The following is a 271,456-nucleotide window of genomic DNA, read 5'->3' on the forward strand; positions in this document are numbered from 1 at the left end:
CACGTGCACTATATGATCATTATATGAGCAGACTGGAAATAAATTGTGATGACTCTTTAGGGAGATATAGCCAAAGATGTGTTTTTGGGGTGATTTTTATGTTTTGTTGTCAGCTTATGCATCATGGCGTTCTTTTATGGTCCACATCAGGTTAACGACTTTTATGTATTTTGAACAACTTTGTCTAACGCTTATAATGCCGGGTTGGTTCGTGTTAAATTATGCCTTGCTGGAGTGCAAGGCGGTGTTCTCTGACCGAACTACGTGATGGGGTAAAACGCCCCAGTAGGTCGCGGGGCAAAACGCCCCATGGGGCGTTTTACCTCATGTGTTGTTCGGACTACCCACTTCCTAATGTTCGGTAGCTGGCTAACAGTAAGTGTCTATGCATTTATATCTACTTTTCTCAGCAACTGGATGGCAAAGGAAGTATTTTGTTAACATTTCCATTGCAATAATTTATTATTTGGCCTTATGAGGCAGGTAAAAAACCTGCTCATACAATAGTGTCATAGCTGAACACCTGATAGGATGGAAGAAGCTAACTTCAGTGCCGTGCTTCCCAAGGTCTAACAGACCTCTCATATAAGATTTAAGTCAACTAGCATGTTTAATCTTTAATCTAGAGTATGGGGCTTCTTGCCCCAGGCCGTGGGGCGTTTTGCCCTGGGGTTGGGGCAAAATGCCCCATTTGCAGTTGCTTCACAAATCACTTCCTAGCTAGGAGTCCGATCATAAGTTAATGAATTTGAGGTGTGGAATTTAAAGTAAAATGTCCAAATAACGCATTGAGCACAAATTTGGCCTTCCAGGTGATGTGGGACAAAAGTTATGTAGCAAAATAAATTATCTGGGGCGTCTTGCCCCAGGCTACCCTATGTATAAAATTATCAATGAGGTCAGATTTGAGAATTTCCCATTTCTTTATGGCCATTAACCTTGCCGGTTCATCACTTTGAGCATCCTTCGACGGTAAGTGAGCCGAGGTACCTATGACTCACCATCACGTTTGACCCCTAGTTGACATGTATCTGTTCAAAAGAGGAAGATAATGGTACCCGACTTTAACCCGCGCGGGGCTGGGGTCTCCAGCCGAACGCGCGGGGCTGGGGGAGGGTAAATTTTACCCCCCCCCCTGTTATCTCCCGAACTAATGGTCCGATTTGGAAAATTCAAACGCCAATCGAAAGATCTTATCACGAACAACTAAAAACATGTACTTAATTTAAAGTTTGAGGTCAAGGTCAAGGTCAGGTCAAGGGTACAAATTGCAAGTGTCTACAGTATCGGCCTTGCACCGTAGTTGCCGAAGAATGGAGTCATGGACTGAGACTGATTGCCCAAAACGTGTTCTTAGGCTACCAAGACAATATTCCTTGCATACAATATCATTCAGAGGTCAAGGTCAAGGTCAGGTCAGGTCAGGTCGCCAAAAACAAAATATAGAAAAGGGCATGTGCGACACATGTTTTATGGGTCATTTTACTCATAGAATTCAATAGGCACACTCAATAAGTGATATGGACCACCTCTGGATGAATTTCAGGTCGAAGTCAGGTCAAGGTCAGGTCAAGTGAGGTCAAATTTTGAAGTTGGTTGTTAAGGCCTAAAAAGGTGTCTATCTGATGCAGTTTTTCACGGCGAATCGAATGGTGCTATTTTTGTTTCCGTACGAGGTCTAGAACTAAAAAAAAAAATCATTTTTCAAAATTTTTGTGTGTCGTTACGTCATAAAATTTTGAATAACTCCCACATTTTTGAATAGATTCTTCTAAAAATTGGTATAGAGGTGCACATAGACCACTTCTCTGACATATATTCCGTTTTTTTCGATACACTCAAAATTTTGGATTTTATAATAATTTTCCCAAAAAAGTCAGTTTTTTGAAAAAAAAATTTGGGCCAAAATCCAAAATTTTCAAAAACCGAGATAACCATTTGATAGACAAAATAGTATTACGTATAACCTTTTTTGTTACGTCTTGATTCCTTTAAAAATGAAGATATTAGCGGCGTTTGAAATTTTGTCGTTTTTGAGGCGAAAATGGCGAACATGACGTCACTAAAACGTCAATTTCTCAAACATTTTCCGACGGATTTTGCTCAAATTTTCAGAGAACGTGTCAAATTGATGTAAGAAAAGGTACTAAAAGTTTGGCGGCGCTGCGCGCCGCCGTTTTTGAGATATTGCAAAAATTCGCGAGGAGGGTAAAATTTACCTCCCCCAGCCCCGCGCGGGTTAACCCTCGCCCGGCACATGCCATTTTCCCATCCTAAAACGCACATGGGGAACGTCTAGGTTTTTACCGGCTGTGGTCATTTCAGGTCAAGCTAGGTCATTGTCAACGATATGAGTTTGTATGTCTGTGTGTGTCTGTGTGTATACTGATGTGTGCACCGATTGGTTTGTGTGTCCCAATTACATGAGATCATGATCTGAGAAGCTTTTACCAAAAATTCAGTCGAAAAACTTTCACGAAAAGTAAATTTAGCAAGCCTAAAATGCAATGTTTTTTGATGAACTAGGTTGACCTTGACCCTGACCCTGACATCTGCACAACTTCGAATAGCATGTTCCATGATAGGTGGGAGGTAAGACTAGCAAAAACATACAGAAATCAAGGTGTCAAAAGCTCACAAGACCATAGCTAACGCAAGATATTAACCCGCGCACCGACGGGGGTCTGCGCCAACTTAGTACCGACGGGGGGGGGGGGGGCGGATGACCGCCCCCCCCTGAGATCTCGAGAACGAAGCAAGATAGCGACAAGCGGTAAACGGCATCGGATACGCACGGACAAGGTCTACAATTTTTACAAAGGTCATTTTCAGGTCAGGTCAAAGATGACGTCACAGGGGTCGAAAAAGTCAAAATGGCGGCGCTAGATATGGAGAGGGTTTTTCTCGAATAACTTTCGAAGTAGTCAAGATAGGAACAAACTAAGGGCATCATCGTGATCCTCTCGTCAATCCGCATCGAATGATATATATGTTGACCTCGAAAGGTCAAGGTCAAAGGTTGACCTCAGGTCACGTGACCTCGAGGTCATCATGTATATCATTCGATGCGTCTTGACGAGCTGAACACAATGAGACCATCCGCGCGGCTGTATCTTGTTCCTGTAAGGAGTTATTGGCAAAAAACCTTTGGTGACCTTTGATGACGTCACATGACCTTACAGCTGCCCAACAGCAAAACAGACCTCAAGGTAGTGAAGGTTGATCGTATGTGAAGTCATGTATGGTATATGGGGCCATTCCGACCCGTTTTAGTGGTAAAAACAGGGAGTTGATTTTTCCCCCATTGACTTATAATGGGGAAGTCGCGAAATTGACCTGACCTTAGGTCACCGACATCAAAATTCCGAGATATACAAATTGTAGCTACTAATGACCTAATAACATCCTGCGACTTTCAAAGGCCTCCGACATCTACTGTAGCTCTGGCACGGTGACAAAGTTGCAAAAAAGTGACTTGAGGTTGGGTCATTCAAAGTGACCTGGTGACCTGACCTTAAAAGTTAGGAGGTTCAAACTTGCACACCATGTGTAAAATTGATGAGAGAATAGTCATACCAAATTTCGCGGCGCTACGCGCCGCGGTTTTCCCGCTATCCGCGAAAAACCTCAGGGGGGGCGGATATCCGCCCCCCCCGTCGGTGCGCGGGTTAAGTTTTGGCCATTAGGGTCATGACACGACCTAAAAAAAAGGTCATATCTCATAAACCAAAAACCACAGAAACCTGACACTTTCAGAGGACGCTGAGAAGGGAATAAGGAGCAGCTATACGAAAAATTAGGCTTCTAGCTTTAACCCTCGCCCGCACATGCCATTTTCCCATCCCAGAACGCACATGGGGGGGGGGGGGAAGGGATGCCAACCCCCCGCCATTTCGTTCCTGTTGGAGAGCTTCGCGGTGAAGACCAGAAAGATTCTTTGGGAAGAGACGAATCCAATGATACCCAGTGTTACCTTCTCAGGTCAGTCATTGACCTTCCAGGTCAGGTCATACTAAAAAATGTTGCTGTTTTGGGTCAACGTTAGATATCAAGTGCGCTGCTCATCATATACCTATGACGATGCCGTTTTGTGGTGCCAAGCCAGCTAGAACCTCTTTGTCACATTATCCGATCAGGTTTTTGCTGCTGAGGTCATGTCAGGTCAAGTTATGTCAAGGTCAGTGATATGTGTTTCTATGTCTGTGTGTGTCTGTGTGTATACTGATGTGTACATCGATTGTTTATGTGTCCATATTACATGAGATCATGAAATGAGAAGGCTTTACCAAAAATACAGTCAAAGAAACTTCACGAAAAGTAAATTCAGCTTGCCTAAGACGCAATGATTTAGATGACCTAGGTTGACCTTGACCCTGACGTTGACATCTGTACATCGTCGAACAACATGTTCCATGATAGGTGGGAGGTAAGAGTGGCAAAAAAGGCCGAAATCAAGGTGTCAAAAGCTCACAAGACCCATAGTCAGCGCAAGATATTAGGTAGGTATTTGTCATTTGGGTCATGACATGACCTGGAGAACAAAGTCATACCTCCGAAACAAACAAAAAAAAACACAGAAACTTGAAATTTTTAGTGGACATCAAGAAAGGATAGAGGAGCAGCTATACGAAAAATCAGGCTTCTAGCTCTAAAAATGTTGAGTGCAGAGCAGAAAAACTACCTGAGGGGGGTGGCAACCCCCTCCCCATGTGCGGGCGAGGGTTAAAAATGGTCAGTGCAGAACAGAAAAACTACCTGGGGGTGGCAACCCCTCCCCCCCATGTGCGGGTGAGGGTTAACCCTCGCCGGCCGAGGGGGGGGGGGGGCGGGTGCCGCCCCCCCCATAGGGTTTTTTCGCGATAGCTCCGAACACGCTGGCGATAGAGAGCTGAAACTTGGCATACCTGACCTTTGATCCAAGCCGCATCTTTTGACACCAACCGCATTTTTGGGTCAGGTCAGGTCACTGACCTATGACGTCATAAGTGAACCTCTGCACGGTCTTCAGATGTCGCAACTTCGCAACGCCCTCACTGCCAGAGGAGATGTCACAGGGAAATGAAACTTGCAGGATCTAGTATCCATTATGAGTCCCACAACTTGTATATCTCGGATTTTTCCTAAAGGTCATATGAGGTCAGGTCATTTTCGTGACCTCACCATTATAAGTCAATGGGGAAAAATGAAAACTGCTATTCTGGCGCCGGGAACGATCTCCAACTATCTCAAGCACACAGAATCGTGATTTGATGCACTCCTTGCAAGGTTAGATGCGTCACTTTTGCAATGTTGACCTTGCGTGACGTCATTTATGACGTCATCAAGGTCATATTAGTTTTTCGTCAATAACTCTTGATCAAATTGAGCTAGCGAGTCGGGAAAGCCACCAATGGACTCAGGACGACCTGCCGAATCGAATGATATGCGACATGACCTCTTTCGACCAACTTCGTGACCTGGGGGTGCTGACCTGACCTTGACCTGAGGTCAACACCCCAAGTTGACCTGACCCGGACAAAAAGTATATCATTCGACGCGCCTGAGCGAGACGAACACGATGCTGCCAAAATCGGCGCTCTGCGGCCGTTTTTTGCGAAGTTATTCACCAAAAACTGAACCGTACCTTGGGGCACTTGACCTGACCTCAGAGGTCACCGGTTGACCTAGGATCTTAAAATCGGGTACCAATCTCTGCGTCTCGTAACGGCGCACACGCTCGTTTTTTCCGCGACGCGCTAGCTCCACCAGGGGCGAAACGGCGAGGGGGGGGTCGTACCCGCCCCCCCCCCTCGGCCGTCGCGTATGTAGAAAACCAATAGGTCCGGCGAGGGTTAAAGTCGCTAGTGTACTGGTGACCTCACAGGCTTGCTCATCCACGCATCCAGGGCTGCGGAGTCGGAGTCGGAGTCGGAGTCGGAGTCGGAGTCGGAGTCGGAGTCGGAGTCGGAGTCGGTCGGAGTCGACAGTTGTGACCGGAGTCGGAGTCGGAGTCGGAGTCGATTTTAGAAACCCGAGCCGGAGTCGGAGTCGGAGTCACCGAAAATCTGTCGACTCCGCAGCCCTGCTAGGTCTGCGGAGTCGGAGTCGGGAGTTGGAGTCGGTCGGAGTCGACAATTCTGCCCGGAGTCGGAGTCGGAGTCGGAGCTGGTTTTTGAAAGCCGGAGTCGGAGTCGTAGTCGGAGTCGCCGAAAATCCATCGACTCCGCAGCCCTGCACGCATCATTTGCGAATAACTTGAAAAACAGTCGCGATGCAAATATAAGGGCGCCAAATAGTATGTATTCCTTGTCGAAACACGTCGGTTCGCATAAAGTTGCCCTCAACTGCCAGAGTCTCTTTTATGCATATGTTCGAAGTAGTAACCTGGCAGACGAAGTGCTCAAAGGCAAGGTCAAAACTCGATTCCAAAAAATCTAGCTTCAGCTTCTCTATCCATAAAGTTGGAAAGACGGAAGAACCTTGAGCGAAATAAGCGTCTTTTGTACTGAGCATCTAGACCGGCTCTTGTCCTCGAATACCGGCTTTGACTGCACTCGGACTGCCCTCCAACTGTAGTCCATCCCCGTGGAGAGCCGATGGTGACCCCGCCGGAGCCCGGCTCTCACTCCGGATCGGACCAGCGCGGCGGTCCAGCACAATACAGCGATCCAGTGATCCGGCCGCCATACCTGAGCCACTGATGCGGACCGGGCGCCAGTCTGGAGCCAATGAGCCGACTGATGTGCATGCTATCCATGGTTTGAGAGAGAGAGAGAGAGAGAGAGAGAGAAAAAGAGAGAGAGAGAGAGAGAGAGAGAGAGGGGGGAGGTGGTTGGTTACTGAGGTAAAATGTCCCTCAATCCTTCATGCTAACATATTAGCATATCATGTAGGTATGCATGTTTATATGTATGAATGTACCTATGTATGTATGTATGTATGTATGTATGTATGTATGGATGGATGGATGGATGGATGGATGGATGGATGGATGGATGGATGGATGGATGGATGGATGGATGGATGGATGGATGGATGGATGGATGCATTAACATCAAAAGCCTTCCACATACAGCGTGGTGATTGCGGCTATTAAATTAAAAATGCGCCTGACGTATAGAACATATCACTCAGCGATTTTTATTGTGGGGGATGAATCAATGCTGACGTGCTCAGCATGACTGACTGTGGTATGCTTAAAAGATGATTTAATAGGCATAGGTATCTCACTAATTTGGTCATGCCAATGTACACATAAACACAGATGTAGACACTTATATTCGATGGTAAAAACCATCGAAACAAATTATTGCAAAAAATGATTATCGTATTTTTTGTTGTTGCGGTTAATGAAATATACTGATAAAATTGACCGGAATAAAAGCGGCCTTCTTTTACCCCCATTTACGTTAAGATCCTTGCCCGGTTGTAGGTACACATGTGTGCTGTGCGCCGAGACTGGACTCTGTGGGTGGCGATGCCAATGTGTTTACACCGTGGCACTTTTGGCAGGGCACGCGGACACCAGCGGCCGATTTGAGCCCAAACAGCCGGCAGCAAGCGCGCCAGGCTGCTCGGCACTACACGCCCAGCGGCGACAGGGCTGTGTGGACGGAATAGGGCCGGAGCGGCACCACAAACGTCTGCCCCCCGGTAACGTGCGCCCGGGAACAGGACGACGCTGGGCCCGGAGCAGCGTCGGCAAAAAAACTTCCAAAGATAGAGGAAAGGAGGACATGGCGTCCCAGACATTCACGAGTGGAGGCTAAAGCAGCTTTACAGGCCCCCGATCACTGAAAATAACATTTGGGATCATTTGAAAGTACGCTTTTCAACTAATTAATACAATATTGATAATGAGGTACGCACATATCGAAACCGCAGTTGACCTATGTGTTTTTGTTCCTCATGTTATGGTCTTTTTAAGAACATTCCGCGTTCAGTAGGGGGGTCTGGAAAAACAGCGGCGCTGCACGCCACCGTTTTCACCGCTCGGGTAAACAGGTATATCGAGCGGGACGGCAGAGCTCGCCGTCGCCACCATCGATGGAGACACTGCCGGCCTGCTGCTGCACCGCTTTATACTTTTAGACAGAAGCGCCTGTCCGTTTCTTGTATTTTTCTGTGTAACAGTGCGAGAGGTAGCCATACCTACGTTGGAACATATTTGTATGTATGTATGTATGTATGTATTGACACCAAAAGCCTTCCACATATGGCGTGGCGATTACGGCTTAGATCCGAGTATAATGGGTAACAATCATGCGGGCAGGGGGAAGAACACTCAGCACTAGACGACAGTCATCCATCGATGGGGGTCGCGACAATAATCATCTACATATGTCCATAAGGCAAACAATATATTTACATAAGCACAAACAGATCGTCCACCTATTGGCGGCAAGCCTTGTCTACTACTAAACAGACTCGTCAGCGGCGCAGCGGGGATTTGTCAATCAGCGCGGCCCTGGCAGACCGGGCGAAGCTGGCAGGTGGCAGCTGCACTACCTGGGGTGGGAGGCTATTTAACAGCGCCGCGGCGCGGTACTCAAAACGCCGTTTTCCGGTTTCAAGCCTCGGTCGGGGAAGATGAAGGAGATGATCCTGCCGTGTGTGCCGGTCTCGAAAATTTTGATTTGGGACGAACAGTGCAGCGAGGTTCTCGGGCTCTTCATGCTTAATGACCTTTTGCGCGATCGTGAGTGTCAGGTAATCTGACATGGATTTTGGTGATAGCCAGCCAAGTCTGTCGTGCAGGTCCGAGACGTGGTCAAACTTACGCCGTCCGAAGATCACTCTAGCGGCAAAGTTCAAAATTTTCTGGAGTCGGTCAAAATTTTTCTGAGTCCCGTTACCGTACACAGTGAGGCAGTAGTTGATTCGTGATATGACCAGAGATGTAACGAGAACTTTAATGACGCCGTCAGGGAGACAATTTCGTGCGTGAGACAGTCCGATCAACAAGCCAGTACACCGACGACTAAGCTCGGACACATGTGCTTCCCAGGACAGGGCGCTGTAAAAGACAACACCCAGATTCCCCACCTGCTCGCATGGCTGCAACACAGAGTCACGAAGAGAGACGCTGAAGTCGGGTACTTTCCGTAAATTTTGTCTGCTGCCAAAAACCATGAGTTGTGTTTTGTTTGCGTTTAGCTTGAGAGCGTGAAGACAGAACCAGTCACTGATTGATGCGAGTGAAGCTTCCATGCGAGAGATAAGCGATCTGAGGTCGTCGGCACGGCCGCTCACTAGAACCTGGGTGTCGTCCGCATATTGGAAAACGGTGGCGTCACCTGCGTATAGCGAGAGGTTGTTCGAAAATATGGTGAAGAGTAACGGTCCCAGGGCAGATCCTTGGAAGACGCCCATATTATTTGGAAGCGGCCGCGACAGTACTCTACCTCCGGCGCCATTAGATAGGGACACGCTCTGGGTGTGTCCCGTGAGAAAAGCAGAAAACCAAGAGGTCTCGATCCCGTGCATAGCCAGTTTTTGAATTAAAAGTTTGTGGTCGATGACATCAAAGCATTTGCTTAACCCTATTAGTGGCAGGGGGGTTGTTTTTATCCACCCCTCAGGTTTTTCGGGAATATCTCCGAAACCGCTGAAGCTACGATGCTGAAATTTTCTGACTTTTCCTAAAACTAAATTGGGCACATTCCCTGAAAATTTCAAGTTCATAACTTTACCAGGGGCGGCTCCAGAGCACTGGGAATTGGGGGGTCCTATTCGTGAAGCGAGTCATTTGGGCGAAGATCACGATGCTGCACCAGTTTTACGAACAGTGAATGAAAGGTATCATGTGATAACATATACAAAGTTATTGTGCATCCTCTTTGACACGTTTTTGCTATAATAGGCGGATCCAGGCGTCCAAAAAGGGGGGTTATTTTTTACCTCCCAACATAGGTGCCCTGACACCGCCTATGCATGACCAATACAATTTTAGTCGTTCTCTCATAAGAAAATTGTAACGTAACAAGACCATTGCCACCCTTTTTAGAAACAGTACCAACAAAAACCTTATTTACTATACTTTTTGTGTACCCCCAATCTCAATGATCTGTATCCGCCTATGATTTTTGAAAATGCATATTTTTAGGATCCATGTGAATTCCTGGTTCATTCTCTATCGATCGGCAAAAGTTGCGTTAAGATTGGTTCAGAAACCTGGCCGTGATAAACAGTCTAAAATGTATCTGCAATTTGCCCTTTTTTACCCCCCTCTACCCCCCTATTGACATTTTTTAATTTTTTTTTTTTTTAGAAATGTAGATCTCGTTGAGCCAAATCGAATGCCGTTTGAATTTTGAAAATCGGCCCGTTAGATCTCGAGATATCAAGGGGGGGTCGTAAACAGCCCCCCCCCCCTGCCACTAATATGGGGTAGCCAGGAGCCTGCCACTAATAGGGTTAAGTCAAGGAGACACAACAGTGAAAGTTCTCCCCTATCAGAGGCTGCGAGGATTTGGTCTGTGACGGACAGCAGAGCGGTCTCTGTGGAGTGTCGGGGGCGAAAACCATGCTGCGAGGAGGCAAGGAGATAGTTATTTGAGAGGTAGTGGTAAAGCTGTTGATGTACAAGGCGTTCCACAACCTTCATAATCACGGGGACTAATGAGATTGGTCGAAAGTTGGTGGGATCCGAGGGGCTGCCAGATTTGAAAATGGGGTGGACTGTGGAATGTTTCCAGGAATCGGGGATATCGGAGTTGGTAATACACGTATTGATAATGTAAAGTATGACGCGACCGATAGCTGAGAAGCCGGACTTTAACATTCGGATGCAAATGCCATCAGTCCCACTGGCGCCTGAGTTGCGCATGCCGAAGATAGTGTGACCGAGTTCGCCGAGAGTGACCGCGCGGAGCTGAAAACGACATGCACCGACCCGGGGGAGGCGAACGTTCAGATCGGTAGCGGTGTTGAGAGACCGGACCTCCGCAGCGATGCGAGGTCCGACAGAGACGAAAAATGAATTCAGTTCATCGGCGGGTAAATTAGGCTGCACACTAGGACCGTCCTTTTTCCCTGCTACAACTGTCCTGATAGACTGCCAGACCTTATTGGGACCCCGCTCGCAGATATTTCTCTGTAACTCCTCTCGCCGGTCGCGGCGCAGCGCGGCCCGAACAGAGCGATTCAACTTATTGTAAGCTGTCGACTGACGACCAGACAGTCGTAGCGAGGCGCGGCGCTGGGACATAAGGTTCCGTGTGGCAGCAGAGGCCGGGGGCGCTGTGGGGTTCCGAATGGTAATGCGCTTGAGTGGTGCGTGGTCGTCGATAATAGGCAAAAAATTGGACACGAATGCATCCCACTGATCACTAACAGTCGCGGCGGTAAACACAGGCTCCCAGACGACAAGCTCCAGATCAGAATTAAGGGCAGTGACATCAACACGGTTGAGCGAACGAGCTGAGATGATTGTAGGCTTCGGACGCAGTTTGGGGACGTTGACATCTACGCTAATAAATTTATGCGGACTAAAATGACAAAACTCAACACGGGTGTTAGAGAAGAGGTCCACCTTGTTCACCATACACACGTCTAGGAGCGAACCGGAAGTGAAAGTCGAAGTTGTTACTAGCTGGTCTAGGGAGTAGTCCGATAGGAAGCTGCTGAGATGTTGTCGTGCACGAAAGTTGGGTTCTTTCTTCAGCAGGTCACAGTTTATATCACCGCAGATGACGAGCGGGGTCCTAGGGTGATCGATAAGTACTCTTTGTAGCTGATTTTCAAGGTCGGCGAAATCGGCACATAAAGCGGTTTCGGAGTGGTGAGGGGGGCGATATAAAGAACATACGATGAGTTGACGACCTTTGTCGAGCTTGAGCAGCGCCCACTTTGACTCGAGCTGGCTGCAGCCGCGCTCAAAACTTGGGAACTTGATGGGCACTGATGTGATATCCGATTTTGTTGCGATTGCGACGCCGCCGTACCCGCGGCCATCAGGTCGGTCTGTGCGGCTGAGGGAGTAGCCTGGGAGCACTAAAAGTCTGTTTGGCGTAGAAGGGCGTAGCCAGGTCTCCGACAGTAGTACGACATCGTAATTGTTTTGGCGGAGTTCATAGGTCAGGTCCAATAGTTTAGGCTTAAGGCTTTGAATATTCAAGCTTCCGATACGAAGATTCCGATGGTGGTTTTCTGTCGTTTCCGGTCGGCTCCTGCCCCTGCCGCGGCCACCGCGGGCGCCGCGGCGTTGTGGACGGCGTCCGCCGCTGCGGGCAGGCTTGGGGCGCGGGGAGACGCTGGTGGGCGGGGCCTGGGCTGCCGGCGGCGCGCCGTGGGACGCGGGCAGCGCGAGCGGCCGCTCCCCACCCTCGCGGGCCGGCGGGGCTCTCAACTGGAGGGGAGGGTGAGGCGACACGGCCGCCGGCTGGCGTCCGTGGGGCTCTGCGCGCGGCGCGGGAGCGCGGTCCGTCGTCCCTGGGGCTCGGGAAGATTTGAATGCCGGCAGCCGTTGGGTGGCTAGAGCTGGGGCCAAATCACTAGTAGAGCTCGATGAAAACCGAGAAAAGTTCCGTGGGAAAGCAGGTTTTCTTTTGGTGAGATGGTGCCTGAGCTGGTGATCCGTCACTCGAGGTGTAGACCTGGATGGCGGCGCTGGTGCCGGGCAGGCCACAACGGTCAGTACCCGCACTACGGCGAGCAGAACCAGGAGACGGGCGATGTCACGGTGCATGTTGAACGTGAGATGGGAGTAACAGTCCACAAAGAGATCTTGAGAGGTTCCAATCGACGTATCCTCGTAGAAAAACAGTTCAAAAGTAGCACAAATACACTCTCACACTCACACTAACACACGGAGTAGGCAGAAGGGTGTACCTAACGGGGAGGAGTGAGCAGCGCTCGCGTCCGCACACGGCGGCGCGCTCAGCTGAACTGAGCGCGCTACATATTTGCGTATATGTAGCGATCTTCCGCGCGCTACATATTTGCGTATATGTAGCGATCTTCCGGCTCCTGTGGGCTGGTGTGCCGCTGTCGTTTCTCCATCAGAACCTGATCTTCCAGTACGTGATCGAGAGGACTCTCACCTTGCTGCACGTGATCTGACGATCAGACATAACGTCACGCTTAGGTCACGGGCCCGCGAATGTACTTCGACCGAACTCCGGCTCCATTGTTGAGGTGAGGGGAGCGGCTCCTCCAGCAGCTGGTGTGACTGTTTGTCAGGCGGGTGCAGTATGTGGGTAAGCACCAGTTCGCGCTATCCGTGGAAGGCCCGTCTCTCGCCGGGCGGGTGGGCTGGTCGGCGGATCTCGCGCCGGCTAGCATGCCGCCCCTCCCCGCGCTGCACTGTTGCTGCGGCGAGTCTCAATGGAGCTGCTGATGACCCCCGGCTGTATGAGAAAGGCAGGTAACTATCTACCGAGTCACTTTGCGCTGACGGCCCGAGTCCCAGCACGTGCCACGACTGCAGGACGCCGCCTGCCGCGCCGCGCCCGCACTCAGCGGCAGCACGGCTCCGTGCGGAGTACTCAGAGACTCGCGCCCTGGTCACCGTTACGTGGCGCTCCAGCCGGAGTCGCGGGGTGAGGCCATCCCACCACCCGGCGCCCCTCTTAACGAGCCCATTCACCTGGCGTCCAGCTGCATGAAACTGAATCTCTGCTTGAGTCTGCTGATCGGATCAATGCATTTACCTGTAGAGGCTCTAACTGCAGTCATGCTGTTAGGTGTCAAAGGCAAGCTGTCAGGGAAGCCTGTGTCAGAATGCCAGTCCAGCCTTCGTAACATGGAGCTTTGTCACATCTGATGGCTGCATGTGATCTCAGGTGATTTCTGAGGGCTGCCGGTGACCTCGGGTGATTTCTGAGGGCTGCCGTTGATCTCAGGTGATTTCTGAGGGCTGCCGTTGATCTCAGGTGATTTCTGAGGGCTGCCGGTGATCTCAGGTGATCTCTGGGGGCTGCCGGTGATCTCTGGGGACTGTCGTTGATCTGTGTGACAGGGGAGGGCTATCAGTGAGCTCTGTGACAGGGGAGGGCTACCAGTGAGCTCTGTGACAGGGGAGGGCTACCAGTGAGCTCTGTGACAGGAAAGGGCTGCCGGTTTACTGTCAGGGGCCTCCCCTGCCCCCCCCCCTTCCCAATACACAGCCGCCGGAGCACGGGACACCCGCCTCCGGTAGTATACCTCGGAGCGGATACGGCGCACCTGGCGCGGCGCACCGCTGAACCCTGGCCCGGGGCCGCGACACGTGACCCCGCGGCCCCCACCGCCGCGCCGGTCCCTGATCAGGCCACATAAACGGAGCATTGTGACCGGCCGGAAACGTGCCTCCGGGAGTGTCCGTTAAACCGCCAGGGATAGAGTTTGCAGGCTGCAGCCATGTCGCTATTCGTCGTAAGGGGCGGAACAAAGCAAAATGAATGTATTTTTGTAGTTTATGTTCTTTTTATCGCTCCAGGTCCATTCGTGGGCAGAAAGATGACATGACATTGTTTAAAAAAAAGACACACACACACACACACAATATCAATTGTTAAAAAATAATATACAACTATACAAACTTACATATACGTACATACCTAAACAAAGTAGATTATCAGGTTTTGGAGGTATCAAACAAAGCTTAACCCGGCAGGCGGTGGGCCTCCCGGCCACCTTCCGCGCGGTTGGGGTGGGGGGTGGTTGCATTTTTTTTGCGCCCCGTATCTCCGAAACTACTGGACGGATCCGTAAAGTTCAAACGATGTTCGATAGCCCTGTCAAATTTGTCGAAGGAAACCGAATTTCATTGACCTTGAGGTCACTGATGACGTCACAGGTCAGGTCAAAAAATAAAATGTTTCATCGTTCTCGGGTCTTCTAGGGAATGCACTATAACACCGAGTAAAACGCATTTTGTCGAAAATCAGCGATAGGGCGTCAGTTGCCTAGTACATATGATGCTATTAAAGGTCACTGATAATACCAGGTCAGGTCACAGGTCAGGCCACCAAAGGTCAGCACATGAACCCAACTTGACTGAGGTTGTGCGATGCATGTTTTATGACCAATTTTTTATTTCCAACTCAATGGTGCTGGTTATAAGACCATCAGGTACGGTTTAGGTCATTTTCTGATGGAGGTCAGGTCAAGGTCACGTCAAAAAGGTCAAACTTCAAAGTTGATGGTTTTGCATAAAATGGGTATTGATTCGATGCAGCTCGTCACGGGGAGTCTAACATAACCTTTCCTGAAGGAGTTGTATCTACCGGTAAATTGTGAAGGCTCAACCACCACAACTGGATGGCGCTGTCTCATACAGTTTTTAATCACAATTTTTTTTTAACTTTTTTTCACCAGTGATATATTGGCACATTGTGTGGCGGTTTTCAAGTGGGGCGAAAGTACAATTGTTAGGGTGCATCTTTAACCCTCGCCGGCACAGGGGGGGGGGGTGATGCAACCCCCCTAAGGTTTTTCGCGAATACATCGAGTAAAAAGCGGCCGATCGCGACGAAACTTTCAGTACCCTCGCATTGATCAATTTTACACCTACCCTGAAAATTTCATGACCCTGACCCAAATGACCTTTGACCTGTGACCTCTTTTCCGAGACCATGTTTGGCCGGAATCGCGATTCGGCGTATGTCGGCTCGCATTAGCCGCGCGTTTGCAAGCTTTTCGTGGTTTCAAACGCTCAAACATGTGATTTTATGTTGCTCCCATGCATTAGGGTGGGTGCTCCCATCAAGGTCACCTGAAGGTCAGGTCAGGTCATTGACCTTTGGTGACCTCGGCTCACTTTTTCGAGTTTTACATGTTTCTAGGCTATTTTTGTTGGAGCTGAATTCGAATTTAGCAACCATTTGAACATTTACGAAGTAGTTTTGGTGCCTTCGTAACATGTTACGAAGCTGTCACAGGCGGATGACAGGTACTACGAATACCCGTCACGACCCTACCGGTTGACCTGACCTGACCCGACCTGGTCTAAACGCTTAACGACATCATCTGTGATTAAAACTAACACGATATTCGTGATCAGCACCCCGAAAAACCCCTTAGCAGCCACACTTTACGACTTTCTAACAGGTCCCGATATTCCCGATTTTTGATATTCCCGAGAACTGTCCAGTCAACGATTGCTTGTTCTGTTTGGTCGGGTTAGGTCCTTTCGGTCTGACGAGACCATTTCATTCCATTCCATGCTGGACGGGCTGGATGAACATTTATTTATTGTAGCACGGTAAAGTGTAGCTTTGAAACAAAAAGGTATTTCATTTATTGAGGTCACTGGACCCGGGAAGTGGTATTCCCTCTGATTTTAGTCCAGGCAAATCATTTTGCAAAAGGATGGGCTAAAAAGGCGGAGAGCAAGGGCACTTTTTTGTTTTGTTTTGTTGGGTTATGCCCTTTCGGTCTGACTAGACCATTTCATAGTCAGAAGGATAACAGGAATTGCCAATTAGGGCAATAAGGGGGGGGAGATATTGGTCTGGACGAGCACCCTGGTGAGACGTCGTGGCTGAGAGCCTGTCCAATGGACAGGTCACCCAGCAAAAGGTCACCCCCCCTAAAGCACTCGCCGCAACCGGCTACGGACGTCCTCCTAACCGGCATTCCTGCATGGGATAAAGCTGCCCGTCCATCCAGAGCAGGGGATTGAGGCATGGAGGAGAAGAATTTGGTTATACTTAGGAAGGAAACAACGGAACAGACGATCCGACGATCGTCTGCGGATCTGTCTCTGCCACCTGCTCCCCGCCGCGCCGGCGCTGCTGGACGCCGAGGCACGGTTGGACGGTGGGACTGGCAGGGATAGCCGCGAGATGCCGTCTATGTCGAATCGGGTAATGGGCCGGGGAGCACCGGTGTACCTGCTGACCGGAGGTCGCCCCGCCACGCGATATTGTTATTCCCAGGACGGCCTACATCAAAGGCCGGCGGGCGGCGCGGTGCCGAGGAACACTTAGACGTAACGACTTTGCATGTTCTGGGCAGATTTTCGTAACTGCTGGACCTTGGACCAGGTACCTATTTGTCTTGTTTTCTTCCAGACCGTTAAATGAGGTTACAAACGACGGGGGCCTCGTGCCGTTTAATAGCGCTGCCTTCAGTCAGGCTGGGCCGGACGGCTGGCCGGTCCGGCTCGGCTCGGCTGAGGGCTTTTGATGTTATTTGCATCGTGCCCGGTGAACGTATCTACATTCAGTTCAGCATCTATCAAATGAGAATGCTTGCTTGAATGACTGTGTCTAACCCGCGCCCCGTTGGGGTCTGCCGAGCAACGCGCCCTATGGGGGGGGGCAATTTGCCCCCCCCCTCAATATCTCGAGAACCACGTAACATACCTAGCGACAAGCAGCAAACGGTGTTTAGATTAGGGATAGTTTAGATTAGGGATAGTGGGCTGATTTAGGCAGGCTATTCGGTGCCCACATCGTAAGTACTTGGAGACTAATGATCAGGAATCAGACAGATAGGATAGCGTCACTAGTACCCATATTTCAACTTATCGAGCCGGTTCTTGAAAACGTTTGTTGTTTCTGCCTCTACCACTTCTGATGGGAGGCTGTTCCAGAGAGGCACCACTCTGTTTGAGAAGAATTTTGCCCTTACTTTGGTCTTTACTCAGTTCACTTTGAGCTTCAAACAGTGTCCTCTAGTCATGTGACCTTGCTCCTTGACAAAGAATTGATTCGGATCCACATTGGTTTTTCCTCTCAACATCTTGTAGGTTTCTATCATATCTCCACGCCTGTACCTTTCCTCAATACTGATGAGCTGCAAAATTCTTAACCTTTCTTCATATGTTTTGTCCCGTAGTCCTTGCACAAGCTTTGTAGCCCTTCTTTGCGTCTTTTCCAGCATCTTTAGGTCTCTCTTCATGTATGGCCCTGTTGCTTGTAAACAATGTTCCAAGTGAGGTCTGATATAAGTTGTGAATAATGGCTTGAAATTTTCAACTGTTAATCTGTCAAATGATATCCGCAGCAGCCTCAAGGCTCCCATAGCCTTGTTAGCCACCCTTGCGCAGTTGACAGAGGCCGTTAAAGTATTGGACACGAAAACTCCCAGGTCCTTCTCCAATTCGGTTACTTCAATCTCCATGTTATCACCATTTGTTTGCTTCATGTAATACTTTACCATTGGATTTTGCCGGCCGCAGTGCATAACTTTGCACTTACTTACATTAAATTTTAGCAACCATTTCTCCGACCATTTTGACAAAACATCCAAGTCTTCTTGAATTTGCAATGCGTCTGCTTCAGTTGATGCCTTTCCAAACAGCTTCGAGTCATCCGCATACATTTTCATTGTGCTTTTCACCAGGTCGGGGAGCTCATTTACATACAGGGCAAACAAAACGGGCCCCAGCACCGAACCTTGGGGAACGCCACTTGTAATTTCAGCCCATTCGGAATAACAATTCTGGACAAAAAGTAAAAACCCTTTGCGTTCTATTATGAAGGAACTCACTTATCCACTTCAAGATATTTCCGGATATGTTGTAACCAGCCAGCTTCTTGATTAGCCGTTTGTGTGGTACAGTATCAAAGGCTTTACTATAATCCAGATAAATCACATCCATTCCTTCGCCCTCATCCTGCATCTTAGTCCACTCCTCAAAAGTTTCAAGTAGATTGGTCTGGCAGGATCGCCTGGGTACAAAACCATGCTGGTGTACTGATAGCGATCCAGCTTTATCTATATGCTGCATGATGCGTTTCTTGATTATCCTCTCCATAATCTCTCCATAATTTTTATGTCCGTAAATTTGGCCTCTGGTAGGTATGTATCCGAGCAGCGGTGCCCAGAGCACTAGCGCACCCTGCGAACGGCGCGCGGTTACTGGAGCGCCCCCGTGCGGCTGTGGACGAGAGGTCCGGCACCAGTCCGATCGGCCTACCCAATGACAAGGTTACTAGTGTCAGCAGCGTCAGCACTCAGCACTGTGTTTCTATCATTTATGTGCGTGCAAATACCTCATTCGATACGTGGTGCATCCTTGATTGTCCCTTAACCCGGCAGTTGCTGGGGTAGTTCGCCACCCACCGTTTGCTGGGGGGAGGGGGGGCGTTAAACGCCCCCAGCCGATAACTCGAGAACCAATAGGCGCAGCGAAACGCACGAGGCGGTAAACAAAAGAACGTGACGAGACGCTTCAGATGAGTACTTTAAAGTTGAATTTTGAGGTCACAGGTCGGGTCAAGGTCAGGTCAAACACCTGAAATCGGGCTTTCAGTAGCATGGACTTCAGGACTTCGCAATGGGCGCCTCTCGTCATAAACTCTGTCAAAACGGTGCACAATCCATCATATAAGGCCTCAAGAGTGTCAGCTCCATGTAGGGGTCAGTCAAGCATAGGTCAGGGTCAAGGTCAGGTCAACCGGGTAGGCACATATCCCCGAAAATTGAAACTGATATTCGCAGCCTGTGGCACATGTTGTGTGGGTAATTTGGGGCGTAGAACACGATGGTCACATTCATTTTATCATATGTGTACGTTAGGCCCCGTCATATTTTATAAAGTTTTTGGAAGACCAGCTCCCCTGGTGTTTTCCCATTGCTTGTTGGCCCAATAAGAAGTGTGCAAACTTTCAGCTTCCTAGCTCAACGTTTGCATCTGCCTCAACGGCCTCGAAGTTTGGCTCATAGGGCATAATGGAGACTGCAATGCCGGTGGTAGCTGCATTCTCCCGTCAGCGGCGTTCCTTGACACAATATCGCCACGGATCAACTGCTGCCCCAGCAAGAGATTAACAAAACTAATCTTTGCCTTCCCCCCCCCCACACACACCTCCCCTCCTTACCCCCCCCCCCCCCCGCCCGATTTTTTTGTGCATCGTTTGATTTTCACGCATTGTTCACGATCACTTTTTTTCATAATGCCTAAATGCTGATTGAGACAAATGTCACGTCGGTTTAAGATAGTACCTATCTTAAACATGCATGTGCGTATATTAATATCGACTCAATACTGCGGCGACGGCAAACTGATAACTACGAACGACAGCAGCAGCCAGAGACCAATTGACGGCGGGCACGGCACTGGTGACGGTGACGGGCACCGGTGTCACTTACTATGGTCGAGCCTGCGTGTCCGGTGTCGTGGCCTACCTACAGCAAGAAGGTTTTATTGCGCGGCTTATTGGAAAACTCCTGCAGTGCGGTCTAGGAGTGAACTCCGTAGTCCGCACTATTCAAAACTCAAGTCATTTCTTTCCATGCAACGACATAATATGAGGGCGCCTTCAGCGTTTAAAGGGGGGGGGGGGCAAATTTAAAGGTACAGGACAATGGGCTTGACCTGAATGCCCGCGAATGCTGGATACGGCTCTGCTCTGGAGGGTGAGGGGCGTCATGTTTTTTTCTTCGATGGGACGCCCAATCGCCTGTGATCTTCAAAGGGGCGCTTGTTACGCTTTGCAGATACGTCCGTGGTATTGGCTAGTGTGCCGAGCGCCCTGATAACGCTATATGTAATAACGCTATATGCTTTAGCACATTCAACACCACCGACGTGTCTCTAAAACGTATCAGGCGACCCATTGAAGATCACGGGTGAGTGGGCGCCCCATTCATTATCGCTGGCGTCCCTCTCAGAGCATCCGCCGCACCAGTAAATATCACTGGCGCCCCTCCAGAACATCCCGCGCCCCCATTTTAATATTATTGTCACCCCTCAAGAACATCCCACGCCCCTCTGAACGATGACGCCCATTCCGGGGGGCAGGGCACTCGGCACACTTGTCAACACCACGGACGCATCTGCAAAGCTACAGGCGCCCCATTGAAGATGACAGGTGATTTGGCGCCCGATTGAAGAAAAACCTGGCGCCCCTCAGCCTCCAGAGCAGAGCCGTATCCAGCATTCGCGGGCATTCAGGTTAAGCCCATTGTCCTGTACCTTTAAATTTGCCCCCCCCCCCACTTTAGACGCTAAAGGCGCCCTCATATTATGTCGTTGCATGGAAAGAAATGACTTGAGTTTTGAATAGTGCGGACTATGGAGTTCACTCCTAGACCGCACTGCAGGAGTTTTCCAATAAGCCGCGCAAGAAAACCTTCTTGCTGTAGGTAGGCCACGACACCGGACACGCAGGCTGGACCATAGGGGAAGTTGGGGGAATGCCGAATACTTTTTTTCTGACGCCCGTAGCACGCAAGGTAGACAAGATAAGCTATTCTTGTTGGCGTCATTCGAGAGGCCAGTCTTTTGCCTTTTAAACATACCAGGCGCATTTGATGAAATCGCATACCGTTAAGCGCACAAACTAAAAATATCAAAGAAGTGACTTTTTCGGCGTTGCCCCGGACTGCGGGGAAAGCCGAAAATGAGAGAAATGATTTACGGGGAATGCCAACATTGATGTTTTGCCATTTTATCTCAAACTTTATCCAGAATTCATCAAAGCTGACACGCGTTTTAAGAGCTTGAGGACGCTTGGTGCACACTGGAAGTTATGATTGTGTGATATAATAAGAAAATGCCGGGTAAATCATTCCTTATAGGTAACAGGCCGTTGTGTGGGTTGAAAGTGTAATTTGTGACTAAAAATACGCGTTGCTATTCTACAGCAGTAAGGTCCACGTAGCGTGCTTTAACGTGCGTAATTGCACGTTTTCGGCATTACCCCAGCCAGCCATACTTTCATTTGCAGGCCCATAACTTTTAAACGTGCTGTATAAATTTCAAATAGGCAGCACACTTATGCAAAGAGATGCTGAATATTACTTGACCGAATTGCCCAGACAAACGGTAGCATAATGAGTAAGAAATGCAGCTTCAAAGGCGCATGTAGTACAAGGGAAACGTACCTTGAAAACGCTCTTGGCGCCCTCACGGCCGAAGTGTTCCGAATGACGACTCGTAACAAACATGCGATAATTGTAGTCACTTAAGTTTCAGAGCATCACTGACAGGTGGCACCCATGTCGTACGGTTTTCGAAATATCTCGAATTTCGGCTTTGCTCCAACTCCGGGATTGCCCCAACTTCCCCTAGTAAGTGACACCGGTGCCCGTCACCGTCACCAGTGCCGTGCCCGCCGTCTTGGTCTCTGGCTGCTGCTGTCGTTCGTAGTTATCAGTTTGCCGTCGCCGCAGTATTGAGTCGATAAATATACGCACATGCATGTTTAAGCCTGTACTATCTTAAACCGACGTGATATTTGTCTCAATCAGCATTTAGGCATTATGAAAAAAAACAGAAAATGATCGTGAACAATGCGTGAAAATCAAACGATGCACAAAAAATCGGGGCGGGAGGGGGGGGGGGGGGTGAGGAGGGGGAGGGGCGTGTGGGGGGGGGGGCGAAGGCAAAGATTAGTTTTGTTCATCTCTTGCTGGGGCAGCAGTTGATCCGTGGCGATATTGTACCAAGGAACGCCGCTGCCGGGAGAATGCAGCTAACACCGGCATTGCAGTCTCCATTATGCCCTATGAGGCAAACTTCGAGGCCGTTGAGGCAGATGCAAACGTTGAGCTAGGAAGCTGAAATTTTGCACACTTCATATTGGGCCAACAAGCAATGGGAAAACACCAGGGGAGCTGGTCTTCCAAAAACTTTATAAAATATGACGGGGCCTAGTGTACGTGATTGGCTAAAAAAGTTCAATCTAAGAAATGCATGTATCATGGTTCGTGAAGTAGTCACGAGAAATTGCCAAGATTCAGTTCAAGATTTTGGAAAACGCGGAACGATATTCAATAATCGAAGATAGCCATTTGATTGTTCATGGTATTGGCAGTCTAATGACGTTTACGGCATGTCTGTGTGTCTATTCTGTGATTGTATATGATTTTTTGAACATATGCCGTTTTGGTCGAAAACTCAGAAATCATGACGTCACTAAAACCTTGATATCTCAAAAAATTTCCGACCGATTTTTTTAAAACTTTGTCACAATAAACTTCAATCAATTTCCTACAGGTACCCAAAATTTGGCGAAAAAAAGTGGGGGCTTTTAACGCCCCCCCTCCCAGCAACTGGCGGGTTAACCCTGTCCTTGGCAGGGCATTTTTCATAACACGGCCTGGCAGGGGGGTTGATGCGACCCCCCCTCGCGATTGGCTCCTATGGCACCTAGAAACACCAAATTTGGTAGGTAGGTGGGCCCCCTGGAGTTCTCGCCCCTGTGCAAATTTGGTTGCTCTATGTCAATATTTAGGGGGGTTTTGGGGGTATAAATGTAAAAATTTCGCTAGAAACAGGTCAAAAGTTTTTCGCTTATAACTTTTGATCTAACCCACGCGGGGCTGGGGGGGGTAAATTTTACCCCCCTCGCAAAACTTTGCAATATCTCAAAAACGGCGGCGCGCAGCGCCGCCAAACTTTCAGTACCTTTTCTTACATCAATTTGACACGTTTCCTGAAAATTTGAGCGAAATCCGTCGGAATTTTTTGAGAAATTGACGTTTTAGTGACGTCATGTTCGCCATTTTCGCCTCAAAAACGGCAAAATTTCAAACGCCGCTAACATCTTCATTTTTAAAGGAATCAAGACGTAACAAAAAAAAGGTTATACGTAATTCTACTTTGCCTATCAAATGGCTATCTCGTTTTTTTTTCTAATTTTGGATTTTGGCCCAAATTTTTCCAAAAAACTGACTTTTTTGGAAAAATAATTATAGAATCCAAAATTTTGAGTGTATCGAAAAAACTGGAATTATGTCAGAGAAGTGATCTATGTGCACCTACATACCAATTTTTAGAAGAATCGGTTCAAAAATGTGGGAGTTATTAAACATTTTATGACGTCACGACACACAAAAAATTTGAAAAAAATGATTTTTTGGAAGTTCTGGACCTTGTACGGAAACAAAAATAGCACCATTCGATTTGCCGTGAAAAACTGCATCAGATAGACACCTTTTTAGGCCTTAACAACCAACTTCAAAATTTGACCTCACTAGACCTGACCTTGACCTGACCTCGACCTGAAATTCATCCAGAGGTGGTCCATATCACTTATTGAGTGTGCCTATTGAATTCTATGAGTAAAATGACCCATAAAACATGTGTCGCACATGCCCTTTTCTATATTTTGTTTTTGGTGACCTGACCTGACCTGACCTGACCTTGACCTTGACCTCTGAATGATATTGTATGCAACGAGTATTGTTTTTGTAGCCTAAGAACACGTTTTGGGCGATCAGTCTCAGTCCATGACTCCATTCTTCGGCAACTACGGTGCAAGGCCGATACTGTAGGAACTTGCAATTTGTACCCTTGACCTGACCTTGACCTTGACCTCAAACTTAAGATTAAGTACATGTTTTTAGTTGTTCGTGATGAGATCTTTCGATTGGCGTTTGAATTTTTCAAATCGGACCATTAGTTCGGGAGATAACAGGGGGGTAAAATTTACCCCCCCAGCCCCGCGCGTTCGGCTGGAGACCCCAGCCCTGCGCGGGTTAAGATAGAGAAAAAAGCACCAGTGAACTCAGCACGTCAAGGCGCGTCGAATGATATACTTTTTTGCTTGCTTAAGTGTACTTAAAGTTTTTCTTAATTTTTAAGTTAACTTTAATTAATTAAAGGGACTATCCCACCTTCAAAATTGTTGTTAAAACCAGTTAAATTGTGCCCGACTTTATAGATTGGATGACCAGGAACACGGTTCTGGCATTTATTTTTCATTAAACATCTTAGGGCTTCCCATATTCGAAACACAAACTTTCAAATATGTGACGTCACAGCCCAAAATTACCTCCTTCCCCAGGCCACATTACTGTCATAAAGCTGATTCTTTTTACTCTGTAGGCACCACAACAAAGTTCAGACCAAGTTTTAAGCGATTTTTCAACGAACAAACCCATTTAACCCTCGCCCCGCTGGGCTATTCAGCCATACGCGCCCTGCTGGGGGGGGGGGGCAGATTCTGCCCCCCTGTCTAACTTCCGAACCGATGGTCGTAGAAAGACGGGGAAAACGGCAATCGAAAGCTCTCAACAAGGCGGATCTAACGAGCCCAATTTTTTTTGCTTAAGTAGGTCAGAGGTCAGGTCAAGGTCAGGTCAAGGGTACAAAATGCAAGTTTCTACAGTATCGGCCTTGCACCGTAGTTGCCGAAGAATGGACTGAGACTGATTGCCCAAAACGTGTTCTTAGACTACCAAGACAATATTCGTTGCATACAATGTCATTCAAAGGTCAAGGTCCGGTTAGGTCAGGTCACCAAAAACAAAATATAGAAAAGGGCATGTGCGACACATGTTTTATGGGTCATTTTACTCATAGAACTCAATAGGCACACTCAATAATTGATATGGACCACCTCTGGATGAATTTCAGGTCGAGGTCAGGTCAAGGTCAGGTCAAGTGAGGTCAAATTTTGAAGTTGGTTGTTAAGGCCTAAAAAGGTGTCTATCTGATGCAGTTTTTCACGGCGAATCAAATGGTGCTATTTTTGTTTCCGTAGGAGGCCTAGAACTTCCAAAAAAGTCATTTTTCAAAATTTTGTGTGTCGTGACGTCATAAAATTTTGAATATCTCCCACATTTTCGAACCGATTCCTCTAAAAATTGGTATGTAGGTGCATATAGACCACTTCTCTGACATATATTCCGGTTTTTCTGATGCACTCAAAATTTTGGATTTTATAATTATTTTCCCAAAAAAGTCAGTTTTTTGAAAAAATTTGGGCCAAAATCCAAACTTTTCAAAAAACCGAGATAGCCATTTGATAGACAAAGTAGAATCACGTATAACCTTTTTTGTTACGTCTTGATTCCTTTAAAAATGAAGATGTTAGCGGCGTTTGAAGTTTTGCCGTTTTTGAGGCAAAAATGGCGAACATGACGTCACTAAAACGTCAATTTCTCAAAAATTTTCCGACGGATTTCGCTCAAATTTTCAGAGAACGTGTCAAATCGATGTATGATAAGATACTGAAAGTTTGACGTCGCTGGCGTAACGTGTTTAGAAGTTATTGGCGAAAAACGGGAGGTGGGGGCAGATTCTGCCCCCCCCCCCAGCGGGGCGCGGGTTAAATCAGAATGACTAAACGAGGTGACGTCACACTAACGGTCGCTAAATGTTGATGATAGGGCCTTGCGCAAGGCCCATTTTCAAATGAAGGGAACGAATTTCTTCAACACCAAGAGGCCGCGGGGGTTGCAACATAGATAGATAGTGGTTTCTGAACCTCGCCGCAAACTTGGCTATCTCAACTCAAACCCCATGTTAAAGGTGGGATAGTCCCTTTAAGCTAACCAAATTGGTATTTGCAAATAGGGTGTCCGGCGTGTGCACAGACATGGGCCGCGCCTGTAGTGGGGGTCCACAGGTGCCGTGTCCGTCACCTCCCTCCCATACCAGGACAGATCGCCGACGAGACAGTGCTGACTCGGCCACATCGCCCGATATGAATAATGGCGCTCCACAGCTGCAGAAAGCCATCTGTTATCTGCAACCGCGGAGTGCGGACGTGGCTGTCTCATGCGACATGTCTACCCATCCGGCACCCACCCGCAGCGCAGCTGGCACCCACCCGCAGCGCAGCTGGCACCCACCCGCAGCGCAGCTGGCACACTGTGAGCGGGAAAACTGGCCGTCTCCGTCACCATCGCGGCACCCTGAACACTGCATCGTTTGACGGGAGAAGCTGCTTAACCCTCGCCCTGGCAGGGCATTTTTCATAACACGGCCTGGCAGGGGGGGTCGATGCGACCCCCCCCCCCTCGCGATTGGCTCCTATGGCACATAGAAACACCAAATTTGGTAGATAGGTGGGCCCCTGGAGTACTCGCCCCTGTGCAAATTTGGTTGCTGTAGGTCAATATTTAGGGGGGTTTTGGGGGGTATAAATGTAAAAATTTCGCTAAAAACAGGTCAAAAGTTTTTTCGCTTATAACTTTTGATCTAATTAAGATAGAGCAAAAATAAAAGCACCAGTGAACTCAGCACGTCAAGGCGCGTCGACTGATGTACTTTTTAGCTTGCTTCAGTGTACTTAGAGTTTTCCTTAATTTTTAAGTCAACTTTAACTAATTAATTAAGTTCAAGTTAACCCGCGCGGGGCTGATGTCTCCAGCCGAACGCGCGGGGCTGGGGGGGGGTAAATTTTACCCCCCTGTTATCTCCCGAACTAATGGTCCGATTTGAAAAATTCAAACGCCAATCGAAAGATCTCATCACGAACAACTAAAAACATGTACTTAATCTTAAGTTTGAGGTCAAGGTCAAGGTCAGGTCAAGGGTACAAATTGCAAGTTCCTACAGTATCGGCCTTGCACCGTAGTTGCCGAAGAATGGAGTCATGGACTGAGACTGATCGCCCAAAACGTGTTCTTAGGCTACAAAAACAATACTCGTTGCATACAATATCATTCAGAGGTCAAGGTCAAGGTCAGGTCAGGTCAGGTCAGGTCACCAAAAACAAAATATAGAAAAGGGCATGTGCGACACATGTTTTATGGGTCATTTTACTCATAGAATTCAATAGGCACACTCAATAAGTGATATGGACCACCTCTGGATGAATTTCAGGTCGAGGTCAGGTCAAGTTCAGGTCAAGTGAGGTCAAATTTTGAAGTTGGTTGTTAAGGCCTAAAAGGGTGTCTATCTGATGCAGTTTTTCACGGCGAATCGAATGGTGCTATTTTTGTTTCCGTACGAGGTCTAGAACTTCCAAAAAAGTCATTTTTCAAAATTTTTGTGTGTCGTGACGTCATAAAATTTTGAATAACTCCCACATTTTTGAACCGATTCTTCTAAAACTTGGTATATAGGTGCACATAGACCACTTCTCTGACATATATTCCGGTTTTTTGATACACTCAAAATTTTGGATTTCATAACTATTTTCCAAAAAAAGTCAGTTTTTTGAAAACATTTGGGCCAAAATCCAAAATTTTCAAAAAACGGAGATAGCCATTTGATAGACAAAGTAGAATTACGTATATCCTTTTTTGTTACATCTTGATTCCTTTAAAAATGAAGATGTTAGCGGCGTTTGAACTTTTGCCGTTTTTTGAGGCGAAAATGGCGAACATGACGTCACTAAAACGTCAATTTCTCAAAAATTTTCCGACGGATTTCGCTCAAATTTTCAGGGAACGTGTCAAATTGATGTAAGAAAAGGTACTGAAAGTTTGGCGGCGCTGCGCGCCGCCGTTTTTGAGATATTGCAAAAATTCGCGAGGGGGGTAAAATTTACCCCCCCAGCCCCGCGCGGGTTAACCAACTTGCATCATATCGCATATCATTCGATTCGGCTGATCACCAGGAACACAATGACACCGTTTTTTAAGCTCTAGCGTCATTATGTGCCAAGTTATTGGCAAAAACGTCATTTGACCTCAGTTGACCTCATTTGACCTGACCCATGGATAAGCACACCAAACAAAGAAGCACCAAGCGACCTGCTGTTAAGTACTGTGGTTTCAAAGCACAAAAGTGATAGAACGAAGCGGATATCTCCAGTATTTTCCGAATTTAGTATTTTCCCGTAGGCTTAACATTACGACGTAATGACCTCTAACTGACCTCAAGTCAGTGACATCAAAAAACCCGAACTATATTTTATACAACCCGGTGAACTTAGCACATCCTGAAAGTTTGAAGGAAATCAGTCCAAAACTGTGAGTTGGACAGGTCCAAAAAGAAAATTGAAATTTGACCATGACCTTGTACCTGTTTTTCTGACCTGGTGACCTGACCCAAGGTCACCCGGACCTGAAATTTTCAGGTCATATGTAAAAAGGTTGCCCCATAGGCTGTGCCAAATTTGGAGGCGCTGCAAGCCGCCGTTTTTACGCTATCTTAAAAAAACCTTAGGGGGGTCGCAACGACCCCCCTGCCAGGGCGAGGGTTAAATCGGTGAGCAAAGGGGTAATTATTCATATGGTGTTTAAAAGGACCCTCCCACCTTCAAAAAAGTTTATGAATTGGCATGAAAGTGATGTCGCTCGGTTCAGAAAGAGCGAAAACGAATATCTACCAAATTTCACCGAAAAATATTCACCAGTTTTCAAGATATTAGACTTTTACTTTTGCTCACTTTTTGGGATCTCCGCTGTTCCTAGCGACTTTATTTGGAAGCAATAGTTTGGCAGCTGAAAGTGCGGCACTTGTTGCGCGCAAAGCAGCATATACCACCGCGTGCTACAAAACGTTTTAGTCAAACATTTAAAAATCGTTAGATATCTGCGCTGACGTTACACATTCAGAGGGGTATTCCTATGCATTAGCCCCTCTGAATCAAAATGCTGCAATTTTGAAATTCAATATTTCCGAGCTAAGTCATTTCTCGATGTTGTGAGTGCCGAAACCGGTAATTGTGAGCCAGGGACCCCATTTTGGCTATCTCAACTCAAATCTAATGTTAAGGTGGGAGGGTCCCTTTAACTGCCCAATATTCCAAGGGTGACCAATCAGCAATATATAACTAGGCATTAATGATTTCAATAACGAATTTGTTTGGAAATAGATAGCGTATATTTGGTTCCTTGTCACACAGAAATTAATAATCACGTTTGAAGAAAATAGGAAATCAAACACCCCTGAGTAACAAAACAAAACCCAACCAAGCATCCATAAGATCACACCTTGTCCCATTGCTACAGCTCAGTGAAACATAGGCGTTTGTTTATCACATAGACAGCATCGAACAAGACGGGATTCGCACCAGGGGCCGTCCCTTTCCTTCCGAAAAATGCAGTGATTATATAAAGTCCACAAGGCACACAGTGACTAGACCCATGTTAACATATTGAACCTGTTGGTATGCCGCTCACTCGGGCTTGACGTAACGGCCGGAGAACAGAACCACACCGACCTCGTTGTCAACGATAGCGAAGAAGAACGGGTGGTTGGCAAAAAACTCAAACTGCTCCCTGGGCATGCATCGCATCATCATGATCATGCCCGTGGCGGCGGCCGCTTCGGCGCCCTCCTCGTTGACCTCAATGAAGGCCTTGTGGACTACCTTGGACACAAAGAGGTCATTGTTGCCCGATATCTTGGACAGGTCCGCCGAATTGAAATCAAACAAGTGAACGATGCCCAGCTTCTTCAGATGGTCTTCGAGGTTGTAGGACGTCTCCAACTTGAACTTGGGGATGCTGATGGTAGTCTTTTCACTGTGCAGCTTCTGCATGATGGACTGGACCGGTGTGTTGGCAAGCTTCTCCTCCAGAGCCTTCAGTCCGTCCTTCTTGTCGGGCAGCAGCAGCAACATGCTGAACCGCCTGCCCTCGTACGGCAGCTCCAGAGCCTTGCAGCCGAGGTCGGAGAGCACGCCGCAGTTGAAGCGCTTGCCGTCCATGTACATCATGTCCGTCTTCACGGCGCTGTCTGGAGTGACGAAAAAGTCCTGCTTCTGCGTCGCCTTCTTGTCAAACTTCTCTTGCCACGAGCCCTTGAAGTAGATGGCATTCACCAGCACCAGGCGGACAAGTGCGTTCAGGGCACTCGGATCGATCAAGTCCTTGATTTTCCCTCTCGTCAGTGAATCCACGTCATCATTGATCAGTTTGCTCGTGCCGGCCGCGTCTGCAAAGTCCACGCTCTTCAGCTCGCTGAGGTACTGGTTCTTCATGAGCTCGAGGTAGCTGTCCAGTATCTTGTAGGAGTTCTGGACGTACATCTTGTTGGCGGTGCTGAGTGTGACGTTCGGCGGGTCGTTCAGCTTGGCCAGCACCTTGCCGTAGCCGTCGTGGAGCGCCGCGGCGTCCTCGGGCAGCGCCAGCGCCTGCCGCAGCTGGAGCGCCGTGTCGCCGCCGGCGCCGCCGAAGGCCATGGACAGCGCGGTGGCGATGCTGAACGGCGACAGGAACACGTTGTCGTCGCCGGCCGCCTCTGCCAGCACTCGGTACAGCCGGGAGGCCGCCTGCGCCTGGTGGCTGGTCACCGGCTCCATGGCGCTGGGATTGGTCTGAACGGACGGGCACGAGTCGAGACCGAGGGTCGGTCCAGCGAGCAGCAGCAGCAGCAGCAGCAGGGGAGCCGGCGCGGAGCTCAGACACCGACTAGGACCGGCTGCGGCGGGGACTGGTGGGCGGCGGCGGCGGCGGCGGCCGGCCCGCGCCAGTCTGATTCACTGTCACAGACACGTGACACTGTCGTATGACGTGGGCGGTAGCACCGCACCTGCGGGCCGTCACCCGCCTTTTGTTTGGCCCGACACTGCCGTGCCGCTGCACTGTGCGGAACACGATCACGCCTCTCACACACTGTGGCACCCAATTCAATGGCTGCCCGCCGCTATCCGCCACCGGTCGCCGGCCGGTCCGTAACTACACCCAAAGCCACAGCCCGAGAGCTGCCGCAGTACGGACTGGTCTCCGGCCTTGGCTTTGTATCACGCCTTCTCTAGCGACTACGGCAAGTGGCGACATCTACTCAGATTTCTGCAGCTGCTCGCCACCGCTGAGTTGTTGCGCAATCATAGCGTCACTGATTGCTACACTGGAACTTTGCGTAAACATTTTTATCAAGCAAACATGTTTTTTTATAATAGGATTGCAGATTCAAGTAGGGCGTTGCAAAACTAGGTAGGTACTGTACTTATAAACATGCTCAATTTCACCATACACACGTGGTAAGGAAAACAGGGTAACTGGCGAAACCTCGGTTAGAAAAAAGACCTTTTGCGTTAATGGTTCAACTGCCTGGGCATAGGAAAAGACAACCTTTTCAACGTTCTTCATGTTAACCCACGCCGTGGTGGAGGGGGGGGGGCTATTTTTGCCCCCTCCAAACTTTTCGATATATCTCCAGAACCGCTGCGTCGATCGTCACCAAACTTTCAGTACCCTCCCACTTCCCAGGCATCAATTTTACACGTTGTGACAAAAAAAGATCCCAAGGCTCTGATAGGTTGGCAGGAAATGACGTCAGAATGACGTCATGTTTTGCCGCTTTCGACCCAAAGAAAGGTTTCGCGGGAAGAGCTGTCAGGCCTACAGCTTTGAAGATACAGAAAAAATGATAAGGACATAAAAGCTGTAAAATAGATAGGGCTACGAAATTTCTATCTCGGGTTTTTGAATTTTTTGAGTTTTGACCCCCAAAAATAAAAAAACTATTTTTTGGATACCTATATATCAGCCAAAAAATCCAAAAAGGTGTTTCAAATTTCGAGAAAAATCGGAATAAATATGATAGTACTAACCGTGTTCTATCTGCATACCAAATTTAAGATGGATATCTCTTTTTGGCCAAGTTATCGCGAAAAAAATACTGTTTGAAGATGATGACGTCAAATTTTCGAACTCAATTTTTGGCAATTCTAGACAACGTAGCGCAAAATAAAGACCACCATTAGTCTCGCCGTGACGAGCTGCATCGAATCGATCCCCGTCTTATGCAAAAATATCAACTTTGAAATTTGACCTTTTTTGACTTGACCTGTGACCTGACCTGGTATTATCAGTGACCTCTAATAGCAGCATATGTACCTACTACCAACTGACGCCCTATCGCTGATTTTCGATGAAATTTGCTTTGTGAGAAATTTTGGTTTCCGGTTGAGTTGGACTGCGAAACTTTAGGAGCACTCCGAATTCCGCGGATAGACGGTGCCTGGGATAGACGGTGTAAGGCTACCTGACAGCTGACTTTTAATGACAAGCAGACGCCAGTGGTGAGCCTGTTCTGTCTCTGTCTGTCTTTCCCTCTCTCTCTCTCTCTCTCTCTCTCTCTCTCTCTCTTTCTTTCTTTCTTTCTTTCTCTCTCTCTCTCTCTCTTTACCTCTCTCTCTCTCTCTCTCTCTCTCTCTCTCTCTCTCTCTCTCTCTCTCTCTCTCTCTCTCTCTCTCTCCTCCCTCCCCATGCATACATTATGGTGCGCGCGGCGCTGGACAGCCGACGCCCGGCAGGCTCTGCTCTGAAGGACACCGACCGTGTCCTAAATATGAGGCTATTATGTATGCGTGCCAGCGCGGCGACGCCATGAATGCTTTTAGTGCGTTTGTCGTAACCTTGTGGAACAAATAATGATTTAACGTTATCTTTGGAGCGATTTGAGACTTAATTCCTACATACCTCTAAAGTACCGCAGAGAGGCTTTGCAATAAATTTGGTAGAATTTATGACACGTGGGGACCGGGGAAGGGTGACTTTACTCCTATTCACAGAACTAGCACAGGCGCACGGAACCATGCATTCTACAATGACATGCAGGCAATGAACGTTGGAATCGAGCGTGACGTTCGAATCAATGGGCGACCAGCCGGAGATGCGCTCAGGTTTCGCTCTTCCCCCTGGAAGGAGATGGACGGTGCAATGGTGGTCCGTCATCGATTACGACCAGTCCGGATCTACATATGCTGGGTGCATCAGCACAGGCGTCGAGCGTGGCGATCATTAAGCGCTGCACCTATCAACGGTAACATCGTCTAGTTCAATCATCTCTCAACTTCAGTTAGTTTCGTCCATGTTAACTGACATCCAGTCAGGTGATCAAAGAGCAGTGAACAGTATCAACGGACAGGTGGTAACTGGTAAACCTTTCGCGAGTCGCGATGGAGGCGCGACAGGGGTGACATATCGTGCATATCTTGCGATGGAGACGTAACAGTGACGGGATACCGTGCAGTGTTGCCGATCGGGTCTAGCGAGACCTGGTGGAAACGTGAAGGCACAAGGTAATCGGTCGTCAATCTTTACAGCGTTGGTAAAGATATATAGGTAAAACGGTTGTGATAGTGATTAGATATTAGATAGACTTTTTAGCGAGTTCTACGAGCTGTTTTAGGAATATCTATAACTGGAATGAATGACCTGTTATCTACGAAAGCGTAACATGGCTGGTGGTGGTAGTTGATTAGCGAACTAATCTGTTCTCCATTTACCTATGTATAAAGTGTGGAAAACTTCGCGACCGGCCGCCCTCACATCGCCACTCCGAGCAGCGGGGCCGCCCGGACTCGGAGCGCGCGGCCAAGGTTGCGTCGGCCTGACGGCGACGCCGGAGGCATAGACACGGCACGACGGAGCTGCACCTCTGGACCAGTCGACCACAGAAGACAGCGCGAACCAAGGCCAAGAAAACACGGCGGCCGGACGACGGTGCCCGAGGCAGGAGTGTGCCGCCCGGCCCGAGCGGTGGGGCGCGTGACGTCACGAGGCGCGCCCGGGGTGGGGACTGCGTCGGGGCTGGGCTGCTAAGGGCCTGAGGCTACCCGGCCCCTGGTCCGCTCGTCGACGACAAGATGGCGGTGCCGTGTAGCTCCTCCTCCCGACGGAGGGCTGGGGAGGAGGCGAGGTTGGCCGTGACCGAGTGATATAAAAAGCGTGTGTTCGAGAGTTCGTTTCACTTCCTTTCTCTTGGGAGCTCTCGCTCATCCCTAGTGAAAAAATCTTACAGGGTAGCCCTGTATGGTTGACCCTACAGGATTTTTAACGAAATTGTTACCAGGGTTCCTACAGGGTGTCGTACAGGGTACCGTGCACGGTGTCGTGCATGGTACCGTGCACGGTGTCGTACAGGGTACCGTATACGGTGTCGTACACGGTGTCGTACAGGGTGCCGTACACGGTGCCGTGCACGGTGTCGTACAGGGTGCCGTGCACGGTGTCGTACAGGGTGCCGTGCACGGTGTCGTACAGGATACCGTGCATGGTTTCGTACAGGGTACCGTGCACGGTGTCGTACAGGATACCGTGCACGGTGTCGTACAGGGTATCGTAAAGGATCTTGTACAGGGCACCACACTCGCCATTCTATAAGTATTCCGCATCTTGTTATTGTGCTGAGCCGCTGTTGAAAACAGCGGCTCAGCACACCTCCGACTCGGGCATCTCCGACTCGGGCATCTTGAGCCGGTTGACCAGGAATGCTAAAAAGACCCACGAGTTCCCGCGTTACCGACAAAGTCAATATTCGGAATAAATGTATTTCTGGGATAAATACACAGCCATTTCCGGGTCACATCCCGTCACATTACGACACACGTCGTCGCGTCGCGGCTGCCGCTCCGTCCATCGATCTACGAATCTCGAGTGGTGGTGTCGCCCGACGATCCTCGCATCCTGCGTTCCTGTAACAAGGTGGATATTCACATGTTACAATGATAATATATTGATTGAAGGGACCCCTGCCGTCGAAAGTAACTAATCGGCATAAAAGTGATACATACAACGCGATACAAAGTGATCGGCATACAACATTGTTTTGATGTTGTATCACAATATTGCATATCAATCTCCTATCAACCAAATACAACGCAAATTCAACGTGAAATAAATGCTGGATCGATGTCGAAAAACGGTTGATCCTCAATGTTGATAATCAACTTGGATTCAACCAATTTTTAATATTGAATTAATGTTGTGTGCTACTATGTAGTAGCGTCGACGCTACTAATGCGCTCTGGTATCTGATAGTAGACATTTAACCCGCGCCCTGCTGGGGGGGTGTTTGAACACCCCCCCCTTGTGGTTTTTGCGAAAATCTCAAAAACGGCGGCGCTCCGCGCCGCCGTTTTTGGTACACCTTATCATACATCGATTCTACACATGTTGTAAAAATTTCAGACCAAGGTCATTCAAGGTCAGGTCACCAGGTCACTTGAAGTGACCTCACCTCATAAAAAGTTTCAATGTCTGCCATAGTTACACCGAGTGACCGATCGCTTTGAAACTTTCAGCGATTGATAAGGGTAACAGTATCTATCAAATGTGTATGTCGGAATTTTGATATCGGTGACCTAAGGTCAGGTCAATTTTGCGACCTCCCCATTATACGTCAATGGGAGAAAATTGAAATGCGCCTCTTTTGGACGAAAGACATTATAAACACTCCCAAACACTGAATTACAAATGGTTTAGACACACTGAACATGAAAATGATGTCCGTGACCCCTATTTATGCCCCTGAGGTCATCTCAGGTCACAAATTGTGTTTAACAGTTTTTCGCAAATACCTTTTGATAGAGGCATGCTAGAGCGGTGAAAACGCCTTAGATGTGCTCAGCTCGACGATACGGATCGACTGATATGCAACATGACCCTTTCAGGTCAGGTCATGACCTTGACCTGAGGTCAAATTTTCAAGTTGACCTTTCAAGGTCAAGTTATAGTTCATTCGATGCGTCTTGACGAGAGGAACACGATGCCGGTAAAAGTAAGCTCGTACAAGGCTTGGGTCAAAAGTTATTGCAGAAAAACTGTTTCCGAAAAAATCGGCTATTTTTGCAGTTTTTGCCCCCTGCAGGCAAAACCGTTGACGTTAGCTCAAATCTGAGAGAATTACTCAGAAAGGGCGTTAATAGGGCTATCGAATGCGCTTTTCCTTGGCGCTGTAGCTTTATTGGTTCCCGAGTTATGCGTTGGCTTCCTGGAAATTGTCGACATTCGACCTGAAAATCGGCGAAATTTTGCCTTCAATGACCTCTGGTGACCTGACCTTTGACCTGACCAAAAAAGTGACCGAAGTGATTTCGTCATTATTTTTGGCGCTCTTTCGAACTCCGCCTTCCGCGTATCGCTACGTGGCCCAGGAGCCGAGTTAGAAGGGGGGGGGGTGTTCAAACACCCCCCCCCCCCCAGCAGGGCGTGGAAATCCAGGACCCCCAGCCGGGCGCGGGTTAAATGTCTATTTTTTCAGCTATTTTTTTCGATCAGCTATTTCTGAGTGAACGTTTCGGCACCGTTTTTTTTTGTCTGTAATGTTGCAAATATTGAGAACAATTTTTTATTGTTACACAGCAATACAGCATGGCAGAAACTTACCTTCAGGTCGGAAGAGGAGACGGCAGATGACACCGCACGGCACACACTCGACACTTCCGTCGGCTCTCCGCACATCGCGAGCGGGCAGTGAATGGGACGGACGGAATGCGGCGGAGGGGGACGCGCGCTCCCCTCTCCGCCCCAGGCGAGGATCGGGACGCCCGCCGCCGACCGTACGGTCTCTAAAACGGACAGTGGTCGCTAAATTCCAGTCGGTACAGTCTCTGAAAGATCACCACAGCGCACAAATGCACACTTTAGTCCCCGAATAATACAGTACAGCAACGCGTCAAATTAAGATGATAATGTTATGAAAGGATTAGGGAGTTATGAAGTGAATCGATTCTTTTATAGGGATCAATTCACAATTCGTAATTCCCTATATATCGGGACAATGTTGACAACAACATTCGAATGTTTATGTCCCCGCCAGTTCTAATAATGAGCAGTACCGTCCTGAGAGTTCGCGTCTGACCGCCGCCGAGGTCGGACGCTCCCGCGTGTGTTCCGCCGCCGTGTGTCAGTGCAGAGTGCTCGGAGCGCTGCGACCGAGAGCAGGTCCAGATCGAGCAGTGATCCGTGAGTGCACGTAGAACGGCGGCGGGCACCATGGGCCAGGAAGAAATGAAGAAAGCGTTTATGGACATTCTTCTGGATTCTGACGTGTTAGCTATTCTCCAAGAGAAGCTAATCGACCCAGCCATTGACAGAGCAGTCAAGAAGGCCATTGAGACAAAAGATCAGGAGATAGCGTTCCTTAAAGAGGAACTGAAAGCTGCGCAACAAAAGGTTAACGATCTCGAGCAGTACAGCAGGCGCAACTGTCTGATCGTCTCGGGCTTACCTGAAACCAGCGGAGAAGATGTGTCGAGGCTGGTGAAGCAGCTCGGTGAAGCCGCCGGCGTGGAGATAAGCACCATCGACATCGACGCTACCCACCGACTCGGCAAACCGTCCAACCACAAGCCACGGAACATAATCGTGAAGTTCACGACATTCGTGAAGCGCCAGCAGATGTACGCCGCTCGAAAGCAGCTCCGCAGCGCCAGAGCCCCGCCGAACTCAGTTCTAACCCCGGCGGTACTGGCTGCCTGTTTCGTTTCCGAGCAGCTTACAGCTCAGAACGCCACTACCATGTTCGCGGTGCGCCAGATGAGAGCCAAGGGTAAGCTGTGCCACGCCTGGACGGACGGCTGCAAGCTGAAAGTCCGTATCTCTGAGAAGGCACCAACACGACTCATCAGCAGCATCGAAGACCTCATCAAGATCGTCGGACCAGACAACCAGCTAGAGTCGCTCATCAAAAACTCCGAGACTGCCCCGGCTGGCGGTGCCTCTGCCTCGACTCCCGCGGCTGGAGGCGCCTCTGCCGGTGACCGCGGGCTAGACGCCGGTGAGAGCGCTGCAGGTGGGAAGGACGCAGGTGAGAGGGGCGCAGGTATCAAGACAGTATACAGACTTCTCAGTATATCAAGACAATGCAGCACAACAAATAACCAACAACACATAAATAAGATAATAACACCTATGTACAACAAAAAGACATGTTGATGTGTGCCCAAATAATGTTAACATGTAACACAATGAAATGAATATGTATTACAAACTTCAATGCTCTGAATGCAATCAAAATGTCCCATGGTGTCCGCTGTCAATATCACAGTATTATTCGCTCGTTACATCTCACACAAACAATTCTGATGGCAGCAGCTGGTGGGGCAGTGCTGGGGGGGTCCTGTGACAAGAATATTCCATCATTCATTGACAAAAGAACACTTGAACAATGCATGCATGAAAGACAGACTTTCAGCTCAAAATACAACTACCAACAAAATCAAGTTATCATGAACAAAGCATTAACCAACTCTCAATGGAGACACCTCAATCTGCACCACAACATCAAAGACTTGCTTCATATTGCAGGTGTGGAAACTAATCCTGGACCTAAACTCAGTCATGAAACATTGCTAGCCTCCCATATTAACATTAATAGCATAACAGCACCCCATAAACTTGAGGAATTACAACTATTCATAGAAACACATGGTGTAAACATATTGGCATTGACAGAAACTAAACTAGATGCGAATGTGCATACAAGCCTATACAACATAGATGGGTTTCACTCACCAATGACCAGACATCGGGACAGAAGAGGAGGAGGAGTAGCTTTATATTGCCAGTCAACTATACCAATTACTAGGCTCACAGAACTTGAAATAAATGATGAAGAATGGATTTGGGCCAAATTAAAACTAAACAACGTTACCTTAATCATCTGCTGCCTTTACCTGCCACCCAACCTCAGCACAGATAGACTAGACAATTTTTTAGACAACTTTAGTGAAAGTATACGAGGTGTGGCTAAAAAGAAACCGGACTGCTCGTGCTGGCCATAAAGTAGGGGGCCCGAAAACTAGCGAGACACTTGACATTAATGTTTATCATATTGTCGTGATGTGTGCCAAACGGCATCTCGATATCACTATCATTCTCCTTTCCACAGCTCTTTGTTTTATTGACGACGCTGACGCTGGTCACTCTGGTCTGGATGTCCTCGACCGATTCAAAATGGGTTCCCTTGACGACCCTTTTCATTTAAAGCAACAGCCAAAAGTCACAGGGAGGGAGGTCTCACAAATAAGAGGGTGCTTGAGCACCGCGACCTGCTTTTTGGCAAAGAACTGCTTGACGCTAATGGCAGAATGCGCGGGAGCGTTGTCGTGATGGAGCACCCAGTTCTCATGGCTTCCCAGAAATTCCACTTGGTGCGCCTGACTCCTGAAATGAGGCGTCCCGGGTCTTCCTTGTAGAAGAGCTGGTCGACTGTGGTACACCTCCAGCACGAACTGGCGGTGAACGAGTCCCCTATGATCGAAAAAGACGATCAATGTCGTCTCCACCCTCGACTTCGACATGCGCGCGAACGTTGATGGACCTCCAGACTTTGGGGTCATCACCGACGTCCTCACGACCAGTGCTGAACCTCGCATGCCATTCAAACACTTGCATGTGACATATGACCTAACATAACATTAAAGCCTTGAACAGATTCAGCGTCTCTGTTGAGTCTACCAAGGAACGTGATGTTCCTTCTTTTTTCGAAGCTCATTGTAGAAGCCTGGCGGTGACAAAGCCGCCGAACATTGATAAAACAAAGAGCTGTGGAAAGGAGAATAATAGTGATATCGAGATGCCGTTTGGCACAAATCACGACAATATGATAAATATTAATGTCAAGTGTCTCGCTAGTCTTCGGGCCCCCTACTTTATGGCCAGCACGGACAGTCCGGTTTCTTTTTAGCCACACCTCGTAAGTGCAGCCCATGCACACAATCCCTCCAGCATTATTGTCCTAGGTGACTTTAACGCAGGTAATATTTACTTAGAAAACGAAAACAACCACAGTGGTATCACATTATTTGATAACAAATTGAAAAATGTAGCAGAAGCACTGGAGCTAGCACAACTTATAAGTGAACCCACCAGACCATCACCTGAAGTAAAAAACCTCCGTGATCTATGCTTTGTTTATAATACACAATTGATTAATGACAGTGGTATCCTATCATCTTTCTCAACATTAGATCATTTCCCAACATTTGTATCATTGCAAATGAAGCCGATAGCAATACCAAACTCGTACAAGACAATATGGGACTATGACAAATTGAACGCCGACCGACTAACACAAACACTTATGAACACAAACTGGAATGACATAATTGAAAAGGACATTGATACTGCAATAGAAGATTTCACAACTAACTTGTTAAATGCTGCACACCAAGCAATACCAACAAAAAAAAGTGACTATAAGACAGAGAGACAAACCTTGGGTGACCGCTGACCTTAAACGTGCAATCAGAAAACGAGACAGACTGTTTAAACGCGCCAAGCACAACCAGACTGAATATGACTGGAGAAGGTGGAGAGAACAACGCAACCTAACAACAACAATAACAAAACAAAGAAAACAACAATACATGCAGACACAAGTGTCTGTATTGCTGGAAAACAAGCAGAACCCCCACAAGTATCATCAAACACTAAGTAATATAACTGGAAGAAAAGTAGATAAAGCTATACCACCTCTTGAGACGACAGATGGCCAGACAATTACTGAAAGCAAGGACAAAGCATCGCTTCTTAACAACTTTTTTGCAGCACAATCAAACATTGATGTTCCCGATACCCACGCTACCCAGTTGACTTCACAGCCGGTACTTTTTCCAACCTTAAATTCGATTAACGTAAGCAGTCAAGAAGTCCTAAAAGCCCTGAATGCCTTAGATCCAAATAAATCAACTGGTCCAGATGAACTCCCCGCTAAAATTTTAAAGCTTACTGCTATTATCATTGCCGAGCCATTAGCGAAGATATTCAATAAATCACTAAATGAAGGCATCTTTCCAGGATCTTGGAAGCTTGCTAATATTAAACCAATCTTTAAAAACAAGGGATCGCCATCACATGCATCGAATTACCGCCCAATTAGCCTCCTATCTTGCCTCTCAAAAGTTCTTGAGAGACTGGTATTCAAGCATATATATGAGCATTTAATGAACAACAATCTTCTCACTGAAAAACAAAGTGGCTACAGGCCAAATCATAGCACCCAGTTACAGTTGATGTACCTTTCACATAACTTGTACAAGTCTATCGACAATGGAAAAGACTTTACTGCTATATATTTGGACATTTCCCGATACTTTGACAAAATTTGGCACACGGGTCTTCTTCATAAATGTAAATACGAATTTGGAATAACCGGCAACCTTCTAAATTGGCTCACTTCTTACTTATCAGATAGAAGGCAGCGTGTGAAAATAGAAGACTCCTATTCAACCGTTCTCACTACTAATGCAGGCTGTCCACAAGGCTCGGTCCTGGGTCCTCTCTTGGCTCTTCTGTATTTAAACGATCTATCTAACAAAACATCAAACGAAACTCTATTTTTTGCAGATGACACATCTATGTATGCTTCACATACGTCAGCCACTTTGACTGAAGTGGAAAATTCCCTGCAAAACGACTTGAACGAAATTTATAAATATGGGGAGAAGTGGTTGATTACATTTAATGCTACAAAAACAGTTCAACAGACATTCAGCAACAAGCAAACTGATAAAAGCTTGCCTCATTTAACTTTTGGAGGAGAACTCATACCCATACACAAAAACCATAAGCACTTAGGCCTTACGTTTTCTGAAGACTTGATGTTCAAGGAGCACGTCAACGAAATAATAAGCAAAGTAAACAGAAACTTAGGACCCCTGTACCCGATAGCGTCGTATCTACCTAGAAAGATACTAGAGCAAATATACACACTTTACATAAGACCCTACTTCGACAACTCAGACATGATCTACGACGGACTTATAACGACCAGCGACGCAATTAGACTTGAAAGACTCCAAAATAGGGCTGCTAGAGTTATCACCGGCACCCTAACTCGGACTTCATCTGACAAACTCAGAACAGACCTGGGATGGTCTACCTTATCAGAAAGACGAAAACAACATAAACTTAGTATGTTCTATTCTATCATTAACAATCCAAAAATCCCATCCTATATCAAAGAAATAATACCACCACAACGAATCAATCAAATCGATAGACTCTTAAGAAACGCAACAACAAGAACGGAACCAGTCAATCGTACTAAAAAATATCATAATTCGTATGTTCCATCAACTACGAGACTTTGGAATCAACTTAAGGAAGAGAGCAGAGCTCTGAGGACAAAAAAGGCATTCAACAAAGAAATTTACAAAATGCAGGCAAAAGAGCACCCACTGAAATATTATTCCCTGGGTAAGAAAATAGGCAACTGTCTATTAACGAGGCTTAGAGTAGGAATGTCAAAACTAAATGCGCATCAATTTACAATACAAAGAGTAGATTCGCCGAGTTGTCACTGTGGCAACGAGTTGGAAAATGTTAAACACTACTTTCTTCACTGTCCATCATATGAAGAACAACGACGAACCTTATATACAGATTCATCACCCATAATATTTGTGAAGACTTCGCCCTCAAACCAGACTCATATAAACTGAATCTCCTCCTACACGGTACAACCAACGACCACGAACAACTCCTGACATTAGCACAACAGGTCCAAAATTATATTACGTCAACTAAACGTTTTTAATGACATCATGTACACCCTCGTCTGTAGTTCTGGGAACCCCTGGCACTGCTGCTGCCGGCTGCTGATCCATCTTTATTACTGAGCGGGTAAAAGAAACCACACCTACACGAGCGGCGGTCAACAAGTAGTCAATAAATGAATAAGTAAGCAAACACATAGATAATAAGGTAAAAAGTGTACGAAATCAAAATGCTGATTGAGCAAAAGGCGCCATGAATCAAGTGCTAAGGCACTTTTGCGCCAATTGCATGTTCATCTTATTTTTATTTCTGTCCATTTATGTTTGTAATAAAATTCGTTGTGTGTGTGTGTGTGTGTGAGGAGATGAATAAATCCCGGTAGGTTGCAGATTGAGAAAAATGTCCATTGTCCAACATATCAACGCACCGGGGCGAGTCATTTCTCCCTAGGTAGGTACTCGTCAGTCCTCATACTTTACTTGACAGGTGCATCGTTTACAACTGTTCTCCACGTAGTCCGTGTGGAGCAAATGATCGCATTTGCTTGAGAGCTCTTTAATTATGATTTATGCGAAAAACGATTAGCGGGAGTAGCCTTCCATGGGATCAGCACATTCTTGTAAGATTCTTCAATCTTACCAGAATCAGCATTCTCGCGAGAATCTGCCTATGCCAGATTCTTATAAGCTCTGTATGATGTTGGCCAATCTTGTACAAGCTCTGCTAGGCCTTGCAAGACTGTGTTCAAAATCTTATAAGATCATGCAAGATAGTGAAGATTCTGGTAAAATCTTATAAGACTTTTTCACATGGGTGCGTACATGGCTCCCTGTATGACTGCGTACAGGGCTCCCTGTATGACTGGGTACAGGGCTCCCTGTATGACTGGGTACAGGGCTCCCTGTATGACTGCGCACAGGGCTCCCTGTATGACTGCGCACAGGGCTCCCTGTATCATTGCATACAAGGCTCCCTGAAGGATTCCCTACAGGGCCCTGTAGGATTCCCTATAGGGCTCCCTATCAGATACCGTACAGGGCTCCTTGTAGGATTCAGTACAGGGTCCCCTGTTGGATGTCGTGCAGGGCACCCTGTAGGATTCCATGTACAGCCATAGTTGCCTGCATGGAATCCTGTACGGCTACTCCAGCAACCCTGCACGACCCTGTAGGGACGTACAGGATTTTGGTACAAATCCTGTAGGATTTTTTCACTAGGGATTCGTGGTGCTGACGCCGCTCGCGGTGGACGACTCGACACTTCTCTCACAATGTAAGTACCTGGGGCCTATCTTCCACCCAGTCGGAGGTCTCTGGACTGAATTCTTGCACTGCCCTAGTCGCGTCCCTGGCTAGCTGGCCGGGGAGCGAGGGGGTTTGAGCCTGACTTCGGATCAAGTCTCGGCTGTGGTCGGAGATATGTCTCAGGCACAGACACGCACATATACACACACTGGCGTAGGTAACAGTAATTTAGGATTTGGCCGCGGTACTGTGACTAGAATTAAGAGCGACAGGTTGGTTTACATGTCACTGTGAGTCGTGACTGTGAGACACGGTCTTTGGGACTTGACTCATTCCATTTCGGCTCTTCCGCTTGATTTATTTGGCTACTATATGAGTCAGACCCACCCCTTTGGCAATATCGAATCGGCGTTATGATTTGGCTGGGTCATTGTTTCGGTTTTTGTTTCGGCACTTTGGCTATATTTACTTTAGCAGTGCACGGTTACCGTGACATTGCTCGTTTTCTAGCTCTTTTTGTTTGAATTGTTCGCTTTTATTTATTTCGGCCTTTTCAATTACAATACATATTTAATATGTATACCTTCTACGTTCTTTCTCGAGGTTGGAAATGATTGTGGAAACGCTGGCAATATGATGATTCGGACGCGAACGGGTTTGTGGGACACATGGTTTTTGGTCGATCAGAATACCCCTAGACAACGGCTAAAGGATTGTTGAGTGTTAAGACGATACCCCTAGACAACGATGAGTAGGATTGTGCAGATGACAGATTAGTATACCCCTAGACACACGAGGAATATTAGCAGAAGCTACCACAACAGCCAGTAGGCGGGCCTGAATCCATCCTTACACCCATCCTTGACCCACTCAACATCCTCATCCTTCTCCCAGTCATCCTTATCCTTATCCCCATCCCAAACACTACTTATAAATTCACACTGGTGGCTCTCGTCCGGGATATGATCTTAATCAGATCGATTAAGAGACCTGGTGAGGCACCTACTGGCTTTTGGTTGTTTAATAGCCTTGTTTATTATTTTGTTTATGGTCATTGCTTCCGGCTCCGAACTGTAATCACCTTCAGTCTGGGCTCGGCCATCAGTGAAAGTGATTGAGGACGGTATGTCCAAAACACGCACAAACAGTTTCTGAGGGTCGCTTAGTGTTCACAGTACCGCGAGCCTAAGGTTAAGGTTGAAATTGAAAGTTATGAATACGAAATGGACACAATCATTACACACAGACAACGGGACTGGGAAGGTGCGCGGAGGGCGTTGACCTCTTCGCACGGCAAGGGTTATAAACACCTGTAGCCATGAGTTATTCGGGGCCTTCATTACCATAAGGTATTCTTCGGTAATGGTGCAAATTTGCATGTTGATCTGCTCGATCACGAAGCCTGGATGTGTTCCTGCGTTGCAGCATGCGGTTGGGAAGTTGTGTGTGCCGGGGGTTGCATCTTGATCTGCTCGATCAAGAGACCTGGGCGTGGTCCTGTGCCGACAGGTTGTGAGAAAGTTGGTTGCGTGCTGAGATTTACATCTCGATCTGCTTGAGCTAGAGATCTGGAGGTGTTCCGGATTCCGAATGATGTTAGGAAGTTGTGTGGTTGGCTTCTGATTGGGTATTTTCATTATAACGCTATTTCTATTAGGTTTGACGTTATTCAGCTGGATTTTGCTCCGCCTTCAAATGTTATTGTAACCGGCATATTGGTGACATTTTTCGGCTAATTTGGCGGTTGTATGGTCCATGATATCTGGAGAATTAAGCTCGGCCAACGTCGGTTTAATTGGTTCCTTAGGGAATTTCGGGCATAGGATCCGCATTCGATAATTTCGTGTGACTTTATTCCGACTTACATCTACAGCAGTCAGCAGCTAATATCGCCTGGTGACAGCCCGTTCGTTTTTTTTTCTCACGATATGGTAATGGTCGATTAATATTTTGGTTCTGTACCGTAAATTGCATCAGATTTCGTCAAGCTTAAAACATTTCCTTGCTGGTTTTATTTGATTCTCAGCTTCCATTTTAAGAGCCTATTATTGTACTTCGGTTACGGTTGGTTTGCAGCATTGCAATGCAACAATGTTCAATTACGGCATGGGAAGTAACATCTCTTCTCGGTTGGTTTTGTTCCAAGGGCCTATAGTATGGCGATGCCGCGATACAGCAGATATTTCCTACAAAATTGGTAGAATATTTTATTTGCCGTTCAATTATTTCAATAGCAGCTATGCTTCGGACGTTAACGTTTCACAGGCGGCTCTCGCAACTCCACTGTATCGGGGTCTCTGTTGGCGAAAGTGCAGCACGGTCGGTGAAAGCTTTCAGGTGGAAGTAGGACACCACTGTACGCACACGCACTCGCCCAAGGCTAGCGGTAACGTGTTTACTGCGCGCCTCACGGTCAAGGTCACCACAGGCCGTTACACCGATTACACCGGACAGATTCACTGGAGGACAGCAGGGCAGAGTTTGTGAACACCTGGGCTGTGTCAACACCCGGAGTTGGAAGTTCATGAAATGTTTAACGTATTAAAGTAACATTTTAATTCACAGTAACAGACATTTATTTAAGGTATATATTATAGTAAGTGCTATATTCAAACTAAAGCCTTTTATCACAATTCAGTTAATGGTTAAATTTGCTGGCTAAATCTTGACTTTCCTTTGATGTGCATGATTGTGGAATTGAGTGTGACCTTACGTGTGTTACGTGCTAATTGATCTGTGACATGTGTGTGTGACGCATGAGAATTGATGTGAATGCTTAGTGCTTACAGCGTGACTAATGACACAATGACTAGACGATCATCCCCCGTATCAAACAAACTTTTGGTCGACGGAGATTTAAGGGATATTAGGTATTTACTTTTGAAACACTTAATTAAAGTGTGAGGACCAAAAGTAAGCTCAGCTTACCATGACGGAGCAGACGTAACGACACACACAGAAATATTGAGCGATGTCAAGTTCAATATACTCGTAAATAGTTCAAATAGCTTCAAAGTTCTGCTTCACTTAGTAAAATATCTTTAGCTTAAGTATTTTCGTGATAAATAAGCAAGGTATCCGTCGCACAACGCCATAATAAGTAAAGGCATCAAGATTTAGTTTGTTTTCATACGACGTTTATTGGTTAACTAATAAACATCGGCAGTTTTATTACACCACACAAGCATCTTTACGCAAAACAGGATAATGTAACAGCATAACAGATGTTCAAATACCTTCCTGATATGTTTCCATGCAAAGCAAGTGTATCCATACGCGAATGAGTGTTGTGTCGCACTGGTAATTGCGGTACACATCCGGAGCACCGTTCGTTTACGTCGACCCGTGTAAATTTAGCGAAATTTTGAGCTATATGCTGACGGCGGCGGCGCCATTTTCGCAATCTGTCAGTTGTGCGCCGGGGACCGCGGGGGGCGGCGGGGGAGTGTTGTGGCTGCAGTGCGCAGAGTGGGTTTGCCCATTCTTGTGCGATCAGTGAGATAAAACAGTGCTGTGGTGTTTATCTAGTTCGATAATAAGCTGAGTAATGAATTAATAAGTGAATAACAAGTGAAATACTGCATTGTGGTCATCGTCTGATAACTGCAATCAAGACCGAGTCTGAAATCTGAAGCGGAGCGACATTGGAGGAGCTGCTGGAAATTATCCAGCTTTGTCGGAGTGCTAAGGTGGGCTTGTAATTTTTCAACTGAACTGCTGTCGTGTTATGAAAATAATGGATGCACTTTCATGCTTTTCTAGGGTTAATTAGGTATAGGTATGCTAATATTTTGCCAGATAGGCAACAGATAGCCGATGGCTAATTAAATGAACGATAATTTTGGCACAGTGAAGTAGTGCGTACAGATGACATATTTTTTTATTTATTAATTACGGGCAGTTGACGGGAGACGGGCGGTGGCTGCGACCTGTAGCGGCGCCCATGCGTTGTGAAATATCAGCTTATATGCATGATAAGGTATATACGCTAATCTAACTTTTATTTCCGTCAGATGTGATGTCGATTCTTAACAATAAACGACAAACAAACAAGCGTGTTTGCAGCATGGGGTAGGCATTGAGCATCACAATGTTTCGTTGCATTTAGCTAGGCTCGCAGCTGGCGACAACGTCCCGCCGCGTGTCACTTGCGTTACAAATTTTGCGGGCCCAACATTAGCTTTACCAGAAAAAATCGTTATAATAACCGTCATATTTGTGTAAATTTACCGCCATGAATTTGTGTACGATTACCACGCGAGTGTTCCTTTTGGTACTTTTTACCAAAAACACATATTTGTGCGTAAATGTAACGCGAGATCCGCGGTAAAGTTACACTGAAAGCGGTTCTCCTACACAATAGTGAAGCACTCCGAAGCTAGCAAAACACACATATAAGTGTTCTTTTACCCAGAAAACAGAGTAATTTTACACCAAAAAAATGTTCCTTTTGGTACTTTCAATTACACCGTTTTTCCGCTCAATATTTCTGTGTGTGGACGGTTTTGACGTAATCTCTCACAGGATATGTGCAGGACAATCACAGACGGAAATTGTTACTTGGCAGGCGGATACGGTTATTATAATAATTTCGGCACTGATACCTAACGTAGGCACCGGGGTTAATGTGACGGTGATACGGTACGACTCGGCCGCCACGAGGTGGGGCCACCAGCACGTTGAAAGACTACGGCTGGCATGAGGTCATCTGGCGATCGGGTGCTTGGAGTGTCCGGACGTAGAGTCTTAGATAGGAGGATAAGTCGCCCAACTCTACGGGCCGGGAATAGCGTATAGGGGCAACTCCCCCTGGGCAATACGCGCTGCTCGGCTGCGCCTGATCAGCGAGCCCAGCAGTTTTGGACACTGCCAGTGACGAGGCGCCAGAGGGGTACAGATCGAATAATGGGTGACGTCTGCGTGACCCCACGACAGTCATTGGAAAAGAGGATATCAGTTGCCCTCGTTTCCGTTTTCCTTGTTCTAGCGATATGGAAACCCGAGGGCTTGAAGGCGTCTGCCCGCGGGGTATGACGGAATTGGCGTGGACTGCCCAACCACGGCCCCTTCAGCGACGGGAGGAGACGAGAAATATTATAATTCGTGCCCGAAGCCGACCATTCAGAAGGCTTTGCTCGCTGCGGCGATGCCAATTGCAAATTTCGACTCAGAGACAATTCTTATGTCGATGACACGGCGGACAGGCTCGTGGCCATCTGCTTGACAGTGGTGTCAAGAGGTCATGAAAACCCTTGGGAGAGGGTGGAGGTGTGCGATCGAATTGGTCTGAGGGAGACGATTCGAAGTCTGAGGTATCTTCCTGCGGGTAAGAGGATGGGGAAGATGATGCAAAAAGCTAGAGACGACAGCGAGTCCGCGGACAGCTTGTCTGGGAAGAATCCCCCTCTTCGCTTGCGTCAGTTCATGCAGCGGTCACGCTGGAGGTCCACAGGGACCGGTGACCACCAGGTCGCTTAAGTCCTGTAGGGATATATAGGGCGAGGAGAGAGTGAGAAAGAACGTGCACAGTTCGGTGCATTTTGGGCGAGGGTGCATCTTTTGTGTGCATCTTTGACGATCTAGCTACTGAGCTGGATTATATTTTTATCTGGTTTGGCGTAACTTGCTAGGTGTTCGGAACCAGGTGAAATACCTTTTGAACATTTTTTTTTCACAGAATTCGAAAAAATGTTAGGAACGATCAAGTGCGTTGCGATCAAGTGGGCACGACATTGAATAGTCATGAGGACAGACCAATGTCGTTAGCAATAACCGGACGGTTTTGGGCTTTAGTACGGTGAAATATATAACGGTGAAATATTTCGGCCGTCAGAATCAATCATTTGAGGCTTATACGAAAATGAGCAACAAACTGGTGACATTTGTTTCGAGATTAAAATCGGGGAACCGGTCAAATACCGTAAGGTTACTTAAGTTGAAAGTTTTTTCATATCAAATGACACGTAAGGTCTCGAGAGGTTGTTATATGTCCAAATTTGCCTAGTACACGTCTGATATCTTGTTGTGGAGGAACACATGATAATTCTCGATGGACTGGCAACCCAATTTATCCAGTGACCGCTACTGAATGTCATACCCGCTGGTCTGTTGGCATGGGCGTTTGCAGAGATAGTCGGACCAAAGGTCGGCAAGATCAACTCAACCAGCGACTGCTATCCCATAAAGTCGTGAGTTTCCTTATAAGACAGCAGAGTGACTAACCCACTGTTGGGATAACGTAAAACAACCTGTGAGAATGTAAACAACCAAATGGTCGGTTGGCTCTTGTCTCGACTAGCACGATGTCCTCTGACTACTCTGAGAGTGCAAAGGCAGAATATGGTGAGCAGTTGGCGTTCAAGGGTAAATGGTCGCAGGTGTCCTCAGTCCAACCCTTACGATGGCCAGTAATGTCACGAGCGGGATCTCAGCTTATCGGTGGCTAAGACCAGCCGACGTGGGATGACACAGCATGAGATGCAGTCAATCCCAAAGGAACATTCGTTCCCTGCCCTCAGGATCGGTCGACCCCATGCACGTGAGGAACACTTCACGAGTACTGGTACGTCGCTTACCGTATACAAGAGTGGCAATGTTTACTCCTATGAGGGGTCAAACAGCACAAGCGAGACCAAGGCGTGACGGCATCTCAAGTGGCGTTCTGTGTGACTACCAAGCAACCAACCTCCCCGAGACCTTTGTCACTATTCTCGCCCCGCACACTCAATAAGTAGGGACGAAGACATCTGTCGCACAAGTCCTGACAACAGAACAACTTACTATTTTCTTGTATAACAAAACCCTCCCGTGAGGATCCAAACGACAGGGACAGCAGTACGATTAAATGCAACTCCTGGAAGGAACGTACTTCCTGCCCAATTTGCAACGGACAGTGAGTGAAAGACATACGGTACGCAGTACAGGATAAAGGGTAAGCCGTCCAAGCTCTAATTTATTCAGAGCTCACTTACCTTTGGTCTGGTGGGATTTATATGATTGCTTTGCTTGGTTACAAAATTATGCTCTGGTGCAGCAATGGGAGACGGATAAAGTTGGGTGCTAACGAATGGGGAAAAGTAGGGTATGATGTAGCCATAACCGATGACTAAACACACTTTTCGTTAGAATTGGTATAGATTTACAGAGGCAAAGACAGCCAAACGGCGTAGCCATAGACAATGGACGAGAGAATGGTCATGGTTAGGCAATGTCGGGCAATGGACATATGGAAACAACCGCTTTTACACATGTCGTCGTATAATTGTACCGTTTTTAAAGTTGATTCAAAAGCACATTGGCGGTAATACGAGTATATAGAGACAAATTGGTTCCAAGCCCATAGGTGGTAATCATCATTTAGTTATAAAAAATGGAGGAATGTGAGAAATTTTGGTTTCCGGTTGAGTTGGACTGCGAAACTTTAGGAGCACTCCGAATTCCGCGGATAGACGGTGCCTGGGATAGACGGTGTAAGGCTACCTGACAGCTGACTTTTAATGACAAGCAGACGCCAGTGGTGAGCCTGTTCTGTCTCTGTCTGTCTTTCCCTCTCTCTCTCTCTCTCTCTCTCTCTCTCTCTCTCTCTCTCTCTTTCTTTCTTTCTTTCTTTCTCTCTCTCTCTCTCTTTACCTCTCTCTCTCTCTCTCTCTCTCTCTCTCTCTCTCTCTCTCTCTCTCTCTCTCTCTCTCCTCCCTCCCCATGCATACATTATGGTGCGCGCGGCGCTGGACAGCCGACGCCCGGCAGGCTCTGCTCTGAAGGACACCGACCGTGTCCTAAATATGAGGCTATTATGTATGCGTGCCAGCGCGGCGACGCCATGAATGCTTTTAGTGCGTTTGTCGTAACCTTGTGGAACAAATAATGATTTAACGTTATCTTTGGAGCGATTTGAGACTTAATTCCTACATACCTCTAAAGTACCGCAGAGAGGCTTTGCAATAAATTTGGTAGAATTTATGACACGTGGGGACCGGGGAAGGGTGACTTTACTCCTATTCACAGAACTAGCACAGGCGCACGGAACCATGCATTCTACAATGACATGCAGGCAATGAACGTTGGAATCGAGCGTGACGTTCGAATCAATGGGCGACCAGCCGGAGATGCGCTCAGGTTTCGCTCTTCCCCCTGGAAGGAGATGGACGGTGCAATGGTGGTCCGTCATCGATTACGACCAGTCCGGATCTACATATGCTGGGTGCATCAGCACAGGCGTCGAGCGTGGCGATCATTAAGCGCTGCACCTATCAACGGTAACATCGTCTAGTTCAATCATCTCTCAACTTCAGTTAGTTTCGTCCATGTTAACTGACATCCAGTCAGGTGATCAAAGAGCAGTGAACAGTATCAACGGACAGGTGGTAACTGGTAAACCTTTCGCGAGTCGCGATGGAGGCGCGACAGGGGTGACATATCGTGCATATCTTGCGATGGAGACGTAACAGTGACGGGATACCGTGCAGTGTTGCCGATCGGGTCTAGCGAGACCTGGTGGAAACGTGAAGGCACAAGGTAATCGGTCGTCAATCTTTACAGCGTTGGTAAAGATATATAGGTAAAACGGTGTGATAGTGATTAGATATTAGATAGACTTTTTAGCGAGTTCTACGAGCTGTTTTAGGAATATCTATAACTGGAATGAATGACCTGTTATCTACGAAAGCGTAACATGGCTGGTGGTGGTAGTTGATTAGCGAACTAATCTGTTCTCCATTTACCTATGTATAAAGTGTGGAAAACTTCGCGACCGGCCGCCCTCACATCGCCACTCCGAGCAGCGGGGCCGCCCGGACTCGGAGCGCGCGGCCAAGGTTGCGTCGGCCTGACGGCGACGCCGGAGGCATAGACACGGCACGACGGAGCTGCACCTCTGGACCAGTCGACCACAGAAGACAGCGCGAACCAAGGCCAAGAAAACACGGCGGCCGGACGACGGTGCCCGAGGCAGGAGTGTGCCGCCCGGCCCGAGCGGTGGGGCGCGTGACGTCACGAGGCGCGCCCGGGGTGGGGACTGCGTCGGGGCTGGGCTGCTAAGGGCCTGAGGCTACCCGGCCCCTGGTCCGCTCGTCGACGACAAGATGGCGGTGCCGTGTAGCTCCTCCTCCCGACGGAGGGCTGGGGAGGAGGCGAGGTTGGCCGTGACCGAGTGATATAAAAAGCGTGTGTTCGAGAGTTCGTTTCACTTCCTTTCTCTTGGGAGCTCTCGCTCATTCGTGGTGCTGACGCCGCTCGCGGTGGACGACTCGACACTTCTCTCACAATGTAAGTACCTGGGGCCTATCTTCCACCCAGTCGGAGGTCTCTGGACTGAATTCTTGCACTGCCCTAGTCGCGTCCCTGGCTAGCTGGCCGGGGAGCGAGGGGGTTTGAGCCTGACTTCGGATCAAGTCTCGGCTGTGGTCGGAGATATGTCTCAGGCACAGACACGCACATATACACACACTGGCGTAGGTAACAGTAATTTAGGATTTGGCCGCGGTACTGTGACTAGAATTAAGAGCGACAGGTTGGTTTACATGTCACTGTGAGTCGTGACTGTGAGACACGGTCTTTGGGACTTGACTCATTCCATTTCGGCTCTTCCGCTTGATTTATTTGGCTACTATATGAGTCAGACCCACCCCTTTGGCAATATCGAATCGGCGTTATGATTTGGCTGGGTCATTGTTTCGGTTTTTGTTTCGGCACTTTGGCTATATTTACTTTAGCAGTGCACGGTTACCGTGACATTGCTCGTTTTCTAGCTCTTTTTGTTTGAATTGTTCGCTTTTATTTATTTCGGCCTTTTCAATTACAATACATATTTAATATGTATACCTTCTACGTTCTTTCTCGAGGTTGGAAATGATTGTGGAAACGCTGGCAATATGATGATTCGGACGCGAACGGGTTTGTGGGACACATGGTTTTTGGTCGATCAGAATACCCCTAGACAACGGCTAAAGGATTGTTGAGTGTTAAGACGATACCCCTAGACAACGATGAGTAGGATTGTGCAGATGACAGATTAGTATACCCCTAGACACACGAGGAATATTAGCAGAAGCTACCACAACAGCCAGTAGGCGGGCCTGAATCCATCCTTACACCCATCCTTGACCCACTCAACATCCTCATCCTTCTCCCAGTCATCCTTATCCTTATCCCCATCCCAAAAACCACATATAAATTCACAGCTTTACTCGATTTTATAGCGCATTCCCTAGAAGACCCATGAACGGCAAAACATTTTATCTTTGACATGACCTCTGACGTCATCGGTGACCCTGAGGTCACTGAAATTGAATTTCCCCCAACAAATTTGAGCAGGGCTTTCGAACGCCGTTTGAATTTTGCGGAGCCGTCCAGTAGTTTCGGAGATACGAGGGGGGGCAACCCCCCCCCACCAGGTCGCGTTATAAACACAAACAGACCCCACCGGGGTGCGCTAGGCTAAGGACAACTACCTATATGCAGCTATGCTGCTCGAAAGAAAAGACTAAAAAATAGGTTGGAACACTTATATTGGGTTGAGGTATTTTATGTTTGAGCATATCATTGTCTCGAAGGAAGTCAATAGAGATTTATTATAGAGATAAGGTGGAAAGTTGTGATCAATTGATTGTCTAAAAGGTCAGTACTTTTATTGGTTAACCTATTTTTATAGTTTTTGGGGGCGTGGAGCGCGTACATGCCGTGAAACTGTTTCATTCGAAGTGAGGTTTTAACAATGGCTCGGCACCAGAGCACTTCAAGGATAGGCTTTTCAGGATGCAGCCCGGCCCATATCCAGCAAGTCATATCCAGGTCCGCCCATTATCCGCTTTCTTTGAATTTCAGAACCCAGCCCGCCCATGGCCCGTGCCAAACGTCCAAAAAATATCCATAATAATCGTTTCACCAAAAACTGTTTGTGAGACCATCACAAATTCCCTGTAGGGGACCAGACACTAAACAGCCATATATCTCGCAGGCTATCATGGTTCACAAAGGCATGCTTATAAATCACATGTAAACCAATAAACACCTCTGCAAGTTGTTAATTTTTAACATGAGTATTGAATGCTATGATTTTATCCGTTCTGATCCGTGTTCAACATTCAATTCCCAAATCCGGCCCGCCCAGATCCGTTCTATTTTTCCAAATTTGGGATCCAATCCCATCCGGTCCATGGATGTATCCATGGATAACGGACTTATCCGGCCCATGAAGTGCTCTACTCGGCACTGCAAGTGTTCATTGCTGGTTTTGCAGCCACGGACGTCGACCGGACGCCGGGACCGGTCACTTCTAGTTGTCCTTCGAGCTCAGAGATGTCGCGGTGTAACACCGTCGTCGGCTCCGACGCACGAGCGCGCCGGCCGCGTCGGCCGCGTCGGCGTGCAGTCGGCCGGCGTCGGAGGCGGCGGCTATTTCCGTCACACGCGGCACGTGCCAAGCGCGGTGACGGCGTGACGCGGCGGCGGCGACGGCGGCGCGCTATTACTACGGCGGCGGCGTGGGGCGTGTTTTGGGCGGCCGGCGGCGGGCCGCCGCTCGGACGGATGACAGGCCAGCGCGCGGCGCGTTGGGAGTCGGAGAGCGCACCACCGCCACCGCCGGCACAGCATGGCCGCGGCCGAGCGACGGCGACCGGCCGGCCGCGCCGCCAGAGGTGAGTCGGTCCGCACAGTCACCACTGCCCACTACCCACTGCCCAATACCCACTACCCACTGCCCACTACCCACTGCCCACTACCCACTGCCCTCTACCCACTGCCCACTGCCCACTACCCACTTCCCACTGCCCACTGCCCACTACCCACCTCGTACAGTGACTGCCCAGTCAAGCACGACTACCCACTACCCACCTAAATTGCAAGTCTCGACTGCTGCAGTCATCCCAGTGCACGACGGCCAGGGAACGGCTGCCGTACGACAATGCTGACAGTTCGACAGCCAGCTTACGACAATACAGTGTGGCCGTACGACCAACTATACACAGAGTACGACCGTAGACGGTCGCCGCACGACAGTATCCGTGCTCCATATTCCACGTCCCCACTTGTCCCGGTGCATCGTGCCCCTGTAAGTCTATAGATACTACTGCACATTGTTGTGTTGACATTACTACAAATTATCGTAAGAGGTAGATCGGACAGCGGCTTGGGATGGCTCGAACTAAAGCTTGCTTGTGAAACGAGCCGAATCAAAAGGCTCCGCGGCCTAGCACACTGGATCAGACGGCTCCTGACACACTGGATCGGACGGCTGGCGGCTAACGACTTCCTCTGCGGGCAATATTGCCGGAGTGACAGCCGCGACAGCCGTGTTTTACGCCGGGGCCTGTTTTGGCGCGGCCGTCTGTTGGAGTTGGCGCGCCGCGGCGGTGACCCGCAGACACCGAGGGGTCGACACCTCCCTGTGTGGGACCAGCGCCGGTCGACGGAGCCGCCAGTCAGGTAGGCTAGGTTTGGTGCTGCTCCGTTCGAGTAAGAGTCCGTGTCAGATGAAGGGTTATTCCATTTGAACACTTCGTCATCGTGCAAATTAATAATGCGCTTTTTGTCTCTAATAACTAGTTTAGCAAACAAGATAAGGTTTTCAGACTTTTAAAAGGAATAGTCCACTTTCCTGAAGTTAGTGTTTCGCAATAGATTTATGATTTTATATGCTTAAAATGATCAGAAAAGAACAGAAACCTTTTGAATAAAAATAATTGTTTTATATATTTTGATATAGGAAGAGCTATTTTTAATTTTGGTAGAGGCCATGCACTATTTGCAGCGGAAGGTAACGATGCTTTGACCTATCAATTAAAGCTGCATAGACTCGCATGAAGTTGTAGACAAAACAGCGCATTTGATACAACCTATTTGCAAGCTGATTGGCTGAAAGTTTAGCCTCTGTGACAAGTGACACACATAGGCGGCGGAGCGGGGAGGGCACCGGGGCACCATGCCCCCTTTGATTTTGGCATTTTAACCCTCGCCCTGGCGGGGGGGGGGTTGATGCGACCCCCCCCTAAGGTTTTTCGAAGATAGCGTATAAACGGCGGCGCGCAGCGCCGCCAAATTTGGCACAGCATATGGGGCAACCTTTTTACATATGACCTGAAAATTTCAGGTCCAGGTCACCTTGGGTCAGGTCACCAGGTCAGAAAAACCGGTACAAGGTCATGGTCAAATTTCAATTTTCTTTTTGCACCTGTCCAACTCACAGTTTTTGACTGATTTCCTTCAAACTTTCAGGATGTGCTAAGTTCACCGAGTTGTATAACATATAGTTCGGGTTTTTTGAGGTCACTGACCTGAGCTCAGTTAGAGGTCATTATGTCGTAATGTTAAGCCTACGGGAAAATACTAAATTCGGAAAATACTGGAGATATCCGCTTTGTTCTATCACTTTTGTGCTTTGAAACCACAGTACTTAACGGCAGGTCACTTTGCGCTTCTTTGTTTGGTGTACTTATCCATGGATCAGGTCAAATGAGGTCAACTGAGGTCAAATGACGTTTTTGCCAATAACTTGGCACATAATGACGATAGAGCTTTAGAAATGGTATCATTGTGTTTCTGGTGATCAGCCAAATCGAATGATATGCGATATGATGCAATTTGGTTAACTTGAACTTAATTAACTAATTAAAGTTTACTTAAAATTTAAGAAAAACTTTAAGTACACTAAAGCAAGCTAAGAAGTATATCATTCGACGCGCCTTGACGTGCTGAGTTCACTGGTGCTTATCTTTTTGCTCTATCTTAATTAGATCAAAAGTTATAAGCGAAAAACTTTTGACCTGTTTTTAGCGTAATTTTTACATTTATACCCCCCAAAACTCCCCTAAATATTGACCTAGAGCAACCAAGTTTGCACAGGGGCGAGAACTCCAGCGGGCCCACCTACCTACCAAATTTGGTGTTTCTAGGTGCCATAGGAGCCAATCGCGAGGGGGGGGTCGCATCGACCCCCCCCCCCCCCGCCAGGCCGTGTTATGAAAAATGCCCTGCCAGGGCGAGGATTAACATTAGCCCTATGGGCGTTGCATGGAAAGAATGGGACCAAAAGTCGGCAGTGCCCCCCCCCTTAATTGAAGGTGTTCCGCCGCTACTGCTTCACAAACTTGGAGTTGCCATTGATTGCTTAGATTTAATATCATCCCTACAAGTAGGAACTGATCCCCTCCGATTTTTTTTAATGAAATACCGCTATTGAAAAACCATGGCATGGCAGCTGGCAGCCGCGGTCAATCGACACTGCTGTTTGAACGAAAGGGTCCGCCACCCCTAAGTCGTTTGGGCCTGATTTCCTGCCTGCAGCAACATTCAACTGTTTTTCACAGCTGTACTATATTTTGTACTATAACCCCTCCTCTAACTCTCCTCCATACTTTGCCAAACATCAGAATGGTTATTGCCTCCCTTGCGACACCAGCCTTTCATGTTTTCCTATCGGGCGCCGAGTGTCGTAAGGTTGTTGTTGGCTGCGATCTGATCAGAGGCCGTCACTGGCGGCGGCCGTGGCTCCGTCGCGATCCGCGCCCTCGGAGCGCGGTGCAATTCCGGTCCGCTCTGCCGGCACAAATTGACCGCGGCCGTTCTGATGAGGTTGGGGTAATGTCGTTAGGCGGCGCTGCGACAGGCCGGCGGCGCCGATTAGGGCGCGGCGCGGCCCTCATTGGAGCGGGGCCCGTCTATGGCCCCCACCGCCGCAGCTATGGCTCAGCAGCGCTGAGGGGATCGCCCTGCGCCCGACTTTGGTATCCCGCAATCACTAGGGACGCAATCTGATCGGTGTCCAAATGCTGAAAAAATCGTCAAAATATTCCTTTCCTTATTTGATTATAATTCCAATGCAACGTTTGTTCGCACTTCAACTTCAAGTAAACTTTAATAAGTAATTTTCCCTAGAAGGAGGGTTTCCATCTCTGCTTTTTTATAAGCCTAGCTTAGATATTGTTACCGTTGCAGGAAACAAAGACATATCAAAGTGTAAAATAGTCAGATGACGCAGCCATCTGGAAAGCACGGCTGCTTTGTGTTTTCTCATTTCATTGTGTCTTTTACACCTGACAGTGGGAAATAAAGGCCTTTGTTCTTCCTGGCTGGGCCGTCCACTTGTGAGAACACTTGGACGCGTTTCTCCTATTCATACTAATGGAGCCTAAAATTCAAAAGTACCTACAGAGGAATTATTTACGAAATGAGGTAATTGTTTTTGGCAAGATTCTTGGATGCATGACATTAGCGCAAGCTATCTTAATGATGTATGCTGGGTACGCATCAGCCCTGGGATAACGCTTTTACCACAAAGAAAACGTTCCGAAATGTGCTGTCCAGTGTCTTCTGATCTGGCTGTTTCGGCGGGTCCCACATGTCCGGCTGATGGTCGTCCGGCAGGCTCCACGTCTCCACCACGAGTCCCGGCGGCCGTCCGGCAGGCTCCATCGCCCGTCCTGTGACCTGTGGCGCCGGCCGCAGTCGGCACTGGGCCCGGCCGCCTGTAGGCCGGACTGCGATCGATGCATCGGAACACCGTCACCCAGCCGGCGGCTGCGGCCGGGACAGCTCCCTGCGACACGGGACAGCTCCCTCCGACGCGGGACAGCTCCCTCCGACACGGGACAGCTCCCTCCGACGCGGGGCAGCTCCCTCCGACGCGGGGCAGGGACAGCTCCTGACGATGGTGGACGGCTTCGCCTTCCACCATACTACTGTTCGGCCAATATCGAACCTTTTCGAAGCCGGGTCACTTGAATTATTTTAGGCCAATGTATAGCAACCCCACCCGTCCGCAACAGTTTCCCACCATCGGGCGGCGGGGGACGGGTAGCACGGAGCAGCGGTCCCTGGAGAATGGATGCTGGGTGCCCTCGCGGATCAGCGCGTCAGATGATTGTGTTTTCGCCGCTGTCTATATCACCATCATTGGGGATGTATGTAGTCTGGGGCAAATTTTCTCACTCCGCAGACCACTCGGCTGGAAGATTACCTATAGGTATTGATAAGAGCTTAGGACAGGTAGTATTATAATGGGATAAACAATTGGAACTATAATTCAAAATAGTTCCCATTGTTTATACCATTATAATACATTATTATATGTATTATAGGTATTACCAAAGTTATTTACTTATAAGTTATAGGGATTACGTTTGTCCGTGGATTCGTTAAGCGCTTGGGAAGAAAGCCTGCTTTCTTATTTCAAAACGTTTGCAAGGAAACAGAGAAGTTCCAGCCAGCGTCGCCACTAGTGATAAGTTATTATAACTTATAAGAACAGCTTTAACCCTCGCCGGCCGAGGGTTTTCCGAGGGCTGGTGCCGCCTCCCTCCCCCCTACCTATAGGTTTTTTTTTTCGTGATAGCTCCAAACAGCTGGCAATAGATAGCTGAAACTTGGCATACCTGACCTTTGATTCAAGCAAAATCTTTTAACACCAACTGCATTTTCGGGTCAGGTCAGATCACTGACCTATGACGTCATAAGTGAACCTCTGCACGGTCTTCAGATGTCGCAATTTCGCAACGCCCTCACTGCCAGAGGAGCTTTCAGAGGGAAATGAAACTTGCAGGATCTAATATCCATTACGAGTCTCACAACTTGTATGTCTCGGATTTTTTCCTAAAGGTCATATGAGGTCAGGTCATTTTCGTGACCTCACCATTATAAGTCAATTGGGAAAAATGAAAACTGCTATTCTGGCGCCGGGAACGATCTCCAACTATCTCAAGCACACAGAATCGTGATTTTCGTGATTCGGTGCACTCCTTGCAAGGTTAGATGCGTTACTTTTGCAATGTTAACCTTGCGTGACGTCATTTATGACGTCATTAGGGTCATATTAGTTTTTCCTCAATAACTCCCGATCAAATTGAGCTAGCGAGTCGGGAAAGCCACCAATGACCTGCCGAATCGAATAATATGCGACATGACCTACTTCGACCGATTTCGTGACCTGGGGGTGCTGACCTAACCGTGACCTGAGGTCAACGCCCTAAGTTGACCTCACCCAAATAAAAGTAGGATCATTCGACGCGCCCGGAACCGTACCTTGGGGCACTTGAGCTGACCTCAGAGGTCACCGGTTGACCTAGAACCTTAAAATCGAGTATCAATCTCTGAGTCTCGTAACGGCGCACACGCTCGTTTTTTTCCGCGACGCGCTAGCTCCACCAGGGGCGAAACGGCGAGGGGGGGGGGTCGTACCCTCCCCCCTCGGCCGGCGCATATGTAGAAAACCAATAGATCCGGCGAGGGTTAATGAACATTCCCCATCTTGAGCTGGGTAACTTGAAGATAGATCATAATGAGCAAAGTAGATATTGGCCGTTTTCACGAGGGGATATCCGGCCAATGCACCTGATTTGACCAAAACTGCACCTAATATCTTTTACAGCAAATATCTTCATTTTATGAGTTTATTTCAGTGTTTTAATCGATGATGCTCTCTGATAATATGACAAAGCAGGCATATAAGCAATTAGTGCAACCCTAGCTGATAGCTGGTAAGGGACACACTGAACCTGATTTGACCAAATCTGCACTTAATCTGTACCAGATGTGCACCAAATGTGTACCAGATGGCCGTCGTGAAAACGGCTATTAAGCCGCAGTTTTACGTATATCACTGTTACGAGCAGTGGCACATTCCCCGTCGTTTCCCGTATTTCTCGGCGGTGGGTGTGTATCGATTCAGAGGCAGTATCGGAGAGTTGTCCGGGCCCGACGGCGGCAGAGTGGAGACCGCTGTCAGGGGAGGACGGCGCGGTGGCGAACTTTCCCGTGCCCGGGGTGGCGGCGGTGAACTGTGCCCAGGCTGGGTGGGTCGTGGATACCTCCCATCCCGGGGTGGCGGTGAACTGTGCCCGGGCTGGGTGGGTGGTGGCTACCTCCCATCCCGGGTCGGTGGCGGTGAACTGTGCCCGGGCTGGGTGGGTCGTGGCTACCTCCCATCCCGGGGTGGCGGTGAACTGTGCCCGGGCTGGGTGGGTGGTGGCTACTTCCCATCCCGGGGTGGCGGTGAACTGTGCCCGGGCTGGGTGGGTGGTGGCTACCTCCCATCCCGGGTCGGTGGCGGTGAACTGTGCCCGGGCTGGGTGGGTGGTGGCTACCTCCCATCCCGGGGTGGCGGCGGTGAACCCCCGTACAGCTGGGTAGGCAGCACTCGTTACGTTACTGCCGGCCTGATTCGATTGCCGGTCCGGGCGGGCGAGCTCGTCAGGGGCGCCGCGGCGGCGATTGGGACGCCATTCGGACCACTCGTGCGGCTCCTTGTCCTTCTCACCTGGCCGGCGTGACCGGCATAGCCGCCAATCAGCGGCCGGCAGGCTGTAAGGAGGTCACCAGCCCCCACTGAGGGTCACCACCGCGCACGGAGGGCCGGCGGCTCCCGTTCAGAGGGTCACCGGTGCCCACACACTGCTTACACCGTATACATTTTCAAGCTATCTGTTTGGGATACAGTGGTTGACTAGAAAATTGTATTGCTGTAAGGCAAAGGTGATTAAACGATTAGATAAATAAATAATAAGTATTAAGATCCGAATTCGAAAGTGGCGCATTTTCTAAAATGACTTAGCGAGCTTCTTACCCTCTGTCTTGGTGATTAAGATGACAGTTTATAACCGTTTCTTGTCACCTCTTCGGCCACGGCCTTTCTCAGTACGTCGGATTCACCCAACAACCGCCACCAGACGTCATTTGTCAGTTGTCATTCGCTTCTCTGTTTCTTTCGTCCTTTCTCTCTCTCTCTCTCTCTCTCTCTCTCTCTCTCTCTCTCTCTCTCTCTCTCTCTCTCTCTCTCTCTCTCTCTCTCTTTCTCTCTCTCTCTCTCTCTCTTTCTCTCTCTCTCTCTCTTCCTCTCCCTCTCTCTCTCTCTATCTCTCTCTCTGTCTCTCTCTCTCTGTCTCTCTCTCCCTCCCCTCCTCTCTCCTCGCCATCGATCTAGAACTTGTGACCCTCGACGAGGAGCGCTGGGAAAGTCTCCACCTCTGCCGAGTCTCTGGCCACGGCAGTTCGCGACCAGTCACTCAGTGCAAACAAATTAAATAGCAGGAACAAATCAGCTGGACTGGCGGTCCATTGTGTGCTGTTGTGCGGTTATAGCTAATGACACATTGAAGTTCCTCAGTTGGAAATCTGTTCTCGATACATACGTTACCAGATAGATCCTTTTTATTACCACTAACATTCGCTAATATTTCACCGTCCATGACTAATGCTATATTCCTGCGTATGTACCTAAAGCGTACCAATGTGTGTATACCACTATTAACCCGCGCCCCGTTGGGCTCTGCCGAGCAACGCGCCCCGTTGGGGGGGGGGGGGCATTTTGGCCCCCCCCCCCCTAAGATCTCGAGAACCACGCAACCTAGCGACAAGCGGCAAACGGTGTTGGATAGCCCTATCAGGGAACTACCTTGTGACCCAATTTTATTGACCTAGGTCAAACCGATGACGTCACAGGTCAGGTCAAAGGTCCAATTTTCACCGTTTACAGGCATTTCAAGGAATGCGTTGTAAAATCGAGTAAAATGCATTTCATTGAAAATCATCGATGGGGGAAATGTTATTCAAACACATATTTTGCTATTTGAGGTCACTGATACCAGGTCAGGTCACAGAGGTCAGGTCACGGGGGGGTCACAATATGAAAGTGTCGTGTGATACATGTTTTATGGTCCATTTTACATGACAAATGCGATTATGTGGGTCAGGCAGCCTTTGGGGCCAGCTTAGGTCACGTTTTGGTCAAGGTCAGGTCAAGGTCAGGTCAAGGTCAGGTCAAATTAGGTCAAATTTCAAAGTTAATATTTTTGCATAAAATGGGTATCGAATCGATGCAGCTCGTCACGGGGAGTTCAATGGTGGTCTTTGTTTTGCCGTACGTGGTCTAGAATCGCGAAAAATTGAGTTCAAAAATTTGACGTCATCATTTTTGAACAGTTTTGTCGCTATAACTTGGCCAAAAAAAGAGATATCGGTCTGAAATTTGGCATGTATATAGAACAGCGCAGGGACTATCACATATATTTCGGTTTTTACGAAATTCGGAAAAATTTTGGATTTTTTTTTAGTTTTTCTAAAAAAATCAATTTTTTAAATTTTTTGGGGTCGAAAACCCAAAATTTCGAAAATCCGAGATAGCAGTTCTGTAGCGCCGTTTTTTGTCTACTAGACCATATAAAGAACTTTGAAATTGCTTGATAACTGTAGATTTGGTGAGCGTTTCAAGATTGCATGTTTTTTGCTCATTTTTGCTCGAACATGACCTCAGTTTGACCTCAATAACTCCTGACCTAAGGTGACCTAAGACTTGAAATTTGGTGTGAAGGTGTCAAATTGATGCCCGGGAAGGTACTAAAAATTTGGCGGTGCTGCGCGCTTCCGTTTTCTTGCTATTCAGGAAAAACCACAGGGGGGGCAAAATCCCCCCCCCCCCAACGGGGCGAGGGTTTAGTACCTACTGATTGAGCTTTGTTTGTATTTACATGACTAATTGTTGCTTCTCTTAACACGTGCAGTGGAAGGGGGGGGTGGATTTCGCCCACCCCTCCTGTTTTTCGCCAATAACTCGCGCCGCAAACACAATATTAATGTGAAAGTTTTGCTACCTGTCCAAAATTGAATTGCGGATCTTCTCGTGCTAAAATAAGAAAATCGGTTCACAACTTTTCTAGTAATGGCGGTGTAAAGTCAAACATCCTGCCGCCGCCGCGGCGCCGCGGCGCGGCGGCCGGCGCCAGCCGTTAAGCGCCGCCTGAATTGTAGACTGTGCCGGGGCGGGACGGTTCCGTCTTTACATGGCGCTCCTTACCGCTGATTAAATTCGATTCGCGTCAAATTTTGTAAGAAGACTAAGAAATGTCCAGACAAGCTGATGGTCAAAGAATTTTGAAAATCGGCCGGTAAATACTTGAGTTATGAGTGTGTAAACACAAAATTGTGATTGCCGCTTTTCCCGCGTCGGCCGATCCCGCTTCAGCCGGCGACATCTTACCCTTAGCAGGCTTCTAACTGCCATATTTATTGTTGGATCAACTAGAAATTTACCACACATACTCTCAGATGTATGATCTTTCGTATAATGAAAGAAAAAGAAAATCGGCTGGTAAATTTTTGATTTATCGGCGTGTAAACGCAAAAAAGTCCTTCTTATGGCAGATTTGACCACATTTGACCTCATTTGACCTTGAAGATATTGACCTAGGGTCATAAAATTCACACAACAGAGTTCCCCAAGGCCCCCACCTACCCTCCAAATTTCGTCTTTCTAGCTCCACTGGGAGCTGAGATCTTAGGGGGGGGGGGGCGACATCCACTGGGCGTAGTACTCGCAACCCTTCCACTGCGCGTGTTAAATATTGCATCATATCTACCTGTATACTGACCAATCAGTAAAACATCACAACTCGATGTTAAATGAATGCCGAAACCCTTTCCAATCCAAGCGCCCCGCTGAGTCTGAAGGTATGTTCAACTTCCCTCCCTAGATGGTGCTGGTATCGAGCGCCTGAACTGATGCTGTGCCGCCGTGCATGCCGCCTAACCCATGCTGTGCCGCCGTACTTACAACTTCCGTACGCGTTACAACTTCGATGCCGTCTTCATTTTAACCCTATTAGTGGCAGGGGGGGGGGTTGTTTTTATCCACCCCTCAGGTTTTTCGGGAATATCTCCGAAACCACTGAAGCTACGATGCTGAAATTTTCTGACTTTTCCTAAAACTAAATTGGGCACATTCCCTGAAAATTTCAAGTTCATAACTTTACCAGGGGCGGCTCCAGAGCACTGGGAATTGGGGGGTCCTATTCGTAAAGCGAGTCATTTGGGCGAAGATCACGATGCTGCACCATTTTTACGAACAGTGAATGAAAGGTATCATGTGATAACATATACAAAGTTATTGTGCATCCTCTTTTGACACGTTTTTGCTATAATAGGCGGATCCAGGCGTCCAAAAAGGGGGGCTATTTTTTACCTCCCAACATAGGTGCCCTGACACCGCCTATGCATGACCAATACAATTTTAGTCGTTCTCTCATAAGAAAATTGTAACATAACAAGACCATTGCCACCCTTTTTAGAAACAGTACCAACAAAAACCTTATTTACTATACTTTTTGTGTACCCCCAATCTCAATGATCTGTATCCGCCTATGATTTTTGAAAATGCATATTTTTAGGATCCATGTGAATTCCTGGTTCATTCTCTATCGATCGGCAAAAGTTGCGTTAAGATTGGTTCAGAAACCTGGCCGTGATAAACAGTCTAAAATGTATCTGCAATTTGCCCTTTTTTACCCCCCTCTACCCCCCTATTGACATTTTTTAAGTTTATTTTTTTTATAAATGTAGATCTCGTTGAGCCAAATCGAATGCCGTTTGAATTTTGAAAATCGGCCCGTTAGATCTCGAGATATCAAGGGGGGTCGTAAACAGCCCCCCCCCTGCCACTAATATGGGGTAGCCAGGAGCCTGCCACTAATAGGGTTAACCCGCGCATGACTGGGGGGGCTCTACAGAGCCCCCTCCTCATGTTTTTCAGCAATATCTTCTAAACGATTTGACGGATCAACACGAAACTTGCGGTACTTTCAGAGGCATCAATTTGACACCTTGTGTTAAAATTTCAACTTTCTAGCTTCTATAGTTTAGCCGGAAATGACGTCAGAGTGACGTCATGTCGGCCGATTTTCATGCAAAATACTGAATTACGGCAAACGCTCTCAAGAGCTCAGTTTTAAGGCTAGATCCATTTTCTTTGCATGAGTGGACTAAAAATACACGTAGCTATCGAACTGCTATCTCGAATTTTCGAAATTTTGAAAATTTTGAAAAATATTTATTTACAATTACAAAAAATATATTTTATTGATTTTTTTCAAAAACTTTTTGACTTTTCGCAAAAAACGGAATATATGTGATAGAACACACACTGATAAACTACATTTGCAAGTTTAAGCCCAATATCTTCAAAAATAGCCAAGTTCTTCGCATTATTGTCAAAGTTTTACAATTTCATGTTTTTCAAATCCATTTGTTCTGTACGTTTTTGACGTCGTACAACAATATAAATGGCACCATCGTGTTCCTGAGCTGAAACTGAATCTGATAGGCACCTTTTTTGTTGAAAAGTTTCATTTTCGAAATTTGACTTTTCTGACCTGAAAGTTACCTGACCTCCGGTAAATTCAGCTGACAATGACCTCAAATGACACAGACGACACTATTTTCGAAATCTACGAGTAAAATGGACCATAAAACATGCGTCACGTGACCGATACATGATATACAATTTTCGTGACCTAGGATGACCTGGCCTTGACCTTGAAAATTCGAAGTAAAAGTTTGGTACCCTCAGGATATCTAAGGCATCCGTCAAGGAGTGCGTAAACCAAAAATGAGCCTGATCGGACCGGCGGTCCGGCGGTCAGAGCCTAAATTGTGAACTAACAAAAATGTCGATAGCTTCTACTTTGACCTGACCTGTGACGTCATCGGTGACTTCGAGGTCAATGAAAATAGGTTTCGTTCGACAGTTTTTCCAGGGCTATCAGACGCCGTTTGAATTTTGACGATCGGCCCAGTAGTTTCGGAGATAGGAGGGGGGGGCTCTGGAGAGCCCCCCCCCCCTCCAGTCACTCGCGTTATGGAAAATACCCCAGTCATGCGCGGGTTAAGTCAATCATTTTGTCAGATAATGAATAGGTATGATACATGCCTATATTCGCTAGTTTATTTACATTTAACTGCTTAGCTGTGTTGGGGGGGGGGGGGGGAGAGGGTTGCCTTAACGCCTCTCGTGCTCAATGAAGTAGCGAACATATTTGGCCCCTAGCGAACCCTTACCGTTCCTGTCCTTAGTCCACGATCGCATTAGCATTGGGCTTTTGGCCATTTATTGACCAATTATATTTACCGCCTGTCGAGTGTCGTTGCCCGTGGATAAATATAATACAGATAAGTACAACAGAGAGTCATTAGTGATTGGTCTTTCGAACACTAGGTATGTGACTTTAACGGTGGCTATTTTTTCCCAGGTGACATACTACTCATAGCCAGCCTAGCCGTCCTTATTTCAACGGTTTGTGGTAAGTGGTCTCGAAATTCATCTGTTGTTGAATGGTCGATGTCACCTGAAATTGCTGATACATGATGCTGGTTTTTTCATTTTCAAAATAATTGTGTATGCTTTCATTTTACCAGAAATTATTTGTCGATTAGATAAAACTAGAAAAAATCAACAGGCACGGCGGTGAATTATTCGATACTATGCCTAAATGAAATTGCTTCTATTCTGAACCATGCTGTCTTTCGCACAAACTGGTTGTGCTGCAGCATTCGATACAAACAATTTGTATGTACAATAAACTATCTCACAGTCAAAATTGATTGCCTACCAATGCTTGATATATACAATGCAATACACAATACTTGATATGCAATGGTATACAATTACACAATGCTTGATAGGACACCAAAATTAATATTGGTGTTTTTTCAGGTCAGGAGGCAGCGTTGAACGCCCACCCGGCCTGTGTCAACTTTACCCGCGGTAACGAGGTGCTGAGGGAGTTTTACTCGCCCGGCTGGCCGGGCCGGTACCCGAAGAACGCCAACTGCACCCGCACGCTCACAGGTGGGAAACATGGGGAAGGGGGAGAAGCCTGTAGGTACTACACAGAGGTGGGTCATGTACAGGGGTGGATCGTTCCATATTCGATACCATTTAAACATTTATAGAGGATAAATACACGTTGAATTGGGTGGCACAACAATAAACCTTGCAAGAATGCCGTCTAAAAATTTCTGACGGCGATTTTCCCGGCTGTAGTTGGTTGTCGGCACTAAGGGCCCGCTCTGGCGGCCCCAGTACCGTCACAGGGCCCGCTCCGTCGATCCCCAGTCGCGCCGCAGTGCCGCTGAGTGGCGCGGCGACCCGTCCCGCCGCAGGGCCGCAGTTAATCAGCACCTGTCATGTCCGAGACGGTGTCCTGCCACCGCGAATATATATCCGCTGACTGGTGTCTGACTGGCGTCAGCCGCTGGCTGGTAGTCGTGCCTGTGTCACGTGCCAGCGGGACCTGCGGGCTCCTGGTGAGGTCCACTCCGGCGTCTGTCACTCTGAGAACTGATAACGACAGTCAGTCGACGACATTCATGGCACAATCTAACAGCTAATCTGACAGCTAAACGGACTGATAATCTGTCGATCGTTAGCAGATATAGGTACATTTGTAGCAGACTGTGACATAGGGACAGTAAGCAGCATAATGAATATATCTGAAAACAGCAGTCAATCATGGTTATGGTAGATATCTATGCAAATGTTACTTTCAAAATCTGTCCAGCCTATCCTTTTTCGTCTATCGCCGATACTAAAACACTTATGTTACATGAGTGACAAGCGATTGGCTTGTGTTTGTCACCCCCATTTTCATTGGTTTTTACTATTCCATGATGATAATGTGATAGGTAGGGCTTTCTCATTCGTGTTTGTATTTTGTATCGATTTCATTTTATATAATTCAGTTTTGCTTTTCTTTTAGCTTGACGCATGTTCATGACAGCCAAATTCAATGTTTTGTACCCCATGTTTTTTTTGCGCGCTGATGAAAACGGAAGACAAGACTGCACCTGTGACGTCACCAGGCGCTCTAGTGACGTCAGCTGGCGCCGGTTCTCGGCCGTGTGGCGATTAAGAAGAGCCGGCGTGTGTCAGGTGGCTGGCGCCAGCGGGAGGGCCGGCTGTTTGCGGCCGGCCCGTGTAATGGCACCCGCCTGAGGCAGAGCGTTCAAAAAGAACGGCGCCTGCCAGACGGGCGGCGTCAACCTGTGGCAGGCTGAGCTGACAGCGCCCACCGCCCTCAACTCCTCAGCCAATTAACAGACAGTTTTTGCCCGCGGCGGCGCTGTGATTTTCCTTTGTGTTCAGACAATGATGCCAACTTCAATAATAATACTAAAACGATAGAGTCAAAACAAATACTTACAGAACTATGGGGCGAATTGACGTAAGATTGCAAGTCACATGCAGTTTTCAATAATAGGTAAGGCAAAGCTATAGTGAATAGTGTTTTAGGTATATCAACTAATGATCATCATTAAAAAGCCTGTTTGCAATCACCATCCGTGGCCGGAGCCCTGACCTTCTTGTTCCCGTATCCCGCCGGAGCCCTGGCTCACCCTGTCCTGTTCGTAGGTAAGTACTCTGTGAGGGCGACATCTCCCCCAGTTACCTTCCTGTTGGACAGGGCCCACATAGAGCCTCACCAAAGTCACGTTGCCGCGAGGCCCCTCCCTCATGCGAGGCCCCGCGCCGTCGGCCTTTATCAGCGTCTCGCGCTCTCTCGTCTTGTGCCAGCGCGCCGTCTGTTCGGGCGCGCGCGGTATTTCGAGCGGCGCGCCCGTCCTCCCGCCACATTCCCGCGCCATAGTGATAGTGCGGCACAAAGCCGGTCTGAGAACCGGCCTCGGAGGACCGACACACTGCCTCCGTCACACTGCGCCCCTGGGCGGGACCGAGGGGGCAGGCTGCAGGCGCTGGGGAGATGCGTCAGCGCCGCACATCAGCTGCGCCAACGAGTCGGACAGAAATGGCTTATGGTGTTTTCGTGAGATGTGTATCCTGCTTCTTTAGCCTTTGTCGTGTGTGATATCTCAAATCCATAACACGAACAATGTTAAATTTACTCACGTTAGCATGAGAATGTCCGCAGTTGGTGTAGGGCGGGAACAGAGTTTTGAGGCGACGGACGTCGACGGGAACAGAGTTTGGAGCCGACGGACGTCGACGGGAACAGAGTTTGGAGGCGACGGACGTCGACGTGGGCGTGGCTCTCGTAATCTCGTCTGCCATAGCCGCTACCTCCCGCATTCATTCGAGTGTCCTACTCGAATTATTGGCATACTGCATTATTGGCCTGTATTAGTGGTGCGGAGGCAGTGGTGTCGACATGCCCGGGCCATGTTGTCGGTATGTATTCGTGGTCAGCCGACCTGTCAGGGCTGAGGCGGCCGGGAGACGGATGGCCACGAGCGGGACACCACAGCGGCGTGGTGGCCCTGACGGATCGGCGGCGGCGACACCGAGCTCCACAGTCCTACCGACTCCCACCGGGTCCCACCAGCAGTCCCTCTCAGACTCATCGAGTCCCACCGGGTCCCACCAAGCCTCATTCAGCCAAGCCAAGTCCGCCGTTTTATCTGCAGCCCCGTCGATGTCGTCCCCAGTCCAGTTCGTCCATCCGTCCCCAGTCCAGTTCGTCGATTCGTCCCCAGTCCAGTTGGTTTGTCCGCCCCCAGTGTCATTAGGAGCGCGTGCGGCCGAGGTAACCGTGGCGCGCCCGGCTCGTCGTCGCCACCGGCGTGCCAGATTGCACGCTGATTAGGCCACTAAGGGCTTGAGGCGGCGACGACAGACCGACGCGACGGGCACATGTCGTCCGGCCGGCGCCGTCACTGTTCGCCGGTCGGGAGAGGCGGCGACCGCCCTCAGCCTCAGCGAGTCTGAGATTAGACGACTGGCCCTGCGGTGTAAATGCCTAACTAAGCAGTCGTGGTTTAATTAACCTAATTGCTAACCAGCAATCCCTGCTCATTCCAGTCATTTCATACAGTTCAGGCTTGTTTTGAGGTTTGGTGGCTCGGCTCGCCTCTCTTTCAGGTCCACAGGTCATAGGCTACTTTTTAGCTATTTCCTAGAGGCTGGCTCGATTTCAGTTCAGTCCGAGGCTGGACGACTCGGCTGCAGATCGCTGGATGCTGAGCCGCTCTCCCTCCCCTCTCCCTCTCCCCCTCTCTCCAGTGACAGACGGGTGAGAGATGTGACCGAGCGGCGGTCGATGGCGGTGTCCGGACCGCGGATCCAGCCGGGACCACCGGGTGCGGACTCCAGGCCCGCTGACTCTGCGGCGAGTGGACCACTTGGTCCGGTGGTGGTCATTGCCGATCGGGGCGTCAATGAAGAGAAGAGCTAAAAAGATGAGCTTTTACGCTCTCTCATTGCAGCCGCATGACAACAACACAAACTACGAGACTGATACAAACGCCTTTCTGCAACAAAAAATTAATCGGTCACAAATTACGCATTCATCCTTGCAAGTAAAGAACAACTATCACCAACTATTTGATCGAAGACCGTCAGAGCTTAGATTTTGCCACCTTTCTGCAGTGTTAACTGTCCGTGCAGTGGTGGCGCTAATCCAATAAGACCAGCGCCGTACGTTTCCAAGGCTGGCGGATTCCATTTAGTCGGTCCGCCGTCGCTGCGGCGCGCGGTCCTCTGCCCCAGCGAGCGGCGGCCAATTAGTTTCCGATTAGCTCCGCGCCGCCTGCCCCGTCCGTAGCTATTCGGTTCACGGCCGGCTCCACTCGTCAGCTGCTGAGACCGGCCGGACGGCCGGACGGCGGTCAGACGAGACTTTTATGGACCGGCGCGGCGCGGTGAACAGCGACTTGGAGAGCACTGTTCGGGCATCTTGGAGCGATTCGGGCCCTGGCTGGACGGTGATTTGGCTAGGCCAGGCTTTGAGCTGAATAGCCTGGGGCTAGCCTGGGTCGATGGCTGGGAGGAGGGCGGGCAGGGGGACAGAAGTTGCCGCCGCCGGACAGCCCGTCGTTGAGTGACCCAGGACACGGCGGCCGTTCCCTGCAGAGTGCAGACATAGCTGGATTGGGGGCGAGATAATATAAAATGATATTCATGACTGCTTTTAAAAGGATTAAGGAACATCTAGAAAAAGTTGTGACGAAAAATACAAGCAAACGTTCTGCCATGACAAATGAAGATGAAATAATTATCAATTAGGCTAACCCTCGCCCGTATTCCTGTTTTGCCACTCGCGAACATATCCTGGACGTTTCGTCCCTGATCGAGCTAGAGCTTCTCGAAAAAACGAGCGTGCTGTCCGTCACGAGAGGAAACCGTCAACCGATGACAACTAATTTTAATGTCCTAAGTCATTGGTTGACCTTCCAGGTCATGTCAATGACCCTAAGGTCAGGAAAATTGGAACCTTTTAGAACGTCGTAAATTGTGGCTGCTATGGGGCTTTTCGGGGTACTGATCACGATTATCATATTAGTTTTGATCACAGATGATGTCTTCATACATTTATGCCAGGTCAGGTCAGGTCACCCAGTAGGGGTCCTGCTGGGTATTCGTAGTAGGTGTCAACTGTCAACCGCCTCTGACAGCTTCGTAACATGTAACGAAGGCACAAAGCTACTTCGTAAATGTTCAAATGGCTGCTCAATTCGAATTCAGCTCCAAAAACTAGCCTAGAAACATCTACAAAAAAAAGTGAGCAGAGGTCATCAAAGGTCAATGACCTGACCTGACCTGACCTGACCTTCAGGTGACCTTGACCCCACCCTAATGCATGGGAGCAACATCATATTACATGTCTGAACGCTTGAAACCACGAAAAGACTGCAAACGCGCGGCTAATGCGAGCCGACATACGCCGAGTCGCGATTCCGGCCAAATATGGTCTCGAAAAGTAGGTCACAGGTCAAAGGTCATTTGGGTCAGGGTCATGAAATTTTCAGGGTAGGTGTAAAATTGGATAACGCGAAGACACTGAACGTTTCGTTGCGATCGGCCGCTTTTTACGCGAGAAATTCGCGAAAACCGAGGGGGTCCATTGACTCCCTCCCCTAAACGGGCAAGGGCTAATAGGCATGGCGATCTCATGAGGTAACAGGAATAAACTAAGCAATGATAATTAACTTGGGAATAGAAGTAAATCAATTAGCGCAGCGAAGCCTACGGGCACTTTGGAGCCCTGTCATTTAATTCAACACCGATTGACCCTTGCTAAGCTTGAAGGTGAATATCAATATCCGCTCCCTTCACGGCCGGTCGTTTTACGAAGGTAGCGCGCTGTTCGATGCGCCCCGGTACATCCCGGGTCGTTGTCAGCTCGTTACCAGCTGGGTTATGGACGTGCCGGCGGATATTGGCTTCCTCCGCCGGTGGCCTGAACGGTGCGCTAAACCAGTGTTACGGTGCCCCTTCTTGCAACATGACATAACATAACAAAGCAATATTCTAAGTAGGCATTCGCCGTGTGCATTCTCCTATTGGCACGCGCACACGCACACTGGCCTTTGTGATATATTAGCGTTGCAACACTTAGTGCGGCGACGCATGTGTGCCGGACAGCGGCCATACATTCACAGCTGTATGTAAATACTGGAGGAGTGGCCGGGCAGTGTCGGCGATACGGCGGCACCTGTGGACCGCAGACGGCCAAATGGTCCTCTCACGCCGCGCCAAGTCCCCGGAGCCGGCGGCCGGTGCCAGCTCTCTGGTGCGGGGACGGCGGCGCCCGCCGCCCGTGCAGCCAGCGCTCTGTTTGGCACCTGTCAGCAGTGGTGACGTGCATACGGCGTACGACGACGTGTACTCCGATAACAACACCGGCCGGCAGACTCGGCGATGTGTACCCAACATCCGATCATTGGGCCCATGATAATTGGCATAGACGCATAGGGCCGGAGCTGAACTACGTGGACACACGACATGCCCTCATTTATCGCTTTATTGATGAAAGTAGGTATTTTGTAAGCTGTGGAATGTGGATGCAGCCGCAGTTTAGGCAATGATGCCATTTCTGATGATGTCCTTCGAGGTTATAAAGCGCAGGGAATCAGTAGCTCTCTACATATGTTACAGTTAGTATGCGAAATCCGTTAGTTTGCAACGCAACTAGTTTCGTTGCAAACTACCTGACCAGCCAGGTAGTTTGCAACGAAACTAGTTCCGTTGCAAACTAACTGACCGTCCAGTTAGTTTGCAAGCTAACTAGTTAGGATGCAAACTACCTAGGTACGTTGCAAACTACCTAGTTACTTTGCAACGGAACTAGGTGTGTTGCAACGGAACTAGTTGTAATGCGAAATCGACGAGGCAGTGGCTCTATTTGTCGGTTATATTCAACTTGTATGTAAATTTTACCAACGGTTGTTAAAACAAAGCTGTGTTCTTCTAACGGGTGACACTAGACAAGACGGGTGGTCACGTTTAGGATGAAACAGTGAATTAACCGGATTCGACTACATAATGTTACGATTACTGGCGGATCCAGAGGAAGGGGCAGTTCCGGGGGGCATTTTGGGAAATGTTCCCAAGCAGCCCCCGAAATCGACGAAAATTTGTGTGTTTTTTCGAAAAAAAACGAAAACTGAACAACTTTTACAACCAAAAACTTGTTTTAACCCTCGCCCCAGTGGGGGGGGGGGGCATATGCTACCACCCTGTCGCGTTTTTTGCGTGTGAATAAAAAACCGCGGCGCGTAGCGCCGCGCCGCTTGAAGTATCTTTTTGTACATCAATTTTGGACAATGTGTGAAATTTTTTGACCCCAGGTCATGTCAGGTTAGGTCACCAGGTCAAGTTAACGGACCAAGCCTAACAAAAGATGTGCAATCATGTCCAGCCCGCAGTGTTTGTAAGAGAGGCTTAAAACTTGGTGGATTGCATGATGTTATGGGCACCTATAATTTGTATAACTCGGATTTTTTTTGTATCCGTGACCAAAGGTCAGGACAGGACAGTGGCGTGACCTTTCCAATTTAAGCCAATGAAGAAAAATTAAAATGCCTCTAGATCCGTGTGTACGCAAATTTGACTCAAAATGACCTCAAATGACACAGACGACATCAAATTCGAAATGTTTGGCCTAAATGGACCATAAAACATGTGTCACGTGACCGACGGATGATATAATATTTTCGTGACCTGTGATGACCTGACCTTGACCTGAAAATCAAAGTACAAGTTTGGTACCCTCAGAGTATCTAGAGCATCTGTTCACGAGTGTGTGAACCAAAAATGAGCCTGATCTGACTTGTAAGACGGCGGCCAGAGCCCAAAACGTGAACAAGCCAAAATGCTAATAATTTTTACTTTGACCTGACCTGTGACGTCATCGGTGACCTCGAGGTCAATGAAATTAGGTTTCGCTCGACAGTTTTTCCGGGGCTATCAGACGCCGTTTGAATTTTGACGATCGGCCTAGTAGTTTTGGAGTTAGGAGGGGGGGGGGGGGCTATGAATAGCCCCCCCAGTAGGGCGTGTTATACGCAGACCCCAGTGGGGCGCGGGTTAACCGTTGACCTGAGGTCAATTTTGATAATGACCTTATCAAAAGAAGAGTTCAAAAACTATCGATTGCTTTTCCATGCGTTTTTCTAGCTATCATAGTTCCTGAGATAACTGCATGTTTTCTGAAAAATATAATGACATTTGGCAGAGTTTTACCTTTGATGACCTCCGGTGACCCCAATATTGCTCTAAAATGAAAAATCACCGAATTACTTTCAAACGTACGCATTGATAGCTATCAACTGCTTTTTACCGCGTCTTTCTCCCTCTTAGTTTTTGAGTTAGATAGAGGTGGGTGGTAACATATGCCCCCCCCCCCTCCCACTAGGGCGAAGTTGGCCGAGACCGCCACTGCAGGGGCGCGGGTTAAACTGCACAGCAGCACGTAAATAATCGAAATCCGATAAGTTTTTTTTCTGGGGCTTGGAGGAACTTTTTCCGCCAGTGATCGTAACGTTATGTAGTCGAATCCGGTTAATTCACTGTTTCTATCCTAAATGTGACCACCCGTCTTATGTCTAGTGTCACCCGTTAGAAAACACAGCTTTGTTTTAACAACCGCTATTAAAATTTACATAAAAGTTGAATATAACTGACAAATAGAGCCACTGCCTCGTCGATTTCGCATTACAACTAGTTCCGTTGCAACACACCTAGTTCCGTTGCAAAGTAACTAGGTAGTTTACAACGTACCTAGGTAGTTTGCATCCTAACTAGTTAGTTTGCAAACTAACTGGACGGTCAGTTAGTTTGCAACGGAACTAGTTTCGTTGCAAACTACCTGGCCGGTCAGGTAGTTTGCAACGAAACTAGTTGCGTTGCAAACTAACGGATTTCGCATACAAACTGTAACACATATATCGTTCGTTCGTTCGGTCAGAGGCAGCGTCGCACCCCACAGACTCGACCCTCGCTTCTGAGACACTCATTTATCTTGCTGCAGGCGAATGATAATGCCTACCCGTCGAGAACAGTCATCCTTTTTGCTATTCAACGTGAAAATCCTCGGCCCTCCCAGATGACAAGCTACAGGCACGAAATATATGGAGGCCTTAAACGTAATGATCAATCGGAATGATCTTTTTTTGCAGAGTCTGTTTTTAGGCTTCTCCTTAAGTTCAGTAAGTCAATAGCTACAGCATGAATTTAATAGGGGACAATCCCCAGCCGCGTATACATAAACTGCGCAGCTATTCTATCGCCTGAGTTGACGGTCGCAGCATTAGTTATAAATTTACTAAACATAAATGGAGTTGACGTATTGAACGGTGATCTGTTGACCTGGTGTGCTTACATACATGATTTGTAAGTGAAGGGATAAAGCATCGCTATTTAGTTCTGTCATGCAACGCCATTTACATGCAGCAAGGCGCATGTAATGTAATTTACATGCGGCAAGGCGCGGCAAGGCGCATGTATGTGTTCTCTCTCTCTCTCTCTCTCTCTCTCTCTCTCTCTCTCTCTCTCTCTCTCTCTCTCTCTCTCCCATGTTTAGGTATGTGTATGATCTGAGCATTCATAGCGAAGCATGTCAGCCGTCACTCTGAGCCGCCCGGCGCGGGTCGTCAATCATTGGCCGTCAGCCGTCACCGGGAGCAGCTGACAGACGACCGACCGCCTCCCCTCCTGTGACGGCACGCGTCACGTCGCATTACTGACGTGCCGGGAAGTGCGTCACGTCACATTACTGACATCTCGGGCAGCGTTCCTCGCAGACGCACCATCGTAATTTTCCTATCTTGTGCTCGTGAAAACAACATCGGTTTCCGAAATGAAGCCATTGAACTTACGATTCGGTATCACTCATAACATTTGGGGTGCAGCATACCTGAAGTAGAGAGATGACAATTAATTTCACCAGAGATATAATCATTAGTACGACAACTTACAGTTGCCGTTTCAATCTGTTGGTATGGGTTTGTGGTTCTCAGTCTCACGCTGCGATATGGACTTTGCAGCGATTTGTCCTGTCAGCTGTAACAACCCACCCGGCGCCAGCGCTGGCTTACCCGTCCCCCATCCCTGTGCCAACTGATGAGTTACCTTCCCTCTTCATGTGAGGAGCTCTCCTCTCTGTGACGAACTGTCCTCTCCCTGTGAGGAGCTGTCTCCCTGTGGCCTGTTACCCTGCGGCTGAAATGGCCTCTCTGACTCGCTGCTATGGACTGCCTATCGATGTTATCTGCAGTAGATGTTCGGGGTTGTACAAACAGGCTAATGAAGACAGCGGATATTTGCCGATGCTGGATAATGTCATGGATATCCTGCTGGGTAAACCCCTTGAGCAGAGATCCATGTCACCGTCTTTGTCTTTTCACTTATCGTCTAAGGTTGGAACATATTATGTTCTATCGTAGACCTCTGCATACCACGGTATACAGATTCCTTTGACAATGAAATTAAAAGATCGATTTAGACGAGTCGTTGGGAGCTAATAATTATCATTGATATTTTCATTTCCATTAGCCAGCCAAATAGGCTCTCTTTGTCTTTTATTTAGAAGAATGAGTTTAAATAATATCACATGACTGCCTATCAAACATTAGAGTAATGAATACGACGCGTCATTTGTTCCAGCTCCCGAGGGTCAGGTCATCGAGATTGACTTCCGGGACAAGTTTCATCTGGAGCCTAGCCCCAAGTGCGAGAATGACTACCTTTTGGTGAGTTTTCTACGCATACTGGCTCGATATGCATGGCATGCGACAAACCATAGCCAAGCGCCGGGCCCAATAGAAAGTTGCGAACCGTTGGATATATGATGTATGTTTTTGTGTTATATCTCTTGCACATCATACATGCAATAAGCCGACGACACAGGCATCTCCCTCACGTCAGTACAAGTATCCACCGATTCATTCCTGCTGCATGACGGCTGAGCACACCACGCTCGGTGCCGCTGCCGGGGAGGGGGGGGGGACGTCAGGACCTGCTCTGGCAGACCCTCCCTCTGACTGGGCCGGTTCTGGAAGACCCTCCCTCTGACTGGTCCGGTTCTGGACAGCCCCTCCCTCTGACCAGGCCGGTTCTGGCAGACCCTCCCTCTGACTGGGCCGGTTCTGGACAGACCCTCCCTCTCACTGGTCCGGTTCTGGACAGACCCTCCCTCTGACTGGTCCAGTTCTGGACAGACCCTCCCTCTGACTGGTCCGGTTCCGGACAGCCCTCCCTCTGACTGGTCCGGTTCTGGACAGCTCTCCCTCTCACTGGTCCGGTTCTGGCAGACCCTTCCTCTGACTGGGCCGGTTCTGGACAGACCCTCCCTCTGACTGGTCCGGTTCCGGACAGACCTCCCTCTCGTTTGACCGGGCCGGTTCTGGACAGCCCTCCCTCTCACTGGTCCGGTTCTGGACAGACCCTCCCTCTGACTGGTCCGGTTCTGGACAGCCCCTCCCTCTGACCAGGCCGGTTCTGGCAGACCCTCCCTCTGACTGGGCCGGTTCTGGACAGACCCTCCCTCTGACTGGTCCGGTTCCGGACAGACCCTCCCTCTGACTGGTCCGGTTCTGGACAGCCCCTCCCTCTGACCAGGCCGGTTCTGGCAGACCCTCCCTCTGACTGGGCCGGTTCTGGACAGACCCTCCCTCTGACTGGTCCGGTTCCGGACAGACCCTCCCTCTGACTGGTTCGGTTCTGGCAGACCCTCCCTCTCGTCTGACGGGGCCGGTTCTGGACAGCCCTCCCTCTGACCGTGCCGGTTCTGGACAGCCCGCCCTCTGACCGTGCCGGTTCTGGACAGACCCTCCCTCTCGTCTGACCGGGCCGGTTCCGGACAGCCCCTCCCTCTCGTCTGACCGGGCCGGTTCTGGACAGACCCTCCCTCTCGTCTGACCGGGCCGGTTCTGGACAGACCTCCCTCTCGTCTGACCGGGCCGGTTCTGGACAGCCCTCCCTCTCGTCTGACCGGGCCGGTTCTGGACAGCCCTCCCTCTCGTCTGACCGGGCCGGCCGCCGATCGATAGCCGGCGTCATTACGCGACGGCCCGCTTCCGGAGACGGCGCTTGTGACCGCACAGCCGTCCCGCCGGAGTGTCGTCCACAGCCGTCCCGCCGGAGTGTCGTCCACAGTCGTCCCACCGGAGAGTGTCGTCCACAGTCGTCCCGCCGGAGTGTCGTCCACAGTCGCCCCACCGGAGAGTGTCGTCCACAGCCGTCCCGCCGGAGTGTCGTCCACAGTCGCCCCACCGGAGAGTGTCGTCCACAGCCGTCCCGCCGGAGTGTCGTCCACAGTCGTCCCGCCGGAGAGTGTCGTCCACAGTCGCCCCACCGGAGAGTGTCGTCCACAGTCGTCCCGCCGGAGTGTCGTCCACAGTCGTCCCGCCGGAGTGTCGTCCACAGTCGTCCCGCCGGAGTGTCGTCCACAGTCGCCCCACCGGAGAGTGTCGTCCACAGTCGCCCCACCGGAGAGTGTCGTCCACAGTCGTCCCACCGGAGAGTGTCGTCCACAGTCGCCCCACCGGAGAGTGTCGTCCACAGTCGTCTGATTGGAGACTATAGTCCACAGTCGTCCCATCGGAGTCTATAATCCACAGTGGAACGACTGTGGATTATAGTCTCCGATGCGACGACTGTTGACTATACTATCCGGTGGGACGGCTGTGGACTAGTCTCCGGTGGCACGGACTGACTATACTCTCCGGTGGGACGACTGTTGACTCTACTATCCGGTGGGACGGCTGTGGACTATAGTCTCCGATGGGACGACTGTTGACTATCCATCCCACTGGGGAGTATAGTTTTCAGTCCGTCCCACCGGAGACTAGTCCACAGTCCGTCTAGCCGGAGAGTTTAGTCAGTCCGTCCCACCGGATAGTGTAGTCCACAGTTCGTCCCATCGGAGAGTGTAGTTCTCAGCCCATACCACCGGACAGTACATATAGGCGGTCCTTAGCCTGTCCCCCTGGAGAGTATAGTCCTCAGGCTCTGCCGCCGTTCAGCCCGGTCCATCAGTTCCTGACCTGCTACTTGCGGCGGCTACTACAGCAGCAGCTCTCCTCTCCGCCTGCCGTTGGGGGGAGGGGGCGGCTGGCCTGCGGTATCGGTCAGACGGATGGGCCGCCGGGCCGACCTGACACAGCTAGGGGCCGCCCTACACCTGGTCCCAGTCACCGGGACAAACACCAGAGCAGTCGCGTCACTCGCCAGCTGCTGATCGGCCCCGTCCCACCGGCCGGCCGCTCTCCATCACCGGGCTATTTTTAGAGTCACGTAGCGGTGAAATAGGCCGTGAAATCTAGCGTATTCATTACATGCAGAGACGGTTGCTAAGCAAGGTTCATGGTATTGTTCTAAGTCTGGGAGCTGCGGTTCTGCGATGGCCGCGCTGTGTGTTTCCCTGCGGGCTGACCAGCCGCCGTCGGGCCGCCGCAGATCCGGGACGGCAGGGAGGCCTACAGCCCGGCCATCCGCCGGTCGTGCGGCAACGCTTTCCCCCGGCTGGTCACCTCGTCCAGCCGACACCTGTGGCTCAGCTTTCAGTCCGACGAGACCATCGAGTACGACGGCTTCAAGGCCGTGTACGCCTTCAAACCAGCTCAGGGTGAGTGGTAGAAAAGGCCTTGCACGCCTTCAAGCCTGCCCAGGGTAAGTGGTGCATAGACCGGTATTTGCACTCACCTCGCCCGAGACAGAGTGTGAGGCAGCTTCGACCGACATCGAACGACCTCTGTCTTTGAATTCCTCATATCGTAGCGTTCGTATTAGTCAGAACTGAGCTAAAGTTTGTCTCAATGATGGAATACCTATGCTGGCCAAGCGTTCAAATGTTATGTGACGCCAAATGACCTTCTAGATATAACGCTCTCCGCTTCTGGTCGGGGTAATAGCGGTACATTGACTAATTTTAAGGTCACTTAGCGTCGCGTGCACCGTGAATTTCATTATTAGAACGGGAGGGAGAATCAGCCGCCCGTCTGTGTCCGATTTCAGTTCAGCTGCAGCCGCCGAGGTGTCGTTTTGAGCTGACCGGACCGGAGGCCATCATCTCCACGGACAACATAACGGAGGAGTCAGTGGCGTACGCCGAGCGGAACCGACTGCCGATCGACTGCACCTGGCGCGTCACAGTCACTCCCGGAAAGGAGGTCAGAGACCAGTTCAACTATCTCTATAGATGATCAAATAATCTTTTACTTATTAAAACGGTTGTTTTTAAACGTTTAGTTATTTGAATGCGCCCGGTCTATGGCCTACACAATTTACCTTCTTAGAAAATATCGAAATAATTAAATATCCAGTCATCGAAGACATTGGGTGAACAAATTAATAGCTTCAACCGGCTGACATAAGTATATGTAAATAATGCTGTTAATTAAACGGTCTTTCAAACATTTATTTACACTTGTCGCAAAATATGATCGAGGGACCGTATCAAAGCGGCGTATAAATAATGGCTCCACGTTAGATGTTTGGCGCGGGTAACAGTTTTGCGGACTGCGCAGGGTAAACGTTTACGAGCATAATTCAGACGTTTGTGTAAGGTTACAGAGGATCGGCCTCCGCTGTTTCCACAGATTCAGGTATACTTCAAGCAGTTCTCGCTGGCCAAGCCCAATGAGTGCGAGCTGAATTTCGTGGAGATTCTGAGCGGCCCCGAGCTGCTGCTGCGGCGCAAACAGCACTTCTGCAGCAGCAAGGCCGAGTCGGTCAAGATGGGACAGGACAACGACGTCACGTTCCGGTTCTATGCCGCCCGCTCGTCGCTGGTCAGCGCCAAGACCCGCATCCTGGCCGTCATCACCGAGATGCGGCTGCGCTCCAGCGAAGGTAGCACACGCCGACCGGGATGGTAACTGGGCGGTTTGGGAAGCCCTGATACAGAGCCGCATAAAAGATGTGTCAGACACTGACATGGCTGCCGCGGGGACCCCTAATCCGCATGCCGATAGCCAAACGGGCAATGGACCCTGATGAATGGACATGGTTAACCAAAGTGACTAGGTTCGTCTGCCGTCCATGGTCTCTATAGGTATATTGAGTTAGTTACTCATTGACCCTCTGATATCGTGTGTTTGCACAGTGAAGGAAAGTGCACAGGTCACTGTCGGACAGCCTAAAGACAGTCTGCCTCAGCGTGAGTCACCTGCCGTGCCGTGTTTCAGAGCAGTGTCTGGTCTGTTGCGTGAGTCGCCTGCCGTGCCGTGTTTCAGAGCAGTGTCTGGCCTGTTGCGTGAGTCGCCTGCCGTGCCGTGTTTCAGAACAGTGTCTGCCGACCGAGTTCGACTGCGACGACCTATACTGCATCAACCGCTCGCTGGTCTGCAACGGCAACTTCAACTGCGACAAGCTGCTCGACGAGAAGGCCGACTGCGACAGGACGAGCGAGCAGCACGCGCTGGCGTTCCTCACCACCAACTCCAACATCGTCATCATGACCATCGGCTGCGGCCTGCTCTTCGGCATGTGCTTCTCCATGTGCTGGAACTGCATCCGCAAACTCAGGCAGGACTTCAGAGAAAAGCAGGCAAGTCGGGGCGCCAGTTATGCGATTATACAGAAAACGAGAACAAATATAGCTGGTAGCGCTGCCAAGTCGATCACCAGTTCCTAACTGACGAATGTTACGTATAGGTACTTTCCCCTGCTCCGACTGACGATCACGATGGTACGAAATGTGCACCTTACTATCTATAGGAGCCGTGCATTTTCGTGTTCGGGCGACTTGTTTTACCGTTATACTTTTATAACTCGTAGTTTGAAGCGTTCTTGGTTCGAAGAAAAAAATCGATTACTCCTGATCGTTATGAGCAGTGAGCCAGATACACTGCAAGCCCACTGTGATGGCTGACCCGACTGTGTGCCCTACCGCTGTCGGTTGGTGACGGCTGACGTGTGTGACTGTGTGTGCCTATTGGCAGTGGCTGTGAGGGCGGACGTGGTGGTGTAGGTATGACCCATTGGTGCCGGCTGACGCGGCTGTGTGTGCCCCACTGGTGCCGGCTGGTGGCGGCTGTGTGTGAGCTACTGGTGCCGGCTGGTGGCGGCTGACCTGTGTGGCTCTGCGCCGACAGGAGAGCGTCCGGCGGCCGCACGATGACGGCGCGCTGCTCCGGCCCGGCCGCGGCCGGCTCGCCGCCGACCCCGGCTGCTACGTGCCCAGTGTCGAGCTGAAGGCAGAGTTTCTGCCGTCGCCGGCGCTCAATGGCAGCCTGGGCAGCGGCGTCGGCATCGTCCGCGAGGAGACCGTCGACACCGACATCGACACGGCCGAGGTGGCCATCCAGACGCGGCCGCGCCTCGCCCGCGCCCCGGCCGTCTCGCGCTCCGCCTCGCGGACCTCGCGCGGCTCGCGGCACTCGCGGGACAGTGACGACAGCGACGGCTCGCCGCCGCCGCCGCCGCCACCGACGCGGAGCTGCCCGCACGGGCCGCCCATCAGCCCGTTCCCTGAGGACCACTACCGCGGCGCGCCGCCACCGCCGCCGCCGCCGCCGGGCGGAGGCCCGCTGTACGGCGGCTCACTGCACTGTGACCTGCACCGGCCGCGGACACTGCCCAAGGCGCGCTCCGTGCACGCCGGGGTGGAGGTGCCGGGGAGAGGGGAGGAGGGCTGCTCAGGCCGCGCCACGCCGCGCCGGTACCGCGCAGAGGCCGTCATCGAGATGGGAACGCGGCCGCACAGTCTGCAGTCGGCCCGTTCCGCACCAGACGTGGTGGTGAAAATCTGACCCGGCGTCGGCTGACGGGTGTGGTGCAGGACAGGGACAGGGTACAACGCACACAGCGGGACACGGAGCGGCAGACCGGCCAGTGGCTTCCTCTGGTACTGCGGTGGGGATGTGGTGAGCCCTCTGGTGCCGTGTGGCGGTCCCTCTGGTGTCATGGGGTGGGCCATCCGGTGCCGTGCTGAGGGTACAGGTGACCCCTCCAGTGCCGCGGTGAGGTACCTACTGTGTCGCTTGTCGAGGGTCCCCACGCCCGTCCGTGTGAATCGTGAGCGCTGCCTGTATATCGAGCGATGTCCATGGAAGTCGTGAGCAATGTCCGTGTGACTGGCGAGCGTCTGCGGCGCCCGGACCCATTTCACAGAGTGTGAGCCCCGAGCCACGGACAGTGCCCAATGGGCCCGAGGGACGGCTGGCCGGCCTCAAAGGGAGCAGTGGTGTACTCCTGGTTGGCAGGGAGCCGGCCTGGAGACCCTCTTGGCGAGGGTGTGATTGGTGACCACAGTCCGACGGTAAGGCCGTGGTAGCTGCCTGAAACGCAGCGTGGGACGCACAAACTGCATATGAGGTGTCATCGGACGATATTAGACATTGTTTTTGCGCCGCACCCAGTCCCTCCGTTCGTTGGGAATAGGCACTTAACCTCCTCCATCCTGTTAACAACTGAATGGCGGCCCAGCCTGAGTCGGTGCTATATTTGCAATATGGATCATTGCTCGTTAGCTACTGCCGTGAATCGGAGGCGTTCACCTTCGGATCCTAGGAGGGGGAACGGGAGCGGATGCAAATTATACAAACGTCTAAATTGTCGAGCTATATTTTTCGGCATATCCTGGTGCCTATTTCTGTCATTGACTTTTATTTCATCTTCGTGATCACGTATAGGATCAGAGACCTTTTTTCGCATACGCCAACGAAGTGTTAGCTATGCCTGTGTGCTAGCGTATCATTTTCGTATCATGCGATCATAGTTCATCACAGTGCCTGAACTTATAGATCTGCTTTAGGTATTGTTTATCCTACTTGAGAACGATAGAGCGATGACAACCTACACTGATGATTCTACCTCATTTATGCTGTTTTGCTTCAATGTGTGCCTTTATGTTTTTATTTTATTTCGCCAACGCCATCCCTTTTATCAGACCTCAGCGCAGTGGCTTTAAATGTGTTAGAATGCTTGGCTCTTCGACGGTATCAGACATGCTAAGTTTTTACCTCAGCTATCTGATTATTACACAAGTTCCTGACAGATCTGCGAGGCTCATCAGCCTTGTTTCCTGCTCGTCCTCGCGTTTGTTTGTATCACCTGAACACAAGCGATTGACCGACAATCTACAGAGTGTCTGCTAGCATGAACATTAAGTACCATTGACGAACAATAAAAACACGTTCATAGGTCATGCGATTTGAAAAAGATGTGAAGTGCTGAGTGGCTTTTAGTATATGCATATCAGAACGTGCCAGCTGCTCTAGACGTGTAAAGAGAGACAGCCTCCTGCCCATGCAGGATGATAATCACTGCCGATGAGGGCAGGCATGTTTGCACTGCGTCCAGTCACTAAAAGAACTAAACGAGTTCTGGTATCCTTACAGCTCCGGTTCGCTTTTCCAGCACCCAAAACGCTACCACCGTTCCGGAATCGGCTCATAGTGTATTGCATTAAATATTGCATAGTGAATTACTATAACAATGACTGGAACAGCAAACAGCGTCAAATGACGGTCGAAAACATGCGTGAGGTTGGCAGTTATCACCGTTAAAAGCGTCAAATAAATGAAAATGTCCGAATAAATTACCAGAACGGAACGAGTGCGAAACAAAGTGACATTTTAACACCATTTATTCTATGAGCCGTTCACGCTTCCCCGATACCAAAAACAAACGTGTCCACAGACACGCCGAGAACAGAAAGCATCTTCTTTGTACGAAAACCTGACAGAAGATGAGTCGCAGGGTAATGGGTGGCTGGTCCGTCGCCTGGGCCCCCGGCCGGTCGCCGTGTGAAGGCGCTCGGCCGGGGGCCCGTCAGCCAGCGGGCGGCAGGCACAGCGGCACGCCGCGCCGCACGCCGGCCCGGCCCGCTGACGGCCGGCGCGGCGCGGCCGTCACCGGCGCCGGCGGCCGACCGGAGCCGCGGCCGGGCCCCGGCCCGCCGCCGGCCCCCTCCTCCAGCACCACCAGCTCGTAGCCGTCCTCATAGGCGGCGCAGGCCGGCCTAGTTGCGGCCCTTCCGCTGGCGAGGCGACTGCCGCGGGCTGTTCTTAGGACTGGAGCCTGAAACGGGACACGGAGCGGGTCACTCGGCGTGTCCGAGGAGAGCGCAGTTCACGCTACATCGTCAACTGTGAACAGCACTTCAAAGGGTACAATACAGGCGCACGACCAGTCGCTTTGACAATTGCAAAACAACTTTGTTCAAAAATCGAAACACTTCGATTAGAGTGGAATAATACAAAAAAGTGACGACGCAGTATGTTGACTAATTACGTTTCCGCTCGCTGCCCGCCCCGTGTATCGGTCGGCCGGCGCCCGGACTCACTCTGCAGGGCGCTCTGGGGCAACCAGTCATAATCCACACCGCCGTTGTCCGCTGTTCCGCGCTCAACAGTTGTGTGGCGGCCCCTTTTCCGGCGGCCGAAGCCGGCCAGAAACTGCTGTCCGGCCACCAGCACGAGCACGCAGAGCGCCGCCAGGAACACGTACAGGAAGAACGTCTCGCCGTCCAGTCCCTCGTCCACCTCCACGATGTTGACCGTCTCGTTGAACACGGCGCTGACGAACTGGCGGCCCGCCTGCGGAGGGGCAGTCCAGCGGTGAGCGCGTTATCTCACACGAAATAATACGGGGAACGGCACGGAGGGACCCAGCAGCAAAAAATACCTCGTCTTCGCACATTTTCGGGGCTAGCCTCTGATGGTGTATGGTTTTGAATGTCTGAGACGCTTATAGTGGCACAAATCATTGTTTTTCCCTCATATTTTGCTGAACTCTGTAAATCTGTTTTACTTACAATCCCATTATGGACATTCGAATAATTTTTTATTCATTTCGATATAATTGAAATGAGAAAATTTTTGTAAATTTAATTAGTGCATTTTACTTGCAAGATGAGATTTGTTGAAGTGCATCAAGAAACGACCAACGGCAGAAAAAATATAACACTGTTCATGTTTTGCCTAGGAATGTAATTTAAACGGCATTCTTCGAAAAGAGACGAAAAACGCCTCTTCTCAAAGCGTAAGCAGCTCTGCTTGATAGGATACATTGCAAATGCCTGTCGAGGCATGTCTGTCCAGACAGGCTCCCCGGGAGCTGCTGGACGGCGGCGGTGCCGCTCCCGTCCCCCTGTCCGTCCCTCAGGTACCTATCCTGTCCGTCCCTCGGGCGCACCTTGTCCTTGTAGGCGCAGTTGATCTGCAGGCCGAACGGCCGGGCGGCGAACGCGTCAGCCACGATGAACGAGTACGAGATGGTGGCCTGCTGGCGCGGCTTCACCGAGCGGAAGTAGCCGATCGCCGAGAAGTTCTGGATCACGTAACTGCGGAAGCGACGACAGTGACGCACAGTTGGTAAAACGGACAAAACGACGGCATTGGTACGATCTGCTGGCTAGGACATTAATTTGAATTGCTTTATTAAACACTTGCCGTAAAAACATTGACTGAATAGCGTCTTTCATGTATGTTATTGAATTTTAAATTTGAAACACCCTGAGAAAAAGCAACCTCCAGAGAAGCTAAAACCTATAATAATTTGTAACGTAGGCATTAAATAATATTGAGCAAGCAAGCAAGCAAGAGTTGTCTGATCCATGCCAGTGCTTACACACAGCGTACGGTAGGTAAATCCCATTGCTCACTTGAAATCCTGCGGGTAGCGGAAGGAGGCGTCCACAGACTCCACGAGGAAGTCGTCCGATCCCTTGTTGGTGAATCCGACCAGAAACTCGACCAGCTTGCCGGCGGGCAGCTCTGCGGGAGGGCGAGACGTCAGCAGCCGAACTCGCAACACGCAGAGTCCAAATAACGGCCTGCAATCGTCAACTAAGAAATGTGTACTTGTCACCCAAATAAAAGGTGAACGCTGAACTAATTAGAAATAAAGAGCATTAACCCTCGCCCGTATTGGTGTTTTTTCCAGCCGGGAACGCTTAAGGAGAAGGGGGGGGTCCGTTGGACCCCCCCCCTTCCCCTTGCCGTTTCGCCCCGGATCGAGCTAGAGCTTCGCGGAATAAACGAGCGTGTTGCCCGTGACGAGAGGAAGCCGATGATACCCAATTTTAAGGTCCTAGGTCATTGGTTGACCTTCCAGGTCAGGTCAATGACCCAAAAGTCGGAAAATCGGGACCTGTTAGAACGTCATAAAGTGTGGCTTCAAATATTTTTTCGGGGTGCTGATCACGAACATCGTGTTAGTTTTGATTACAGATGATGTCTTTAAGTATTGAGACCAGGTCGGGTCAGGTCAGGTCAACCAATAGGGGTCGTGACGGGTATTCGTAGCACGTGTCAACCGCCTCTGACAGCTTCGTAACATGTTACGAAGGCAACAAAACTACCTACTACGTAAATGTTCAAATGGTTTCTAAATTCGAATTCAGCTCCAAAAACTAGCCTAGAAACATGCAAAACTCGAAAAAGTGAACCGAGGTCATCAAAGGTCAATGACCTGACCTGACCTTCAGATGACCTTGACACCCACCCTAATGCATGGGGGCAACATCATATCACATGTTTGAACGCTTGAAACCACGAAAAGAATGCAAAAGCGCGGCTAATGCGAGCCGACATACGCCGAATCGCGATTCCGGCCAAACATGATCTCGAAAACTAGGTCACAGGTCAAAGGTCATTTGGGTCAGGGTCATGAAATTTTCAGGGTAGGTGTAAAATTCATTAACCCGAGGGTACTGAAAGTTTCGTCGCGATCGGCCCCTTTTTACGCGAGTTATTTGCGAAAAACCGAGGGAGGGTCCGTTCGCCCCCCCCCCCCCTATACGGGCGAGGGTTAAAATCACAAGGACACCAGTTTGCTTGACCAGTTTTGGCAGGCGTGAGACCCATAAGAGACCTGAAATGGCAGCTAAAAGCTGCAGAAAGAATTTCTTTCAGAACAAGCAGCGGTAGCAGGCACACATGCAGCCATTGCGAGTCGCCGGCGGCGGTTAGCGCGGTGCTCCGACGCACGCACCCATGGCTCCGGGCGCGGCGGCCACGTCAGGTCGCACGAACAGGATGGTGGTGTCGGCGTTGGGCGAGGCCTTCGGGATGCCGTCGTCCTCCTCCTCCTCTGCGTCCGCCACGTCACCGGTCTCGGCTGGAACAGGGCGATAACAGCGCCGTGACGGGGAACGCTGTGCCCATTTGTACTGGTATTTGGGGATAAATATATGCGCACTTAATTCAAATCAATGAAAATAACTCACAATTTCCTCACAAAGAACTAAAAGTCAGAAATGAACATGATATGGGGTTTGGCTCCAGAAAAATAAATGGATGGAAAATGAACAAAACATAAAACATCTTCAAATTACCCACACTTGTCGCCACTACCAGCTGTAAAACACTGTAATACAAATACAAATTTAGCATACAATTACCTTCATCACCATCAACATCCACGTCCTCATCAGCTGCGTCCTCTTGAATGTCATCCTCTGCCCGGGCAATGGGCAGGGAACCTGAAAAGAGGAGCAGGTGTGTTAAAACTCCAGCAAAAAATCACTATCAACTTTAACACAACATTCAATGCTGATCCAGATTGAGTCAGTAAGGGCCCAGCATAAGTGCCAGAACTTGTCAGCATAAGTGAAGAAGAGACCTGAAGATAATTTTTTTCATAGAACTTATCTACAATTTCATTGAACTATTTTTACTTTTGCTAGAAATCATCCAACAATGACCATCATCTTGTCAGTCTTGAAAATAGGCACCTAGTGGCTAGTGCCAAAACATATTATCAGAGAAGGCTGAACAGAGTGACAAAATAAGGAATTATATGCTTAAGTTAACTTTATTGGTACCAAATGACTAAAATATAAATCAAACTCAGCTACATTTTCTATATGTTCTTAATTCTGGTATAAATTTACAACATATTGATACATTGATTAGCTACTGATTTTAATAGAAGTAAACCAGGCATCATACTTGTTTTTTGTTTTTTGCAACCAAGAAGAAGCGCTGTAGGTTAGGCTGTAGGTTGTAGGTTATAGGTGGTAGGTTTAAGTTTTTTTAGTTTTTAGGTTGTAGGTTTTAAGTTTGAAATTGTAGGTTGTAAGTAAGGTTAGATCAGGTTTGGTTAGATTTGGTTTGATTAGAAAGCAGCTATGGGTATAGTGCCTCTCCTTCTCACCTTGATTGCAAAAAACAAGTGTGACACCTGTTTTACGGCTACACTGATTTCCACTAACATATGTAAGGAAATACATGTAAGCATATGATAATAAATATATAGTAAATATATGAAAATATGTCATAGCTTATTATACATAAAAGGTAAAATTTGAGAAAAAAATGGTACAGTGTCTTGAGTCTTCTTTGAAGATTGACTCATATTGTGTAAATGGAGGTAGGTAGTTAGGTCGCAGGAAACTAGCACACGAACGGAAGCTTAAAATTATCAGCAACACAACTCCTGCACATTTTTAGCATGGAGCTCAGCATTTCTTTTATATTTTTCATTTCAGCACTACATCCAAATAAACAGCTCTAACTATCAATTAGTTCAGGAAAAGCAGGCTTTGACATGACAAACTAATATCCATTGCTCTTCACACATCATTTTATGGGGTACCCAATTAATGTTTTTTTTTTTAGATAGATAGATAGATAGATTTGTATTCCAGACTAACAGTCCATTGCTATGAGTTGATGATGGATGTACCACTATGGATGATGGATGAACAACAACAAACATCGATTAAGGCACACTCCCAGTCGATGCACATTCACTGTAGCACAGCATGACAATAGAGCTTACTGAGCCAAAAACGTTTCAGTTTTGATCTGAAACGGAGATCCCCTGAATTGATTGGCTTGATCCCCTGAAGGCTTGTTTCAAACTCATCGATTGTTACCTATATGATATACCTACCTACCTATATGAGGTACGCGAAATACAAGCAAAACAGCGAAACATTTACATAAACAAAGTTATGAATCTATGATGGTGATGCCACGTCGACTTATGTAAACTTTACCAGAAGGAGAAGCGACGAAAAGCACTGCAGGTAGGACCAGCACAGTCAGACATAGCAACTGACTTAAATTACACTTCATGTTTAACTATTTTTTATTTTAAAACCCGGCTTCAATGTATGTTTGTCCGAAAGACAACAACCCGTCACAGTCAAGCCCGGCTGCTAAATCGTCTGCGATGCTCCACAATCGTGCTCACACATCTGGCAAATTATCAGTGGCATACCATATTCTAGTTTTAAAAAACATTTTCCATCTAGATAATGGAAAACAAAATCATTGTATTTCAATAACATACAAAAGCTATTTTTCATATTTGTCTGCTTTGTTTTAAAACGAAACGAATTGTAGGAAAAATTGAAACTATTTCCTACAACTTAAACGTTGACCTGAATATACTAAAAGCCTATCAGCTACTATATACTACCAAGCCTGCCAGCACGTCAGCGGCCACGTTCGTTGCGACGCGGCCGCCGGGTACGTTCTCTGACAAGTGCAAGTGAGAGGCCCACGGCCACGGGGCAGCGAAGCCGAAGCCGACAGCGCCGGGTCCGCTGCGGTCGCCGTCCTCTCACTTTCGATAAGATTTTTATCGCTTTTTTTAAAGACAAATGTGTTATACGATTACGGTCTATGGTAGCACACATCAACTAAATAAAAACTCGCCTATGGGTAAGGGCATAGGTGTAGGAACGTTTTCGAAAGTGGGGGGGCCAGGCTCCCAGAGGCTCAAAACCTCACCTACCCCCAAAATCCATTTTCTCCTCGGATTTCGGCCACTTTATTTTCGCAAGCATGCTCAAATCGGTTAAAAAAAGTGACAAGAAAAAAAAATCGACCAAAATCTCAGGGAGACTCCCGTCCAGATTTAAATCTCATGGACGCGTCCCCCTGGCCTCCGCAGCCGCGTTGGCACCAGGAGCGGATCCAGGAGAACTCCAAGGGGAGGGTCATGAATCGAAGTAGTGCCCCTACCTAAAGGTACCCAAAATTAAAACCTCAACGGATTTCGGCCACTTAACCCGGCACCGCCTGGGCTATTTCCGTACCCACGACAGCCTGGGGGGGGGGGTCGGATCCGACCCCCCCCCCCCTGTTATCTCGAGAACCAATGGTCGTATCGAGCCCCGCGAGGCGGCGTTCGAAAGGTCTCTACGAGACCTTCCCAAAGCACTCTTAAGATTTTAAGATTGAGGTCAACTTTCGGGTCAAGGTCAGGTCAAAGGTCAAATTCAGGGGTTTGCATGATTAGGCTTACGGACAGCAGAATCGATAGCTGCTGCTCGAAACTCACCAAAAATGACCTCAAAGGCCTAGTGAAGGTACCATGTGCGTATAGGGGTCATACTAAGTACGGGTCAAGGTCAGGTCAGGTCACGAAAGGTCACGGTTTTCACTATCTGCTACATAGGCGTGCGACACATGTTTTATGGCTTATTTTTCACGCCGAATCCGATGATAATGGTTATATGTGACCCCAAGTCACTGTGCTGGTGATAAGTGTGCATTGAAAGCATAGAAAATCGTTTATACCATACATAACTAAAGGAGGGCTGAGAAAAAATGTCAATTTTTCAACTTTTTATTTTTGACATAAAAATGCACTTTTCTAGACGAGCTTTGTCCCAGGAATCTAGTGGTGCCATTTGTTTTCACATGCGATGTTCAGAAGTGCCTCTAATTCACGAAAATGCTTATGACGTCACCATGCCCTATGCATGTTGGAGCTATTTTTTACAATTTGGGGGTCAAAAATCAAGATAGAAAGTTGAAATTTGGGGCATCTAATGTTCTTATAGAGCTCTACAACATATGTTCCGTTTTTTTTGAAATTCCCAAAATTTTGGATTTTATTAGCTGTTTCCCAAAAAATATAGTTTTTTGAATTTTTAGGGGTGAAAAATGCATTTTATGGAAAATCCGAGATAGCCATTTTAAAGAACTCGTTGAGCTGCGTCTTTTCATGTCCTTAATTAGCAATTTGCTTTAAACCCTGATTTTTGGCGATTTTTTAAACATTTACCACTTTTTGACTAAAAACGCCATGTAGTAACATCACTAAAATCGATATATCTCAAAAAATTTTGGAAATTTTTTCTTAAAAATTGCACAGGAGACGTCAAATTGATGGGGGAGAAGGTATGCCAAGTTTCAAGTAGATAGCGAAAGTGGTTCATGAGTTATTCAAGAAAAACCGAGGGGGGGGTCGGATCCGACCCCCCCCCAGGCGGTCGCGGGTTAATTTTGGTGGTGCCCTATTTTCTTTTCTTTTTTGCGCTGGCAGGCCTGTGGTGCCCCTGGCGGGCCTGTGGTGCCCCTGCTAGGCCGCAGGTGCCCCTGGCAGGTTTGTGGTGCCCCTGGAAGGACTGTGGTGCTTCTTACGAGCCTGAAGTGCCAGCGACAGGCCCATGGTGCCTCTGCGAGGCCGGTAGTGCCCCTGCGAGGCCGTGGTGCCCCTGCTAGGCCGCTGGTGCCCCTGGGCCCTGAAAGGACTGTGGTGCTCCTGACAAGCCTGAAGTGTCCCCGACAGGCACGTGATGCCCCTGACAGTCCCAGGGTGCCCGTGCGAGGCCAGTGGGTGCCCCTGGCAAGCCTGTGGTGCCCCTGGCAGGTCTGTGGTGCCCCTGGCAGACCTGTGGTGCCCCTGCTAGGCTTCTGGTGCCCCTGACAGGCCTGTGGTGCTCCTGAAGGGACTGTGGTGCCCCTGGGCCCTGACAAGCCTGAGGTGCCCCTGACAGGTCCGTGGTGCCCTTGACAGGCCCAAGGTGCCCCTGCGAGGCCGGTGGTGTCCCTGGAAGGCCTTTGGTGCCCCTGGAAGACCTGTGGTGCCCCTGACAGGTCTGTGGTGCCCTTGGCAGACCTGTGATGCTCTTGCTAGGCCGATGGTGCTCCTGACAGGCCGGTGGTGCCCCTGTCAGGTCTGTGGTGCCCGTGATAGGTCGGTGGTGCCCCTGGTAGGCCTGTAGTGCCCCCGGACCCCAAGGGGGCATGACCCATGTGACCCTACCTTGGATTAACGCCACTGGTTGGCACCCATGCGAATTCCAGAAGCATCCAAAAACTTTTTTATTACGAGCGAGCGTGAAACGTGAGAAGTGAAAAGTCAGCAAAAGGTGTGTGTGTGTGTGGGAGGGGGGGGGGCAGTTAACATTGCTGGCCCCCATTCGAAAGTGGGGGACCATGGCCCCTTGCCCCCCTGTTCCTACGCCTATGCCAGTAACCGATCAACTAATGCAAGGCCGCCTAACATAAGTTGTTAGTTTACGCCGTTTACGCATTCTGCTGCGCCAGTATTGTCTCTCTTTGCAGCGCGCGCTGCCCCTAAGCTGCCACTTATTGCTTCTAGCAAAATTTCCTTTCATTGGGTGGAGGAAAATTGCACTCAATAACGATGAAGCACAAATGGAAATCGTCATGGAAGGGCAGGCCGGAGAACTGTCAAGTTTGTTCTTTGGGGTGGTACCTACAAAAACATTAATGTTCGGCAAAAAGTGGGGGGGCCAGTTAACATTACTGGCCCCCCCACTATGAAAAGTGGGGGGGCCACCGGCCCCCCGTCCCCCCCGTTCCTACACCTATGGGTAAGGGCATGGTTGAAGGATGAAGGTAAGGGCATGACCCGACATGATGACATATCACATGACGTCTGCGCTTGGCAGTGATGGATCCAGAGGGGGGTCATGGGGGCCATGCCCTCCCCCTTGGGCCTCCCGGGGGGCACCATCACGCATAGGTGTAGGAACAGGGGGGGACGGGGGGCCGGTGGCCCCCCCCCACTTTTCATAGTGGGGGGGGGGCAGTAATGTTAACTGCCCCCCCCCCCACTTTTTGCCGAACTTTTTAATGTCTTTGTAGGTATCACCCCGAAGAAGAAACTTGACGGTTCTCCGGCATGCCCTTCCATGAAGATTTCCATTTGTGCTTCATCGTTATTGAGTGCAATTTTCCTCCACCCAATGAAAGGTAACTTTGTCAGAAGCAATAAGTGGCAGCTTAGGGGCAGCGCGCGCTGCAAAGAGAGACAATACTGGCGCAGCAGAATGCGTAAACGGCGTAAACTAACAATTTATGTTGGCGGCCTTGCATTAGTTGATCGGTTACTGGCATAGGCGTAGGAACAGGGGGGCAGGGGGCAATGGTCCCCCACTTTCGAATGGGGGCCAGCAATGTTAACTGCCCCCCCCCCACACACACCTTTTGCTGACTTTTCACTTCTCACGTTTCACGCTCGCTCGTAATAAAACATGTTTTTGGATGCTTCTGGAATTCGCATGGGTGCCAACCAGTGGCGGATCCAAGGTGGGGTCACATGGGTCATGCCCCCTTGGGGCCCGGGGGCACCACAGGCCTACCAGGGGCACCACCGACGTATCAGGGGCACTACAGAGCTGACAGGGGCACCACCGGCCTGTCAGGACACCATCGGCCTAGCAAGAGCCCCACTGGTCTGCCAGGGGCACCACAGACCTGTCAGGGGCACCACAGGTCTTCCAGGGGCACCAAAGGCCTTCCAGGGGCATCACCGGCCTCGCAGGGGCACCACCGGCCTCGCAGGGGCACCTTGGGCCTGTCAAGGGCACCACGGACCTGTCAGGGGCACCTCAGGCTTGTCAGGGCTCAGGGGCACCACAGCCCATTCAGGAGCACCACAGGCCTGTCAGGGGCACCAGAAGCCTAGCAGGGGCACCACAGGTCTGCCAGGGACACCACAGACCTGCCAGGGGCACCACAGGCTTGCCAGGGGCACCCACTGGCCTCGCAGGGGCACCTTGGGACTGTCAGGGGCATCACGTGCATCATGCCTGTCGGGGACACTTCATGCTTGTCAGGAGCACCACAGTCCTGTCAGGGCCCAGGGGCACCAGCGGCCTAGCAGGGGCACCACGGCCTCGCAGGGGCACCACCGGCCTCGCAGAGGCACCACCGGCCTCGCAGAGGCACCACCGGCCTCGCAGAGGCACCATGGGCCTGTCGCTGGCACTTCAGGCTCGTAAGGAGCACCACAGTCCTTCCAGGGGCTTTACAAACCTGCCAGGGGCACCTGCGGCCTAGCAGGGGCACCAAAGGTCCGCCAGGGGCACCACAGGCCTGCTAGGGCAAAAACAAATAAATAAAAAATGAAAATAGGGCACCACCAAAATTAAGTGGCCGAAATCAGTTGATGTTTTAATTTTGGGTATAGGTAGGGGCACTACTTCGATTCATGACCCTCCCATTGGAGTTTTCCTGGATCCGCTCCTGGTGCCAACGCGGCTGCGGAGGCCAGGGGGACGCGTCCATGAGAATTAATTTCTGGACGGGAGTTTCCGCGATATTTTGGTCGATTGTTGTCTTGTCACGTTTTTTTTTTAAACCAATTTGAGCATGCTTGCGAAAATAAAGTGGCCGAAATCCGAGGAGAAAATGGATTTTGGGGGTAGGTGAGGTTTTGTGCCTCTGGGAGCCTGGCCCCCCCACTTTCGAAAACGTTCCTACACCTATGCCATCACGGATGTTTTGTTTTTTAATTCATCACGGTGGTCACCGACGGGAGCTTCAACCCAGAGGTCTCCTAAGGGCCGGCACCATCCAGAAGGTCTATCGGAATAGGGTACCGTTTCCGGGGTCTCCCGGAGGCCCATTTCTGTCCCTCGCCTCGGGTGGGGCTATTTCCATCCCGAGGTCCGCGGGGGCACCATCTCGAGTTCTCCGGGGGCACTAGTCCCGAGTTCTCCGGGGGCACCATCCCAAGGTCGGAGGGGGCACCATCTCGAGGGTCCGGGGGCACAATCCCGAAGTCTCCGGTGGCACCGCCACCATCGCAAGGTCTGGGGGCACCATCCCGAGGTCTGAGGGCAGAGGGGGCATCATCCCGAAGTCTCCCGGGGCACCATCACGAAGTCTGTCTCCGGGGTAGAGATTGCAATCCCGGAACGTTTTGCCAATCCCGGGACCCCGAAATTTTCATTATTTCGGGATCCCGGGATCCCGGCATCCCAGTCTTGTCACTACAGGTCGTAAGAATGATTTCCTACTGACATATTTTGCGTCTTTTAGCTTACCACAAACAAAGAGGCAACCAAAAGCCATCCTTAGACCATGTCATTTGCATTAAAAACGATTGAATTTGCGAATTGACCTGACCTTAGGTCACCGATATCAAAATTCCGAGAGAAACATTTTGTACATAGGTACTATTGTTGTTATCAATCGCTGAAAGTTTCAAAGCAATCGGTCACTCGGTGTAGCTATGGCAGACATTGAAACTTGTATGAGGTGACGTCACTTGAAGTGACCTAGTGACCTAACCTTAAACGACCTTGGTCTGAAATTTTCACAACATGTGTAAAATTGATGTATGATAAGGTGTGCCGCCGTTTTTGAGATATTCGCGAAAAACCACAGGGGGAGGGAGTGTTCAAACACCCCCTCCCAGCAGGGCGCGGGTTAACCTTGTCTCAGAGTCTTGATACGGTCCCACTAAGCCACAGCCCACAAGAGCCCCGATTTAAGTGCTCCGGCACTTTTGCGCCAATCGAGGCGACACTGATTGTTTGTTTCGAATGAATGTGTTAAAAATATATGAGATGAGAGAGATGAGAGCCCCCACTGTTACGCCCGGCCGCCGGGGCCGGGGGCACCTGCCGCCGCTGGCGGTGCGTCGTCCCGTCGGTACCGGCGGCTCTGAGCCGCGGCCCCGTCAGTCGTCGGTGAGCGGCCACCGGGGCCGGGGGCGTTCCGTGCACTGCACAGCTGGTGACCCGACTCGGCGCCCGCCCGTCCGACTGCGGCCCGAGTGTGCTGTGGGCTGGGGGAGGGGTCCGAGCGACAACCATACGCCGGCTGCTGGTGACGGGCCGGGCACTCAGTGGTCCATCGGAACACTCACACCGGCACGGGGCCTCGGAGCGGCACTCAGATCGGCAGAGAGCGACGGCACCCGGTGGGCAAAGAGGCAAGAGAGGCACTCAGTACGGAGAAAGATTGTCATTGGCCCTCCATCGGGCAAAGAACGGCACTCATTTGGGCGGTAAGCGGCACTCAGTTCAGTCCCGCAGATAGCGGCACTCAGTCCAACAGATAGCGGAACTCAGTCTCAGTTTATGTAATTTTGTGTTCATGCTACTGTTCAGTGTTCAATGCTACGTGAGCATTTTAATCCATTAGTAATATGTTGCAACGCTTAACGATGATTTCTTTATGTGGACGGCTTATTCTTCGTTCTTAACTTCTTGCCTCTGTCATGTGTGTGCGTATGTAAGTACTTACCTACAAAGGTGAGTGTTAGCTCCCAACTGGAATCTTACGGTAACCCTCTGGCAGTGGCGTAGACAGGGGGGGGGGGGCATGGGGGCCATGGCCCCCCCTTTCCGCCCAGCCGCCCAGATGGCGCCCCAATTAGCGCCGACTAGGCTGATGCCGTTTTACAGAGGGAACATGAATTAAAAAGCGATGTGCAGGCAGGGATCGAACTCAATATCTCTTTAGGGGTGCCTGGACACCCCAATGTTCTCCAGGGCACCCCCAAATAGAACCTGAGCCCCCCAATGTTTAAGGGCGCCCCTCCGGAAACCAGAATAGGTATTCCGAACCCCCAGGGTCGATGGCGCCCCTGAAAGCCGCTGGCACCCACCTGAACGGAACAGTCGCCCCATTTAAGGTTGATTGCACCCCTCTGAAGTTCACAGCTGCCCCATTCGGCCCCATCCAAGGTCGATGGCGCCCCCTGAAACCACTGGCGCCCCTCTAAAGCACTAGCATTCATCTCAAGATCACAGTCGCCCTATCTGAGATCAATAGCGCCCTCAAGAGAGCCACTAGCGCCCCCCTTGAGACTGAAGTCGTCCCGCTTGAGACTAAAGTCTAATAACTAATAACTAAAGTCTAATAACTAAAATTCAAGCCCAATGACGCCCCTCCAGAGCGTCCGGTGCGCTTCTGAAGATCACAGTCGTCCTCAGCCGAGGTCGCTGGCGCCCCTCAAAAGTCACTGGCGCCCATCTAAACGGAGATCACAGCTGCCCCATCTTAAGATCGATGGCAGCCCTCTGAAACCAATGGCGCCCTTCTAGAGTACCCGGCGCCCCTCTGAAAATCATAATCGCCCCATCCGAGACAACGCCCCTTGAGACTACAGTCTCCCCCCCCCCCCACCCAAGTTCAAGGCGCCCCTCTAGAGCGTCCGGCGTCCTGCTGAAGGCAACAGCGGCCCCATCCATGCCCAATGGCGCCCCTCAACGCACTTCTAAATATCACAGTCGCCCCATCAATCCAAGGTCGCTGGCGCCCCTCAAGAACCACTGGCGCCCACCTAAACCGGGACTTCAGTCGCCCCATCCTAAATCAATGGCGCCCCTCTGAAACCACTGGTGCCCATCTGAAAATAACAGTCGAATCATCCGAGATTAATGGCGCCCCTTCAAAGCGTCCGACGCCCTACTGAAGGCAGCAGTGACCCCATCTAAGCATTACACCCCTCTAGATCACCCGGTGCCCTTCTGAAGATCACATTCGCCCTATCCGAGTTCGTTGGCGCCCTCCAGTAGTCACTGACGCCCATCTGATTGGAGACTTCAGTCGCCCCGCCCCATTCAAGATCGATAGCGCCCCCCCCCCCGAAACCACTGACGCTAGGTAGGTAATTATTTGACAATGGGGCTGTCTCATCGACACCAAGGACCCTTTTCAAGATGCAACAGCCAGGCGGCGCCGAGCTGGGCTAGGATGTGCCAAGCGTTTCTTATAAGGCAGCCTCGTTAGTGCCACCCCTCGTTGCGATACCGCCCCTCAATGCGACGCCGCCCATTCACCGTACAATGCCACCCCTCAATGCAAGTGCTGCCCCCCAGCGCATTGCCGCCCATTATTGTGATGCCGCCCCCGCCTAGCAGTGCGGTGCCGCCCCAGCGTACGCCACACCGACGGAACGATCACTTTTGAAACTTTCAGAGATTGATAAGACTAACAATATGTATAAAATGTTTATCTCGGACTTTTGATATCCATGACCTAAGGTCAGGTCAATTTTGCGACTTCTCCATTAGGTAGGTATAAGTCAATTGGAGAAAATTGAAATGCGCTTCTTTTGGACGAATGTGGTTCAAAACCCTCTCAAACATCGGTTCATAGGTAAACATAACACACTGAATCGACAAAATGCACCTGTGACCCTTCTGTGTGCCCCTGAGGTCATCTCAGGTCATGAACGGTCACCAGCATTTTTTTTGGCTATACCTTTTGATAGAGACGTGCTAAAGCGGTGAAAACACGTCAGCTGTGTTCAGCTCGACGATACGGATCGGGTGATATGCAGCATGACCCTGTCCGTCAAGGTCATGACCTTGACCTGAGGTCAAATTTTCCAAATGACCTTTCAAGGTCAACGTATAGTTCATTCGTCGCGTTTTGACGAGAGGAATACGATGCTGGCAAAATAAATGTCGTCACTGTCTTGAGTCAAAATTTATTGCAGAAAACGGTTTTAATAAAAACTGTTATTTTTGGAGCTGTTTCCCTCTGGAGGCTAGTGGCAGTCAGTCACTGGAGGCAGTCATGCATGTCCACAAGTAGGGGCTGCACGCACTAGACATCGAATTGTTAAGGTGATGTGTGGAGAAAAAAAAAACAGAACGTATGTCAGCGTTCGGTCGCCTCTGACTGCAGTCGCTGCTGGTATGACAATGAGTTGGGATCTCATGGTGGATCTCATGGTCTTAAATGTTCAAGTCTTTCCTTGATTCCAATTTAGGCAATAAGTCGCAGCGTGTATCCTACATACGTGCACTCTGAGATTCTAAACACGGCAACCCCAGTCGACTACAGGCTGCAGCCCACAGGTCACTTCGGATCAGTGAGTGAGCCCGTATATTTTCTTTTTTTGCAAAGAATAAAGATTCTGCCTATCGATCAACGTATAGTTATTTTACCGTTTCGAATTCGCATGGATGCGTATTTTGAGAAAAAAAAATGTCCGTAGCCTGAGCTCGTTTCCTATATCATGCTAAAAATTCATCTAGATCAAGGTTTTTTGATAAAAAAACACTAGGCTGCAAATTGCATTAGATTTTATGAAAATCAGCGAAAGCTGGTTCTTATGTATTTTGCAACACATAGTAAATCATGCATGAACATAACGTTACATTTTAGACTGACACCCCTGTCACTAGCTGACAATGGCGCCCCTCTCAAGGGAAAAAGTCGCCCCCTCGAGCACCATGGCCCCCCTTTCGCTGATCTCTGGCTACGCCACTGCCCTCTGGACAATGTCGCTAGTGGCTTCACAGCTTTTCATCCCGCACCCAAAACATCTTATCATTTAGTCACATCAGGCATAGGTGAAAGCATTGCTTGCCGTGTAGTTAGTGTAATAAACTGCTATTCAACACCCCTACCGCTGAGAAAATTGTAGGTGTAGGTACCATATAGAGAAAACTAATGAATGCGCTCGCAGATAAGATAAAACGTTTCGAATAGCGGCGCGGCTTTTACCATGTTACGGTTTATTTTTTGATAATACGAAGATTGTGCTGATATTTTGCTTTATCAATGTGAATGTTGACAATTTCGCTATAATACCTAATAGCCGTTTTCAGGGCTATCCGGCGAGTGCACCTGATTGAACCTGATTTGACCAAATCTGCACTTCATTTCTTTTACAGCAAATATCTTTATTTTATGAATTTATTTCAGTGTTTTAATCGATGATACTCTCTGATAATATAACAAAGCAGGAATTTAAGCAAATAGTGCAACCCTAGCTGATAGCTACTAAGAGAAACAATGAACCTGATTTGACCAAATCTGCACCTGTCTGCACCAGATGTGCACTAAATGTGTACCAGATGGCCGTCGTGAAAACGGCTATTACCTATCATTAGGTATCATTTTCCTCATCATTGTCAATCTCATAATTGCCTACTTGTTTCGTTGTTTCGTTCACCTGAAAATCTCTCTCTCTCTCTCTCTCTCTCTCTCTCTCTCTCTCTCTCTCTCTCTCTCTCTCTCTCTCTCTCTCTCTCTCTCTCTCTCTCTCTCTCTCTCTCTCTCTCTCTCTCTCTCTCTCTCTCTCTCTCTCTCTCTCTCTCTCTCTCTCTCTCTCTCATTTCATCTCGCACAAGGAAATACACTCGCTCACTCAGTTATTCTCTCTCATCCCACACCGTAGACAGTGTTTACAGTTGCTTCACGTGCAAAAAGAGAAAATTATCAGATGTTGTTTAACTGAGTTGTTCAACGTCTATACGATTAACATACTATTAAACGTCTAGTAGACATTTTGTCTAGTCTGAAATATGTCGTATTTTTATATAAAATGTATGTTTTACGTTAAAGCGCCCAAAGATATCGGCGGTACGGGATGAAATTATTAAACCGCTCGTAGGTAGAAAAATATTTTAAACGTCTCGCCTATCGGCTCGACGTTTAAAAGATTTGTGCTACCTACTCGCGGTTTAATATATACTATAGGTATCAAATTTCCGTTGCCGTAATGCTTTCTCTTTCTTTTCACTCATTTTCCTTTCGGCGCCTGTCAATGTCTGGCCGCCCCGGTGCGTTCTTCTTGTTAACGCTGCTCGCTGAGCACGCGTGCCGTCGAAGGCTAATTAGCCCGAGGGCATGGCCAGGCCGACATCGATCGGCCCCTCCCCGCCTCCCCCTCCCCGACCCGCCCCGGTGCGCCGCAGTCGCCCTCTGTTTGTCAACACTGCTCACCAGGCGCGTAACTACGAGTCTGAAGTTACTGGGGACCACATGGAGGGCCACGAAGATTTTTTTCCGGATCAGCCTTCGCCCGAGTGTGTGTGTGGGGGGGGGGAGAGGGGGAGGCGTTTTTGACCACACCTGTCAGTTATTTGTTGCGCGTGATAAGGAAAACCGCGGCGCACACCGCTGCGAAACTTGGTATGGCTTATGATACTTCAATTTTGCATCGTGTTTGAAAATTTTGACCCCAAGTCACCTAGGGTCAGGTCACCAGGTCAGTAAAGTGACCATGCCTCTCAAAAACTTTGTGACTCTGTCATTCCTACAGTTTAAATCCCAGAAGTTTGAAACTGAACCTTTTGCATGAGGAAATCAGTATGAACAATTCGAATATCTCAAAGTTTTCACATCGGTGACCTAATGTCAAGGCCAATTTTACGGCCTCTCAATTATAAGTCATTGGGAAAAAATTGAAATGCTCTTCTTTTGGCCGAAAACACATTCAAACACCGTGAGTCGTGACACAGACCTTTTGCATGAGGAAATCAGTATGAACAATTCGTTTATCTCAAAGTTTTCACATCGGTGACCTAATGTCAGGTCAACTTTTTACGGCCTCTCAATTATAAGTCATTGGGAGAAAATTGAAATGCTCTTCTAAGTTCTTTTGGCCGAAAACACATTCAAACACCGTGAGTCGTGACACAGGTAAACATGACACACCGGAAAATTGCACCTGTGATCCCTTCTATGCCCCTGAGCTCATCTCAGGTCATGAAACATCTCCAACAGTTTTTTTGTTGCCACAACTTTAGATAGAAACGTGCTAGAGCGCTGAAAACACCATGAACGTGTTTAGCTCAACAAACCAATCAAATGACATGCAACATGACCTTTTCCGTGACCTGGACCAGGAGTCAAATTTTCAAGTTGAACTTTTCAGGTCAACTTATATTTCATTCGATGCGTCTCGACGAGACAAACGCGATGCCGGTAAAATCAGCGTCATATGTACAAGCTTGGAGTCCCAAAGTTATGATACAAAAACCTTTTCCGCAAAAACGCCAGCCTGGAAGCTAAACCGTTGACCTTAGGTCAAATCTGAGAACATTACTCAGAAAGGCCTTTGAAAAAAAAGCTATCAAATGCGCTTTCCCGCAGCACTGCAGCTCTATTGGTTTCTGACTTATGAGCCGATTTGTGAAAAGTTGCCAAAATTTGGAACAAAAGTTCGTGAAAATTCTATATTTGGTGACCTCCAGTGACCTCAGCGATGACCTGATCTAAAATGGCATAGGTAATTCTGAAAGATACTGTAGCGAGCTATCTGTTGCTTTTTACCGCGTCTTTCTAGCTTGCTTACTTTCCGAGATAAATGGTGTGGCACCCCCCCCCCCCCCCCCCACCACCACCACCACCATGGCGAAGTTGGCTGAGAGGCCCATCCGGGCGCTGGCTAAACAAAACATCCATAGTTTGGTTTTCCGTTGAGTCGTTGACTACATATTACTCTTCACGTCGATTTAGAGACAATAATTCGATATTTAAGCAAATTGAGGAAGTCGTCGGTTTTACTGGGGACGGTCCCCAGTCACCCAAAAGATACTGGGGACCGGTCCCCAGTGTCCCCAGTGGTGGTTACGCGCCTGCTGCTCACTGCTCACTGCTCTGTGCTCACTGCTCTGTGCTCAGAGCTCAGTGCTCAGTGCTCACTGCTCAGTGCTCACTGCGCCGTGCCCACTGCTAACTGCTCACTGCTCCCCGCTTGACTCAGTGCTCACCGCTCAGTACTCACTGTTCAGTGCTCAATCAGCGCTCAGCCACTGGAGGGTCGACGCTCAGCCACGTATGGCCAATTGATCAGCGCCGCCCGCGCTGCTGCCGCCGCTGCTGTGTGGGCGGGTTACGTGCCGCTGTTTTGGTGCCAATAATACCTAACTGAATCGAGCAGTTTGCTCAACTCCGGCATGATCACTGACCATTGACCGGTCTCTTGGGTCGGTCATTGGTACATTTACTACTGGCGTGGGTTGACCACATCGTGTATGAGTAAAATACGTGTATAAATCAGTTTAAAGGGAATAGTTAACTTTCACGAAAATAGTTTTCTTGCAATGGATTTATGTTTTTCATGCTCAAAATGATCAGCAAAGAAAATAGAACCTTATAAAAAAGTATTTTCTATATTTTGATAGGAAGGAATAACTCATCAGTTTTAAAAGAGGGAAATGACCCCTGTAAGGCACACATTTCTCAGCAAGGTGCACCTTTTTCGGGACGAGAAATGGAATATCTTTGCCTAGGGTAATCGTTGGGCCGTAAAAGCTCCTGATTTGTGCTTGTCTTAGCTCAAGCTACGGAACTGCTGTTCCAGTTCAACATCCCATGTTAACCCTCGCCCGCACATGCCATTTTCCCATCCTAGAACGCACATGGGGGGGGGGGGTGGTTGCCACCCCCCCCCCCCGCGCCATTTCGTTCCTGTTGAAGATAGAGCTTAGCGGTAAAGACCGAAAAGATTATTTGGGAAGAGACTAATCCAATGATACCCAGTTTTACCTTCTCAGGTCAGTCATTGACCTTCCAGGTCAGGTCAAACTAAAAAATGTTGCTGTTTTGGGTCACCGTTGGATATCAAGTGCGCTGCTTATCATATACCGATGACGATGCCGTTTTCTGGTGCCAAGCCAGCTAGAACCTCTTTGTCACACTACCCGACCAGGTTTTTGCTGCTGAGGTCATTTCAGGTCAAGTTAGGTCAAGGTCAATTATATGTGTTTGTATGTCTGTGTGTGTCTGTGTGTATACTGATGTGTGCACCGATTGTTTATGTGTCCATATTACATGAAATCATGATCTGAGAAGCTTTTACCAAAAATGCAGTCAAAAAAACTTAACAAAAAGTAAATTCCGCTTGCCTAAAACGCAATTATCTTAGATGACCTAGGTTGACCTTGACCCTGACCTTCACCTCTGTACATCGTCGAACAACATGTTCCATGATAGGTGGGAGGTAATACTGGCAAAAAAGGCCGAAATCAAGGTGTCAAAAGCTCACAAGGCCTATAGCCAACGCAAGATGTTGAGAATTGGCCATTTGGGTCATGACATGACCTGAAAAACAAGGTCATATCTCCGAAACCAAAAACCACAGAAACTTGAAATTTTCAGTGGACATCAAGAAAGGACAGAGGAGCAGCTATACGAAAAATCAGCCTTCTAGCTCTAAAAATGTTGAGTGCAGAGCAGAAAGACTACCTGGGGGGGTGGTGGCAACCACCCCCCCCCCCCCCCATGTGCGGGCGAGGGTTAAAAGCGAACTATTTCCTTTAATTCGAAATAAATTTTATACCAAATGTAATTTGTGACAGTGTTCAGGCTATTCGGGTAGCTGACATATTCGGCCCTTCAGATTATGTGAATTTTGCCGAAGTTTTCAAGTAAATCTATTTTACATTTTTGTTACTGGCAGAATTGCCGTCGCTGTGTGTAAGGTGAATTTCTAGTAGATGAATATTTGATCAATAGCGCGGATGCAGTAATAATTTCCGCCGGCGTGGCGGGATCGATCAATTGATGAGCCATCTGAGATCCTTTTCTGGCCGCCCGCCGGTCTGGTCTGCGGCCAGTGCAGGTCCGCCCGGCAGGGTCTCCGGTCGTTCGGTCCGCCCGGCACGGTCTCCAGCCGTTCGGTCCCCCCGGCACGGTCCCCGGTCGTTCGGTCCGCCCGGCACGGTCTCCAGCCGTTTGGTCCGCCCGGCAGGGTCCCCAGCCGTTAGGTCTGTCCGGCAAGGTCTCCAGCCGTTTGGTCCGTCCGGCACGGACTCCAGCCGTAAGGTCCGTCCGGTCCATGGTCTGCCGCTGCAGCTGGTCTTTATTCTCCGCCCGGACAGGACCAGGGCCCAGTGAACTCGGGCGGAACTTTAGGGCCGATAAAGCCCGCAAATGGGCGCGGATCGATGGGCGGGCCTTTGTGACACAGACGGTCGGTGCCACTCAGAGAGGGCGTAAACCGGTCATCGCCTGCCGAGTTGGGCCGGAGACGCAGCTGATAAAAACGGCTAATGAAGAAAACTGCGTGCCTCTCGAAACGTACCTTATGACCTTCAATAAGATGAATATCTGTGGATGTATTGGACAGAAAAATAGCACCTATTTTGTTTGGTGTTCGTCATGTTGTCCTTACTGTAGCTTTTTCAATGTCATCCTTGCTCTCCAGCTTTCAGTTAGATAAGTCACAACTCATCTCGAGACGACATACGTGTATACCGTTCTTGCCTAGATGAACACAGTAAGTACAAATCGACTGTAACTGGCAGATGTTACTATCGGTCGGGTCTTATAGATACACTCTCCCCATATCCCGCAGTGCTCTCTTCTGCAGCCTCCACGGTTCACGCCGGCCCTGACCTGGGTCGGGTCAGTGGTGACGTCACTATATTGCAGACCGGCGCTACGATTGTCAGTAAATAGCCCGACATCAGTATTGTGACGTTTTTTTTCGAAGGATCTGTTCGATAAATAAGTTATTGCAACCTTTGCATCTTCATATCATTTTTCATTACGTTCTGTATCCTTACCAGCTTCGCCACCTCTATGCCGAGTCATCGGTGTCTGTTTTTGCCGTCCGTCGGGGCCCGAGGTGGCCGATCTGAGGCCCCGAGACGGAGCCGGACCGCAGCGGAAGCGCGCAGCCGCCTCGGCCGACTGTAAACGAGGCCTTATTCAAATGGGCGGCACCGGGTGTCAACAACAAGGCTAAGAACGGGGACCGAACTCAGCGTCAGCGTAAACATCAACGGCGTGCGGCAGCGCCGTCATACAGGACTCTGCCAGAAGTGCGGTCTCTCAGGTCACCCAGTGCACGGAGCGTGACACACTGAGGTGATCCGACATTTGGTGACCAAACGGGACTCAGGCTGGTTTATGGTTATCGCAAGAACCACAGCAGATTCTATTGTTAACTGTAGGTATAGCTAAAATTCATATTAGAATTCCGATATCCGATCAAGCTAAATCTATCGATTCAATTGTTCCGCTACATAATTTGGCTGATCATCGAGCACATCTATCGTTAGGAAGAATATAGGGGAGAATGGGGTGGGTTGTATCAGTTTTTACTCCGAGACCCATAACCTCGTAACTATCCGTGATAAACTCATTATTTCCATACTATCTCCTTCCTTGATTCTTCTGCTTTTTTGTGCAAAGTAACTTTTCCGCTACCTCTTCCAGTTTTTCTTCTACGGTCTGCCGAATAGAACAATGTTTTTTATACAACTTGCCCCATGGCTTGGGTGAGTTTATCACATGGTGGGGTAATTTGTATCACTAGTTCACGTTTCAGGGAGTGTGCTTGCTACTGGTTTTGAACATAACAACAACATTAAATGGGGTTAATACAATGTACATGCTCAAAGGCTTCACTTTTATTAGACCAAACTTAGGTCAATCCGAACGAAACATCGAAACGAACGAAACATCAACAGACTAGACGCAAAAGTGACCCGCTAAGAGCAAAGAAGCCAACACATTGTGCCGAAATGGATCGAGTATTGACTAGCTACCTACAAACGCGAGCCAGGGCTTAGCTTTCGCGATCAAAAGCAACATACCCATACACACCCATACATACATACATACATACATGTTACAACATACCCCACCCGGCTCTGATACAACATGTACCTCGCCGCCATCTTGGGAAAACATTCTCGTGCTCAAAAACAGCGGACAGCTGGAGAAATCCATTTTCACTCACGCAGCCTTAGAACCTACCCTCACCACCGCTACGGAGATCTTTCAAATTCGTGCACATCTAAATGCCCAAAACACACATTTTCTTGCAACTTATTTTTTTAGAATGACATTAAAAAACATAAAATCGGCTCTCACCTCGAGACGCGTCCACCCAGCCACGCGACAGAACAGGGAAAGATGGCGACCGGAAAACCTCGTCGGCTGGTCGTGTCACGATCGCCATCTATTGGATAAGTTTGGCACAATTCGCCCTGATACAACTTGGACATGATACAACTCTCCCCGCTCTCCCCTACCGCTAATATTTGTGTCTTAAAGTGACCATGCCACCGTAGCATTACTTTTGAGTTGAGATAGCCAAATTGGGGTTCCTGGCTCGCACTTCCCGGTTTGGCGCTCACAACATCGAGAAAGGCATTATTTAGGAGACATATGATTTCAAAGTTGCAGCACTTTGGTTTCAGAGGGGCTAATGCATTTGAATGTCCCTTTGAATTTGTGACGTCAGCGCAGATCTAACGATTTTAAAAGCTTATACTAACATCTTTGTGAAGCAGTGGTGGTATATGCTGTTTGAGCGCAGCATCTGCCGCACTTTCGAGATACCAAATTATTTTTGGGACGTCGAAGGTACAGCGAATGCTCCGAAAAATAAACAAAAGTAATTGTCTAATATCTCAAAAACCAGTTTATATTTTTCAATGAAATTTGGTAGATATTCATTTTTGCTCAATCTGAACCATGAGACACCACTTTTATGCCAATTCATTAATTTTTTGAAGGTGGGATACAGATTGGCCCTTTAATTAACTCATAGCAACCAATAACCCATTAGCCAGTGCTCGTATTTATATCCTAACAGCTTAACGTCAATGACACGATTCGGCCTGTCCATGCTTCCCACCCCGGATACGGCGAATAACGGGCTTCTTCTGTGCCGACAGCGGCTGCAGTGTAGAGGAACAAAACGACCGACGGCGGTGCCTGGAATGGCTGGGTTGACGCAGCGCTGAGGAACGAGTTCCGGCGGCAGCACCGAAACACGACCGACGACAGTACCGGGGTTACGACGAGGAAACAACGTCGAGGTACGACAGTCGACAGTGCCGTAAGGTACGACAAACAAGCAGCATCGTGGTGCGATAGGCGACAGTGCTAGACTACGTCAGTGAGAGGACACGACCAGTGCCAGTGCCAGAGTACCTCTGACCTACCAACCGCGCTGTCGGTACGAACGGTTGCGTTATCGGTGCGACGGGCCGGCGGCGTCGGCTGTCGCTGACGACGATGCGCGATGCTCCGCTGGCGGCCGTGGCTGCCGCCTTTGCTGCCGCTCCTGTCACTGCTGACGCTCCTGGTGCTGTCGGACCTGACCAGCTCCTCTCCGACCGCCGCACCCACGGAGACCGGCGCTGGGTGGAGCCCGCCGGCGCCAGGTCAGTGACGATCCCGGGTACCTACAGCAGCCCCACGTATTTACCATTGATAGTTCAACCACGGGTGCTCATCAGAAAAGAAATCGAAAGAAAATAATTGGCAGAATTTAGGTTTTCGATGTATTTTATCTGCTGGAGACATGCGGTTGAGGTATGACCGGTAACTATACGTTTGTGTACATACTGCAGTGACTGTGCTAATGTAGCTGTATCTGGTCCGTCTGCGTTGGCTACGTTCGAGTGCTCTGTGTGCTCCGTCTGTGTGTTTGCAGTCGGTGTCTGTGTGTTTGTAGTCTGTGTTTGTTTGTGTGTGCAGTCTGTGTCTGAGTGCTTGCAGTTGGTGTATGTGTGTTTGCAGTCTGTGTCTGTGTGTTTGCAGTGTGTGCGCTTTGTGTGTGCCCTGTGTATTCCGCCGGCCACTCCCCCGCCCGGCCGGCGGGCGGAGAGCGGTCCGGCCGGCCGGCCCGGCTCGTTACCAGCCCATTAAGGCCCGTCGGCGGCGCCTATCTGCACTGCGCGGCCGATTTCCGCCCCGCCCGGCCGGCCGTGGCTATCGCTCTCCCGCGCTGCAGAACCACCATACAGGAATCGACACACCGTGTCACGGGCCTTCCGCTTCCCACTGGATCGCGGCGATCTAGAGTGGATGCCTACGAGCATCACCATAGTCCATCAGAGTACCTATATCCGTGATAAAGATACGAGCGTCCATAGACGGCATAACTGATGTTATCTATGGAACGTCCAACATATTCAGAATCATTTTTTTTTTACAACACTACTTATATGAAAGCGCCCGTTGTAGCACAAATACTAATGATCATTAAGTCGTTTTCGTTATGGCCTTCCCTTTTGTTGCAGTGAATCACTTGACGTGCTACTTCTGCGAAAACGTCGAAAACAACTACATCTGCAACCGGTTCGCCATCGACCACCCGTGCCCGGCAGGTCAGTGCAGTGCGCCATCGACCATCCGTGCCCGGCAGGTCAGTGCAATGCGCCATCGACCATCCGTGCCCGGCAGGTCAGTGCAGTGCGCCATCGACCACCCGTGCCCGGCAGGTCAGTGCAGTGCGCCATCGACCATCCGTGCCCGGCAGGTCAGTGCAGTGCGCCATAGGCCATCCGTGCCCGGCAGGTCAGTGCAGTGCGCCATCGACCCAGGGGCTTAGCCAAGGGGGGGCATAGGGGCCATGGCCCCCCTGGAGCCCAAAAGAGCCCCCATCGCGGTGTCATAAGTACGGTAAGGGGCACAATAAAAGTAGCGTAAGGGCCCCTCGGGGCACTCCACTGGGTTCGCGGGGCCTTTCGGGCCTGAGACCTTGCCGCTAGGGCCCTCTGGGCTCTCTTCATTGGTTATAAAAGGGCCCTTCGGGCCTGAGGCTTTGCCACTGGGCCCCTCGGGCCCTCTCCATTGGGTTCGCAGGGGCCCTTCGTAATTTTAAGGTAGTTAAGCAAATAACTACGTCATGAAATTAAGAAAATGTTGACCCCTTCGCTCACATGGGCCCCTTTCGGTCTGATTGGCCCCCCTGAGGAAAATCCTGGCTACGCGCCTGGCCCTGTCAGGGGTCCTTAATATGCTCAGAGAGTTTTCCTGTAGATCAGAGGACCCGTCACGCGCGCTCAGGGGCCTCTTCATGCACTTAGAGGGCCCTGTCGTGTACTCAGAGAGCCTTTCTGTGGCTTAGAGGGCCCCGTGAAGCGATCAGGGGCCCCTCCATGCGCTCAGGGGGCCCTGTCGTGCATTCAGAGGGTTTTTCTGTTTCTTAGAGTGCCCTCGTCAAGTTATCAGGGGCCCCGTCAAGCGAAGTTAAGACCTTGTCACTGGGGCCCCTCTGGGCCCTTTCCATTGGTTGTAAAAGGGCCATTTGGGCCTGAGACCCTGCCACTGGGCCCCTCGGGGCCCTCCATTGAGTTCGCAGGAGCCCTTCAAGCCTGAGACCTTGCCGCTAGGGCCCCTCTGGGCCCTCTTCATTGGTTATAAAAGGGCCCTTCGGGCCTTAAGTTTTGCCACTGGCCCCTCGGGGCCCCTTTCCATTGTGTTCGCAGGGGCCCTTCGGTTCTCTCAGTTCTAACATTTTTTTCATTTTTTAAATATTTTTTTTAATTTATTTGGGCCCCCTCCAAAAAATAGTGGATGAAATCCGATGACTTTTTGGATTTTGAGGGGGTTTACCTTGGGCCCCTGTAAGCTTGGCCCCCTCCTGGAGGAAATCCTGGCTACGCCCCTGCATCGGCCATCCGTGCCCGGCAGGTCAGTGCAGTGCAGTAGTGTGGAGATGGATTCAACCCCACAGCGGTCCCTGTTCACTGATATAATATTTATTCTTTCCATCCGATCGGTGCATGCTGGCATTGTTTCGGGTAATTACCTCTTACAATTATTCGGCAATGGGAACTGCTCTTCCTGACCCGTCATATCGTCGGCAGAAGCATATAGTGGTATGCTATGTAAGTACCTACTCCGTTCCACTGTGTGCCAAGAGTCGCTGACATGAGCAGTGGGCACTTACCGCTGCCACCGCAAATATACACGTACCGCATGACGAATAGGAGAGGAGAGGAGAGGAGAGGAGAGGAGAGGAGAGGAGAGGAAGGGAGAAGAGAGGGAGGGGGGAGGGAAGAGGAGGGGAGGGGAGGAGAGAAGAGGAGGGGAGAGGAGGGAAGCGATAAGAAAAGTGATTAAATATTAAATCTTCAACCTCCTAAATCGTCCTACTTTGGACAAAAGTAGAAGCTATCTCACTAGAAGTCTCAAGTGTTTGGTAACCGTCCATCATACGCTGATATTCACCCACTTTTCCATTTGCCCTGCTTCCCGATAATTATTCCGTATCAATACGATGACAAAAAACTGTTTTTTTTTTTTTTGTTGTGGGTTTCGGGCATATGATTTATACCGTGGATATATCGTATGCAATGAACGGATTTAGTTTCCACGAGCGGTTGGATGTGAACATTAGCGGGGTTGGAAAAGTTGAAATACATATGAATAATGCACCTGCTCACTGCTTACCATTACGCCCTAGTGATTCTCAATAATCGGGATTCGAGCATTAACCCGCGCCCCGTAGGGGGGGGGGGGGCGAAACGGCCCCCCCTGTCCTTTTCCGTCGATATCTCCTAAACGGCTAGAGATATCGCCACCAAACTTTCAGGAACCCTCCGGGCATCAATTTTACACATTGTGACCAAAAATTTTCCAAAGGCTATGATATGTTGGATCTTCTGCCATTTTCGACCGAAAAAAGACCTTCGCGAGAAGAGCTGTCAGGCCTACAGCTTTGAAGATACAGAAAAATGATCAAAAAACATAAAAGGTGTAGAATTGACAGGGCTATAAAACTGCTATCTCGGATTTTTGACATTTTAGAGTTTTGACCCCCAAAAATCAAAAAAGCATTTTTTGGATATATTTGCCGAAACATCCAAAAAGTTTTTTGAGTTTCGAAAAAACCGGAATATATGCGATAGTACCTACCGTCTTCTACCTACATACCAAATTTCCGATCAATATCTTGTTTTTTGGCCAAGTTATAGCGAAAACACTGTTCAAAAATGATAACGTCAAATTTTCAAACTCAATTTTGGCAATTCTAGACCACGTAGAGCAAAACAAAGACCACCATTAGACTCCCCGTGACGAGCTGCATCGAATCGATAGCCATTTTATGCAAAATATCAACTTTGAAATTTGACCTAATTTGACCTGACCTTTTTTTTTTTTTTTTTTTTTTATAAATTTAGTCCGAATCTTTTGATGGGAAGGATTCACAAGGACAGAGCCACCGCTAAGCGAAGCTTGTTGCGGTGACCCTGCCCTCTACCCTCCGATCGCGCAATTCCAGTTCTATGGCAGAATTTAGAGTCCAAAGTTTCACGTGCGCACAAAGCCGCGCACGGCCGGTCCCCTCACTGACTTCACCTGGCTACGGCCTGCCACCAACCGCAACCATACCTGTCAGGAGGCCCATAAATGTCAAGCGCCCGTCGCGCTTCGAGCCCGGACTGTTGTAACCGGGAACGCGTGCTCTCACCACGCGGAGTCCAACGCCCTACCAACTGAGCTACGGGACCTTGACCTGACCTTCACCAAAACGTGACCTAAGCTGGCCCCAAAGGCTGCCTGACCCACATAATCGCATTTGTCATGTAAAATGGACCATAAAACATGTATCACACGACACTTTCATATTGTGACCCCCAGGTGACCCCCAGTGACCTGACCTCTGTGACCTGACCTGGTATCATTGACCTCAGATAGCGAAGTATGTGTTTGACGAACAATGTACCATCGACGGTTTTCAATAACTTACCAATTTGCTCGATTTCACAACACATTTCTTGAAATGCCTGTGAACGGTGAAAATCCGACCTTTGACCTGACCTGTGACGTCATCGGTTTGACCTAGGTCAATGAAGTTTGGTCACAAGGTAGTTCCCCGGTGGGGCTATCGAACGCCGTTTGAATTTTGAAAATCGACCGGTAAATTTCCGAGATCTTAGGGGGGGGGCGAAACGCCCCCCCCCCCCCTACGGGTGGTAGGGTCCGCCGATAGCCCTACGGGGCGCGGGTTAACTAGGTCTGGTCTGGTCGAACCTGAAATCTGACCGGCTGCTCGGTAGGCGGTAGGTTCATTGCTTTGTTGAAATATGACCTTTTGTGCCTCTTTTGAACGGAAGAGTAGGGCTAGATATTAGTTTGAAGGCTATACTGCGCACGTCTTCGGCGGAGGGTAGAGACCCATCGTGTGGATTGTGGTATAGATCTCTCTGCAGAGGGTGCTCATACAGGGAGAGTGGTGGCCGGTAACGCCCCAGCGCTCCCCGTCCCCGGTCACAACTCGTGCTGATCTCTGATCTTCACTCATCACTGGCGGTCGCCACTCCCGTAACAGAGCGCAGCGGGACGCGGCACATCTGGTATAGTCATTCCGCCCTGTCGTAGAAAGGACACTGTATCAGGATTGTGCCTGCAGTGTTGTCCTGAGTGAGCCGTTCATTGGATGAAACAGCACGCAGTGGCAAGCTGAGCAATGTGCAGTGGCCGCGCTTGTAAATTTGTGAGCTGGTCTTGCCTGGGATCAATACCGGGGATGGAAAGCGGAGGGAAAGTTTCTCAATGCGTCGTCGTTAGTATAGAAGGCTTTACACAATCAATAAGCGCCGATAGCAGTTCCGACCTACCGCAGGTGGCTGAGCACTGAGCGGTGTCCGTCCCGCCGTCCGCAGGGACCACCTTCTGCCGCACTCTGCACATTTCTGAGCACTGAGCAGTGTCCATCCCGCCGTCCTCAGGGACCACCTTCTGCCGCACCCTGCACATCATGGACACCCGCGGCGGCAGCGTGGTGGTCAACAAACACTGCGCCACCGAGGACCAGTGCCGCGACGACCGCGTCGGCTGCCTGCAGCAGGACCACCAAAAGGTAGGAGGGCGGGGTCCGGGAGGACCACCAGAGGGTAGGAGGGCGACCACCAAAGGGCAGGCGGGCCTCTCGCGCCTTTGTACGCCACTGTGTGCCACTGTGTGCTGTTTTGCTTGCGTTCAGCTGAGCGTCTGGTCCCCCTTGGTGACTCGTCTTATCCCCAGCATGGACGTGCGTCTCGTGTTGTAACCAGCGCCGTCTCCGGCAGACGTGCGTCTCGTGCTGCCACAGCTCGTACTGTAACGAGCCGGTGCCCACCAACTACTCCAACGCCGTGCGGCAGCCCAAGCCCACAGCCCCCACTCGGGCCGTCAAGTCGGCCGGCGCGGCGGCGGCGCCCCGACTGCTGCTGCTGCTGGCTGCGGCGGCGTCCCGACTGCTGCTGCTGCTGGCTGCGGCGGCGTCCCGGCAGCTGCTCAGTGGTAGCCGGCAGCTGTGACAGCTGCTCAGTGGGCAGCTGCTCTGGCCGGAAGAGAGCTGGTAGCTGCGCCATTTGGTGTTACACAGTCGCTCTGACCAGACTGGCGACGTGCCGTGCTGCTGACCGCGGAAGCTGCTCCGGTCGGGCGGGGAGCAGCGCTGTGGCAGCTGCAGTGTATGTACACGCTCCGATCAAACAGGAGACATGTTGTGCAGCTGACCGTGTTTGTGACTGCACCGATCGGGCCAGACTGGCAGTCGCACTGCTGAGTGCTGAGTGGGGCACCTGCCTGTGTGGGCAGTCAGAAGCGGTGCTGTTGGTTAAGCTATACCTGTGCTTGGGAGGCCAATTTTACAGCTGTGATGCGTGATACAACTCCACCGGACACAATGGAGCTGTATGGGAGCAGACAGAGCTTGGCATGGGCTGATGCCGTTACGGCATACGTAGACGTGTGAAAGCTCGGCGGACGAAGGGAGCAAACGGCCACGAGGATAACTGTGTGTATCATCCCGGACCAGTGAGGCATTGTTGTGCTTGACTCATGAGTCGAGTCAGAAATTTGACTCAAATCTGACTCAAATGAGTCAGGTTTGAGTCGAGTCGGATAAAATGTTGAGCTGTTGAGTTGAGTCAGAGTTGAGTCGGACAAAAATATTAAGGTGTTGAGTTGAGTCAGAGTTGAGTCAGTAAAATAACTTTTGACATTGCGTTGAGTCAAAAACATTTAGGAACATGAGTCAGCTGACTAATCTTTTTAGAAACAATATATAAGCTTTTCTAACAACTTAGGCCTGGCCCTGCTGCCGGATTCCCCCCCCCCCCCCCACTCAACAACTTTTTTATCTGAGTCAATTTTGAGTCAACACACTTGACTGAACAAAAAAGTTGAGTCAAGTTGAGTCAACTCATACTTTCATTGAGCCGCTTGAGTCATGAGTCGAGTCAAGGGAAAAAATCAGCTCCTTGTTTGAGTCAGAGTTGAGTCAGGGCTTTCTTAAGTTGAATGATGAGTCGAGTCGGCATACTCGGCAACTTTTTTGAGTCGAGCACAACCCTGCTGAGTGAGGCCGCGCGGTAAACGGTCGGTAGTTGTTGGACAGCTAATGGCTCATTGTCTCAGCTACGAGCGGGGCTGTTCCGAGAGAGCTCACATCCCGCTTATTGTTATGCTACTGCTGTTATGTTGTCCCTATTGTTGTAGTGTTTGAATAGAGAATTGTTATCGACGGCGCGTCACCAGCGCAGTCGATAACTCGCCTGAGTGACTGTTCGCTCCTGATGACGTTATTAGGAATCCTGTGGAGAGCAAGGTTCAGGGTGACAATGAAGTCTGTGGCTCGAACTTGGGTTGAAGTTCTGGTAACTCACTACTCAGAATGAATGCATTAACCCTCGCCCGCACATGGGGGGGGGGGGGGGGTTGTTGCCACCCCCCCAGGTAGTCTTTCTGCTCTGCACTCAACATTTTTAGAGCTAGAAGGCTGATTTTTCGTATAGCTGCTCCTCTATCCTTTTTTGATGTCCACTACAAATTTCAAGTTTCTGTGGTTTTTGGTTTCGGAGATATGACCTTGTTTTTCAGGTCATGTCATGACCCAAATGGCCAATTCTCAACATCTTGCGTTGGCTATGGGCCTTGTGAGCTTTTAACACCTTGATTTCGGCCTTTTATGCCAATCCTACCTCCCACCTATCATGAAACATGTTGTTCAACGATGTACAGAGGTCAAGGTCAGGGTCAAGGTCAACCTAGGTCATCTAAGATAATTGCGTTTTAGGCAAGCTGAATTTACTTTTTTTGAAATTTTTTGACTACATTTTTGGTAAAAGCTTCTCAGATCATGATTTCATGTAATATGGACACATAAACAATCGGTGCACACATCAGTATACACACAGACACACACAGACATACAAACACATATAATTGACCTTGACCTAACTTGACCTGAGATGACCTCAGCAGCAAAAACCTGGTCGGGTAGTGTGACAAAGAGGTTCTAGCTGGCTTGGCACCAGAAAACGGCATCGTCATCGGTATATGACAAGCAGCGCGCTTGATATCCAAAGGTGACCTAAAACAGCAACATTTTTTAGTTTGACCTGACCTGGAAGGTCAATGACTGACCTGAGAAGGTAAAACTGGGTATCATTGGATTCGTCTCTTCCCAAAGAATCTTTTTGGTCTTTACCGCTAAGCTCTATCTCCAACAGGAACGAAATGGCGCGGGGGGGTGGCAACCACCCCCCCCCCCCATGTGCGTTCTAGGATGGGAAAATGGCATGTGCGGGCGAGGGTTAAAGGGACTATCCCACCTTCTAAAATGTTGTTAAAACCAGTTAAATTGTGCCCGACTTTATAGATTGGATGACCAGGAACACGGTTCTGGCATTTATTTTTCATTAAACATCTTAGGCTTCCCATATTCCAAACACAAACTTTCAAATATGTGACGTCACAGCCCAAAATTACCTCCTTCCCCAGGCCACATTACTGTCATAAAGCTGATTGCTCTGTAGGCACCACAACAAAGTTCAGACCAAGTTTTAAGCGATTTTTCAACGAACAAACCCATTTAAATCAGAATGACTAAACGAGGTGACGTCACAGTTCACACTAACGGTCGCTCCATGTTGAAGATAGGGCCTTGCGCAAGGCCCATTTTCAAATGAAGGGAACGAATTTCTTCAACACCAAGAGGCCGCGGGGGTTGCAACCTAGATAGATAGTGGTTTCTGAACCTCGCCGCAAACTTGGCTATCTCAACTCAAACCCCATGTTAAAGGTGGGATAGTCCCTTTAATTCATAGCGTGTCTTTTGTCTTTCCCACTGTTATGATCTCATCTAGTAAAACCCATGTTGTTTCTGAGTAATGGTGTAACGCTAAGACCAGTAGTTGCTGTTGCTGGGTGACGTGTAGCATTTGTTTCTCCTGCAACGGATCCTCTCAACAGCCAACTACGCATCGCACCGTGCAGCCTGCGCTCTGTTTACGAGGTCAATTTTATTGTTAACTTATGCGTACATTAGGCATGGGTTACCTTCGTCAGGTATGAGGCATACTGCTTAAAAAAATATTAGCGAGATAGTGCTTAGGCATTACCAACCATAGGATATTAAAATCATCAATCATCTCTGTGATTGCATTGTTCGTGTTCTGACCTTTTTGCTATGCATTGTTAACAATACATACACCTACTAAATATTATTCATGACTGGATAACTACTATGATTATACATATACACTTTATCTATCTTAGCGTCTTTTTATAAGTGCTGTTTCAAAATCGTTCCAGAAGCCAGGACAAACGCCGAATTAAAATCAATAGCTAATTTTAAACTGAGCGAATTATAGGAAAACGGCAGAATGTTACAACTCTCGGCTGATTTATGTTTGGGAAGCACCTATATTCGAAACGTTTTTAACTATGGATGAAGCTGAGTCGGTTGTAGCTGTAAAGGTAGGCCAGGGTCGGGCGTTAAATGACTAGACGACTGGTTGGGCTGGGCAATGTTAACCCTCGCCCGCACATGAGGGGGGGGGGGTGGTTGCCACCTCCCCCCCGCCCCCAGGTAGTCTTTCTGCTCTGCACTCAACATTTTTAGAGCTAGAAGGCTGATTTTTCGTATAGCTGCTCCTCTATCTTTTCTTGATGTCCACTAAAAATTTCAAGTTTCTGTGGTTTTTGGTTTCGGAGATATGACCTTGTTTTTCAGGTCATGTCATGACCCAAATGGCCAATTCTCAACATCTTGCGTTGGCTATGGGCCTTGTGAGCTTCTGACACCTTGATTTCGGCCTTTTTTGCCAGTCTTACCTCCCACCTATCATGGAACATGTTGATCGACGATGTACAGATGTCAAGGTCAAGGTCAAGGTCAACCTAGGTCATCTAAGATAATTGCGTTTTAGGCAAGTGGAATTTACTTTTTGTGAAGTTTTTTGACTGCATTTTTGGTAAAAGCTTCTCAGATCATGATTTCATGTAATATGGGCACATAAACAATCGGTGCACACATCAGTATACACACAGACACACACAGACATACAAACACATATAATTGACCTTGACCTAACTTGACCTGAAATGACCTCAGCAGCAAAAACCTGGTCGGGTAGTGTGACAAAGAGGTTCTAGCTGGCTTGGCACCAGAAAACGGCATCGTCATCGGTATATGATAAGCAGCGCACTTGATATCCAGCGGTGACCCAAAACAGCAACATTTTTTGTTTGACCTGACCTGGAAGGTCAATGACTCACCTGAGAAGGTAAAACTGGGTATCATTGGATTTGTCTCTTCCCAAAGAATCTTTTTGGTCTTTACCGCTAAGCTCTATCTCCAACAGGAACGAAATGGCGCGGGGGGGTGGCAACCACCCCCCCCCCCCCATGTGCGTTCTAGGATGGGAAAATGGCATGTGCGGGCGAGGGTTAATGACAGGAGTAGGACCATAGTCCTGCAGTTTGATCGAGGATTCCATACATTGCGAACACTGAAGCCTGAACTACTCGTCTCCCTCCTCGGTTATTTCAGCTGGCTGCAAGTGCTCTCATCACCCCCAGTCGGTGTGATATCCCGAGTTTCTCTGGCTCCTTTGATGTCCGTTTTACCATGAGCGATGTCGTTGGGGCTGCAGGGGGATAGGACCGGCCCGGTCGTTACCGCCGTGCCGGGCCATAATTCAGAATTGCTCGGTGGGCAAAATGTCCTCCGGGCCTCGTCCATGCACGGTCTGCCGATTTGACAAACGATCCGACTGTTCCGGTCCGTAACGGCTGCAGGGGAGAAAAACAGCCAGCACGGCAGAGGCAGTGTCACACGGCACCAGTCAGCACAGCGTTACACAGGACACAGCACAGCGTCACACAGCACAGACGGCTCAACGTCACACAGCACATACAGCTCAGTGTCACACAGCGCACAACCGAAATAACACAGCTTATAGTATCAGTACAAAGCAATGAAGACAATCTCGACGAGCACGACACCGCATGGCTCTGCGACCTAGACCTACTGGAAGGGAAAGACAGACAGACAGACAGACAGACAGACAGACAGCACAGACAGACAGACAGACAGACAGACAGACAGACAGACAGACAGACAGACAGACAGACAGACAGACAGACAGACAGACAGACAGACAGACAGACAGACAGACAGACAGACAGACAGACAGACAGACAGACAGACAGACAGACAGACAGGACAGACAGACAGACAGACAGACAGACAGACAGAAAGAGAGAGAAAAAAGAGAGACAGAGAGTCAGAGAGACAGAGAGACAGACAGAGAGAGAGAGAGAGAGAGAGAGAGAGAGAGAGAGAGAGAGAGAGAGAGAGAGAGAGAGAGAGAAGAGACAGAGACAGAGAGACAGAGACAGAGAGACAGAGGGAGAGAGTCAGAGAGATGGAGCAGGCAGCCGGCCGGTGACCTTTGTGCGCCGCCGAGTTGGGAGATGACCCCGGGGGGACGGGGGGACGGGGGAGGGTGGATGTCGCCGGTCGGTGCGGCTGATCAGCGACCCAACGGCCCTCGCGGGACGACCGCCGGCGGAGCGAGACGGAGCGGACACCGCGAGACGAAACGGCAGACACTGCACTGGGCCAGAGCCAGAGGGGAGCCATACTGGGCCCGGGGACATGGAGACACGGCCCCAGAGGGACGGCTGGCGAAACAATGAGACACTCGGCTGAGACAAGAGACACGTCCGACACAGGGTCCAGGGAGACACGCGGGAAGTATGGCACTTAGCACATAACACATTCTGTAGAGCATTGGAACAAACACTTAGTCTAAGGCTCCTGTAGGTACATCGTTCCTACTTCTCTTTCTTGTCTAATCTCTCTCTCTCTCTCTCTCTCTCTCTCTCTCTCTCTCTCTCTCTCTCTCTCTCACACACACACACTCACACACACACACACTCACTCACTCACTCACTCACTCTCTATCTCTCCATCTCTCTCTCTCTCACACACGCACAGAAACTCAATTGTCTTTTAGTGCTGGGGCTCTACAGTAATTTCTATTTTCTTTTTACGTCGACCAACAAAGATGTGATCCGATATCGTTTACGGTTCTTTTTCTTGAACAATTTCTATAAAGACAATCAGTTGTGATTGCCACAAACATTTATAGCGGCACAAACGTAAGTTTAAGTGTTGGCGAAATACAGTGTGGTACCCGCCAGAGCGTATTTTAGCTGAACAATGCGACTGAGACCGCTGTTTTTAGATGTCGAAAGCGGTACAACGCAACACCATTCCTAAAGCCATTCAGGGGTTTATTGGTTTCGACCAACGATTAAAGCCTTTTGTTTAGCGCTCAATATACGCTTCTAACCCATTTGTTATTTTAGGTAAGATGGTGAACACTTTGGATCTGGCTCCATTTTTTTCCTGAATACTGATTGTCCATCATCGCAAATAACCGTGGAGTATAGTTTTTTATCACCCGCCACGGTCAAAATAGGATCTCCGCACACAAACCAGGCTATGGCTCAGCACACACGGGCCCGGTGGTCTCACATAATGGTCACCAGTGAGTGACGAGCGCCCCCATCTGTTGGCTGCTCAGTGGGGCTATTAATTCCTCTGGTTGCGTGTCGCGCAGTGTCTGCCTGCCGCTGCCGTCTGTCGGATTCCCCGGGCGGTGCCGGGTCGATCACCGGCGGATGGACCGTCTGTCTGGTCCGCTCTCCGCTCACCGCTCGACCCATCACCGGGTCCGTGACCGACCCTGTGACTGGCTCTGTGGACCGAGTCTGTGACCGGCTCTGCAGTCCAGACCATGTGTCCGTCTCTGTGACAGTCTGTGTCCATCTGTGGGTCCGTCTCTGTGACTGTCTCCCTCTCCGTCTCTGACACCGTCTGTGTCCATCCATGTGTCCATCTGTGGGTCCGTCTCTGTGGCTGTCTCCCTTTCCGTCTCTGTGACCGTCTGTGTCCATCCGTGTGTCCGTCTTTGTCCGCCTCTGAGCGTCTCTGTAACCGTCTGTGTCCATCCGTGTGCCCGTCTCTGGGTCCAGTCTTACATCTGTCTTTGTATCCATCCCTAATGACCGTCTCTGTTTGTGTCCACTGTCTGGAAGCGCGCCGTACGCCACGTTAAGTCCACCGTCTACCATCCGCCGTCTACTGTCTATCGTCTTCCGTCTACAGTCCACAGTCCACAGTCCACCGTCCGCCGTCCGCCGTCTATCGTCCACCGTCCACCGTCCACCGTCCGCCGTCGGCCGGTGGAGGTTCGGAGAATGATGGTGGCTGTCGTGGCGGTCGGGAATAATGTCTGGGCAGCCGCTCGGTCCGTGTGGCAATGAGCTCTGTCCTCTCCTCTCCACTCCTCTCCTCTCCTCTCTTCCTCTCTCTCTCTCTCTCTCTCTCTCTTTCTCTCTCTCTCTCTGTCTCTCTCTCTCTCTGTCTCTCTCTTTCTCTCTCTCTCTCTCTCCCTCTCTCTCTCTCTCTCTCTCTCTCTCTCTCTTTCTCTCTCTTGTTTTCCACTTGTCATAATAATGTGCTGGAGCAATGAGTCGCAGAACTATTTGGACTCCCGTTAATAAAGCTATTTTAACTGCAGTCGAGAAATGTCGAGTTTCCCGTGGACCAGAAATTTCTTATAAATTCTGTTCATCTGGGAACTGGGCGAGCAAAGCTAATTGTGAATAGGCCAATAACAACAACTGTCCAATCGAATACCTAATCAAAATGCATGCTAAATTATGTTGTAAAATGCATTATCAAATAAAAGTAGGTAATGATGTAACAATATTAGGTATGAAGCATTACAAAAATATTCGTAGAATAACCGAATAAGATCCAATGTCGGCGGATTAATCCAATTGTCCCTGCCTGCGACCATGTTCGGAGTGATCTTGGTGCCGGGATCATCTAAGCTGCGGATACACTAAAATTTGAATTCAGTTCCACGCAGCAATGATCGATGAAGAGCGCATCAAAGCCAGACGCCGAGACCATTTCCTATAATAAATTCGGTAGCCATAGCTGGATACGACAGCTCGGGAGCTTTATTTCTGTTTTTTAACTTCTCTCTCTCTCTCTCTCTCTCTCTCTCTCTCTCTCTCTTTCTCTCTGGCCCTCTCTTTTCTACAAATGTTGACCATTTCCACCTTTTCTTTCGATATATGCAGGTACGAGCAATGAGCGATTAGCAGGGGTGAGGTGGCCAGGCGTTGATAATTGAGACCAACAATAAATTGTGGATATTATGTACTATGTAGCTCCAATCTTAGTACCTCACTGAGAGGTTTCTTGCTCACGGAACGATTGAAAATAAGAAAAGGTATATGTGGGCCAAAAGCAACCGTTTCCACTAGTGAGACAGTTAAAACTCTGGAACATGCTGTCAGCAAGACGCCCAAAACATCGGTTCGGCGTCTCGCCCTATACAGTCCAATTTGAGTTTTGAGTTGCTCCACCACGCATCGGCTGCTCAAGAACACCCTCTCCCTGACACCTTGCAAGGTTTCCGAGCACCATTCCGTCACCGAAGGCTGAAGCTGACTGTGAAGAACGTCTTGCATTTTGTACATGGCTGAAGCAGAAATGCGACATGTCAACCTCTTTAGTCTTTACCCCCTCAGATTTCTATCTATGGGGAAATTGAAGTCAAAGGTCTATGGAGCTGAGCCAGAGAGTCTGTACTTGGAGGATCTGAAAAGCAAGATAAGATCGAGATGGCTATCCGCAGCAACAGGGTGGAGTCGTGTGGCCGGGTGGTGCAAGAGGTCCTTCCCAGGGCCAGCGTCTGCGTGGGGCGGAAAGGGAGGGCACGTCGAGCACGTACTGTAAATAAGGTGCCAGGCACAGATCACGTCGATTTCTCGTGACAGACAAAATAGCACGAAGTGTGCTTTTTAGCAGCGTTGGCTGTTTTGTGATATCTCAATAAATATGGCAGTTATTGCCTTTTAAAATGTGGTACGTTATTGTGGGACACCCTGTATTTATCTATCTTCATTCCAATAATGTGAACCGTTATCAGTATAAACGGGAAATCGCAAATATTAACTGCTTCTCATCCTGGCCATTTTAAAGGGATTTCGCTGAAGGGATGTGGGTACAATTCAGAAACCAAAGTAAAACTTTGCTTTTGTTCCCGCTTCCTCTTTGGGAGTCTTTCTGCGTCGGCTGTAATTTACCGACAGACGGTGGACGTAGTTCCATCGAGATCACATCAGTAGCAGGGCCACGTGGCGGCCCGCACCTGGGACCCTCCGTGATTCCGGGAAATCGCAACAGCAGCGCTAATAATACCTTCGAGCCTGAACAGCACCGGACTGCCGGATTTGTGTACCTCAATCTCTAAATAACCCAAACCGGCTTTTAAATACTGTTGAATAATTAACCAGCGAATTAAAGCCAATTAATTGGACGGCTCGGCTGGACGGCCCGTGGAATCACTACCGGTGGCTATTGGCCGTCCGTCTACCCGGCCCATCTCGGTGACATGTGAGCTCATATCGTGTCCACTGGGGTCGGCCGTTACCGTATGGCGCGGATCTATCGGCGGCACCTCACGCGGGGAGGGGATGGGCGGCTGGGCGGCTGTCAGTGGCTGACACGGCCATGCGGACTCTCCCCTCTCTCCCTCTCCTCTCTCTCTTTCTCTCTTTCTCTCTCTCTCTCTCTCTCTTCCTCTCTCCACATTCTGTCTGCTTCTCTCCGTTCATCGTTTCACCGCATTTGGCACACCTTTGATCCCTGTCCGTTGTTCGATCAAGATATCAAGATTGGGCGATCTACGGATGTCGAAAATAGACGCCAGCCCAGCTTCCCAGCTAACAATTTGCCGTTGTTACAACGTCGTTTAAACGTTGTCAAATGGTTACCACAACGTCCCGATTTATCATTGTGACAACGTAATTTTGTAGACTCCAGACAACGGCGTGACAGCGTCATCCGACCATGCATTTGAATGTCATCACAACGTTTCTGTAACGTGGCCGTGACGCCCCAAAACTGTTCTTACAACGTCCCGCCAACGTTATGAAATGTTTTCTGTAACGTACCAACAGTGTTTCTGGAACGTTGTCACCACGTTTCCGCAACGTGACTACAAGGAGTATAGAACGCTTTGGCAACGTCTCTGCGATGTTTTTATCACGTGCGCACCACGTTGTCGCTACTTCGTATTGCCGTCCCTGCGACCCTGAGTAAACGTCCTAAACATTTTCGCAACGCCCTCTCAACGTGTTCGCAACATACTCAGAATGTGTTTCCGACGCTCTCTTCCCGTTCTCTAGACTTGTAAAAAAGGCATGTAAGAAGTGTATATTTCAATACATCATACAGGTCAATTTACAAAAAAAAAAAACGACGGCGGCGGCATCGGTGATGGGCATGGGGCCCAGGGGCGCCCCCATGGGGGCGTGGGACGGAATTGGGTTCTACCGGCTCTGGCGCTAGCCGCTAGCACGCCAGAACTGGTGGAAGTTCACTTCTTCTTTAACCCTCGCTGGGAGGATCACTCGGCGGACCGTTAGGCACCGGCTCATTTGCGGCCTCGATGTCCCTAGGCAGCTGGCAGTGCCTGACTAGACGGTCTGCGCACCCCCCGTTCCGGTCGCAGCTTCCGGACAGCCACTTCGCTACAGCATTGCCGACAGTAGGCCTGCCACAAGGCGCGCTGACGAGTTGCAGGACGTCTGCGGGAAGACATGAGGGAAAATCAGACATTCAATTCATGAAAAAATCACGAAAATACCTGCACCACTTTCCGTAACAGTGCGACAGGCTAGATCAAACATGTCAACACCTTAGAGGCTAGAGCTACAATGAACTATAGCCTAGACCGCACGATATTACAAGGCGCAATCTTGCAAATGCTACTCATAAATGGTACTTTGACTTACCAGTCAAAGCAACAATCACATCAAACGCAGACAACTGGCGCTATCTTTCATCTTCCAGCTATCTCAGCCGCGCCCGCCGCCGGCCCTCACTGCTCGCTCGCGCCGCGTAGACTGCGGCTCGGCCGGCTGGCTCTGAACGCCGGCCGGTGACACTGACGTCACGGCCCCTCAGGCGAGGTCAGGGCGCGAGCCACCGTTCGCCTGAGTGGCGGCCCGCGTGGCTTGCTGGCAGCCGCGGATAACAGCCGCGTTTACATAGGGATAGTTGCAAGCCTCTAGCTCCGCCTGTGATGTTGCAAAACATGCCAATGACGCTTTGGCTTTGCAATTTACACATGTTATATATATATATATATATATATATATATATATATATATATATATATATATATATATATATATATATATATATATATTAGAGAGAGATAGAGAGAGAAAGGTATCAGAATTTACTTGTAAAAACACCGCTAATTATTCAGTACCTATAATGTCAAGGTTGTGAAAAACCGTTTTAACAACGTGTTGGCGACCACCAGCTGACAACGTGAACAGTCCAAGTGTTAAAATATGTCAAATTTAACGATGAAAACTGAATATGCGCATTGAAAGTCAAAGGAAATGCATTATATGGCCATATATGTCACCATGCATTATCAAAATATAATGCTGCAAGTGCGCGGTTGCTGCAACGTACCAATAAAACGTTGTCACGACGTTTTACCACGACTTTCGGACCAAACCATGGCTTCACAACGTTCAGAACGTTGCTACAACCTAATTAAAACGTAATTTCGCAACTTACCGAAACACGACGTTGTGACAACGTTGTAGTAACGTTTCCTGTTAGCTGGGTTAAATAGATTGCCCTTGTTTGCGTGGCTCGCATTTTCAAATGACAGCGATAGACCAGCACAAATTCAGGAGACGGCTGAAGCGTCCGAGCGCGACCGTTTATTGAGACGAACGAGAGCCCAGCACGGGTCGTTCGGCCGTGTCGTAAGTCGGGACTACCCCTCCTGGCCGAGAAACAAGCATATCACGACTCCAACGGCAATGAAAGAAGATAAGCAAGTAGCTTACTTTTACATTACAATTTTATTAAAATGAAAAATAATAGCCAGAACAAGAGGACTGTGAAGCTAAGGTAGCATGGATAGAGTGTGAGAATAATTGTTTCCTAGAATACATGCATATTGCATAAAGTATGTGGGATTTGTAAGTCACTTAAACCAATAGGGACGGAGGGGAACGGACCCAGGACCGGATTCAATTGTCAATACCGGAAGACAGAGTACACCATGAGTACACCATGAATCTTTTTGTGCCGGCTCTCGGTTGATCTATACCTAGTTAAACAAGATTTACTTACAAATAGCCTAGCAACCTATCAAAAACTATATCTGTCTATCTATCTAGTACCTACTAGTGATGTCAGTTACGGAAAATCGGAATACCGATGCCAAACCAAATACCAACCAAAACCGTGGACAAATATCGAAACCAAACCAACTTGGGAACATGAGGGAAATACTAACTTTTTACCGATTTCTTAGCCTCTTATACATTAGTGGGGGTTCATGATACCAACAAAATACCAAACACATTAGGATTGAAAAACCGAACATCAAGTTGGTATCGGTTTGGTATCGGTATACCAAAAAGTCGGTATCCGATTGACATCTTTAGTACCTACCATATCTATTGTGCCCAACAGTGAGCAATCAGTATGCAAAAAAAAGTATTTTGAATAGTTAGTAGATGCATATTATGTAAAGACCTTGGACGGTCTGTCCCAGCATGCATTATCCCTTTTTGGCCTCTTGAGAGTCATAAATTGGGAAAAGGCTATTGTGTTGCGCTGAAACTTTTTATCAGAATGGCGCGTTCACACTTTGCGTCAAACAATTCATGTGTTAAGAGCCCAATCTTCTTGATAAGAACATTTTTGCCTCCACTTTCTGCCAGCGATCGCCTCGTTTTCGTTATTTACAGGGAGTGGCCAGATATTGGGCGAATAGGCGAACGGCGCCATTTGAACGGAGCTATGGAATGAGCGAGCACTTCATCGCAGCTGGTATTGATCGATCCACGCACCACTAAAAAATGTCAGATGTGACATTATTACTGAACAAGCTGAGAAATTAAAGACCTCATATAGAAACTGCTAACCAATGATCATTTGAATTTGTCATTTCAACCTAAGCTGAATGGAGAAGGTTATGTGATCTGATGATCTGATGGCGAAAACAGTTTTCTTTCAAAATCAAGTTATGTATTCCCTTGCTTCAGTGTGAAATAATGCTTTCAAAATGAAGAGAAAAAAAAGATCATCTACTAGCTGCACCTTCGGACGATATCATCTGCTACCCTGAAAATCGTTCAGGCCATTTCTGATTGAGACGACCACATAGCAGCCAACGCCATCGTCAATGAAGCGCTGAACGGCGGCCCCGCGGACAAACCGCCAGCCAACACCCATTGAAATTTTACAAAGGCCCAGTACAGCCGCTGATGAGGCCGTCTGTGGCCGATGTAGTCTCGTCCGTACCACGCGGGCGCTTCATTTTCGCTGCAGCATTGCCCACTAAGCGGCCCGGTCTCTCGGCAATAAGCCCACGACAAACCGTCAGAGCGGCATGTGCGCTGCATGCTAATGTTTCTGGATGTCAACTCGAAAAAGAGAGGGACGTGTATATAATACCGATAGGGAATAAGACCAGTACCTCATTGTGGAGATGTCCACTAATCTGCATAAACAACTGGCCTTTTTTCACAAACAATGAGCCGAGTTCCGCTGCGTCTCTGTAACGTCGATCCTGGGCGTCGGCCGGCCACGCGGTTTCACATCACACGGCCGAACTCTAATGTCGCTTAGCGCAGTTCTCAAATAAATTTTCCTCACCTCGCCTTCATATTTTATGTAATAATTCCTCATATCTGTCACAAAAAACACCGTTCAAGGATGTCCGTAATCTGTATGATGTCTCTTTCATAAATAACTATATATATATATATATATATATATATATATATATATATATATATATATATATATATATATATATATATGTTAATGGCGCCCGCGGTCCGCATTTAATCCCTCACCCTTCCATTGATGCCACACGTCAGTAGTTAAACTTGCAGCTCTAGCTGAGTCGGGGGAGTCCGACGTGGCAGCTGGCCGTGGTCACGTGACCAAGCGTGACCCTTGTGCGGGCCGAGTAGAGGGCGTTGTTTTGTGCCCAGTGTGCTGAGGGGCGGACGTGTGAGCTGGAGCTGCGCGAACTGTAAGTGGATTCTGTATTTGAATTATGCTTTGTTCTTCCTTGATATTGCTATAAACATGCTGATCGATTCATTAACGTAATATAGCTGTTTGTTCGAGTTTGATTTATGTACGTGTTTACTTTCGCTAGGCATAGTGAGCACCGCGGAGTCGGGCTGCTCGTGAGTCCGGGGATGTTTGGCGGCCGAGCTGTGGCTGTGGGTTCCCCCGTGACGGACCGTGTGGACGGAGCGATCTTTGTGATGAGATCGACTTGTTGAGCGCCGGAGACGTGAACAGCCGGTATGCCCGCGCCCCGCTGGGGGGGGGGGGCAGAATCTGCCCCCTCCCGTTTTTCGCCAATAACTTCTAAACGCGTTACGCCAGCAACGTCAAACTATCAGTACCTTATCATACGTCAATTTGACGCGTACCCTGAAAATTTGGGCGAAATCCGTCGGACAATTTTTGAGAAATTAACGTTTTAGTGACGTCATGTTCGCCATTTTCGCCTCAAAAACGGCAAAATTTCAAACGCCGCTAACATCTTCATTTTTCAAGGAATCAACACGTAACAAAAAAGGTTATATGTGATTCTACTTTTTCTATCAAATGGCTATCTCGGTTTTTTGAAAATTTTGGATTTTGGCCCATTTTTTTTTCTTAAAAAACTGACTTTTTTGGGAAAATAATTAAAAAATCCAAAATTTTGAGTGTATCGAAAAAAACGGAATATATGTCAGAGAAGTGGTCTATGTGCACCTACATACCAATTTTTAGGAGAATCGGTTCAAAAATGTGGGAGTTATTCAAAATTTTATGACGTCACGACACACAAAAATTTTGAAAAATGATTTTTTTGGAAGTTCTAGACCTCGTACGGAAACAAAAATAGCACCATTCGATTCGCCGTGAAAAACTACGTCAGATAGACACCTTTTTAGGCCTTAACAACCAACTTCAAAATTTACCTTACTTGACCTGACCTTGACCTGACCTCGACCTGAAATTCATCCAGAGGTGGTCCATATCACTTATTGAGTGTGCCTATTGAATTCTATGAGTAAAATGACCCATAAAACGTGTGTCGCACATGCCCTTTTCTATATTTTGTTTTTGGTGACCTGACCTGACCTGAACTGACCTTGACCTTGACCTTTGAATGACATTGTATGCAACGAACATTGTCTTGGTAGTCTAAGAACACGTTTTGGGCAATCAGTCTCAGTCCATTCATCGGCAACTACGATGCAAGGCCGATACTGTAGAAACTTGCATTTTGTACCCTTGACCTGACCTTGACCTGACCTCTGACCTACTTAAGCAAAACAAAATTTGGCTCTTAAGATCCACCTTGTTAAGAGCTTTCGATTGCCGTTTTCCCCGTCTTTCTACGACCATCGGTTCGGAAGTTCGACAGGGGGGGGGGGCAGAATCTGCCCCCCCCCCCCCCCAGCAGGGCGCGTATGGCTGAATAGCCCAGCGGGGCGCGGGTTAAACGTTGCGTCTGAATTACTGTACGAAATTGCCCGAATTGTTAAGTGTTAATTAATCGAGTAAATGATAGCGCTAATAGTAACTTTTGTTCTAGAATTGCAGCAATATTTATTTCATGTTATGTTCAATGCACAGTTCACAATATGTCGTTTTGTTCGGACATGTCGGTTGTGGACGTGATTGTGTATATAGCCTTTATATAGCCTCGGTTCAAACAGCCAAATTTATTCGGAATTAATCCCAAACAGGCAACAGAGGCTCCAAACGAGGGGAAGCTGCAGGCCAAGAGATCTGCAACGCAGCTTATGCAAAAATTCGTTCTGGTATTCTTGGAAATATATGTCACTGCAAGTAGGCATACACGATTAAAATATTATCCTGGAACACTCTGAATTATACTGTATTAACGTGAGGTTTTACCCAGAACCGTCACCTGCCAGATGACCAAATTCATGTTAAGAATGTAATTTTATTTCTTTTAAGTTCAAAGGCGCACGTAGCACCACGCGTCCCGACGCCCCCCCCCCCCCTTACCCCCACCTCCACTCCGACAGCCTGCCGCCGCTAATATTCGCCCGCAAAGTTCCCGCGCGCGCCAAGTTGTTGCGGTGAGGAAAGTTGGCTTGTGAGTTGGATCGAAAGTTGCTGAAGTATCTTTCGTCTTAATTTGTAAACCATATGGAGCTCTTCTATCATAAAGCCCTGGAGATGTTAGGCACACAAAGATCGCACACACAAAGGACACGTCTGCCCCAAATAAATGCTATTTTACGATCGCGACAAATAGGCATCGAATGGATGTTAAATAGCTTTAAAAACGCAAGTAACTGAATCTATCTACTTCTCTTATTCGATATTTTGTAAATTTACTCAATATAAGTTGATGTTCTTTTCGGTAAAAGCACGTCAACATTAGACATACACAGCTTTTAACACATCTTTTCGAAAGACGACTTTCGTGTTCATAGTCAACTTTTTATCCGGATCTAAATGACAACTGAATGTGTAGAGCCAGCCACCTCGACTGTGAGGCTGAGCTCGGTCCCTGCGGCTGTAAATGGCCGTCCTTTCCCCGATGTAGCAGGGGTAGCCCGCCGCGGCCGGGGCGCGGTCCGCCGCCTCCACTCGCTGTGCGCCGTCCACTGGAGCCGATACTGCCGGCATGTTATTGTTTTGACGCCGCGGCTGAGAAAGTTTTCCGCGGCTTCGCACCGAATTGGATCGGCCGAAATATTTAGATAAGGAAAAGGCTCCTGAATGATTTATGGGAAAATGTTCGGATAATTCGCACTGAAAGGCGGTTTGTTTTTGCTTGGCTCCTTTTTAAAGTTATCTTTTGCAAGGCTTATCTTTTTCAGTAGGAGCCTACCTCATTATTGGCATAACTATCAAGTACCTACTTGATGAGTCACTAACTTTAGATTAATATCTTGTTTAATTTTCTAATGTGCGGTTTAATTTGGAAAAAACGGTTTTCATCCAGCTACCGTGATAAGCTAAGCCCGCTGGTGACTTCCAAAGTCAAGCGAGCCTCGTCTCATTCCAGGCTGTCCCGGCTGTCCCAGCGGACGGCTCGTGTCGTCCCACGCGACCCACGGCGCGCCTCAGAGGACGGCTCTCTGAAATGGGTATTTAATACAGGCCTGGCTGGAGACGACCAGCCCGTCCCTCTCCGACAAACCCCACGGAGAGAGAGAGAGAGAGAGAGAGATCCCAGACACGGGAAGAAGGGGGACTGCAGAAGACAGAGGGCTGGCATTGCGATACATATAGGTAATTAGCGAGTCGTAATGCAGATCTGCTGTAGGTATCACGCTGCAACGAATGAAACCGCGTGCTCGCTTATATTAAAAATCTGCACCTAATCTGCACTAAATGTGTAGGTATCAGATAACCATCGTGAAAACGGACAATGGCAGCCCACAGAGTCATTCGGCATTCCTCTGGGGTTCGGATGGATGAGCTATATCGGTTTGGTCGCGACGAATCGTGTCACTTATCGCAAGCCGCTGTGGCTCGATCCACACAGTAAAGTCGATGTTGTTATGCTGAGTGTGCCCGGCAGAAATGGCTGCGGCAAGCTGTGATACGGAAGCAGCTCGCCGTCTTTGATGGGAACTAACTTGGGACCGCTAGGAGACGGCAGCCGGTGATTGAATAACGCGACCGACGACACCGAGCGCCGGTCTGGTAGGTACTGCGCCCGGCCAGAGTGTGGCCGAGATGGTCATGGTAGGTCACATCTATAACGTGACGAGACGTCGATCATTTTATGTACCGACTGTACCGTGCGCTATCGATACACCGAGCGGCTTGAAACGAGTTTATTTAGAAAAGGTATGGACGACAGATTAATTTATCTGACTACCCGGCCAATGCTGGGATGATGCGTTGTCTATGTTTTAACTTATAATGTTCGCCTTCGTTTGATGCAATGAGTTGATTATCCGGCATTTGTGTTGTGATGCCCCGTCTACAATGGCACTTACGTTTGCTAAAAGTATGTGCCGATGACCTGTGCTACGCTGTCCCGTCCCGTCTATGCTAATGGTGTCCAGTCTTATGATGTCTCGTCTATGCTATGCTGTTCAGTCTATTGTGGTGTTCTAGGTTGCGATATTCGGTCTATGATGTGATACCCTGACTTAGGTACGATGTCTAGTGTAGGTATGCTATATCTTCCTTCTTTGTTATGATGTCTGGTCTACTCTAATGTGTTGGCGCACCGTCTATGTTATCAGATGTCCAGTCGATACTATTGATAATGATGTCCCGTCTAGGCTATGATGTCTGTTACATGTTACGGTATCCCGTCTGTGCCAGGTGTGATGTCGGCCCGACCAGCTGCCGGACCGGGAGCTAATTTGGACCGGGCCGTGTCGCCTCAGACAGGGGCGGCCAACCATTTATCCTCCCATGTCGGGTATCGCACGGCACAGCTAACCACCAATTTTCGCCGGCCACCGGCGACCCACTCTCCAGTTGGGAAGTGTCGCCGCGGGGCGCTGCAGATGTGCTCACGGGTGTCCGGCCGAGCGGCTAGTTGGCCAACTCCAGCGGCCGTCGGGCTGTGTAAAATAGCCCTGTCCGCCGGCAGCCACTGACCGACGCCAATGTCACCGTCGCCAATACACTCCGGACTCCGGAGGGTGAGCATTGCAAGGAATGAGTTGAGGGTTGAGACCTAGGGACCGAGGGGGAACAGAGAGTTCAGTTTGTCTGATTCTGATGCACATTGATGGAGGGAAGCGTGGGCAGTGTCGCATCGCAGGCTTACCTGTCTTCCAGGTCCCACTGTTCAAGCTGTTCCGGCAGATGCTGAAATTGACATCGGCAGCCATAGGCGGCGGAACGGGGAGGGCACCGGGGCACCGTGCCCCCCTTTGATTTTGGCATTAGCCCTATGGGCGTTGCACGAAAAAAATGGGACCAAAAGTCGGCAGTGCCCCCCCCCCTTAATTGAAGGTATTCCGCCGCTATACATAGTCGGCAGCCGATAAATTACGCCAGTTGTAAGTATAATATACGCTGACAGTGACAGGACAACTTCGGACCGGCGTCGGAGATATTGGCAAGCGTACAGCCCTCAGCAGACTGCGTGGTAGGTATTCTTTTTTCGACAAAACCGATAATTACTCAAAGGCTATATGTTATCAGTCGGTCGGAACTCACTTCAAAATCAAATAGATGCGCCATGCTCCACTCCTTCGATTGGGTCTATTTAAAGGGACCCTCCCACCTTTAAAAAAGTTTATGAATTGGCATGAAAGTGATGTCGCTCGGTTCAGAAAGAGCGAAAACGAATATCTACCAAATTTCACCGAAAAATATTCACCGGTTTTCAAGATATTAGACTTTTACTTTTGTTTACTTTTTGGGATCTCCGCTGTTCCTAGCGACTTTATTTAAAAGTGCGGCATTTGTTGCGCGCAACGCAGCATATACCACCGCGTGCTACAAAACGTTTTAGTCAAACATTTAACGGACGTTCGAAAGCCTGATGACGTCATCAGATTTAAGTGCCTATACCAATACATTGTGGCACTTATTTGCACAGATGTCAAAATCAAACTCAAATTTCTTTGCGATGAAGTAATTGCTGGAGAAACGGTTTTCACGGCACTGATTTTCAAAGAACGTCCATCAAGATGGCTATCTCAACTCAAATCTAATGTTAAGGTGGGACAGTCCCTTTAACAAAGTATACGGCTTGTGTGGCAACAACATGCAAAAGTTTGTTTTGGGGGCAAATATTAACTTTTGGGTTTTGTTGCCAAACTGGATGGAAAATGAATAAGATGATAATGCCAATCTAAGGTGCGGTATCTCGCGCGTCTTGCTGTTACGATCATTTCGAGTGACCGATAGCATAGTATTCGCGTTATTCTCGGTTTTGTCGGAAAAAGAATACCTACCACGCAGTTTGCAGAGGGCCGTACATATCAGCATATCATATGTGATATAGGTAAGGGCTAAGGCCTTGGACAAGCGTTTCCAACGCGTTTCAACGGCGGTCAGGGATTTTTGGACAGATACCAAAAATCCTTGGACATTCCAATATGGCAGTGATATGGAAGCAAATAATAGACATAAACAGCGAAAAAGTTTCATTTGCTGGCGCTATTCTTAAAACATTCAATAGTAACACTTGTTCTCTTTGCTAGCAGCTCAACAACCTATGCTGGCTGCTGATTTGTCAAGAAAGAAATTTTGGCTTCGGCAAGCATTTTACAGGTTACTTCCCTGAACAATAGTTATTATGTTTTTCGCAGACGCTCACGAGCCTCGACTCGGACTATGTATGGTTTCGTGTTGGTTAAAGTTATTACTTATTGTTGTGGTGATTATAATTAGGTGAATATTATTTTTGTTTTCCTTAGGTATATGGTTCCTATTACGTTAAATGGAAATTCAATGATATCGCTTCATAATGTAGGATGATGACTAGGTAGTTTGAGTTAGGGGTACCATACACGAGACACTTTGCAGTTCACGTTTGGAGTATAATTTTGCTCATTTTCTGATTTTCTGCTTTTGAGGTTTCCTTTTTGTTTTTACACACATAACTAATCTTTGTGTTTGAGTAATGATAGGAAGAGTTCGTTTTTTCTGCTGCCATTCCTGTATTATTTTTTTCAGGCAATTCTAACTGTAACCCAACATTTATTGTTTCAGTTGGTTATTGATTGTAGATGTTGATTGAGAAGGTGTACATGGCTAATGGCAGGGGTTCTGCCATAGTTTCAGGATCGGGGTTTTTGACCCAAAATTTAGCGGTCAGGTCATGACCTTGACCTGAGGTCAACTTTTCAAGTTGACCTTTCAAGGTCAAGATATAGTTCATTTGATGTGTCTTGATGAGAGGAACACAATGTTTGAAAAAAAACTTGTGCAAGGCTTTGGTCAAAGGTTATTGCAGAAAAACAGCTTCCGAAAAAATTGGCTAATTTGGCAGTTTTTGTCCCCTGCAAGCAAAACTGTTGACGTTAGGTCAAATCTGAGAAAATTACTCAGAAATGGTGTTACTAGGGTTATCGAATGCGCTTTTCCGTGGCGCTGTAGCTATATTGGTTCGCCAGTGATGCGTTGGCTTCTTGGAAATTGTCGACGTTTGACATGAAAATCAACTATATTTTGCCTTCAATGACCTCTGGTAACCTGACCTTTGACCTAACCAAAAAAATGACGAAGTGATTTTGTCATTTTATTGTCGCTGTTTCGAACACCGCCTTCAACGAATCGCTAAGTGGCCAGGAGCCGAGTTAGAAGGGGGTGTTCAAACATCAAACACGCCCCCCCCCCCTTCCCAAGCAGGGCATGGAAATCCAGAACCCCAACGGGGCGCGGGTTAAGTGTATTCTGTTTTTTACTAAAAATAAGCTTAAAGGATAAGGCCTAATAAATGTTTTTATAAGTTACGCTTAAAATGTGAATCACTTTGCTTTCTTACCAAGTATTTGTTTTTCCCTCAAATTTCATGAACATGTTTCCTTTTTGTAAGAGCCCTCCGATTTGCCTTTCTTGAAACTCGGAAGAAGGAAAGTGAAATTGTCACGAGAAGCTAAGGAAAAAGGGCGTGTTATGTGAAAATAAAGTAAATGGTATTTTTTGAATATTTTAGACAGAAAGTAGAATTTGATTTAACATTTAGACGGATTATTTGTTTTTTTTTGTGTGTTTTCCCCGTCAAGGCTTCTTCTGTTACCGTTTAAACCAGTAAATTGTGTGTCAATATATTGCGTTTGAGCACACAGTTGTATATCTTAATAAGCTGACGGCGGAAACAGTTTAAACGTTAACGGTTTAGCTCGTTTTTTATTGACAGGATAGGGTCATACTGAATTACGTTAGATAACGATGGAATCACTAAGTGTTACGGATCGTGTAAAATTAGAAGGTAAAATATTGGAAGCTATTGCAGATGTTGTGGAAGAATCCGAGGACATTGAAAATTCTTTATCTGCAAATGATGACAGTTCAAAATCTTTAGAATATTCGGTGGAACAACGTTGTCCTTCGGTTACATCAGGAATGAGCAAATACCATTCAGTTTTTGAAGAAGCGAGAGCAGCAGGGCTAGCTGCACGATTGGAACTAATGAAGAAAAGAAACGCTCTTCAAAATCATATACGCGAACAAGAATTGAAATTGGCCGAAATGAACCTCGAAATGGAAATCGAACAGGCGCGAGCGCAGAAAGCAGCATTTTCGAAATATGATCTTGTTCAAGAACCAGCATCCACGACGCCTAAAAACGAGCAAAATGAGCGTCGGACTAGTACAGCTATGAGTTTTTCGGCCGAACATACCGACTCGAATCATGATTACCGAACGACGAGACGACACACACAAGACGCGAAAGAGTGCTTGGAGTTGGTACGGCGGATAAATCTGCCCAAAATGTCAATGGATAATTTTGACGGTGATCTCATGAAATACGGCAGTTTCATTCGTCAATTCGAAAGCAATATTGCATCGAAGACCGATAACGAAGAGGAGAAGTTGAATTATTTAGATCAGATGACGACCGGTAAGCCAAATCTAATTGTAAAGACCTGCCTACACCTGCCACCCGGAGAAGGTTACCTAGAGGCCCGAAGACTTCTCGATAAAAGGTATGGAGATAGCTCTAAAGTTGCGGCGTCACTAGTCTCACAGATTCTTGCTTGGCCATTCGTCCATCCAAATGACGTCAATGGACTCGATGAATTTTCAATATTCCTGCGTGGCTGCCTTAATTCACTGAAAAGTATTCCACTTGGCATGTCGGAAGTAGACGCAAGAACCATCCGTCAGATCTTAAGCCGTTTGCCACTTGATTTTACTGAGAAATGGCGAAACGCTGCCGATTTAATAGAAAGTAACGATAATAGAAATGCAAGTTTTGAGGATTTTGTACTGTTTGTCGAAAGACAAGCGAGAGTGTCCGGAAATCCTTGGTACGGAAAGCAAATGTTTCCAGACTCTTCTTCCTTTTCTCAAAGAAGTACATTTCCACACGTAAAAACCATGGCAGGAAGTACCCATCCGTCGGTGTCTCCCTGCGGCTACTGCAAACAGTCACATGATACATCAGAATGTACTGTATTCGCCCAGTTACCGCTACATGAAAAGCAGCGTTTTGTAATGAAGGCGGGTCTTTGCTACGGGTGTTTAAAGAAGGGCCACATATCAGTGGCATGTCCTGAAAGAAAGACGTGCTCTGTCTGCAATGGTCGTCACCCAAGTTCGCTGCATAGAAAGGACCATGACAAACATGAAGGTGTTGTGTCACTACATGCTTCACCGACACTGGTCCCAGTGCAGGGCTCTAAATTGCACGTCGTTCCGTTACTGGTAACTTTGGGAGGAAAGACGGTTAAGACAAATGCCTTTTTGGATTCTGGTTCGACACATTCCTTCTGTTCACATTCGCTGTTGAAGGAGCTGCAATACCGACCCGATGAAGCTATAACTATGTATTTAACCACTGTTCGAAATCAAGCTCGTCTCCCAAGCCATGTGGTTCGTGATGTACTCATCAAAGATCTTAGTAACACCTTTTGCCTATCGTTGCCACCACTGCTAACATTAGAACATATTTCAGTCAGTCGAAACGATTTTCAGACAAGCCGTCATATGTACCAATATCTTCGCGAGAGAGGAGTTCAAATAGCTGAGGTGGAGGGTGACGTGGGTCTTCTTTTGGGAACAAATGCTGCCTTAGCAATGGAACCATTGGAGGTTGTTAACAGTAAAGACGGTGGGCCATATGCAATAAAGACAAGATTTGGTTGGATCATCAGTGGAGGAGAAAACGTTGGTAATCCAAGCGTCAACAGTATGTGGGTAACCAAAGAGTGGGCCAAAGTGAAGGACACATTGGCTACAGAGGAGAGAGGACCATCGGTTGAGGATAGGCTTTGGTGCGCTCATGTTGAGGCTTCATGTACTAGAACAGAAGATGGGAATTTTCAAATAGCCTTGCCCTTACGAGAAGACCACCAACGCAAGAAATTAAAACTTAGCAAGTAGTTACGAGCGAGCGAGCGCAGCGAGCGAAGCGAGTCTTTTCAATATAACGGAAAAATCTCAGTATGAGCGGCCCGGCCCGGCCCGGCCCGGCCCGGCCCGGCCCGGCCCGGCCCGGCCCGGCCTGTAACGCTTTTGAGAGGCTTATATCTCAGCAACCGCTGGACCGATTGGCCTGCGGTCTTTTTTGCTGGGTAGCCCCATCCCTTCTACCCCGTAATCGACTACTTTTGATACACCTCAGTGACCGTCGTGGCACGTGCCACGTGAAAAGTCAAGGGTGTTCAAGCTGTTTTGCAAAAGTAGTGATTTTCATAGGCTCATATCTCAGCAGCCGCTTGGGCGATTGACTTGCGGTAATTTTTGTAGGGTAGCAGCATCCCTTCTACCAAAAATAGGATACTCTCGACGCATGTGGGTCACCTCCAGTGCACGTGCAAAATACAACAATAAGAGGTGTCAAATTTGTTCCCATTTTAATAACTCGGTAATTACTGGGGCGATTTCGCTGAAACTTGGCATACAGGTAGGCACCCACCAGGCAATGCATTCCCATGTGTTGCGGTTAAGGTGCTACTGCACGTGCGCACGTGCAGGGGGCGCTTCCAGATCTCGAGAACGGCTGGGCCGATTGCGCTCAAATTTGGTACACGGCTGGGGACCAGTTAGTAGGGTGCCGTGCAAAAGTCAGTTTGGACCCCGTTTGCACGTGCGCACGTGCAGATTGCCGCTTCCAGATCTCAGGAACGGCTGGGCCGATTGCGTTCAAATTTGGTACACCGCTAGCGACCGGTTAGAAGGGTGCTTTGCGCAAGCCCGTTGGAAGTACCCTCTCGCCCTTCCGCACGTGCAGGGCTCACTATCTCGCTCGCTCGTTCTTCGCCCAAAAGGCGTTTTACTGGTTTTAAGGGCGGGAGTGTAAGAGCCCTCCGATTTGCCTTTCTTGAAACTCGGAAGAAGGAAAGTGAAATTGTCACGAGAAGCTAAGGAAAAAGGGCGTGTTATGTGAAAATAAAGTAAATGGTATTTTTTGAATATTTTAGACAGAAAGTAGAATTTGATTTAACATTTAGACGGATTATTTGTTTTTTTTGTGTGTTTTGAAGAAGCCTTGACCCCGTCAAGGCTTCTTCTGTTACCGTTTAAACCAGTAAATTGTGTGTCAATATATTGCGTTTGAGCACACAGTTGTATATCTTAATAAGCTGACGGCGGAAACACTTTTAATGATTGCATTTTTGTCATTTTTCAGGAGAGCTGCTTGATTTGGTTACACTCATGGACTGGCAGTGGTCAATCCCTGGTGAGGGCAGCATTTCCTGCCCCCTGTGTCACCAGCCTGGCTGCTTCCCATCTGCAGAGCGGCTACTGCACGCTCTGCGGGCGCTGGCCAGTGGGCCATCCTGCTGTGGTATCTGCGGCACTCAGCTGGCCGACCTGCCATCCTACCTGCAGCACCTGGCCAGGCATCTGTCCCCGGCACTACACACGGCTGCCGCTCCCCGTCCTGCCGCGGACCGGAGCTCGGCGCCTGTCAGCCCGTCCGCCTCCCTCTCCTGTCCGCACTGCCCCCGAACCTTCAAAACGGCCCGCGGCCGCGCCAGTCACATGCGCGCCAAGCACGCTTCGGAGACCGAACCGGCTGCTGAGGGCTCACCGGCCGGCGGCTCGCTGAGGTCGGCTCCGTCGCTAGTACCGACGGACCCGCGTGGGGGCCTGCCGAGGGGTGCGGTGTCAGTGACGGCCGGCCGCCCACCGCAGGCGGCAGGCTCTTCCAGCCGTCTACACGGCACCGTGGCTGATTGGAGCAGCCTGGGTCCGACACTCGGCGCCGTCACTAGCTTACTTCCGCCGCCACCGACCACAGCTGCCGTCGGACCGCTGCAGCCACCGATTTCGGCTGCCGTCGGACTCATAGCTCTGATGAACGATACCGGTGGGCCTCCGCAGCCATTCACTGTCCCCACCGGACCCCCAGAATCCTCACCGCTGACGACCGTCACCAGCGGGCTCCATCTCACTCTGAGCTCCACCACCAGCAGACTCGTGCTGCCCCCGACTGCCGCCGCCGGTGGCCTTCTGTCCCCTGGTGCCGCCGGTACAAGAGGTCTCCTGTCTCCGGGTGCCGCCGGTACAAGTGGTCTCCTGTCCGCTGGTGGCTCCGGTACCAGTGGCGCCGTGTCGCCGCCGGCGCTGCTGGCCCGCCGCGGGGACGGCAGCCGCCGGCTGCGGCGGCTGCTGCAGGCCTCGCACGCCTGCCAGGACTGCGGCCGGGTGTTCCGGCTGCGGCCCGGCCTGGCAGCGCACCGGCGCCTGGCGCACGGTGACGGTGCGTGCGAGCAGTGCGCTGTGTGTCAGCGCCGCTTCACCAGCGGCCGCCGCCTGCAGAGACACCTGGCGGCTGCGCACGGACTCACCGGCACGGTAAGGACGCCGCCACTGGCCGGTTTTCTGCCACGATATCGCCATAAAGTTGTAGCACAAGTCGGAAATTGTTAAGTCAATACTCTCCTAAAGCTGTCTTCAGCTGTACTGTAGTAATTTATCCGAAACTATTGCACACCAACGTTTTTTTTTGCACTTCGTTGACTTCGCAGTCGTATCTTCGGGTGCTAGTTAATTGAGCCTTGGCTTATCGTTTTTCGCTGCTGCAGGATCATGCTCCATCCACTGACGACAAAACGAAAGAGAGCTCGGCACACGAGTGTCCCACCTGCAAGAAGACGTTCACTACCGCGCAGTTTCTCAAGAAACATATGAAACTCCACACCGGTAAGACTTATCATATCGGTCGAGTGACTTTTGTAGGCGTAGCATGAGTTATTACAAACCTTATCAGGGGTCGGATGATGTTCGTGCCAATTTTGTTATGATTGCGCAATGTTTATCGAACGCGTACATTGGCTCGCTATTTGACATTTTTAACACAGGAAAGTCCACATTTTAGGTCGTTTTTCTCACCGTGTGTTTGCTCCGTGCTCCTGCTAGTAGCCTGGTCAGCTGGTTACCTGACCTCCCCCCCCCCCGTTCCCGGTGGCAGGTGAGACGCCGTACGTGTGTGAGGTGTGCGGCCGGGCCTTCTCCCTGCAACAGTCCTACCACAAGCACCAGCAGTACCACACGGCCGTGCGGCCCTACACGTGCCCCCAGTGCGGCCGCGCCTTCCGCGAGTCGGCCACCCTGCAGAACCACATGCGGATCCACTCCGGGGAGAAGCCGTGGACCTGCGAGACCTGTGGTGGGTCTCAGAGGGGGGCGGAGGGGGGAGGGGCACCGAACGGCGAGTGGGCTGAGCGGGAGCTGACCCGCCTCAGGGGCGGGCTTTGGGATCGTGGTCTTCCGCAACTGTACGTGAATGTGTGGTTAACTGATATTGGACAATAACTGTATGACCTTCCGGCCTCTCGTTGGGCCTCAGCTGGTGGTTTTGCATAAGCTGGTGGTTTTGCATATGTGCTTTTTGTGTCCAGTTTACTGTCTAGTTAATAAGTGCTGTTTGTTAGAGACACCTTGTATTCGACTGAGAAATGAACCGACGCCTCGGGTGTCGCGGTGACGCTCGGTGGTGGCTCGTGGGATGCCGGGAAACGACCCGACTGAGAAATGAACCGTCGCATGAGCAGGGACGATGCTGGGCCGCGAGTCGGCACGCATCAGGCCGAGCCGGTGTATACTTAGGCGCTAGCGGCCGCATAGGTAACATAGCCAGTTGTCAGTTGTAGAGGATTTCTTACCGGTAAAATATTCAGTTTCAAATTATGTTCGGTAAATACATGGAAATTGTATCCTTGTACTTTCTTCGAGTTTGAGCGTTGACCAGCATGTGCGTCTTTGCGCATGTCTATTACATTGACATCGCATGTCCACTACATTGGCATGTTGATGTTTCCTAACTGACTATGCTGCCCGCACCCCTCCCCAGGAAAGTCGTTCCGTCAGCGGATAACGTACGTGGTGCACCGTCGGATCCACACGGGCGCGCTGCCCTACACCTGCGAGCTGTGCCACAGAGGGTTCAGATACAAGGTGAGGGGTGGATGCAGCACACGTCCGGGGGCCACCCAGATCCAGAGATGTTCCTCGGGCTGCGGAGCGGCTTTCCACCGCCTGCCACCGTAGCTGTGTGCGGGAGACAGTGTTATACTGGTCCCGGCGGAGACCAGGAGTGGACCGTTGGATTTCACTAAACACCGATCAATGGGAACAGATGGATATGCAGGCTTTGTCGGTAACTCGGTATTAGTCGTAGGTACGGCTCAGACCTGACCCTGTCAGCAGAGTACAGCCCTGGCTGGCAGAGTATCTTCAGCTGGCCCAGTAGTGGCGTACACTTCCCCAGCGCACAGCTGTGTGCGTTTCCTTCGTCGCAGCCAACCCAGAGCATGCTGTGTGTTGAAACATCATTTTGTCGTTTCTCCCCTAACTCCAATGTTTTTCGTTCTTCCCATTGTAGGGAATATCGGTATTCTATACTTATGCCGATCTGCCTTCTGTTGATAATTTTTACTGCATTTGGCTTCCTTTATGTGAATCGTCATCTTGCGTGGCTCTTATTTTGAGCCTTCCATCGTAACTGATAATTCCTCTAACTCTAATGAATTTCAGTGCTACTTTTATCAGCAATTCTTCTTTGTCATGATTTGACGTTAATTCTAACAGCATGGAGTTCCAGCCTAGCGGACCCGTCTATTCGTGTGTGTTACCGTTTGTTGCTAACCACTCCCCACCTTTAACCGCAGCTGAACGCGTGTGGAGGCTGAGCGACCGAGAGCGGTACAGGTGCGTACAAAAATGTCTCCATTCGCCTAAAGTCAACCATTAGCAGCAGTTAATTAATGCCTTGATATTCGTTAGTCGATTGTTTTGTTTTAAAACTTTCGTTTCGGTTCGCTTAATATAAAAAAACGCACACCTTCGTGCATCATCGGGCCAAATAGGTGTGTTTTGTTAGGTTAATTTGTTCTGCAAATCGGTCGATTTATAGCTGTCACTGATTGAACTGATTAACTGAATAAATCATTTGCATTCACGCCCAATTTACTGTACCAAAGTGCGTTATTACAGCGCGCAATAGCCTTTGTTTGTCGTTCTGAATGGCGTGTCTGAATTCTGTTGCCCTTTCAGGTGAGTCTTCGCGCTCACAAGTGCACCCAGGGTGAGCCGGTTCGGGACGGAGCCGGTCCGTCGGACTCCGGTCAGCAGCCCCCGCCGGCCGCCGGCCCATCGAGTCCCCTCGCCATCGCCGGACCATCGGGAGACGACGTGGGACCGGTGTCAGCACCTATAGCAGGCTCCCCCGCCGGCAGCGCGGGGCTGGCTGCTGCCTCGTCCAGTGGCACCCAGCCGTCACTGCCAGACAAAGTCGGCAGACATCTACCAGGCGCAGTGAACAGCCAGGTACCGGATGTAGTGAACCATCAGCGGGCAGGCACAATGGACAGTCAGGTGCCTGACGCAATCAACAGCCCATTGTCGGACACAATCAACAGCCCTTTGTCAGACACAATGAGCAGTCCGTTACCAGACGCGGCCGGCGGGCAGCTGCCCGGCGGTGTCAGCGGACAACTGCCGGGCAGTGTCGGCGGACAGCTGTCCGGCGGTGTCGCCGGGCAGCTGCCGGCCGTGGTCTCCGCTCAGCTGCCGGACACGGTAGGCGCTCAGCTGCCGTACCGCCCCAAGGTATCGCGGGTGCTGCTGCGGCGCCTGGTTCATAAACTGCGCGCGCGGCAGGAGCGCAGCAGCAGCCGGCCGCCGGCCGCCGGGCCGGACAGACCGGAGGCGCGGCAGAGCGGCGCCGGGCTCGGAGCACTGCCAGCTCTGAGCCGGGGACCGGGCGGGTGGCAGACGGCGCCTGTCACCGGCCCGGACGGAGGGGCAGCTGTCTGTCAGGGGAGCCCAGTCCCCACCGAACCCCACAGTAGGGACGGAACTGGGACGGACGGCGCTACTTCTGCCGGCTGCCTGGGCGGCGGAGCTGCTGCTGGCCTGGGCAGCCCGGTCCCTGCCGAAATGGGCGATACGCAGCGTGGCAGTGACGCCGTTCCAGAGGGTATGTCGGTTGATGTACCCAACCATCCTGCAGTGCTGGCTCCCGAAGTGCTGTCGGAGATGCAGTTGGAACCCGCCGCTGAGGTGCAGATCGGACCCGTATCGGGGCTGGGGCTGGAACCCGCCGCTGAGCTGGATCTGGGATCCGCGCCGGACCTGGACCTGGACCTGGACCAGCTGTTCGAGTTCCCGGTGCCGGAGCGGCGCCCGTCTCCGCTCTCCCCGCTACACAGAGCCATCGAGAGCGTGGCGCGAGAGCTGGCCAACATCCCGCTGCACTCGCCGCCGCCGGCCGCGGCTGGTTCACCGGACCCTGAGAGCCTGCACGGGCAGGGATACCGCCCGGCGGAGCCCCCGCGGCAGCAGAGCGGCGCGCCGGGACCCTGGCCGTCACCGACACCGGGACTAGAGGAGCCGGCCGACCTGGACCTGCTGCTCAGTCAGCTGTTCGAGCCGTGAGCCGCGGCTGCAGCAGGCCTTTGGTCCAGAATGTTGGAGTGTTGACCGCTAATGAACTAGGTCAGTGATTTGGCCGGAGACTGCCGTCGACTCAGCTGTCCTGCACCTAACTATCACTCAGCAAGCCGGCCTGCCCTGGACGTATTGCCTAGTCGCTACGGAGCCCTGATCACCACCAGTCTCTCGTGTTGTAGCTGGCTTTGTGTGAGCTGCGGCAGAGCTGTCACGGTGGGCCGTCTGACACCGTATCTCCATGTGTTTGTTTGTGTTTTACGCGGCATGCACGGACCTGGGCAGTCTCGCACGTCCTCTTCGTGAAGGCTGCGTACTTATGGCACTGTTAGTACTGTGAATAGCCCCAGTTACTGCCCTAGTCAAGTCTGCCCAAGTTTTTAGGTACATGGCTCCGTCGTTCTCATGATTCACTGAAAGTCCGTTTTGCTGGAGCGTGGTGTGCATGTGTTTGTTTTTTCCCGACGTAACCGACATTAGGGCCGTTAGTAGTCCTGTTTCAGCCCACACTCGCCAACGCTGATGTTTTTACATAATTTTGTATTTATCTATTTTCATTCATCTGATAAATACAACAAACATAACAATCCGAACAAGCTCATAAATCTGTGTCGGCGTTCAGGCGTAACAACGGGCGCCAACAGCAGTCGGCCTTTGTTGCAGTCATATCGCAGTGATTCTGTGTGCGGACGGCGGCACCACCAGGAAATAGCGAGCGTCTAGCGGGACGAACATCATCAGCAGACCGCTGGAGCGGCGGGAGGGAAACGGTACTGAAAGCTACCGGAAATCAACGAAACAATCACTGGTAATCTACCGGGAACACATCATCAACTGTGGATAAAAGGACCATAATAAACATAAAGCCTGGGGTAGGGAGTCCCGAATGTATCGGGTAAACATAGCGTGATTGCATAAACATAAGCAGAGCTGCCAGTGCGCAGAGACGCCAGCCTTTAGTCATATGTCATACGCGTAAACATAAGGAGAACTGTCAGTGCGCAGAGAGCCAGCCTTCAGTCACATGTCATACGTAACGTTCGTAGCGCACCAAGCGCAGCGCACGCCTCGCTGCAACTGTGCAGGGCGTGTGCAGTGGAGGAGTCGACTGCCCTCTGCCCTTCCCGGCCGGTCAACAACAGACCCACAGCACGGCCGGCGGAGCCTGCACGCCCGCATTTACACAGCCGCCTCCGCCGCTAACACAGGCGACTGACTGACTAGATACCGGCCTCCGGCCGGCCGGGGTGCTGCGGAAGGGCCGCCTAGCTGGCCGGCTGGCGGCGGAAGCTGCCGCTGCGGCCCAGCTGGCCGGGCCGCAGGTCCACCACCATCACGGTGATGTTGTCCAGCGAGCCGCGCTGGTAGGCCAGCAGCGCCAGGCTGCGCGCGCCCAGGTCCGGCTCGTGCAGCCGGTCGCGGATGTGCTGGACGGCCTGCTGGCCGGTGGCGGCGTCCCAGAGGCCGTCCGAGGCCAGCAGCAGGAACGGCGCCGCGTGGTGGCGCACGCTGACCGTGCTCACGTCCGGCCGGCAGGTCAGCAGACGGCGCTCCTTGAACGGCAGGTCGCCCAGCGCCCGGCTCGTCGCCAGGATTCCGTTCACGCGCCACACGCCGTTAAACGTCACGAAACCGCCCGCCTCCGTGATCCGCTTCTTCTCTGCCAGCTGGTGAGAGGCAGGGAGATACGTCAGCCAGAGATATCACAGGGAAGACGTTAGACAGGGCAACGGAGATACGCCAGCGAAAGATAAGAGAGGAACGTCATAAGAGAGATAGTAGGGGAGATACGCAACGGAAGATAAGTCGGGAGAGATACCGTAAGGAGACATGTCAGGGGAGACAAGGGAGCTGGGAGCCGGACGTCAGAGGTGACATGACTGAGGGGATACAGATCGGGAGACATGACAGGAGACCGAGAGTAATGATAAGCGAGGAGAGGAGCCAAGACAGGAACACCATACATGGCAGGATAGCTGCTGGAGCTGAGACATGTCATGAAAGACACACGAAATGAGACATCACAAGACGACATCCTGCCGGGAGGCATAGCAGCGAGGTACAGCAAGATACACCTGAGAGACACGTCAAGGGACCTTGTGTCGAGAGGAACGTGGCCATGAGATGGTAAACGTTACAACAAATCGGAAAAGCACAGGATTATCGGACACCAAAAGTGAACATGTCATGGTGACTCTGCGGCCTGCAGCTGCATAATGCAGGGACTAGCCAATAGCCACAGCCCCGGACCGAGTCGGGCCCCTCACACAGGCCCACCATGGCCGATTCAGTCGGTACTCGGTAGATTGTCGCTCAATGATTACAATGTACCTGGTCGGGCTTGTGGTCGGTGGTGAGCGGCACGGCGTTGCCGCGCGCGTCACAGAGCACGGCTCGGGAGTCGCCGCAGCTGGCCACCACTACCTGGTCGCCGTCCACCAGCGCCACCACCGCCGTGGTACCTGACGGAAAATTGTGTGATGTAAAATACAGCATCGAAACAGTCCATGCAGCCTCTGATTGATGGAAAATAGTAGCATGAACGAGGCAAGGACTGGGTTACCCTTGCTCTGCAGCCGCGCGCCCCTCCCCAGTGCCCTCTGACCGGCGATGTTGGCCTCGCGGCGCGCGGCGTCCAGCAGTCGGTCGTCCACCTCGCTGAACACCTCCTGCAGCACTCGCGTGTAGTTGATCTCGCCCAGGAAGTTGACCAGCATGTCGCCCTGCAGGCCGCCGCGCGCCGACTCGGCGCGGCGCGGCGCGCGCGGCCGCTGGTACGCCTCGTGGCAGCGCGCCGGCGCCGCGCTCGGCCGCTCAGCCGGCTCCGGCGGCGGCTCCACCGTGATGAGCGGCGGCGGCGACGGCCCGTCCGGGCTCGCCGGCTCGCCGCTGAGGTCACCTGGCGCCGAGGCCACCGGGTGCAGCGGGGCCGGCGCCGCCAGCAGGCCGGATGGACCGGCCGGCTCGGCGGGCTCCGACGGCTCGGCCGCGGGAGCGCGCTGCGCGTGCAGCTCCAGCAGTTTGACCTTGAGCGCCGTGATCAGGTGGTCCTTAGTGTACTCGGCGGCAAACTGCAACAGCAAACATCAGCTGTTGTCAGTGCCCATCATCCATGAGGTGAAAACAAAACATCACAGGGAAAAGCTGGAAATTCATTAAAAAAAAAACGTACAACAATATTCTGGGCAGAAGTAGACGGAATAAGAGATAAATAGTTCGTGCATTCTCACAACATAAATATCACAGAGAACGGGAACATAGTAAGAGCCACCGTCGGTAAGCTCCGGGAGATAGGTGAGGGGTGCTGTGGCCGTCGTACCCGGTCCGTTCTAGGGAGTGCGTCGTCCCCCGCGATCCCCGGTAACTCACGTCTCCGCCGTGTCCGTCGTACACGGCGTACACGGACACGGCGCGGCCCGACGGGCCCAGCGCCATCTCCTCCTCGGCCGCGAACCGGTCCTCCATCTTGGCGCGCAGGCCCTGGATGGCGAAGGCGGTGGCGCGCCGTCCGCGCCACTCGGCCGGCGGCGTCTCACCGCACAGCGCGGCCGCCATGTCTGTGACGCGGCGCGCGCCCGGCAGCGGCACGCGCGCCGCCACCGCGCGCCAGATGCTCACCAGCGCCGCGAACGAGCGGTCGTTGATGAGCAGCGTGAGGAAGCCAATGGCCACGGCCACGCCGACCATCTCTGGGCGCAGCAGGCAGAGCTGCAGCAGCAGCAGCACGCTCTCCAGCAGCGTCTCAGCGCGGCCCAGCGCGCCCCACGCGATCCCGGCCAGCAGCTGGCCGTGGCTGGCAAAGAAGCTGCACAGCACCTCCGACTCCACAGCGTCCTCCATCACTGGCTTTGGTGTGTTTGTTCAGGGTGAGGTGACACTGGGCAAGCCCCTCTAATGTTGTTTTTGTTTTATTTGTGCTGCTAGTTCATAGCACAGTTTTCATCGCCTATTGGAACTGATAAAACAATCAGAGTGTTTGAAACCACTGTTGGAGGCAGAGTTCATCCTAAACAGGTGTCTTCTCTCCGATGTCATGAATTGACTTGACAAAAAAATTGTCCAAATCACTGAACTTCACCAGAATCTGCAAAAGAACAGAAATGAAATCATAATCAGTTTGAATGAGATGCTTTCAGAATCCAAATCTTTATCCTGAACATTACAATACATAGAATTGTTACCATATACCAGAGTACATGGATTTTCTCTTATTTAGAAACTAGTCCAAAAAGATGAATGAGTGGCATAGGGGACAGGTGTCACACAAATCAATGAAAACCCAATGAAATGTGGTCCTGTTGTGAACAGTGAAAGACAACGACTCAGCAATCAGGTCAGTACTCAGTACCTGACCTTGCCTGTGCCTGGTTCAACTGTGATAGGTAGTTTAAATCAAAAGGTTAGTGTATTGCAGGCAGATGGCAACATAGTCCACCCAGGTCTTACACAGACCTCTCTCACCAGGGCCCAATCTTACCAATACCATAAATAAGATTTGGCAGCACTTGCCGGAGTTAACAGCTGCACAGCACTGATATCAAAGATATCCTTTTTATTTACATCCAGCTAATCTTGTCCTATGAATGATTTTGATAGCATGAATGATAATGAACCTTGCCCGAACAATTGAGTAAATGAATGTTGAATAGTTCTAAATGTCACCAAATGCCATGAATGTGCATTCAAGGCATTTGGTAAGATTGGGCCCAGGTGGCCACTACCCACTGTCTGAATACAGAAATACAGGTCAAATGATGCAGAGCTTCACACCCACATATACCTACTTGCCACCACTGAGCTCAGTGGCGGCAGAACACCTTCAATTAAGGGGGGCACTGCCGACTCTTGGCCCCATTCTTTCCATTCAACGCTAATAGGGTTGATGTTAAAATGCCAAAATCAAAAGGGGTACGGTGCCCCCCCCCTATTCTGCCGTCTATGGATGAGCTTCAAGATACATGCCTTATCCACTGGGACACAGAAAGACAAATGCATGATATTAAATACCTACACGTCGAAATACTAATGAATAAATACACTCCAGTCTCCAGATTACCACACTACTCAGCATTGGCAATTCAATGCCATGGGAGCTCGAAATCAAGTTGGGAAATCACAGCGATGGTATGACGTGGTAGAATGACACAGAAAAATCACTTAAAGGGACCCTCCCACCTTCAAAAAAGTTAATGAATTGGCATGAAAGTGATGTCGCTCGGTTCAGAAAGAGCAAAAACGAATATCTACCAAATTTGATCGAAAAATATTCACCGGTTTTCAAGATATTAGACTTTTACTTTTGTTTACTTTTTGGGATCTCCGCTGTTCCTAGCGACTTTATTTGAAAGTGCGGCATTTGTTGCGCGCAAAGCAGCATATACCACCGCGTGCTACAAAACGTTTTAGTCAAACATTTACGGACGTTCGAAAGCCTGATGACGTCATCAGATTCCCGTAATGGTTAAGAGATAGGGACCACGCTGGTCCCACCCTGCAAGTAAAGGGAAGAAATTTCTTGAACACCATAAAGCTGCGGGGGTTGCGACCAGGATAAATGGTGGTTTCTGAGCCTGGCCGCAAACTTGGCTATCTCAACTCAAAACTAATGTTAAGGTGGGAGGGTCCCTTTAACTCATGAACGAATTGAAAATTAAAAATATCAATAAGCAGCTTACGCTAAAAGCTAAAAAAATTCCCTAAGCCCTGATCGGCGGCCGGCTAGTACTCTTGCCCGCCAGGGAGACACCGGTTGGTCACGTGACTCGAAAACAAAAATCAGCTGATAGAGTGGCGGAATCGCCGTAATCAAACACGAATAATTCCGGACGATAGAGCGGCAGTATAGGAGCTTTCTTCACAACAGGCAAACATTGCAATGTTTTATCATTCTATGATCAAGAAACGTTCATAAATCATATATTTCTTTGATGATTACTGCCGCAACCGACACGCACATATCGTAGCCAGCGCATAAAGCTGTGCTTTGCGATATTAAATGTAAAGAAAAGCATTCTATATCTTGCTTCAACCTTCTACTTACGCTTTTAAAATTACGACAGCGACACCATACGGCCTATCGACGCTATGCAACTCCATGGAGTGTCCGGCCGCACTCTGCCGAGTGTGCCGAGATCAGAGGCGGACCATCCGGAGCACGTCCAGCTGCACTGCCCGGTCGCTGGGAGGGCGACACCTAGCGCCGCTCTGGCCGCTCGCTTCCACGCACAACTTAGCTACCTGGCTACGCTTGTGGGAGGGGAGGGAGAAAACCAACAACAGTCTGATGAGCCAATGGAGTCTGCGAGCCGCGCCAATCTGAGCCCTTCCGCGCGCAGACGGGAGCTAGAGCTATTCATCTCCTTTCCTGTTTTCGCTGGTCCGCCAGTCACCAGCATCGTTCCGTGCTCTCCATCGTCGCGATTCGGCGGCCGTGTTGTCTTGTGTGCGCAGTGCGTCAGCAACAACAGAGAGCGAGAGCGAGAGCGAGAGAGCGAGAGCGAGAGAGCGAGAGAGAGAGAGTCTCGGATCACGCCAGGCAGCCACATGGGTATCTATTGTTTATTTACTTTCCAGTGATCGCAAGCGTTTAGTTGTTTGGAACCGGGTGTGATCAGTATTATCTCTATGATAAAACTGAAAAAGTGAAATGCATCCACTTTAATTCATATATCGCTTTTGATTCATGGTACGGCTGCTTGATTTTGCCACAGCGTACATAGTACATACACAGCCGATCTCGGCATGTTTCTGTTCCAGAACAGCAGCTGCAGTGGACACCAAAAATGCATTCATGTTCTGACAACTTATTCCAAAGATACACATATTTTACGACGAACGTTCCAGAGAAAGTATTTTCTCGCTCACAGATGCTCAGCAAGAAGCGCGCGATTGATTGCAACTAGCACGCTCACGATTTCTAATATAGCGCTGGCCAAAACCTGCCCCTTACATCCAAATATAATAATCTTAATTCCAGTCTCTGTCCTATTTATTATTTATTAGCGCAGCGAGAGTGAATGATACCACGGCATAGCCGTCATATTACATAGCACAAATTGCGAGACGACGTCGAGACCCGTATCGGCGTATGTTTCACAGATCCGGGTGTCTCGCCTCCACTCTCAATCAACCCTGACACACCATCAACCGAACCACGTCGGCTCCAATCATCTTGAGTTCCGTACTGAAATCTGATGGCCGGCCCGTCAGTTGATCATATCTGCCTGCGCGCACTACACCCGAGCTCAGCCTTAAGTGCACTGTGCGGCCTTCTCCAGATGACGCCTCTGAGCATGGCGCTTATCCTGCACCTGGATGCATAGAGCCTCTTGTTCGTGTACGGCCATTAGCATTTCAGGAGTCTGATGTTCTCGGTGGAGGCGGCGCTGGTCACCGTGGAGCCGTCAGACGACACCGTCAGCTCGAGCGCCCGCGACTAATGACCTGCAAAACAGCGAGTCGCGGCACGTCACGACGAGTGACGACCGTCACGTTTCAGTCACGAAGGCCGTTATAGAACAGTCACGGCGACTGTCATATAGCAGTCACGGCTGCCGTCACAGGTCACGACGGTCGCGTAAAATGCCACTACCAGCCACGGCGACCACGAATCATACCTCATAACGTTTCCTGTCGCACACTCATCCATAATAACAGTACATTCGCCTGTATACACATTACACATTTCTCACTCAGCATTTCTCACTCACTCGAAGCTCGAGCCTGAGACCCATCAAGCGTCACGACACTTGCAACGGCACCTGCATTAGCAGACATCCCATCCCGGCAACACATAAAGTTCCCCCAAGCAACCCACCTAGGGTCACTGACCTAGTAACGAAGCAGGACACAGCTGACCTGTGGATGCGTCGGTTGACACAATTACTGACCTGGACATAATGTGATCGTTTCTGATCAATGTCAATACGCGCGCCGGCGTATCGACGCCGTCGGCGAGCGGGACGCGGTCGGCCGGCAGGGCGCCGTCGGCGGGCGGGCCGGCGTCGGTCGGCGTAGGTCGGCGAGCCTCGTTCGGCTACCGGATCACCTTCGGCCGGCGAGCGACCGTCGGTCGTCGGGCCACCATCGGCGGGCAGAACGCCGTTGGCTGGCGGAAGCCCGTTGGCTGGCGGAACGCCGCCGGCTGGCGGGGAGCTGTCGGTGAGCAGGCCACCGTTGGCAGTCCCATCGTGGTCGCGTGGCGCTCTGAAACACAGTAAAGAGTTAATGACTCATTAGGGACCATATTATTTTCAAGTCCTATGCTGAATATCCCTAAGGTAATCTATTTAACTCACCAAGAAATATTCAGAGCATTCACTGGAAACATAGTCATGCAAGTAGGCCTTTAACTGCAATACTATATTTTTTCCTTATGACACAATATGCCATGCCATTCAAACAGCCCATTATGGTCAAACAGCAGACTGAGTGGAGCATAAAGCAATTAATCTGGTTGTAACTTGTAACACCAAAGGATTGTACAGTGAAGGATAGGTGGTGCCTGCCGGCCTTCAATGACAGGTTCAGGCTCCGGAGCTGGTCCTGGATCTGACTCAGCTGACTGCCTGAGGGTGGAGGGCAGAGAAGGACGCAGGTCGGGTTATATTGGCAGATGTTGAACAGTGATTGGTCACAACCATTTACCTATAAATTGATAAATTCACATATTAATGGGAAATGCATGTATGGGACCACGCCTCCATCAGGCGGCCAAGGAGGTCGCCCCTTGCCCCGCCTCGGCTCTCGGACCACAGCGGCAACCGGCCCCGGCCCCGGTCGACCTGTGGTCAGCCGGTGACCGGTCACAGTCATCACGCCACTCACCGAGGACGGGGGGACGCCATTATCACCTATCAGGGGGCAGGTAACACAATTGGCATTATATCACTGCCCGGCCTACAGAGTCGGTGGGATGCACAACTGACCTGGAGATGACGTGATTGTTTCTGGACAATGTCCGTATGCGCGCCTCGTAGCTGGTGATAACACGCTGCCATTTCTGCTGGGTGACGTCTGGCCCACAGCTGGATCGAACCGCGCTGTCTCCAGAACCACCGCCAGATACAACCTGGTAGATAGGATGATAACTCAAGAACCACACAACACACAATGAAGACAACAAAGGCGACAGCAGCGCATAATGACGATCTTATATCATTTGGCTTATTCAATGTCACCACAGGTTGCAAACACTATATTTTACTAGTCAGACTCCCATGGTGCCTGGTGGGCTGATGTGCCTAGCTGTACTCCGAATGTAAGACTTTCCAAATGTAACTTAAGTAAATGTAAAAAATCAACAAATAACTTGTCTAGAAAATAATGTTGCTAGTCTAAAACCAGCTTGCGCTCCCCCCCCCCACCCCCCAGGCCCCCACCCACCAAAAAGGCACCCAGGAGCACATGAACTGGAACACCAATGCACAATCACCTGCACAACACAGCACATACTCAAGGATGCCTGGTGCATGGTGGGTTTTGTAGGTCTACACAGCAATTTATGCTTAGCATGGGCTCTGGATCAATTCTTCCATATTCATGCAGGGCATACTGGTACGGCCCTCCAGCAAAAGAGTGGTTGGTTAGCCTATGTGCTTTTGATGTAATAACTTTGAATGACAGAGACACTCCTGTAAAATGACTCAATAGAAATGAGAAGAGGGTTCGTGCACACACTTCGGCAATGGTTTTCAACAGCCATTAGACGTATTCATCAATGAAGATCGCTTATTGTGATGTTGGCAACCAACCACTAAATATCTGGAGGGCCGTACACTGGTGAGTGGTGGGTAGGTACACATTTCCAGCTTGGTTGATATAGAATGATACGGATTAGTCAAACTAAGTGATGCATTTTGCTTGCCTTTTTGCCTAGCATTGTAGTCTGTTTCATACTCACGTCGTCATCTCCGCATCAGCATGACACTGCTTTGCTTCGCATACTCCATGCAGCCTCGGCAAATGAACCTCGATTGCTTTGAAGAATATAAAAATGTGCAGCATCCATTTGGGCACAGACTTGCTTTCTTGAATGCAAATCAAGGCTATGAATGAGCCAGGACTTGAGGCAAACTTTGCCCTGCCGTGTTGCCCATAATTGTGGCATGAAAAAAAAACACTGTTTCAGTTTCCTGGTTGTGGTGGCATTGCAAATTTCCATTCCAACCCATGCAAAGATCTCAAAAGACTAAAGAGCACCAGAAAAAGGAAACTACAAAAACGCCAACACCCCATACAATCTCTACACAACTCTTTTATGTTATGCGCTTCACAACTTCTACCATCAACAAGCTACACAATTTTAAATTGAATTTTAACCGAATTCCAATGTGCCTAATCGGCCTAATCAAAACAAACAAATTCGAAAATCAGGGATGTTCTCCGACAGCAACGTACACGCCGTTAAACCAATTAAATGAGAGCGCTGGCGTTCGCTAGCGATAGCAGTACAGTAAACTGTGCGCAGCTCCAGGTGATAATCATGGTCTGCAGTTTTCAACATCGAATTTCGTACTGAGCCCCAATTTATTTTGTATGAAACCTTACACCAGCAGATAGAAAATTTAATTTTGTATATTACTGAAGTATAAATAGATGCCGACTCGGTTTTATTTCTTAGTAATATTCCATTGATTGTTACAGTGTGACTTTTGGCAGCAAGGAAGATCTCACATTCTAGACCCAAAAAATATATCTTATGACACCGAAACTGCAATAAAACATGCTTACCTGGAAAGAAAATTTAATTTGCATTATGATAAATACCTTTTATGAGCCCATCTGCGGTAGGTTTACCAACTATGGATGTTTTTGTTCAAGACTGTTTGGTACCCAAAACTTTAAATTTCAAATTTGGAAGGAAAATTGACAATGAGCCCCAATTGTACCGCGAGTAGCTTAGTTGCAGCAGTTTAGTAGGGATACGCCCCTCGTATACGCCCCTCGACTTTTCGGCCGACCTTGTTTCTATGCTGTTTGGGTGTGGCCGCTACGCAACGCAATACAAGAAAACTTGGCTAATCTAACTTCTCTGCAAGATATCGATACATGGTGCCCTGGGTGAGGAAAACACAGAGAAATGATCAGCAAATTCATTGTCGATAAGCTAGAGAAGTGCCAAGGATATTCAGAGTGAAACTACGCAGCAAAACGATTGGATATTTTTGTGACGAAAGTGACGCAGAGCATCAAAGCAATTCAAGCCAATATTGAAGGTTATTTTAAAAGCAATTCAAGCCGAAAGCAAGCTCAAAAGCAAGAGGTAAGCAAAAAAAAAAAAAAGAATTGAAATACTTTCCATGTGATAATGCCTCTCTATCCACCACCTGAGAAATTTGATTGTAGAGCACCAGAGGATTGGCCAAAATGGAAGGAAAGCTACAAAATGTTTAGAACTCTACATCGATTGGATAGGGAATCTCAGGAATATCAGGTTACCTCACTGCTGTATCTCATGGGAATGCCAGACAGTGGTGAAATTCTCGATTCGTTTGGACTAACTGAAGCTGAAAGGGCCAACTTCGAAGTAGTGATGGACAAATTCACTGCATACTTTCTGCCAAAATCCAACAGTTCAGTGAAAAGGTCACAGTTTCATCAACGAAACCAGCATGAAGGCGAGACAATCGATGAATATGTCCGAGCGCTGTACTCAATGGCCCAGAGCTGCGGCTTTCAGCAGAAACGCGACCAGATCAGGGACAGATTCCTTGTTGGGGTCAAGGACACTGGTCTAATCGAACGACTTGCCCTTGAAACAGACCAGGAGCTGGATCACCTGATCAACTACGCAAAGAAATATGAAGCAGTGAAAAAGGCTGTGAAAGAGAAATCAGAAGAAACAAAGCAAGCTGATGCTGTGCAATGGTCAAAGCCCAATCTGCAAAGCAACAAAAGGAACTACCATTCAGATAACAGGAGAAACAACCAAGAAAGCAGAAACCAAAGACAGCAAGGTGTTGGCACTCGTCCAAATCTTCAGACAAACCAGCCAATGACTAGGAACGTGCAGGGAGCACACGACGCAGGCAACAGAAACCGGTACCAAGCTCCCCACTGGGAAACCAGTGGCAGAATGTGCAACTTCTGTGGCAGGAGTCATCGTCTCGGCAGAAACAACTGTCCTGCGTACGGAAAAACATGTGCAAGATGCAACAAGAGAAATCACTTCCCAGAAGTCTGCCGAAGCGCAGTACCTCATCAAGTGGCAGAAGTTCAAGCTGGAGAAGCAGAAGCTGGACATGCTGAGTCTGATGCATATTTGGGGCTCATTGAAGAAATGACTGGCTGCACAGAAATGAAGAAAGAGATGGACAAAGCAGAGGTCAGTGCAGTGGAACATGAACAGAACTCGGGGATGGTCATGCTGAAAATAGGCAAAGCGGAAGAAGAAATCCTGATGAAAATAGACACTGGAGCAGACGTCTCTGTCGTCAGCTATGACACGCTCAAAAAGCTGAATCTGGCTCACAGAATGCAAAAAGCGAACATCAAGTTGAACAGTCCCGGTGGCCAAGTGGACGTGCTAGGCAAAGTTGTCACGAAACTGAAGTCTCCAAATGAGGAAGTCGCAGACGTCGTGCTGTATGCTACACACAGCCTCGTCCGCCCGCTGCTAGGCAGAGAAGACTCACTGAAGCTAGGACTGGTAAAGCTTCTCAATGAAGTGAACATTCCTAAGGAGCTGTTTGCCAAAGAAGTTGGACTGTGGAAAACAACGCCGGTCAGCATCACGTTGAAAGACGGAGCTGTGCCCTACGCCGTGGTGACAGCACGCAGAGTGTCACTACCGCTGCAGCAACCCGTCAAAGAAGAGCTTGCGCGCCTGGAAAGCAGCGGTGTCATCGAAAAGGTCAGCGAACCCAGCGACTGGTGTGCGCCGATCGTACCTGTGCCGAAACCAAATGGCAAAGTCAGACTGACTGTTGACTTCAAAAAGCTGAATGCCTCTGTGAAGAGAGAACGCTACGAGCTGCCAACCTTCGTGGAGCTGAGCAATGCCGTTCGAGGATCTGACACCTTCAGCAAGCTGGATGCCACCAGTGGTTTCTTTCATCTCCCGCTGGCAGAGAAGTCAAAGCACCTCACGACGTTCCTGACGCCGTTCGGACGGTACCGCTTCAACCGCCTACCGATGGGAATCACCCTGGCTCCGGAAGTGTACCAACGCAAGATGGCAGAGATGTTGGACGACCTACCGGGAGTCGTATTCTTCCAGGACGACATCATCGTGCACGGCAAAGGCAAAGAGCATGACAAGCGCCTCTCTGCAGTCCTGCAGCGCATCAAAGAGACTGGCATCAAGCTCAACGAATCGAAATGCGAATTTCGCCGAAGAAGTGTGGCGTTCCTGGGTCACCGCCTATCCGCAGCTGGTGTCCAACCCGACAAAGAGAAGCTCAGAGCTGTGCAAGACATGCCACCGCCAGAAAACGTTCAGGAATTGAGATCGATGCTGGGTGCCATCAACTTCCTGACGCGCTTCGTGCCCAACGCTCAAAGCATCATGGGACCTATGCATGACCTCCTGAAAAAGGACGCCGAGTGGATCTGGGATCACCCTCAGCAAAAAGCTTTCGAAGACATCAAAAAGAAGATAGCCGAAGCAGGAGTCCTGGCGTATTTCGACCCGAAGTTGGAGACTGTGGTGTCTGCAGATGCAAGCTCCTATGGCATTGGAGGCTGCCTCATGCAAAAGAAAGATGGTGAGCTACGACCAGTTGCCTTCTGTTCACGCCGACTGACCAGTGCCGAAAGCAAATACGCACAGATCGAGAAAGAGTGCCTGGCAGGAGCGTGGGCGTGCGAAAAGTTCCACGGATATCTGTACGGTCTTCAACGATTCTCACTGCTTACAGATCACAAGCCGCTAGTGCCGCTCATCAACGCCAGAGACATCGCTGATACGCCACTCCGCTGTCAACGTCTACTGATGAGACTGGCAGCCTATGCTGGAGAAGCTGTCTACACGCCAGGCAAGCAGCTGCTCATTGCTGATCTCCTCTCACGCAAACCCGTCAGTGAACAACACTCGTCCGACGAGGACGTGGCGGAAATCGAAGCCCATGTCAACGCCATCATGTCAGCCTTGCCCGCAAGCCACGGCAAGCTTGAAGACATCGCGCAGCAACAACATCAAGATCGAAAGATCCGTCAGGTCATCAACTTCACTGAAATCGGATGGTCATCTCCTGTCCATCCTGACCTGCTGGAATTCTATTCAGCTCGTGGATACTTCAGCGTGTCCTACGATCAAACCAGCAAACCTCTCCTGATGTACGGGAGCCGAATTGTCATCCCTGAAGACATGCAACGTGAAATGCTACGAAAGATTCACGACGACGGACATCTGAGTCTGGTCAAGTGCCGACAAAGGATCGCCGAGTCAGTCTGGTGGCCTGGTATCAACGGCCAACTGAAAGCATGGATCGACCGCTGTGGGTTCTGTCAAGCACACAGACGGCGGCAGCATGCAGAGCCACTCCAGCCCACCGAGCTCGCCGATGGCCCGTGGAATACAGTGGGGGTAGACTTCGCTACCTATGAGGGCCGGATCTTCCTCATCGTCGTTGATTACTTCAGTCGCTGGCTGGAAATTCTTCACATGACGTCAACCACCAGCGTAAGCACGATCGACCGACTCAGGGGTCTCTTCGGACGCTTCGGAATCCCAGAGATTCTTCGTTCCGACGGTGGACCGCAATTCTCTTCTCAAGCCTTCGCCGACTTCTCCAAAACGTACGGCTTCAAGCACATCATGAGTAGCCCTCACAACCCGAGAAGCAATGGAGCTGTCGAGCGTGCTGTTCAGACAGCCAAACGTATCATTCAGCAACCGGATCCGACGCTGGCGCTTTTGGCCTACCGGAATACTCCACTGGAAGTCACTGGACACAGTCCAGCACGCCTGCTCATGGGACGCAATCTGAGAACCCGACTACCAATTCATCCGGTGCACATGAAGCCGCAATGGCCTGACTTCATCGAACTTCAGCATCATCATGATCTGCAAAAGCTTCGTCAAAAGGAGGGATATGACAAGAGGCATGGCGCAGCGCTCCTCGACCCTCCATCAGTGGGTGATGACGTTCGTGTGCGTCATGACGGCGAGAAACACTGGAACGGACCAGTGCGCATCATCGGACCAGCTGCGCAGCCAAACTCATTCATCATTCCGTCAGCTACCACGCAAACGCCTGTCGTCCGTAACCGACGTTTCATCCTTCCGATTCCACCCGATTCTCGCCCGAGTCCAGATGCTGCTCTTCCGCCAGTTACCCGACCAGCATCCTGGGACATCGCTGCTCCACAACCGTCTCGGAGCTCACCGCTGAGTGCATCACCGCAAAGTGCACCGTCGTCCTCGCCGCAATCGCCTCCGGCATCGTCACAAGCACCCGAGGAACCCGAAGAACTGCTGCCAGCAGCCGAACCGCCGCCACCGCCTGCTCAGCCTGCCCAGAGAACGGGTACAGCACCACCAACAGCAGCACCGGGCGAGCTTCCGCGATTCACGCGCAGTGGTCGTCGTGTGAAGCCCACAAAAAGTGCGGACTATCAGTATTACTAAAGTGGTGCGATCCGTAAAAGTTTTGGAACCTGACATTTATTGTTCCCGCTTAATTTGCATTACGCTTAGCAAGCTTGTATATTCCAGTGTGCGCTCTCGCCTGACCTGCGCGTCTATTGAAAGGGGGGAGGTGTACCGCGAGTAGCTTAGTTGCAGCAGTTTAGTAGGGATACGCCCCTCGTATACGCCCCTCGACTTTTCGGCCGACCTTGTTTCTATGCTGTTTGGGTGTGGCCGCTACGCAACGCAATACAAGAAAACTTGGCTAATCTAACTTCTCTGCAAGATATCGATACACCAATTAGATGAGCTTTAATACTTTTATATGTTATACTCTGTGCATTTTTGCATATTTTGGTGGTTTATTTAGATGCCGACTCGGTCTTGTTTTTTTAAAATATTAGATTTAGTGGAACAGGGTGACAAAGAACACCAATGGTGGTGATGTATTCAACATGGATTAATTCTAGTTTTGAGTATTAGTAAATGCAAAACACACAAAAAAATATGAAAGACAATTCAATTTTGATATTGATTGCTACTGATTTGAAACCCACACCACTGGTATTATTCGAGAATTCGTGGTACAACTTTGGCAAGTCCGGCTGGATGACAACTTTGGGAGCATGGTGGTTTCGAAATTCAAAGAAGCGATATTAGGCTACGATAATAGTTTTTCATTATTAGTTTTTATTTTTAAGGATGAAAACGTATTTTCATTACTAAAGAATCCCTACAACCTAAGATTTATTATTTTCGAAATGGCGTGGCCGGCTTCAAAATTATTTTCGCAAATACTTTACAGAAATACACCAGTCCTGCCCTGAATACATTTATGGATAATATATATGTAAATAATAAAACATATAAAAATATGAGGCCTAGTTCCTTTTTTTGGAATGAAAAGGCCAGCTGAAAATAGTGGTCAAAATACCTTAGTGTTGTGGCGGCGAACCGGTTTTACCTAGTTCTCTATATACCGTGTTGCCCGCGCTCACATACGTGCACGTTACCCCGGCAACGGGCTATTGACCAATGAGAAGCGAGAAGTGTTACGTCACTGCGATTTTTCATATACCTGTGCCCCCCGGACGTGACGTAGTGTGCTCGCGCGCGTGCAGGGTCTCTGCGATCGAAAGAGAGCGCTAGCAGCGCGCCACTCGACGCCGCAATTGTCAAAAGCGGCGTGTTAGTATGCTGAATGATGTGTGTAAAAGTGAGTTTTTATGTTGTTAATTTGGAGGAAATGGTTGGAATAAAATAAGTTATTTTTATTTCTATTGGTTGGAGTTTTTATTCAAAAGATTTCGGACTATAGCATTGATATTTACTGAAAATACCTTAGTTTGAATAAATTGCAGATATTTGGCAACTGAAGTGTAAGGTAAGCCTAAATGATACGTAAAAAGGTGAGAGGCACCCTGATTATCATTTGAGAAACGAAAATATATAAATTTCCCTTATAAGACTCGCTCAATATGCTACTCCGCGGTTTATGCCCCGAGGGTGTCCGAGGGTTCCCGTTAGGGTATTGTTATAGCAGGCGTCTCACATGCTGCCACCGGTTTGGGAAAAGCCGCTAGATCCGTCAGGTCTAGAGATATTTCTACCAAGTCGCTATATAGGGTAATCACATAGCGGTGATTTCAAAAACGGAGTCAGTTTTTTTTTTCTGAGCTGGCGGGGGGGGGGGGCGTTTGGGGGGGATTGCCCCCCTTGCCGATAGTTCGGGAAAGGCTGAACGGAGCCAGGCTTGCAAGGCGGCGTTGGAAAGCGGTCGAGTAGACAAGCCTAATTAGTAATGCAAACTATCATCGGGATACTGGGGGGGGGGGGGCGTAGGGGGGATTGCCCCCCTTGCCGATAGCTCGGGAACGGCTGATCGGAGCCAGGCTTGCAAGGCGGCGTTGGAAAGCGGTCGAGTAGACAAGCCTAATTAGTAATGCAAACTATCATCGGGATACTGGGGGGGGGGGCGTAGGGGGATTGCCCCCTTGCCGATAGCTCGGGAACGGCTGATCGGAGCCAGGCTTGCAAGGCGGCGTTGGAAAGCCGTCGAGTAGACAAGCCTAATTAGTAATGCAAACTATCATCGGAATACTGGGGGGCGTAGGGGGGGATTACCCCCCTTGCCGATAGCTCGGGAACGGCTGATCGGAGCCATGATTTGTCTACTTGAACGCTTTCCAACGCCGCCTTGCAAGCCGTGCCCCGATCAGCCGTTCCCGAGCTATCGGTCAAGGGCAACACCCCCCCCCCCCACACACACACACGCCCCCCCAGTATCCCGATGATAGTATGCATTACTAATTAAGTAATTAGGCTTGTCTACTCGAACGCTTTCCAACGCCGCCTTGCAAGCCTGGCTCAGATCAGCCGTTCCCGAGCTATCGGCAAGGGGGGCAATCCCCCCAAACGCACCCCCCTTCCCCTAGTATCCCGATGATAGTGACTTGTCTACTCGAACGCTTTCCAACGCCGCCTTGCAAGCCTGGCTCCGATCAGCCGTTCCCGAGCTATCGGCAAGGGGGGCAATCCCCCTACACCCCGCCCCCCAGTATCCCGATGATAGTTTGCATTACTAATTAGGCTGGTCTACTCGACCGCTTTCCAACGCCGCCTTGCAAGCCTGGCTCAGATCAACCGTTCCCGAGCTATCGGCAAGGGGGGCAATCCCCCCAAACGCACCCCATTCCCCTAGTATCCCGATGATAGTGACTTGTCTACTCGAACGCTTTCCAACGCTGCCTTGCAAGCCTGGCTCCGATCAGCCGTTCCCGAGCTATCGGTCAGGGGGGCAATCCCCCCAAACGCCCCCCCCGCCAGCTCAGAAAAAAACTGACTCCGTTTTTGAAATCACCGCTATGTGATTACCCTATATAGCGGCTTGGTAGAAATATCTCTAGACCTGACGAATCTAGCAACTTTTCCCAAACCGGTGGCAGCATGTGAGACGCCTGCTATCATAATACCCCCGTTAGTTTGTCGTTGGCGCGCTCGCGCGCGAGCCGACGTCATCGCCCGTGACGTCGGCTCGCGGAATGCGTCATACCCTGCACACTAGAATAGCCGGCTGCCGAACAGCGCTCTAGTCATCCTCACACAAATACAACACAACACAAAAGCGGGGTATTTGGCGCATGTGCGACGATCATCTTTTTTATATCTGCTAATTTTCGAAGTGGAGTAGCGCAGCTGAACTTGGGGCTATGACGTCACAGGCCCAATTTAATGATGTGCATCATTAAATTCCTGCAACGGATCTCGCAGTCGTCTCCCTAGGCTGCGCCTATGATCACACTATTGTGAAATTTAAAAAATCGAAATAGGCGCAAAAGTATCAGCCACTCCCCCCAAAAAGCTAAACGATGGCGCAAGCAGATGGATAACTGGCAGGCGCGCCCCAGATGCCAGAGATGGCACCGCACTGGCAGATGACGGCCCGGGCCATTTACCCATATGGGATATTCTGCATGGCGTTGCGACCGATTCAAGATATAGCCAGTCAAAACACAAAAAGTCAAGCAATTAGCGTCTGTTTATCATGCTGGTAACCGCTTCATCTACATGAACAAGAGTAGCACGAAATTGTTGGTTCACAACACGGAAGATCCTAAATTTGGAGCCCTTTACAAAACACCGAGGAAAACGTAACAAACTTACAGTTCCTTGAAACTGTGCAATCATCTGCCAGCTTACTTGCACCAGAGCTGTGTCACCAGTCACCGGTGTGATATCGCCACCCATCTGCCGCCGTGCAGGCACAGCGCGAACTCTGCGCAGTCGGGCGACACACATCCAGAGCCGGACAGCGTGCAGCGCTGGACTGGCAATGTGCCAACACCCACAGACCCACCCTGCACCAGTTTAGCCGGCCAGCGCCGGAAACACCCGCGGCACACATCTGTCCCCGACTGATGACCACGACACCAAATCAGATGGAACCTGTCAATAGCTGACTATCTTAGGCACGGGCATCTCCTTGACACAGTGGCTATCCACCCGTCACCACCACCCACGGGTCGGCCAATAGCACTCGCACGGTCTCCAGGCTTTGTCAAACTCCGACCACATCGATCAAGATGACCTGCCAGTCTCCGACCTGCCCGATCCCGGTTTTGCACCTGTACGATCTCGTTGAAACTGGCTGGCCTCAGACCTGCGCGATGTCCCTGTCCTGCACGACGTGGCTATCTCCGACCTGCACGATCTCGCCCAAAGGCTGGCTTCAGACCAGCACCGTCACCCCGTCCCTGCACGCCCTCGCTGTCCGACTGGTCTCACACCTGCACAATCTCGTGGTCCTGCTGGTCGTAGTACTCGTTGAGCAGCCGGTACACGTACCAGGGCGAGGTGCCGCCGGTGTGTGTCACAAACAGGGTCACCAGCTCTGGCGGCACGTAGTCGAACAGGGGGCAGGTGAGGCGCGCCCGGCCCACCAGCGCGCCGTCCGCGTATGGCAGCACCGACTCCGGCGACACCGACTCCAGGAAGCCCTCCTGCTGGTCACCGCGGTGGAACTGCGGCGACAGCTTGTACGAGGGCGCGCACACGATCACCGGCACCGAGTGGAACCTGGCGGACAGCGCCAGCGCCTGGGTGCCCACCGGCGCGCGCAGGCCGCCGTCGGCCAGCACCGTGTGCACGCCCAAAATCACCTTGTTGACGCGCGCCATCATGGCGAACAGCGCCGACTCGGCGATCACGGTGACGTGCACGCGCCGCGGCAGGGCGGCCAGCTCGGCGGCAGCGCGGTGACCGCCGCCGAACGGCGCGCCCTCCACCACCAGCACGTGGAAGGCGCGCTCGCGCGCGGCGCGCCGCAGGAAGGCCAGCACGGTGGCCGACCGGCCGGCGGTCAGCACCACGTCGTCGGCGTGGATGTGGCTGAGCGCCTCGCGCGCGATGTTGTCGGCGCTGGCGTCCAGCTCGGTCTGCAGCTCGTCCAGGCCGGCCAGCAGGTTGGCGCGCAGTCCGGTCAGCTCCGAGCTGAGGTCGGCGGCCGGCGCCGCGCCCCGACCGGCCGTCAGACGCCGGTGCAGCGAGTCCACCTGACTGGGCGGCGCGCCGTGCGGACGCGCCTCGTGCACCTCGTCGTGCGCGCCGTGCTCCTCCCGCGCCATTTTCAGCAGCCGACAGACCAGCGTGCCGACGGCCGGCTGGGTGGGCAGCTCGGCGGCCAGCTTCCGTCCGGCGGCGCGCAGCTGCCCCACCAGCTGCGCCGTCTGCCGCCAGCCGGGCTCGGAGACCAGCTGTCGCAGCAGCTCCAGGGTGCGGTCGGCCACCTGGCGGCTGGGCACGGCGCCCTGGCGGCGCGTGGTGCGCACAAACTCAGACACCAGGCGCTCGGCGGTCGGACTGAGCTCCTCCATCCTCGGCTGGTGTGGGCGCCGACAGCGTGCCGTCACTGGATTCCGTTGGCTGCGGACTGGAACAGATAGAACGGGACACCGGTTAGTGTCAGGTGGGGCCATGGAACACTCGTTCGTATGTGAAGCAAAACGGTAAATTAGCATAGTTCTCATTAAAGTGATAAATTGGTGCCGATTTTCGAATGAAACAATGTTGAGTTTCGTGAATAGTTTATTACGCCTTATTCAAGTAGCAACACATTTCAGGGAATTTTGACGCAACTGACATAAGTCACAGCACTCAAAACTATCTTATCACGTCACTCGGGCTCGGTAAAAAGCCGCCCGGCGTTGCGTCGTGCCGCACCTGGCCTGGTCGGCGGCCCGGTCGGTGCCCAAGGCGTCTCCCAGTATCGCCGCGAACTCCTCCGGCAGCTGGTGTTCGGCCGCCGTCAGACCGTCACAGAGTCGCGGAAGGCCGTCACAGCCGGGCGCCGCGCGGCACTCCGTCATCACAGAGACCAGGAGGGCCCGCAGCGGCGCCGGCGGCGGCTCGTCATCCGGCGCCGACAGGTCGTAAGCCACTCGGCAGAGCAGGAAGGCCAGCGCCGGCTGGTGGGCGGCCAGCCGGGGCCGCGCCTCGGCGGCCAGCCGGCGGACGGCGCGCAGCACACCCTCCAGCAGCGGCCAGTCACCGCCCACAGACGTCTCCACCAGGGAGGTGAGCACCTCCAGGCCGAGTCTGAGCCACACCACGGCCTCCAGTCCGAGCCGGGCCAGCAGCGGCTCCAGCTGGGCCAGCAGCAGTCGCCGCAGCGCCGGCTGACTCTCGGTCGACAGCGAGTACAGCAGCTGCTTGGTGAGCCGGTGGAGGCGGGCAGCGCCCACCAGCGGCGTATCGTCCCCGCCCGGCTCCTGGGCGGCCGTGAGCGCCAGCAGCAGCGCCGGGTACGCCTCGGCGGCCACCTCCGGCTGCCGGCCGGCGCAGAGCCGCTCCAGCGCGGCGCACATCACCTCGGCGCGGCCGTACTGGCGCAGCGTGGCGCGCGGCACCAGCTCCAGCAGCCGGCGCAGGCAGCCGGCGGCCACCCGCTGGTGGCGCGCCTCCCAGTCGTCGGCGAGCAGCAGAACGGGCGGCAGCAGGGCGGCCAGCCGCGCCGCCGCCGCCGGCCCGTCCAGCAGCGCCAGCAGCCACGGCAGGCAGGCGGCGGCGGCCGGCCGGCGGCGCCACTCGGCCGGCGTCAGCTGCTCGGCCAGCCGGCGCACGGCCAGCTCACCGGCCGGCGCCGGCAGCAGCTCGGCCGGCGAGTCGGCGCCGGCGGCGGCCAGCAGCGCGGCGCTCAGCTCGGCCGCCGCCGCCGCCTCCTCGGGCGAGCTCCAGGGCGGCTCGGGTCGCCGGCGTTCGGCCACCACCAGCAGCGTCTCGGCCAGCACGGCCGGCGGCGGCAGTTCGGCTGTCGTGCACCGTAGCTGCGCCGCCAGCCGCCGGAGGTTGGCCGCGCTGGCTGCCCGGTCCCTGCTGAAGTCGGAAGCAGTGTATGGGCGGTCCTCGGGCAGGTGCAGTGGTGGCACGCGCAGAGAACACGCCACACTCCATAGATCGGATGCATCCATTAGGTATCAACTGATTCTCCCTGTAAGTGTCAAGGAAATCCAACCAACGCTCTTTTAATAAGAGAACCTGGAAAATATCAAGCAATGGCACTACTTAGCAATGGCAACTTCAGAGTTACTTATCATCATACATTTAGTAAACACAAACATAATATTTTCACTGAGAAATGATTAATAAACCCTCACACTTATAGAGTGGGTTCCCTTCCCCCCTCGGTTTTTCTGTCCCCTGACCACTGGTCGATCCAGAAAAGGTTCTAGAGTATGTGGTCTAGTAGGAAACAGCACCACTCCCCAAGCTTGATTAAAAAATCCCAGGATTTTACATCCCAATGTCTTGCTATGAAGCAATGCAAAAAATGTCCAAGCTTCTTCCTATGCCAGAAAAAACTTAAATTCCATCAACTGTGAGCACTGCAAACTGCAAGGGGCCCAAATATACCAAACAACCTCCCTTGGATCCACCAGTAGCTGACGACCATGATGTTTGTTTATAACATGTGAGCAGCAACATAAAACCTGCCAAGCACATGTCTCAAGCTATGATTCTTAAGGATCCAGAAGCAGATCAAAGATTTATTTGCTCATATTCGTTCCCCAGAACCAAGCACTGCACGTCAAATAGCAGGGCATGACAATAAATAAACAAAAGATCCCAAATCATCATGTCCACTTGCACTTACTTGAAAGTCGAGTTAAATTATGCTCAAGCAAAAAACAACTTACACTCTTTACAACGTCAATCGCATCAATCTCGACCGTGTCAGAGGATCCTGAGGGATCCTACTCGGATCCCACATCCAATAAATCTTGAACCCTTTAATCTGTTCTGTTCAATACACCACAATAGCTCGTTTGGGATCATAAAGCTAGCTAAGGCAAGTTCTCCTTTTTGATTCGTCGAAATTTCATTCCAAAAGCGCTAGCATCAGTATTGTTTCTAGACTGAACACAATTTGTAAGGACGCAGTTTTTACATTTATTGCGTAGCAAAGGCAAAAACTTTTGTTCAGAAAGTATCTGCCTATGTTGTTCTTTAATTAAATTTATAATTACTTTGTTCATAAAGAAAAAATTAAGATTTTTTTTAAAGAAAACATATTTTTCTAGAGTCCATTGTACGTATCGTACACGTAATTTTTAGCTCATTTGAAATTTTCTCCTGTAAAAAGCAAACGAAAAAAATTGGTTTTCGAGTTGCTAGGCAACGCAAACACTTCTTCCAGGTAGTTGAGCACAAATAACACTTGGGTATGGGTGGTGGGTACTCGGGGATCTCCAGTCGATGCCAAACGCCCCCGGTTTCGTTTGAAACTTTGTATTTTTGTAGATTACCTGTGAGTATTTTACATTTTATGAAAGTATGAACCCATCACACATTCTGAAGACCAGTTCCTTGCTTTAAACAAAGGGACCGTGTATATCACACCACGGTGAGATTTACACAATACCGGCCATTTGTGTAAATCACACCCACCCCGGTGTGATATACACAAAATCTACTACGTAGTGTAAATCACACCCGGGTGAGGAATACACAGAGAGGGCAGCTGTGTGTATATCTCACCACGATGTGACGTCATAGCAACGCTGAACGTCCATTGGTCAGAGCAGTGACTCTGCTCGCCCATTGGTCAGATCAGACTCAGCACTACGAATATTCCGGCGGGATTCCGGGCGTCCTCTCTCTCGGAATCAGCTGACCGCCTGGCCTAGTGGTGAAGGTGCTTGCACCATGATGCGAATGTTGCGGGTTCGAGTCCCGTCGGCGCGGGCGCTTTTTCCCGCATTTTCGCTTTTCCTTGGTAGCGGTGGGTTCGCTGCCGACCGACAAGTTTAAAAGCACCAATACAATATGGAAAGCGACGTCTGAATGCTCGTGGCGAAGCGGTGCAGTGCCGAAGGCAATGCCTTAGGAGAGATTACAGGCAATGGTAAGTCAAATATTTTTAGGTTAAGTGGTTGTGTATCTGGCTTCAGGCCGAAGGCCTGAAGCCTGATGCACAACGACTTAACCTAAAAATATTTGACTTACCATTGCTTGCAATCTCTTCATGCGAGTAACTTCTTCCTCATCCACGGGTAGGCAAAAATCAGTAGGTCAGGTTAGGTTAGGTTAGGTTAGGTTAGGTTAGGTTAGGTTAGGTTAGGTTAGGTTAGGTCAGGTCAGGTCAGGTCTAAGGTTTGGTTAAGTGTCTTGTTACCGTGCCTACTGTGTAAATCTCACCCAGGTGCTGCGTGGTTTGACACCCAGGTGTGATTTACCCACTACCGAGCACACAGTGTATATCACACCCTGGTGAGATTTACACATTGGCTAGGCCTACTGTGTAAATCACACCCAGGTGCTGCGTGGTTTGACACCCAGGTGTGATTTACACACTAGGAGCACATTGTGTATATCACACCACGGTGTGATTTACGCATTTGCCGGGCCTACTGTGTAAATCACACCCAGGTGCTGCGTGGTCTGACACCCGGGTGTGATTTACACACTAGGAGCACATTGTGTATATCACACCCCGGTGTGATTTACGCATTGCCGGCCCACTGTGTAAATCACACTCCGCGTGGTGTGATATACACAGGAGTAGTGTATTGTGTAAATCACACCCGGGTGAGGTTTACACTACAGTGCGATGCATTATGTAAATCTCACCGTGGTGTGATATACACGCGTCCTTAAACAAAACAGGTTGAGAAGCTCCTGGTGTCCTGCCATGTCAGTGCTGTGCTTATTAGGGATTCCAGGACAAATCTTCGTATGGCATTTCTTCGTCGCGCAATTCTTCGTCCGCATTTCTTCGTCCGCAAATCTTCGTCGGCGCATTTATTCGTGTCGCATTATTTCGCCTCGCATTTCTTCGTAAGCGCAAATATTCGTAGCGCATTTCTTCGTTTCCGCATTTCTTCGTCGGCGCATTTCTTCGTCACGCATTTTTTCGTCCACGCATTTCTTCGTCTACGCAAATCTTCGTCCGCATTTCTTCGTCCACGCAAATCTTCGTCTGCGTATATCTTCGTCCGCAAATCTTCGTCCCCGCAAATCTTCGTCCGCAAATCTTCGTCCGCATTTTTTCGTCCACGCATTTCTTCGTCTACGCAAATCTTCGTCCGCATTTCTTCGTCCACGCAAATCTTCGTCCCGGCAAATCTTCGTCCGCAAATCTTCGTCCGCAAATCTTCGTCCGCAAATCTTCGTCCGCAAATCTTCGTCCGCATTTTTCGTCCACACATTTCTTCGTCCACGCAAATCTTCGTCCGCAAATCTTTGTCTGCGCATATTTTCGTCCGCAAACCTTTGTCTGCGCTATCTTCGTCTCCGCAAACATTCGTCCACAAATGTGGTTCAGTAAAACCATGAAGAAATATCAGACCATTGCAAGTGAATGACGAATTTAATGCATGGAATGCATGATCGAAACTTTTGAAGTCAGGTAGATGAGGTCAGTCAGGTGAAGCTATTGTATTTGGGAGCCGACAATTGTAACATTCCATATCATTTGTGTCCCGGACATTCTTTTTTCGCGGTCGATGAATGACAATATAATCTCTTTTACCCTCGCCGGCATAGGCGGTGGAACGGGGAGGGCACCGGGGCACCGTTCCCCTCTTTAATTTTGGCCTTTTAACAGTAGCCCTATGGTCGTTACATGGAAAGAATGGGACTAAAAGTCGGCAGTGCCGTGCCCCCCCCCCCCTAATTGAAAGTGTTCCGCCGCTACTGCTCGCCGGACCTATTTGTTTTCTACATACACGCCGGCCCAGGGGGGCGGGTACGACCCCCCCCCCCCCATCGCCGTTTCGCCACTGGTGGAGCTAGCGCGTCGCGGAAAAAACGAGCGTGTGCGCCGTTACGAGACGCAGAGATTAATACCCGATTTTAAGGCCTTCTAGGTCAGGGGTCGGCTTACGCCCCGCGGGCCGGATCCGGCCAGGTGGGTGACGGTTGGATCCGGCCCGCGACCATCTGACGTCCGGCCCGCGGCTGGTATCAGCGACTTACATCGTGTTCCGGCCCGCGGTTCTTTCAGAAATCGACTCCGATATAAAAGTGACTTAAATGTGCTTTGGCACAATAGTTCTTCCTTCGCACACTTCATGAGTTTATAAACACCATTTGCGGGTTGGGTTCATGTGGTGACCCTTGGTGACCTGACCTGCGACCTGACCTGGTATGACCAGTGACCTTTAATAGCAACATATGTACTAGATAACTGACGCCCTATCGCTGATTTTCGACAAAATGCGCTTTACTCGGTGTTATAGCGCTTTCCCTAGAAGACCCGTGAACGGTGAAACATGTTATCTTTGACCTGACCTGTGACGTCATCGGTGACCCCGAGGTCAATGAAATTTAGCTTCCTTGCACAAATTTGACAGGGCTATCGAACGCCGTTTAAATTTTCCGGATCCGTCCAGTAGTTTCGAAGATGCAGGGGGGGGGCAAAAAATGCCCCCCTCCCACCGCCTGGAAGGTTAAACGAGTAGACCACGTGAAGCCGCCAAGTGCACGCAGCCAGCAGTCGTTGATGCTGCGCGCAAAAGCTGCTGACCAAATCTTACCGTTGCAAGTTTTGTCTTTAAGTAGAATTAGACAAAAACACCCGCAAATGGTGTTTATAAACTCATGAAGTGTGCGAAGGAAGAACTAGGTATTGTGCCAAAGGTCATTTCAGTCACTTTTATATCGGAGTTGATTTCTGAAAGAACCGCGGGCCGGAACACGATGTAAGTCGCTGATACCAGCCGCGGGCCGGACGTCAGATGGTCGCGGGCCGCATCCAACCGTCACCCACCTGGCCGGATCCGGCCCGCGGGCGGTATGTCGACCCCTGACCTAGAAGGCCTTAAAATCGGGTATTAATCTCTGCTTCTCGTAACGGCGCACACGCTCGTTTTTTTCCGCGACGCGCTAGCTCCATCAGTGGCGAAACGGCGATGGGAGGGGGGGGGGGCGGGTCGTACCCGCCCCCCTCGGCCGGCGTGTACCTATGTAGAAAACAAATAGGTCCGGCGAGCAGTAGCGGCGGAACACCTTCAATTAAGGGGGGGGGGGGCACGGCACTGCCGACTTTTGGTCCCATTCTTTCCATGCAACGCCCATAGGGCTACTGTTAAAAGGCCAAAATTAAAGAGGGGAACGGTGCCCCGGTGCCCTCCCCGTTCCGCCGCCTATGCCGGCGAGGGCACAAGAGATTATATTGTCATTCAACGACCGCGAAAAAAAGAATGTCCCGGACACAAATGATATGGAATGTTACAATTGTCGGCTCCCAAATACAATAGCTTCACCTGACTGAGTGATCTCATCTGCCATGACTTCAAAAGTTTCGATCATCCATTCCATGCATTAAATTCGTCATTCACTTAAGATGGTCTGATAAGATGGTCTGAGACAAAGATTTGCGGACGAAGATTTGCGGACGAAGATTTGCGTGGACGAAGAAATGCGGACGAAGATTTGCGAACGAAGATTTGCGGACGAAGATTTGCGGACGAAGATATTGGCGGACGAAGATTTGCCGGGACGAAGATTTGCGTGGACGAAGAAATGCGGACGAAGATTTGCGTAGACGAAGAAATGCGTTGACGAAAAAATGCGGACGAAGATTTGCGGACGAAGATTTGCGGGGACGAAGATTTGCGGACGAAGATATGCGCAGACGAAGATTTGCGTGGACGAAGAAATGCGGACGAAGATTTGCGTAGACGAAGAAATGCGTGGACGAAAAAATGCTTGACGAAGAAATGCGCGTACGAAGAAATGCGGATACGAAAAAATGCGCTGCGAATATTTGCGCTTACGAAGAAATGCGAGACGAAGTTATGCGACACGAATAAATGCGCCGACGAAGATTTGCGGACGAAGAAATGCGGACGAGGAATTGCGCGACGAAGAATTGCCATACGAAGATTTGTCCGGTTACGCTTATTAGGTGCTTATTTGAGCACAATTTTTGAAAAAAACATGACTCATGGGTGAATTGATGACGTTGAAGCTTAAGCTACATTAGCAAGAAATTATGTCAATTGTTTTTGTTTTTCAATTGTCCCTGTACTACTGATGAAGGCGCGGGCCGCGGTGACATGATCGCATTACCTCAGATGCTTCATGCCAGACTGGGAATAATACACGTTATGCTGAATATGTCTGGCGTAGTGGCAGGATTGCGCCAAAAATTTTGGCACACGTCCGGCATAAAGGCTGAGCTACACTATGCGTGACCGTCCAGGAAATTACGTGCGTGATCTGCAGATCCGTGATTGCGAGACTCCCTTGACATCGGTTTCTGCGTTTTTCCAGAATTTCCGTGAATTATTGTATGCTGACGTAATAATAACAACTAATAAATGTTTTTGCAACAAACGCTTAAGTTTGCTATCTTCTATACTATTTCATTAATAATAAGTTTATTTGGTAAATAAAACATCAAAAGCACATGAAAATTAAAGAAACAATTATTAATTACGTCACTCAGATTCATACGGTGAGCCACCAAGTGCGCCAACAACTGTCTCACTCATATCACGCAAGCACGCAGATTCTGCAAAAAGTTTGTAGCTCTGAACTTTATATCGGTATGGAACATCCTGACCGTCCTGACTATCCGGCATTTCCAGTACTGAACGTCCGGGATTTCCTTGACTGAATCTGCGTGACCCCAGTGTAGCCGACCCTGTGTATTTCCTATCAGCTGAACTTGACCTGCGTACCGATTTTCTGCTAAACCCACAAACTCGGGGCCTTGGTAACAACTGGATTTCCATTACGTCATGGGTGATGATGTCACACCACGGGTGACGTTTCACTGCTGCTGCTGCTGTCCACGGAGGGCAGCGTTTGTGAGTGGAAAACAGTAGCAAAATTGTAAATGAAGGCAGTATTGGCGCTTATGCTACATATGAAATTTATAACAACATATTATGTTTATTTTTGTTACTTTTCATAAACCCTCCAGTTTCCAGGGTCTGCATGCAAAAGTTCTGTTATTTTAGAGTCAAGCTATTGTACTAAGGGATTTATTTTGGCAATTTAGTCATGTGTTAGGTTATAAGGCTGCAGAAACTTTTAGTTGAGGTTGGTATCCACTATCCAGTTGCAGCTATAATTGTGTCATATTTTGTATCATTTTCTGAACATGTAAACACCTACCTTACCTTACCTTACCTTACCTTACCTTAGTTGGTCATCGGGTTATAAGGCCACTCGGCCTATGGGTCCCGCTCGTATCGAGTGAAAGGCATAATCGGAGAGGCTATGGTCGAATACCTATAACCTATGTGAAACGTACCTATGGCTACCTATATGAATTCAAATATTGTGATTGTAGAAAAGCAGTTACCCTCACATTGCAGCGGGGATTAGAACAATTAACCACACTTGTTATACAAAAAGCCTGTTTGCCATCAATTTTGGGAATTCAAATTGGGTATTGGTAAGGTAGACGTAGCACAAGCTGCCCTATGCACGAGAATGGGTTTTTCTAACCAAACCTTACCTAACCTGACCTACAACCTACAGCCTTAAACCTAAAATTTACAACCTACGACCTAGTCCTACGGTATGGCATATCACGACAGCTTGTGCTACGTCTGCTACCATGACCCAACTTTGTTCCAATTCATACCAACTTGGGATGACAGTCACTGCAGATGTGTGCTGACCATGCAGGTCTTTGTTACAATTGCAATTCTATTGCGTTACAGGTTCGGCGTTCTACAGCTGCGACCCGCCATGGCTGGGCCACCGCGGCGGCATCACCTTCAGGGTGGACCTGCCCGTGGCCACCCGCCGGTCGGACCCGCCTGCAGTCCGCAGGGAAGCTGCCCTGCGAGCCATTGCAGAGCTCCCGCACCCGGACGTCACTATCTGGTCGGACGGCTCGGCTCGCGGCGGGACGGAACAGGGCGGCGCAGGCGCGCTGATCCAGTTCCACCACCTCAACAGAGAAGAGACCGTGCGCGCTCCTGCAGGGGCGGTCTGCTCCAGCCTAAGAGCAGAACTGACCGCCATGCGCGAGGCGTTCGCGGCTGTGGCCGGCCTGGAGGACGGGGAGTTGGCATCGACCAAGTCGGTCCGCCTCCTCACCGACTCAAGGTCTGGGCTCCAACTACTCGGCCGCGGCCCAGCTAACCAGACCATGGCCCTTGCCGCCGAGGTCTGGAGGCTGCTGAGCACCCTCGCCGAGAACGGCACCGAGACGGTGCTCCAGTGGGTGCCAGGCCATGCCGGGCTGGACGGCAACGAAACCGCCGACCGCCTGGCTGGCGAGGCCACGGCGGGCGACCAAGACAGCGCACCGATCGACCTGTCGAGTGCGCGGGCCGCCGTCACGCGCCATGTCCGGGAGCTGTCGCGACAGAGGGCAACCGCTGCCCACCCGCACCCGGACCCCACGCCTGGCCACGACTCCCTGGCGCGCTGGGGGTCGGTCACGGTGACGCTGTCCCAGCTGAGGACCGGCACATCACCGCTGACCCGTGACACGCTCCACAAGATTGGCCTGGCAGCCGACGACGAATGCCCCGCGTACGGGGAGCCCGACAGCGCGGCGCACCTACTGACCGATTGTCCGGCCTATGAGGCGGCCCGCCGCCGCCGCTGGGGTGTCGACCCTCGCCTGGTCGACGTCCTCGGCGGCCCGGCGACGAAGGTCGTCACCTTCATCGAGGATGTTGGGCGGACCGAGCTGCCGCTCGACCCGCCGCCCCCCTGAGCGGGTTGGCGGTGGGATGCAGAAGAAGAAGAAGAAGCAACTGCCAGCGCGCCACGGCGGCGAAGCCGAGTTCCGCTGCTGGACCGCCCGCGCAATGGCCAGCACAGACAAGAGACAACCGAATCACAACACCTACAATTACGTTATTGTTATGGTATTGTTACAATTAACCCTGCTCTTTCGAGCGTGGATGCACGCTGAAATTGTCGCATAATTCCATGCAGCTTCCACCCTTCTGCAATACAAAGCTTGAATACAAAGTAGTCTTGCAATAGGTTTAGAACTTATGTGCAGATTGTCGATGCTGGTTGACTTGATGATTGGAATTGTGTTTATCTGTTTCATCTGTTTTGACTTAAATATATGGCCATGGACTATGGCCTACCTTGGGAAGTGTCTCTGATTTCAACAAAACATTTTTCATCAGGGTACGCTGCAGGGTACATAGTACATACGTAGTGAAAATTTTTAGCATGTATGGGTGCGCATGTGGAGATGTAGACTGCGAATGAGACGGACTACGACGGTTTTTGAACCAATTAAATCTGATTGACAACATAATGTAGGACTAAAAACTGACTGTCAGAAGAATATTCACAGAATATTCACTTCACCCGGTACAACGAAAAGGGAAAGTCAGGGAACAGAGGCAGGGTACATCTCGAAGATCAAATTGCAGGTGCCGATTGGTTATGGATCATCGCAGCTCAAGGTACTGCCTTGTGCTGCTTTATTGGTTACTGAAATTGCTTCCACCTTGTATTGAAAGAAGTCATCATGGAAGATTTTAAAAAGGTTCTTGAAAAATGTTAAATACTTTGAATTTATATTTCTGCAGAATCATACACCCGTATCATTCTTTACATGTCAATATTTGTATATTATTAAGCATATTTTCTTATATATAAGAAAATAGTGGCCTCAAGTTTCTAGGAAATATCTGATTTTGCTCTCTGGGCCACTGCAGATCCCTAAAAAGTTAGGAGCCGTCTTCATTATTTAATGTATAAAACCAAATAAATTATCACTGCTCAAAAGTGGAAGAAATGACAAATGAAAAAAAGTTTTCCTACAGCGTTGCAATCCAGATTTTAAGATAGTGATGGGCGCACTAGAAAGCAAGTAAAAGGTATTGTAAAAGTACTCCACAAGGTAAAAGTAAGGAACAGGAATATCCTTATACTGTTTCAGAATTTGGTAACAAACATTTTTTATGTGTTTTAAATACCCAAACGAATCGATTCCAGAATCAGTCTAGATGATATTATATGGTTTTTGTATGGTGTTGGTGGTACTTGAATGACCAAAGTCAGTACATGTCCATCACCTTTCGATATTTCCGTGGTGCTCGCTCCCATTTCATAGCTGCTCACGGTGTTTTCTGCTGACGTCATATGGTGCTGCTCCACTAGCGCCACCATACGGCGTCAGCTGGCGAATTATCCAGTTAATACCAGAGCCCCAAACTCGCAGATCACGGACGTAGGATCCCGCATAGTGTAGCTAGACCTTAACTTCGCATGTGCCAAATTCAGTGCATGGTGGCAGGTGGCAGCTGAATTTTACGCGCAGGGCGACGGCAGATTTTTTTTTGTGAAAATCATGTCGCCGAACTTGGTCGGCACGCTGGTCAATTTAGCAGCAGATTCCCCCTGCATGCGGCTCTGGACTTCTGGAGAAGTTTCGGGACGATACGTACCCGCCCCGGCCATCGCGTGCTCGAACTGACGAGCCACCCCGAGTTTACTTGGTGTAGGAGCGGCTGCCCAGGTGAGGCCTCAAGCCTCGGCGTGGAGACAGGTATGGAAGACCTTTTTGAACATCGCCGAGCGTCGTTTAGTAGTACTGCAGTGGGTTCATGGCTCCTGCCCACTGCGGTATCGAGGAGAATGAGAGCGCGGCCGCCCTGCCCTCAAACTCTGACCAGGGCGGTACATTGTGCGGTCTCGCATCAATGGCGCGACAACTGGTCCGAGTCCCTATTCAAGCCGCTCCTGGGGAGCACGCCGCTGCTCCCTATCCACGGAGAGGACCGAGAGGACGTCGTTTCGACTTGTGCATCACAGATGAGGGCGGGCCGCTGGGGCCGCCCGCTCCAGTACGTGCACCGAATCGGCTGTCTCCACTCCGCGGCGTGCCAGCTGTTGCCAGACAAGCGGTGCCCCGCGGCGCTCTGCGCCGTGTGCCGAGAGGAGGTTGATGTGCCGGAGCACGTGCTGCTCCGCTGCCCGGCCTTTGCTGGCTCCCGCTAGCTTCGAAAACACCGCTCCGTCGTTTTTTTTTTGTCCCGGAACTTCCGGCTCCGGCCTTGTTTCACGCTACAGTGCGCTAAGCGTATTGAGGTACCTACTGGGTTTGTAGAAAAAAAACTTATTCAGACGCTCAAACATTGGAGGGCGTCCAAGGCGCCGGAGCGCTCTGTCTGGTTGATACAGCCTTGATCGGTAGATGCGCACAGGTGCTTTCTTTAAAAGTGGCTTAATTTTGGCACAAATAGGCGCCCAGTTTTCGGCACAAATCATGAGAAATTTCGGCGCAAAATTGCTTGCGCCGAATTTCGGCGCAAGAGGGTCTCAAGGGCGTCCGGCGTAGTGTATGGATGCTTTCCAGTCTGGGCTTCATGGAGAGAATTGACCTGGACTCATGAATGAATCCATGTCAATTGCGCATGAATTCTTCGACCGCCCAACCGACCGGGAAACCATAGGTCACTTGGCTGTGGTACAGGGACCCGCAGTTGCTACTGTACAGCGACCCTGAGTAAATTGTCCCAGCACCCTCACAGGGAACAACGATAAGCTGTCAGAGGGTACTCACAGGAAACTCAGCTGCTCTTGTACAGGGACCAGCAGTCAATATCAATGTTATCGGTTGTTACTGGACAGGACAGACGGTTAGACTTGGGGTTCGTGTACAGTAGCAACTGCGGGTCCCCGTACCTGGTGAAGCCGCATGCGGTCTCCAGAGTCCTTCGCAACACCTTCTCCGTAAAGGTAAAGGGCTACAAACGACTGTAGGAGCCTGCCATCAGAAGTTGTTGACAGTTGACACCACTACATTCAACCAATTCAGGAATCGCCTAGATACCAACAGTGGGCGGACGTCGTACACACGATACCGTACACAGAACAGAGCTCTGTTCGGTCGCTGTTTTTTATCAGCATGCTGTGGGTTTTCCCCATAAAAGGAAATCATTGCTGGCGCTGGCGCTTCTTGGCCTCTCATTGGTCAAATTAATTGACCACGTGATTGCGACCAATGAGAAGCCAAGAAATAGCAGCATGCTTGCAGCCTGCTGATAAGTGATAAAAACTGTGACCGAACAGCGCCCAGTACGTTTAATATTTGTGACTACATCTGTTATTGGGTGCCCACTCCTGATGATGTTTTTTTTCGATAAACTATAAACAGTGAACAATAAAACTCACGCTAAGCAGCTCGACTGGAACAGACATAAAGGCCAAGTGGCCGATCGAAATTACGTACTTCTAAGTTTAAGTTTAAGTTTTAAGTTTAAATTTCATCTCCAAAGAAATGCATAGCTCGAGCGTTGAGAACAAAATGGTTTGAAACTTACAAGTCACAGTGGAATTCAATTAATTTCAAAAAGATAGTTAAAAAGTATACATGGCAACAATTTTTAGGGTCAATATATCCTTAGATCATAGTTATAATTATAAGCTAAGAGATAAAAATGATGGCCTGTCATGATACTTGCAAACTGTCAAAGCAAAAAAAAAAAAAACTACATATTGATTATTTCATTTCTTATTTTCAGTTCCTCCTGTGACGTGGCTTCCATTCCCGGACAGTCATGGACACCCCTCAGCCTCGGCGGCAGCAGAGCCGTCACTCGGACATCTTTGAGCGTTCGCTGCAGCGGCTGGACGATGCCCTGCAGAGTCCGTCCGGTTCCCTGCAGGGCCGGCCCCGGCAGCCGGACCGACGCTCCGGTGAGTGACCGGCCTCCCCTGCACGCACCGCATGGCTCACTGTGGGTACCGTCAGTCCGTTGTGTGATGGGGCAGCCGGTTTGTCCTCTGACACTCCGCCAGTCTGTTGTCTGATAAATTGTGTTGTGCTTGACAGGGCTGTTCCTGTTGCAGTGCTGTCGCAGTTTGTTATCCGAAGAGTGTGTTGTGTCTGACGAATCCACGGCCGTTTCAGTGTTGTCCCGGCGCAGCGGGCGGCTGGATGACCTCACCATGGACCTCACCAACTACACCATGGTCGGCGGCAGACGCAGTGAGTGACCAGTCAGCGCAGCCGCCCGGCGCCCGGCGCGTCTATCGCCGTTCTACCATTCACAGCGATCGTCATTTGAACTCTGTTGCGCTACCTGCGGACGGGCAGCCCGATTAGGCTTCACCGCAGGCGTTATTTGCTTGGCATATTTATGCAGCATTTGAGAGAAAAAAATAAAAAAAGCATTTTCGTTAGATGTTTGCATGTATTTTGTCCAAAATTCCTGGGAAATCCAACATTCACTTAATGGTTGTATGCTAGTTAGCTCCGCATCACGCTATTCAAACAATCGGAGTTTTGCGACCAATGTGCTGGGTCCACTGTTGTCGCTGGTGGTGTTAGCCCTCTGACACAATGTCGCCGGCCCTGCCCACCCGTTCCCCTCCCCCAGGTATTTTACCCGGTGAGATGACCGCTCTGGAGGAGTCCATATTGGAGGAGCCCGAGCTCACCATGCTCACAGAGGAGGATCCGGGCGATAAAGGTGCGTCCGACAGCCGAGCCGTCCAGCCGGCGCCTGAGAGGAACCTCCTGCAGTGACAGGCGCTGCGATGCGGAATTATGTGTGTCAGGAGCACGGCGTGTCACAGAGACTCTGTAGCTGGTGCACGTTCCTGGGGAGACTGTCTTAGCGCGTGTGTGCGTGTGTGTGAACGGAAGTGAACGGAGCTCAGCGCGGCCCACCTGATCTTGGACCGATGACTGCCCGTGTGCTCTGTACTTCCTGCTGACGCACTACACGGTGTCGGCGGCGATTCTGACTCATCCAGGCAGAGACTAGCCGCGTCTGGCGGCAGATCGCCGGTGTCCGCTGACCGTCGTGCGCCCACCCCGTCCCCAGCGGTGTCTGGCCTCTCGGAGGAGTTTCTGTCGGCGTACCGCCAGCGTCCGTCCGAGAACCAGCTGCTGGACCTGCTGGCCGACTACCAGCAGCTGACCGAACAGCAGGTCGAGCGGCTGGCGCAGCTGGTCAGGAGGGTGCCCGCGCAGCGGGGCGCCACCCATCTCACAGCCACACGACAGGTGGGTGAGAAATACCTGGGGCGCAAAATGGCCCGGTAGCCGGCGCTCGTTAAGGCCCCAATAAACAAATAATGAGAAATGCTTCTCACCTCACCGCAGCGCAAGTGAGGTGAGAGACCCACCTGCTCACCGCCATCAGACAGCAGCTGGTGAGAACCATACCATCAATTAAAATCCGATTAGATATTCATCAGTTCGGCTACACCGACTCTTTTTTTCCCGCCGCTCCCGTCTGAGCAGCTGCACTGACCGCTTCCCTCTCCGCTGCCAGCTGCACAGCCAGCTGTCAAAGGAGCGGAACACCTGGCGGCTGCTGGTGTCGCTGTACCGCGACCGGCTGCTGGTCACCTCGGAGGAGCCCGGCGCCCTGCTGCTGGAGGGCGTCGGCCGGCCGCGCTCCGACCAGAGGCTGGCCGAGGACCTGTTCAAGTGCCAGACCGACGTCCGCCAGGTGCGTACTGTGACAAAGGGCGGTGAAAAGATGAACGAGGGATATTGAAAACGGGAGTCTGGCCCTGGGGGAGGGGGGACAGATCTCTACTGGGTGTCTGGGACAGTGCCGTAAGGGTTGGTGCGGGAAGTTTTTCACTGTCACCAGTGGTCTGGTCCCAGTGAGGCAGCTACTGCCGACTTAGCCAGTGTGTCTACGCCGAACTCACTGACGTACACCGTACCGTAACCACTGACGTACCGTGACACGTCCGTCTCCGCTAACTGACCTGTGTTCAGTCTCCGTCCACTGACCGGTCCCTGATGGACAGGCCCAGCTGGTGGTGGACTGGCTGGAACACTGCGCCGCAGACGACATCGTCAGCGGGTACATGGACAAGGTGGAGTTCTTCGGCAACACGGCCGTGGCCTGGGAGAACACGCTGCACGCGCTGCAGGCGGCCGACGGGCGGACGGCGCTCGGCCAGAGCCGCAGCATGGACCCGGACGGACCGGTGCGCGACAGGCAGCCGCTGCACGACCTCGACCAGGTAACCACTAACCACCGTGATCCCTGGTTGACACCGGTCTGGTGTTTTTAAAGCATTATGGCTCCCGATAGGTCCCAAGCAGGTTTTTCAGTCTTTTCTGACCAGTGCCTCAGTCCCTGTAAAGTCAGGACCAGCAGTTGGTTAAGTTGTCCCAAACTCCATCTTTCTGTGTGTAATTGTTCCGGGTGACCTTTCTCTGGGTGTTTAACTGCTCGGAGTATCTGTGCGACTGCAGTGTCTGTTGCTTGGTCTCTTTTGCTGACGCTCCGCCTCCTCCGCCGCTCTGCAGGACGACGAGCGGCGCCTGCTGCGCTACATGTTCGTGCTGCTGCGCTCCGGGCAGATGTCCAAGGCGCAGGAGCTGTGTCTGCGCGTGGGTCAGCCGTGGCGCGCCGCCACTCTCGAAGGTTGGAAGCTGGCGCACGACCCCAACTACGAGGAACCGGCCAGTGAGCCGCGGCCCGTCCAGGGGAACCCGCTCAGGTGAGAGTGGAGGCGCCGCTGGACGCCGGGCACTACCGCATGCTTCTGTGGACTGTGGACACTGAAAAAAAAAACACCACCGGACACATAAGGACTTTGAACGCTGTTGCACATTGGGGGACAACAGACACTATCGGACACTAAAGAACATAGCGCTGAAGGATAGCGGACATTCGGGAATATCGGCCACCACCGGACACTCTGAAGGTATCATGATCTGACTCCCGCTCCCCGGCTCCGTTCAGGGACCTGTGGAAGCTGACTGCGTGGCAGCTGTCGGAGGACGTCTCCTACGACGAGCACGAGCGGGCCGTATACGGCGCGCTCTGCGGCAACCTGGACGCCCTGCTGCCCGTCTGCAGCACCTGGGAGGACCGCGTCTGGGCCTTCTTCAAGGTCAGTGTCTCAGAGACCGCGTCTGGGCCCTCTTCGAGACACGCCCATCCCAGCCTCCTCCTGGCCGCAGCCGGGACGGGGCGAGTTGTCGAGCAGAGTTTGTAATATCTGTCTAACTGGTATTTGTGTTGACAGGACGTTTTGGTGACAGTCCTCTGGTTGGTATTTATTGACAGGCGTTTGTCATTTCTGTCTGATGTTTTCTGACAACTGTTTGTTACACCTCTTTCTGGTGTTTGTTGACTGGTGTTTGTAATCACTGACTGGTGTTTGTTTATAGGTGTTTGTCGACTCGCGCGTGGAGGCCGATGTGCGGGAGAACAGTCAGTCGCTGAGGCAGCTCCGGCCGCTGCCCCAGCACTACACTGAGAAGAGGTCAGCCATATGGTGGGCCCACACAGAACTCATAGACCGCCAGCCCGATGGCAGTCTCCCCGCAATAGACGGGCTGGTCACAGTGCAATTATCCACTGGGAACTGCGCTGCAACAGCAGTTCATTGCAGGGCATTGTATCTTGCATTTTGTGTGTCGGTGTTCAGTCGTCAGGCGCTTTGTCAAGAACTCTCATGCTGTTTGAGATACCACTCTGCAGTGACTGCCTGTGTGCCTTTCAGCCGTTCGCCGGACGCCATTTTCTCGGAGGTGGACGCTCTGGAGAACTCCTCGGGCCGAACTGACGAGGCCGTGCGGCTCTATAACGCCATCCAGCAGTGCGCCATTCTCGGCGACGAGGCCACCATGTGCGCCAAAATGGCCGCCTTCTGCAAGGTTAGTTAGGGCGAGCTATCACTCCGTAATGGAAGGGAACTTATAGTTATCGAGATCGAGAGGGTGAACTTATAGTTATCGAGATCGAGAGATAGTTATCGCGATGTTGGCCTTTTCGGAACTGAAAGCTTTTGAATACAACGCGTCATCATAAATCAGATAATCGATTTACTGTGGTTCATTTAGCTGTTAAGCGTTAGAATGTCCGTGTTTAGAGAATGTTTCGAATTTTCGGTTTTATGCCGAAAGTTTTACGATCTTATCGCTTTTCTTCCTCCATGACTGACCGCCCTGTCGTGGTCTGTTCAGGAGGACCAGGGTAACGACTAGCTGCTAACTAGCTGCTGCCGCCCCCCCCCCCCCCCCCCCACACACACACACTCACACACTGCACGTCCTGGGCCGTATTCACGTCGATCATTTTCTTAAGAATTTTCTTAAGTTTGACCTACTTAAGTATATTTTTTATGCACGTGAACTCCGTCGATAAAAACTTATGAAGTGTCTACGTGAATACCAAATTATACTTACGAAAGAAAATCGACTTACGAAGTCGACGTGAATACGGCTCCTGGTCTGTTTAAGAGACCAAGGCAACGACCAGCTGCTGCGCTCCCCTTCCCCCTCCACTGACCGCCCCCGTGGTCTGTTCAGGAGGACGGGGGTAACGAACAGCTGCTGCGCTCCCCTTCCCCCTCCACTGACCGCCCCCTTGCCCCGCTCAGGAGGACGGGGGTAACGACCAGCTGCTGCGCTCCCCTTCCCCCTCCACTGACCGCCCCCGTGGTCTGTTCAGGAGGACGGGGGTAACGACCAGCTGCTGCGCTCGCTGGCGCACATCGTGCTGCTGGTGCGCCAGTACGGGTCCACAGAGGTCGACCACGAACACTGCGTCACCGTACTAGAGGCCTACGTCAAGGTGAGTAATGGGCTGCGATAGTGGAAAGTGGGGAAACGGGGCCCTCATACGGGCCGAGTTTCGAAATGCTTCCCGTTTCTCTATGCCAACTAGATTGTAATCCCTTGTCGTTCTCTGACCGGTTTCATATCTTGCGCTCTGGACCTTTTACGAATTTCCCCTGCCAGCCTGTTTCTGACCGCCTATCCCGCCGTGCGCCGCAGCGCCTGGTGTCGCGGCAGGAGGCGCCGCTGGCCGTCTGGTACACGGCGCTGCTGCCGCCGCCGCTGCAGACAGAGTGGTGCGCCGCGCTCATGGAGTCGGCCAGGGCGCCGGCCGACCGGCTGCGCACCCTGCGGCTGGCCGAGGAGGCCGGCCTGGACGCGCCGGCCGCCGCGCTGGCCGTGGTGCGCGCCGCGCGCCTGCCCGCCCAGCCGGCCGCCGAGCTGTCGGCCGAGACCAGCGAGGACGACCGCCGCGCCGCCGGTGCCATCCAGTGGCTGCTGTTCGAGCCGGCCCAGCGGCTGGACGCCCTGCGCGAGGGCAACGCCATCTGTCGGCGGCTGCTGCTGGCCAGGAAACTGCCCGCCGCCAGGGAACTGATGCAGCTGGTGAGAGCAGGGGCATGCAACTCACCTAACTGGTGAGAACAGCTGCTAGCTGGTGCAGCCGGGCGATGAGACCTCAGGGACTCGTCGAAAGGCTCCGACTGGATCTGTGTCAAATCCCGCTTAGGATATCTGTAGAACAATTGAATACACTTTCAAACTAATTTTCCGTTTCCTGTTTTAGCTCAATGTGATATATCGAAAGCGGGATTTCTGTGTTAAGCCGCCACTGTTTACGTCCTCTGCGGCTGATGCCTTTGTTCTTTGAATGCTCCTACGGCTGGCTGACCTCTGTAATTGCCTCTCCGCCGCCGCGCAGATCCCGGACGACAGTATCGCCGTGCTGCTGGCCGCGTGCTGGGTGGCTGTCTTTGGGTCTGACCCCTGTTGTCTCTCACAGATCCCGGACGACAGTATCGCCGTGCTGCTGGCCCGCTGGAAGGAGACGACTGGAGAGACTGAGCTGCCGCCAGATCAGGACAATGTCGTCAAGGAGCACCTCTGCGTCAAGGCGTTCATGGTAGGGGTGCCAGCGGTGACCACTAGTTTGTGGGCGGGGACGAGAGGTAGCTTTGGCTGTTGGACTGATTGCTGTTCGAGCTATATCAAAATTGACCTCTCGATTCTCACCTAATTCTTTGTTTGCGATGAACTTTCGCTTTGCTATGCGATACCTACCCATTATCAACTCTAATGATTAAAAGTGACGTGCGGCCTCTGATGTGTGTTTGCGGTGGATGCGGCTGTACTGAGACGTCCCTCCGTTCGCAGCTGGGCCAGGACTCGTACCAGGACTGGTCGGACCAGTTCTACAGCCAGCGGCCGCGCCGGCCCGAGCTGCGGCCGGCCGCCTCCTTCGCCGAGACGGTGGCGCACGAGCAGCGGCTCAAACAGTACGAGACGGCGCTGGAGCGGTGGCGCGCGGCGCACGCGGCCGCCACGGCCGCCACCGCCGAGCGGCTCTACAACGTGCTGCTGTTCCCGGACGGCGGCTGGATGGCCGACCGCGCCGCGCCGCCGCCGGCCGCCGCGCCGGAGGGTGCCGGCGAGCCGCAGCGGCAGCGCGAGCTGGCCCAGCTGCGGCGCCTGTACGTGCCGCAGACGGTGTGTGTTCTGCACACGGTGCTGACGGAGAGCGGCAGGCTGCGGGAGGCGGCCCGGCTGGCCGACCTGGTGGCCGGAGACGAGTACCAGCTCTACAAGGTCAGTCAGTGGTGGGGGGTGACAGAGCACGGCCGGGGTTAGCCGGGGTGGGTGATTTACCGCGTACTTTGCCGTCCGAATCCGGCCCGTGCCGACCTATTCAATCTTTGAATCTAAAGAAGGATTGACATTTTTCATGAGTTAATGATTTTCCAAGAACACTTATTTAACACGCGCAGTGGAAGGGGGGGGGGCGGATTTCGCACACCCCTCTTGTTTTTTTGCCAATAACTCACGCCGCAAACATAATATTAATGTGAAATTTTGGCTACCTGTCCAGAATTGAATTGCGGATTTTCTCGTGCAAGAAATAAGAAAATCGGTTCACAACTTTTCTAGTAATAGCGGTGTAAAGTCAAACATCCTGCCGCTGCGGCGGCGCGGCGGCCGGCGCTAGCCGTTACGCGCCGCCTGAATTGTAGACTGTGCCGGGGCGGGACGGTTCCGTCTTTACATCGCGCTCCTTACCGCTGATTATATTCGATTCGCGTCAAATTTGGTGAGAAGACAAATGTGCAGGCAATCTTATGGTTAAAGAATTTTGAAAATCGGCCGGTAACAACTTGAGTTATGAGTGTGTAAACACAAAATTGTGATTGCCGCGTTTCCCGCGTCGGCCGATCCCGCTTCAGCCGGCGACATCTTACGCTTAGCAGGCTTCTAACTGCCACATTTATTGCTGGATTAACTAGAAATTCACCATACATACTCACAAAAGTATGTTCTTTCGTATAGTGAAAGCAAAAGAAAATCGGCCGGTAACTTTTTGAGTTATCGGCGTGTAAACGCAAAAAAGTGGCTCATATGGCAGATTTGACCACATTTGACCTCATTTGACCTTGAAGATATTAACCTAGGGTCATGAAATTCACACACAACATAGTTCCCCAGGGCCCCCACCTACCCTCCAAATTTCGTCTTTCTGGCTCCAGTGGGAGCTGAGATCTTGGGGGGGGGGGCGCCATCCGCACCCCCCCCCCCCTTCCACTGGGCGTAGTACTCGCAACCCTTCCACTGCGCGTGTTAACGCACAAAACTTCATGAATGCTTATAAAATTAGCATCGGAATGATTATCTATCTGTTCTTTCAAGTACCAAGTGCTAGTGAAACAGTCGCCGATGTGATCGTGTGGTCTGCTGTTTCCCAGGAGTTCAGCCAGCCGGAGCTGCAGAACCTGCTGGGGAAACTGCGGGAGACCTCGCTGAGACTGCTCGACCAGAACCTGGACGCCCTCGGCTACCCGTTCCAGTGATCCGAGACGGCGCATGGTGTCACAGAGTCGTCCAGTTCCATCTGAACCAACAGATCGCCAAGTGGACTTACTTTAGCTCACCACAGCTCACAGCTGAGCTGACCGCAGTTCATTGGAGCTACCTGGACTTATCACAGCTCAGTGTCAGAGCTCACAGCTGAGCTCACCACAGCTCACTGGAGCTGCCGAACTCGCCCAGCCTCCCGTTCCATTGAGTGAGAGAATTAGTCCAGCTGGCAGGGCCCTCCGTGCGGGCCGTACGATGTAGAGCGACGTTTTGAGAGGGTTGGGGAGGCTGTCTCCCGCCCATCTCGTATGCATGTGCCGATCATTGGATTCGTGTTGTTGGAATACACTGCCTTTTGGATCTCGTCTCTACTACCAGTGCTGGGAAAATAAACTATGGTGTCCTGCGGCACAGCATGGATCAGGCGCTGGTCGCCAGACATCTAGCGGCCGTTAAATAAACTATGGTGTCCTGCGGCACAGCATGGATCAGGCGCTCGTAGAATGAGCTATAGGGTATTGCGGCACAGCATGGATCAGGCACAACTGCCAGTGACATCTAGCGGTTGTAGGATAAACCATGGTGTTTTGCGGCACAGCATGGATCAGGCGCAACTGCCAATGATATCTAGCGACTTGCTAGCGACTGTAGGATAAACTGTGGTGTCCTGCGGCACAGCATTGATCAGGCGCAACTGCCAGTGACATCTAGCGGCTGTAGAATAAACTATGGAGTATTGCGGCACAGCATTGATCAGGCGCAACTGCCAGTGACATCTAGCGGCCGTAGAATAAACTGTGGTGCGTCGCAGCACAGCATGAATCAGGCGCAACTGCCAGTGATATCTAGCGGCCGTGGAATTAAATCTTGCGGCACAGCATGCGCCTGACGTCCGTATTCGGATATATTTATTGGCCGCGGAAGGAACTAATAACACCAACGGCCGCCGTCTCCATGCGAGAGGCAGGTGAATGACAGACCGGTGGCTAGTGTTCGAGATGTTTCATCCTCTCTTTTGTCTTATGGTTCCGTGCTCTATGTGACCGTTTCTAACCCATACGATTTGTTGACCCGTGTTCCGTTGCCGCTGCTCTTCTCACAAACATCGTGGCCCCACTGCTCCCTCAAACAATCACCCTGTCCGTCATTTCCATCCCAACAGCGTCCCATATTCCCCTCCTACATAACCAGTTCCGGTCCCTCCCCTCCAAAGCAAACACGGTGTCCGGGGCCACTGCGTGTATTCGGGCCGGTGCCGGTCGCTGTGCGGCGCGCCGGCCGGCCGCCGTCCGATTGTACGCTTTGAGCTGTCTGCAGGCTGCGGCGGCCTGGCCGGGCGCGCGCCGACCGACCCTGCCCGCCCCGGCCGCACTCGCTCCTTAGCCTAGCAAGATCGCAATAGGGCAGCGCCCGCGCGGCGCCCGAGCCTACGGCGGGCGCCGCGGCGGATCAATTATATCTACAGTGGGCACGACCGGCCGTGGTCGTCTGAGGCTACGGTGTGGGTCTCTGCGGTCCCGGCTGGCACTCCCCCGTCCGCACTCACACACTCTGCACTCTCCCCGACACTCCCGCACTCTCTCGCGCACTCAGTCGCTCGGTATGGCGCAGCCGCTCCCGTAACTTGCTCTCTTCCTCTCTCTCTCTCTCTCCGTCCCTCTCTCGCTCTTCTGGTGATACCAAGTCTCCGATACGAATTGCAGCAGCTGAAACGGAGAGGTAACAACTAACAGTAGGTATTGACGAAGCATCAGTTCTAATGTTCCTCAGGTAAATGATTGTGATTCGTATTCGTGTCGAGCTACACTGAAGTATAACATTGCTTAAAAAACAATTGTTGACAATTTTTTACCTCAGCGAAGCCCGAAACGAATACGAATTACAAATAACAATAGCATTCAGAACCATTGAGCCAGATTGCTGGGCGAAAGAAACGAGAAATATGGACCATTGATGTCTGAACCCTCGCCCGTATAGGGGGGTCGAACGGACCCCCCCCCCATGGTTTTTCGCGAATAACTCGCGTAAAAAGCGGCCGATCGCGACGAAACTTTCAGTACCCTCGCGTTCATCAATTTCACACCTACCCTGAAAATTTCATGACCCTGACCCAAATGACCTTTGACCTGTGACCTACTTTTCGAGACCATGTTTGGCTGGAATCGCGATTCGGCGTATGTCGGCTCGCATTAGCCGCGCGTTTGCAGTCTTTTCGTGGTTTTCAAGCGTTCAAACATGTGATATGCTGTTGCCCCCATGCATTAGGGTGGGTGTCAAGGTCTCCTGAAGGTCAGGTCAGGTCATTGACCTTTGATGACCTCGGTTCACTTTTTCGAGTTTTACATGTTTCTAGGCCAGTTTTTGGAGCTGAATTCGAATTTAGCAACCATATGAACATTTACGAAGTAGTTTTGCTGCCTTCGTAACATGTTACGAAGCTGTCAGAGGCGGTTGCCACCTACTACGAATACCCTTACTGGTTGACCTGACCTGACCTGACCCGACCTGGCCTAAATACATAAAGACATCATCTGTGATCAAAACTAACATGATATTCGTGATCAGCACCCCGAAAAACCCCATAGCAGCCACACTTTACGACGTTCTAACAGGTCCCGATTTTCCCGCCTTTGGGGTCATTGACCTGACCTGCAAGGTCAACCAATGACCTAGGACCTTAAAATTGGGTATCATCGGCTTCCTCTCGTCACGGGCAACACGCTCGTTTTTTCCGCGAAGCTCTAGCTCGATCAGGGGCGAAACGGCAAGGGGGGGGGTCCAACGGACCCCCCCCCCCCTTATACGTTCGCGGCTGGAAAAACACCAATACGGGCGAGGGTTAACTCTTACATTTTAGAACAACAGAACCAGCGGAGGACTGGCACTTCATCCGCGTTGGGCGCAGCGGAGCGGCGGCGGGCGGACTCACGTGTTTAGGACTTGGTGACCGAGAGGCGGCGCGCGTTGGGCTTGTCGTAGTCCTCCATGCTCATGGAACGGTTGCGGCCGCCGCCGCCGCTGCCGCTGCCGCTGGAGAGGGTGCGCGCGCGGGCGTTCACAGAGGTCAGCATGCCCAGGCCCTTGCAGAAGAGCAGCATCGAGCTGCAGAACTTCTCCGGCTGTCGACAGAGGGCGCGCACATCGGTCAGCTCCTCTGAACAGCAGAGGACGGCGCAGCAGGCACTCAGGGGGGCATATACCAAAGGAAGAATAGATAAAACAGGTAAACAGACGAACATAAGAAGGACTGATCGCCGGTATCGGCTCTCGCCCCAGTCCGGTCTGACACGGGACTCGACCAGCCGTCGCCGGTCCACTCACCGCCTCGATAAGCACGTCGCCGACGCCCTCCAGTGTGATGAGCGACGACTTGGCCTTGTTCATGTGCGAGTGCATCGTGTGCACGGTGTGGTTGTGGGAGGCCTTGGCGCCCGTGACCAGCAGCGTCTCCATCTTCAGGTCGGCCACCTGCATCGAGATGTCTGTCCGGCTGGGAGAACGCAGGACAACGGGCGACGTCAGTGAACGGAACGTGAGCCGGCGTAAATAAGAGGCAAATCTGTTCCTATGTAATCTCCTCAATCGGCCCTCTCCTCTCTTTCCTCCCTCCCGTTCCACCACAATCCCGTCACCCGTCTCTCTGCCCTCTCTCTCCCTCCCGCCCACGGTCCGCGCCGATCGAGCGCCCCTCTCCCCCTCTCCCCCCTCCCCGGCCGGGCGCCCGTGGGTAGCCGCCGCGGCCCGGCCCGGCGGCCGAGGATCAATGCCGCTACGAATCGCCGGTCGGGGCCGCGGCCGCCGGTGGCAGCGGACTCAGTTCAAGGCTGAGCTGAGCTGAACTGAACTGCAGGGACCGCACTGAATAGGTCATACCTGGACCGAAATGGTCTGCCAGGCCCGTATCGACATTAGGAAGCATACCGACCAGGTCGGTCTCTAGTACAGGGAACGTGACGGAGATAAGCGATTTCATTTATCAATATTTGGTTTAAAAAGTTTTGTTTCGTTGAACTTTGTTTCCAAGCGCAGAACGATACGCTACATAGTGGGGTCCGATGACTATTGTTTTACAATGAGTGAAGTTCTAGAGCTCTCGACACAGCCCTGTTACAACCAACAATCCCTGTCTTTGTGCAGATTCCGCCCCAGGCTGCGCCACCGATCCTTACTCGAGGAAACACTGCACGTAGCGCTGCAGGTTGCGGGGGTTGATTTTGCTCTTGAGCCGGTCCTGGAAGTCCTTGATGAGTTTCTCCCGCGTGCTGGCGTCCATATCACCGTCCAATTGCTGCCGGAGCACGGGAGCACAGAGCACAGGGCACGGAGCACGGTCAGAGCGCGCCGAGCACCGACAGAACACACACGGCACGGACAGAGCACACACAGAACACAGGCAGAGTACCGGAAAATATACGGCTGTTGGTCGCTAACGCAACTAGACTGCTAATTTTAACAAGGCCTGTGGTAAGCCTTTGATTCACTATCTTTAAAACAACTCATTTAGCGTCTATTCGATGTTATACGAATCAAATGAAACAGGACAATCGAAGCTACGTTTTTAACGGCTGACACAACACGAAACGCGTCTAACTACTGGCAAATACGGTATGCTGTAAAAACACCAAATGATTAAAGGGGGGGGGGGGTACTAGAGTACGTCTACAAAAAAAACACGAGCCTTGCTCTTCATGGCCGTTCACTGATGAAAAACCTCTACACGCTTACCTCGAGTGCGACACATCCCACCGATTCAGTAGCCAGCGTCGCCAGCCGTGATCTACGTGAGCCCGTGTCTCGGTGCATCCGTACCGTATACCGTCCGGTCAGTCGGCTCTCAGACGTTATGGGACGTGATCTACTCTGCTTAAGTGTACCACTACACCTACGACACCCTCCACTATGTACACGAACCACCAGATGTCTCGTGCATCGTACTACGCCCAACTAAAATATGTACATACCATGTCATGGGTATATCTAATGGGAGGCCTTTCGGGGCAAGGTAATTTGGGGTATATTTCAACGCCAATATGCCTAGGTAACAGAAATCAGATGCTTATTCGCAAATAGTTTAAAAAACTCATTGAGCGAGCTTTAAAGCCTGAGTTCAAAGATTCGGTAATCTCATATCAAAATCACCAAACCGATCGTCCCCGCCCCGAAAGGCATTCATACTGTGTCCCAAAAGGGACCACAGGTAACCGTGTATGTAACGTGTACCCGTTAAAGTACCGCGCACCCACTGTACAATGTAGCTGCACGGCTCCCGTGCCGTGCCGTGTATAGTGTGGCCGTGGAGCTACCCGTGCACATGTTCGGCTCCGTGGTAACGTTGGAAACCGATAATTCATGTCATTAACTCCCGTGCATCTTTTCCATGTTACCGTGGCGATCGCGTGCTCCCACGTCGCATGTCGTTAAGATAATCTCATCGCCCAGGGTTTTGTACAGAGAGCCGCACGCGTCTCATCCATCGCCAGTCTCCTGTGTCTATGTAGTGTCTACCCACCGTGGCTCGTGGGACTGTACCGAGGGGTGGGGATGTCGTGCTGCTGTTCCGACGGACTACCTGTACACTGAAAACTTTTTTACCATTTCCTGAAGGGTAAACCCGCCATAGCATGGTAGCTTGACACACAGACGTTTTTTACCACCTTCCAGATGGTAAATTTTACTCTTTCATGAAGAGTAAACTCGCCAGGGAGGGGTAACATGACACACAGACGTTTTTTACCATCTTCTGAATGGTAAACTCTTTTGATTTACTCTTGTCTAGAGTGTAACATTTTTGGGGTTACACTCTTTGAAAGGGTAAATCTTTAACGGAACCCTTTTTTAAGGAGTAACGCATCATCTACTCTGTGCTTTACCCTCCTACAGAGAGTATATTCTTATGGCCTACCCTTTGTCACATGGTAATGTTTACTCTTTCCTTTAGTGTAAACCCCCCAGAGGATGGTAACAGACCCACATACGCTTCCTTCAGAAGCTTCACGAAGCTTCTGTTAACCGGAGCTCACCAACTAAAAAAAAATGCTTCAAGAGCAACAATGTAGGTATATTTGGCTTCCGTACAAACAATACGAGGGGCACACCAACCATGAACATTGTGAGACTCTTCACTTATTCATACAAATTTATACAAAGCGTTCAGCAATGCACAAGCGGTAAATAAACACCACGATACAACTTGAATGCAATTTGAATATGAATACAAGACATTCAGCGCCCTCATATTGGATTAGGCAGAGCGCACAATATTTGAAGTGAGCGACGGCGTTCCTGGGTGGTCGCCCGTCTGCGTGAGATAATGAGACTGGATCACTACAGTGCAAGGCTTTTTCAAAGTCACCAACAAAATGCATAAACTTGTAGCATCACAACAAAATTAATGTACGTACTCACAACACTAGGCCACGTGGCCGTGCACGGGGTCCTGTTAACCAGGTCAAATTAGCACCACTCAACGGCACGCAATGCTCTAGCACATCGGTACTTACAATAAAATGTCCACAGAGGCTCTAGGCGATGAACAACACACAAGCACAATCACCAACGGCCACGCCGCGCGGCACCGACACTGCTCACATCCGCTCTCGGAGACCAACGGCCGAAAACTGACAGATGCGCGCGGCCTTCAAACCGCAAACGGCCGATCTCGTTTCTGATTGGCTGATTGTTTCCATTTCAAATATCATCTTCACGAGGGTAAACAAGATCCACGCATGGAACGACTATCTGTACCCGAGTCACGATACCCAGGAGGAAAGAGTTTTCGTGATGTTCTGGATCGCGAGAGTAATATTGATATTTACATGGTAATAATACTCTTCGCTGGCGAATAAGTTCATATTAACCACGTACCGTTACTATGCACATAATGGTAGCAGCGAGTTACCCTTTCAATATACTATTATCTTGCGGGTTTGATGAAAATGAACTCTCCAGGAGGTAGTAAAAAAGTTTTGAGTGTAACCACTCCATCCCCACATGTTGTACCGTTCTGTAAGCTGCGGCAACTACACAGCTAAGGCGGACTAACAGCTACGGCTGCGGGCGCTGGCGGACCAGCGCCCGGCGCAAGGAGGCAGCAGCGTATCAGACAAAGCCATGCACAGCAGCAGCGAGCGGCGGCCGGGGCGGCGCCGGCGGTCTGACGATACATTACCTCCTCCAGCGACTGTCGGCGACCGGCAACAGACAGACAGACAACGGCCGGTCAGTGCGCGACACGGCCGGCGGCGGTCAGCGACCCAGGGGGCAGGTCAGCGGTATACAGAGGTCAGAGCGGCGACCCAGAGGTCAGAGCAGCCCCGTCAGAGCCGGGCCAGGTCAGCGGCACAGAGGTCAGTCAGGTCAGGTCGGGTCACACCGCAGAAGTGTGATCCGACGGTCAGCGAGGAGCAGTCAGCGACGAGCGGTCAGCGAAGCCAGAGGCATAGCACAAGGAGGGTCGGGGTCCCAGGTCAGAGGACTACTCCCGTCTCCGGCTGTTAAATTAAGGCACAGTATATCGTCTCTAGGACCAGAGTAACCGCGATCTCTCCATGACGGAAGACCTTCTATTCTGATTCAGCAAGTCAGAATAAAAGTCTCTTGGCCTGCGGTAAAATCCCGCATGGTCTGGAGTTGAGCTCTTCCCAGCTCGATATTACCTATGTCTTTTCAGTCAAAGGCTACATCTGCAGTCTAATAAAAAAAAAAATTGTCCAGTCTATATAAGTCCATCCGGGTCTAGGTAGGGTCTCTCTCAACCTCACAGGTCAGTTGCCTCCAAGTCTGGGGTAGTTTCGGTCGAGCTACAAGTGTCATCACTGCTTAAGTCTGAATATACATACGTTTCATCAATTATCTTAACATCAAGTCAGCCTTGCCGTCCTTGCAAGTCAAAATTGTGTCCCTCCCCTCCCCGTCTCCTAGGATTCCCAGGATGGTGGTAAGGACGGGCACACAATCCGTGACGCGAGCGAGCGAACTGTGTCAGAGCGCGACATTCGTGAGCCACAGTTCAAGCAGCGGTGCCCGTATAGCACAGTTGGCCACAGCAGAGAGCGCGTCGCGGCGAGGCAGACCGGTGACGGAGTGTGCAGTACATCATCAGAGCACGGCCAGACAACATCAACAGAGCACTTAGCGACAGTCGGCGAGTCAGTGGCGCCGGCGCTCAGGGCAGGCAGGCAGGCAGGCAGAGGATATGGATCCACAATGGATCATGGCGAGGAGAAAGGCTTGGACGGAATGGAATGCTGTCACACACACACTAATCATTTGGACGGGACCACTGTGACTTCAAAGTTAAACGAGTAAGCTTGGGTCTCTTAACCTTCCAGGCGGTGGGGGGGGGGGGGGGCATTTTTTTGCCCCCCCCCCCTTTAGTTTTTTTCAATATATCTCGAGAACCGCTCGACGAGCTGCATCGAATCGATACCCATTTTATGCAAAAATATCAACTTTGAAATTTGACCTTTTTTGACCTGACCTTGACCTGACCTCCACCAGAAAGTGACCTAAACCGTACCTGATGGTCTTATAAACAACACCATTGAGTTGGAAATGAAAAACTGGCCATAAAACATGCATCGCATAACCTTAGTAAAGTTGGGCTCATGTGGTGACCCTTGGTGACCTTTGGTGACCTGACCTGTGACCTGACCTGGTATGACCAGTGACCTCTAATAGCAACATATGTACTAGACAACTGACGCCTTATCGCTGATTTTCGACAAAATGCGTTTTACTCGGTGTTGTAGCGCTTTCCCTAGAAGCCCCGTGAACGGTGAAACATTTTATCTTTGACCTGACCTGTGACGTCATCGGTGACCCCGAGGTCAATGAAATTTGGTTTCCCTCGACAAATTTGACAGGGCTATCGAACGCCGTTTGAAGTTTCTGGATCCGTCCAGTAGTTTCGGAGATACGGGGGGGGGGGCAAAAAAAATGCCCCCCCCCCCCCCCACCGCGCGGAAGGTGGCTGGTAGGCCCACCGCCTGCCGGGTTAAGCTCCGGCATTCAGAAAACTAGGATAAAAACTTCAACGTTTTGAATGGTAAGAAAGACAGACAATATCTTTGCCTAAACTAACTTATTTTTGAGCTAGTTACAGCTAGGCCATAGGGTAAAACAATGTTCTTCACAAGGAAAACTGGCAATGAATACGCTCCACACAACAATGAATGTTCACAAACACGAATGCCAGCAGCGTCATTTACGTTATAACTAGGATCACCGAGAGACGACGGCTTGTTAGTACGAGTTAATAGGCAGGACGAATCATTCCTGAGCTCGATATGGCATTTGACAGCCACAGCATTAATGACCAGACTGGCAGCAGGTGCCTGTAAGGCCCGACAGCTCGGCAAATCAGCAGCTGAGGGGTTAGATAATGATCATTCAGCACAGACGGTAAAGCTCCGGGACCTCAACGAAGCCATCTCTTTCGAAGCCAAAGCGCCTCCCAGCCGGCGCCCGCTGGTCAGGTAAAGGCGGCAGCATTGGACAGATCCGGTGCAGAGCCGAGTTATTTGTCACTCGGACTCGCTCCGCAGCTTTCAGTGGCGAACTGTCGTGGGTACGACACTGTAGTACTGACGGTACGACACTGTAGTACTGATGCTACGACAGCAGCCAGAACAGACGCTCGGGAGTCGGACAGCGCCGCCCCGAGCGAGCGACAGAGTGTGCAGGTCAGGCCACTAACAAAAATAGCACCGACGTAAACGTCGCCGAGAATTGGTGCACTGTGACGCACAAGATAAACATTTATCGCCGCTACCTTCCTTTAGCAGGATCCATTAGAACACAAAGTCCTTGTAAGAAGGATATAAATGATTTGGGACGGACGGGCCAAAGGAGAGGTACCAGCGGTTGGTGTGAAATACATTACACCGGCCGGGCGCTCTGACCGGACAACCATTCCGTCTCACAACACTGACAGCACACCGAGTACTCGGTACTCGGTACCGGTACTGGGGGCGGGCCGGTACTCACGTTGCCGAACCGATGGAACACGAGGTACTGCTCGGCGCTCGGGTGGTGTCCGATTGAACTCAGCTTCCAGTTCATGAGCTGAAACGGAAAAGAACCCCAACGTAATTAGCAGGGGCCTGGGGTAGTAAGTACTGGGTACCTATATGACGATCTGCTGGTATGAAAAGCCAACTGTTTTTTTTTCTAATATTCAAAAACGTTACGAGCAGATACGGACGACTCATTGGTTTTCACATATGCTCCTTAGAACATGTAGGCTAGCAGCACGTCGCCGATGCAGTGCAACTGCACACGTGGTTGAGCCTTGACCCTGTCCGGCCCCGCCACCTGGCGTCCACTGCTGACAGCTCGCTCTGTGGCCTGTCGGTCGAACTGGAGACGCCCCTGCAACATCCCCCCTCTGCCCCTCCCCCCCCCCCCCGACTGCCGGCGGCGGCTTCAGTTGGCTGAGCGCCAACTGGCGCGGCCGTCTGCCGGCAACCCAGCCTGCGTGATGTTGCATGGCAGCTGGCGGGGAGCCAGCGGCGGCACCGGCGGGCCGACCGACCGACGCTGCGGCCGAGCCACCCGGCGGCGGCACGGCCGGCCTCAACCTGCACGGCGCCGGCACAAAAATAGCAACTCCTTTGACGACGGAATCAATGAACGGCCGGCCGGCGCAGTCGTGCACCGCGCCCGGCACAGAAGGATGATTACGCGCTGCTCAGTGTTTTATAAAACACCAGCGCTCGGCGGGCACCGGCCGGAGATACGGGTTGCCAGGGCGCCGCATTCCACACCGTCCGCACCCGTACATCCAATGACAATGCATAAACGGCATCTGGTTTGCAGATGGGCTAGTCACTGCGGCTGCCGGCCGCGGCGGCCGGTGCAGCGTACTATTCGGTCCGGCGGCGTACTACGGGCCCCAGCCGACAGCGTGACGCGCACTATACGAGCCGGGACGGCGGAGCTCCACGCGGCTCACCTTGTCGCTGAAGTACTCCATGATGCCGGCCCGCGTGGACGTGCAGTGGACCAGCACCAGGCCCAGCACGCGGTCCGGGTAGGCCAGTCCGAAGCGGGCCAGGATGTTGGCACCGGCGCCCTCGCCCAGGCCGATCACCATGTTGACCTTCAGCGTGTCCAGCACCTGCAGCATATCCTCGCCCAGCTGCTGCATCGTCGGGAACTTGAAGCTGCCGCACAGAGACGGGGAGAGGGGTGTCAGGAGGGGGCGGTAACCGCGGAGCGAGCGACAATGAACCCGAACAACCCACACTGACAAAGGTCGAACTGATACACGCTAAACGGGGCCAGGTGAGGATTGTGATGCGATTAGTTACAAGCGTCAATTATATACACTATACAGGTGAATTGAACGAGCCTAAGGCGGGCTAGATAAAGGGACCGGTGTAACACTCGCCCCAGAAATATGGGCCTCATACAGCGTCATTTTCCCGAAATATTTCCACCACTTCAACAGCACAGAAGTGACCCCTGGAGCACATCCCATCGCGGAAGATAGCCGCTGATTCAGCAGTGTTCTCCGATGGGGGAGACCATTGTCGGCCACTGGGTGGTTACTGATCAGTGTCTGAAAGGACGGCTGGCGGCTGCCGGACTAGGAGTGGCTGCAGATAGTCCGGATACATAGGGGACACTTTGAGACATTGTAGAAAGTAAAACAGGAACAACCACGTGTAGACTGTATATATGGACCGCACGGCCGGCCAGCCAGAGCAGGACTGGCTGGCCGGCACACTCACCCCACACCAGCCCGTCGCGGCGGCGGCCATCACTCAGCGGCGGGTGTCAAGTGAAGAAGACGACCCGGCCCCATTGTTCGCCGACGCCGCGGCGGGCTCACAGGGCACGCTGCAATGCCTGACTCACACACTACAGTCACATTCGATACCACATCACCCCCTGTTTCTCAAGAAACACGCCATGCCTAAACCAACTGGTCCACGACATCAGACGGCACAGGGTCACCATAAAGTTGCGTAGCACGGCTCTGCCTAGTGCTGCGCCTTGGCACGACCTCACCCGACTCCAAGTTCTGACAATCGGATGCTTCGCCACTCTCCGCATCTGACACACCGTCAACACGCACTGCCGGCGCACCAGTCTCTGGCTCGGGCCCCGTCCATTCCATATCGCTGGCGATCGCTGCCCGGTCTGCCGCCTCTAATCCCGCCCCCAAGTCACCTGTCGCGAGTCGTGGCGCCATAGGGAGCGGCCAGACGGTGTCATCGTCCGAAACAGGTGACGGGGCTCTCGAAGCCCCGGACTCGACCGTTCGCTCCGAGCGATGGCGCAGGTTTCGGACGTGCTGAGGAACACCGTCCACTTCGACGGTTTGTGGAGACAGAATCTTGGTGACCACTCCTCTCTTCGATGAGGAGAAGCAACGATCCCCCCGCCTCCGAATCCAGACGCTGTTACCCACTTGGTAGACTCCTCTCTGCTTAGCCATGCGTTCCACTGGCCCATTTGCCTCGTCTGTCTGTCTGATGCACAGGTCTCCTCCAGGATGTCGGAAAATGCCACTCATGGGCGCTGTTCTTGTATCCTGACCGTCCTTCGGCGTGACGTTGTAACGGTGCACAGCTTCCAATACTGTGCATGCTTGGCGTGCAGCCATGGTTTTGATGGTCCTGTGATTTCGTTCGACGATGCCGTTCCCGCTGGGTTCATACACGGCTCGGAACATCATCTTGATGTGCCAGCGCGCTGCCAGCGCTGACACAGCGTGTCCGCGGAACTCCGTTGCGTTGTCAGTTAGGATTTCCGCCGGTGCTCCTCTCTCCAAGAAGATGTTTTCGAGCTCTCTGACAATCGCCTCGGCGTCTGCGCGTCCCAGTCGGCGCCAAATAGCGTACCGTGACGGTCCACAGTCCACCAGAGTCAGGAACGAGTGGCCACGGAAATGAGTTACATCCATGGCGAGACGGTCCCACGTTCGCTCCACTGCTGCCGTCCCGTGCGTCCATCGCTCAGGTGCAGGGTCGATGGAAGCACATACTTGACAACCTCGTATGACCGCCTGCACTGCGGCTTTCGACACTCGAGCCGTGCCGAACTCGCGGCGAGCATACCACAGGGTACGCCTCACCCCCTGGTGTCCGATGTTCGCATGCACCGCACATATGTCAGTCGACGTGGCTGGTCGCTGGACGGCCGCGACGACAGCCGCCGGCTGTGTAGACGATTCCTGGGCGGTCCGCGTGATGTGTAGCCAGTGTTTTGGGACGCGCGTCAGCTCGTCGGCACGGTTCAAAGCCGACCCCACAAGAGTCACTTCCACGTCCAACTCGTATTCGGCTGCCAGCTGTTTGAACACGGCAACACGCCGACGAATCAGCATCTCTGACTGTGCCTTTGTCCGAAGTCTTGCTTTGCCACACAGCGCGTCGCTTAACCAGCGCTGGACGGTGACAGAATCAGTGCGAACATCCAGTCGTCGGAATCCCCACGCTAGAGCAAGATTCACGCCGTTGATCGCTGCATCCAATTCCGACATGTTGATGTGCATGTCGGAATCTGTCTCGGGTCGAAGCCATGACGCATCCTCGATGACAGCGTCTGTGAGGGGGTCCGTCAGTACCACGCCTCGAGCAATGGCACTGGCATCGGTCCAAACCACGACAGCGTCCCCAGACACACACCACTGACCGCGCGCCGGGTCACACTTCTCCACGCGCCGTGCCACCTCTGCCACCGTTTCACGCAGGAACTTGTCTTCTATCGGTGTGTCCCAGTCTTTGCTAGCATTGTTCGCAGTCCGTTTGAGCCACGCGACAGCCGGCCGCAACCAGCCAGCGACCGGCAGATGAGAGATGAGCTGTCCCGTCCACATGAACACCGAGCGCCTGGTTAGCACTTCAGGGGGTGTTGTTGGTGCGTCCCCGTCTCGTTGCCATTGCGGGGTGCCGTTTTCGGATGTAGTCACGCGCAATCCCAGCATCCGGGCTCCGTCCTCTACTCGTTCCGGAGCTTTGCAGGCGAGCCCGAATCTGGCAAAATGCCGCACTACCTCCTCAGCCGATATAATCGACTCGTTGACGAGCAAATCATCGGCATAAGGCAGAACAGCCTTCTCCATCTCGGGATCCTGGCTCAACACTTCTCGGACCACCGCTTGCATGATCAGCGGAGCCACACTGAGGCCGAAGCCCATGCGTGTGAGGCAGTACAGCTGCCCGTCCACCATCACCGTCTGAAAGGACCAGAGTTCAGGCACAACATGCAGCTGCAAGAATGCCTTTTTCAGATCGATGACCGCGACCTTCTCGCCGTGACGCCGCCACTTGCGCAGCTGCTCGCCGCACACGTCGGCCTCGGCCGTGTGCGGCGCCAAATATTCGTTCAGCTCGCGAAAGTCGAGTACCGGTCGTACTTTGTTCTTAGCCGACTGCTCCACTGCCATAAGCGGGATTAGTCCACGTGCCGGTCCGTACACCTCTTCGTCATATGGCTGCAACCATCCTTCCTTGATCCACGTCTCCACTTCGGCTCGGAACGGAACATACACCTCTTCTTTCATAGCATACTGGGCTACTGTGTTTGTCAACTTTTTGGGCTCGACATTGTCCACCCATTTCCACTTCACTTGCCATCTGCCCTCACGAAAGCTTGCCACAAAGTCCGCCGATTCGATTTGCCTGTTCTCAGGCCACTGTGCGTTCCGACGCACCACTGCACCTGCAGTCAGCTCATCCACCTGCACGCCGCAGGCTTTACCCTGACTGTCACCATCATGTGCGTTCTGACGCACCACTGCACCTGCAGTCAGCCCATCCGCCTGCACGCCGCAGGCTTTCCCCTGACCATCACCATCAGGTGCGGTCTGACGCACCACGGCACCTGCAGTCAGCCCATCCGCCTGCACGCCGCAGGCTTTCCCCTGACCATCACCATCAGGTGCGTTCTGACGCACCACTGCACCTGCAGTCAGCCCATCCGCCTGCACGCCACAGGCTTTGCCCTGGCCATCACCATCACTACCACCGAACCGCACCGCCCCCGATCGAACCGTAACGCCACCCAGCGCTTCAATACCGGTCATTCCCAACAGCACGTCCGTTCCCATCAGTCGTTGTGGCGCTACCACCACTCTCACCGTTGCCTGAACACTCTGCACCGCCAAGTCCACTTCAGCTTTGCCACAGCACTGCAGAACACTGTTGTTGACGGCTGTCATATTAACCGTACACTGTTCCCACTGTGGTACGCATCCGGCGTATACTATAGTTTCTTCGCAGCCTGTGTCGACCAGCGCGCGGCACGGACGCCCATTAACCAGGACCTGCACTACTGGTTGCCTTCCTCCAGAGCGCGGACGTGAGCCGGCGGAGGGGCGACTTGCGCTGACGTAGCTCCTCCGCCTCGTCCGTTTGGGTGCGGCGTCTCGGTGCGATCTCCATCACGCCTAGCCGGACACAGGCGGGCGATGTGACCTGGCTGGCCACACAGCCAGCACCGCACTGTACCGTTACGTTGACGGGTCATCCCTCTTCCACCACCGTTCCGTTGTGGCGGAAGTCCTCGGGTGGCTGCGGCGGCGTATCCACTGGTCAGTTCTGACCTCGCCAATACGGCTCGTGCGCGGTCCAGAACAAGCTCCAGTTCAAGCGTTGTATCGGCGACGCTGTCTTGCACGGCCGAACGCACCGACTCGGGAAGCCCGTTGACGAATAGGATGGCGATCGCTCGGTCTGGCAGGCCACCAGTCAGTTCAGCGAGCTGCTGCAGCGCTGCCATGTACACGTCCACCGATTCTCCAGGAAGCAGGCGCCGTCGTACCAGCTCCGCCTGGGCCGTGAACGGATCCATTGCGAACGCCCGGAACAATTTGGCCTTGACACTAGCCAAATCATATCGGGTCGCTGGGGTCATTCGGGACCACACAGCGAACGCCCCGCCTCGCAGCCGGGTGGGCAGGACCGCCATGAGCGATACTGAACGTAGTCCACACAGCAGCGTAGCTTGCTCCAACCACTCGACCACATTAGATGAGCCATCGAACTCTGGGATAGACTTCAAGTCGAATGGAGGCACTGCCAAACTGGCATCTTCTGTTGCAGCACCGTCTGAGTCCGTTCCACTCACACCAGCGGTCGGTGCGTCCTCACCCGGCATCTTGTTGCACGGTAAAAGCCGAAATAGCTTGTAGAAAGTAAAACAGGAACAACCACGTGTAGACTGTATATATGGACCGCACGGCCGGCCAGCCAGAGCAGGACTGGCTGGCCGGCACACTCACCCCACACCAGCCCGTCGCGGCGGCGGCCATCACTCAGCGGCGGGTGTCAAGTGAAGAAGACGACCCGGCCCCATTGTTCGCCGACGCCGCGGCGGGCTCACAGGGCACGCTGCAATGCCTGACTCACACACTACAGTCACATTCGATACCACAGACATCACGGATCACGTAACACTATAACGAGCAACAACACGGCAGGAAATGACACAGAAGGGGAAATTCGCTCATTGTTCACTCGCTTATTTTTTCTGCTAGTATGAGTTTGACATCTATGAGCAGACGATTGAGAATGACATCTACGGGAGGAGCTGCCCTACACAGAGATCACACAGGTCATCTAAATGATGTCTGCCGTACGATTTCTGGGTAAATATTTGGCCGCGGCCGGTAACTAATGACGGGCCGTTCCAGTGATCTCGGCCGGCGGCGTCTGACCCGGCGGGTCGGCCGGCCGCGGCCCGGTCCGAGGGGCTGTCTGGGGGGACGGGGGTGGGGACTCACTCGTCGGGCAGGGTGATGGCGTCATCCTCCTGGCCGGGCACGTCCACGTGGATGAAGATGGAGCGCTCCTTGATCTCCTTCATCACCGGGTGCTCCACGAAGTCGTGGAACGATGTGTCTGGGGGACAGGTCCGCGCCGTGGTCACACGAGGACTCAGACTCTTAAGGGATGACAACTCGGCGACTCAATACACAGCTTTGTTTAACTTATTCATATTAGAACAAAGGTGCTTTTTCACGTCGTCAAGTCTGGACATTTAATCCTTCACAGTTTTTTGCCTCGACTAACGCATTTTAAGAATTTTCGTCCATAGGAAGGAAGGCAGCTACTCTCATATCCAATGCTTAATGCTCCAATCCATATAATCGATAGGATACATGTATATTATTCACCATGTCGGTTCAGGTATGCGTGTTTCCTTTATATGACGGTGAAACGGTGAATCTATCGAATACTAAACGGACGAGAAAACCAGCCTACACGGACCAAAAGCCGGCACAATCATATCATATATTATATACATGTGACATGGTCAAATGCATATGATATACCGAGGAGGCATAATTTCCTCAAACCCCTTGCTACGCTGTGGGCGGTACTTTATGCCGGCTTTTGTTTGGGGGGTAGAAACGTCAGAGATGAGAGCGCGAAAGACCTCGCCATAGATTGCTGTATTACTTGATATACAATAGTTAAGGACCTCGCATAAGAACACCAACAAAGCGAGGGGCCACGCCTCCCATCCAATGCACAGGAAAATGAACCATGACGGGATAGCAGGAGCTGCGAACACACAATAGTCGGACGGGGGGCAGCGCCCGTCGCGACAGTAGCTGTTCCCGCAAACCCCGCCGCTGCGGGCTGCTAATACTACCGCTGCTGATTGTAGGCAGGTGCCATATAGGCAGGTGTAGGCAGGTGTGTGGGCAGCTCGGTAACGACCTGCACGCCGTCACTGTGGAGTGGCTACTCTATTGGCCAAAGTGCCGGTCGGCCGCCAGCTTAATCAATGGCGATAACGGTTCACCGCGTATCGACCAGAGCACGGAGAGCCGAGCGGTCCGTCAGAGCACCTCACCGGAGCTGACGAGCATCTGGACAGAACATATGGCCGGTCACAGACGAGCGGTGGTACATGTGACCGGCCAAAATAACTGACCGGCAGCCGACTCGACCAAGAAATGACCAATAACTAATGGATAGAAGAAGGCATGCCTATCTGAACACCCACATACAAGTAGAAAATTGCCCACTGGTCACAGCTCACACACGATTCGAGGATCGTCAGAAGAGACCTACCACTGAGAGTGACGTGCGAGCAGGACCTGCCGGGCACGTGGGCCGCACTGATCGGACATGCCTGCAGGTCACGGGGTCAGACCAGCGCACTGGAACGATCAGCTGGGCTACCTGACCCTGCCGTGTCTGTTTTAGAGACGCTGCGAGCCACGGATAACAACCGAGGCGTTATCGATGGGTGATGAAGCTAACAGATGCTAGACGGTAGCACGGAATACACCCATCAGCGTATCACACGCCGTCATGTGAGCACGTGTGATAGCCTCATTTTGCCATCAAACGGGTAGTATCAACATTACTGATGAGCCGGTAGCGCAGATATGGTAGATCATATACCTAGTTACATAATCCAGTCCGCAGGTCTGGCGCCACTCTCTTTGATCCCATGCCGTCCGGCAGCTCGCAGTGAGGCAGCGGCTGGTTGGAGTGGTTACCGCGCCGGACCATTTTTAGACGGCCCACACGCCATCGCAGGCTGCCGGACCGTTTTTCCAGATAGCGTGTCATATTGAGCGCCCAGCGGCCCACCGAGCCGGCGGTCGCCGGAGTCGCTGGGACCCGGACAGACCTCAGTTGGAGGGCAGTGCCGCGTTCACTGAGTCACAGCTGGCCGGAGCAATAACACGGGGCTACATTACCCAGGGGTGCCGGGAATATGACGCTATACATAGAACGTGCAGTTTTCCCAGTGGAAAACACTGGCGATATTGGGAGTAGGTATATGGTGTGCAATATGTAGGAATAGGGGCATTCCACGTCAAGTGAGACAAAAAATGACCATTTTGAACCTCACCTCCTCCGATTTTTGCGAAACTTTGTGAAACTACTCATCTATATGTGAAAAGAAAGGAGACATGTTTTTGTAAAGATATGACGTCACGTTTCAGAGATACACGTCATCAAACATTGACTTAGGCAAGGCACATTATCATCTTTAAAGCGTCATAACCATTGAAGTTTTAGACATATCACCATGAGACAAAGTGTGAAATGGAGAGAATACATCAGGCTTTAATTTGAGGATGACAATATTGACGTAATAAGCTAATTAATGAACTAAATCAAAATTCAAAAAATAGATTTTGATTTTCTGAAAAATGGGTACCCTTCGATTTTGCTGATTTTTACACATTTTATTCTCCCATACATTAGCTACATCATATAAAAAATCCAGAATGGGCCGACGTCTACGTAACTGTCTTTTGGACTTCGTAATGTCTGGCACTCGCGTGTTTCATTTTAGCAACCAAGGAGAGGCGCTACCCGGAGATGCTTCTTAGTTCTTTCTACCCAAAACCAAAGCAAACCTAGCCTGACCTGACGTGACCTGACCTAATCTAACACGCGTAAATATGTACAGCCCTCACGGCAGTTGCCGACTGGCCAAATGCTACCCAAATGCCCGGAGAATGCAATTGGGCATTTTCCGGGCAGCGCCTCTCTTTGGTTGCAAAAAGCAAATACGCCTGACTCTCCCAGCGCTAGGGGAGAAAGGCCCGGTTTAGCCAAAAAAGGTATTTAAAAAAAAAAACGGAATTTGAATTGTAGGTGGGGCGGTGGGGAACTTTATCGTGTGCCAATTTCATGGCCCTAGATCAATATCTTCAAGATCAAATGAGGTTAATCGTGATGAAATTTGCTATAGTGACTATTTTGCGTTTATACGCCCATAGCTCTAAGAGTTACCGGCCGATTTTCCTATTTCTTCCTTTATACGACATTTGTAGTGTTATGAGAATCTCTAGTTAATCTAACCATAAATTTGGCAGTTAGTGGCCTGCTAAGAGTAAGAAGATGTCGCCGGCAAAGACGGGGATCGGCCGACGCGGGAAACGTTTCAGTCACAGATTGTGTTTGCACCCTAATAATTCAATTTTTACCGGTTGATTTTCGTATTTATTTGAACATTAGATTGCCTTTACATTTTTAAGCCTTCACACAAAATTTGACACGAATCGATCATAATCAGCGGTAAGAAGCGCAGTGCAAAGATGGAACCGTCCCGCGCCGGCACAGTCTACCATTCAGGCGGCAACGGCCGGCGCCGGCCGCCGCGCCGCTCCGGCAAGATGTTTGACTTTACACCGTTATTACTAGAAAAGTTGTGGACCGATTTACCTATTGCTTGCACGGGAGGATTTGCAATTCAATTCTGGACAGATGCTGAAAGTTTGGCGTTAATATGATAATTATGGCGTGAGTTACTGGCGAAAAACAGATGGGGTTGGCGAAATCAGCCCCTTCCATCGCCCGTGCTACGTTGCACTACTTGTTGCTATATCATCCAAAGTTATCGTTAGCCCACTCTAATTTTCTCAGCACGTATGCCTTACGTGTAGTGGAAGACAATATCTAAATTTGAGCAAAATCGAAGGGTACCCATTTTTCACAAATTAGATTTTAAGAAATTAATTCAAAATAAGATAAATTCAAAATCACCCAAAAATGTTAAAATTGCCAAATTTAACTAGCATAACTCCTTATGTACACGTTTCAGTTTGTTTGAAATTAATAGCTTCAAAAATGTTGAAGCTATAGATCTTTCAAGATTGCAATACACGTCCAATTCTGCTAAAAAAGCAGAAGTTTAGCGGCTTGTATCTCTGTAGCCCGAGGGCATATGACAAAATCCTTTGACCCTCAGAGGTTTCACCCAATAGCCAACAAGTATACCAAGTTTGAACAAAATCGCAGAGGTGGCCGATTTTGGCTGTCCCGGTTGACATGGAATGCCCCAATACTTATTGGCACAGCGAGAATAGCCATCTCACTAACGCTGAACCCTGGCGTACTCACGATTGCATCCCAGGTCGTGAACTGTGAGGAACACGGCCTTCTTGTCTTGGAGTGACACATCGCCCTGAAACGGTTATAATCAGGTTAGCGCAAGGTAACCGGGACGCAAACACGGTCTCGGACAATAGTGCAGCGTTTTTATTCTAGTCTTGCATACTGATCTCAGGCAGCTTTTGCCAAATTGTCAGGGAACTCAGATTTGTTTTTCAATAGAAAAACACAATTCTAAAGAATAGTGTTTTAACTATTGACAACAAACCTTCGGTTATTAACTTAGCAACAACGTGCTAAGTTAATTTGGAAGGCAATTATATTTGGAAGTCTGCCTAAGCAGCTTGTAAACCGATCGAGGGCAAAAGATTAAGTAGAGCTAGTGTCCGGCTAGTCTCGCCTTACCTGAACGTAGATGGTGAGCGGGCCACAGTGCTTGGTATCAATCACGTGCTTCTGTAAACAGAAAGAATAATACCGTGTAAGAATAACGTCATTTAGCAACTAACTTGTATCAACACATACGATGAAAACAAGTGCAAACAGTCGTCCTTGGAACTCAGTTACGCACAAATAGTTCATGACTGTGTTCGATATGTACCGAATACCGACCAGCAGAGCCCACTGAGCCCTACTGAAGGCGCTCTGTCGCCCTCCCTGTTTGGTATGCAGTTCGGTGTGCGCTGCCGAAGTATACCACGGCACAGTGGACGGAGTGGTGCCGCACACCCCCACGGCACTCCCCGACGGGGCCGTCTGGTCACCGCGACAGTCAACACCGGTAATTGGACCGCCCAATCAGCGCCGTACCTATAACACGCCGCCCCGACAAACAATTAGGCACGGCGCCCGGCGGCCCGTGCCCACGGCCGTATAGGCCCACAGGGCCGGATAGGTCAGCAGCGATCCGCAGCCGGCAGCTGGCGGCGGCTGGACAGAAAACGTGCTGCAAACGTGTTCTGTTCTGACAGCGGTGTTCCGGCTGAATGAATGCCTACAACCACCGGCGAGCGTGTGAGGTCACACGATGCATACTGGACTCGCACAAGTCGGCGTGACCCTCCCAGAATTGTTAAAGTCGGCGTGTCCCGCCTCTAAAGACACGCCGCCTGAGAGGCGGTCAGTCGGCCGGAGCCCTCGAGAGAGCCACACTGCGAACTTACGGAGGGCATCCATCTACGTTGGTGGACGACATATGGCACGTAGTTCAGCGCTACCTAATTCACAGTCAGCATAAGCACGACCGCGGAGAGCGGAGAATGAATCAAAATATAGTCGTCAAGTCGCCCACAACTCTGCAGCTGCTAAGGACACAGCTGGTTCTCGGTATGGGTCGAGTCTCAAACGAGAAAACTTAGCCAATCTACTGCGAACCCAGCCGAAGTATGCCAACCAGGCCCGCATGTAGTTAGTTAGCGAGAAGGGGCTTCCCACTGGGCAATTTCTTCCCGACACTGACGGTCCAGCTGGGTTTCACCAATCGCGGGGCTCTATCAGTCGCCAAGGGCCTCACTGGTTGCGGGCCTCATCAATGTCGTGGGGCCTCACCAGTCGCCAGGGGCCTCGCCGGCGCTATGGGCCTCACCAATCGCGCGGCGCCTCCTCATGGTAGCTCGGGGGCCTCCCAGTCGCCCGGGCCTCACCGGTCGCGTGCCTTACCCACTCGACGAATGTGTAGACGGCCGGCCGGTCGTCTCCGTACCGCTCGCCGTCCGACAGCGACTCGTCCGTCTCCTCGGAGATGGACGGCGTCTGGGAGCCGGTCTGCAGCATCGGGATCCGCCGGTCCGGCTGCGGTAACTCGGACATAACGTGGACTTAACCGGGCTGAGGAGTCGCAGGGAGTGATCCTACACGGCGTCCTCTCGACGGCGGCCGCTGAAATCGACAAGCCGGTCGCTTAGTCTTCCGCACAGACTTCGGGTAGCACCGGATCACTGCTTCCTTGTGTCCGAATGAAACGAAGGACTTGCTTTCCACGCTCAACCTTCCAGAAGAACTGGCTCGTGACGTATGCGCCCTGACGGTCTCGATGGCGGCAGTGGATAGCACACTGGACCCGCACCACGTCACACCACAGCTCTAGCCCCAGCTCCGGTCTCTGAGTGCCCCCGCAGCACCCGTCGCCCGTCGTCAGACTGTGCGTCCGGCAGGTCCGAGTGACAGTCACTGCCGGCGACGGCTGGCCGCTGCACCGTTCACCGGAACACGCCGCCGCCGCGCTGGAGGGGCGGCGACGATACACGGCACGGTAGGGGCCGCCGATCAGTGCCGATATACGGCACGGCACGGCCGGACCGGCAGCGCAGTCACGCAGGCGAACTGCGCCGCTGAGGGGCGACCGGACCCGGATGTCTGCTTACACCACCAACCACTGCAGATGAATCCACACAGCGGCTCCACCAGACACGACTCCTGTCCTCCGGTCCACACGGCGGTTCCACAAAGTCCCACAAGGTCCAGCGGGCCTCCAGCGCACGCTCGCCGCGCAGTTGCCACCTCCGGGCTGCTCGGACCGCTGTCGATCCGGCTCCTGCACGATAGCTCGCGGCTGAAGCGTCAACACGGCGTCACAAGGCCAGCCGGTCGGACAGACTGCCGGCGGTTGAACTGACTGCCTGCTGGCGCGGCGGGTCGGTCGGAGCGTGCCGGGACGCTCGTCCGTGTACCGTCCCCCGACGCTGCAGCGACGGACCGGGCGCGGAGGTCGCTACTGAGTCTGACGAGCGGACCGCGCCGGCGGCCAGTGGTCTGAGTAAACATGTATCCGCAACGGCCGCCGAGCCTACGGTGCCGCGGACACTATCCAAACTATACGGTCCCCTGGCGTCTGTACGGATATTGCGCCCGGACTGCCGCTCGAGCAGCTCTGAAAGCCGTGGCTGAGACCACAGATTGCAGAACCACGAGCGACGAGAACTGCAATCTACAAGCGAGCCACCTCCAACAAATAAAGACCGGGTTTATACAGGACATTATAAAATCATGGTGCCCTGCACAACGTGCACATGGAAAGTGCAGGGTACGTTTCGCTTCATTTGTCTTGCGGTAGCCGCCGTATGCCTTTCCCAGCTTCTTAAACACCCTGTGTTTAGGTGGGCTAGGGCCAAAGTCAACATCGTCAGACCAGGTGTCAATGTGATTGAGATAGCTGAGACTACAGACTGAGACAGTATCATACGAAAGTAGCGCTCAGCTTACGAATGAGATTATAGGCGTAAGCTATCGACCACCGTACGATAGCTAGGTAACCTTCAGTGTGGGCACATGAATACTAATTTGACTTACTTACAGTCTACCTTGTCATAAGCTACAGGCCGTGAGCGGCGAGTCGCTGCCGTCAACTGACACACTCCATTCACGAACATTTCCTTCTCCGGCGTCTTATGCAGTTGTTTACCTGTTTCTGACACATTTAAGATATGGGGCTCAGTGGAAGGAGATCGACCGATGTGTGCCTGTACCAGGTAGCAATAGATCTTGAAAACAGACTCAGAAGGCACCTGCATCTACTCCCTAATGGGCATCGGTATGTTTTCAGGCTGCACGGACACCCTGACCTCGCCTGCTGCATCCTGCCGCTGTCGCTCAACTCTCATCGTACTGTCGCCAGCTGTCGCCGTCAGTGTCGCTCAACCGTCGCCGTCATTGCCGCCGCCACTCGCGCAGATCGATGCTGCGTCGTATGACGCAATGCCAGCGACCACCGAAACTTCCACAGAACTACGGTACGGTCGAGGTGGTCCCCGAAACTACCCGAGGGACTTTGTAGACGCCCCGTGGAAGAGCTCAGATAGAACGCCGCGACCACGGGCGACGTGACCTGTTATCCTATGATAAAACTGTGTGGACTGAACATGCTCAGCCATTAGACATTCTAAAAGAGCAGCAGGTCTAAAGCCTGTTCAGTGTTCCTTATTATATATTTCAAAGGTTAAAATAATGCCTGGTGTCCTTGCCATAAACATCGTGACACAGAAGCAGGTTGTGCAACGAAGCGATGTAAAGTAAGCGATCTATAGCACATACAAGGGGTGTGTACAATACATGGCACACACCCCTTCATGGGTTATTCATCCTCAGAGGTGAGCAGCACGCGATGCGTCACAGGTTCGCTCACTGTAGTGTAGTCAGGTGCTCCCCGTTCGTTCCGGAGCCCGGTGGCGCGCCTGCATCACACTGCGTAAATAAACCCGGCGACATATCTGCCGGCGGCAGCGGGCAGCTCCCCGTCTGTATCCTTCCCCCAGCGGGGACGTGGGGGCTGCTCCCCGGCTGTATCTTTCCCAGCGGGGCGTGGGGGCTGCTCCCCGACTGTATCCTTCCACCAGCGGGGACGGTGGAGCTGCTCCTCTGTATCCTCCCACCGCCCGCGGCGACCACAGTTGCCATCCGGACCTGACAACTACGGCGCGAAACGGAGCTTCAGACTAGGAACAGGCCAAAGACAAACTGAACGACAGAATCGCTAGCAAGGTTGATGGCTGAACATGCTGATGAATACTGTGGAATTTGCAGGTGTGCATAAAGAAGAAGGCATCTCAAAGAGGCGTTACAGTACCTATGCACGCCCACTTTTCTATTGCACGGCATGAAGTGTGAATGTATCTCGCTCACTGCCCATTAGCGGGGGACGTGACCAGATATCACACCACAGTGAGCGTGCCAGTGATGTTTACACCAGAGGCGGCGGATAGCCTCATTAGATGGCCGTCATCCCCCCCCCCCCGTCAGCCGAATGCACTGCTGCACCGCCGGCACGAGGCGCTGAGGGGGGAGGGGGGGCACTGGTCGCCGCAGCCGTGTCCTTCAGTTCCGCCGGCCGGGAACAGAAACACGTCGGGCCCGGTTTCTATTCCACACGCTCATTTGCAATGCGGAGAAAGGAACCGGTTCGGTCGCCAGCGGTCTGGATTGTTCATATTCTTGTGTTCGAATCAACGCTACTGCGCAATACAGAGCCAAACAAACAATACAATTAATTTTGGAAAGTCAAGCAAAACATTCTGACCGGAAGCCAGCCTACTGAAGGTCACAATGAATCTCACCAGAAACCATAAAAAAGGCTACCTAGGGCTCCAAAAGTGTCCCCGTCACGAAGTCCAGCGGCCAGCCTGGGCTTCGTTCTCTACCTCGCGGCTGATTCAACTACTTGGTGTAGAGGACCAGTTCGGTCACACAACGGTCGAGGAATGATGAAATATAAACAATTCCGATGCATCGGAGACACCACACTTCCTGAAGCGCTCGCTCACGCTTGACGTACTCTCGAAAGCCGTGACTGTTGACTTGGACGTTAGAGTGATTCCTGGTAACAACAAACATGGCTGGTAGTGCCTGAGCCCAGCAAGCTTGCGTCAGAAGAATGGACCAGTCAGAGCAAACTTTCGCGGCTTGGAACTGCTCGGTTCGGAACGTTGTCTGAATGCTCTTCCTGACTATCAAGAACTTGTTGGAAATAAGTTCGGGCGTGCATTACAAAATTTATTAAGCACCTTATCCATACGTGTCCAGAAATGCGGGTGCCATTGATACATTCTGATAATTTGACATTACCCACCGCTGCGCTCCTCTGTCGCGACTACAGCTGCCCGTAACGCTTTTAAAAATGCGAGGCACATGTTTGTAAGGTGAACTTCGGTTCGGAGAAAGACGGCGCCGGACGGCCCACAGCTACGGTAGTATGATTACTTGTATTGTTTCTAATAGATGTCGCTAGTGTACGCACCTGCAGCTATACTGTGCCGCAATGCTCACCACGCCAACGGAGTAAATTGACTACGAATATCATGGCGTCAAATGGCATATAATGTTAAAAAAACAGCGCAGACGACACCGCGTCGTATGCAACTAAGGTTGTTGCATGTCTCACAGACACACAGCTACAAAAAAGGTGCTCGGGTTAGCAGGTCAGCAGTCCGGTATTCCCTGAAGTCTCGACAACTACCTCACGCTACATTTTTAACCGCCGAATAACTAGACGGCACAGTTGCGCAGCAAGCTATCATTGGTTGACTCCTCTCTCATGGTACTTGTACCCAGCGGACCGCCCCCTCCCTGGGGACCTGTGGCGACCGGTTGACTCAACACCGGCGCCGGGGTGTCGCGTGGCGGTCTGTCCTTTCCTGTCTGGTCCAGTTCTGTCCAGTCTCTCAACACTATCCCTTCTCGGGGCTCAGACGGGCTCGGGTTGGAGGTGTCAGGGAGAGCGTTCGCCGGATCAGACGCCAGTATACCCCGCACGTGCTGCACGGAGCGGTCGATGGCTGCCCGCTGAATGTCTCGGGAAGGATAGCACTAATCCTGGACGGTGGAATGACTAGCCAGTCATTAGTGCGCTCCGGGACTGGAGGGAGCTGGAAACGACCACTGTCCGCGCTGACCGAGCCACTTTCGAGCCTGGACTGCTAGAGCGAACCGGCTCTGGAGGCAGGCGAACCCTAACGCCAGCATCAGGCAGCAGAATGTCCGACCGCAGACCAGCACACGGCGGCCGTGAATGACACACACGGCACTGAAACGATGGCTGGAATTCGGCAGCGCTATCAACCGCCGGCACATCCGGCCTATAGGATGGTTGTAACATCCGAGCCAGTCGCGGCGTGGCCAAAGTGCCTGGCTGAATACCTATGCGGATCCTGACCTATTCGCCCGTTGAATACAGCCCGTCACATCCAGTGATGTTGCCATGGATATGTGTCGGAAGCCTGCCCAGAGTTTTCCAGTAGCTATGTCGAGTAATTTCCGGACAGCATGTCACGTGTTTTCGGGGCACGGTATTCGGAGGGTACTCTGTCCTGGCATGTTCCAGGACCTGTCAAGACAGCCGGTTTTCCGTGAGGCCGTCTGCCGGCCGATCAGATGCACGAAGAGGCCTCCACTGACCCGCACCAGCCTCCACCGCCCGGCTGTCACCGCCGCCGACAAGGCCACGGCGCAGTGCACGCCGACAGCGGCATTATGCACGCCGTGTGGACGGCGGCCACCACGGAGACCGAGCCGCAGTCCTCACTGCGCAGTTCGGCGCCCCAAACAGAGCTACTTCACTAATAACCCCACCGACACACGCCAGGTAGTGTGACAACTGGGACTGCACCCGGCCCCGACTGAAATGTCGCCCTCCAAACGGGCAGCTGCACAGTGGGACTGCCGCCTGACGGACGAGCGATGGAAAACTACCGCTTCCCTTCCCAGACCGTCCCGCTCCAGACGGATCACGGAGAGCCGTGACGGCACACGGCAGTGGCCATTGTGTATACGTGCTGGGCAGATGGAGTCAAACCATGCAACACAGCGCAGATGAGGCATTAGAGCGGCGCCCAAGCCCCGAGCAAAGTACAACTGCCGCTCACGTAAAACAAATAAATGATTGAAGATGTAAGAGAGAACGGCAATTAGGTCAGGCACATTTAGAAGTGATAGTTCTACGAGTGAGTTGTCAGCTTTTATTAGTTCTAGGAGTGGGTGGTCAGATCTTTATTAGAGATTACGCCAAAGCACAATTAACGATGGCTATGTATACTTATTAAAACAAATGAAACGTATCCATGCCACGGGAGAGTGAAACCGAAGCACAAGCCAACAAGGCAGTAATGACTGAATAGGGGACGCTGAAGCGCACAGTGAGTTTTTTTTTATAAATGCGGTTTCATGCAATGCTAACCGGGACTGTATGTCTGCACTCGGGAAAGCTCATAAATTTTACTTCGTAATGTCAAATGTGCAACTAATGGAATCATAAAATTTGAAGGGGATGATAGTCTTTTCAAATTCCCGTTTTTCAATACTCCGTCTGCGAGCGCCCCGGTAGGAGTTGGGTGCTCCCAGTCCCCGCCCCTAAAGTTCCGGCGGGTCGGTGCCGCCCCCTGTCGACGGCCGGCCGGAGGGCTCCCCTCAGCGCCGCCCGCATGGGGCTCCCCTCAGCGCCGCCCGTTCACTGCCGCCGTCTCCGACAGGCGGCTCTGCCGTCGCCCCGAGCGGTCGCCGCGCCCCCGTAACGTTCCAGACGGTTCGCCGAAACTGTCACCAGGCAGACCACGGGCCGAGCGACCGCAGGACGGCGCAGTGTGGGCACGTATAGAGGACCTGCCACCTGCCCCTGAACTGGCACCTGTCCCCACCCCTGAACTGAGGCCACACCTGAACACCCACTGGGCTTCAATTCAAATGGGGGACAGTGCGATAAAAAGTACCCAAAGCCCGAATTAAGCGATCGATGTGACGCAGAGAGGAGATTGGAGTTTACGTGATCAAGTATGCCACTTGAGGGAAGGATGAGCCTGTACCTAGTAGAGACCCGAAGGTCAAGACGAAGATGCCGCGTACAGTTTCCTCATTCCTGGTTTGCATGCTTCACTCGAAGACCATGTTTATCCAGCGAATTGAAGCGAACAGTCGGACATAGTGGCATATGTCTGCCACAGGACCCGCTGTGTTCGGGGACTGATATGATCTGCAGGCCGCTGGCAGATGGCAACCACTGGCGGATCCAGGGAGACATCAGAGGAAAATGACCCACTCCCCTTAGGCCCCAACGGTTTGGCAAATCTATCATTCTCTTTGCATAGAAAACATTCTTTCATTACAAAACGTCTGTTTTTATTGCATAGCAGAGCATCAGGAAGTGAAATGCATGGCTTTAGGAGATAGTTTTTGCGAAATGCGAGTAATGTCACTTTTTGGATCACTTTTTGGCACACTTTTTGGATCCGGCAATGTTACACACACCATGTGTGCACAAACCAACCACGCTTGGGAGAGTCGGCGGAAAACAGGATCGTTGCCGTCGGGCGGCCGCTGACAACCTGTCTGGCAGCTCCCCGGAAGCATACGCCATAATTCCGCATTTTAGTGCGGCTGCTGGTGAGGACGGTATGAGGATAGCACGGCTTACAACTGAATTACATGGCAAAGTTGCGCAAGAGAAGATAACACATTAAGCCTTGGTCATAAGAGGAAGCAATGTCAGGAAAACAATGTTCAAGCAGTGCTGAACAATAACCCGATGACGTGAGACGGCCAACAGGAGCGGCATTCCACTGCTGCCTCGTGGTAAGCAGGTAAATGTCCTATCGGTTGCACTTCGACATTTTCTGTTCGGAAAGACGACAGCCTGGTCACATGAACGTCGCCACAGTCTCGGAAAAAAATGACTCACTCCCTTAGAAATGGCTTTTCAACAAAGCCAAATATATTTTCGATAAAGCCAAATGTCAAGTTGACCTAAAAACGGCAAAATGGATCAGAGCCCACTAACTTGGAGCGCTCCGTTCTGGACATCTGACGCCCAATCAATACCGATGGTTTGTGACTCACCCCGTCCCCATGGCCCGGGCCGCCGGCGGTCGGCCGCTCGGGCTGCCCGGTCAATGGAGCGGCCCGTTACGACGCGGCCGCCGCCGTCTCCTAACCGACGGCGGCGACGCGGCCCGCGCGTCGACAGCGACAGCGACACCGGGGCGGCCGCGCAACGACGCCTGGTACAATCCGGCGTCAGAGGAGCGGGCCCGGCCCCGTCCCGAGCCAATGAAGGAGCCACCCCGTCCGGCCGGCCCCGTCCCGAGCCGCTGCAGGCCAGAGGAGGCGTCCAGCCACGCCCCCCGCCGGTCGCCGTCGCTCAGTCGAATCTCCCAGGGGGCGGAGGCCGTGCACATCGCGAGACATGTCATCACCTCCGCCAGTGACGGACGCCGCCGCTCCCCTCAGACCGAATTCCGGCGAGTAACGGGATTGAAGGCCCGGCCGCCGGCTGCCGCGGCGCTGGTTACTGCACGCTAACGATCAGCGCCAGGGTGGAATTCGAGTAAAAACAGAGCAATCACTGCAGCGAGCGGCCAGGACAGGGTCTGGGCGGCGATAGCGGCGCTGGGACGGTAGGAGACGAGGTCCGAGACACGAGTCCGCCCCTGCACCAGTGGAATATAACGCGGCTGGCTGCTGACCTCACGATGAAACGCGAGCCTCGCGAGGGAGCAGCGTCGCATATACAGACGGACCAGCGAGATGGATCATCGCCTCACGAACCAGCGCGCTGAGCGTCGGTATGAGACGAATGAGCCCAATTTTCGAATTAATCAAAATAGACGCATACAACTATCCAAGCTCAGATTGTCACCCGTGATGTGGCGTGTTTAAGGAAGTCATTTTCAGTAACATTTCTCGGAAACATTAGTACCGCTTTTGTAGTCCCGAAAAAACGAGCCATATCCCCGTCCCGGTCGTATAAAACTCAGCTAGCCCATGTCAGGCCAACGGGCTGCCTGGGCGAAACACGTCTACTTTGCATCCAACTGGCCGAGCCGACGTCAGAGCCGAATAATCGATACGGTTACCATGTAAATCCGACGGCCAGGCCTGACCCCAGGGGCGGCCCACCGCGCCCTACCACACCCGCAGGACGCCTGCAACACCCGAGACGGCGGCCTCCTTTACATCCCCGGGAAAAAAACAGCCCGCCCACAGCGCGGGCCGCAAAACAAGGCCAACTACTGCGCAACAAAAACTCTGTCACACTCAACGCCAACAGAACCTGGCAAAAACAACCGACCGCAGCTGTCAACACTGTAACAACCAACAATCTACACAGCAGTAATAGGCCACGCCTGCGTGCCGCAGCCGCCCGAGCGGGCGCAGTGGATCTACTCACCCTCTCCTGAACGTATTCGGCCATGGCTGCAGTGTGCTGGCGCGCTCCCACCGGTCTGCTCGTGGCGCTGCGACTGGGCGGGGGGCGGCGGCCGCACTGACGGCGGCGGCGGCGGCGGCGGCGGCGGCGCGCATCCCGCCGGCCGGCGTCAGCGGCCGTCCGCCCTCCCCTCCCCTCCCTCCCTGCCGTCCAGTCCTGCCTGCCTGCCCACCCGAGCCCCATGCAACCCCGGCGCCGGGCCCTGCCACCCGACCGGCCTGGATCGGCTCGGCGGACGGAGGACGGTCAGACGAGGACAGTTTACACACTCCGGCGCCCGCCCGCGCACGCACGCACTCCCGACCGAAAACGGGGTCACACACGCGGCCCGATGGAAATGGAACAGAAATGAGGGATGGCGATGACCAAGTTTATGGCAGACGCACTGAACTGTTTGGCTTAACTTTCTTAGTTAGCAGCCTCTTAGGAGGGAGAAGTTATTCTCCTAAATGTTGAAATTCAGCTTGTGAGGGCCTCCTGGACGGACAGCTTGGGTCTTCAGGAAATGAAGACTTTATATAGATGCTCCCAAAACGGACATTGAAAAAAAATATTTCATCATTAAATGCTAACCACAAGGCAGTTAAGGAACTTACAAGAGACGAAATGTCCTGTGAGATCGCTGGGACGTCTATGTTGCAAAAGGGTAATATTTCTTTGGCACTTCCTCGTTCGCCCCTGCACCTCGAAACCAAGTCATCAATGATTCGATATATGTAATACACTAGACAGGACAGTCACAACACAAACGTGTATTTTGGGTATATTGAAATCCATTGAACCTTTCAGCGCCACTTATCGTCGTACCTAACTACGATACGATAAAGACCAGCCAGACTCTTATCTCGCACAGTAGTTATGGTAGCAGTCCAGACAGGTGGGAAAGTTCCCGAGGGCATCTGTCACGCAGGATACCCGCCAGGTTAACCCGCCGACAGTCAGGAGAGCTGGACAGGCTCAGCCGAGGACAAAGCCGCCGTAAGGTCAGCCAAAACCCGCTGGTGTCGGCCGCACCACAGAACATATCCTGCGCAGTCGAGAGGGTCCGCTTTACCAGATCGGGCCTGCTCGCCCGCTCAGGCGGCTCTACGCCATTCTTGGACAGTGGAGACTCCCGTTCCGTGCGACCATGAAGGCCGTGTCGTCGGGAGGCAGGCTGTCAGCGGCCCTGGAGACAGGCCCGGCCGGACGGCGGACGGCGGCGGCGCGGCTGCACCCTGCACAGAGCGGACCTGCCGCCCAGTCAAGGCCGCCGCTGTCGCCGCCGGCAGTGTCGGCGGCACGCACCGCGGCCCGAGCCGCCCGGCGCCTCCGATACCATCAGCAGCCGGCAGTGCAGCCACGAGCGGCCGGCCGAGCCGCTTCACAGCAGCCGGGGAACAGCTCAGTACGGAGCGGCGAGCTTCTACCGGGAAACGAACAGCGGGCGGCCCGAGCCGCCGCCGGCCGGCCGACAGCTGCGGCAGCTCAGCAGCGTCGTCGCCTGCCGCGGTGTTAGCAATCAATTATAAATGTTTCATTAGCTAATGAACCAAATCGTACCGCGAAATTAGCAACGACGTGCACGACTGGCATTGCCAGTGGCAATCCACGTATGTACAAGCACTTCCGCGACTTACCGTAACAACCGACCGCGACAAAGCCATCGATGAACACAATCTACTGGTCAATAACTTTAAGCGTTCACACATGGACCACAATCGGGACTAATTTTATGCTACGAGGAAGCCCCGCTCGATTATGCATGGTGCTTGAATTCACAATCCCTGGGCGGTGTGACAATCGGGCTGAGGCAGGTGGTCGTGCAACTGCACTCGTCCCTGCCGCGCTGGTTCCGTGCTGTGTTATGGACCAGGGGTCGAGAAGCACGGGGCGCGGCCTCACGTTCAGCTCGGACACCCAGACAGGCCTCAACAGACAGGCGTGTCTCGGACAGATGTAAGGCCATGTTCTCACCAGACGAACAGGCCCCCACAAACGAGTGAGGGATTCGACAGACGAGCAGGCCATAGAAACAAGTTAGTTCCTCTTCGGCTTGCGAAGGTAGTCAGGCAGCGACCAACAGAGTTCACAGTTGACAAATTACTGAAACGTTTCTTACTTCCTCCACACGATGTTAACTGGGCGGAGTAGTTACCTATTTCACTTCTAATAAAATGATTTGAGTTTGTCATATTCAATTATATAAGAACATGATCATCCAGATGCTGAGCTGACAGACCATACAAAAGAGTTCACTAAATGACGGTGTCTTTTTTCGACGGATGGCTTGAGGGATCACTTCTAGCCATGTAAACAGTCCTTGAATAGGCTCTTTGCATACACTGCTAATGATCCCAGCACACCATTTTGACAACCACCTACATTTCATTAACACTAAATACAATATTTAATGAGAGATGCACTGCACAAGTTGCAGAAGGAATGCTTTATTGAACTAATCTGAGAAGACAAGACGAAAACCATTTGTTTCACCGAGCAGACCGGAATAGCCCGATATCAATTCATATGGCTCTTCTGGACTTGACGATATAATCCAAGCTAGTTATAGCTGATATGATAAATCGCTCAATTTATCCAATTGGGCTAAGCACATCTCCCGGAAATTAGGTTCTACATATGTTTATGTAGATAGGTACTTGCATTGATATAGTCCATGCTGTGTTGAAGGTTGCAAAGTTTTATTGATTTTGTAAATCTCCTTCTTTTGTTACCAAGAAAACATTCCCGATAAAACAGACGATAACCTTTACCCGATAACCCGACGATAACTTTTACCGGACATGTCCATTGTCCAAGTATTCGTGTGATGGATATATGATCTCAATTCTCAGTGGATCTCAAAGAAAACGACACAAAAGGATCTGACACTTAGGATTATAGTTAGAATCTAACGGTTACGATCCCATTGGGTCGGGGGTCCCACACATAAAATATATGGACCATGGACCTGCACCTACGAGTTGATCTCATTGGATCTGACGACTAGCCAAGAACAGGATATATGATCCGAGTGGCTTCCACCATATGTGAGTCGTTAACCCGGCAGTTGCTGGGGTATTTCGCCACCCACCGTTTGCTGGGGGGGGGGGGGCGTTAAACGCCCCCAGCCGATAACTCGAGAACCAATAGGCGCAGCGAAACGCACGAGGCGGCAAACGAAAGAACGCGACGAGACGCTTCAGATGAGTACTTTAAAGTTGAATTTTGAGGTCACAGGTCGGGTCAAGGTCAGGTCAAACACCTGAAATCGGGCTTTCAGTAGCATGAACTTCAGGACTTCGCAATGGGCGCCTCTCGTCACAAACTCTGTCAAAACGGTGCAAAATCCATCATATAAGGCCTACAAGAGTATCAGCTCCATGTAGGGGTCAGTCAAGCATAGGTCAGGGTCAAGGTCAGGTCAACCGGGTAGGCACATATCCCCGAAAATCAAAACTGATATTCGCAGCCTGCGACACGTGTTTTATGGGTAATTTGGGGCGTAGAACACGATGGTAACATTCATTTTATCATATGTGTACGTGTTTTGCTCAAAAGGGTCAATTTAACAAATGCATGTATCATGGTCGTGAAGTAGTCACGAGAAATTGCCAAGATTCAGTTCAAGAATTTGGAAAATGTGGAACGATAATCAATAATCGAAGATAGCCATTTGATTGTTCATGGTATTGGCAGTCTAATGGAGTTTACGGCATGTCTGTATGTGTATTCTGTGATTTTATATGATTTTTTGAACATATGCCGTTTTTGGTCGAAAACTCAGAAATCATGACGTCACTGAAACCTCGATATCTCAAAAATTTTCCGACCGATATTTTTGAAACTTTGTCACAACAACCTTCAGTTAATTCCCTACAGGTACCCAAAATTTGGCGCGCCTGCGGCGCGCCGTTTTTATGCTATGGCCCGGCGAAAAAAGTGGGGGCGTTTAACGCCCCCCCCCCCAGCAACTCGCGGGTTAAACCGTGTTTCCATGACAAAAAGTGCCACAAAATTAATCACATAAGATCCCCAAAACAGAACCATTGCGAATTGGAACAAGTGATCCTTGAATATTTACAAGTCGACAAAAAGTACCTAAGGATCTATGCTTCCAGCTCCATTGCATGTCTGGACAAAAATAGGTTTAAATCTATTATCATAATGGATCTTTAAGGAGACTTGGATCTATTATCCCATATGGCCCGAGGTCAAGATTCACGGGATCAGATCTCAGATCTATCTCGGGTCCAAGTACAGCCCTCAGCAGACTGGGTGGTAGGCATTCTTTTTTTCGACAAAACCGATAATAAATCAAAGGCTATGTTATCAGTCGGTCGGAACTCACTGCAAATAGATGCACCATGCTCCACTCCTTCGATTGGGTCTATCACTAAAAAAGTATACGCCATGCGTGCAACAAAATGCAAGAGTTTGTTTTGGGGGCAAATATAAACTTTTGGGTTTTGTTACCAAGTGGATAGAAAATGAATATGATGATAATGCTAATCTAAGGTGCGGGGTATCGCGCGTCTTGCTGTTACGATTTCCGAGTGACCGATAGCATAGTATTCGCGTTATTCTCGGTTTTGTCGAAAAAAGAATACCTACGTTTGCAGAGGGCTGTACAATCATGTCTGACCATTGCACGTATTTGTGCACCCTCTGCTTAAGGATCCTGGTGGTGGACCGTGCGCCATGTCCGGCGACGGACCCGTAATCGATGGTCATCGCCTTCCTAGCCGCGGGAGCAATGTCGCCGCCGTCGGCGCTTTCTTTGCCCACCGTGCGTCGCCGGTTCGGGTCCCTGGCCCACCGTGCGTCGCGGGGCGGGTGGCGTCGCCTGCGCCAGGCTCGGACTCGGTCCGCTCTGGATATTGATTTCCTCAAAGGAGGCCGGCGGCGGCGGGCGGCGGGTCTCGCACCATCGCGGGCCCGCCGGAGGGGCCCGGGGCGCCGGCCGGTCGGCCGCAGCGCCCTCCGAGCGGCACACCACCTCACCGTGTACATGGCGTCTCTGGCCGGCGGCGCTGGCGGGCGGACAGGCGGCGGAGGCTGGCGGCGGCGGCGGCGGAGGCAGAGCTCGTCAGTTCCGTCCCACTACTGCAGCCGGCCGTCGGATGTGCGCCACTCCTCGCCACGGACGCGCAGCTGCGTCGGACTCGGCGCAGGGGCGGCGGCCGCTACGGGCGGGCCGTACCTGTGCGCCGGGGTCGATACGGGCAGCTCCGCGCGCTCCCCACTCACCGTTGGCACCTCTGACGCCCATGGCTGGCGGACGCCGACGATTCGGGTATATCATGGATACTGGCAGAACTATCACGCAAACCGGGTGTTCTGCCTACCACCGAGCCCAATGTAGGCACAAACAAAGAACGTGGGGAAACAAAGAAACTGACGCATTCTCGTAAACGTAACGCAGACAATGTGTGAGTCGACCAATCTGTACATTCATACCGCTGCGACGAGGCTTGGATAATCTCTTCGCAAATACCATTTTCTTTTTCATCCCATGTTTGAGTCAGAGGTTCCTGAGCGCTCTAGGTTTGCAATGACTGCCCATATGTTCGGGGCCTTGAGACTGAATAATTGTATTCCAGAATTGTGTAGTAGCTCCGTGCCGGGCCGGGCCAGGAGATGGCCGTATGATAGACTCCGCGCTGAGGCGGAGCCCGGCCGGTAATGTCATGTGCATACGTTAGCGCCCGGCGGGAGCAGGTCGACGGCAGTGGGGCGGCCGGGGATCAGTGACTGGCTGTGGGGACGCGCAGTGACCAGTGACCGGCTGTGGGGGAAGCGCAGGACTACTGCCTGGCTGTGGGGGACGCGCAGTGACTACTGCCTGGCTGTGGGAACGAGCCGTGACCCCAATCACACACCAGCCACATTGATGTACTTACATATATGCACCAGCGGCGCAGTGAGCCGCTCGGTGACGCCGTGCCGACAGACAGACGGGTCCGGGTCAAACCGAGTCGCAGCAAAGCCGGATGGTGGCCAGGCACCAGCTATACCACTGCCAGCTATAATGTGTGCCAGCTTCCAATTTGCTAGCACAGAGGCAGAAAAAAAGTTTGAAGCATCAGTGAATGAACGCATTTTTCCAATTATACTTTGCTATTCCCATCTAACTTATATCCCACCTAGATTATTCATACGGTGCCTTACAAGGCAATTTTAAAGCGAGAATGAATAGTTATTTTTACGCTCAGCACTCGACTGCAACGACAATCCAGCTCCGTGGGACATTTCACATCCTTATGGAGACCGATTCTGGACGGAGATTGCGAACACTCGAAAAATAAAAACGCTTGCCAGTCACGCAACGTTCAATTTCTGGCCAATTATTTGGGTATGAAGCGTTCTGCGATGATACCAATGAGGAAATCCCTGGCGCTTTCTTTTCAGTCTTCTAGTGGGGACTGGGCTTGGCGGCTTTTCTATAGGTATGGACAGAATAAGTCAGCTATATGCCGGCTGAGCCGGAGCCACCCTTAGCTTCTATCCCGGGGGACGACAGTCATGCCAGCTAGAGGAGCCGCCGTGATAGGCAGAGCGATATCACACGACATACAGGACCAAGAAGGGACGGCTGCGGGACCTGAGAATCCAAGGAATAATTGTAGAGCCCGAGAAGAGCCCACGAGGAGAGTTGCGCACCCTGAGGAGATTCCGAGTGGTGGGCTCTTTAGAAGGGAGAAGCGCATATACGAAGTGGAGTCTGCAGTCCGACACGCTGACTCTGAAACTGAAAAGACTACGGGCTGGCGGTACGGACTCCTGAAAGAACCCGGGTGGGCGGTGCAGACTCCAGACTCGCCGATCGGTGGACTGAGGCCAGACTCCTGACAGACGGTGCAGACTCCGGACAGACTCGCCGAGTCAGGCGGTGCAGACTCGGTGATCGTATGACTGCACGGCGGTGGCCCACTGCGTGTAGCCGGCTGGTTCGGTAAATAAACAGCTGCACTCGTCCGGCCGGCAGGGCGCGGCTCTGCAGGACCGACTGACAGTGTCTGGGATCCATCAGCGGCCCGGCACGGCGCGGCGAGTCGCCGGCCCCTTCCGGCAGGGGACGAGACGCGGCCAGTGGACGGCCCGAGGGGCCACGGCATGATGGCCCGCACTGAGTACTGACCAGTTGAGACGAACGGGGGAGTGGAAAGCGACCACCTCAAATACCGTGTGCAACTGTGCTCCACAATGCAGAGACAAGATGTGACAATCTTATTTGCCTGCCATTCTGATTTCTGAAGCTCAGGAGTGTGGGCGGTGTAGCCAGCTGAAACGGACAGACATATCAATTGTTTCGTAAATGGAAGACGTGAATTAAAGCACATTTAACTGTTATCGATCAAAGCGATACACTGATCTGACACCAGCTTGACACCGATTAAACTGAAAACTGACCAGCAACTATGCTACCAACTATCGTTGTCGACAACAGACCGTCGCAGACAGTAGCCTCAATATCTCCCTCTCCCGTGCTGCCATAGGTCCATTACCTCATCCTTTGCACGCAGTATGAAAGACCCAGACTATGACGTCCCTGCAATTCGTAGTGTAGAACATACTCGTACTGTCCTGGAACTCTCTAGTTACATGGGGTGGGTGGGTGATGGGTGAGCCGCCCCACAGTTTACATCTTTAGTGGGCGCTACTGACGTCATACGGAAACAGTGAAAGGTAATGCTGCAGCGAGACATGATTGACTTTAGGTCTCAAGAGTCATCCTTGGCACTCAGCATGACACTAACCAGAGCAGAGTAACAACCATTCTTCAATTCCCTCCCATCATTCCACGATCTCGGCCTTTGGACACGGTTTGCTAGCATTCCTCTCATTTTCAGTCATCCATGTCCTCATGTGACTGGTCACCGGGTTGCAATAGGACTGAGATCATAGAGAAAAAGTGGAGCTGCTCAGAGGCGGCGGAACGAGGGGGCACCGGGGTACCGTGCCCCCCTTTGATTTTGGCATTTCAACATTAGCCCTATGGGCGTTGCATGGAAAAATGGGACCAAAAGTCGGCAGTGCCCCCCCCCCCTCCGCCGCCACTGGAGCTGCTTACCTTGGCAGGCCCTCACCAGCCTCGATAAAACAAACGCAGGATGTGTTCAGGTCCTAAATGTAGCCCCTTCAAAAGTTATTGTACAAATAGGACTATTTCTTTGCTGATACCACTGGAAAACATCACGAGTATTCACCGATGACGTCTCAGAAAATGTTTATCTTCACCCGCAGCTTGATAACCTGTGGCAAGCAAGTTCCGTTGAAATTTCATATTTCTATTTTACTCGTAATTAAATTAGCCCTCAAACGACACCAATCGGCAATCGTATTGAATTATCAGCCTTCTTTCTTTTCACGCAAATAGCAGACCATCGGGAAAGTTTGACATGCCGACGCAGAAAAATTGGTGAGCAGCCATCAGTTCCCTGTGCTGGTCAAGAAGACGCTCGGAGCACGGCGCCCGGCGTCATGGCTCTCCACTGAGGGAGGACGCGCCTCCGGCCGCCGCCGGCCCGCTCGTACAGATGCCATCTGTGTGTCTGTGTTGTGTGCGTGTGCGTGTCGGCCAGGGGTCAGTGACCGGCTACTCGGCCACGCCGTGCGCCGTCCCACGGGGCAGCGGCCGGAGACCGACGGAATGAGACGAAACGAGAAGGGACGGGACGGGCATGGACGGGAGGCGACGACCGAAGGCCGAGCATGACCCGCCACAGCCGTATATACGGCGCCACCAGAGGCGTCTCCTGAGCCCCGCGGGTGCTCGGAGGTTCAGAGAGGGGGAGTCGCGGCCGTCCTCGCCGGTACAGCGACCCCATGGCCGGGCGACCGGCCGCCACACTGCCTGGCATTCATCGATCGCAGGGCGGTATGTGTGTGTGGGGAGGGGGTGTGCGTAAACACGTGCGTAGGAGCGAGGCGAGAGCATGCACAGAAGTTACGGCATTCACGACTGCGTCATGCAGATTCGAGGTGCTTCAATGCATGCTTATATGACAAGTACGCCGTGAAGTACGGACTTGGGCACTCCGAAACCTTCACGGACCGACATGAAACATCTACCGTCGCTCAAATGAGGGTGCCCAGAACAACTGGTCGTCGGTGGGCCTCGGGCGAACCAGACAGGGTATCCACCCGAGCTGCAAACGGTGGGGTCGATCCCTGTTCTGCGGCATCGGGACATTGTTCGGGTCAGATTGGAGAGAAACAGCCGACAGCCCGCCCACAGAACCGAACGGGTTACACTACAGATTGGACAGCGAGGGTGGGGTTCCTCAGTTTCCCCACATATCAGACCAGGGAATGGCTCCTGGTTTTGACAAGCTCTGAAATACGAGGACCGACGGAGCGGAGATAGATGGCTTTATCAATCACCAGCGAAACTCACTGGTCATTTCCAAAGTAGGGCAGATCATCAAATTGTGCAATGTGCATCACATAGCCAGGCATGCAGGGCGCAGGCCTACAGGAAGAAAAGAATGCTGAGAATTTCCAAACGCATTCGGAATTACATCGCCACCAAAGTATCTTTCATGAGAGTGATAAATCTGGCCAGCCATTGAGCCCGGGCCGCTCGGCTGGACGGCCCTGCGGTGGCCTCCACTCGGACCGCCGCCCGATCGGTCCAGCGGAGTCGCCCTCCTCTCTCCCGTGCCCCTCCTCTGCTCTGTTTGCAGAGTAACGCAGCGTGGAGCGCCCTCTGCCCCGCTCCGGGCCCTCCTGCCAGCCACCAGGGGGCGGTAGTCGGTCCTCGGCTCTGTCCCGGAGGACACAGCTCGGCGGCGGGTCACAGAAGCGGAGTTTCAACCAGTCGGCCGCCAGGGGACTCCCCAGGACAGCCCCCGGCGCGCGCACATCGGAGCGAGGGACGGTTACTTGTAACATTTAGCCTTCTCCCTCGGTACGGTTGACGCATTGAAAGATATTTTCACCAAAAAGAAAATACTTCAACAGGCAAGAAGTATCCTTAGCCTGTTGGAGGGGTGGAACAGATAAATAGCCAAATATTCAATTTCGGTAGGCTGCAGATTTCATATATGGGCCGATTTAGGTGCAACGGTTTTCCCATGGCCGAAATTCAGGTATAATTCAGATCCCGCATGAAAACGTTCATGACCAGGCGCTAGGCGCTTGACCAGCCTTACACTTTTAACCTACCCGGTGGGACTGGTAGTTAAATTCCCTGATCTGTCACTCACCGACCCCCGGGCCAGTGGCCGCTCACAGCGATGGGTCCGTGCGTGCAGCCGATAGATCAGCCCCGGGCCGCGGGGTCACGTCCCATTCAGTCGATACTGGATGACTCCAGTCCCAGCTGCCACGCCTCTGGCCTGGCCGGCAGGCAGGCGCCAGTGGCTGGTCGGTCTATTTTGGCCGCCGGGCCGTCTGCTGCGGCCGGAGGCGACGGCCAACTCGTGCAGCGACGGGCACGGCGCAACATGACGTGTCGCTGCCACCGGGGGTCGCGGCGGCACCGGTACAGGTGGTGAGCGGTTCGGCGAGACACGGGTACAGGTGGTGAGCGGTTCGGCGAGACACGGGTACAGACTACATAGCGGAGACCGCGGCGGGAACGGGGACCTCGCAGGGGAGACACAGGATCAGATCGAGGGACACAATGGACACTGAATAAGCCACTGTCCACCTGAATCCGTTTAGCATTCGAAGGAATTGAAGAGGGGGTGAGACCTTTGACATAAATGATAAATCGTAGAGCGCTGATGCTCTTCGGGCATATATTGATCAGTCCAGTGCTCGATACTCTGCTGAGATGATAGCTTTGGAACACCGAGAGTTCGAGAGCAGCCGAGGAATACATATCCATCGACAGTGGAAGTCAGGACCGGCTGAGAATTAATGTAGGCCGGTAGAAATAACCACATAAAAATGTAGGCCGGTAGAAATAACCACATTTAGTGCATCTGACAGAAATATGGAGACGGGAATAGATCACTCAGACCGTTTGGCAGATAAAAGTGGTATGATTCAGCCTCCGTACTGCACGCTGCGTGCTCACCGTTATGTTAGGGCGCTATTAACCCCACAGCCTGCCCTCCCTCCCTCACGGCTGCAGTAGCATCCGACGCTGCCAGCCGGCTGGCCAGAGATAGGCCGCGACATTAACCCACACGCCGCCGTGCCAGCCGAGCCGCCAAACGGCGCCACCAGACGCCAATAAACCTATCCGGAAACGACAGACACCACACCTGCTGGGCCGCACAAAACGAACCGCGCCCTCCCCAACTGAGCGCGGCCCGAGCTCGGCCGAGCGGGCCGCTGCTACTCGTATGTACCATGGACCTGGGTTGTTGTAATTCTGGGCAGAATCCCAGCTGTGTTGTTCAGGGCTGCACTCTGTGCAACTTTGGCTTCCTCCGCGGCTCCGCGGGCCAGGGTCGATCGGCCTGATTCTGAGCGGGCTCTGTTCATGCTGCTCAAAACGCCGCGGGCGTACGGCCGGGCCAATCGAGACGGCCTCTGATAGTCTGCCGAGTTCGCCCGGTCGATTGTCGATCGGCGCACACCCTCCTCCTCGACCGCTGGCCCCGGCGGAGATCACTGTCCTCGGCAGCAGCGAGGCAGCTCAGTGCGACTGTAATGACGGATTACCACGGAAAATGCAGATATGATAACTGAAATATCCTCCAACAAGACAACTTATCATTTGTGGAGGCCGGAGCGTTGAGCGCCGGCCCGGAGCGGGGGCGGGTCGCTAATGAGACGCCGCGCCGGGTCGCGGCGCACCGGGTCGGGTCGGGTCGGATCACCCCTCCGGAGAACAGAGCTCAGACTGCCGGGCCGGTCCGGCGCGGCTCCATTAGCGCAGGCCGCGCTGGCGACAGTCGACCCGGTCCCAATTACCGGCGACACGGGTCGTCCGGCGCGCCGCAGAGAGCCGCCCGCCGGAGCAGGTGACGAGCGGCGGCGGCACGGTCCGCGACACACAATACTCCGGCGACACGGAATCATGGCCGGGTGTCAGTGTCGGTATACATGAAATATGCACGACATGGGACCGTGTCACCGCACATACCGATAATATGCATGTAATGGGGAAATATGTCTCCTCCAAATATATAGATCCTGTTATGTCGTTAAGTAACTTGTTAGTGGTATCGAGTTTTTGCTGATACCAGCGCTGAGAAGGTAATGACGTTATTGATTAAACCTGCACCTCTCGTCTGTATCCCTTTGCAGGGCAGCCCCGGCACGGCAGACGGCCCTGGTGAGACCGGCTGGCCTCCACTGGTAGTCTGCATCCACTGGGGCGCCGCGGGCAGCCCTCTGAGGCACCGAGAGGAGCTCCGAGAACAACAGGCCGCCGGCCACTCCGCCGCCGAACGAGCCGGTGGCACGTGCTGGGAGCGGGCGGAAAAATCCCGGGGAAAGCACAGACACCGGGTGATGGGTATGGGCAAACTCCTACTAACGTAACGGTAACCAGCGGGTAGTGGCTAATTCATCTCCATGCAGGCAGAAATATATGACATCGTGCCGCACTCAGCCCCAGGTCAGAATCTCCCCGCTGCTGCATTCGAATGGCGAATGCCAGACAGCAATTTGATCACCGGATCAGAATATCGCCCGATCACGAGATCCCCTGATCACGAGACCACCAGAACATCAGCACCGATATCCAGTTAAGTCTTTCGTACCACCGCAGACGAGCAGTGAGCCGTCTCAGAAACTTGATAATGACTGCCGAACCAAATGTCGGCGTCGTCGGTCCCACCACCGACTCGTGTACAACTCCCATCAGCCAAATGACGCAGGTACGGGCGCTGATTACCCCGGCACTGCCGCCGCTCGGCGCCGGAGGGGGAGGGGAAGGGAGCGCTCTCCGCCGTCCCCGTCCCTCTGTCCGGCCGAGAGAGAGAGAGAGAGAGAGAGAGAGAGAGAGAGAGAGGGGGAGGGAGAGAGGGAGAGAGGGAAGAGAGAGCCGCGAGGTTCGGGTACCTGCCTCTGGCGGTAACAGCAGTCCGTGCCTCTGGCTCTGGCCTCCAGCGGCTCATTCCGTGATTCGAGACTGCATGGCCGTGCCTGGGGAGAGGCGCCCGGTGCCAGGGGAGACAGGAACGGCCTCTCAGCAGGCGCCGGGCACGTAACCGTAGTTGCGGCGGCGCCGGAGCCCAGCGGAAAGACGAGCTGAATCTGAATTACGGTCCATCCACAATTCACGGCATGATTGTTTTAGAGCAGGAACCTCTCTCGGTAGTTGAGGAACAATGACGAAATGGCCTGCAACGCTCACCAGCGACTTATCAATGTCAAAAAAGCAGATATAAAAAGGCCAAACAGCAGCCGAATCGCTGATGCTGGACATTTTCAGGGCCGCTCAGATGCATACTGCGACTGTTTGCGTCCACTGCATATAAACACTGCCGGCTCGGCCACAGGCAAAACATCACCATAAAGCTCAGATTCTGATGTGCAGCAGGGCAGTCAGAGCAGGCTCTGTGGTCCAGTCTGCAGTCGCAGGGACGGCGGCCCTTAGATCCCAGTAACACCACACCAGCCGAGCTGGTAAAACACCGCAGCCGCAGACAATCGCTGTCGGCCTTTGAGCCGCGATCGCAGCTCCCTAAGTTGATGCGTGCTAATCTAGAGCGAACACTGGACAGAATCGCTCTGTAGATGCAATAACACCATAGGAGTAGTAGGCCGGAGTTATATTTATCTGACTGCATCTGGTGCCTCCAGCGCGTCTGAATGCGGGGGTGGGTGTTGACAGGTTCACCAGCTAACAGAAATAGCTCACAGCGCATGGGTGACGGCTCCCGCCATCCGCTGAGGCGTGATGCCTGCCCCGTTCAGCCCCCGCCATCCGGTCCCACAGCTCGCGGCGACCTGCATTGTTATTTCAGCAGCGGCCGATCGGACAGGTTTTTGTGCACGGTGCGGAGTGGGCTGTGCCGCAGCGGCGGGGGCGGGTTTTTGCGCAGGTAGCCGGGAACTCAGTGCAGTGAGCAGGTACGGCTGCAAGGAGACCAGATCCCCGACCGGGCGACGCACACTGGTCGGAAACGCTCCAGCGAGAGGCCAGCGGCCTTTCCGCAAAAGTTTTTTGCTTGTTATTCCACAACTAGTGAAGCAAACTTCATAAAACTTTGCATACCTTCTATGTCATATGTAAGCTATCATTTGGATGTCAAGAACTAAATATATGACGTGAATCTGTTAAGTTATGACGTCATAATTGAGTATAATACAGGATCTAGCACCACTTTAAGTCAACAAGGGAAATTGGGAGCTGCTATTCGGGCACCGGGAATGGTTTCATGCACCCCTTGCAAGGTCCAGTGCTTGACTTCAGCATTGTTGACTTTGCGTGACGTCATTTATGACGTCACTAAGGCCATATAAGTTTTTCGTCAATAACTCCTGATCAGATGGAGCTAGAGAGTCGGGAAAGCCACCATTGGACTCAGGAAGACCTGCCGAATCGAATGATATGCGATATGACCTCCTTCAACCATTTTCGTGACCTGAGGGGCTCCGACCTGACCTTGACCCGAGGTTAACACCTTAAGTTGACTTCACCCGAACACCAAGTATAGCATTCAACGCGCCTGAGCTAGACAAACACGATGATGCCAAAATCGCGGCAGTGCGACTATTTTTGGCAAAGTAATTAACCTTAAACCGAGCCCGTGACCTTAAAATCGGGTAGTACCTAATTTTTGCGTCTTATAACGGCACACAAGCTTGTTTTTTCCGCGAGGCTCTAGCTCAATTAGAGGCGAAACGGCGAGGGAGTTGTACCAACCCTCCCCGGTCAATATAGAAAACCAATCGAGGGTTAAATACCGGAATTGTGATCTAATGTAAAAAGACGGCCCAAGGTAACCCGACGTCAGTGACAGGTGTCCTATATTTGCAGCGTCTTATATTCACGAAGGTTTCAATTTCCACTTTCTTCAGCCGAGTGATGGTTGTCAATAGCAAGGCTCTCTAAATGCAAGCCGTAATCGCCACGCAATATGTGGAAGGCTTTTGATGTCAATACATACATAAATGCATACATAAAACGCGCTTTTCACAAAATTCATAAACTCAAGCGCATCTGTTTTTAATGACCAGTCAACTACGCATGGATGCGTGCAGGCCACACAGGTCAGCGTAAGCCGGGCGCGGCGGCCGAGCCGAAACTGGGGCGGGGCGGGCGGTAGTTGGGTAGGAAGAGCGGCTCCTGCAAATTTTGCGCAAATATGCGCAGTTAGCTTTTATGTTGCCCTGGTGTAAATTTAAATCCTACTTCATCTCACAAAAAATCAGAGTGGAACTAGATGGGACTACCTGTTGTTTCCTTACCTAAACTTTGCAGTTATATTCCAGAATCACTGTAGGAGAGCCTTCATAAAAAAGCTGTAGTACATCTTAGTTAGGGAAAAAGTATACCAAAAATTTTGCACTGACCAGTTGGCAACTTCATAACAAACATTTTGATGCATAATATGTGGGATTTCAATTTGGTGTCTATCAGCAATAAGACTCTGAATATCCGGCTCAAGAAACCTCTTGCTCCGCGTCAGTTTCCGAGTTCTGGGATACCCCATCTTCGGGGGCTGATTACAGTTATTTTTGGTCACCCGGATTAGTTTTTTTGGCCTAAGTATAATAATTTGATCAATTTCAAATCGATCTATATAAAAAATAATCCGAAACTCCGGAATCGCCCGTGGCCTCTCGTGAGGGCGTTTCCGACCAGTGTGCGACGGTCCGCGCCGACCAAACTGGACCGGCCCTCCCCCGGAGCTGAGGGAGCTCTGGAGCCGCTAAGGGAACCGCGTTCCAACTGAAGTAGATGTAAGCGCTGCGAGTAAGCCTCGGCCAGGCCCGCCCGAAGCTGGTGGGAGCTCTGAGGGTCGCTAGGACGCATAGGGCAACCCTGTGACCATCTGTAGCAGCTGCTGTGGCTGAGGCTGGGTCCTGCTGAGGGGAGCTCTGTACTCACCATTTCCTCTACCCAGACGGGGTCCGACGAGTACTGGCGAGATAGGGAGCGTGTCTTGAGCGGCGGCGGCCGGCCGGCCGGCGGACGCGCTCCGTCCGACTCCGACATGTTCGCTCACTGAGCTCCAACGGCTGCAGGACGGGGAGAGACAGAGACACGTCAGTCAGTCACAGCTACAGTCACTGACCACAGTCACAGTCACAGACTCAGTCACAGGCACCGACACTGTAGACGGGCATAACGCTGATATACCTGTGTGTCTCTGTTTCAGATCCGTTCCATGCGGGACCGATGTGGACCGTGCAACCGCAACGCCCCTTCGCAACCGTGCGCACCCCCGGAAGACATTCAGCCGCCGGAATATCCCTTCCAGCAAGTGTGCGCTGACTTCTTCACATACATGGGGCAAACGTATCTCGTCGTCGTCGACCGGTACTCTGGCTGGCCTGTCGTCGAGAGAGCGAGCGGCGGCAGCAAGGGCCTGTCTCCGACGGACGTTCTCCACCTTCGGCATCGCCGACGAACTCACCAGTGACGGCGGCCCTGAATTCACGGCAAAGGAGACTGAGGCTTTCCTGGAAGCCTGGGGAGTGCGTCATCGACTATCCTCTGTGGCATTTCCTCACGCCAACTGTCGGGCCGAAGTCGGAGTGAAGACGATCAAACGCCTCATTGTGGGCAACACCGGCAACAGCGGCGAGCTGGACGTGGATAAGTTCCAACGGGCGATGCTAACGTACCGCAACGCCCCCGATCCTTCCACTAAACTATCGCCGGCACAATGCGTGTTCGGGCGCCCGGTGCGAGATTTCATCCCATGGTGTGTCGTTTCGGGAACAGCGACCCGCGGCCGGGCGCCGCGGAGGGGTGCCCGTCATAGGGTTTTGGGGCTATTTTTTCACTTTTCGGTCTGAATCGTGAAAAGTACTGGTCGTAGCAAATATGTTCCCTGGTTTCTGAATTTTCAGCCCACGTGGAATACGATAGGACAAGAGTCATTTTCGTACAGTCAAAACTGTGCCCGCGTTTTTTGGTCAAAGTAAAAATGTTCAGCAGCTTTTAACACGTGGGCCGCCGCAAAATAGGGTACACCGGAGGACTTAAGATTCAATATCTCCTAAACCATCATAGATAGCAAATATGTTCCCTGGATCTATGTAGATCATACTTTAGAGGACACTTCAGGCCAAAAATTGTTTCTCGTCAACTTACACCCAGCCCGCGTTTTTGGCTTAAATGCAATGCAACACGGCAGCCGACCTTTAGGGCTCAGTTAGCGAGTTTATTTTTTAGCGAGCACTTCGAGCATTTCAGCGTTCGATGAAATGACATATTTTTTCAACGCAGTCGTTTCTTCATTTGCATCTAAACGCGACCTATATGATAATGTGACAGTGTCGTCACACTAGAAGGTGTAATTCATCGTAATTTATAGGGCTAATTCTCGGCGCACAGCAGCAGACGGACACCGACTGACCCACCATCTAAAGGCAGTTTGGCGAAGCAGTATCGTGAATCACAGCCGCGAGATGTCCCTAGCGTAGAACACCGTCTGTTTGTCCAGTTTAAATACGTGATGTTTGCCCTCTGTCAACCCCTCAGTCATGGGGCTGGGGTCGCGGATGAATGGGCGACCGCCCGCCGCGCGGGGAGGGGGCTGCTCCCCTGACCCGGACCGCCACGGCGTGGGGACGGTCCCGCACTCGCGTGCCTCACGTCGCCGCCTCACACCGGTCAATTACGCTGGTTTTGAGGAACCGCCCATTGTGGTGGTGGATGAGCCAACGCAGACCATGCCAGAACCCCACTGAGGGGATGTCACCCGTGTCAGCTGGCCCAGACCTATGATATCCCCATACCGAAAGCGACGTTCCAAAGAGCAATATGCCTATAGTAGGTATTATTGATGTTTAATTCGAGAATGTATGCATGTAAGTACGTATCTACATGGTGTGTTAAAGTACTCCAACTGTACAACTTTGCCCTCTCAGCTCGAGGAATAACCTTTCTTACTTTAAAGACAGATTTTTAGTGACTTCACATGCAGTTACAGCGGGGTCGAACGGACCCCTCCCGGTTTTTCGCAAATAATTTGCGCAAAAAGCGGCCGATCGCAACAAAACTTTCAGTACCCTCGAGTTAATCAATTTTACACATATTCCTAGCATTCAATGACCCTGACCCCAATGACCTTTGACCTGTGGTCTGATTCTCGAGACCATGTTCGACCGGAATCGCGAATTGGCATATGTCGGCTCACATTATCCGCGCAATTTCCAATATTTTTGTGGTGTGGGTTTCAAGGTCACGTGAAGGTCAGGTCAAGGTCATTGACCTTTGATGACCTTGCTTCACTTTTTCGAGTTTTACATGTTTTTAGGGTAGTTTCTGGAGCTGATTTCGAATTCCCATTTGAAGATTTATGAAGTAGTTTTGGTGCCCTCGTAACATGCTACGAAGCTGTCAATGGTGGTCAACATCTGCTATGGATGGCTGGCAGGTCTCCTACTGGTTGACCTGACCTGACCTGACCCGACGTGGCCTAAATACGTTAAGACATCATGGGTATGTGGTCAAAACTAACTTGAACCACGTGTTCAGCGCCCCGCAAAATCCCTTTTTCAACCTCACTTTGCGAACTTCCAGCAAGTCCCGATTTTCCCGATTTTTGGGTCATTGACCTGACCTGGAAGGTCAACCAATGACATAAATAAGACCATAAAATTGGGTATCATCGGCTTACTCTCGTCGCGGGCAACACGCTCGTTTTTTTCTGCGAAGCTCTAGCTCCATCAGAGGCCAAACGGCTAGGAGGGTCCAACGGACCCTCCCCCCCTATACGTTAGACGCTGGCAAACACGAATACGGGCGAGCAGGGCATATTTTAAGGCACTTACTGCGTCCCATTCTGGGACGCAGCATTCTGGGACGCAGCCCCCTCGCCTTGGGACGTAGCCCCTGCTGATTTGACCCACTGCGTCCCTGCCCTGTGCCGTCCGGTTCCCTGACCTGTGCCCTGCTGTGTGCCCTGACCTGTACCTTTCCCTCTAAAATGTCCTGTGCCATGCCCTGTGCCTTGCCCTGCCCTACTTTCTGCCCTCCTCAGTGCCCTAGTCTGTTCCTTGCCCGGTGCCCTTAGTCATAGCACGTGCCCTCTGCTCAACTTAAGGACGCAGTAAAAAATTGTTAAAATATGCCCTGCGGGCGAGGGTTAAAACGAAGGAGAAATATTATTACGAGCGAACGGGCCGCGCAAGCGAAGCGAAATCTTTTTAAGATAACGGAAAGATATCAGCATTTACATACCGGGCTTCTCAAAAAAGCTAGACGATTTTATAACTAACGTATTGAAGGGTGTATCAGTGTAACAAAACATAATTGGGTATCACCTAAAAGCCTCATCAAAGACATTTCGTTTGAGGGGATTTCGATCCTCGGCAGTCGCCTTTCTGAGCCGCGCCGAGGTTATGTTCGAGATTATTCCCTTTTTGCTCGATGCACAGTTTAGCCCGGCGCAGCGCGACCTCTGCTGCAGCACGACCCATGGAAAGCTGCAGACGGCACACCGCTGACTTCACTGCACCCTTATGATCTTCGGAACTTTTTGGGTGGTTTCGGTACACCTGGGACTTGAGGTGATCCTAAAGGAAAAAGTCCGGTGGGGTTACGTTCGGAGAATTCGCCGACCACGGACGTGTCTCGAACCTCGAGATCACGCGCTGCCCGAAGCGCTCCCACATGTGGGAGCGCTTCGGGCAGCGCGTCCCGGTTTTCTTTAGCGGTATTGGCGTGGCACCGTCTTGCTGGAACCATTGGATCTTAAGCGTTTCCGGATCTCTGCTCATCCTGATATTGCAGTACCCTCCAAAACGTCGGCAGAGCCACCCGATATCGCTGACCATTGACAGTCTGAGTAGCGCATCTCTCACACGAGTGGTGTTCGCCGTGAGCCTTTGATTGGATTTATGGCCGCCGCTGTGTTCCTTGCATTGCGTGAACCACTGTTATCTATCACTATCACTACTGTTATCTGTGCGTGAACCTTTTGTTAACACTTCCTCGAGCCAGAAACTTGTCAATAATGTGGAAAATTGTGTTTCAAGATGTTGCTCTCTTTGCCATAAAGTGTTTGCGGACCTTCCGTGGTGTCGAACCGACCGACTTAGTCTGGGAAAGCATAAATTCACGAGTTTTGCTTTTACTTCCTAAGACCACGGCTTCATTTTTTAAGCTCAAATCATGATGTCATATAAATCTACGAAAAACTCTCCGTTTTTCCACGTGCATTGATTTTGCTTTAACCCTCGCCCGCACATGCCATTTTCCCATCCTATAGAACGCACATGGGGGGGGGGTTGCCATCCCCCCCGCGCCATTTCGTTCCTGTTGGAGATAGAGCTTGGCGGTAAAGACCAAAAAGATTTTTTTGGGAAGAGACGAATCCAATGATACCCAGTTTTACCTTCTCAGGTCAGCCATTGACCTTCCAGGTCAGGTCAAACTAAAAAATGTTGCTGTTTTGGGTCACCGTTGGATATCAAGTGCGCTGCTTATCATATACCGATGACGATGCCGTTTTCTGGTGCCAAGCCAGCTAGAAGCTCTTTGTCACACTACCCGACCAGGTTTTTGCTGCTGAGGTCATTTCAGGTCAAGTTAGGTCAAGGTCAATTATATGTGTTTGTATGTCTGTGTGTGTCTGTGTGTATACTGATGTGTGCACCGATTGTTTATGTGTCCATATTACATGAAATCATGATCTGAGAAGCTTTTACCAAAAATGCAGTCAAAAAAATTCACGAAAAGTAAATTCAGCTTGCCTAAAACGCAATTATTTTAGATGACCTAGGTTGACCTTGACCTTGACCTTGACATCTGTACATCGTCGAACAACATGTTCCATGATAGGTGGGAGGTGAGACTGGCATAAAAGGCCGAAATCAAGGTGTCAGAAGCTCACAAGGCCCATAGCCAACGCAAGATGTTGAGAATTGGTCATTTGGGTCATGACATGACCTGAAAAACAAGGTGATATCTCCGAAACCAAAAACCACAGAAACTTGAAATTTTCAGTGGACATCGATAAAGGATAGAGGAGCAGCTATACGAAAAATCAGGCTTCTAGCTTAAAAAATGTTGAGTGCAGAGCAGAAAAACTACCTGGGGGGGATGGCAACCCCCCCCCCCATGTGCGGGCGAGGGTTAATGTTGTTAGGGGTCCTCTATTCGCAAAAGAAATCCATCTAAATTTTTTTAGAAGCCCGGTATAATGGCCCGGCCCAGCCTGTAACGCTTTTAAGAGGCATATATTTCATGCCTCAGTAACCGTTGCAGTGGTTGGGCTGATCGACCTGCCGCCCTTTTTGTGGGAAGCCTATTTCTTCTACCCCGTAATTAATTGCTCTTAATACATCTACATATAGGTGATCGTCGTGGCACGCAGGGGCGGAGCTTCCTGTACAGTTGGTGGGGCAGCCCAACTTAAGCTGATTTGCAGGACTTTGTTGCTTTTCAAATCAATCATTGAGGAGCTTTGGAATGTCTGTGTTATGCAAAATGTTACATTTGCCACGACAGGAATTGATTCAGTGTTCATTTTATTCAACTTGACAGTCGGACAGTGTAGGTTTGATGCCTTTTCGCCCCACAAACTTTCCCGGAAAAGCTCCACCCATGGTGGCACGTGTCACGCGAAGGCTGTTTTGTTGAAGTAGCACTTTTGAAAGACCTAAACCTTTCAAGTAGAGGTTTTAGGCAATGGGTCTACAGTGCAGGGATATTTCTATCTTGCACTCCTCTGAGAGCTAGAGCTTTGCGGAAAAAAATTAGCTTGTTTCCCGTCACGAGAGGAAGCCGATGATACCCAATTTTAAGGTCCTAGGTCATCAATTGACCTTCTAGGTCAGGTCAATGACCCAGAAGTCGGGAAAATCGGGACCGGTTAGAAAGTCGTTAAGTGTGGCTGCTATGGGGTTTCCCGGGGTGTCGATCACGAATATCGTGTTAGTTTTGATCACAGATGATGTCATTGAGCATTTAGACCAGGTCGGGTCGGGTCATGTCAGGTCAGGTCAACCAGTAGGGGTCGTGACGGGTATTCGTAATACGTGTCAACCACCTCTGACAGCTTTGTAACATGTTACGAAGGCACCAACACTACTTCGTAAATGTTCGAATGGTTGCTAAATTCGAATTCAGCTCCAAAAACTAGCCTAGATACATGTAAAACTCGAAAAAGTGGATCGAGGTCACCAAAGGTCAATTACCTGACCTGACCTTCAGGTGACCTTGACATCCACCCAAATGCATGGGAGCAACATCAAATCACATGTTTGAGCGTTTGAAACCACAAAAAGCGCAAACGCGCGGCTAATGCGAGCCGACATACGCCGAATCGCGATTCCGGCCAAACATGGTCTCGGAAAGTAGGTCACAGGTCAAAGGTGATTTGGGTCAAGGTCATGAAATTTTCGGGGTAGGTGTTAAATTGACATATGCGAGGGACTGTAAGTTCCGTCGCGATCGGCCGCTTTTTACGCGAGTTATTCGCGAAAAACCTCCGGGGATGGTTGCATACCCTCCCCCCCCCCCCCCCCCACCTGTGCCGGCGAGGGTTAAGCAGTCGAAAAAAGCACTTTTGGACAATTGCCATGTGATGGAGACATGGAAGAGCAGTAAAACAGCTGCAATGCGTCCAGTTTTACAATAGGCAATCGATTGGGATGCAACATGAGTTTTACCGGTCAGGTCATGAGCTCGACCTTAAAACATGTTCATCTTTGGAGGTCAAATTACACACCATTCTACACCATTGGACGAGAGAGACATGATGCTAGCAGAACTAATTGTTTTTAATGCCTATGTACCCACAACAATGACAACAATGCACCGCTGGGCTACGCTTCGCTTGCGTTCCAGGACCGTAGTGACGTCACAGGAAGGGACGCGGGCGGACCGCTGATGACCCGCCCGCTGTCAAAGGGCGGGCTGGGTTTGACGGGCGCACAATAGCGGCCGCGCGCGTCAGTTTCTGGAAGCGATAGTGGGGGCACGGACATTCACACGTGGGCCGGAAGGGTTGGACGCTTTAACCCTCTCGCAGCCCTCCCGCTGTTTCTGTTACTGAGAAGGGAAATAAGTGACGGTAATCACACAGCCTTTAAACCTTTCTGACGTTTCGTACGTGTTGTCAACAATGCCAGTCCGCTAGATGATTGCGCGAACACTAAGGTAGCCTGACTGTTAGCTTGAAACGCCGGGCTGCCAGGTAAACATAACGGTACGGTCCCATGACATTCTTCCCTCCACGTGTACGGTCTGGAGCCTTTACGCGTTAGATCGATGCGTGTTTTTATCGATACAGGACCTCCATCGATCTTGGAATTTGCGATCTGAATGGTGGGTTGGAGAAAGCTTAGTGGTTTTGAGCCCTGACTGCCATTTCGGAGTCGGAGCCAGAGTCACTAAAAATTTTATATTAGCCGTTTTCACGACGGGCATCTGGCGAATACACTTAATTTGACCAAATCTGTACCAAATCTCTTTTACAACAAATATATTTAAATTATGAATTCATTTAAGTGTTTTAGTCGATGATAATGTCTGATAGTGTGACAAAGAAGGCATATAAGTAATTAGCCACTAGCTATAGCTACGAAGAAACACACTGAACCTATAATTTGACCAAATCTGTACCATATCTGACCAAATGTGTACCAAATGGGGGGGGGGGGCCGGGGCGCGGGTTAAACGTAAATATAGGATTAGATGCCAGCTAAAACCATATATATGCTCATTTTTTGCATAAGGTGAATAGCATCCGAGAAAAACGCACGTGAAATTTCGCTAAATCGATTTAAGGCTGAGACAGACTCTTTCCGCATTCAAGAAATCGCGTGCGAGAGCCTATTCAAATGCATTAAAATTCTGCCCGCATCAATCGCATGCGGAGAAGCGTGCGATTGATGCGAGCGTGCTCCCAATAGGCTCTCGCATGCGATTTCCTGACTGCGGAAAGAGTCTGTTTAGTGTTTCAGGTTTAGACTTGTCATGGAAACGTAGTGAATTTCTCGAGACCATGCTGGGCGGGAATCGCGATTCGACGTACAGTCACCAGCACTTGCTACCCATCACCCCCGGACGGCGGGGGAGCAAGCTACCACCGCCCTTGCGAGACTAGCGCCGCCATGCGCCAAGAAGTGGAAACACCACGTGACTGAGGCCACGTGAGGGCAGGGTCACGTGATGGAGGGGCGGAGCATAGTAGCTTTTGCGCCCGACACTAACTGAAATGCGGCGCTGTGATTTGGCGCTTTAGCATGAATGAAGCCCCGGCGCCAGAATCAGCCGCTCGCCTTATATGGAAGGTAAGCCTGTGCGTTTCACTGTTCTGTGTTGGTTTGAGAGCCACGGCACCATACGAATTGTGAGCCCCTTTGAACGGGTCACCGCCCGAGGCACTGAGGCGACGGCTGTGCCGGGCAAAGCCCAGCCTGGTGGGAGAGGTGGGCCAGGGAAAGTGCGATCGAGCAGCCACACTGAGACGTGGATTGGTATTATCTAACCGCGACAAACGATGTCAGCAGCCTCTTCTCGTTGACACGAAAAGTTTGACAGACAACGTGGGCAGTGCCCAATCAAAAGCTACTAAACAATTCAGTTAAAAAGTTGGCGAGATAACCAGACCCAATAAAAAGTTTTTAATTCGATTTTGATTGAAAAATGACATACAAGCCCCCTGTGATGGACCAAAAAAGGAGCTGAACAGTTCATACCTACAACTTCTAAAAAGCTCAACGGTAAAAATTTAAAAGTCAAATGTTAAAATTCAGCCTGCATGTTTAAACTCGGGTCCGGCGCTGGCAGGAAGCTTATATTGCCAAGCTTGCAATTCCACTACGTTGTAATATAACCAAGAGTTATGTGAGAGCAACAACTGAAAGCCTCGAGCCCCGTTGGGGGGAGGGGGGCGCGAAACAGCCCCCTCTCCTTTTCAGCCGATATCTCCTAAAGAATAGCGTAGGTCGCCACCGAACTTTCAAGACCCCTCCGGGCATCATTTTACACCTTGTGACCAAATTTTTCCAGAGCTCTTATGAAAGGTTAGTCACAAATGACGTCAGAGTGACGTCATGTTCTGTCATTTTCGACCCAATAAAAGGTTTAGCAGGAAGAGCTGTCACGCTTACAGTTTTGAAGATAACAAAAGATAGGTATTCAACATAAAAAAGATGTAAAATAAACAGCGCTACAAAACTGCCAACTCTAATTTCTAAACAAAAATTGATTTCGACCATCAAAACTATAGAAGTATAACAGCCCGAAAATAACAACAACATTCAAAATTAAAGCTGGAATATATGTTATAGAACTATCTGTTCTAGATATGCCAAACTTAACCCTCGCCGGCACAGGCCATTTTGCGTCCTTCGACGGCACAAGGGGGGGGGGATACGACCCCCTCGCGTTTGGCCCCTGATCGAGCTAGAGCTTCGCGGAAAAAACGAGCGTGTTGCCCGTCACGAGAGGAAGCCGATGATACCCAATTTTAAGGTCCTAGGTCATCGGGTGACCTTCCAGGTCAGGTCAATGACCCGAAAACCGGGAAAATCGGGACCTGTTAAAAAGTCGTAAAGTGTGGCTGCTATGTGGTTTTCCGGGGTGCTGATCACGAATATCGTGTTAGTTTTGATCAGAGATGATGTCTTTAAGCATTTAGACCAGGTCGGGTCAGGTCAGGTCAGGTCAACCGGAAGGGGTTGTGACGGGTATTCGTAATACGTGTCAACCGCCTCTGACAGCTTCGTAACATGTTACGAAGGCACCAAAACTACTTCATAAATGTTCAAATGGTTGCTAAATTCGAATTCAACTCCAAAAACTAGCCTAAAAACATGTAAAACTCGAAAAAGTGAACCGAGGTCACCGGAGGTCACCAAAGGTCAATGACCTGACCTGACCTTCAGGTGACCTTGACACCCACCCTAATGTATGGGAGCAACATCAAATCACATGTTTGAACATTTGAAACCACGAAAAGCTTGCAAAAGCGCGGCTAATGCGAGCCGACATACGCCGAATCGCGATTCCGGCCAAACATGGTCTCGGAAAAGAGGTCACAGGTCCAAGGTCATTTGGGTCAGGGTCATGAAATTTTCAGGATAGGTGTAAAATTGATCAATGCGAGGGTACTAAAAGTTTCGTCGCGATCGGCCGCTTTTTACGCGAGTTATTTGCAAAAAACCTTAGGGGGGGGGGGGTGCATCAACCCCCTGTGCCGGCGAGGGTTAAACTCGACAGCTCAATTTTTTTTTTGCCATAACAAAGTTATGGCAAAAAAAACACTACTCAAAATGTATTACGTAAAATTTTCAAACTCAATTTTTAGCCGTCACAGAACACACAGAGCAAGCCAAAGACCACCATTGGATTTCCCGTGATGAGCTGCATCGAATAGATACCCCCTTTATGCAAAATATCAACTCTGAAATTTAACCTTTTTTGACCTGACCTTGACCTGACCTCCACCAGAACGTAATCTAAACCGGCCTTATGGCCGTCTAGCCCACACCATTGAATTTTAAATGTAAAATTGACCATAAAACATGCATCACGCGACCCTAGCAATTAGCATAGTTAGGTTCATATTGTGACCCTTAGTGACCTGACCTCTTTGACCTGACCTGGCATCAGTGACCTCTTTAGGCAACATATGTATTGCGCAACCACGCTCCATCGATATTTTTCGATAACATGCCTTTTATTTGATGTGTTAACTGACTGTAACGCATTCCTTAGACTAAATCGGTGAGAAAATGCAACCTTTGACCTGACTTGTGACGTCATGGGTTGCACCTAGGTCAACGAAACCTGGTAACAAGGTTCGATAGCCCCTGGTGGGGCTATCGAACGTTCTTCGAATTTTCAAAATCGGTCGGTAACTTTCCGAGATCTCAGGTGGAGGACGAAACGGCTGCACCATCCCGTCAGGTGATAGGGTCCGCCAATAGCCCAACGGGGCGTGAATTATTTACTCATTCATACAGTGTCATCTATTTTGAGAACACCTTTCTCACGCCATGACATGGTCCTCTCGTAATAGATCGAGATGAGGAGAGTGTTTTCACGCCTCCTTATGCACGGCTCTAGTGTCATTGAGCTATCAACTGTCAGCGGTTTTCGGACAATGAAGGAAGGCTTTTGGTCGTTTTTAGGTAAGATCTTGGGTCAGATCATTTCAGTGGCGGATCTAGAAGGAGGGCATGGGGCCATTCTCCCCCCCCCCCTTGGGCCTCCCGGGGGCCCATCACGGAGTTTTTTTTATTCATCACGGAGGTCACCGACGGGAGCTTTAACCCAGAGGTCTCCTAAGGGGGCACCATCCAGAAGGTCTATCGGAATAGGGTACCGTTTTCGGGGTCTCCCGGAGGCCCATTTCTGTCCCTCGCCTCGGTTTTTTTAAAGTTTAGTTGAGTTTTTTTAGTTTTTAGTTTAATATTGTCCATCTATTTCCATCCCGAGGTCCGCGGGGGCACCATCTCGAGTTCTCAGGGGGCACTATCCCGAGTTCTCCGCAGGCACCATCCCAAGGTCGGAGAGGGCACCATCTCGAGGGTCCGGGGCACCATCCCAAGGTCTCCGGCGGCACCATCGCGAGGTCTGGGGGCACCATCCCGAGGTCTCCGGGGGCACCATTCCAAGTTTCCAGTGGCACTTTTCCGAAGTCCGAGGTCTGAAGGAGCACTCTCCCCGGGTCCGAAGGGGCACCATCTCGAAGTCTCAGGGGCACCATCCCAAGGTCTCAGGGGCACCACCCCGAGGTCTCAGGGGCCGTTTGATCCGCGCCGTCCTGGGGGGGGGGGCGTTTTTACGCCCCCTAGGTTTTTCGCGAATATCTCAAAAATGGCGACGTGTAGCGCCGCTGTTTTAGATACACCCGTTCCGACATCTTTTTCGCACATGCTATGAAAATTTCTGATCCCGGTCATTCAAGGTCAGGTCACCATGTAACGTCAAGTGACCTTACCTCAGAAAAAGTTAGAAAGCTCGCTGTAGCTACACCGACTGAGCGATCACTTTGAAACTTTCAGTACTTGCTTAGGGTAACAGTATGTATAAAATAGATATCTCGGATTTTTTTATATCTATGAGTTGTGACCTAAGGTCAGGTCAATTTTGCGGCTGCTCCATATAGGTAAGTCAATGGGAGGAAATTGAAATGAGCCTCTTTTGGCCGAATGTCGTTCTACACCCTCTCAAACATCGGTTCATATGTAAACATGACACTCTGAATCGGAAAATTGCACCTGTGCCCCCTTTGTGTGCCCCTGAGGTCATCTCAGGTCATGAAAGGTCTTCAGCAGTTTTTTTTACTATAACTTTTGATTTGACAGAGACGTGCTAGAGCGGTGAAAACACGGGGGCTAAACCGTTGATCTGTGGTCAAATTTGAGGTCAATCAGAGCGGTGCCCTCTGGGGGCTAAACCGTTGATCTGAGGTCAAATTTGAGGGCATGTTGGCGAAAGAGCGTTAAAAGAACTATCGAATGCGCTTTTACACGGCGCTGTAGCTCTATTGGTTCCAGAGTTAGCCGTCGGATGTTTAAAATCGTTGAAATCGACAAAATTTGGCCTTTGATGAGCTCTGGTGACCTGACCTTTGCCCTGACCTTAAAATGACCGAGTGTTTTCCTTCTTATTTTTGACGCTTTTTCGATTGCCGTTTACCGCGTGTCGCTACGTGGCCCAGGAGCCGAGTTAGACGGAGGGGCGTGAAACGCCTCCCCCCCCCCCCCCCCCTCAGCACTCGACGGAAAGTTCATGCCACCAACACGGCGCGGGTGAATTGTGATGTTAGCTAGCTCCTGTTGTAAGCTGTGGAGTCGTGGACCTGATCTTGAAGGAACTGGGCCTAACATTTTCATAGCAGACGTAAAAAAAATGTTTAATAGGTGATGCAAAAAAATATCATCTCTTTTATGAAATATTTGCGAATCCCTCAACATCATCCCCATTGGTGCCGAGCTGCCAACGACGACCGGGGCATTCCACGTCAAATCGAACAAAAATCGGCTGTTTTGCACCTTACCATCAGCGATTTCATTATAAATTTGTGAGCGAGTTCCTGTGTCGCCCCCAACATTACATTGATGTTTTTTGCACATTCTGACCACAGGTCTTCTAAATATAGGGCATCGAATTTTTACAAAATGTTGCATCTTTATATTTTTGAACGACCATAACTTTGGTTGTACTTGTTTGATTTGAATGAAATAAACCTTACTGTTTAGGTAATTTCTTAAGCATTTGTTTAGAATTGCACCTACTTAAATATATGACCTTGAAATTTGCTTAACTCTGTTCTTAAGCACAAAAATTGAAATAGCAAAAAACAAGTCACCTTCGAATTGGCTAATTTTCATATATTTTATTGCCTACCATATTCTTAACAACCTGTGAAAAAATTAGAGTGGGCCATTCATAAGTTTTGAAGAAAATGGCACATATGCAAACGTATGTTAGCACGCGCAGTGGAGGGGAAGAGCGAATTTCGCCCCACGGCCCACCCCTCCTGTTTTTCGCCAATATCTCATAGTATTAATGCGAAATTAATTATAGCTACCTGTCCAAAATTGAATTGCACATCTCATCGTGCAAGCAAGAAGAAAATCGGTTCACAACTGGTCTAGTAATAGCGGTGTAAAGTGAACATCCTGTCGCCGCGGCGACGCGGCGACTCGGCAGCCGGCGCCGACCGCTAGCCGCCGCCTGAATTGTAGACTGTGCCGGGACGGAACGGAACGGTTCCGTCTTTACATCGCGCTCCTTACCGCTGATTTCGTTCGATTCGCGTCAAATTTTGTGAGAAGACTAAGAAATGTACAGGCAATCTTATGGTGTAAGAATTTTGAAAATCGGTTGGTAAACAATTGAAATATGAACGTGTAAACACAAAATTGTGATTGCTGCGTTTCCCGGGTCGGCCGATCCCGCCTCAGCCGGCGACATGTTACTCTTAGCAGGTCTCTAACTGCCATATTTGTTATTGGATTAACTAGAAATTCCCCATACATACTCAAAAATGTATATTCTTTCGTATAGTGAAGATAAAAAGACGTGAAGATAACGTTGCGTGATAATGTTTTCGTTGAATTTTTGGCTTCATGATGCATTTCCACACGGCTCAAAATTCACCGCAAAATACCGTTTGTCTGAGACACTTTTACTATGGAACTTGAATGCTTGACTACGATGACTATGTATTTCCATTCTCGCAGAGCTTGGGATATCACTAATCAGCAATCATTCATTTCAGAAAGTGTACACAAGCAAGCATGTCTTGACTCTGTCTTTCAAGGTCACGCGCGGTTGCGTGATGTTGATGCATGAAAACGGCGTTTGCCGCGAGAGTTATGAATGGCCCACTCCAATTTTTTTCACAGATGGTTAGGAACATTGTGACGGACATAATATGTAAAAATTACCCGAATCGAAGGTGACGTGTTTTTTGCTATTTAAATTTTTCTGTTTTAATTCAAGGTCAAATGCATTTCAAGGTCACTTCAATTTAATTTTATAATTAAAAATCAAAGCCTTATCAATTGCCTACAAGACCCTGTTAATATCATTTTGATACCAGAAAAGGAACCAGAGTTATAGACATTTAAAAAATTGATGTGTGGAATTTTTGGCTATATTCGATGACCTATATCTCAGCGATACTTTATCAAATTTCGAAAATATTATACGTAACTCAGTTTTGAACCATGCCCAGTCTGCCTACAAATTTTCAGAAAAATCGAAGGGGATGACGGATTTCGGTGTTTGATTTGACGTGGAATGCCCCGACCATAAAAACGTCCCCCATCCCGTCAGCGTGGGTTTATCATAAGGACGCTAAGATTTAATTTCCAATCCGAAGCTGAAATGATGGGAAGCAAATTTACATTTTACATACGAAACAAGCTGACACAACTAAATGTTTTCTCTCTCGCTCCCTCTCACTGATTTACCCATTACCCTCTCTCTCATTTTACCCTTCCTGGTTTTCCTTTTCTGTCTCTCTTTTCTCTCCTCCCGTCCTTATCCCTTCCCTCCAGTCTTTCTTCTCTCTCTCTCTCCTCTCTCTCTCTCTCTCTCTCTCCTCTCTCTCTCTCTCTCTCTCTCTCTCTCTCTCCCCCTATCTCTCCCTCTCTCTCCCCTCTCTCTCCCTCTCTCCCATCTCTCCCTTTCCCTCTCTCTCCTTCTCCCTCTCCCTCTCTCTCCCTCTTTTTCTTCCACTCTCTCTCCTCTCTCTCTTTCTCTCTCTCTCCCTCTCTCTCTCCCTCTCTCCCTCTCTCTCCCTCTCTCTCCCTCTCTCTCTCCCCTCTCTCTCCCTCTCTCTCCATCTCCCTCTCTCCCTCTATCTCCCTCTTTCTCTTCCACTCTCTTTCTCCTCTCTCTCTCTCTTTCTCTCGCTCTTCCTCTCTCTCCCTCTCTCTCCCACTCTCTCCCTCTCCCTCTCTCTCCCTCTCCCTCTCTCTCACTCTCCCTCTCTCTCACTCTCTCTTTCTCTTCCACTCTCTCTCCTCTCTCTCTTTCTCTCTTTCCCTCTCTCCATCTCCCTCTCTCTCCCTCTCTCCCTCTCCCTCTCTTTCCCTCTCCCTCTCTCTCCCTCTCTCCCTCTATCTCCCTCTTTCTCTTCCACTCTCTCTCTCCCTCTCTCTCTCTCTCTCCCTCGCTTTCCTCACAATATTCTCGACTGCCACAGCGTTGTAGAACTTGTTTCCAGACAGGTCCAGACGCTCCCCACTCCGCAAGCCCCAGCCCACACGGCTCAACCGCCCAAACACCCTCCGGCGGATGACCTCCGACTTCGGCGACCTGACCCCAGCCGACCGGACCGATCGCGTCCCTCTCCACGCCTCCGCCCCGCTTCCCCCACTACAACTGCGTAGTAATTGTAGCGTGTGCAAAGGTCACGTGACATTATTTACTTCTGCGGTTTGTTCGGCTGACAAGAGATGGCACTAGTGGTCTGTGGGTCAGAGGCGGGACTAGTTTCTACGACTTCTTGGGGCAACTTTAGGGCAGAAAAGACGTTTTTTGGCTCCTCATCCCAAAATGCTTCGAACATACAAAAACAAATTAGATATTCGAAAATCGGAGGACCAAACCGATCGTTTGACGTATCTTGCTCGACTGAGAATTGATCGGTCTTCAAACTACTGAGCAAAAACGAGGTGATTAGTAGCAAGTGCTGGTGACTGTACATATATCGGTTAGCATTATCTGCGTGTTTCCACTCTGTTTGAAGTTGTAAAGGCTCAGACATGTGAAATGTTGGTTCCATGCATTATAGTGGGCATCAAGGTCAAGTGAATGTCAGATCAAAGTCATTGACCTTTGATGACCTTGGTTCACTTTTGCGAGTGCTACATGTTTTTAGGGAAGTTTTTGAGGCTAATATCGAATTCATCACCCATCTGAACATTTACTTAGAAGTTATGGTACTTTTGTAACATGTTACGAAGCTGTCAGTGGTGGTTGATACCTACTATCAATACCCGACAGGACTTGTCCTGCTACATGTTTTTAGGGAAGTTTTTGAAGCTAATATCGAATTCATAACCCATCTGAACATTTACTTAGAAGTTATGGTGCTTTTGTAACATGTTACGAAGCTGTCAGTGGTGGTTGATACCTACTATCAATACCCGACAGGACTTGTCCACTGGTTGGTAGCCTGACCTGACCCGACCTGACCCTACCTGATCTAATGGCATGGGGGCATGATATGTGATCCAAAATTAACATGACATCGTGGTAAGCATCCCGGAAAAAACCTATCACAACCTCACTTTACGAAGTTCTAACAAGGTATGATATTCCCGACCTTTGGGTCATTGACCTGACCTGGAAGGTCAGCCAATGGCCTGGGACCTTAAAACTAGGTATCATCGGCTTCCTCTCGTCACGGGCAGCACGCCCGTTTCATCCGCGAAGCTCTAGCTCGATCAAGGGACAAACGGCAATGGTCCAACGGACCATATACGTTCGCGGCTGGTAAAACACCAATACGGGAGAGGATTAAGCATGACTTGTTGCGCATGGCGTAAAAAAAACCACGGCACGATTGTTACTCAGCTGGTGCACCAGTTTCTTAAACTGATGATCCCACTGGATCCCACTGAACCTCTTTGACGAGGAGCTGGACATCAGTGGGATTCTGAATAAGTGGATACAATTGGTGGGTATTTTAGTTATACTGTTAACGACTTAGCATTTTTTTTATGAAACAAGTGAGAAAAGGTAGTTACGTCAAAAGAAAATTTTCCTAGAAACTGTACCAGGGTTTAAAAAATGTTGACTGTTCTAAGCGATAGATCTGTAAGAAACTGTCTTCTAAACTGGCTTCTAAAAACCGTCAACGTGCCTTTCTCCGAATTTTATTTTCTTAGTGCAACAACTAAGGTTTACATGCCCTTGGCGTAGCATTGTAAAAACAATTAAGCAAGCAATATGCATACTCGTAGGTTCGAAATACAAAATGTACCAAGTTATTACCAGATTGATCCTTTGGCATCTGAAAAGATTGCTACCGATTGACATCTCCAGTATTTGGTCTGCAACTCTTGCAGTTAGTAGCATTTGTCGAAACGTCGACTGACGTTTGGTTGTGGGGACGTTCATCACTGATTGGAACGAACAGTGATCGGTGACTCTTGTACCCACTTCATCGCCATGTTTTATTGACTCAGTGCCAGGAATAGCCTCTTTGACTCCTGGCATAGCTAGAGGATGGCCACTATGATAAAATTAAGCACGTTGGAATAATCATGGAACGGAAACACATATTGCAACCTCTTTCGTGTATTGGCCTCCTAACATTCCTAGGACTGCACAGGACGTTTAACATTGTCACACATGAGGTCGGGTAGGTAAAGACACATAACATGCATGTACGGGGTAAAATCGCTATCCTGACACACATACAAAAATGGACCCGCCAATCGTCACACAAACGCTGCAGCGTTGCTCTGTCGGCCTCGCCTGTGCGACACATTTCACGAACAGAGCGGATAAGTCGCATGAACTGCCTCCTAACATTCCTAGGACAGCATATGACGTTTAACACTCTGCAGCATCAAACTATGTGGTGAATATTTGTATCTTTCAGCATCTTTCCGTAGCTGCATGTTCGCTTTTTCCACCAGCTGCTGATTGAAATGATGAAAAAATGCATCAGTGTCACACACGAGGTCGGGTAGGTGAAAACACATAATATGCATATACGGAGTAAAATCGCTATCCTGACACACAGACAAAAAATGGACCCGCCAATCGTCACACAAACGCTGCAGCGTTGCTCTGTCGGCCTCGCCTGTGCGACACATTTCACGAACAGAGCGGATAAGTCGCATGAACTGCCTCCCACATTCCTCAACTGGCAGTCCCATGTTAAGCTGGTCCAAGAGCAGTTCGCGGTCCTTCAGGTTTAGTCTCGTGGAAACAAGCATATTTTCTGTAATTTTGACCTTGCGCTTCAGAATGACTTCCATCTTGGTTTCAAGATCTGCCAAACGCCCTTCTTTGGCAAGCTGAACCTTAATTTTCAAAAACAAGCGATCGAAAACTCTCAGAATCAAGTGCATCTCATCAGCAATAACGCGACGGATAGGGATCTGCGTCAGCAAGGGCGGTCCCTTCATGCCTTGGCGGTAGGATGCCTTTTTCCTGGACATTTTGCTCTGACTGCCCAGAGCAGCCATGGTGTCAATCGAGCGCTCCTCTCCTCTTTCCAGATGTTTTTTGGTTCGATGAACGGTACAGTATGGACAGGGAAAGTCGCTCAAACCGCCTGCCAGGCCCAACACCATCCATATAAATTTCAGGTCGGCGCCGAGATAAAACTGAACGGGTACACCGTTGATGTCCTTAATAGCCTGCATCTCAGCATCAATCTGCCTCAGGGCAGCCACCAGGTCTGGGGTCTCGGCGTCCTCAGCTCCCTTGACGCAGGCTAAAACAGTGGCTGAGCGTTTGGCTGGAAGGGGACGGATAAGCTCAACAGTCAGGTTAACAAAGCCAACTTTCCGGCATTGAGTGCCATCTCCACTTATCTTGAACCAAAGTTTTCCGGGAGCGTTCTCTCCGGCTCCACGGGTTCCACCCAGTATACGCTTGCATGCTGTGAGCAAAGGTATCTGGGAGGAGTTTGCACTTCGATCGTGAAGATGCCCTTGACGTTCGGCGTCAGCCCGTAATTCTTTGTCTCGTTTGATCAATTTTGTGCGCCCGGGCATACCATGACAACGTAAATTGCCGTACTGATGAAATGATACGCCAGATTTGACGACATGACGTAAAACTTTTGTTGGGGATTCAGAATTGCTTGGCTTGGTCAAGCTAGCCTTTTTTAGACGCTTTCTCTCTCCTCTTTTGCCAACAGACTCTGACCTGACTTTAGTGGCGTTCGGTCGGTTCTGAAGCACGCGCTTCTCAGTTTTCAATTTTGCAACACGTTTCTGCAAATGGCGGTTTTCGATCAGCACGTTGTTCCAAAAGTGTACTACGTTACTCACACTCCACGAGAAATCAGGGGTATTTTCCACCATTTGAGAACGTTTCCAGCCACCGCACTTTTTCCACGACCACAAACGTTTTCGCCGATAAGCAGAAAGTGATTCGATCTCCGTCTTTGTCGGCTTCAGTTTTACATTATGCTGTTTTTCTATCATGCTAACTAGTTCATCACAGTTTTTTGAGACTACATCATGAAATGATATATTGAAATGCATGGTGGCTTCTAATATGTATACCTAACAATGGCCAGTTACAATGTCACGGGTATGTACATATATGCAAATCACACGACATGCACAAACACTTAATTCAACGCAAAACATCCAGAAAACTACTGCGCCAACATAACAATTTTTGACCAACCATTTACCTAAAATCGCCTCACACAACTCCAACGAAAACTCCCCGTTCAACCTGTCTCAGATGCTCCACGAACACATTTCTCTCTGGTGAACCTGACTCGCAGTTTCATTAGCTGTCCCCACACACGGGGTTTCACCTGGAATGTGCCATGGGCAACACGATTGTAATCTTTCTGGTTTATGTGCTGCTCGAACCAGCCTGTACCAAGATAGGGAACGAGACGTTCCTCGTCAGATTTGTGCCAGCCGTACTTTTCCTTTTTCATGCGCCGCATGAGGCCATCGATGCAGGAAGCATGGAAGAAGACCACCTCGAACTGAACATTGAATTGCTCCTCTTTGAAACTTCTTAACTTCTCTCGAATAATCTGCTGAAGTTGCCGGCGATGGAAGTCGCGGCAGTGGTGATTGCAGACATCGGTGCCCGCAGCTATTGCCTGAGGCACGAACCCTGGCGAAATGAAACAATGACGGTCATTAGATGATAGTTATAAGTCAAAATATCAACCGTGTAAATCCGTAAATGCAGCTTGACGTTGGTGGATCAATAGCTTTTGACCAAGGTATTTATAGCCCACTGACGGACATAAATCGTTAACACGCAATAAGCCAATATTCAGATGTAATACAATTCGCTGTTATACATGCAATTGCATATTTATTTTCATGCCTTGATGCACGCTGAAATACATGATTTACATTACACTACATGATTTTCAGTAGCATTACTGTAAAATTATTCGTTGATTAGTTTCTTGATGGAACCAAGCGTGCATTCATAGAGTTCAGAAACATGTTCATTAGCATTTTCTTCTTGCGATTCAAGGGCAATGTCATGTATGAAGCAAGAGTACATAAGTATTTGGCAAATGTGTTAACGAATTCCGCACCCAGTCGTGTATTTTACCCATCGATGCGAGAACCACCATGTGTTTGAAAATGCTATTGAAAATGTTGGTATTTTGAATTGTCCAGCGCATAGTTTGTGAACATGCAATTCATGTGTCCAAAAATGAAATTTTAGACTTATTGTAGTTAAACAAAACAATAGGATAAATCGTTATTCAAAAGAGTTAGCGAGAAGTCACACTTTTGCAATAAACAGTAAAGACATAAGGTGCACGACATACCTACTAACAGCCCTCGTCCTACTGCGTGGTGGGTGTTTTTATTCGACAAAACTGAGTATATCTCGAGGGCTATGTTATCAGCCAATCGAAAATATGTAATATCAGAGACGAGCGATGTTCCACTCTTTCGATTGGGTCCGTCACTAAACAAATGGCACGTCAAGTGTGGCAACAATAAGCAAGTTTGTTTTGGGAGCAAATATAAACTTAAGTGTATTGTTGTCAATCTGGTGGAAAATATATGCAATGATGGGTCCAGTCCATGGTGTGGCGCTGTACGCGCCTTGGTATTATGATTTCCGAGTGACCGGTAGGTCATAGCCTTTGAGATAATTTTGGTTTTGTCCAAGGCAATCAATATGTTTTGTCGAAAAAAACTCCGAACATGCGCATGAGACGAGGGATGTACATATTACTGTCAATTAATAATTAATTATCTTCACGAATTATGCCTCCTTCGATGATTAAAATTCATGTCAATAACAAAATTCACCAATTACTTCAAATAGTTAGCAGATGCACTTTCCACTGGTACTTACGTTGACTGGATGCTCCGTAGAACTTGCGCACTTCCATGGACGGTTGAAAGATATCGGATGAGCCGTTTGCTGTCCTTAGCTCATATCCATTCGTTTACCACTAGAAACACGTTAATTTACAACTTCATTTACCTCTCAGCGTCCACCTTGAAATGGAAAGGTAGTAATAGTTCCCGTGTCATCGGCCCAGAGGCTACCCCGGAGGAGATGACGTCACAGAGGTACCCGCCATGATTGGCTCCTGATGACGGTGGGCGGTCCGGTCCCCCCATTCCCAGAAACGACAAGCGAACCAAGATGTTATTATGAAACTGATCCTCGCAAAATGACATAGCTGAACTGATAGTGCACGATGGGGCGGTGGGAGCCAACTATGCAATTCCTAAATGCCTTTGTATGCGGGGGACGGGGGTTCAGCTACGTTTTCGGAATGGGGGTCCGCCAAAAAATGCACATCCTAATAGGACATAAAGCCGTCATATGTAATTAATGCATACTTTGCGGTGAGTTCACTGGGGATTCGAAATCATCGAATTTCGGAGAGCCTGTACATTATTGACACGAGCGTGTTGTAATGAAATTGAGCGAGCGTTACAAGATTACGTCTGTTTATTTAACCCGCGCCGGGCCGGGGGGCGAGGTGTTTGAACACCCCTGCGGTTTTTCGCAGATATCTCAAAAAGGGCGGCGCTCGTTTTTGGCACATCTGTTCATTCATCTTTTCCACACATGTTGTGAAAATTTCAGACCCAGGGCTCTCAGGATCGGTCACCAGGTCAGGTCAAGTGACCTCACCTCAGAAAAAGTTTCAATCCTCGTCATAGCTACAGCGACTGAACGATCGCCTTGAAACTTTCAGCGATTGATAAGAGTAAAAGTATGTACAGAATGTATATCTCGGAATTTCGATATCTGTGACCTAAGGTCAGGTCAATTTTGCGACCTCTCCATTATAAGTCAATGGGAGAAAATTGAAATGTGCCTCTTTTGGACGAATGATGTTCAAAACCCTCACAAACATCGGTTCATAGGTAAACATGACACACTGAATCGGAAAAATGCACTTAGTTGTGACCCCTCTGTGTGCCCCTGAGGTCATCTCCGGTCATAAACGGTCACCAGCAGTTTTTTGGCTATAACTTTTGATAAAGACGTGCTAGAGCGATAAAAACACGTCAGATGTATTCAGCTCGACGATACGGATCGGCTGATATGCAACATGACCCTTTCCGGTCAGGTCATGACCTTGACCTGAGGTCAAATTTTCAAAATAACCTTTCAAGGTCAACAAATAGTAAATTCAACGCGTCTCGACGAGAGAAACACGATGCTGCGGCTCTCTCGAGTCAATTGCTATTGGCGAAAAACCATTTTCGTGAAAACTGCTATTTTTACAGTTTTTGCCCTCTGGAGGTTAAACCGTTGACCTGAGGTCAAATCTGAGAACATTACCCAGAACGGTCTGTGAAAGGGCTATCGAATGCGCTTTCCCGCGGCGCTGTAGCTCTATTGGTTCCCGAGTTAGCCGTTGGCAGTTTCCAAAATTGTTAAAATGGACTACATTTGACCTTTGTTGACCTCTGGGCTCTGGGCCTCTGGCGACCTGACCTTTGACCTGATTAAAAAAATGACTGAAGTGTTTTCGTCCTTATTTTTGACGCTCTTTCGAATGCCGCTTACCGCGTGTCGCTACGTGGCCCAGGAGCTGAGTTAGACGGGGGGGTGGTGTTCAGACACCCCCTCCCCCCGGCCCGGCGTGGAAGTCGCGGAGCACCGGCCCGGCGCGGGTGAACGATGGCGGATCACTTCAAGCGCACAAATGAATAAGTCACAAGATGAGGGGTAGGATTGAACAGAACGTCAAACAGTAAAATCAAGAGTAAGCTGATATTTTTGGCTGACTAGTGTTAAAGGTATTGATGGTTCACGTGCGCTTTTCACTAAATGGCGGAACACAGCGCTTAAGCGTGCAAAACGTGTCTCCGCACTTCCCATTGGAATGCAGGACATATTTTCTGCTTCCAACACGCAGCGCATTAAGCCGCGTGTTGAGATTCAATTTGGTTCATTATATTTCTTAACAGTTATCAGTTTGGGTTACACAGTTGCTAATATGCCTGTTTTTTTTTCTTCAAATGATCAGAGGTTTTAATGCTGAATAAACTATTTGAAGAGATTTCTTCGGTGCAGAGTTGGTCAAGTTTGATGAGTTCGCCAGGTAGCCCATCGTGAAAACGGCTATTACACGCATTTCCCATTTTTGAAAACGGCCAAAACCAGAATAACGTTGCTTGTATGCATGTATTGAAAAACCGTACAAAACGCTCCCTTAACCCTCGACGGACCTATTGGTTTTCTACATACGCCCGGACGGAAGGGAAAAGGGGTACGACTTTTACGAGCCCCTCGCAGTTTCGCGCCTAATGAAGCTAAAGCCTCACTGAAAAAAATGAGCATGTGCGCCATTACGAGAGGCAGCGATTGGTACCCGATTGAAGGGCTCTGGTCAACTGGTAACCTCTGAGGTCAGGTTAAGTGGCAGCAGGAACGGGCTCAATTTTTGGTAACTAACCTCGGCCAAAAATGGTCGCAGAGCCGCGAGTTTGGCATCGTCGTGTTTTTTTCCAGCTCAGGCGCGTCGAATAATATACTTTTATTCCGCTAAGTTTTTTTTTTACTTTTGTACTTTTGTTCTTGATGTGTTAACCTCTGGTCAAGGTCACTTCAGAGTTCAGAGCCGCAAAGGTCACGAAGTTGGTCGAAAGTGGTCATTTAGCATATTATCCGGTTCATCAGGTCTTGTCGAGTCAAATGGTGGCTCTACCGACCCGCTAGCCCAATTTGTTCGGGAGTTATTTGATAAAAAACTCTTATGCCCCTAGTTACGTCATAAGTAACGTCACGCAAGGTCAGCAATGAAAATGAAGCATCGGACCTTGCAATGAGTGGATGAAATCACGATTTCGCGTGCTCGAGCTAGTTTTAGATCATGCCCGGCGCCAAAGTAACAGTTTCCATATTTCCCCGTAGCGGTGAGATCACGTGACCGATCTGACCTCATGTGACCTAAGGTGTCATAGCCAGGTCAGTGAATTTACCTGTCCTGAAAATGCGGCTGGTGTCACAAGACCTGGCTTGAATCCAAGGTCAGGTATGCCAAGTTTCAGCTCTCTACATATATCCGAAGTGTTTTGAGCTATCGAGAAAAAAAGCATGGGAGCTAGCTCGACTGGCGGGGTTTGAGGAAAAACGGTGTGTCACCGCTTAACTATATACTTTACCATGCGCTGTTTAGTATTTTGTTACCTTATCTTTTGACTGAACAAAATAATAAATGAAGCACTGGGTTGTTGCATTGCGGCATTCCGGCAGTTGCAAGACCCCTGCAAACATTATGTCTTGCATTACCTACGGGTAGGTGGATAAGACTCACTTTGGTTGTCACCTAGTTATGAGCTTCGTTTGCATCGAACAAATGCATGTATTGTCCCATTATCTGCGGTACCATATTATTAACGGAGGCAGGCACGTTTAGTATTTTGATTAGATAAAAAAAAAATCAGGGTAGGTGTAAAATTAATTAACTCGAGGGTACTGAAAGTTTCGTCGCGATCGTCCGCTTTTTACGCGAGTCATTCGCGAAAAACCGAGGGGAGGGGGTACCCCCCTACGCGGGCGAGGGTTAATACAGGTTTCGAGCTCCTTCGAGCCGCCAACCATTCTAGACTTCTGACTGCTTCAGGATCGGCGATTCACGAAGCATAAAGAGGCTAGACTTCCGCGCACAGGTCTGCAATGAGCAGTGATCACCGACGTCAGCAGAGCCCATTTCCCTGGTGCAATTAGCGGTGAGCCCCAGTGAGATGCAGGGTTTATTCTTGTTCCACGATTATTTGCCTATATCAAAATCAAAACGTCTGTACGTATGTATGTATGTATGTACATATGTATGTATGTATGTAATGCGTCAGTTCCCTTTGGCGGGCTGTTGCGAGGTGACGGTGAGGACTGCGGGGTTGAAACTTTGGCGCCGAGTCGGACGCGTGCAACCATTTGTCGTATTAAATTTTCGAGGGGGTGCGCGCGACGGTTTACACGTGGCGGGCGCATCTTTGTCGCATTTTGGGCCGCGGCCGGAGCCGATCAGATGGCACGCGCTACAGGCTCAGTTTCTTCGCTTGCCAAACTGAGCGAACTCAGAGCCGGCAGGTCATTGACCTTTTGCAATGAACACCGGAACAGAGCACCGCCGGCCAGGAGGAGACGCCAAATCTATTCTGGCCATAACTCGCCCGATACCTATCTGGGCCGATTTGAATGAAAATTGATTTATTACGCTGCGCGTAATCCTGGATACCTAGTTTGCCTATATAAAAATCAAAACGTCTGTAGTTGTACGTATGTATGTATGTATGTATGTATGTATGCATGTATGTAACGCGTCAGTTCCCTTTGGTGGGCTGTTGTCCGGAACGGTGCGTGTTGCGGGGGTGAAATTTTGGCGCCGAGTCGGGCACGTGCAACCATTTGTCGTATTAAATTTTGGTGGGGGTGGGTTCGACGGTTTACACGTGGCGGGTGCATCTTTGCCGCATTTTGGGCCGCGGCCGGAGCCGATCAGATGGCACGCGCCTTAGGCTCAGTTTCTTCGCTTGCAAAGCTGAGCGAAATCAGAGCCGGCAGGTCATTGACCTTTTGCAATGAATACCGGAACAGAGTACCGCCGGCCAGGAGGAGACGCCAAATTTATTCTGGCAATAACTCAGCCGCTACTGAGCCGATTGCAATGAAAATTGATTCATTACGCTGCGCGTAATGCTGTCCCTCTAGTTACTCTTATAAAAATCAAAATGTCTGTACGTATGTATGTAACGCGTCAGTTCCCTTTGGCGGGCTGTTGCTTCGGGACGGTGCGGGCTGCGGGGTTGAAACTTTGGTGGCGCCGAGTCGGACGCGTGCAACCAATTGTCGTATAAAATTTTGGTGGGGGTGGGTTCGGCGGTTTGCACGTGGCGGGTCCATCTTTGCGTGATTTTGGGCTCTGGCCGGCGCCGAGCAGAGAGCACTCGCCTTAGTCTCAGTTTCTTCGCTTGCAAAACTGAGCGGAAACAGAGCCGGGAGGTCACTGACCTTTGGCAATGAATACCGGCACAGGGCACCGCCGGCCTAGGGAAGTCGCCAAATTTATTCCTGCAATAACTCGGCCGCTACTGGGCCGATTGCAATGAAACTTGGTTTATTACGCTGCGCGTAATGCTGGACACCTTCACCTAGTTCACTCTTATAAAAATCAAAATGTCTGTATGTATGTATGTATGTATGTATGTATGAAACGCGTCAGTTCCCTTTGGCGGGCTGTTGCGAGGCGATGGTGGGGGTTGCGGGGTTGAAATTTTCGCGCCGAGTCGGGCGCGTGCAACCATTTGTCGTATTAAATTTTCGAGGGGGTGCGCTGGGCGGTTTGCACGTGGCGGGTCCATCTTTGCGTGATTTTGGGCCGCGGCCGGCGCCGATCGGAGAGCACGCGCCTTAGTCTCAGTTTCTTCGCTTGCAAAACTGAGCGGAAACAGAGCCGGGAGGTCACTGACCTTTGGCAATGAATACCGGCACAGGGCACCGCCGGCCTAGGAAAGTCGCCAAATTTATTCTGACAATAACTCGGCCGCTACTGGGCCAATTTGAATGAAAATTGATTTATTACGCTGCGCGTAATGCAGGACACCTAGTTACTCTTATAAAAATCAAAATGTCTGTATGTATGTATGTATGCATGAAACGCGTCAGTTCCCCTTTGGCGGGCTGTTGCGAGGCGATGGTGGGGGTTGCGGGGTTGAAATTTTCGCGCCGAGTCGGGCGCGTGCAACCATTTGTCGTATTAAATTTTCGAGGGGGTGCGTTGGGCGGTTTGCACGTGGCGGGTCCATCTTTGCGTGAATTTGGGCCGCGGCCGGCGCCGATCAGAGAGCACGCGCCTTAGTCTCAGTTTCTTCGCTTGCAAAACTGAGCGGAAACAGAGCCGGGAGGTCACTGACCTTTGGCAATGAATACCGGCACAGGGCACCGCCGGCCTAGGGAAGTCGCCAAATTTATTCTGACAATAACTCGGCCGCTACTGGGCCAATTTGAATGAAAATTGATTTATTACGCTGCGCGTAATGCAGGACACCTAGTTACTCTTATAAAAATCAAAATGTATGTATGTATGTATGCATGTATGAAACGCGTCAGTTCCCTTTGGCGGGCTATTGCGAGGCGACGGTAAGGGCTGCGGGGTTGAAATTTTCGGGCCGAGTCGAGCGCGTGCAACCATTTGTCGTATTAAATTTTGGTGGGGGTGCGCTCGGCGGTTTGCACGTAGCGGGCGCATCTTTAGGGCATTTTGGCCGCGGCCGGCGTCGGGCAGACGGCACGTGCCTTAGGCTCAGTTTCTTCGCTTGCAAAACTGAGCGAAATCAGAGACGGCAGGTTATTGGGGTGCGGTTATTTTTTCTCATCTTAGTTTGCTATTTTGGCGCGATTTTGACAATTTCTGGTGCATTCCACTTATTTACTTTAGCGGCCGTAGGGCAATGGTTTACTAACCGGGAGGTGTGATGAATTGCAGCAGCAATACTTGGAATATAAAGAAGAAGTGAAGCAATTATGATACCTATTATTTTTTATAATGACAGAAGGAACGTGGAAGAAAAAACATTTTGTGCAGCATGTGAAAACAAGGAAATAGAATGAAAGAAGGACTGCTACTTTTCATGCGCCCGAAACCAGCCACCTCATCATCATAGCATGGTAATGATAGTTTAAGTTAATGTTAAAAAAGAATAGGAGGAGCTGCTGCAAAGGTGATGTCTCAAAGCCGTTAAGTCAGGCATGCTCTTACAGACCGAACATTCAAGTTACGAGACCCCATCATACCGCTCCAGTTGCAGTGGCTGGTGCTTATATTGTGCAATTTCAGATACTTTGTTTTTTTTGTGGCATAATATCTAGAAAGTTTTTTGCAAGTCTGGTGATGACTGATAATTCAAATCAGTGATTTAGTAAAATTAAGTTGAGTGGGTACAAGTCCTTTTTTCTGTAGAAGAAATATTTGGTTTTGTTTTTGCTTTGCTTACCTGCTGTCATTACCATAATTGCCTTTATTGAGCTGGGTGTTTCATTATATATTGAACTACCAACTTTATATTTGAGAAGTAGGTATTTAATCTGTAACAACGAGCATTAGGCTGCATGGCAGTAGTCGAGCTTGTCAAATACCTAAATGTTTTGCTCAGAAATTGTTTGCTTTATTGGTTTCTTGAGTTTCACCAGATACAGATACAAGGTTGGCTGATTTGGTGTTAGTTATCCATATTAAGTGCACTGTTTGTGAAATGTGACAACGACAAGATTATGGAAACTGTAACCTCAATAATGAAATTTCATGCTGTCAAAGCTATGAGATGTTGCCTTGAGTTTGAAATCAGGCAAACATGGATTGAAGCTGTTTTCTATAAAAAAAAAACTGTTTTTCAGTAACTTTCACCTCATAATTTGTATTTATTCAATCTCAGATGGGAGCAAGGCTGAATCACAATTATCTTTTGGGAAATGCTCTACAAAACTACATTGTTTTTATTTCTGTGGTATAATTTTGTGCCTAATTCAAAGACTTTCTCTGGTGTAGTTTGTAAGATTGTTTGAACTTCTACTTTCTGACCTGTTTGGTGCCAATAAATCCTGCAACCTATTTAGCTTATTTACCCATCTCCCTTGCCATTCCTACATATTTCATGTCAGTCTGTTGCATAAATATGGTGTAGTTAACATACTTCATGATATACAAATGAATGGTACCTATAGAGGCTCGATGTGGGTAAATGAGAACCAATGAACCTATATTTTTTACAATGGCATCAAGTCCTCTTGTCACGGCCATGGATATCACAGAAGATTTTGCTGAACTGCGCAAGAGAATCCTGTGCAAGGAAATGTTTTGCATGATTTAGCTTAACAGCATAAATTTTATTTTCCCAGTTGCATTGGAGCTCTGCTGGAGTTTGCTGATGACAGGATGCTGAAGGGCTGAAGCTGGTAGCTCTGGCAGGAGTCCAGTGTCCACCAGCTCAAGATCCGACGCCGCCGCGTCGCCGCCGTGCGGCACTCCGCGGAGACGGGGACGGCGGTCATGATTGAAGACACCGCATTTCCCGCCTGGACTGTCCGGTCGGAGACTGATAATCCCTCCGGTGAGCCGCACACCGTGGAGCTACTGCACCGCGCGTGTCCACCCGCAGTGCAGTGCCAGCAACGGTGCCGTGAGTGCGACATCTGCGTGCATATGACGCAGTGCGACTGTCACGACTCGCGGCTCAGTGTTAACTGTCAGTGTGACAGTGCGGCTCGCGCTCGTTTTAGCGAGGTGCTCTGTTGTATATAACCACCTTGATGGAGACCTATGTGCTGCCGCTTGAGTTTCAATGTACAGTTTTATGCATCAAACTAGCGTAAGTAAATGGCTGTCAGAGGTCAATTTGAAGCGCAATTAGTACCCATAACCCAGCTGGGTTGACCGTGTCATGTGACTAGTCCCGATGAACGTACTCTTTCGATGTCGTCAGTCGTAGACTTTTGTAAACCATTCGTTTCGGAGCTCTGTGTTCAGGATACTGTTGGACCTTGTACTCGTACGTGGCTTGCCCGTTCAGTCAAGTGTTTTAACAGTAGGAGCGCGTAGAGCTGTCTTTTTTAAGACAGCTCTATTATCCCTTGGTGGCCGCTCCAAGGCCTTTTAGTGGCGAACTTTAGCGCCGATAGGCAGGCCAGCTAAGGTGGTCGACTTTTCATCTTTCCTCTCACCCACTCTTCGGGAGATTCTTAATCTCCCCCCACCCTCCCGCCTCTCGACTTTCCTCTTTTCGTTGTTAGCCGGGTTTTCCGGGGTCACCGGCCTGCCGGCCCCCTCCGCCCAATTTTTTTATCCTGCCAAGACGCTTTAGTGAATTGCTTACTTACTAAGAGTTAAACGGTTAGAGGTAATACCAATACGTACCTAAACAAAACCAACAAAACATAACGTAGTAAAACAGAAAGCCGAATACATCAACAACATGGACTCTCTCGACCGCGAGCCGGCTCCACCGGGTCACCCATCCGAAGAGCCCGCCGAGCTCCCCCCCTCCCAGGCCATCCCCGAAGGACCGGCGTTCGTCCTTGTGACAAGGGAGGAAGGCAGTTTCCGGCACACGAACCCGTTCTCTCTTCGCCGGTCGATTGACAACTATATAGGGCCAGTTAACTCTCTAAAAGCTCTCAGGAGTGGCGCCCTCCTCATTGAAACAAAAACAGCGACCCAAACACAGCAACTGCTCCGTACCGCCTCCTTCAGAGGCACACCAATCACTGTCACCCTGGCCACCCGACTTAACTCGATCGAGGGATCGGTCCGCTCGGACGCCCTCACGGAGGTCCCTAACCGAGAGCTCCTCGAAGAGCTGCAGTCCCAAGGCGTCGTCCGAGTACAGCGTCTCCGGTCCCGTGACCTCCAAAAACTCGGACCAAACCCGACCATTCGCCTCACGTTCAGCGGCCGCACCCTACCGCAGGCCATCCGATGCGGGTACCTCTCCGTGCCCGTGGACCCCTGGGTCCCGGCCCCGCGCCCCTGCACCAAGTGCTGGGCCTATGGCCACTCAAAGCGCGCCTGCCGTCGACGCCAGCCCATGTGTGGCCGCTGCGGCGGGCCGCACGACGCGGAGAAGTGCAGCGGGCCCGAACAGTGCCCCGGCTGCGGCGGTCCCCACCCGGCGTGGGACCGCCGGTGCCCTATCGCGGAGGACGCCAAGCAGTGGCACCGCGCGGAAGTCAAGAACCGCCGCGCGGAGCACCGGGCCCAAGGCCACGGTCGGCCCAACGGAGCCACGTGGTTCCGGGAGGAGCGGCCCGACGGGCTGCTCCCCGCCCCTCACCCGCCGTCGGACACCGGGTCCCCTCCCACTCGTTCCGCGACCGCCGCCGCCGCCGCCCGCCCGACCGCCGCCGCCGCCGCCGCCGCCCGCCCGACCGCCGCCGCCGCCGCCGCCCGCCCGACCGCCGCCGCCGCCGCCGCCCGCCCGACCGACACCGCAACCGCCCCTCTCGCCGGGGACGACTGGCCGCCCCTGCCGGCCCCAGGTGCGACCCATAAGGTGGCCTCACCACCGGCACGCTCCGTGCCACCCGCTCCTAAGCGCACTACCGACATGTCCTCACCGGCCGCCCCTCAGGCCTCGCCCTCCGTCCGGTCCGTCACCGACACCGACACCGACACTGACGACCCCGCTCCAAGGCCGTCCCGCCTCTCCAAACACTCGAGCGGCTCCGCGGAGAGCCTCGGCAGCGGCCAGTCAGAGGCCGACACTATCTCCCTACAGCTCGACGAGCTAGACACTACCATAGTCAGCGCCCCCACCCCCTCACCGCCGCCCCACGACACTCCACCGCTCCGCCGGAACAACACCGTTCCCTTGAGCCTGGCCGACCTGGATGTGCTGGAGTCAGCCAGGTCCGGCCCGCTCACTCGGTCCGCTCTAAAGAAACAGTAATATGCCACAACACACGGAGGAATTCCTGCTCCAGTGGAATGCTAACTCTGTAGTATCCCACTGGGCGGAATTCCGTGAATATATAGTTAATAAAAAGCCATTAGTAGCCGCCATCCAAGAGACCCACTTCCTCGACACTGACTCGACTAAATATAACTTTAACCTCTTCGGATATTCTCTTTACTGCAATAACGTAAATGATTCCCCACGCCGAGGCGGTTCGGCTTTGTATGTCTCTAACAACCTTCTACATCATCAAGTTAACTTTGACTCTAACCTAAATTACGTTGCAACCACAATCAAAATTGCACAGCGAGACGTTAATGTAATCTCTCTCTACTTGTCACCTAGTATTAACGTAACGTACCAACAACTGGATCGACTCTTTGGCCAAATCCCCTCCCCTAAATTGATAATAGGTGATTTTAATGCTCACCACACTGCCTGGGGCTGCAACAACATAACACAGCGCGGCACCACACTTTACAACATCATTAACAAACATAATCTCATTTGTCTTAATGACAAATCACCAACATTCCACAGAATCATGAACGGAACAAATCAATACTCGGTAATTGATCTTGTGCTGACTTCTCCAGAAATCAGCTTGCTTTTTACCCCAAAAGTGCAAATCGACCAATACTTTAGTGATCATTATCCTATGCATATAACAGTTGAATCCTCTTCAAGGTCAACCATAAATACATACCTCCCGAAATGGAACTTTAACAAAGCGGACTGGACGACATTCCAGGACGACATAGATGAACAACTTGACATTCTTAGCTTCAACGACAATACAAACAATAACGTAAATGACAACGATACAGTAAACATAGAAAGTTTCCTTCAGATAATAGGCGAAGCAGCTGAACGTTCTGTCCCATTGACAAAGCAAAGACAGGGTTACAAACACGCCCCGTGGTGGACGGAAAACTGTCAAAAAGCAGTCGCGAGGCGCCGCAGAGCCCTACGGAAATGTAGGGCCTGCCCCTGTGTTGCTCATGAAATTCAGCTCAGGAACGAAATCAGGAACGCAAAAGAAGTCATCAACGCAGCAAAAAAAGAGTCTTGGGAAAGCTTTTCGAACAAATTCAACCGTTTCACACCCATTACTAAAGTCTGGGAACATCTTAGATGTTTCCGCATCAATAAACCAAAGATATATAAAATTCCGTCACTGATTATACAAAACACACTCACAACAGACCCACAAGCAGTTGCCACACAATTTGCAGCCCATTATGCAAACATATCCTCAAACAACAACTACTCAGGCACTCTACACAACAACCTCAGCACCACCCTATCAACACTCACGTTCCAATCCGACAACACAGAACATTACAATCACCTATTCACCCTATATGAACTACAACATGCAATCGTAAAGTGTGGGAATACTTCGGTAGGCCCGGACA

The 271,456-nt window shown here is 50.6% G+C and overlaps 10 protein-coding genes and 2 long non-coding RNA genes across 17 annotated transcripts; 4 read left to right on the forward strand and 8 right to left on the reverse strand.

Annotated features, from left to right (window-relative positions):
- Positions 1-29,511: 29,511 nt before the first annotated feature.
- Positions 29,512-31,175, reverse strand: LOC122385518 (leukocyte elastase inhibitor-like). Its single transcript, XM_043373857.1, has one exon. The coding sequence runs from the start codon at positions 30,786-30,788 to the stop codon at positions 29,661-29,663; it is 1,128 nt and encodes a 375-aa protein (XP_043229792.1). The 5' UTR covers positions 30,789-31,175; the 3' UTR covers positions 29,512-29,660.
- A 3,577-nt stretch (positions 31,176-34,752) lies between these two features.
- On the reverse strand, positions 34,753-37,020 carry LOC122385519. Its single transcript, XR_006257209.1, has 2 exons — positions 36,604-37,020; positions 34,753-34,910 (listed from the first exon to the last, which is right to left on the reverse strand). It is a non-coding gene; the product is annotated as an uncharacterized LOC122385519 (long non-coding RNA).
- An 18,333-nt stretch (positions 37,021-55,353) lies between these two features.
- Positions 55,354-86,066, forward strand: LOC122385520 (neuropilin and tolloid-like protein 2). The gene is made up of 9 exons (XM_043373858.1): positions 55,354-55,600; positions 67,970-68,020; positions 68,434-68,568; positions 78,619-78,704; positions 81,412-81,580; positions 81,970-82,124; positions 82,554-82,806; positions 83,238-83,503; positions 84,051-86,066. Exons 1-9 carry the CDS (start codon positions 55,555-55,557, stop codon positions 84,705-84,707), a joined length of 1,818 nt encoding a protein of 605 aa, XP_043229793.1. The 5' UTR covers positions 55,354-55,554; the 3' UTR covers positions 84,708-86,066.
- Positions 86,067-86,530: 464 nt separating this feature from the next.
- Positions 86,531-92,073, reverse strand: LOC122385521 (translocon-associated protein subunit alpha-like). Its single transcript, XM_043373859.1, has 7 exons — positions 91,907-92,073; positions 90,305-90,385; positions 89,896-90,021; positions 88,565-88,676; positions 88,096-88,243; positions 87,245-87,497; positions 86,531-86,979 (listed from the first exon to the last, which is right to left on the reverse strand). Exons 1-7 carry the CDS (start codon positions 91,983-91,985, stop codon positions 86,921-86,923), a joined length of 858 nt encoding a protein of 285 aa, XP_043229794.1. The 5' UTR covers positions 91,986-92,073; the 3' UTR covers positions 86,531-86,920.
- Positions 92,074-92,420: 347 nt separating this feature from the next.
- LOC122385522 (ly6/PLAUR domain-containing protein 6B-like) lies at positions 92,421-117,999 on the forward strand. The gene is made up of 5 exons (XM_043373860.1): positions 92,421-92,463; positions 110,291-110,782; positions 111,644-111,730; positions 116,084-116,214; positions 116,423-117,999. The coding sequence occupies exons 2-5, from the start codon at positions 110,641-110,643 to the stop codon at positions 116,651-116,653; spliced, it is 591 nt and encodes a 196-aa protein (XP_043229795.1). The 5' UTR covers positions 92,421-92,463; positions 110,291-110,640; the 3' UTR covers positions 116,654-117,999.
- A 12,741-nt stretch (positions 118,000-130,740) lies between these two features.
- Positions 130,741-147,902, forward strand: LOC122385523 (zinc finger protein 696-like). Its single transcript, XM_043373861.1, has 7 exons — positions 130,741-130,801; positions 142,040-143,211; positions 143,442-143,559; positions 143,828-144,025; positions 144,710-144,813; positions 145,527-145,566; positions 145,912-147,902. Exons 2-6 carry the CDS (start codon positions 142,066-142,068, stop codon positions 145,545-145,547), a joined length of 1,587 nt encoding a protein of 528 aa, XP_043229796.1. The 5' UTR covers positions 130,741-130,801; positions 142,040-142,065; the 3' UTR covers positions 145,548-145,566; positions 145,912-147,902.
- Positions 147,830-151,430, reverse strand: LOC122385525 (protein phosphatase 1L-like). Its single transcript, XM_043373862.1, has 4 exons — positions 150,676-151,430; positions 149,912-150,377; positions 149,638-149,768; positions 147,830-148,973 (listed from the first exon to the last, which is right to left on the reverse strand). Exons 1-4 carry the CDS (start codon positions 151,144-151,146, stop codon positions 148,572-148,574), a joined length of 1,470 nt encoding a protein of 489 aa, XP_043229797.1. The 5' UTR covers positions 151,147-151,430; the 3' UTR covers positions 147,830-148,571.
- A 2,854-nt stretch (positions 151,431-154,284) lies between these two features.
- Positions 154,285-158,042, reverse strand: LOC122385526. 2 transcript variants are annotated; one of them, XR_006257210.1, is made up of 4 exons: positions 157,208-158,042; positions 156,234-156,376; positions 155,196-155,511; positions 154,285-154,749 (listed from the first exon to the last, which is right to left on the reverse strand). It is a non-coding gene; the product is annotated as an uncharacterized LOC122385526 (long non-coding RNA). The 2 variants fall into 2 exon arrangements; XR_006257211.1 differs by having other exon boundaries at positions 155,196-155,873.
- An 8,355-nt stretch (positions 158,043-166,397) lies between these two features.
- Positions 166,398-168,677, reverse strand: LOC122385527 (translation initiation factor eIF-2B subunit beta-like). The gene is made up of 2 exons (XM_043373863.1): positions 168,596-168,677; positions 166,398-168,305 (listed from the first exon to the last, which is right to left on the reverse strand). Exon 2 carries the CDS (start codon positions 168,247-168,249, stop codon positions 167,158-167,160), a length of 1,092 nt encoding a protein of 363 aa, XP_043229798.1. The 5' UTR covers positions 168,250-168,305; positions 168,596-168,677; the 3' UTR covers positions 166,398-167,157.
- Positions 168,678-171,103: 2,426 nt separating this feature from the next.
- LOC122385528 (nuclear pore complex protein Nup107-like) lies at positions 171,104-190,787 on the forward strand. The gene is made up of 16 exons (XM_043373865.1): positions 171,104-171,179; positions 182,341-182,515; positions 182,730-182,807; positions 183,199-183,291; positions 183,649-183,830; positions 184,102-184,281; positions 184,592-184,810; positions 185,100-185,293; positions 185,539-185,689; positions 185,970-186,064; positions 186,305-186,458; positions 187,255-187,377; positions 187,581-187,967; positions 188,365-188,484; positions 188,736-189,167; positions 190,316-190,787. Exons 2-16 carry the CDS (start codon positions 182,377-182,379, stop codon positions 190,418-190,420), a joined length of 2,652 nt encoding a protein of 883 aa, XP_043229800.1. The 5' UTR covers positions 171,104-171,179; positions 182,341-182,376; the 3' UTR covers positions 190,421-190,787.
- Positions 190,788-191,651: 864 nt separating this feature from the next.
- Positions 191,652-238,015, reverse strand: LOC122385529 (uncharacterized protein ZK1073.1-like). Of its 5 annotated transcripts, none has more exons than XM_043373866.1 (11): positions 237,880-238,009; positions 211,655-211,705; positions 211,259-211,322; positions 207,163-207,280; positions 201,382-201,592; positions 200,415-200,492; positions 197,596-197,607; positions 194,597-194,715; positions 193,749-193,917; positions 193,357-193,546; positions 191,652-192,133 (listed from the first exon to the last, which is right to left on the reverse strand). In XM_043373866.1, the coding sequence occupies exons 1-10, from the start codon at positions 237,985-237,987 to the stop codon at positions 193,361-193,363; spliced, it is 1,116 nt and encodes a 371-aa protein (XP_043229801.1). In that variant the 5' UTR covers positions 237,988-238,009; the 3' UTR covers positions 191,652-192,133; positions 193,357-193,360. The 5 variants fall into 5 exon arrangements, with proteins under 5 accessions (XP_043229801.1, XP_043229805.1, XP_043229803.1 ...); XM_043373870.1 differs by lacking the exon at positions 237,880-238,009 and adding an exon at positions 226,917-226,960; XM_043373868.1 differs by lacking the exon at positions 237,880-238,009 and adding an exon at positions 221,895-221,984.
- LOC122385507 lies at positions 237,994-257,320 on the reverse strand. Its single transcript, XM_043373832.1, has 3 exons — positions 256,288-257,320; positions 255,853-255,956; positions 237,994-238,010 (listed from the first exon to the last, which is right to left on the reverse strand). The coding sequence occupies exons 1-3, from the start codon at positions 257,160-257,162 to the stop codon at positions 237,994-237,996; spliced, it is 996 nt and encodes a 331-aa protein (XP_043229767.1). The 5' UTR covers positions 257,163-257,320.
- Between the last annotated feature and the right edge of the window lie 14,136 nt (positions 257,321-271,456).

The sequence above is a fragment of the Amphibalanus amphitrite genome, unplaced genomic scaffold, assembly GCF_019059575.1.
Source record: "Amphibalanus amphitrite isolate SeventyFive unplaced genomic scaffold, NRLGWU_Aamphi_draft 000221F_arrow, whole genome shotgun sequence".
NCBI classification, from domain to species: Eukaryota; Metazoa; Arthropoda; class Thecostraca; order Balanomorpha; family Balanidae; genus Amphibalanus; species Amphibalanus amphitrite.

What these genes read in the sequence shown, in the direction of transcription:
- LOC122385518 (XM_043373857.1), bottom strand. Translation starts at nt 30,788, where the DNA reads ATGGAGCCGGTGACCAGCCACCAGGCGCAGGCGGCCTCCCGGCTGTAC.
- LOC122385520 (XM_043373858.1), top strand. Translation starts at nt 55,555, where the DNA reads ATGGCCGCGGCCGAGCGACGGCGACCGGCCGGCCGCGCCGCCAGAG. An exon ending in CGCCTTCAAACCAGCTCAGG is followed by an intron (nt 81,581 to 81,969) that starts GTGAGTGGTAGA and finishes GTCCGATTTCAG; the next exon opens with TTCAGCTGCAGCCGCCGAGG. An exon ending in AGGACTTCAGAGAAAAGCAG is followed by an intron (nt 83,504 to 84,050) that starts GCAAGTCGGGGC and finishes CTGCGCCGACAG; the next exon opens with GAGAGCGTCCGGCGGCCGCA.
- LOC122385521 (XM_043373859.1), bottom strand. Translation starts at nt 91,985, where the DNA reads ATGAAGTGTAATTTAAGTCAGTTGCTATGTCTGACTGTGCTGGTCCTA. An exon ending in CGCTACCCGCAGGATTTCAA is followed by an intron (nt 88,244 to 88,564) that starts GTGAGCAATGGG and finishes TCGCTTCCGCAG; the next exon opens with TTACGTGATCCAGAACTTCT. An exon ending in GCCCCAGAGCGCCCTGCAGA is followed by an intron (nt 86,980 to 87,244) that starts GTGAGTCCGGGC and finishes GTCCCGTTTCAG; the next exon opens with GCTCCAGTCCTAAGAACAGC.
- LOC122385522 (XM_043373860.1), top strand. Translation starts at nt 110,641, where the DNA reads ATGCTCCGCTGGCGGCCGTGGCTGCCGCCTTTGCTGCCGCTCCTGTCA. An exon ending in GTGGAGCCCGCCGGCGCCAG is followed by an intron (nt 110,783 to 111,643) that starts GTCAGTGACGAT and finishes CTTTTGTTGCAG; the next exon opens with TGAATCACTTGACGTGCTAC. An exon ending in CGACCACCCGTGCCCGGCAG is followed by an intron (nt 111,731 to 116,083) that starts GTCAGTGCAGTG and finishes CGCCGTCCTCAG; the next exon opens with GGACCACCTTCTGCCGCACC.
- LOC122385523 (XM_043373861.1), top strand. Translation starts at nt 142,066, where the DNA reads ATGGACTGGCAGTGGTCAATCCCTGGTGAGGGCAGCATTTCCTGCCCC. An exon ending in GTGGACCTGCGAGACCTGTG is followed by an intron (nt 144,026 to 144,709) that starts GTGGGTCTCAGA and finishes ACCCCTCCCCAG; the next exon opens with GAAAGTCGTTCCGTCAGCGG. An exon ending in ACAGAGGGTTCAGATACAAG is followed by an intron (nt 144,814 to 145,526) that starts GTGAGGGGTGGA and finishes CTTTAACCGCAG; the next exon opens with CTGAACGCGTGTGGAGGCTG.
- LOC122385525 (XM_043373862.1), bottom strand. Translation starts at nt 151,146, where the DNA reads ATGGAGGACGCTGTGGAGTCGGAGGTGCTGTGCAGCTTCTTTGCCAGC. An exon ending in ACGACGGACACGGCGGAGAC is followed by an intron (nt 150,378 to 150,675) that starts GTGAGTTACCGG and finishes TTGCTGTTGCAG; the next exon opens with TTTGCCGCCGAGTACACTAA. An exon ending in CCGCGAGGCCAACATCGCCG is followed by an intron (nt 149,769 to 149,911) that starts GTCAGAGGGCAC and finishes ATTTTCCGTCAG; the next exon opens with GTACCACGGCGGTGGTGGCG.
- LOC122385527 (XM_043373863.1), bottom strand. Translation starts at nt 168,249, where the DNA reads ATGGAGGAGCTCAGTCCGACCGCCGAGCGCCTGGTGTCTGAGTTTGTG.
- LOC122385528 (XM_043373865.1), top strand. Translation starts at nt 182,377, where the DNA reads ATGGACACCCCTCAGCCTCGGCGGCAGCAGAGCCGTCACTCGGACATC. An exon ending in GTCCAGGGGAACCCGCTCAG is followed by an intron (nt 185,294 to 185,538) that starts GTGAGAGTGGAG and finishes GGCTCCGTTCAG; the next exon opens with GGACCTGTGGAAGCTGACTG. An exon ending in AAATGGCCGCCTTCTGCAAG is followed by an intron (nt 186,459 to 187,254) that starts GTTAGTTAGGGC and finishes TGGTCTGTTCAG; the next exon opens with GAGGACGGGGGTAACGACCA.
- LOC122385529 (XM_043373866.1), bottom strand. Translation starts at nt 237,987, where the DNA reads ATGTCGGAGTCGGACGGAGCGCGTCCGCCGGCCGGCCGGCCGCCGCCG. An exon ending in CCGTCTGGGTAGAGGAAATG is followed by an intron (nt 211,706 to 237,879) that starts GTGAGTACAGAG and finishes TTCTGTTTACAG; the next exon opens with AAGCACGTGATTGATACCAA. An exon ending in CGCTCACCATCTACGTTCAG is followed by an intron (nt 211,323 to 211,654) that starts GTAAGGCGAGAC and finishes TAACCGTTTCAG; the next exon opens with GGCGATGTGTCACTCCAAGA.
- LOC122385507 (XM_043373832.1), bottom strand. Translation starts at nt 257,162, where the DNA reads ATGCCCGGGCGCACAAAATTGATCAAACGAGACAAAGAATTACGGGCT. An exon ending in CCAGTTGAGGAATGTGGGAG is followed by an intron (nt 255,957 to 256,287) that starts GCAGTTCATGCG and finishes GAATGTTAGGAG; the next exon opens with GCAGTTCATGCGACTTATCC.